Source organism: Bufo bufo, chromosome 7 (genome assembly GCF_905171765.1).
Source record: "Bufo bufo chromosome 7, aBufBuf1.1, whole genome shotgun sequence".
Taxonomy (NCBI): domain Eukaryota; kingdom Metazoa; phylum Chordata; class Amphibia; order Anura; family Bufonidae; genus Bufo; species Bufo bufo.
Window position 1 is genome coordinate 166,904,770 of NC_053395.1, and position 268,585 is coordinate 167,173,354.

Genomic DNA, 268,585 nt, shown 5'->3' on the forward strand with positions numbered 1-268,585 from the left:
TGTCTGTCTAAAGGATTAGTCTATGTGTGCCAATGTCCATGTCCCATGGACTATGTGGGTAAAACAATACGGGAATTCAGGCGGAGAATACTTGAACACATCAATGACGTGATCAAAAAGGAGGCTACCCCTGTAGCCACCCATGTCAATGAGTGCCACGGGGGTGACCCGTCCTCTCTCACTTTCACTGTCCTCGAATTAGTGTCTCCCTCACCACGTGGCGGGGACTGGGATAGGCGTATCTTACAAAAAGAGAGTGAGTGGATCCATAGACTTCGATCACAATCCCCTAGTGGCCTCAATGAGCGACTCACTTTTTCATGTTTTTTATAAACACCTCAGTGTCATCCTCCTCCTTTCCCGGCATCTCTATTTCTACACCTCTAATCTATCGCCACTTTCTGTACATCACTTTTGCAATGTTTGCTTGACCTCCTGGTCCGGCTGCTGGATGTCCCTTCCATTAGGAGTGTCCTGTCAGCATATTTGTCATCAGTAAAATTTATGGTCCCGTTACTAGGCCTGGGTACATAAAGTACTCGAATGTAGTATCCTCTTTGGTGGACCTTTACCTGTCCATACCTCATCTGTGCCTCCTTGTTATCAGTAAGGGGCCTTAGTTATCAGAGACCCATATGAACCATGCTATTTAGCTTTCTATCCCCCTATCCCCCTCTCTAGTTTTTTCCTTCACCTTATCTTTACTAATTTTCGCGGCGGTAGCTGTTTTAACATTGCTTAATTCAGCTCTATCATTCATATTCTCCTTTGGGTACGCCTACCCTGGACTTGACACGCCTCCACCTCTCTGCACATCCCCCAGGAGGTGTGTTAGGCGATCGCAACATTTGCGTTCCATTCACCGGCGTGTATGCGTTCCACTGACCGGATATCCGGCCGGCGTCTACCCGGAAGTACGCATCCCTGCATGCGTTCCATGCTGGAACGCATACACGTGCTCGGCCGCCGCACAAGCTAGGTAGTCTACATGGACCAGGCGCTAGTCACGCCCTGGTAATCTTAGGGAGGGGCATAAAAATAGGCTGACCACTAGCACACCGTGCATCAGACCCTCAGGGTAACCATGTCACCCCTGCTGGATGGCTCCTTGATGTAAGTACAAACTGTCTGCATGTTCTCCACTACATTAATTTGGCCCACAGGAAGGTTTATTAGGTTTCTTTTAACATTCTAGGTTCTAAATGGCATCCACCCAGTGTGATTATACAGCACTGGAGTTTTGGCACTGTTGAATTGCCAGCCATCTACCCCCTAATCAAGGTAACCTTCATTAATGACCATACTATGCGCAGGCACTGTACAAAATGTCTATATATATATATATATATGTCTCCCCTTTCTCCACAGGGGCCTGTGCACTTTCTGTGTCCATCTCATACTGCTCAACTGATCGTATGTACTCTGCCATCCGGCGTCTATCTATTTATTTATCTAGTTACCTTCATCATAAGGTTGGGTCTGACTCTAATAATTGTATAACGCATTGGTGCCCAACTGGGCCTGTTTGACTTTCATACCTGTTTTACCTTCAGGTATTTTTGAATATTATCATATATTCACCCCCTACCATCCCCTGATGATCCCACTGTGTGGGTGAAACGCGTCGGGGTTCCTTGTCTATTATCACTCTATAATATATATCGAACCAATAGAGTGTTCTTGTTGTGCGTTTTTGTGTTTCGTATGTGCTTTTATCCGACTCGGTGCACCCTGTACCTCCTGGCATACCGTCACGAGGGTCGCATACAGTGGGCACCTTTCCTATTTTGTATGTCATTGATAGTCATCCCACGGTAGGCCACTCCTACACCAGCTTTTCACCTTCTGTCAGGGCCAGACAGGAGTGGAGGCTAGGCTCGAGGACAGGGAGTCCCCACCACCAGGGGACGTCCCTGGGCTGAGGTCTTAGACTAGGGTAGCAGCATAGGGACACCTTCCCCACCCATTAGCTAGATCCACCTAGCCTAGTGTGGTCCTACCTGGTTAACTATTTAGTTTAGTTTGTCATTTCCTCTAATAAACATTAATTATCTACTATATAGGGGTTTTTTGTTGCTGGATTTACCTTATTAATTATTTACCCTCATTTATCAATTAGTATCATCCTTGCTGGAATTTTTGAAAGTAAAATAAGGTTTTACCCACGATTATTCCCACCTCGATTTCTAACAGTAATATGTCCTCTGTTACTTGGACTTAGCTGCCATTTTGGTCTTGTATGAAAGCCAGGAATGTCAGCTTTCAAACAAGACCAGTTGCATGTTGCATCTAGCTGCTACCATTTAGGAGATAGCAGCATTTAAAGCAGCCTTCCCCCCACCAGTTAGCTACTTTTTCCACTGCCTGAGCTGGACTCGGGCAAAAAAGTTGGTTAATAAGATCTTCAGCTGAATCTCTGTAGGACTAGAGTTCATGAGGAGACATGACGTAGAGAAAGGAGGGTGAGTGTAATGAGCAGCAGCACTTGTATGCAGTCTCCATTACCACAGCTCCACATTACCACAGTCTGTCTTGTCCATCCTCTCTGTATTTCATATCTCCTCATCCATTCTCACAGATAGTTAGGTACATATATATATTTGGACACACAAATTCAGTTTTTATTACCCGTTTACTAAAACATATTCAAGTTATAGTTATATAATGGACATAAAGTCCAGACTTTTAGCTTTTAATTGAGGGTATCCACATTAAAATTGGATGAAGGGTTTAGGAGTTTCAGGTTCTTTACACGTGGCACCCCGTTTTTAAATGGACCAAAAGTAATTGGACAATTGCCTCAAAGACTGTTTCATGGTCAGGTGTAGGCAAGTGCTTTATTATTTCATTCTCAATTAAGCACATAAAAGGCCTGGAGTTGATTTGAGGTGCCTTTAGAGGCATTCCGTTATTCATTCCGTCATAATAGAAGTCTATTGGCTGATCTGTCCCGCTTCCATACGCAGGAGAGGACTCCGCTGCATAACAGAAACGGGACGGATCCATTTAGCAGCCTATAGACTTCTATTATGACGGAATGAATAACTGAATGCATTCTGTCATAGAATTGCGTTATGGTCCGAATTAACCGAAACCATAACGCAATTCACTTTTTACCAGTAAATGAAACGTGAACGAATTTAAAAATATGAAATTCGCTCATCTCTAATGATAATGTTAAATTTCTATATTTTTTTATTTTATTCCTCCTACATACTGTTAGCTCGCCAACTGTCCCCCCCCCCACCCCCCCAGACAGAGGGGAGGAAGGAGCGCTGTTGTAGCTGTTCATATCTTTGGCATTCCAAGCTTTCAAACAATACCAGAATCACAGCATTATCTTCACTACATGGGATATTGCATACATAGGGATGCAGTGAATGCAGCTGAAAATTGGTTTTACCACGTTTATTCTCAACTTGATTTCTAACAGTGGCGTAGACTTCAGCTATAACTTATGTAATTTTCTGGTGAAAATGAAAGTAAATCCAGCGAGTGGTGCAAAACCGGGTCCCCTTTTCTCTGAAGCTTAAAACCGAGAAGCTTAAAAAGTCATAAATTATTGTGCGCATATGGCGTGCATCGAAATTTTCAACTTTAGTAATTAGCTTAATAAATGTCGCCCAATGGGTCCGCATCACTAAGCAGGGGGCACATGGCCGGTGTCGTGTTATGTGGATCACAGGGTTTGTGGTCCGCAAAACAGACACGGTCGTGTGAATGTACGGTACCCTTAGACCACAGAGGATATAGTGACTGCACCAACAGTGCCGTATACTGAAATATTACCGCTGCAGTTTGCAAACAAAGACCAAACCAGCAACACACAGAAAAGTGCTGGAGAAAGGGGCGAGTACAAAGTAATGTTTTATATTAGGAAATTGGGGGACTTTTCAATTATCTCAGACAACCCTTCAACACAGAATAGTGGTGTCCTCACATACCTGTTGAGTGATTTTTTCTTCTCCAATCTGCACTTTTCACAAGTTGCCTCACTTGTGTTGCCTAAAAAAAATTAAAAAAAATATGAAGACATAAGCATACAAGCTAATAAAGTTTAGATTTGGAGGCTACGTAATCTCAAAAGGTCAGGGAATTTGGTAACTTGGCACATTTATCTTAATTCTATATACCACCATCAAAAGAAATACTCTACTTAACCCCTTCCCGACATATGACGTAATAGTACATCATGGTGATCGGGCGGTCACTGGAGCGGTGCACGCCTGATCACTACAGGGGCCAGGCAGTACCTGATAGCCGGGCCACTGCTGTATCCGCTGGCATCGCTATAAAAGCCGATGCCGGCAGATTAACTCCTTCTATGCCGTGGTCAGCTCTGACCGCGGCATAGAAGGGGTTTGCGGTAGGTGAGGGAGCCCATCGGGTCCCCACGCTGCTTTGGCGGGGACCCGATGGGTGACAAGGCAGCCAAATGCCACGCACAGGCTGCCCAATGCCTTGCATGGCATCAGGACCTGCCTTCTACAGGTGCCGATGAGATCCAGCTCCAGGCTGGGTCTCCTAGGCAACCTGTTAGTGTATTAGGCTACTTTCACACTCGCGTTTTGGCTTTCCGTTTGTGAGATCAGTCATTGGCTCTCACAAGCGGTCCAAAACGGATCAGATTTGCCCTAATGCATTCTGAATGGAAAATGATCCTCTCAGAATGCATCAGTTTGCCTCCGATCAGTCTCCATTACGCTCTGGGGGCGGACACCAAAACGCTGCCTGCAGCATTTTGCTGTCCGCCCGACGAAGCGGAGCCAAACGGATCCGTCCTGGCACACAATTTAAGTTAATGGGGACGGATCAGTTTTCTCTGACACAATGGAAATGGATCCGAAAACCCATTGACTTTCAATGGAGTAAGTTCATGACGGATCCGTCTTGGCTATGTTACAGATAATACAAGTTTGGACTTTTCGAATGTGGCAATATGTGATATGTTTATTGTTTATATATTTTATATGCAAAATTGGAAAAGGGAGTGATTTATACTTATTTTGGTGTGTTTTTTTAAACTTTTTTTATTTTATTTTTTCACTTTTTATTTAATAACTATTCCCCCCCCATAGAGGCTAGAACCTGGGATCTTTTAATCCCTTGTCCTATTCCCCCTAATAGAGCTCTATTAGGGTCAATAGAACTTTACACTGTCCCTGCTGCCCTGTGCTTTGTGTAGACAGCAGCAGGGAGCTTACCATGGCAGCTAGGGCTTCAGTAGCGTCCTGGCTGCCATGGTAACCGATCGGAGCCCAGGGATTAAACTGCTGGGGCTCCGATCAGAAGCTGTCACTGCCACCAATGAAGAGGGGGGGGGAGGGCCGCTGCCACCAATGATTTTAATACTGGAGGTGGGGCGCACTGCGCCACCAATGATAATTAACCTTTAATACAGGAGGCAGGTGTGTCAGCGTCAGAATCACACAGCCGGCACCCTGCCTCTGACAGGGAGCTGCGATCAGCAGCAGTTTACCCCTCAGGTGTGGAACCTGAGGGGTTAACCGCCGCTGATCGCAGCTTTCTGTCATATAGGCTGGGCACCGCCTCCTGCATTTGTATTAGACGTCAACTTTCATTGGCGGCACAGTGCGCCCGCCCCTCCTCCTCCCGTCTCTCATCATTGGCAGCGTGGCACAAGGGGAGGGAGAGAGTGTCTCCTCCTTTATGCTGCTGAGGGAACATGAGCGCACTGGCAGCAGCTCGCTCATGTTCTGTGATAGCGCACTGGACGCATTATCGGCAAGGTTAGATGCCGATATCTTTGAAAATCATGAATATCGACTGATAATATCTAACTCCGATAATCGGTCGATCCCTAGTAACAACCTAACCTGTCAGATAAATGTTGTAAAAAAAAAAAAAAAAAAAAAAAGGGGGGGAGGGGGGCAAAACCGCTATTTTTGGGTTACCTTGCCTAACAAAAAAAAAAAAAAAAAAACATTATATAAAGCAATTAAAAAAAATCATATGTACCCCAAAATAGTACCAATTCTACTATGTAAGCCCCACAAAGTGACTTCAGACCTGAACTGGTCCTTGTAAATTCTTAAAAATTTTAAGAATTGCTTCTAAAATTCTAAGCCTTCTATCGTCCTAAAAAAATAAAAATGACATTTACAAAATTATGCCAACATAAAGTAGACATATGGGGAATGTTAATTAATAAATATTTTATGAGGTATCACTTTCGGTTTTAAAAACAGAGAAATTGAAATTTTTTAAATTCCAAATTTTTTCAAAATATTTGGTAAATTTGGGATTTTTTCATAAATAAAAGGTGAAATATATTGACTAAAATTTATGACCATCGTGAAGTACAATGTGTTACGAGAAAGCATTCTCAAAATGGCTTGGATAAATAAATAAAAAAGTGTTCCAAAGCTTTTACCACATAAAGCGACACGTCAGGTTTGCAAAAAAATGGCCTGGGCAGAAGGACGAAAACGCGCCCCCAGGTAGAAGGGGTTAAAGGGGTTCTCTGGGACTAGGCTACTTTCACATCAGCGTTTTCAATTCCTCTATTGAGATCAGTCATAGGATCTCAATAGCGGAAGAAAACGCTTCAGTTTTGTCCCAATTCATTGTCAATGGGAACAAAACTGAATGAAACAGAATGTACCAAAATGCATTCCATTCCGTTTGGTTGCGCTCCCATCGCGAACAGAATAACGCTGCCTGCAACGTGGCCCTGAAAAAATGATGAGTCCTGTCCTATTCTTATCCGTTTTGCGGACAAGAATAGGCATTTCTATAATGGGCCTCCTGTTCAGTTCCTCAAATTGCAGAAGGCACATAGGCGGCATCCGTTTTTTGCAGATCTGCAATTTGCAGACCGCAAAAAACTGCACGGTCGTGTGAACAAGCCCTAAGACAGATCCGTCCTGGCACACAATGTAAGTCAATGGGGACGGATCCATTTTCTCTGACACAATAGAATAATGATCCGTCCCCAATTGACCTTTAATGCTGTTCATGACAGATCCGTCATGGCTATAGAAGACATAACTAGGGATAAGCGAACCCGAACTGTATAGTTCGGGTTCATACCGAATTTTGGGGTGTCCGTGACACGGACCCGAACATTTTCGTAAAAGTCCGGGTTCGGTGCTTTCTTGGCGCTTTTTGAAAGGCTGCAAAGCAGCCAATCAACAAGCGTTATACTACTTGCCCCAAGAGGCCATCACAGCCTTGCCTACTATTGGCATGGCTGTGATTGGCCAGTGCAGCATGTGACCCAGCCTCTATATAAGCTTGGGTCACGTAGCGCTGCACGTCACTCAGCTGATTCAAGCATAGGGAGAGGTTGCTGCTGCGACGTTAGGGCGAGATTAGGCAGATTAACTCCTCCAAAAGACTTCATTCTGTGATCGATCTGCAGCTGTGGATCATTGAAGTGCTAATATCGACTTGCTCACTTTTTTGAGGCTGCCCAGAGCGTTTTTAGATCACTTTTTCTGGGGTGATCGGCGGCCATTTTGTGGCTTGGGGTGCGCCAGCACAAGCTACCACCAAGTGTATTTAACCATCAATAGTGTGGTTATTTTGTGCTATATCCTACATCAGCTGCAGGTTGAGCCTGTGTCACCGAAGTGCATTTAACCATCAACAGTCTGGTTATTTTTTGGCCATATACTACATCTGGTGCAGGCTGAGCCTGTGTCACCCAAGTGCATTTAACCATCAATAGTGTGGTTATTTTTTGGCCATATACTACATCAGGGGCAAGTTGAGCCTGTCACCCAGCGCCTAAAAAATAGACCTGACATTTCTATTCAACCAAATTTGTACTGTTTTAGCTGGTCAAGTTATTTGTAGTGAAAGTAAAAGCACATTTTTTGTTCTGGGTTGAAAAACTATTCCCAAATTTGCCATTCTCAAAATAACTAGTTTCTGGTATATGAGGCCTACTTGAAATCTATCCCAAAAAGGATATCTTACATTGAAGGTACTGATGGTGTCATTCAGAAAAACCTAAGACACACGCTACCGTGCAGATAGAAGTCTAATTCTGTGATTAAACCTATACCTGTCACACAGCGCAAAAAAAAAAAAAACAGGCCTCACATTTCTATTCAACCAAATCTGTACTGTTTTAGCTGGTCAAGTTATTTGTAGTGACCGTAAAAGCACACTTTGTTCTGGGTTGAAAAACTATTCCCAAATTTGCCATTCTCAAAATTGTGGTGAACGGGAACAATGAGGAAAACATCTAGTAAGGGACGCGTACGCGGACATGGTCGTGGTGGTGTTAGTGGACCCTCTGGTGCTGGGAGAGGACATGGCCGTTCTGCCACAGCCACACGTCCTAGTGAACCAACTACCTCAGGTCCCAGTAGCCAGCAGAATTTACAGCGATATTTGGTGGGGCCCAATGCCGTTCTAAGGATGGTAAGGCCTGAGCAGGTACAGGCATTAGTCAATTGGGTGGCCGACAGTGGATCCAGCATGTTCACATTATCTCCCATCCAGTCTTCTGCAGAAAGCGCACAGATGGCGCATGAAAACCAAGCCCATCGGTCTGTCACATCACCCCCATGCATATCAGGGAAACTGAGCCTCAAGTTATGCAACAGTCTCTTATGCTGTTTGAAGACTCTGCTGCCAGGGTTTCCCAAGGGCATCCACCTAGCCCTTTCCCAGGGGTGGAAGAGATAGAATGCACTAACGCACAACCACTTATTTTTCCTGATGACATGGGAATACCACCTCAGCACGTCTCTGATGATGACGAAACACAGGTGCCAACTGCTGCGTCTTTCTGCAGTGTGCAGACTGAACAGGAGGTCAGGGATCAAGACTGGGTGGAAGACGATGCAGGAGACGATGAGGTCCTAGACCCCACATGGAATGAAGGTCGTGCCACTGACTTTCAGAGTTCGGAGGAAGAGGCAGTGGTGAGACCGAGCCAACAGCGTAGCAAAAGAGGGAGCAGTGGGCAAAATCAGAACACCCGCCGCCAAGAGACTCCGCCTGCTACTGACCGCCGCCATCTGGGACCGAGCACCCCAAAGGCAGCTTCAAGGAGTTCCCTGGCATGGCACTTCTTCCAACAATGTGCTGACGACAAGACCTGAGTGGTTTGCACGCTGTGCCATCAGAGCCTGAAGCGAGGCATTAACGTTCTGAACCTTAGCACAACCTGCATGACCAGGCACCTGCATGCAAAGCATGAACTGCAGTGGAGTAAACACCTTAAAAACAAGGAAGTCACTCAGGCTCCCCCTGCTACCTCTTCTGCTGCTGCCGCCGCCTCGGCCTCTTCCTCCGCCTCTGGAGAAACGTTGGCACCTGCCGCCCAGCAAACATGGGATGTACCACCAACACCTGCGTCACCAAGCATCTCAACCATGTCACACGGCAGCGTTCAGCTCTCCATCTCACAAACATTTGAGAGAAAGCGTAAATTCCCACATAGCCACCCTCGATCCCTGGCCCTGAATGCCAGCATTTCTAAACTACTGGCCTATGAAATGCTGTCATTTAGGCTGGTGGACACAGACAGCTTCAAACAGCTCATGTCGCTTGCTGTCCCACAGTATGTTGTTCCCAGCCGCCACTACTTCTCCAAGGGAGCCGTGCCTTCCCTGCACAACCAAGTATCCGATAAAATCAAGTGTGCACTGCGCAACGCCATCTGTGGCAAGGTCCACCTAACCACAGATACGTGAACCAGTAAGCACGGCCAGGGACGCTATATCTCCCTAACTGCACACTGGGTAAATGTAGTGGCGGCTGGACCCCAGGCGGAGAGCTGTTTGGCGCACGTCCTTCCGCCGCCAAGGATCGCAGGGCAACATTCTTTGCCTCCTGTCTCCTCCTCCTCCTACTCAGCTTCCTCCTCCTCTTCTTCCACCTGCTCATCCAGTCAGCCACACACCTTCACCACCAACTTCAGCACAGCCCGGGGTAAACGTCAGCAGGCCGTTCTGAAACTCATATGTTTGGGGGACAGGCCCCACACCGCACAGGAGTTGAGGGGGGGGTATAGAACAACAGACCGACGAGTGGTTGCTGCCGGTGAGCCTCAAGCCCGGCCTGGTGGTGTGCGATAATGGGCGAAATCTCGTTGCAGCTCTGGGACTAGCCGGTTTGACACACATCCCTTGCCTGGCGCATGTGCTGAATTTGGTGGTGCAGAAGTTCATTCGCAACTACCCCGACATGTCAGAGCTGCTGCATAAAGTGCGGGCCGTCTGTTCGCGCTTCCGGCGTTCACACCCTGCCGCTGCTCGCCTGTCTGCGCTACAGCGTAACTTCAAGCCTTCCCGCTCACCGCCTCATATGCGACGTACCCAACAGGTGGAACTCCACCTTGCATATGCTGGACAGACTGTGCGAGCAGCAGCAGGCCATAGTGGAGTTTCAGCTGCAGCACGCACGGGTCAGTCGCACTGCGGATCAGCCCCACTTCACCACCAATGACTGGGCCTCCATGCGAGACCTGTGTGCCCTGTTGCGCTGTTTCGAGTACTCCACCAACATGGCCAGGGGCGATGACACCGTTATCAGCGTTACAATACCACTTCTATGTCTCCTTGAGAAAACACTTAGGGCGATGATGGAAGAGGAGGTGGCCCAGGAGGAAGAGGGGTCATTTTTAGCACTTTCAGGCCAGTCTCTTCGAAGTGACTCAGAGGGAGGTTTTTTGCAACACCAGAGGCCAGGTACAAATGTGGCCAGACAGGGCCCACTACTTGAGGAGGATGAGGATGAAGCATGTTCACAGCAGAGTGGCACCCAAAGCAGCTTGGGCCCATCACTGGTGCGTGGCTGGGGGGAAACACAGGACGATGACGATACGCCTCCCACAGAGGACAGCTTGTCCTTACCTCTGGGCAGCCTGGCACACATGAGCGACTACATGCTGCAGTGCCTGCGCAACGACAGCAGAGTTGCCCACATTTTAACGTGTGCGGACTACTGGGTTGCCACCCTGCTGGATGCCCGGTACAAAGACAATGTGCCCACCTTACTTCCTACACTGGAGCGTGATAGGAAGATGCGCGAGTACAAGCGCACGTTGGTAGACGCGCTACTGAGAGCATTCCCAAATGTCACAGGGGAACCAGTGGAAGCCCAAGGCGAAGGCAGAGGAGGAGCAAGAGGTCGCCAACGCAGCTGTGTCACGGCCAGCTCCTCTGAGGGCAGGGTTAGCATGGCAGAGATGTGGAAAAGTTTTGTCACCACGCCACAGCTAACTGCACCACCACCTGATACGGAACGTGTTAGCAGGAGGCAACATTTCACTAACATGGTGGAACAGTACCTGTGCACACCCCTCCACGTACTGACTGATTGTTCGGCCCCATTCAACTTCTGGGTCTCCAAATTGTCCACGTGGCCAGAGCTAGCCTTTTATGCCTTGGAGGTGCTGGCCTGCCCGGCGGCCAGCACTTTGTCTGAACGTGTATTCAGCACGGCATGGGGCGTCATTACAGACAAACGCAGCCGACTGTCTACAGCCAATGTGGACAAGCTGACGTTCATAAAAATTAACCAGGCATGGATCCCACAGGACCTGTCCATCCCTTGTGCAGATTAGATATTAACTACCTCCCCTTAACAATATATTATTCTACTCCAGGGCACTTCCTCATTCAATCCTATTTTTATTTTCATTTTACTATTATATTGCGGGGCAACCCAAAGTTGAATGAACCTCTCCTCTGTCTGGGTGCCGGGGCCTAAATGTGTGACAGTGGCCTGTTCCAGTGGTGGGTGACGTGAAGCCTGATTCTCTGATATGACATGAAGACAGATTCTGTGCTGACATAAGGCCAGATTCTCTGTTACGGGACCTCTCTCCTCTGCCTGGGCCTAAATGTGCGACAGTGGCCTGTTCCAGTGGTGGGTGACGTGAAGCTTGATTCTCTGCTAGGACATGAAGACTGATTCTGCGCTGACATGAAGACTGATTCTGCGCTGACATGAAGACTGATTCTGCGCTGACATGAAGACTGATTCTCTGCTATGGCATGAAGAGACTGATTCTCTGCTATGGGACCTCTGTCCAATTGATATTGGTTCATTTTAATTTTTTTAATTTTTATTTTAATTAATTTCCCTATCCACATTTGTTTGCAGGGGATTTACCTACATGATGCTGCCTTTTGCAGCCCTCTAGCTCTTTCCTGGGCTGTTTTACAGCCTTTTTAGTGCCCAAAAGTTCGGGTCCCCATTGACTTCAATGGGGTTCGGGACGAAGTTCGGTTCGGGTTCGGATCCCGAACATTTCCGGGAAGTTCGGCCGAACTTCTCGAACCCGAACATCCAGGTGTTCGCTCAACTCTAGACATAACATAACCGAATCCGTTCATGAGGGATGCAGGCGGTTGTATTATAGTACCGGAAGCATTTTTGCCGATTCATGACGGATCCGCAAAAAACGCTAATGTGAAAGTAGCCTTATTAAGCACAACGCCACACATAGTATAGTGGCTGTACATGGCATTGCGGTTCAGTACCAAGCTGCGCCTAGGCCATGTGACCAACAAACGTAACATCACATGGCCTAGGAAGAGACCTCAGTGTTCATGGAGTGCCGCAGCCTCTTTGTACAGCTGATTGGCGGGGGTGCTGAGGATAGGTCAATATTTAAAGGGAACCTGTCACCAGTTTTATGGTTTCTTAACTAAGGGCAACATAAATAAGTGACTGATTCGCTTAGCAAAATGCTGGGTCACTTTCTTTAATTGACCCAGTCAATCTGCCAACATCTTGTATTGAAAAGCTCCAGCTCATAATGATGAGTCCTGAATATTCATGAGCTCCTAACTCTTCCCCCCTACCTGCTGCTGATTGACAGTTATTTTCTATATGAATCAGCAGGGGATGGGCAGGGGAGTGGCTATAGCTCTGAATTAAAAAAAAACAAAAAACGCTGGACTCACTGACATCACGCTGGACTCAAATCAGCTCATTAGCATGCGGCATCTTTGGGTGTATATTATGAGGTAACCATCTGTCACACCAGTAAGTGAATACATCTAAGGCACATTTTAATAGTTAATGATTGTATATAATTAGTTAGATTATAATCAAATATCCACATGACGGGCACCTTTAAATCTTGGAGAACCTTTTAGGGCTCATGCACAAAGCACATGTAATTCAGTATTCAACATGTAAACAGGGAACAATTTTTTTTTTAATCTGTCATACAAAAAAAAAAAAAAAAAAAAAAAAAAAAAAAGAAGCTTTTGTAGGAAATCAGAAGCTGGGTTTTGCAGAATTGTATGCACATGCTGTGGAAACCTTATTCAGATAAAAGGAATAGAAAATTCAGTCGCAAAAACATGTACAACCAATCTGACACGTGAACACAGTATAAATAATGATACCTTGAAATAACACAATACTCAAGTAGGTCATTAATCTATTTTACCAAACACTTTTTCACCATTATGGAAAAATATGTAAAACAGCAATAAATTTTCAGTTTTAGGCCTCATGCACACGACCGTTGTGTGCATCCGTGGCCGTTGTACCGTATTCAGTTTTTTTTCGCGGACCCATTGACTTTCAAAAAAATCGGAAAATCGAAAAATCGGAAAATGCACTGTTTTGCAGCCGAGACCGTGATCCGTGTATCCTGTCCGTCAAAAAAATATGACCTGTCCTATTTTTTTGACGGACAACGGTTCACGGACCCATTCAAGTCAATGGGTCCGTGAAAGAACACGGATGCACACAAGATTGGCATCCGCGTCCGTAGGTTACTTTAATACAGACGGATCCGAAGATCCGTCTGCATAAAAGCTTTTTCAGAGCTGAGTTTTCACTTCGTGAAAACTCAGATCCGACAGTATATTCTAGCACAGAGGCGTTCCCATGGCCCCCCCCCCCCCCCTGTAGTTAACTCGTTGGTGGCCAGTGGGCCCCCCTCCCTCCCCTGTAGCTAACTCGTTGGTGGCCAGTGGGCCCCCCTCCCTCCCCTGTAGCTAACTCGTTGGTGGCCAGTGGGCCTTCTCCCCTCCCTCCCCCTCCTAATTAAAATCTCCCCCCTATCATTGGTGGCAGCGGAGAGTACCGATCGGAGTCCCAGTTTAATCGCTGGGGCTCCGATCGGTAACCATGACGCTACTGCAGTCCCGGTTGCCATGGTTACTTAGCAATTTGTAGAACCATTATACTTACCTGCGATGTCTGCGTCCGGCCGGGAGCTCCTCCTACTGGTAAGTGACAGGTCATGTCACTTACCAGTAGGAGGAGCTCCCGGCCGGACGCAGACATCGCAGGCAAGTATAATGGTTCTACAAATTGCTAAGTAACCATGGCAACCGGGACTGAAGTAGCGTCCTGGTTGCCATGGTTACCGATCGGAGCCCCAGCGATTAAACTGGGACTCCGATCGGTACTCTCCGCTGCCACCAATGATAGGGGGGAGATTTTAATTAGGAGGGGGAGGGAGGGGAGAAGGCGCACTGGCCACCAAAGAGTTAACTACAGGAGAGGGAGCCCACTGGCCACCAACGAGTTAACTACAGGGGAGGGAGGGGGGGGCCCACTGGCCACCAATGTGTTAACTACAGGGGGGGGGGGGGCTGCCCCCTGATGCCTGGCAGCACCTGCCAGGCAGCAGGGGGCAGTCATGTACACAGTTCTTTTAGTATATTCTAACCTGAAGCGTCCCATCACCATGGGAACGCCTCTGTGTTAGAATATACTGTCGGATTTGAGTTTCACGATGTAGCTCAAATCCGACGGTATATTCTAACAAAGGCGTTCCCATGGTGATGGGGATGCTTCAAGTTAAAATATACCATCGGATTGGAGAAAACTCCAATCCTATGGTATATTAACTCCTGACTTTACATTGAAAGTCAATGGGGGACGGATCCGTTTGAAATTGCAACATATTGTGTCAACGTCAAACGGATCCGTCCCCATTGACTTGCATTGTAATTCAGGACGGATCCGTTTGGCTCCGCACGGCCAGGCGGACACCAAAACGACTTTTTTTTTCATGTCCGTGGATCCTCCAAAAATCAAGGAAGACCCACGGACGAAAAAACGGTCACGGATCACGGAAAAACGGAACCCGTTTTTGCGGACCGCAAAAAAATACGGTCGTGTGCATGAGGCCTTACAGTGGACATAAAAAGTCTACACACCCCCATGTTAAAAGGTCATGTTTATGTGATGTAAAAAAAAAAAAAATGACAAAGATAAATCATTTCAGAACTTTTTCCACCTTTAATGTGACCTATAAACTTTACCACTCAATTGAAAAACAAACTGAAATCTTTTAGGTGGAGAGAAGAAAACAAAAAAAACTAAAATAATGTGGTTGCATAAGTGTGCACACCCTCTTATAACTGTGTTGTAGCTGTGTTCAGAATACACCTGCCATCATTTAAAGTGCCTATGATTAACCCCAAATAAAGTTCAGCTACTCTAGTTGGCCTTTCCTGAAATTTTCTTAGTCGCATCCCACAGCAAAAGCCATGGTCCAGAGAGCTTCCAAAGCATCAGAGGGATCTCATTGTTAACCCTTGAATGACAAAAGGTCATTGATGCCCCAGTGTCCAGGTCAAAATTTACAAATCTGACATGCATCACTTTATGTGGTAATAGCTTTGGAACACTTTTACTTAGCCAAGCCATTCTGAGACTGTTTTCTCGTGACACATTGTACTTCATGACAGTACACTTTATGTTGGCATCATTTTGGAAATGTTATTTTATTTTTTTAGGACGTTACAAGGCTTAGAAGTTTAAAAGCAATTCCTAAAATTTAAGAAAATTTCCAAAACCCACTTTTTAACCACCTCAGCCCCTATGGCTTAAACACCCTGAAAGACCAGGCCACTTTTTACACTTCTGACCTACCCTACTTTCACTGTTTATTGCTCGGTCATGCAACTTACCACCCAAATGAATTTTACCTCCTTTTCTTCTCACTAAGAGCTTTCATTTGGTGGTATTTCATTGCTGCTGACATTTTTACTTTTTTTGTTATTAATCGAAATTTAACGATTTTTCCACCTCATCACCACGACGGCTACAAGGAGAGATTGACCCCTGACCTCTGTAGGGGCAGGAACAGAGAGAGGGTTTAAATCCCCCCCTCCCACCACCAACACCAGTGTTTCCTGTCCCTACAGAGGACAGGGGCAGAGAGAGTCTCCCTGTGGGGAGATGAAGACGGATCTTTTTCCTGGCACCTACCGGTGTTCCCCCTGCCCTCCTGCGGTCGGCGTACTAATGCTGGGCAGGGGTGAAGGAGGGAGGCCTCGCTCCATTATTAGATGAGAGCCTGCTCCCGGGTCGCGATCTCCAGCCGGGCCTGTTTGGCTATCGCCGGGTGCGCGCCTAAGCGCTTCAGTAAAGCGGCAGACGTCACTTCCGGTGGACGGGGGAAGTGACGTCATCCAGGAAGCGTCTCCTGTTCGAATTTCGGCGCCAGCAAGTGCCAAATGTCTCAGTGTACCGGCGTACATCGGAGTCAGCGTGCAGTCATGTCGACTGAACCCCACTCCCCTGGAGACCCTTCTGTGCCGCCTGCTGTAAGTTCCCCTGTGGGGAAGCGCTTTTTTGCCCTGCTACTTGTTATTAGACACTGTACCAGGTTGCTTGTTCCTCCTCCTCCTCCACATCTCTGGCTTAGGGCTTCTGGCTATTTATCTCCATGTATACTTAACATGGCTGATGGGGGTTATTCTTCCCAGATCACTAAGGAGGCTCAGGAAAAACCTCCTTATCCCAAATGCCCCCCTTACCCAGGGATCCACCTAAAAAGCGAAGGGGACCATCGCCTTCTTTATCAGACGCGGAGATGATAGAGGAAGATGCTTCATCATCTAGAGCCTGGGAGGACGAGGCGGCTTCCTCTGATATTGGTACTACTGAATCAGATAGGAAATTTTGCCTTTCGTTGGATGAGATGCCAGTCCCTTTTAAGGGCTGTCCGGGCCACTATGGGGGTAGAAGAAACCCCAAGAGCCCACTCAGTCCAGGACGAGATGTTTGGGAGACTCAGGGTTAAGAAGACCCGGGTGTTCCCAATTAATGAGAACATACGGGTATGGTGCTCGACGAGTGGTCCAACCCAGAGAGGCGGTTGGGGGTGTCCAGGTCCTTTAACCTCCTCAGGACCGCCGTACGCAGGATTGCGTCTTTGCGGCGGCCCTGCTCTTCTGGGTGGACGCGCCGGCGCGTCCTCTCGCGAGACGCGAGATTTCCTGTGAATTTCCTTGATAACAGCGTCTAATATACCTGCTACCTGGTCCTCTGGTGGTCCCCTTTGTTTGGATCGACCACCAGAGGACACAGGTAGCTCAGTAAAGTCCCACCAAGCACCACTACACTACACTACACCCCCCCCCGTCACTTATTAACCCCTTATTAGCCCCTGATCACCCCATATAGACTCCCTGATCACCCCCCTGTCATTGATTACACCCCTGTCATTGATCAACCCCCTGTAAAGCTCCATTCAGATGTCCGCATGATTTTTACGGATCCACTGATGGATGGATCGGATCCGCAAAACGCATACGGGCGTCTGAATGAAGCCTTACAGGGGCGTGATCAATGACTGTGGTGATCACCCCATATAGACTCCCTGATCACCCCCCTGTCATTGATTACCCCCCTGTCATTGATCAACCCCCTGTAAAGCTCCATTCAGATGTCCGCATGATTTTTACGGATCCACTGATAGATGGATCGGATCCGCAAAACGCATCCGGACGTCTGAATGAAGCCTTACAGGGGCATGATCAATGACTGTGGTGATCACCCCATATAGACTCCCTGATCACCCCCCTGTAAAGCTCCATTCAGATGTCCGCATGATTTTTACGGATGCACTGATAGATGGATCGGATCCGCAAAATGCATCCGGACGTCTGAATGAAGCCTTACAGGGGCGTGATCACTGACTGTGGTGATCACCACATATAGACTCCCTGATCACCCCCCTGTCATTGATCAACCCCCTGTAAAGCTCCATTCAGATGTCCGCATGAAGGTGGGGAATGTGTTTTGGGGTGTCATTTTATATATACCCATGCTGGGTGAGAGAAATATCTTGGCAAAAGACAACTTTTCCCATTTTTTTATACAAAGTTGTCATTTGACCAAGATATTTATCTCACCCAGCATGGGTATATGTAAAAAGACACCCCAAAACACATTCCTCAACTTCTCCTGAGTACGGGGATACCAGATGTGTGACACTTTTTTGCAGCCTAGGTGGGCAAAGGGGCCCATATTCCAAAGAGCACCTTTCGGATTTCACTGGTCATTTTTTACTGAATTTGATTTCAAACTCCTTACCACACATTTGGGCCCCTAGAATGCCAGGGCAGTATAACTACCCCACAAGTGACCCCATTTTGGAAAGAAGAGACCCCAAGGTATTCGCTGATGGGCATAGTGAGTTCATAGAAATTTTTATTTTTTGTCACAAGTTAGTGGAATATGAGACTTTGTAAAAAAAAAAAAAAAAAAAAAAAAAAATCATTTTCCGCTAACTTGTGACAAAAAATAAACAGTTCTATGAACTCACTATGCCCATCAGCGAATACCTTAGGGTGTGTACTTTCCGAAATGGGGTCATTTGTGGGGTGTTTGTACTGTCTGGGCATTGTAGAACCTCAGGAAACATGACAGGTGCTCAGAAAGTCAGAGCTGTTTCAAAAAGCGGAAATTCACATTTTTGTACCATAGTTTGTAAATGCTATAACTTTTACCCAAACCATTTTTTTTCTACCCAAACATTTTTTTTTTATCAAAGACATGTAGAACTATAAATTTAGAGCAAAATTTCTATATGGATGTCGTTTTTTTTTGCAAAATTTTACAACTGAAAGTGAAAAATGTCATTTTTTTGCAAAAAAATCGTTAAATTTCGATTAATAACAAAAAAAGTAAAAATGTCAGCAGCAATGAAATACCACCAAATGAAAGCTCTATTAGTGAGAAGAAAAGGAGGTAAAATTCATTTGGGTGGTAAGTTGCATGACCGAGCAATAAACGGTGAAAGTAGTGTAGGTCAGAAGTGTAAAAAGTGGCCTGGTCTTTCAGGGTGTTTAAGCACTGGGGGCTGAGGTGGTTAAGAACCGGCTGTTTGACACTAGTGAAGTGAAAATTTTCAGCGAAACACCAAAAGTTGACATTTCAAGTCGCAAAAGTCAATAAAAAGACTGCCTTGCCCTTCGAAGACACCCCTCAGCTGCGTGACCCCATGGATAGGAAGGCAGATAGCCTTTTAAATAGTGGGAAGCGGCGATGTTTAATTTAAAAGCAAACATCGCAGCTACCTCGGTAGCAAGGTCCATGAGGTTGTGGCTAGATGAGCTGGAATCTCACACCAGAGATAATACTCCCAGGGAGGAGATCCTAAAGTCCCTCCCCCTATTGAAGTCAGCCACAGCATTATGGCAGACGCCTCGGCTGAATCTGTCAGATTTGCTGCGAAGGACGCCGGGCTCTCCAACGCGGCCCGCCGCGCCTTGTGGATGAAGAGCTGGTCAGGCGACAACTCAAAGATGAAACTATGCTCCATCCCGTTCTCAGGGGAATACGTCTTTGGCCCTGTCCTAAGATCGTATCCTGGAAAAAGCTGCGGACAAGAAAAAGGGTTTCCCAGAGGAGAGACCCTATAAAAGGAAATATCCCTTTCGGGCCCCCACTAGCCAGAATAGATCCTTTAGGGATAATGGAAAGTCAAGACACTGGAGCTATCCAAAAGGGGGGAGGGGTAGAAATAACCCCTCCTCCTCCCAAAATAAGTCCTCTGATAAACAATGACGCCAGAGTCGGGGGGAGATTGAAGAATTTTCTGACCCCTTGGGAGTCCATTACCCCAAACCCTTGGGTCCGGGACATCTTAAAATTCGGATACCGAATCGAACTTTCTTCATCTCCCCCAAACCGCTTCGTTGTTACCAACCCAAACTCCTCCAATGTACGCAAAAAGATTCTGCAAGGAATTCAAAGCCTTCTGGCAATGGATGTGATAGTACAAGTCCCATCAACACAGCAAAAACAAGGGTTCTATTCGAACCTGGTTTTGGTAGAGAAAAAAGAAGGCTCATTCCGTACAATTATAAACTTGAAAGCCCTAAACAAGTTTGTAATCTATCGGAAGTTCAGGATGGAATCCCTAAAGTCCCTGATTCCGTTAATAGGGAGGAATGCCCTGATGTGTTCAGTAGATCTTCAGGACGCCTACTACCACGTCCCAATTCATCCAGAGTCACAAAGGTTCTTGAGATTTGCCATTCAGGACCACAAGGGGGTAACCCATCACTTCCAGTTTACGGCCCTTCCCTTTGGGATATCATCTGCGCCCAGAGTCTTCACGAAACTGGTAGTCGAGATGGTGGCCTTCCTGAGACACAAAGGACTGGTGATTATACCATACCTGGACGATTTCCTCCTAATTGGGAATTCAGAGAACAAACTCAGAACAGACCTACAAACCTTCCTGTCTCTCACCCAAGATCTAGGGTGGTTGGTGAACCAGAAAAAATAAAAATCAAACCTGGTACCCTCTAGCACTATCCAGTTTTTGGGCATCATCCTGGATTCCCGAGCTCAACATACCTTTCTTCCACCAGACAAGGTCAAAAACCTCCAATTGAAGGTTCGACGATTCCAGAACAGAAGGTCTGGTCCCATAAGGGAAGCCTGTGTCTCCTGGGTCTTCTCTCGTCCTGCATTCCGTCCGTCCCATGGAGCCAGTCCCACTTCTGATCCCTCCAGTCATGGATTCTCAGAACTTGAAACGGTTCTCCTTGGATCACAAAGTTCTGATCCCTCTAGTGGTGAAGACCTCCCTGGACTGGTGAAAAAGCACAGGCAATCTGTCCTTGGGAGTTGCCTGGGAGAAGACTCCCTACATTCAAGTGCTTACAGATGCAAGCAAAAAAGGATGGGGAGCGATAGTGGGAGATCACTTGTTTCAGGGTTCCTGGATTCCAACAACCCGCTCTCAATCCTCCAACTTCAGAGAGCTGGAAGCAGTTTGGAAAGCTCTGAAAGCTGCAGAGATCCTTCTCGTAGGTCAACACGTAAGATTCTTTCAGACAATACGACGACGGTGGCTTACCTCTCTCACCAGGGAGGCACGAGATCGGAGAAACTAATGTCCATTGCAAGAAAGATCATCAATTGGGCAGAGTCCCACGTGAGATCCATCTCCGCAATTCATTTAAAAGGGATACTGAATGTGGAAGCAGACTATCTCAGTCGCCAGTTAATAGATCATACCGAATGGTCTCTAAATCAGGACGTGTTTCAGGGGGGATTTAAACCCTCTCTCTGTTCCTGCCCCTACAGAGGTCAGGGGTCAATCTCTCCTTGTAGCCGTCGTCGTGATCTCGTGGAAACTGAATTACCGGTAAGTCTAATTCCGGCTTTTTGCAAAAAAATGACATTTTTCACTTTCAGTTGTAAAATTTTGCAAAAAAAACGACATCCATATATAAATTTTGCTCTAAATTTATTGTTCTACATGTCTTTGATAAAAAAAAAATGTTTGGGTAAAAAAAAAAATGGTTTGGGTAAAAGTTATAGCGTTTACAAACTATGGTACAAAAATGTGAATTTCCGCTTTTTGAAGCAGCTCTGACTTTCTGAGCACCTGTCATGTTTCCTGAGGTTCTACAATGCCCAGACAGTACAAACACCCCACAAATGACCCCATTTCAGAAAGTAGACACCCTAAGGTATTCACTGATGGGCATAGTGAGTTCATAGAACTTTTAATTTTTTGTCACAAGTTAGCGGAAAATGATGATTTTTTTTTTTCTTACAAAGTCTCATATTCCACTAACTTGTGACAAAAAATAAAAAGTCCTATGAACTCACTATGCCCATCAGCGAATACCTTTGGGTGTCTTCTTTCCAAAATGGGGTCACTTGTGGGGTAGTTATACTGCCCTGGCATTCTAGGGGCCCAAATGTGTGGTAAGGAGTTTGAAATCAAATTCTGTAAAAAATGGCCGGTGAAATCCGAAAGGTGCTCTTTGGAATGTGGGCCCCTTTGCCCACCTTGGCTGCAATAAAGTGTCACACATGTGGTATCTCCGTATTCAGGAGAAGTTGGGGAATGTGTTTTGGGGTGTCATTTTACATATACCCATGCTGGGTGAGAGAAATATCTTGGCAAAAGACAACTTTTCCCAATTTTTTATACAAAGTTGGCATTTGAACAAGATATTTCTCTCACCCAGCATGGGTATATGTAAAATGACACCCCAAAACACATTCCCCAACTTCTCCTGAGTACGGCGATACCAGATGTGTGACACTTTTTTGCAGCCTAGATGCGCAAAGGGGCCCACATTCCTTTTATGAGGGCATTTTTAGACATTTGGATCCCAGACTTCTTCTTACGTTTTAGGGCCCCTAGAATGCCAGGGCAGTATAAATACCCCACATGTGACCCCATTTTGGAAAGAAGACACCCCCAAGGTATTCAATGAGGGGCATGGCGAGTTCATAGAAAAAAAAATTTTTGGGCACAAGTTAGCGGAAATTGATTTTATTTTTTTCTCAGTCTCCCTTTCCGCTAACTTGGGACAAAAATTTAAATCTTTCATGGACTCAATATGCCCCTCACGGAATACCTGGGGGTGTCTTCTTTCCGAAATTGGGTCACATGTGGGGTATTTATACTGCCCTGGCATTCTAGGGGCCCTAAAGCGTGAGAAGAAGTCTGGAATATAAATGTCAAAAAATTTTTACACATTTGGATTCCGTGAGGGGTATGGTGAGTTCATGTGAGATTTTATTTTTTGACACAAGTTAGTGGAATATGAGACTTTGTAAGAAAAAAAAAAAAATTTCCGCTAACTTGGGCCAAAAAAATGTCTGAATGGAGCCTTACAGGGGGGTGATCAGTGGATCCGTAAAAATCATGCGGACGTCTGAATGGAGCTTTACAGGGGGGTGATCAATGACAGGGGGGTAATCAGGGAGTCTATATGGGGTGATCACCACAGTCATTGATCACGCCCCTGTAAGGCTCCATTCAGACGTCCGTATTCGTTTTGCGGATCCGATCCATCTATATGTGGATCCGTAAAAATCATGCGGACGTCTGAATGGAGCTTTACAGGGGGTTGATCAATGACAGGGGGGTAATCAATGACAGGGGGGTGATCAGGGAGTCTATATGGGGTGATCAAGGGTGAATAAGGGGTTAATAAGTGACGGGGGGGGTGTAGTGTAGTGGTGCTTGGTGCAACATATAACTGAGCTACCTGTGTCCTCTGGTGGTGGATCCAAACAAAGGGGACCACCAGAGGACCAGGTATATTAGACGCTGTTATCAAAACAGCGTCTAATATACCTGTTAGGGGTTAAAAAAAAATCACATCTCCAGCCTGCCAGCGAACGATCGCCGCTGGCAGGCTGGAGATCCACTCGCTTACCTTCCGTTCCTGTGAACGCGCGCGCCTGTGTGCGCGCGTTCACAGGAAATCTCGCGTCTCGCGAGAGGACGCGCCGGCGCGTCCACTCGGAATGAATCAACCACCTCCAGGACGCGTCGCTGCGTTCGGTGGTCCGGAGGTGGTTAAGGACCAGAGTTCAGGTCTGAAGTCACTTTGTGGGGCTTACATACTGGAAACCCCCCCATAAATGACCCCATTGTAGAAACTACACCCTCAAGCTACTCAAAACTGATTTTAGAATTTTTTTTTTTAAGCCTTTAGGTGTTCCACAAGAATTAAAGGAAAATGGAGATGACATTTCTAAATTTCACTTTTTCGGCAGATTTTCTATTTTATTACATTTTTTTCTTTAACACATTGAGGGTTAACAGCCAAACAAAACTCAATATTTTTACTCTGATTCTGCTGTTTACAGTAACACCCCACATGTGGTCGTAAACTGATGTACGGGCGCACGGCAGGGCACAGAAGGAAAGGAACTCCACATGTTTTTTGGAAGGCAGATTTTGATGAACTGGTTTTTAGACACCATGTCCCATCCATTTAAAGCCCCCCTGATGCACCCCTACAGTAGAAACTCCCAAAAAGTGACCCTATTTTGGAAACTAAGTGATAAGGTGACAGTTTTATTGGTACTATTTTGGGGAACATATGATTTTTAATTGCTCTATATTACATTACGTTTTTTGTGAGGCAAGGTAACAAAAAAATTGCTGTTTTGGCATCGTTTTGTCATCTTAAATTATTTACAAGATTCATCCGACATGGTAAATCATGTGCTATTTTTATAGAGCAGGTTGTTACGGACGCAGTGATATCAAATATGTCTACTGTTTTTGTTTGTTTCAGTTTTACATAAGGCATTTTTGAAAAAGAAATTATGTTTTTGTGTCTATTTTCTGAACGCCATGTTTTTTTATTTTTTTACCGATCGTCTTGTGCAGGGGCTTGTTTTTTGCAGAAAGAGTTGAGGTTTTTATTGGTACCATTTTTGGGTACATATGATTTTTTGATCATTCATTATTACACTTTATGGAGCAAGGTGACCAAAAAAATTGGCGCTTTTTTTTTTTTACAGCATTCATCTGAGGGGTTAGGTCATGTGACCGTTTTATAGAGCAGATCTTTACGGACGTGGCAATACCCAATATGTATCCTTTTTTTTTAAGTTTTACACAATAATAGCATTTCTGAAACCAAAAAAATTATGTTTTAGTGTCTCCATAGCTTTTTATTTTTGGGGCGATTGTCTTAAATATGGGCTCATTTTTTGCGGGATGAGGTAACGGCTTGATTGGTACTATTTTGGGGTGTATACGCCTTTTTGATCGCTTGGTGTTGCACTTTTTGTGATGTAAGGTGACAAAAATGGCTTTTTTTTTTACACAGTTTATTTTTTATGGTGTTTATTGGACGGGGTTGATCATGTGATCTATTTATAGAGATGGTCGTTACGGACGCGGTGATACCCAATGTGTGGTTTTTGCTTTTTTTATAGGAAAAGGAAATTTATTTTTAAAATTTACATTTTAATTTATTTACTTTTATTATTTTCACTTTTTTTTTTTTTATCAGTTCCCTCTTGGATCTTGAAGATCCAGTGGGGCTGATGGTTGTACTATACTTTGCAATGCTCTTGCATTCCAAAGTATAATACTACCAGATGTCCTGTAGGTGGCAGCACCGGACACCTATGCCATGGCAAACGGACGCCTTTGCAAAGCGTCCGGTTGCCATAGCAACCATCGGGCGCTGCAATCGCAGCAGCCCCGATGGTTGAGAGAGGGAGCCCCCTTCCTCTATTAACCCCATGGATGCCGCTACTGCGGCATTTATGGGGTTACAGCAGTGTCAGCATAGAGCTGACACTCGCTGCTGATGGCGGCGGCTCAGGAATGGAGCCATCGCCATCACACACCGCAGGGGGACCGCATCGAGGGCAGCGCTGGAAAAGGAAGGGGGATACAGCCAGCATTCAGAAATTACAGATCGGGGCAGGATGAATGTATTGGGCGGGGAGGGGGCGGACCGCATCAGGGGCAGGATACATGGATGGGGAGGCGGGGACCGATGGCAGAGGCAGGGCTCATGGTGGTGGTGGGGGGGGTTGGAGGCACACAGGAAGGGGGCACAGATCGAGGGCTTCAGGACACATTACCTGATTTCAAGCTCTGATCTGCAGAGCGCAGCTCAGAGCCTGAAACCGGCATTTTAACACTGCCGCGATCCGATTGGTTAGTCTGCACAGACTAACCAATCGGATCGATTGCCGGCAAGGGACCACTCTGATTGGTCCCTTGCCTGCATTACTAGACTGTATGCTGTCCGTGACAGCAGCAAAGCAGGAGAAGGAGCTTTAATCCAAGCGCTTGGATTAAAGAACTGCAATGACGTCAATACACATGGTAGCTACACGGGATATGTGCAGCTATCACTTATATAGACGGATTGCAGTCGTGAAGGGGTTAAAAGGTATCAGTCAGGAGAAGGGTACAAAAGAATTTCCAAGACATTAGATATACCATGGAACACAGTGAAGACCGTCATTATCAAGTGGAGAAAATATGGCACAACAGTGACATTACCAAGAACTGGACGTCCCTCCAAGATTGACGAAAAGACGAGAAGAAAACAGGTCTGGGAGGCTACCAAGAGGCCTACAGCAACATTAAGGGTCCATTCACACGTCTGTAGTGTGTTTTGCGGATCCGCAAAACACGGACAGCGGCAATGTGCGTTCCGCATTTTGCGGACTGCACATTGCCGGCACTAATAGAATATGCCAATTCTTGTCCGCAATTGCATTTCCGAAGCCAGGGCAGCACGTTGTGCGGCCCAATAGAAATAGATAGGTCCGCAATTCCATTACGCAAAACGCGGAACAAAATTGCGGACGTGTGAATGGAGCCTAAAGGAGCTGCAGGAATATCTGCCAAGTACTGGCTGTATGGTACATGTGACAACAATCTCCCGTATTCTTCATATGTCTGGGCTATGGGGTAGAGTGGCAAGACGAAAGCCTTTTCTTATGAAGAAAAACATCCAAGCCAGTAGGGGTGGGCGATATATGCAATATGGACCATATGAATCTGTGCAACGATACAGATTTTGTCTATATCGCATATATCGCCGGACCATGATATGACCACAGGGCGGTAGTTGATTGAAAAAGCTTCTCAGCGCTCTGGGGGACATATGGCAGATGATGGCAAATGCCATGAGGCTTGGGGCTGATGGCACTGGCTCACATGTCTGATGGCAGTTTTGTAATTTGTATTTTTTGTGTACATACAGAAGAAAATATATCGCAATATATATCGCACATGCTTCAAATTATATCACAATCTAGATTTTAGGCCATATTGCCCACCCCTACAAGCCAGGCTACATTTTGCAAAAACACATCTGAAGTCTCCCAAAAGCATGTGGGAAAAGGTGTTATGGTCTGATGAAACCAAGGTTGAACATTTTGGCCATAATTCCAAAAGATAAAAACAACACTGCACATCACCAAAAGAGCACTATCCCCACAGTGAAGCATGGTGGTGGCAGCATCATGCCAAAGGGCACAAAGCCATGAGGAGGAACTTCATCTTTCAGCATGACAACGACCCAAATCATACATCCAAATCAACAAAGAAACGGCTTCACCAGAAGAAGATTAAAGTTTTGGAATGGCCCAGCCAGAGCCCAGACCTGGATCAGATTAAAAATCTGTGGGGTGATCTGAAGAGGGTTGTGCACAGGAGATGCCCTCGCAATCTGACAGATTTGTAGTGTTTTTGCAAAGAAGAGTGGGCAAATCTTGCCAATCAAAATGTGCCATGCTGATAGACTCATACCCAAAAAGACTGAGTGCTGTAATAAAATCAAAAGGTGCTTCCACAAAGTATTAGCACACTTATGCAACCACATTTTTTAAAAAATATTTCTCCCCTCTACCTCAAAGATTTCAGTTTGTTTTTCAATTGAGTTGTACAGTTTATAGGTCACCTTAAGGGCTCATTCAGACGGCCGTATGCTATCCGCAAAAACGCGGATCTTTTTTTGCGTATTAGATGCTGACCCATTCTCTTCTATGGAGCCCTTTTCTATTCCACGGTTCCGCAAAACAAATGAAACATGTCCTATACTTGTCCGTGAAAATTAGGACATGGCCCCAATTGAAGTCTATGGGTCCGCAAAAATACTGAATGCTATCCGTTTTTTTGCGGATCCGCAAAAAAACCAGATAGCATTCAGTATTTTTGCGGACAGCATACGGCCGTCTGAATGAGTCCTAAAGGTGGAAAAAGTTCTGAAATGATTTATCTTGGTCTCATTTTTTTTACATCACAGAAACCTGACATTTTAATAGGGGTGTGTAGACTTTATATCCACTGTATAAATAGAATTTTGGCCTTTAGGAGAACTGGCAATTTTTTTTCCTGTTTTTCCATCACTGGATTCTGAAATCAATAACCCTGGTATTTTTATAGTCAATTTACTGTAGCTGCAGGAGCTTGTTTGGAATGAGTTGCGGTTTTTAGTTGCACCATTTTGGGCTACATATACAGGTGAAACTCAAAAAATTAGAATATTGTGCAAAAGTTCAATATTCTAGGCTTAAAGTGTCACACTCTAGTCAGCTAATTAATCCATACCCCCTGAGTAAAGGGTACTTCAAAATTGTGACTTTGGGGTTTCATAAGCTATAAACCTTAAACATCCAAATTATAACAAAGGGCTTGAAATATCTCGCTTTGCATGTAATGAATCTATCTCATATAATAGAATCACCTTTTGAGTCTACTTTCACACTGGCGTTTTGGCTTTCTCTACACACTGGCGTTTTGGCTTTCCGTTTGCGAGATCCGTTCAGGGCTCTCACAAGCGGTCCAAAACGGATCAGTTTGCATTCTAATTCATTCTGGAAAAGGATCTGCTCAGTTTGCATCAGTTCAGTCTCCATTCCACTTTGGAGACGGAAACCAAAACGCTGCTTGCAGCGTTTTCGTGGCCGTCTGATGAAACTGAGCCAAACGGATCTGTCCTGGCACACAATGTCAATGGGGACGGATCAGTTTTCTATGACACAATCTGGCACAATAGAAAACGGATCCGTCTTGGCTATGTTAAAGATAATACTAACGGATCCGTTCTGAAAGGATGCAGACTGTTGTATTATCTGAATGGATCCGTCCATGACGAATCCGCACAAGACGGGAGTGTGAAAGTAGCCTAAGGCCTCTTTCACACTTGCGTTGTCCGGATCCGGCGTGTACTCCATTTGCCGGAATTACACGCCGGATCCGGAAAAACGCAAGTGAACTGAAAGCATTTGAAGACGGATCAGTCTTCAAAATGCGTTCAGTGTTACTATGGCAGCCAGGACGCTATTAAAGTCCTGGCTGCCATAGTAGTAGTGGGGAGCGGTATACTTACTGTCCGTGCGGCTCCCGGGGCGCTCCAGAATGACGTCAGAGCGCCCCATGCGCATGGATGACGTGTCCAATGCGATCACGTCATCCTTGAGCGTGGGGCGCCCTGACGTCACTCTGGAGCGCCCGGGGAGCCGCACGGATGGTAAGTATACTGCTCCCCACTACACTTTACAATGGCTGACAGGACTTTAGCGTCCCGGCAGCCATGGTAACCATTCAGAAAAAGCTGAACGTCGGATCCGGCAATGCGCCGAAACGACGTTTAAGCTTAAGGCCGGATCCGGATTAATGCCTTTCAATGGGCATTAATTCCGGATCCGGCCTTGCAGCAAGTGTTCCGGATTTTTGGCCGGAGCAAAAAGCGCAGCATGCTGCGGTATTTTCTCCGGCCAAAAAACGTTCCGTTCCGGAACTGAAGGCATCCTGAACGGATTTCTCTCCATTCAGAATGCATGGGGATAAGCCTGATAAGGATTCTTCCGGCATAGAGCCCCGACGACGGAACTCTATGCCGGAAGAAAAGAACGCAAGTGTCAAAGAGCCCTTCGTTGTATTACTCAAATAAATGAATTTTGCACGATCTTCTAAAAAAAAATTAAAAAAAAATATATAGCAATGTTACATTCTATTTACCATGTGACATAAATATTACTTTAATTCTGTAATATCTATCAATTTAGGTCATTCTGGGTTGTAATGGGGTCCGCGATCCGCACCGCAAAAAAGTAGTGCATGTGCTACTTTTTTGCAGTGCGGAGGCACTGCCAGAAACACCACGGAAGCACTCCTTAGTGCTTTCGATCCGTGCCTCCGTTCCGCATCTCCGTGATTGTGGATTAATTCAAGTAAATGGGTCCGCAATCCGTGACGCGGAATGCACACGGCCGGTGCCCGTACATTTCGGATCCGCTGTATGCGGGCCGCAATACGGCCACACGGTCGTGTGCATGTAGCCTAAAGAGGACCTTTCATTAGTTTTTGCTTGCTAAATCGCTACCTCACACAGTAGCCCAAGATTAGGAGAGGTCATTGCGCTCTTTTTTTTTTTTTTTTTTTTACTGATCCGCTCTTCCGTTGTGCCAGTGTGCCCCACGTTCTGTTTTGGTGCCCTGTATGCTAATCAATAGCATCGGTACAGGGAGGAGACGGAAGCTCCATCTACTGTGCAGTATACTGATTACTGCAGCGCTGCATCTCAGTCTGCCATGCTGGAGATTGCCGGGCAGATGGAATTCTCCAGCCATGTACTGCTTGTGCGTTAAACACACTGCCACAAGACTTCAGGGCCAGGCATCTTCACTGCTTGACCCTGTCACAGTGGTGGAGGCATGGCTTAGAAGAGAATGGGCAGAGCCACTGGGTGCAATGGCAATGCCCTCATTGCACCAAGCGGCTGATCTTCATAAAAGCTGATTTCTTGAAATTGGGGGCAGTTGAGAGCATTAGAATGTACTGACCAGACACATATGTTAGATTGAGTATAAACTGACAGATTACCTTCAAAAACATAATCTACTACAAAGTTTCTTGGCAGGGAAAGTTAAAGCAATTCCTTTTGAGATGTTCATTCTTAGCAAAATATTAAAAGTAGAATTTATTTAAGGATCTTATGGGCTTTGACAAAATCCCAGTTAAAAGGAATAGGTCATCAGAAATGTGTACAGATAAGACAGGATCCACCATTCACAACAAGCAATTGTCACATCTTATCTATTCTTTCCTTGTACAAATGGGCTCTGCACAGGTGACAGAACATGCTCTCCCATAGACGTCAGTGAGGTCCCCTCCTGACCATTGTGTCTAAGGAACATGGGGCTGCCATAACAGCATCTAGAAGGCAAGAAATTGCTTTAAGAACAGCTCAGGCAAAATGTCCACCCCCATAATCATGTTCAGGAAACCGAATTTAAAAAATCTGGAATCAGAAAAAAAAAACTGATTAGAAAAAAAAAAAAAAAAAACGTGTTATCAGATTTTAACTAACTTTTAAGGCCTCATGCACACGGCTGTTTGTATTGCGGCCTGCAAATAGCGGGTCCGCAAAATGCTGGCACCAGCCATGTGCTCACCGCATCACGGATACGGACTCATTCACTTGAAATGGTCAGAAATCCGGAGCTGCGGTGCTGAATGGAGGCACAGAACCTTTTTTTTCCTGTCCGTCCCCCCGCACCACAAAAAAAATAGAACTTGGGTGTGGACGGACCACGTACCCTTTCAAGTTGAATGGGTCTTGGTCCCTCGCGGCAGGCACACGGATGGTGCCCGTGCATTGGGGACCGCAATAGCACTGATGCTACTGCGGAATAGCAGATTGGTGGGGTGCGGGTTGTCAAATACTCACCGATCAGATACTGATGACCTGAGGATAGGCCATTGTTGCGGAGCTTCACGGTATACCCTCAATATCTTCACTTAAATCCCCTTGTAGCTGAAGAAGCAGGTCAATATCCAAGAGACAATTTCCCCAGTGACTGGACGACACACAGTTTGGGAGTCAACTGACTTTACTATAGTGATGTCCGGTTCATGAACGAATCGTTCATTTGAATCGATTCAGTTCAGTGAACCGGAGGAGTCGACTCACTTGAATGATCCGATCCGTTTGAAACGGCTCTTCTCAGTCACAGCAGACAGACGCTCACCTCACGCTGGTAGCAGGAGCCTGAGGGAGGGACTGGGAGGAGTCAGTAATATGATCTTAGAGTGGAAGAGCTGCTTCTGCCAGCCTCGCCCCTCCCCGCCCACCAACCAATCACCGACCAGAGCTGAGGGGGCGAGGCAAGCACAGCACACTGCAGCTCTGACTCAGTCCTCGGAGTAGTGCAGGATCAGGGAGTCTAAATGAATCGAATGAGTCACAAGAATCTAAAGATCCGACTCCGTTAATGACTCATTCGATTCATTGAGTCATTCGATTCAAGAGCCGTGAGTCACTAGAACAGGTTACATTACACTGAGGCTGTCGGCTCTTGTTGCAGCAGTGATAAGGTTGAGGGACAGGAGCAGAGATAAGAGAAGGGACAAATGACAGAGTTTAGATTACAGGTTGAATTAAATTAACCCTTTAGAATCAAATTGGCTTCTCAGGAGATATATATGTTAAAGGCATCTCATTCAGTAGCTATATAACTAAGGGTGGGTTCACATGAGATGCCTTTAACATATATATCTCCTGAGAAGCCAATTTGATTCTAAAGGGTTAATTTAATTCAACCTGTAATCTAAACTCTGTCATCTGTCCCTTCTCTTATCTCTGCTCTTGTCCCTTAAAGGGAACCTGTCACCTGGATTTTAGGTATAGATCTGAGGACATGGGCTGCTAGATGGCCGCTAGCACATCCGCAATACCCAGTCCCCATAGCTCTCTGTGCTTTTATTGTGTATAAAAACCGATTTGATACATATGCAAATTTGAAAATATGACTCTTCTCTGGTCACACAAGTAAGATATGAGACTTTTATGTCAATTTGCATATGTATCAAATTGTTTTTTTTGCACAATAAAAGCACACAGAGCTATGTGGACTGGGTATTGCAGATGTGCTAGTGGCCAACTAGCAACCCATGTCCTCAGTTCTATACCCAAAATCATAGTGACGGGTTCCCTTTAACCTTATCACTGCTGCAACAAGAGCCGACAGCCTCAGTGTAATGTAACCTGTTCTAGTGACTCACGGCTCTTGAATCGAATGACTCAATGAATCGAATGAGTCACTGACTGAGTCGGATCTTTAGATTCTTGTGACTCATTCGATTCATTTAGACTCCCTGACCCTGCACTACTCCGAGGACTGAGTCAGAGCTGCTAGTGTGCTGTGCTGGCCTCGCCCCCTCAGCTCTGGTCGGTGATTGGTTGGTGGGCGGGGAGGGGCAGGGCTAGCACTTGCGAGTCAGCTCAGCAGTCTAACTCACCAAGTGAACCGAAGATCCGATTCATGAATCGGTTCATTTGAATGAGCTGATTCAAATGAACCGATTCACCTAAAAGATCCGAACTTCCCATCACTACTTTACTAGGCATGCGCACCTGGTTTCAAACTGCCAACAGCCTCATTTACATATAATACATAGATTACTATGGTACAAGAAAAAGTGGGGTCAGACAATAGCAAGGGCTGATGGGAGGTTGAGGGAGGACACTGCAGCTATTTTACACAGGTCTCCCAGTGTCCCTGAGACAACACCCTGCTGGGGAAACAATGGGACAGGAAAAGGGGGGAGGTGAAGAGGTACAGACAAGAAAGACATTCTGTAAGTGGCTCGGTTTGCCACAATGCTCCCCCAGAACCAAGCCGGCATACACAGTCTGATCCCAACGGATCGGCTTGGGGATGTCCGGAGGAGTACTCACAGATCAGTTTGTCTGGATAACCAGTCGGCGTTGCCATTTTGCTTCCCAGGGCGGTAGTGGATGGTAAAGTCAAAAGGCTGCAGCGCCAAACTCCAGCGCAGCAGCCGGGCATTGTCTCCTGACACCCTGTTCAGCCACACCAACGGGTTGTGATCTGTGAGTAAGGAAAAGGGTTGTCCGTACAAATAGGGCTGCAGCTTTTTAAGGGCCCACACCACGGCCAGGCATTCTTTTTCTATGGCGGCGTAGCTTACTTCCCGGGGTAAAAGTTTTCTGCTTAAGTAAGCCACTGGATGCTCGCCGCCATCTTCTCCGACTTGGCTCAGTACTGCCCCCAATCCAAACATAGAAGCGTCTGTGTGGACGAGAAAGCGTTTAGTTGGATCAGGGGCGGCAAGTACAGGTGAATTCACAAGAGCCGTTTTTAGTTGCTGGAATGCCTGCTCACACTCTGGGGTCCAGACTACTATCTTAGGGAGATTCTTGCGGGTCAAATCGGTGAGGGGTTTGGCCAGGGTACTGTAGTTGGGTACAAATTTACGGTAGTATCCTGCGGTACCTAGGAATGCCAGTACTTGAGTTTTGGTACGAGGGGTTGGCCATTTGGCTACAGCCTCTACCTTAGCCGGTTCGGGTTTTTGTTGGCCGCTCCCTACCCGGTGTCCTAGGTATTGGACTTCTGCCATCCCTATATGGCACTTACTGGGCTTCAGAGTTAATCCTGCCTCCCTAATACGGTCTAGTACGGCTCCTATGTGGGTCAGGTGTTCAGTAAAGGAGTGGCTGAAGATCGCTATATCATCTAGATAGGCGCAAGCGTACTCCTGGAACCCATCCAATAGCCGATCCACCATCCTCTGAAAAGTAGCCGGAGCATTTTTCATCCCGAATGGCATGACCTTAAACTGGTACAGGCCAAACGGGGTGACAAACGCCGACTTAGGGATGGCGTCTTCGGCTAGGGGAATCTGCCAATACCCCTTACAAAGATCTATTGTGGTGAGGTATTGGCCCCTGGCCATTTTGTCCAGGAGCTCGTCTATCCGGGGCATAGGGTAGGCATCGGATACGGTCTTATCATTAAGCCTCCGGTAGTCTACGCAGAAGCGGGTAGCCCCATCCCGCTTCGGCACCAGAACTACTGGGGAGGCCCAAGGGCTTTCAGAGTGCTCTATGACTCCTAGTTGTAGCATTTCTTCAATTTCCTTGCGCATATTATCCTTTACGGATTCAGGTATGCGGTAAGGAGGTTGGCGGATAGGGGTCTGCCCTGGTGTTTCTACTCTGAGGGTGGCTAACGGGGTGTACCCGGGGAGATTAGGAAAAGTGGTTCCCTTTTCCCTTATTAGACTATGAGCATGCGCCCTTTCCAGGGGACTCAGCCATTCACCTAACTGAACCTCTTCCAGGTCCTCTTTCTGGCCCTCTTTCTCTAGGAGATCTGGGAGAGGTAAATTGTCAAAGTCCTCTGCGGCAGAGGCACAAATAGCGGTCACCTCTTCTATGCGCTCGTAGTAGGGCTTCAGCATGTTCACATGGAGCATGCGTCTGCCCCCTGCTCCAGCGCACGGGCCGATCACATATGTAGTATCGCAGATTTGCTCCACCACCTTGTATGGGCCCTGCCAGGTGGCCTGCAGCTTGTCATTAGGGACTGGCCGTAGGATTAACACCTTCTGCCCGACCTGAAAGCTGCGGTCTCTGGCCCCCTTATCGTACCATCTGCGCTGTCGTTGTTGGGCCGCTTGGAGGTTAGCACGTGCCGTCTGGGTCAGAGCCTCCAAGCGTTCCCTAAACTCCAGCACGTATGGGACAATAGGGGTACCATTCGTAGTTACCCCTCCCTCCCAGTGTTCTCTGATAAGGTCTAAGGGACCGCTCACTCTCCTCCCGAACAATAATTCAAAAGGGGAGAATCCCGTGGATTCTTGGGGTACTTCCCTATAGGCAAAGAGCAAGTGGGGCAAAAACCGTTCCCAGTCTTTTTGAGTGTCTATGAACGTGCGGATCATCTGTTTAAGTGTTCCGTTAAACCATTCACAGAGCCCGTTGGACTGGGGGTGGTAGGCGGAGTTTAAGATCGGTTTCACCCCACACACTTTCCAGAGTTGGTGGGTGACCTCTGCAGTAAACTGGGTGCCCCTATCCGAAATAATCTCCTGGGGAAATCCCATACGGGAGAATATTCGCATAAGGGCATCGGCTATAGTCTCTGCATGTACATTGGTCAACGCCACTGCCTCTGGGTATCTAGTGACGTAGTCCACTACGGTCAAGATGTATTTCTTGCCGGAGGGACTGGGTTTCGCTAGGGGTCCTATTATGTCTACAGCTACTCGACTGAAGGGTTCTTCAATTATGGGCAGGGATCTGAGTTTGGCTTTATAGCGATCCCCTCTCTTCCCTACCCTCTGGCAGGTATCGCATGTTTGACAGTATTGTCTAATATCCTTTGAGATACCTGGCCAGAAGAAGTTCTGCGTCAGCCGATGTTTCGTTCGGCTGATTTCTAAATGTCCTTATAATGGTATATCGTGCGCGATGCGCAGCAACTCGTCTATACTTTCGGGGTACCACTAACTGCTTAGTGGGCACGGGTATGGACCCTGCTACTACCTTCTCTGCATAGCGGTACATGAGACCTTTGTCCCAAGCATATCTCTCTCCCTCCAACCCACCTTGGTCCTTGTTTATCCTATCTTTATATACCTGCAGGGAGGGATCTAGGGCCACCTCACTGCCAAATTCCAGGGGGGCATCCCAGGGGAGAATAGGAGGGGTGTGTGGCATATTGTTTACCTGAGCCTCAGTGTGATCGGATGGAGCCGTGGTGCGTGTTTGCTGCCGGGTAACAACCGGGTAGGCCTCTTGGATAGTTGGTTGAGGGACAAAAGCAGAGGTGAGCTCCCCCAAGTCGTTGCCCAAAATAACATCAGCGGGCAAATCCTGCATAATTCCCACCTCCACGTTTCCATGCCCTGCCCCCCAATACAAATGCACCTTGGCAGTGGGAACTTTGTAAATTGCTCCCCCTGCCACCCGTACAGCTACACAGTCTCCGGTGAGGGTGTGCTTAGGCACCAAATTATTTTGGACCAGGGTTAACGTGGCCCCAGAGTCACGTAATCCTTGTATACTCTTCCCCTCCATGTGTACCACCTGGCGGTGCCCTTGGCGGTTGTCTGAGGCGGCTTGTATGGGGTTTACCTCGTGTAGGATCCCCAGAGGCTCTTCTATTGAGGTGACTGTGGATGTTGGGAGCACAGATTCTCTTTGGCAGCAGTGTACTGCAGCCCGATTGGGGGGAGGAGGACCCTGGTGGTTCCAGTTCTGGCGAGGTCGGTTACGTGGGCAGTCTCTCTGGATGTGCCCCTGTTGGTTGCAGGTGTGGCAGCGGATCGGTGGTCGGGTATTGTACCTAGCAGGGTACGGGTTGTGGCTTGCGGCTGGTCGTGGGTGAGCCAAGGTAGTCACTGCTGGCAGAGGGGTGGTAGATCCAAACGTGGTCCAGTGTGGTGTGCGTTGATCTCGCCTGGTGTCTTGGAACTCGTCAGCTAGCTTGGCTGCCTCTGGTAGGGTACGGGGTTTGCGATCTCGTACCCAATTTTGAAGTTCTGTGGTTAGTCCATTAAAAAACTGCTCCATTACTATTAACTGGAACATCTTTTCCATAGTGGTGACCCGTGCCGCTTCCATCCACCCCTTGGCGGCTCGTTGTAGTCGGTGTGCCCATTCAGTGTGTAAGTCTTTTGTTTGTTTCTTGATGTCCCGGAATTTGAGTCGGTATGCCTCAGAGGTAATGGCATACCGTGCTAGGATGGCTTGTTTGACTTTGGGATAATTCCTGATGTCTTCGTCTGGGACGGTCCGGTATGCCTCTGCGGCGCGGCCTGACAATCTACCTGCCAGCAGGGGTACTTGGTCGGCTGGGCTGATGTCGTGTAGCTGGCACAACCTTTCGAAATCCTGTAGGTATTCGTCAATATCACTTTCTCCTTCTGTGTAATTTTTAAAAGCTTGGTAGGGAATCTTAGCTTTTCCCTGGGTAGTGCTGGTGGGCGATGGGGGTCTTTCCCCAACTCGCTGAATAGCGTTTTGCTTCGCTACAATGTACTCGTGTACATCTGCTATCAGTCTTTCCAGTGTCTCCACGGAGGGGGTGTTTGGGTAAAAAGCTAACCTGCTATTGAGCTCTCTTGTAAATTCTGTTGGCTCTGTCTCCTGTGGAGCTGCCGCAGTGGTCGCTCTGTCCCCCTCCATGAGTTCGGCCACCAGAGTAGCTTTGGTTTTGTTGCTGGCTATTCTTCCCCTTGCTTCCAATAATTCCTTTAACGTAGTTCGTTTCAATGTTGCATAATTCGTCTCCATTCACCGTTCGTTCGAGAGACTGCACATATTCTCGAACTCCGGTATATCCGAATGGCTGTTTTAACAAACTGCTGCTTTGCTGTGCTGCAAGGCTTGTATCCCGCCGCTTGCCACCAATTGTTGCGGAGCTTCACGGTATACCCTCAATATCTTCACTTAAATCCCCTTGTAGCTGAAGAAGCAGGTCAATATCCAAGAGACAATTTCCCCAGTGACTGGACGACACACAGTTTGGGAGTCAACTGACTTTACTAGGCATGCGCACCTGGTTTCAAACTGCCAACAGCCTCATTTACATACAATACATAGATTACTATGGTACAAGGAAAAGTGGGGTCAGACAATAGCAAGGGCTGATGGGAGGTTGAGGGAGGACACTGCAGCTATTTTACACAGGTCTCCCAGTGTCCCTGAGACAACACCCTGCTGGGGAAACAATGGGACAGGAAAAGGGGGGAGGTGAAGAGGTACAGACAAGAAAGACATTCTGTAAGTGGCTCGGTTTGCCACAGCCATTAATATAGAAAGTACCAGACAACCCCTTTAACCATCTTCAGCACTCATGTAAACATTGCAGTCAGTAGTCTACTGCAGTGTAGAAGCTGGGCTCAGTCATTCAGCAGTCTGTGAGAAACTGTTTTACTTGTAATGGTGTTCCTTTATAACTTGGCAATCAAAAATAGAATTTGGTTCCTTCATTTTAGACAGGAGCAAGTGTTTTTTTTTGTTTTACTTGGGAAGTCTGCATGGTGCAAAAGGTGTACATTATTATATATTTTTTAAACTTACTAAACTCAAAAGCATTCCATGTACAGTAAGAACAGTAACAGAATGGCAGTAAACTATAGAGCGAATCAAAAAGTTGTGAAATAATTGTACACGTCAGAAAGACGATCACATATGCTGTGTGCCCATATTCCCATCAGGTGATTGTGGGTTTTGGAGAGTGGTGATGGTGGCGAGGTGCAGAAACTATCAAAATATTAAAGTATTTAACCCTGTATACGCAATTTTGGTGGGAAAAAAATGGTCTAATTGTCATTTTGGTCCACCCATCATCCATAAAGAACTGAATATGAATAAGAAGGGATGAAAAGTAAATTAAAAAGTCATACATAACCACCTGCAATCCTACTGACCCAGACAAAGCTAACATTAACATGTCATTTTAACCATCCGATGACCTAATGAAACATGTAAGACACAGAGTGAAATGTGTCCCCTCCACATTAGCGATGTGCTAATGTCAGCAGAACATAACTGTATGACTTATATCTCCCTGCCTGCCGCCGTTTGCGCTAAATAATGACTTATAATATGCAAATGAGCCTCTAGGTGCTAGTGGGGCGTTGCTGCAGCACCTAGAGGCTCCGTCCTCTCACCGTTTGGCACGCCCTTGTAAAGGTGAATGACATCCCTCGGTCTCCTCCGTGCCCAGCAAATCCCACGCCGTTCATTTTAGTATTAGGCGCAGGCACAGTGAGTGAAGGACGCTCGCCTGCTGCCGTGAATGGGACGGTTTGTAATTACTGAGGATAGGTCATCAATATTAAAATCCCAGAAAACTGTGAAGGGAATTTTTTTTTTTTTTTTTTACTGAAGAGATAAGCAACTGAACTTAGGCTCTTTCAAATCACTAAATTTGTACACCGCTGACATGTCGGATGTACGTGTGTATGGATTCCACTGTACTGTGCAGGATCGATACTCCTGCCTATGCCCCCTGATCTTGGCGAAATCCTGGCACAGCGCTTACCACTGCGCTATGCCAGGATTTAGCAGAGCGGGCTCCTGCCTGTGCCTGTTCCGCTCGTTTGAAAGCTCCGAATAGCACATCGTTACAGGAAAGCTTTCAGCGAAGCAGGAGCCCCCTCTGCTGAATATTCCATTGGGGAATAGCAGACAGGTTAAGACATTTTTCTCGAAGATACATTTTCAAGCGTGTATTTTCACCTTACTATTCACGCAGAGTAGTGTAAAAAGATAGTGATCTTTAAAGGTTAACCCATTTGCGCACCTTGACACAAGGAACAGGTGAGCTAGGAGTGTATGAAGCAGGCTCAGATGCTGAGCCTACTCCATACACAGACTATTCAGGATCGGTTACACAGCTGATACCCGCCCGCAGCAGCCAGGATCAGAGGTAACTAAATCAATCTGGGCAGTTGCACTCTGTACCACAACATGATGCAGTCTAATTGGCATGGCCTCAGGCCTGCCATGCTAGGAGCAGTATTACAGCCTGCTTATGGTTGGTGGTTATCTCTGGAAGGTTCATCTGACACCAATTGTGACAAACAGAGATGGGAGCCAAATCTATGGCATACCTAGTGGAAGAGAAAACCCTTTTTAAAAGTTGGTCCTGCCGCGGCTACGAGACTGCAGTTAGGAAGAATAGTATTCTCATACACCAAAGGGGTTGAGTGTTGTGTAAGTCCAATACAACACTAATGCAAGCTGGCAGTTAAAAATAAATCCGTGGGCAAAAATGCCTACTGTACCCCAGCTTGGTTTAGCCGGTTTTCCGTCTGCTACAAGTTGAGGTAAGATGTAAAATGACGATAAAGAGAACACTCACCTGAATAGCTGTACACAGACTGCTGTTCAGAAACCTCCGTTATATCTGCATTCTCGTAGGGGAGGACTGGGAACGTCACAGTATATGCGACTGTAGAATGTGCAAAATGCACAGGATTATAATTTCCGCAGTGTAGCATATCTCCTGCATCACAGTGAAAAGTAGGAGTTGATGAGGTACCTGGGAGGATTTATAAAATGTATTCAAGGGAACCTGTTACATTGAAAATGGTGTCTGAGCCACTGGCAGCACGTTATAGAGCAGGAGGAGCCGAGCAGACTGATATATAGTTTTATGGGAAAAGATTCAGTAAAACTTGTATTTTATTTATTTATATTCCTGCTCATTCTGGGCTTGGACTTCCAGGAGGCGGTCCCCTCAGTGATTGACAGCCTGCCCTCTATAACAGTGTATAGAGAGATAGCTGTCAATCACTTATAAGACCGCCTTCTTCACTTCAAAGCCCAGAATGAGCAGGAATTTAAATCAATGAAATACAAGTTAGGCTACATTCACACGGGCGTCGTGCTGTCGTGCTAGAACTTCAATGGGCCTGTGACCCGCAAGATACAGCGAAAGATAGGACACGTCCTATCTTTTGCGGTACTGAAACATGGAAGTCTTTCCATGGGCTTCCAGGTGCATACCTCCAAGCTGCAAAAGATAGGACATGTCCCATCTTTCGCCGTATGTTGTGGACGACCCGTTGAAGTCCACAGAGCAATGTGGAGATCATACGACCAGTTCCCGTGTTTTGCGGACCCATGGTTTGTGTTCCACAACACGGGCACAGCTGCTCTGCTCAGCTCCTCCTGACTTATAAAACATGCTACTTGCAGACTGCACTACAGTACATTTTCAAGGTGACAAGATTCCCCTTAAAAGGGGTTGAATGGTTTCAGGAGGAAAGTGGACAACCCTGGGGATCAGAATTGATCGGTACTTAACTCGAAGACCCAGCACTGCTGCTCTGGATCTTTCACTCGGGCTTTGTTAGGCTGCAGTGGTGACATGACCTCGAAAAGACATGACCACTGTAGCCTATCACTGGCCTCAGTGGCTCACCGAAGAGACCAGTGATTGGACGCAGTGGTCACGTGTTGGTGTCCACTGAACTGCTGCAGCCAGGTAAACAAAATCTGGGAAAAAGAACAGGAGTAGCTGTGTGGATCTGCCATGTAAGTAAAGATTAATTCTGTATTACAGGCCGATTTCCAGGGTTGTCCACATTCCTCCTGAAACTGGACAACCCCTTTAAATAAAATAATGTATACCATTAGATTAGGTGTGAGAAAAACATGAAAAACCAATACAGGCTCCTGTGTATCAAAGAAAGAAAAAGAAAGTTAGATATCAAAATACAGAAACATTTAAAGTGGTTTTCCGGGATTTTGATATCCTCTGGACAGGTCATCAGTATCTGATTGGTGAGGGTGTGACACCCAAATGGGACTGACTGTTAGGCCGAGTTCACACGAAGGTGTGTGACCCGTGCCCGTGCTGCGGGCCGCAATGCACGATCGCCAGCCGTAGGTCAGCCGCATCGGATCGCGGACCCATTCACTTTAATGGGTCCGTGATCCGCCCGTTCCGCAAAAAGATAGGACATGTTCTATCTTTTTCCGGAACAGAAGTACGGGACGTAACCCCACAGAAGTACTCCGTAGTGCTTCCGAGGGGTCCCGTCCCGTGCGGCCGTTCCGGATTTGCGGACCCATTGAAGTGAATGGGTCCACATCCGTGATGCGGAATGCACACGGAACTGTGGCCGTGTATTGCGGCCCGTAATACGGCCACTGATCACACACACGTTCGTGTGAACTTAGCCTTATACTAAGCATGGCCGCTATACAATGTACGGTGCTGGGCTGCGAAAAGGCCACGGCGCTCACAGGAGTGCCACTGCCTTCTCAAACAGCTGATAGGTGGGGCCCCACATGTCAGACCCCCACCAAACAGATACTGATGACCTATCCAGTTAATAGGTCATCAATATCAAAATCCTGAAAAAACACTTTAAAGCATTAAAACCAAGCAAATACATTATACCGAACTCTAAAAGGATTGGCCAGTCTACTGTGGTATACTGCTGACAGTCTCATTTACGGAGCTGTAACAGACCACCTACAGAGGAACTTACCGTACCTAATCTGGCAGACAAAAAATAAAAATGTCAGAACTTTACTTCCCCTGTTCTTGGCATCACTGCTTCCAGACAGGATGTCTACATGCCTTACTTCTTTTCATCAGTCCCTGCTGGGTTCTCTCCACGTTGATTAAACCCTTCAACCCCGAGCCTGTTTTCACCTTTCCTGCCCAGGCCATTTTTTGCAAATCTGACAAGTGTCACTTTAATGCGGTAACTTTAAAACGCTTTTACTTATCCAGGCCATTCTGAGATTGTTTTCTCGTCACATATTGTACTTCACAACAGTGGTAAAGTAAAAAAAAATAAAAAATACATTTTTATTCATAACAAAATACCAAATTTACCAAATATATTGAAAAATGTGCAAAAAATTTTCAATTTCTCTACTTTTATAATAGATAGTAATACCTTCAAAAATAGTAATTACTTTACATTCCCCATATGTTTACTTAATGTTTGGATCATTTGGAAAAAGGAAATTTTATTTTTTGGGGACGTTAGAAGGCTTAGAAGTATGGAAGCAAATCTTGAAATTTTTCGGAAAATTTCCAAAACCCACTTTTTAAAGGACCAGTTCAGGTCTGAAGTCACTTTGTGAGGCTTACATAATAGAAACCACCCAAAAATGATCCCATTTTAGAAACACCCCTCAAGGTATACAAAACTGATTTTGTATACCTTTTTGATCGCTTGGTGTTGCACTTTTTGTGATGTAAGGTGACAAAAACAGCTTTTTTTTTTTACACTTTTTTTTTTTATGGTGTTTATCGGACAGGGTGGATCATGTGATATATTTATAGTCTGTCATTACGGATGCGGCGATACCTAATATGTGTGAGTTTTGTTTTTTCAGTTTTTTATTATAAAAGTCACTTTGAGGGGCTTACATAATAGTAATAAAAACAAAACTGTAAATTAGCCGATTTTAGAAACTCCACCCCTCAAATTTTTCAAAGCTGAATTTAGAAGCTTTGTTAACCCTTTCCAGCATACCGCCAATCAGCTGTATGAAGATAACGCAGCGCTCTTCACTATACCTGCTCATCATCGACAGCGGCTAGCGGATGTACCTGGAGCTGCTCTGTCCCAGTCCCTTCAATGTGAAGGCTCGGTCCTATTCATTTGTTGCTCACCACTACAATGTTGACAGTGAGGAGGTAAATAGTGAACAAAGGGCTCTTACAAGCACTGCGTTCTCTTCATACAGCTGATCGGTGGGGGTGCCGGCTGTCAGACCCCCACCGATCTGATATTGATGATCTATCCTGAGGAGAGGTCATCAATGTAGGAAAAGTGTAAAACCACTTTGATTCTCCCATTTTATTCTCTGGACCAGCAAATTTACAAAATTGAGAAAAAGACACAACCACCCTTACTCCTGATTTGAGCAGAAAATTCCATTTCATCACTCAGATTGTTTATAAACCCCTCCCCCTTTCCTTAAGGGGGTACTCCATCTAGGACATTGATGACATATCGCCATGATACGCCAACAATGTCGAACAGGTGTGGTTCCCACCTATGGGATCCGCTCCTATCTCCGGAATGGTGCCCAGGAAGTGAAGAAAAGCAAGTGTGGCCACCCTCCACTCACTGCTATGGTAAAATAGTCAAATGCAGAGTTAGCCATTTCCAGCGGATCCATAGCAGTAAATGGAGAGGTGGCTGTGCATGCACAGACTTCCAAAAAGAACCAAAAACACTCATTCTGCTACTTTCGGAAAAACGATAGCAGTGAATGGAGAGCACACTGAGCATGCGTGGTGCGCTCTCCTGCAGTTTGGGGGCCCCGTTCTAGAGATAGGAGCAGGTCCAAGAGGTGGGACTGGCACGGATCTGACACTGATGGGACATCCTAGTGATATGTGATCAGTGTCTGACATGGGCCAACCCCTTTTAACAGACACAATTACAACAGCAGTAGAAAAACTCAAAAGGACAGATTTATCAATAGCTCAAGTCAAAATAATGTAGTGAAAGGAAAAAAAAACGCAAATTGCGACTTTTATTGGTTCTGCACTATGCTCGCCAGTTTTCTGAAACTGGCTGTGTTTTCTTATGTGAATGAATCTCTAGACATATTTACTATTGTGACCATTTTAAAAACGCGCAAAAAATTTAGCAATTTCACTCCAGTGAGGACCATGCTTATCTTATGCGACTTTTTAATGGAACATGCAACTTTTTCGTAAAGACGTGCGACTTTTGTAAAGCCGCTTACTGAAGGATAAACTGCTACCGTCAAACCACATTTATCACAGTATTAAAGGACCATTACTAAGTCGGACTTAGCCAAAAGTGACTTTGGACATATGTAAAAGTGGAGTAAGATGGAAGTGTAATAATAAATCTGGCCCATAGTGCCGTGAGAACCCGCACTGAGCTCGCTCCTAATTTTCACGTTTCCTTTAAATCTATAGTGAATCATGAAACTCTACCAACAAAAACTTTTGCATGGTGTTTCTTGAGTTGCATTTTTTTCAAAATGCAGCATGCTCTAGGTATCGAGTTTGTTTTCAGGCATTTTTCCCATAGGAATCTCTGTGGCGAAGTTTTATTTTTACCACCAGAAAGAAAAATGTACACAAGAATGATGTGTGAAGAAAGTGACACTTCTCGGACCACGTGTGTTGGGCATGTGATCCCAGCCTAGGGTTAGAACCCGCAGTGCACGCGTGAGTCTGAGTCTCTTGCAAGTGCTTTGGCGACAGAACGATACTCGCGCTTGTGCTGTAGGTGGTAATCCCAGGCTGGATCACGTGCCCAGGTTACAGCACATGATCCAGGAAGTGGGCAGTTGCCTCAGAATTGTTCTGCTCACGCACCGCGGCCACCAGAGAGAATGTTCTATGCGGGCGCTGAAAGTGCAGCACAAGGCGCCTGCACAAAATTTCAGGAGAAAGGGGGAGGATGCTAGGCACAGTGTATGGAAGGAGCACCCAGGGGGAGCGCCGCATCAGTGTGACGGGGGTGGAGACCTTTGCAGCTTAAGGGAGTCTGTCACCACATTTGGGCATATTAGACTGATCAAATAGTGTTATATGTGCCACCCAGAACTTAAAAACGGTACCTTTGATGTATGTAACGGAGTTTTCTTTTAGCCGAAAATGAACTTTAAAGATTATGTAAATGAGCCCTCTCAAGTGCCCAGGGCGGCGTCTCAATCGTCCGAGCCCCAGGCAGCACCTGCTCAACGGCTCATAACCCCGCCCTCCGTGTGCCTCTGCCCGCCCGTTTACTCCCCTCCTCTGTCCTTTTCCACTGCAGCTGCATGGTCAAATTCGTAGCGGGCGCATGCGCAGTAGGTATTGCGATGCCCTGCCAGGAGCGGGCATCGCATTGCGCATGCGCCTGCTACGAATTTGACTGCGCAGCTGCAGTGGAAAAGGACAGAGGAGGGGAGTAAACGGGCGGGCAGTGGCACACGGAGGGCGGGGTTATGAGCCGTTGAGCAGGTGCTGCCTGGGGCTCGGACGATTGAGACGCCGCCCTGGGCACTTGAGAGGGCTCATTTACATAATCTTTAAAGTTCATTTTCGGCTAAAAGAAAACTCCGTTACATACATCAAAGGTACCGTTTTTAAGTTCTGGGTGGCACATAACACTATTTGATCAGTCTAATATGCCCAAATGTGGTGACAGACTCCCTTTAAGTGAGTTACGCAGGGCGGGGGAGGGCAGTGGGCTTGGGCACTTTCAAGAACAAAGCCCACCCCGATTGACACTTAGGAGCCTTTTTCCATAGGATTAAAACTGCTTTTCTCAGACATTAACTACAGAGACAAATGACACAGTCAGGTCTAGCAGGCCTGTGCAACGTTCTGCCAGCCATTGCCGATAGTTAGGGTCCATTCACACGTCCGTTGTGCATTGCGGATCTGCAATACACCCGGCCGGCACCCCCATAGAACTGCCTATTCTTGTCTGCAATTGCGGACAAGAATAGGACATGCTCTATTTTTTTCCGGAGCCACAGACCAGAAAATCGGCGGCGCACTCCGGAAATGCGGATGCGGACAGCACACTGTGCTGTCCGCATCCATTCCGTCCCCATAGAAAAAGAGTGGGTCCACACCCGTTCAGCGATGCGGTCCACAATTGCGGACGTGTGAATGGAGCCTTAATGGGTAAAAATTCTGTGAAAGACTCCATGTAAGGTCTCATGCACATGGCCGCAAATCGCGGATCCCGGCCAAGTGCATGCCACTAGTGTTGAATGAACATGTGTTTTAAGTTCCGCGTCTAAAGTTCGGGTTATCGAAGCATCCCGTTGTGGATTCTGCTACCACGGACCATAACGCAATTTAGAATCCATAACGGGATAGTTCAATTAGCCGAACCTTAGACGCCGAACTTAAAACACAAGTTCGCTCAACACTACATGCCACCATTTATCTTTTTTTTTTTTTTGCATCTTTACAAAAGTGGACAAGAACATGATAGGCTTTTTTTTTTTTTTTCTGGAATGCACACGGCCAGTATATGTATTTTGTGGACTGTAAAAAAAAAAAAAAAAGGGCTACGGGCCTTGGGCACCAGCCCTTAGAAATTGTACTTTTACCAATGCCAAATAATGTCTGGGTTGCACTGATTCCCCAGACATTATTTCAGCATAAAGGCATTGGTAAAAAATTGCAGATTATTCCTATTCACTGGCAGCAAGCAGAGCTCTTCATACCGGGAGGTGCAGTAGAGACAGCTTATGGCCACACACTGGTGTAAAGTAGATTCCACCTTTCACAGCTTCTTTGTGAAATGAAAGGTGGAATCTGGTTGGTTGCTATGGGCAACTAAGCCAGTTGTACTGTACACCAGTGTTTTTCCACACCCTTATCACTACATTAGCATTGTACTCATTCTATACAGATAAAAATGACAGAAAATGTCTTCGTTTTCCTATACTTTTCATTTCTTACATAATGCACATCATAGTCATTGCCTATGAGCTCATGTCCAGCCATGCGGCGTCCACTTTATGCAACGGGTATACAAATACCGGTACATGAAAACCCAGAGAACCGAATTATTAGCAGACAATCCTCTAACTAAACGAGTATGAAGTGAGTGACTACCTCTCCTCTCCACGGCTCCCGAACAACTGACAGCAATGGCTGAACGAGTGGCGCACAATGGAATTCCTCTATTGGCCCGCCCAGGAGAAGCTGCAGAGACGCTGCTCCAATCAGCGCAGGAGGCGGGGCTTCTCGTCTCTACAGCTATTGGCGGGAACCGGAAGCGAAGGTTGTATTAAAAGAGTGTGAGGAAGCCGTAAAGTAACGCCGAATAAGTGGCGTGAAAGCGATCCTCCTGTTCTAGACTAGTGCTTATGCTTCCTGCCAAGGCCATGGACACTAGCCTCAGTGCGCTCTGTGCTCCCACTGGTCACCTCACATGGCTTCGCAAACACTTGCACACTTACATGTAGAGCTAGCAGCTCTTATTATGCACGCATGCTTTGTTAATGTTATATAGTATGGTCTCCTACCCCTGTATTATCTAGGGTACAGAGCTTGGAGGCAGATTTCTAAGGATACATTATGCTTTGCAGCACAGGTTTGGCCTGGTCCTCTGATGAGGAGCCTACAGGCACAAAATATATGGTATCTAACCTCAAAATCTGGACTCCTGTGGAAAATAAAAGGGTTTACAATGTTAGGTCTCATTCACATTTCCGTTTTTCACTGACGTGTGCCGTCCGCATTTTACATGGACAGCACACGTACCCATTGATTTAAATGTGTCTGTTCACATTTCAGTATTTTTTTATTTATTTTTTTACCGAGCGTGGGTCGGTAAAAAAAAGTCACGGAGACACGCACTACTTTGATCCGTTTTTCACTGAAGACTGATAGGAGATTCTTTGGAAATTTATTTTCAGCCGAGCAACGTCAGTGAATTACGGATGACACGTGAATGGAAAAAACGGACACACAGACCAACCACAGATCCTTCACAGACATCTTCACTGATGAAACGTACCTTTTTTCCACAGACGTGTCATGAAAAGGAAATGTAGACGAGCCCTCACAAACACATTTTTTTCCAGTTTCCGTTCTGCTTTTTTTTTAACAGGTCCGTATGCGGAACCATTCACCATAATAGGTCCGAAGTTATTCCGTCTGCATTCTGTTTCCGTATGTCCATTCCGCAAAAAAATAGAACATGTCCTATTCTTGTCCGTTTTGCAGACAAGGACAGGCATTGTTACAATGGATCCGCAAAGAATAAATTAACAACTGGGTGTTTCTCCTCACTATAGGAACGTGTCTCAACACAATCTCCGCTCCGACTGGACTAATGGCTTATTCAGCCATAACGTGGGTGCAGTTTAGAGTTTGTATTGGAGATGCAAATTCCGTTTCAACCATGGGTTTTACGAATCAAACTTCCATCATCGTAGATCCTATGATGCTCAAAGTTTAGGCCATGACGCCCTAAGTTGGGCTGAGAATGGCTGTTGTAATACAGACGCTAGAATGCACCCATGTTCTGGCTGTCTGAACGAGGCCTTAGGCTAACTTCATACAAGTGTGTTCAGTCTAGTTAACGTGCTCCGTGTGACGGCCGCAGTTCTCAGAACAAACACCTCTCTTCATGACTAATGATGCTGTGAGTTCCTACCTGACTGTGGGTCTGCTCTACTGTACTCATTGCATTACGTGAATACAATACCTGCGATCAGGTGGGTACTGACAGCATCGACCTATCAGTGGACCCTTCTTACATCTTTCGTGCTCGACAGGATTGACGCTTCTGTTACTTTCATTGTTCTGCTCTTTTCACAGAACAGAATTACAAGCACTGATGTGAACATACCTTTATGGAAAGCAAAATTATACAGAAAACTATATATGTGTATATATATATATATATATATAATCAGTCAGTGTCAGTGCATTTGCAGACTAGCAGGCTATCTGCTTTACACTGAATCCAGAGAACTGCTCTGTCAGCTGGATCTGTAGCCCTTAGTGCCCGTGCCCACGGCCGTGTGCTGGCCGGGTCCGCAATGCACGAGCACCGACTGTGGGGCGGCCACATGCAGATCGCGGACCAATTCACTTGAATGGGGTCCGCGATCCGCACCACAAAAAAGGAGTGCATGCACTACTTTTTTGCGGTGCGGAGGCATGGCCAGAAACACCACGGAAGCACTCAGTCGTGCCTCTGTGGGGTTCCGATCCGTGCTTCCACACCGCATATCCGGATTTGCGGACCCATTCAAGTGAATGGATCCGTAATTCATACGGCCGGTGCCCCGCGTATTGCGGACCCTTATTTGTACTTTCCTACCAGCTCAAACACGCATTATGTTTTCCTTCCAGATGCGATATACATAGTGAACACAGCAGCCGGACTGAATCCTGACACATTTATTTCAATGGGTCTGTGTACTGTAAGTGAGTGTAATTTTTCACACATCATCTTTGCGTTCAGGAAAAATTGCATGTTCTATATTGTGCTTTTTTTTTCACGCAGCTATAGCTCCATAGAAGTAAATAGGGCTTGTGTGAAAAATGGAAGGCGTCCGGCTGCAATGTTTTTCATTGATGGTTGATAGAAGATGTAGATTGTTATTCTTCAGGTTTTTTCATGCGCGTGAAAAAAACGCAAAGCTAAACGCAATTGCAGACAAAACTGATTTATTGAACTTGTGTGCAAAACCATTCGTTTTTGCCCGAACAGATCCTGACACAATCCGTATCACTCGTGTAAGGCTACTTTCACACCTGCGTTAGGTGCGGATTCGTCTGTTATCTGCACAGACGGATCCGCACCTATAATGAAAACGCTTAGATCCGTTCAGAATGGATCAGTTTGCATTACCATGAAAAAAAAAAAAAAATGATAATGATAATGCAAACGGATCCGTTTTGACTTTACATTGAAAGTCAATGGGGGACGGATCCGTTTGAAAATTGAGCCATATTGTGTCAACTTCAAACGGATCCGTCCCCATTGACTTACATTGTAAGTCTGGACGGATCCGTTTGCCTCCGCACGGCCAGGCGGACACCCGAACGCTGCAAGCTGCGTTCAGGTGTCCGCCTGCGGAGCGGAGGACAAACGGTGCCAAACTGATGCATTCTGAGCAGATCCGCGTCCACTCAGAATGCATTAGGGCTGGACGGATCCGTTCGGGGCCACTTGTGAGAGCCTTCAAACGGAACTCACAAGCGGAGCCCCGAACGCTAGTGTGAAAGTAGCCTAAAAGAGGCCTAAAGCTGAATTCTTATCAGTTTGATAAGAAGTAGCTTAAATGAGTGTTTATGAGCTGTCAGGAGTCAGAGATAAGGAATACAGATCCAGCCAATATACCAGTTTTCGGATAGATGATTCAGTATAAAGCAGAGAGCCTGCTAACCTGCACTGACACAAATCTGTAGAAAATTATATATATTTTTTTTTTTATAAAAACCCAATGTAAAATATATTTTAACCCAAAATGAATAGAATGAAATTGGCCTAAAGTTGTCCATAGCCTTTAAGCATGTCTAGGAGACTTTGGAAGTAAGTGACCCTTTTGTAGGAACCAGCTAGTGTTCATATACACTGCTCAAAAAAATAAAGGGAACACAAAAATAACACATCCTAGATCTGAATTAATTAAATATTCTTCTGAAATACTTTGTTCTTTACATAGTTGAATGTGCTGACAAGAAATACACACAAAAAAAAAATATGGAAATCAAATTTTTTAACCCATGGAGGTCTGGATTTGGAGTCACCCTCAAAATTAAAGTGGAAAAACACACTACAGGCTGATCCAACTTTGATGTAATGTCCTTTAATCAAGTCAAAATGAGGCTCAGTAGTGTGTGTGGCCTCCACATGCCTGTATGACCTCCCTACAACGCCTGTGCATGCTCCTGATGAGGTGGCGGACGGTCTCCTGAGGGATCTCCTCCCAGACCTGGACTAAAGCATCTGCCAACTCCTGGACAGTCTGTGGTGCAACGTGACGTTGGTGGATAGAGCGAGACGTGATGTCCCAGATGTGCTCAATTGGATTCAGGTCTGAGGAACGGGCGGGCCAGTCCATAGCATCAATGTCTTCGTCATGCAGGAACTGCTGACACACTCCAGCCACATGAGGTCTAGCATTGTCTTGCATTAGGAGGAACCCAGGGCCAACTGCACCAGCATATGGTCTCACAAGGGGTCTGAGGATCTCATCTCGGTACCTAATGGCAGTCAGGCTACCTCTGGCAAGCACATGGAGGGCTGTGCGGCCCTCCAAAGAAATGCCACCCCACACCATTACTGACCCAATGCCAAACCGGTCACGCTGGAGGATGTTGCAGGCAGCAGAACGTTCTCCACGGCATCTCCAGACTCTGTCACATGTGCTCAGTGTGAACCTGCTTTCATCTGTGAAGAGCACAGGGCGCCAGTGGTGAATTTGCCAATCTTGGTGTTTTCTGGCAAATGCCAAATGTCCTGCACGGTGTTGGGCTGTAAGCACAACCCCCACCTGTGGACGTCGGGCCCTCATATCACCCTCATGGAGTCTGTTTCTGACCGTTTGAGCAGACACATGCACATTTGTGGCCTGCTGAAGGTCATTTTGCAGGGCTCTGGCAGTGCTCCTCCTGTTCTTCCTTGCACAAAGGCGGAGGTAGCAGTCCTGCTGCTGAGTTGTTCCCATCCTACGGCCTCCTCCACGTCTCCTGATGTACTGGCCTGTCTCCTGGTAGCGCCTCCATGCTCTGGACACTACGCTGACAGACACAGCAAACCTTCTTGCCACAGCTCGCATTGATGTGCCATCCTGGATAAGCTGCACTACCTGAGCCACTTGTGTGGGTTGTAGACTCCGTCTCATGCTACCATTAGAGTGAAAGCACCGGCAGCATTCAAAAGTGACCAAAACATCAGCCAGGAAGCATAGGAACTGAGAAGTGGTCAGGTCACCACCTGCAGAACCACTCCTTTATTGGGGGTGTCTTGCTAATTGCCTATAATTTCCACCTGTTGTCTATCCCATTTGCACAACAGCATGTGGAATTGATTGTCACTCAGTGTTGCTTCCTAAGTGGACAGTTTGATTTCACAGAAGTGTGATTGACTTGGAGTTACATTGTGTTGTTTAAGTGTTCCCTTTATTTTTTTGAGCAGTGTATATCTAGTGCCTAGAGCAGAATCGGACCAAGTCACATGTAGTCAGGAAACCTTTCCTAAAGCCTTTATTCCCCCCATTGACAGCATACAAGGGGGGGGGGGGGGGGGGGGGAGGGGATTTATCATAAGGATAATATATGAAGTCAGTTTTGTCTAGAAAAAGTCCTCCAGTTTTCCTATTCCACCCTCCTCCTGGAGTGAAATTGTGCCAAAAAAATAAATAGATATATATATAAATCTCAATGATAAATCTGGAATTGAATATATTAACATAGCTAACCACACCCAATTCCCCACCCATATTTTTTTTAAACTAGAATTATTAGTGTAAAAATGCAAAAAGGCCAAAAAGTCGCAAAAGCCCCATTTGCCACTTTTTGAAACAAGCCAGAATTCTGGAGTGAAGCCATGAGAAATGGAGGCCAAGGGGTCTTCTGGTACTTACTGTAGATATTAAAGGGCTTCTGTCACCCCGCAAAAGTCATTTTTTTTTTTTTGGATAGTTACATTCCTTATAGCGCGATATAGGAGAATATAATGGTATTACTTACTTTCATGCGGCCGTTTCTTTAGAAAACGAAGTTTTATAATATGTAAATGCGGTCTCTACCACCAAGTAGGGCGTCTACTTGCTGGTAGCCGCAGCAGAAAACCGCCCCCTCGCCGTGTTGATTGACAGGGCCAGCCGCGATCTCCTCCTCCGGCCGGCCCTGTCAGTAGTTCAAAAATCGCGCGCCTCTGTTCAATCGGCGCAGGCGCTCTGAGATGAGGAGGCTCGTCTCCTCAGAACTCCCTCAGTGCGCCTGCGCCGATGACCTCACCGAAGACGTCAATCAACACGGCGAGGGGGCGGTTTTCTGCTGCGGCTACCAGCAAGTAGATGCCCTACTTGCTGGTAGAGACCGCATTTACATATTATAAAACTTCGTTTTCTAAAGAAACGGCCGCATAAAAAGTAAGTAATACCATTATATTCTCCTATATCGCGCTATAAGGAATGTAACTATCCAAAAAAAAAATAATTACTTTTGCGGGGTGACAGAAGCCCTTTAAGGACATCGCTTTAGGACAGGCCATCAATATTAGACCAGTGGGGGTCCGACCCTTAGCACCCCCACTGATCAGCTGGCACCAGATTGTGAATGGGAGATGGCAGCTGATCAAAAGAGTTCATCGGCTGTTGGACCCCTAACCATTTGACAGAACCTGCCATGTGTGGTACATGAGCAATAACATTATATGTGGTCTTTACATGGCTTGTATCTAGAATTTCTTGTAGCAGTTTTTCTTGATCTAGTAGGTGGAGAGCAGCTTTTATGATGTCTCTCATACACAGCTCACATACAGAAGACAAGATCCTGCTCTCCTATCTCAGTAGCACATCACCAGAAAAATCAGTAGCAATGGAGGACCTTATACGGCAGAACTAAGAAGTTAAGCTGTGAATCCAGCAGGAAAGTGACAGTAAAACACTTGCTAGCCAGCACCATGCTCTGTGTCTCTCAGTGCCTGTGCCCCTCTCCAGTTGCCACTCACTCCATGGATTCCTATGAGTCGCCAATGTAATCTGATCCTTCAGTGAGCGTCTAACTCATCTTCATTGGAGATGGAATTGAACAATGAACTGAAAATTAGTGAAGCAGGAAAAGGGTCTGGTAAATGGATAAAGAGACATTTTTCTCGAATAAGATTTATTACAAAGTTTCTCAACTTGTACTGTTCTTAACGTGAACAAAAAATTAAAAAATGGTTATTCTTTAAAGAAGAAAAGACACAATTCTAAGGTTTTAGCCTCCTCTTTATTCAGTGAAACATTTTTTTTATTATTAAACCTGAAAGAGAAAACTCCAGTGAAGACGTGAAAGGTCTGTAGCTTCATGCTTATTCATGTAGAGTCCAGCACAAGTCAAGTAAGGCCACTTTCCTCAAAAACGTATGGCGTTGGGAATGCACACATCATACCGCATAAGTCTGCGCTCCAATGGCTTGTGAGTCCACAAAATGAATAACACGCTTGTACAAACACACTCACATCCAAAAATCTTTGGGCGACTTCCATTTCCAGCTCTTTTCTGCAGTGTCAGTGTGAGGGCCACCCAAAAACAGGCAAAAACATTCCAAGTGTCTGAAAAAGGCTCAAGGCAGGTGAGGGCATCCTACATGATAACAGTGCAGTCATCCATGTGAAACCAGCTGGGACCGTCTCTAGCGTTGGTGTTGTGGGTCAATTCCTTAGTATGGATGTCAGGCCAACCAAGAGACACATTTCCTGCTCCTCTGCAGCAATGAGGATTCAATAGCCGCTTCTTCCAGTAGGAGCAGGTAAGGGGCATGCAGGATGACCGCCCTTATTGCCTCTATGTAGAACAGCTGTGCTCCATACGAGCGTCCGTTTTCCCCATCTTATTGTGCTTTTGTCAGACCAGCAAATTTTAGCATCGTTTCAGTGACATGGAGCCACAAATAAGGGATATATTCTGCTGAATTTATTTTCTTACCTCTCAGTGGTTTTAATATTAGGGACAGGGCGGGACACGTAGTAGCTGGTTCTGGAAGATGCTTGAATTTAGTCATAGAAGTTCTGAGTTTTTAGGACATGAGAAGCTTACAATGAGTTATAGTTACAGGGCATAAACCCCCATTTTCAGTAGTTGACATGGCTCTGCTTTCTCGGCCACACACTGCTACTGGTGTACTCCCTTCCTGGAGGTGTCAAAGGAGACATACCATCACCGTCACAAACCTCTGCCTCTCCAAGAACTCAAACAATTCAACAGACGAGGTATTGGCAAAAAAGACGCCTCCATCGTGCAGCATGGCATTAGTACATACTGCTCATTCTTTATACTTCAATAGAAACAGAAGCCTGAGCAAATGGCACTCCCTGGGCTCCTCCTCTATGGGCACACCGTCCATAGACCACCATGCGAGAAGGGTTCACTGCTGCGACAGGATAGCGCTTCGGTTAGCTTTCATTTTCTCCAGTCGCTTGATCAAATGACTGTTGCCAACTTCAAGCTCCTCAATTTTATCCAAGGCGGCACGCAGCTACGAACAAAGACATAGGAGAGGACAATGAGGGCAGAAAACAAACACAGTATATTACAGACCATGTACATAGCTTAAACGGTCACTATTCAATAATTATTGCAGCTACTAATAAGAATACTCTAAAAAGAAAAAAAAAGGTAAGGCTACATTCACACCATCGTGTTAAAAAAGGCCATTATCAACAGACACTATCAATTTTTTTCTTGGCCACTCTACAATCATGTGTGCATTCACTTTCTGGCGGTTTGTCTGTTTTTAATGGCCGCTTTTGGAACATTCCAAACCCTGCAGTTCCCTCAGTATATATTAACGCCCCTCCCCCACCCACAGTGCCCCCAGTATAAATAATAGCCAACATATTGTCCCCAGTATATATAATGGCCCCTTTGTAGTGCCCCAATGTCTATAGTGGCCCCAGTATATATAAAATGCTCTTCAATAGTGCTCTCCAGTCTGCAGGGTCTGAAAAAACTAACAACCTCCTCCACTTCAAAGCGAAAGAACACTCGCTCTGCACCGGAGGGAGCAGGACCTGGTGCACTCCTGTCTAAACGGCCATTAAAAACAGGCCCGTTTATTTCAACCTGACACTCACTACGCTGTATGCATCAGGTACTGTTGACTCTAGTAAGGAGTGAGTGTCCCTGCACATGCAAGTGGATGAAGTGAGTATTTTATTTTTTTTTAACCCCCCTGAATCAGAACCCCGATTTTTTTTTTTTTATGTTTTTTTTTAAAGGCACTTTTATTTTTTTTAACTGCAAACGTGCACTCTTGTCTAAAACGCTATTCAAAATGGTTTGTCATGTCCTATTTTTTTTTTAATAGACCCATAGACTTCTATTTATTCTGAAAAAGGCTTTGGAAATTTTTTCCATTCGTGCCAATGTAGACCAAGTTTCTCAATATGTTGAGTGTGCCTAGAATTTACAAAGTAAACTCTTCACACAGTAATAGGATGTAACACTGTGTTGCCCAGAAAATGTACAACACTGCAGGGTTAAAAACCACCCCTAGGACTAGAAAAACTGGCTGCTTTCTTCCAAAAACAGCACAAAATTATTGCAGCTCAGCTCTGTTGAACTACATGTGGCTTAACTGTAATGTCACACACAACCTGTGGACAGGTATGGTGCAATTTTTGGAGGAAAGCAGCCATCTTTGAATAGTCCTGGACAATCCCTTTAAGGGGATGCAGCGTAATACAGTACTAGCAAAGTTAGGCCTCTTGCACACGGCCGTTGTGGTTCCGTTCCGAGCATTGGGGACTGCAATTTGCGGTCCCCAATGCATGGGCAACGTCCGTGTGGCAGCCGGGACGGATCCAGACCCATTCAACATGAATGGGTCCGTCATCCGTTGTTCAGCAAAAAGAACAAGTTCTATTTTTTTGCGGAACGGAAGCACAGATCGGAACCCCACAGAAGCACTCCGTAGTGCTTCCGTGGGGTTCCGTTCCGTGCTTCCGTTCCGCACTGCATCTCCGGATTTGCAGACCCATTCAAGTGAACTTCAAGTGATGCGGAATGTACGCGGCCGGTGCCCCATGTATTGCGGAACCGCCGTATGTGACCCGCATTTCGCCCATGGGAGCACAACGGCCGTGTGCAAGAGGCCTTAAAGAGGTTGTCCACTTTTTTTTATATTGAAGACCTATCCCCAGGATAGGTCATCAATATCAGATCAGTCGGGGGGGCCTACTCCTGGCACCCCTGCCGATCAGCTGTTTTAAGAGACCGCAGCGCGTCATTTGTGGTTAGGTTAGGCTTGGTTTACATCTACCTCACGGTTAGCATTCTGAGTGGAAACCATGACACAGTGAAGAGATTTGTTGCATAATGGACCCAATTTACTGCAAAATGTCTGTTGACAAGAAAAAAAGTGCAGCATGCAGCTCTGTTTTTCCCATCAAATATGATGGAATCTGCGACAGGGTATCCAAACACAGGTCTGATGCAGATGTAAACAGAGCCTTATGCTGTGTATAGTAAAAACCTAAGGTAGTATACATGGATTTATGCAGACACAACCCCACCTCTCGCTGTAATCTTCTTTTTTCAGCTTTTAATTCATCCTCTACTTTTTCAGCGTTTTCTGCAGAAGACTTGTACCGGGTTAGCTGACTCTCAAGCCGGATAATCTGAAATCACAATCACAGAACATTCTCATAGTAAAACTGAAGAAAGGTAATTACACTTAAATATATAGCACCAGATTAACCCTTTCAAAACCAGATGATTTTCCTTTTCTTTTTTTTTTTCATTTTCATTTTTCACTTTCAGCCCTCCCAAAGCCATAACATTTTTATTTTTTCATTCACATAGCCGCATGAGGGCTTGCTTTTTGCAGGATAAGATGTACTCTTTTTTTTTTGTATACCGGTAATTGTCTTTTTATTAAAGTATCTTTTGCAGAAAACCATACAAATGCATTATTCATTTTTTGTATAATAGACAAAAAATGTCAGCAAGATTAAATCAAGTGAAGAACAATTGGCCACTTACTAAGGGTGGCTTAACATATACATTAGGTTATATAGATGTCCAACAACTTCCACATGACTATAAAATGTGATATCAACTTTGCCAATCAATAAAGTATTGATAGTATAATCAATGACATGCTTATCCTTCACTAAAAATAATCAAATATAAAAGGGGCAAACACCTTAAGACTAAGGCTGGGTTCACACGGGCGTGACGGATTTGTTCAGGATGCGTCCCGGGTGCATTGCGGAAAACCCGCGCGAGTAGGTACGCAATTGCAGTCAGTTTTGACTGCGATTGCGTTCCGTTGTTATGTTTTTATCGCGGGGGTGCAATGCGTTTTGCACGCGCGTGATAAAAACCTGAATGTGGTACCCAGACCCGAACTTCTTCACTGAAGTTCAGGTTTGGGTTCGGTGGTGTGTAGATGTAATTATTTTCCCTTATAACATGGTTATAAGGGAAAATAATAGCATTCTTTAATACAGAATGCTTAGTACAAGGTCAATTGAGGGTTAAAAAATAAAAATAAATAAACTCACCTCCTCCAATTGATCGCATAGCGGCCGGTCTCCTGTTCTTTCTTCAGGACCTGTCAAAGGACCTGTGGTGACGTCACTGAGATCATCACATGGTCCAATCACATGGTCCATCACCACGGTGATGGACCATGTGATGTGACGTCACCACAGGTCCTTTAGCTGGCAGCTCATGATTAAAGAAGTAAGAAGAGATCGGCAACTACGCGATCAAGAGGAGGAGGCGAGTTAATTTTATTTATTTTTTTAACCCTCAATTGACCTTCTACTAAGCATTCTGTATTAAAGAATGCTATTATTTTCCCTTATAACCATGTTATAAGGGAAAATAATACAGTGAATAGACTGTCATCTTAGCAACCATGCGTGAAAATCGCACCGCATCCACACTTGCTTGAAATTTTCACTCAGCCCCATTCACTTCTGTGGGGCCTGCGTTGCGTGATAAACGCACTATATAGAGCAGGCTGCGATTTTCATGCAACGCACAAGTGATGCATGAAAATCACCGCTCATGTGCACAGCCCCATTTAAGTGAATGGGTGAGGATTCAGTGCGGGTGCAATGCGTTCACCTCACGCATTGCACCCGCGCGGAATACTCACCCATGTGAGCTCAGCCTAAGGCTCCATTCACACATCCGCAAATGGGTCCGCATCCGTTCCGCAATTTTGCGGAACGGGTGCAGACCTATTCATTCTCTATGGGGACAGAAAAGATGCGGACAGCACACAGTGTGCTGTCCGCATCCGCATTTCCGTGCCGCGGCCCCGAACTTCTGGGCTTCGGCCACGAACTTCCGGTCCGCGGCTCCACAAAAAATAGAACATGTCCTATTCTTGTCCACAATTGCGGACTAGAATAGGCAGTTCTATGGGGGGGGTGCCGGCCGGATGTGTGAATGGACCCTAAGATGAGACAAGACACACAATGGAGGGGTAAGCTAGGAAAGGGATAATTTATTCCCTAGGTACGTGCTTCTATATATTCATCCCATAACTGCCAGGCTCGATCAAATCGTTCAATCTGGTTGGACATGAGGGCTGTAAGATGTTCCATCTTCCTAATGTCCATAACACTGGTTATAAGATCTAGTTGGGTTGGGGGATCTGTTCTCTTACAAAAGCTGGCCACAAGGCTGGCCGCCATCAGTATCTGTAGTGTTAATAGTAACGTATATTTTTTTAAAAGGCACAAGTGGCATATTCAGTAGATAAAAGGTAGGGGTCTAGAGGAAATTCAATGTCTAACAGTTGGAGAAGGATATCCTGAGTTGTTCTTCAGAACGGGAGTATCAAGGGGCATTCCCAAAAAATATTAATATGAGATCCCACTCCTGTCCCGCACCACCAACACCTGTCCGATATTTTAGGATCCAGGTGCTTTAGTAATTGGGGGGTATGGTACCAAAACATCAATATTTTGTATGCGTTCTATCTATGAGTAATACAAGTAGAGGTCAATGCAGCCCTTTTCCAAATTAATTTCCACTCATCTGAGGAGATGCTACGATCTAAAAGTGTTTCCCATTTGGACATACAGTGGATATAAAAAGTCTACACACCCCTGTTAAAATGTCAGGTTTCTGTGATGTAAAAAAAATTAGACAGACCCATTAAAGGTGGGAAAAGTTCTGAAATGATTTATCTTTTTTTTTTTTACATCACAGAAACCTGACATTTTAACAGGGGTGTGTAGACTTTTTATATCCCCTGTATATGAGTGCCTTGTAGATGCAGGAGAGGACGAGGATAATAGAATGACAAATTTCTGAAATTAGTCCCCTGGTCGAATCTGAAAGCTTGCATAATTTTTCAAATTGTGTTGGGGTGGAGACCTGGGAAGAGTTAAACTGACTAGTAAGCAGGTGCTGTATCTGTAGGTATTGATATCTAGAAGATTCTGGCAATAGAAATTTGGATTTGGGGGTATCGAATGGTAAAAGTTTTAAGTTTTATAGTCTACAATAACTGCAAAGCGAAATATCCTCTTAGAGAACCAAGGCCTCAAGAAGTTTGCATACCAGGCTGGAACAATGGATTACAACAGTGGTGCCCAACCATTTTTCGTCTGAGGGCCGCACTAGACTTGGTATAAATTTCGCGGGCCGGAACCAGGTAGCTTTGCCAGAAAGAAATGCAAACGCTGAGAGGGGGCACGTGTGAGCATTACTACTGTGAAGAGGGCACATATCTGGCATAACTACTGTGAGGGGGCACATATCAGGGTATAACTACTGTGAGGAGGGCACATATCAGGGCATAACTACTGTAAGGGGGCACATATCTGGGCATAACTACTGTGAGGGGGCACATATCTGGGCATAACTACTGTGGGGGGGCACATATCTGGGCATAACTACTGTGGGGGGGGCATGTGTGAGCATTACGTCTGTGAAGAGGGCACATATCTTGGCATTATTACTGTGAGGGGGCATGTGATGTATACATGTGTGTAATGTATGTAGTGCAGTATGTGATGATCACACACTGCACTACATACATTACACACATGTATACATCACATACTGCGGTCACTTTCTTCTGCAGGTCTACTTTGATGTCTAGTCTTTAGGCTTCAGTCAGATCCTCCACCGCCATGCTTGCGCCGTGTGCCCGACACCACCAGGAGCTGGCCCCTCCTCCTTTCATCTCCCGCCGGCTTCTCGTACAGCAGGGCGCTCTATCGCTCCAGTGCCCGCCCAATCTTACCAATCAGGGGCGTAGCTAGAAATGACTGGGCCCCATAGCAAAAAAAATTTATGCCCCCCACCACTTCCAGAGCTCCCACCCAAACACCCCTCCAGGACCTCCCACCCCAACATCCCCACACCCTCCCTAGATCCCCCTCAGTGTCATCCACAGGTATCCCCCCTCAGTGTCATCAACAGGTATCCCCCCTCAGTGTCATCAACAGGTATCCCCCCTCAGTGTCATCCACAGGTATCCCCCCTCAGTGTCATCCACAGGTATCCCCCCTCAGTGTCATCCACAGGTATCCCCCCTCAGTCATCCACAGGTCTCCTCCCCACCCAGAGCCGCTTCCTAGCTAATTTATTCACTGCACTTGCCTCTGTGAAATTGAAGAGAAGCGCCGTAATCTCGCACAGGCGCACTGGCAGAGGCCAGGAAGACGGTGCATGCGCACTTCGATGCCTCTGTCAGTGCGCCTGTGCGAGATTACGGCGCTTCTCTTCAATTTCACAGAGGCAAGTGCAGTGAATAAATTAGCTAGGAGGCGGCGCTGGGCGGGGAGATTGCAGGCACAGGCAGCATCACTTTGCTGCCTGTGCCGTTCGCAGCGCGCCCTGCGCTGATAAAGTCCTGTTGCTGCACGGGCCGCATGACACGGCTTCGCGGGCCGCATTTGGCCCGCGGGCCGTAGGTTGGGCATCACTGGATTACAAGATGTACTTTCTAATGGCACCAATTACAGTTGTATCCAATGTTTTTTTTTACACCGTTTCCTATGCAGTACCACATATGTATAGTTTTTCTTCAGTTTTAACACTGAAAAAAAAAAACACTTTGGAAAAAAACTAAGATTTTTATTTTTACGTGTAAGGAGCGGTATTTGGGCTCATTTTTTGCAGGGCGATCTGTACTTTTCATTGATACCATTCTCAGGGGGTGTATGAATTTTTGATCACTTTTTATTCAATTTTTTGTGGGAGGTGAACTGACCTAAAAATGTCAAATCAGCAATTTTGACATTTTTTTTTTTTTTTCCCATTTGCTGTATGCCGTTTTTTGGAATTTTTGGGAAATTTTTACAGGGAACTATAACAAGCAATGATTAGATTGCTTTTCTCACAGACTCCAATGCATTAGCATTGGAGTTTATGAGAATTACACTATGTTCCTAGGGAGCCCTGCCACAGACAGGGGCTCCATAGGAACTAATCTGCAACAGCCCTGTACCACTCCCGAGAAGACTCCATGCAGACTACATCTGGCTCCCCCAATCCTCGCCAGGGCCATGGCGTGGGCTCCTGGTCTTTAACTTCCCAGATGCCGAGGCCACATTTGAACACCGCATCTGAGAGGTTAAATGTACGCGATCTACATTATGGTTGATCGCATACATTAGTCCCGGATGCCTACAGTTTAAAACAGCAGGCACCCGGCGGCTATGGTGCCCGCTCCGCTGGCGAGCAGGCTCTATTTTTAAATGCCCAATCGCAGACGTTCATTTACATGGGGCGTTCAGGAAGGGGTTAAGCGCTTAATATTAAAGAATTCTGCATATAATTATCTGATCACAACCGGCGAGTATCGTCTTATTAAGACAACCCCTTATTATACTGATGCCAGCAATAACCAGTGTATTTCTGCAGGTCCAGCTTCTGAACTCCTGATGTTCAGCTGTTATTACTGTGGGAAGCTTCGGCTTGCTACATGGTTCCTCTACAAGGGCTCGTGCACACAAACTTATTTTTTGTCCGTTTTATGGCCCGTATGCGGAAGCATTCACTTCAATGGGGCCACAAAAAAACTGAAATGACTGTGTGCCCCAAGAGCTGATTCAGGGGAAACTTAGTATTATAAGCACCCTATGTTATGTTACAGCACAGTAAGGCCTCCTGCACTCGACCATGTTAGTTTTGGGGTCCACAAATTGCGGATCCACAAAATACAGACTAGATGAATGTGCATCCCACACTTTTCTCTCGCCCCATTGTAAAAATTCTGTTCTTGTCGCAAAGCAAATAATAGGTCATGTTCTATCATTTGCAGCATGGCCACATGGATGCAGACAGTGTATTTTTTGTGGCCCCATAGAAATAAATGGGTCCACAAGCTAGATGATAAAAAAAAAAAGTTGATCTGAAGCAGACCGAAAATAGAGCCGTGTGCATGAGACCTAAGAGATATAAACAGTACGACCATGTTCCATGCAATCTGTGAAAGAACTCACATTCTGTTCTAGGGCGGTTATCTCTTGTGTAGATTTGGTGAGTTTAAACTTGAGGTCACTGATTTGTCTATTGGCATCTCCTAAATATAAAAGAAAAAAGGAAATAAATGCGTAAACGAAAAAGTCAAAAAAAGTAATTTACATCACAGATATAAAGTGTGCAGAAATACATTCTGGGGAGATTTATCAAAACTGATAAAGGAAAATTGGCTTTGTTGCACATAGCGACCAATCAGATTCAACCTTTTTCAGAGCTCCTATGGAAAATGAAAGGTGGAATCTGATTGGTTGCTTAGTTTTCCTTTACACCAGTTTTGGTAAATCTCCTTCACTAAGCAGAAAGCAGAGAGGAATACAGGGTTCAGCCAACGCACTTATTTTATGTAGCATACACTAGTGCACATCTTATAAAACCAGCGTTTTTCTATGATCCCTGTTTTGTGCAGAATGCATAAAAACGTCTTATGGATGTTAATAACTGTAAATTAAAAGGTTTGGCCCACAAACAACATTTTATCCTGTGAATAGGTGATAAACGTATGGTCGCTGGGGGCCCGACCACTGACCCTCTCATCAATCGCGGGGGTTCTTGATTCCCATGTGAATGAAGCAGCTGGGCACATACATGACCACTGTCTATGGGACTACAAAGTACCGGTACAATGCTTGCCTATCTCAGTCAGTCCCATAGAAATGTATGGAGTGACGGCCATGCAAGTATTCTGCTCCATTCACCCAAGGGACTGGTTGAAACCTTCGGTGATCATACATTTATCCTGTAGCTAGATGATAAATGTTCTTAAAGGGAACCTGTCACCGGGATTTTGGGTATAGAGCTGAGGACATAGGTTGCTAGATGGCCGCTAGCACATCCGCAATATCCAGTCCCCATAGCTCTGTGTGCTTTTATTGCGTAAAAAAAACACGATTTGATACATATGCAAATTAACATAAAAGAGTCATATCTTATTTGTGTGACCAGAGAAGAGTCATATTTTCAAGCTCTGACTCATTTCAGGTTAATTTGCATATGTATCAAATCGGTTTTTATACACAATAAAAGCACACAGAGCTGTGGGGACTGGGTATTGCGGACTTGCTAGCGGCCATCTAGCAACCCATGTCCTCAGCTCTATACCCAAAATCCCGGTGACAGGTTCCCTTTAAGCCGAGGCCTTTAAAGGGAATCTGTCAGCTCAGAAACACCCCCCAAACTAGAGTAAGCAGTGTAAGTGACGAGTCCGGTTATGTCATTTTCATCCTCATATTCACATTCCAATGCTGTGCACCAACAAACCGGCAGTAGAATGCATTGAGGGGACTCCCATTCTCATGCACATAATACTGTGGACTCAAAGAGGAGCCCTCTCAATGCCTTTTACTGCTGGTTTGTGGGGGCGCATCATTACAATGCAAGTGAATATGAAGATAAAAATTGGATTTTTTGTACTCACCGTAAAATCCTTTTCTCGTAGTAGGCATTGGGGGACACAGCACCATGGGTATATGTCCAACTACCACTAGGAGGCGACACTAGACATAAAAAAGTGTTGGCTCCTCCCCGTTGGGCTATACCCTCTCCACAGACACTAGGCAGCTGAGTTTGTACCAAAAGCAGTAGGAGAGAGAAGAAAGGCAAGGAACCAACAACTCCCGTACCGGGAAAGATCAAGAGACCAGCCCGGAGAAGCTGAAGTAAAACAACATAGGGAGGGATCTGTGTCCCCCAATGCCTACTACGAGAAAAGGATTTTATGGTGAGTACAAAAAATCCAATTTTCTCGTGCATGGCATTGGGGGACACAGCACCATGGGACGTCCCAAAGCAGTCCCCGAGGGTGGGAAGAACAACCATGCCACCTGTGGGCATACAGGTGCGGGAGAACCATGTGACCCAACAGGAGAAAAGCACGGAATAGGCAGGAAGCCTCATAACAAGGGAGAAACTCCAAGGAGGCCACAGTGACGACTGTCAGCACCCCAGGACAAATGCCTGGGAGAAGGTCCCAAATGCAAGAAGGTGGCAAAGGAACACCCAGCTCAGCCGAAGGCTGGAGGGAAAGTAGGACAGCGTCGCGTATCGGATCTACCCAACATCCCAATTGCCTCAGGCGAAAGCACAGACTCCCTGAGGAGAACCCCTGAAGGTCCAGGGGAGCAAGGGAAATTGGAATCACTGAAGGCCAAACGAGAGAGTGAAGCTATAGCAAGGCTCACATGTGAGTGGAGCAGGTCTCCTCTCACCTCAAAGCAGGTGAAAAAATTAAGCGCCCTATTGAAAGGAAAAGATCCTAAAGGCGCTAAGGGAAACCGCCAACCCCTGGAAGGGGAGGGGGTTGTAAGAAAAAACCAGGAAAAGAGAAAAGACAAGACCTGCATCCCCAACCAGGAGACGAGAACGAGCCTCTGAAAACAAAATATCGCTGAGAAGCGCAAGACCGGAGAAACTCTGGCGAAACTAATTATCAGGGAAGAAGGGAACCAGATGCAAGCCCAGGAATCTCAGCAGGGGCACACTGGAGTGAGGGAAGCCATAGCAAGGCTCACATATGAAGGGAGCAGGACTCCCCCCACTGCAAAGCAGGTGATGAAGTTAAACGTCCTATTGGAAAGTGAAAACCCCCAAAGGCGCTAAGGGAAACCGCCAACCCTTGGAAAGGGAGGGGGTAGGAAGTAAGGGCCAGGTAAAAAGAAAAAAATAAGAGAAGACCTGCATCCCAAGATCAGGAGATGAGGAACGAGCCTCTGAAATCAAAATATCGCTGAGAAGCGCAAGACCGGAGAAGCTCCGGCCAAATGAAGTATCAGGGAGATGCAGGGCAAGGAAATCTCAGCAGGGACACACTGGACTGAGAGACATGGGAGGAGAAGGAGAGTACTCCCAACAGTCTAAGGAGGAAGGCTCTACAAACAGGAGGAAGTCCCTCCCGAAGGATACCATAAGGTGGAAATGCAAACCGTAGCACTAAACCACTCAACACCAGGTACTTGAAGTGGGAGGATGGGAAGACAGACATGAACTCCATGAGGTCCAAAAGGCTATTGGAACCCGCAAGGGGAACAATCAACCCAGGCCCCTCCCAAACAACGATAATCCTACAGAATCTGTGTGGTCAAATGAACGGGGACAGGGACTCCAGAAAGGAGTACCCGCAATGGGCTCACAAGGAACCGAACCACCAGAGGACAACAAAAACCAGAATATCCAAGAAAAAATGAAAAGAACCACCCTATGGGAAGGAATTGGCCATGGACAACTAGCCATTCAAAGAATAGTGGCTAGCAATCAGCATACATTGTCCCGGGGAGGGCAAATACAGCGGCTTGGGTTGTACCACTAAAACAACAGACGCCCATATGCATAAGGAATGGTGAAGTCACTATAAAAGAAGCGGGAGTGACTACACGAAATGTAGAAACCAGCTGCGACCGACATACAGAAGGCTCCCAGGGGGAGAGAGTACCGGATGGGCGCAGACAATAGCAAGGTCCCAATGGACTGCCCTCTGTTAGATAGGTCAACTAAGCAGAGAATATAAGGGAACATCCGGACCCAGAAGGAACTACGGAACCCTGTCCTATGTCAGAGCAATCAGCAGAAAATTCACCTACCAGGCAGGTGTGTGACGCTCAGTGGTTCTGTCCCTGACTCATCAGGGAGGACGTCCAGCGAGGATAATGTCGCTGACCCCAGACGGATTCCGTGTGGCGGAGGACATCCAGTGATGGCCGAAAACTGCTGCAGCGGCCGGTGCTCAGCAAGCTACGTATCCCAACAAGGAGAAGATTCAGTGGAGATCACTGTACTCCACCAGGAATGGTCCGCCCTGTAATAGAAAACAACGCGGTACTCCTTTATAATACGGGGAACGCGGAGTGCAGCCGAAATTAGTATTTGATAGGGATGGCATAGCAATCCTAGCACAAAAACCAACAACCACCAGGCCATGGTGTAGGGAGCGTGGTTGTATGTGGACCACCCACCAGATCAGAACAGATCAGTCATATACTGGGTACACCAGAAGCAGTAATAGACCGACAAGGAGGAGGTTGGGCTGGCCCACCCCTGCCAGATATGGCTACCATGTTCGTGCCGAACCAGGATGGCCGAAAAGGGAAGTAACCAACATCCGCAGCACAGAGTAGAGCCCGGGGAAGGAAGCACCCAGTAATACAGAAACTGTATGGGCCACAGATTGCACCATAGGGCCCAGCACGTGGGCACTAAAAATACACACCCAAAACCGAGGTAAAGTGGCTGCATGTTGCACACTAAAGAGGGTGGAAACAAAGCCACAGCATCCAGGAATGCGACCGCATTTGGAGGGTACAGGTCCTCAACCTGTAAGGTAGAAAAAAGGCTGTGTAGTGAAGAGATACGACCAGCGAGGTGCAATGGGTACAGCATCTGGAGATGGCAGAGGTACTAGGTCTAAGATTAGAGCGATGTGGCCACATGGAGCACCCTAGGACCAGAGAAGTGCAACGGCTGCCACGTTAGCTATGGCACCTATATTTCGCTCGGGAAAAATAGGGCCGCACGGTACCACAAGGAACGACAGGTGCACACCACAACTAGGTAAGTGCAATGGCAACTGAAGAATGCCCTCTATTTCACCTAAAAGAGGGAAACAGGGCCGCATGTCACACCATAGAGCCCGACAGGTGTAACGGCTGCAGCATCAGAGGCGGTGCAGGAACTCACCTAAGAAGGGAGTAAGATGGCAGTTTGGTGCACACTAGATGAGGTTGCAGTGGCAACGGCACTACAAAGTGGCCTCAATATCTCGTCCAGTAAGGGAGAAATAGTGCCGCAACGTACACCATAAGGCCAGACAGGAGCAACGGCAACAGCTCCTGAAGATAGAGAAGTTAAATAAAAATGAGGGGCACGAGGTGGCAGCCTGGTGCCCACTAGAACCAAACAGAGGCAATTGCACAGCAATTGAGAGTGGCCTCTAAAGCTCGCCGGGAAGGGAGAAATAGTGCCGCACGGAACACAATAGAGCCCGCCAGGGATATTGGATACAGCATCAGGAGATGGTGTAGGGACTCTACCCATGAAGGGAGCAAGGTGGCTGGAAACAGACAGGTGCAATTGCTACGGCAATTGAAGGCGGCCTGTGTATTTCACCCGGTAGGGGGAAATAGTGCCGCATGGAACATCTAACCAGTCAGCAGGAACTCTACCTACGAAAGTAACAAGGCAGCTGAAAACAGACAGATGTAATCGCCACGGCATAGAAGCCGGCCTGTATTCTCTGGTACAGGCACTACAAAAGAACCTTTAGAGGCCGAGAAGGGGAGCCAACCCTACAAGTGGCGTTTGCCTGGATTATCAGCTTGCCTAGAACATAGCCCCTGGATAGGGGAACCAGGAAGGTCTGTCGTGCACAGCCTACGAGGGCGTACATACCAGAGACACCGCGTAGGTGTCCCAGTTGCTAAGCACGGTGACGGCTGCCTTACCTGTGCAATAATTACCTGTGCAGGCAGGAGAGCGCCATCCGAAAGTCCACTAGAGGGGCACCAAAACTGGGTAGGGTAGGTACCACCATGCACGTTTGACTTGACCACGCAGAGGGATTCTGCACGGTGGAAGACCGCCTGATGCTCTGTTCCGAGGGAATCGGTGCAGAGGTGTCCCCAGAGGCAATTGACAGAGAAGGCTTCGTCACCAGCCTCCGGCCTGTCCTGGGGGACCCGAGGATGCCGAGGAGGGGTGGAAGCTAGTTGAGACCACCCGAGGTTGGTCCATGGGCTACTCCTTGCGTGACGATGTGTCTGAGCGTGAGCGTGGCTCAGGGGGGGGAAGGAGACCGCAATTTGTAGGTAGCGCTCCAGTGACTCCGCCAGGGATTGGGCGAGTCAGGCAAGGTTCCCATGGAACGACATGGAGGGAGCCCACTCAGGGGGGACCTACACACAAAAAGGTGGGAGGGGGGACATGGCGACCACGTGGAAACCTCTGAAGACAACGGACGCACGTAAAATACGTGGCGATCCGATAGGGAGGCCCCATAGAGCAGCAGGGCTGTCCTATCTGACCCCGGATGTCACGTCCCCCAAGAGGTGCTGCAGCAGCTATAGAGCAGTGGAAGGGCTGCAGGAGAATGCAGCAATAGAGAGGGGAGGGAAGGAAAAGAGCCTGTGGAGAAATTCAGCCAGAGGCTGCCTACCAGACCCCAGTAACTGTGCAGCGCACCCCAAGCTGGAGACCAGAAGATGGCGACCGGAGAGTGCAGGAGCCGACAGCCGGATGAAGAAACGCCCCTCAGAGAGATAGAAGGAACCTGGGGCTGGACTGGCAGGCAGGAGAGGCCCCTCCCAGGCTCCCCCCACGGAGGGGAGGTGACAGAGTAAGCCCGGGAAAGTCAGAAAGTGGGCGGGAAGTTGCGGCCTAGTAGGCCCGAAAAGCCGGGGACTAAATTAGTGGAGCGCGGCCCGAAAAACGGCCGCGATAGTGCCCCAGAGAAGCCGCGACAAACGGGGGCCAGGTGGGGGGGGGGGGGGGGAGAACAGAAGAAGCGACCCCCAGAGAGAGAAAAACGGAAGGCCAGGGGGCTTCTGGGGCCAGGATACAGCAGAGAGTTAAAAGTGACTGTTGGGGCCTGAACCTACAACCTGCTGTATCAGAGGTCACTTAACAGAGGCAAGGCAGTGTCCCACACAGCAATGGAGCTGTATCAAATATGGGGGAAGGGGGGAGAGGAGGGAACGTACCCAGGCCCGGGAGGGAGGGAGACCCTAAACTAAAATACTCACCCTCAGACGTCTTCAGGCGCAGCAGTAACCACCCCCTCGGCGGACTCAACACGGGAACCGTGGGACTTCCGGAATTCCACTGCGGAAGCAGAGCTTGGGGACTGGGTGGCTGCCAGGTACCTGAGTACGCGCCCGCAGGGGGGCAACTAAAGTGGAACACGATGGAGCCACCCCTGCCGCAGGCCGAAACCTGCAGAGAAAGAAAAAATAAAAAATAAAATAAAAAAGTAGCAGGATGACCTGTGCACAAAAAAGCAGGTCAGGTCTGCCTCCTACGGACACTAGAACAAAAACTGAGCTGCCTAGTGTCTGTGGAGAGGGTATAGCCCAACGGGGAGGAGCCAACACTTTTTATGTCTAGTGTTGCCTCCTAGTGGTAGTTGGACATATACCCATGGTGCTGTGTCCCCCAATGCCATGCACGAGAAAATGACATCACCAGATTCGGGATCACTTATAGTATACACCGCTTACTCTAGTTTGGGGGGTGTTTTGGAGCCGACAGATTCCCTTTAAGAATCTGGTAACCGGCCCCACTGACAGACACCATCTTTCTGCCAATCACTAGAAGTACTGTATACTCATTCACTCTCTGCAACCAGTCGATCTACAGTTTCACAACAGATCGCCTTTAAATTGCAGGTATAACCAAAATGTCCTCCTACATTAACTGCCGTTCTTAAGTCTTGCTCCAAAGAGCCCTGAAAAGCCCTTAACCGGTGTCCGATTGTATGAACATACAGAGAAGGAAATTAGGATTAGCAAGTTTTAAAACAAACCTGTCAAAAATGAATCCTGAAGTGATGGCGTCACTGTCCCCCTGGGTCTGCAGAGCTGTGTAGAGCTACTTAGGTCTATAATAATGGGAGTATGAATATATCATTTGAATGTTATATATAATATCCAGTGCTGTAACCGAGTCATGGTGAAGGTCTGTCATAAAACAGCCTGTAGTCCGACGGTTGTAAGAAAGCCATAAACAAGTTCAATTAACGGTATATTAAAAATACATCCTAAAGTGAACAACACCGCTGCACGCTCTTATACACTGTATGTAATATTGTTATGTCATGTGCACAAAGGTGTCCCAGGTGCTGCTTCCAAGTCACAGTATTGAGAAAGGCCAGGGGGTAGTAAAAGGATGGTGGGAAAAAAAAAAAACTAATGCATGATTCACTTGTCAGAAGATGGTATACCTACATCTTGTAAGATCACGAAAATCTCTCCTAATCTTACAGGATGGAATCTCTAAGTATACGTTTTCTTTGCCATTTTGCCAAACAGGGCTCCCATCCTGCGAGATCATGAAAGCCTCTTCCAAAGCTTTCATAATCTCACAGGACGGGATCCTAGTCCCTTCCTTGGCATTAACGAGTAACTGAACTTTTACGTAAGTTGCTTTTGAAAACTCTAAATAGCCCCCAAACCATTTTTGTAATATCCTTTATTAATGAATTAGGTTGTTTTGCAAGTCAAAAAGGTAACCGAAGTTTATGATAGCACGGCTTCTGAAAATCATCAATCTGGTACAGCGCTGTGCGGATTTCTTCTGCTGTGGAGGGAGCACAGATCGCTGTCCCGCCTGCACTCCCCAAAAGCTAATTCTGGTATAGAGAGCCTTCAGCTTAGAGGAGCGCGGGCACAGGCAGAAGCCCGCTCCGATCAGCTAAAACCTGGCAGAGCACATCGGTACAGGGCAGAGGGTACCGATGTGCTGTGCCAGAATTAGCCTTGGGGGAGCGCAGGCAGGACAGCGATCTGTGCAGCGTTCTTCACAGCAGCAGGAATCCGTACACTGTACAGCGTTGACAAGCCAGTGCTGTACGGAAACGATGATTTTAAGAAGCAGAGCTATCATGAACTTTGGGTACTTCTTTAAAGTTGCAAAACAACATAATTCATTAATAAAGTATATCACAAAAATTATTTGGGGGCTATTTAGAAGCGTTTAAAAGCAACTTGTGTAAAAGTTTAGTTACTCTTTAAATATGTGGCTTCTGCACAGAGGCTTAGATGGATAAAATACTGTGTATAAAGATGTCGCAGAGCTGAGTTTGTTACCATACTGTTTAAAGAGGAGCGAATTTCCGGTTATGAAATTCGTTCACGCTTTGTTTACTGGTAAAAGGTGAATTGTGTCATGGCTGTCACAGCGCCGAAATACTGCCAGTCCGCACGCCACTATGTGCGTTTGATAATACCTGCTCCTGATGACGTGCAGTGTCCCTCTTGCACAGAAACGCGTTGAGTGGTAGATAGATACAGAAACAGCATAGGGGACGAGCGTACCAGGAATAGTGTCAATGAGAGGACACTAGGTCATTTATGTAGACCATACTATGTTAGTTCTGGTTAAAACTAGCTGGTCCCTCTAGCGGTTTCTCTAATAGGCAGCAATTCTACTTACCGTCTCCATACAGTGACGGTTATTGGAATATATGTGCTGCTACAACATTGTGACTGCTACAGTGTAGTACAATGTTGAATGCTATGGGTACATGGCTGCTATTACGGGCTGATGTAGTGTAACCCATGTTTTATGAGGTACACTCGAGCTATACACAATCCAGTGAGCTTGAGATAGGAAGCATAAGAGCTAAAATTCACTACACCTCTCCCCACCGTCTGGGGTTATACCCTGCCCGAATAATAGAAGCTATAAATGAGAGGTCGCGACTCCAATTTTAAGTGTAACATTTAATAAAGATTTGTTATTTTCTTTTTAACGTCTTAATCAGGCAAGTTTAATTATGTGAATTGCATTATGGATTCCGTTACCACGGACCATAATGCAATTCTATGACGGAATGCATAACAGAATGCCTTTAGAGCAGGCATGCTCAACCTGCGGCCCTCCAGCTGTTGTAAAACTACAACTCCCACAATGCCCTGCTGTAGGCTCATAGCTGTAGGCTGTTCGGGCATGGTGGGAGTTGTAGTTTTGCAACAGCTGGAGGGCCGCAGGTTGAGCATGACTGCTTTAGAGGCATTCCGTCATAATAGAAGTCTATGGGCTGCATAACGGATCCGTCCCGTTATGCAGCCCACAGACTTCTATTATGACTGAATGAATTACGGAATGCCTCTAAAGGCATTCAGTCATAGAATTGCGTTATGGTCCGAGGTAACTGAATCCATAACACAATTCACCTTTTACCAGTAAATGAAGCGTGAACGAAATTCAAAATATGAAATTCGCTCATCTCCAATACTGTTCTATTAATGTTTATACTCCCTAATAAGTTTAGTAGTTTTACCATGTAGGGGTCCACCAAACAAGTCTAATATCTTCAACTCAATAAAAACAAGACCAGCATCTCCCTCATCATAAATTAAATGCCTCTTCCAGCAACCCGTGCGCCAGAATGAAATCCACTCTAGCTCAGAGCTGCTGTAGAATTCAATAATTATCTTTGCTTGTTTCTGGCGTAAATAATGATGAATGTGCCAGGGTGGAGTAAAATACCATCTATACCATCCAATAGTCACAATGGCATTTATAAAGCCAAAAACCGGCAGGGGAATGATGCTTCCCCCATATTGCCTTACAAACAAACTCAGCTCTGCTACATATTGTTACTCCCTTTTAAATCACCCTATCACACGCATATCCCCTTTTAGTCCTGCAGATATTTAGTGGACATGCTCAGAGGTACCAAATGCTGTGGTTTCCTGGAGTTACATTCATGTAGATTACATAGGTTAAAGCCTGCTCACTTTGCACATCATTGCCATTCTCCATATTTTCAATGTCTGCATTTTCCGGGCTTCTGTTCCTGAGGCTTTTCTCTTCCAGCTGGCCTTTGAGCTTCTTAATCTGAGTCAAGATAATATTCAGAATTGGCATATATGTTGGTAATGTGCACAATGTCCAACAGATCACAAAATAACCACCACCTATGGCAAAACACTCGAAAGTCATCACACAATGGGCGGTCATCACAGCTAGCTTCTTCTGCATTCAGTATGCACAATGTAGAAGGATGCCAGTCTCAGGTTCTCCTTCACAGTAGAAATGCCACCTCCAAAAGCACCCGAAACCACCTTCATGCTACTAGTAGTGTGAGTGAGAAGCTGGCCTGGGCCGAAACTAATTTAATCTTCTATAATCATGTAGGGTAAATGAGAACTACTGGTCAAAAAGTGGAGCAGTTGCCCACAGCAACTAATCAAATCACTTAAAAGTACTGATTGATTGCCGAGTGGGCATCGGTTTAAATTTAATATGAATTTTAACCTTAAGGCAAATAGATAAAAATTTTAAATAGAATTTTTTTTTTTTTAAATTGTGAGAAAAACTTTCAAATTCAAAGGAACCCAAATTAACCCAAGCTGAGGAAAGGTGAAGCTGAAACACTGATAATCTTCCAATCTATAGACTTTAGTGAACAGATCAAGCTGAAAACTTTTCAGATCTAGTCTTCCATTACCTGCTCCAGGAAGCTCTCTCTCTCATCCATTAGCTTCTTCAGCCTGATCTCTTTGAGAAGAAAGTTTAGAAAACAAGTCAAAGACAGGAGGGAAAAAGTCAAAGTGAACGAAAGAAGAATGAAAGAGAATATGAAAAAGTGAACAAACACAGAGATCTAAATGATTAAAGGGGCTTTCCAGGATTGCCTTAGGACAGATCATCCACATCAGATTGGTCAGGATCCAACTCCTGATGCCCAAACCGATCAACCGACTGAAAGGACTGTGACGCTCTTGTGTTTACCAGGCACTTTTCCATGCATTTTGTAGCAGCTATTCCTGGCATCTGAGGAAATGGGATTGAGCGGCAAGTACCAGGCACAGACAATGCAAAATGTACAGCTCTGTGCCTGGTAAACACGGAATCACCGAGATCTGATGACTTAGCTTATACCAAAGTTAATGAAAACCCCTTTAATGTAGATAACATGCCAATGAACCTTCATGCATTTCCCAACACAATCCCCAACTTCTTGGTCGTGTGTAGGGTCTACCAGTAATTTACACATTGGGGTGACATTCCAGATCAGTGATGGTCAGTTCGCAGTGTTCGCCAGCGAACACATGCGGGCTGCCATCTTTAGTAAGGTCGACTCACCCGTCCGGCGATGCACAGGTAAGCCCTTACCTGTGCCGGTCTGAAATCAAATGCAGTCACCGGGAGCTGCAGTTCAGAGAACAGCCGCCGGGGGCTTTCATCGGGCTGTTCTCGGAACTGCCTGCTCCCGGTGACTGCATTTGATTTCAGACCGGCTCTCAGCACAGGTAAGGGCTTACCTGTGCGTCGCCGGACGGGTGAGTCCACCTTACTAAAGATCACTGTTCCAGATATCCCACTCATTGGAGTCTCCTATTTCAACAGTCTGTACATGGAAAGTTGTCTCCCTGTTGTGTTGTATAGCTACGGTAGTACTGTCTATACTGTACAAATATTAAAGAGCGTTCAAGCATTGACAAAAATGTGGACCCTTTCCATGTGCGGTTAGAACATAAAAATATCACAGATGAGGATACTGTGCTCAATATCCAACTATATTCACCAGAGAACAGCCGCCATGTCCCACTACATTACCATGTAACAGCTCCTGCAGGAGAAATGTGTGGCCTGTTATCTCACAAAGTGTACATTCACACCACCGTATGTACTTTGTTGTCCTCAAAACACTGATCCACAAAATACATTTTTTTGCAGACCCACTGACTTCAGTTGGTCTGTGGTCCACATTTGTGGCCAAGAATAGGAGATGTTCTATCATTTGCAGAAAGCACACAAATTCTTGTAGTTTCTGCATCCATATGTCCGCAAAAAGATAGTATATGCCCACAAAATGCTAAAGGCTATTGACTCATTGAAGTCAATGGGTCCCTGAAAAATGCAGACGTCATACGGACGGTATCTGTATTCTTAGGATCTGTGTTCTGCAGACCTCAGAGTACATACTGTTGTGTGAATATACCCTAATATGAGCTGATTGTAGAGTGGCAATCAGGTTATCACTGGGACAGCTTCATGTTATAAAGAGGAGGAAACTGTGTGCTAAATGCTGGATAATGTCAGAATCTCGGTGGACTTGTCTACAGACACATAAGAGGAAGTATAGGATTCACTCAGTTTAAGACTTTCACATGCTGTGCTGTTAGTGTACACTATGTATGTGCAGGTATACCATCTATTGCTTACACATGCAATTAAACCACATATAAAAAGCGTGTTAAGGCAATCTGATGTAATAAGCCAAGATCTAAATCCGATGCAAATCCTTGTCCACACAGAAACTATCACAAATACATATTTCATGAAATGTCTCCTTCACTATTGTATCTGCTGTAATGTCTGTCCGTCTGCATTTACATAATATAGAAAATGGATGGAGTTGGGGCCTGTATGCTAGAGCCTTTAGGCCTGGTTCACAATCGGAGATTTCGAGCCGATGATTGAGGTTCAGTTTTGTCCAAACCTGGCTTTAAGGGTACGGCTACACTGTGACTCCGGTCGCAGCCAGGATCGCAGGGGCATCACAGTGTAGAGGTGACCCCCATACAAAAGAATATGGTCGCAGTTCAAGTCGTACGTGTGCCCGAACCCCTGACTTGCAAAAAATCCGGCAGAGTTGGATTTTTTGCAATTGAGGGTTTGCAGTCACTGCACACAACCTCATTTATTTCTATGGGATCATCTCTACACTGCAATGCCCCTGTGATCTAGGCATCCGGCGTCGCCGTGTAGCTGTACCCTTAACTGACCAATTCCAAGAATCAAGGGGTCCTGGAACAGTGGCCGATCTGATTGGACTTCAATTCTTCCTTTTCTTTAGTTCCGAATAGCCAAGTTTGGAATTCCCAGTGATTTCATTTCAGTAAAAGCCAAGATTTCAAACAGTATTAAAACCTTAATATCCTGTTTAAATATGACACAGTATATTATTCTTACTTTTTAAAGGTTGTCCAGCTGAAGAAAACCGGCTCAGATCAGCATAAAATCCTAAAAAATACTCACTTCCCGTCCCCCGCTGGTCTCTACTTTCTGGTTCCTCTTGAAACATTGGAAATGACCACTTAGCCAGATCACTGGTTGAGGCGGATGACTGCTGTAGCCAGTGATTGGCTGAGCCGTCATTTCCTTCCTGTCGAAAGGGACCAGGAAGTAGACACCAGCAGGGACCCAGGAAGAGTCGTGATGGGAGCAGCAGGGAGCTTGCTAAGATATATCAGGTATTTTACACCATCTGAGCCAGGTTTTAAAATAATTTATCAGCCCAAAACCCATTCAAATGTTATGCAATTTACTAATCTGCATTACAGTTTTCAAGATTTCTGCTTGTAGTCCCTGTATGGTAACAGTCAATGTTTCCTTCCAGCGGATGAAATCCTCTGATCATAGAGGATCACGATTCACTATAAGGGTCCATTTACACGTCTGTGGAATGGGTCCGCATCCGTTCCGCAATATCCGGAACGGGTGCGGATACATTCATTCTCAATGGGGCAGGAATGGATGCGGAGAGCACACTATGTGCTCTCCGCATCCGCATTTCCGGAGCGCGGCCCCGATCTTCTGTAAAAAAAAAATAGAACAATGTTCTATTCTTGTCCGCAATTGCGGACAAGAATGGGCAGTTCTGTGGGGGTGCCGGCCGGGTTTATTGTGGATCCGCAATACACTACGGACGTGTTAATGGACCCTTAGAGACAACTGTACGGTAAAAAGCCATGCACTTGTGTGATTGCCACATGACTGGACAAAGTCTCATCTGCCAGGAGTGAATAACAAAGGCTTCCATTCAATGAGCTCATATCTCTGGACAAGGTAAATTAGTAAATTGCAGATCATTTCTTTATAGTCATTATCTCTCTCTTTAAATGCACGCAAGTCTCGGGTTTATTAGAAGTGCCTGATATTTTATTCTAGTAATATATTCACATTAAAGAAGCCAATTAAATCATTCTTGATTAGGAAGAAAAAACGTATTGTAAAGAAATCAGGAAGCATTTTCTGTTTCTACCCAATAAAATTTATTTCCACAATATACAGTTTAGAATGTTCAGACAATCTCCATCCTTCTTTATTACATTTACATTTTTTCCATTTTCATCAGGAAATTTAGACTGTAATTTAGAACTCATACCTTTGCATATAGGAAAGCAGAGCTGGTATATCGTACTATGCAGATTCACAAAATGTGAATGTATTGTAACTAGAAATTTCATACACCCTAAGTACAGTATATCGCAGACCCTCACATCAAGGAGCAACCACACAGTACAGTATATGTACAACAAGGCCTAATTTGTAGTTCTAAAGCTATTGCAGGTAAGTGTGCATGGATGCAGAGTAGACTTGTCACATATATTTGACAAAAACAGAAGAAGTAGGACTTCAGATTACTCAGGCGATACAGTGTCCATGATCTGCCACATGATGGCAGTGCAGCACTGAAACCATAAAAGGTAGGTAGTGTTTTCCTCTTGGAACATTTTAGTTTCTAGAATGTAAAACGCCCTTAATTTTATGCCCATAGCATAGTCCAGTTCAGACTATTACCATTTATCTCTATAGATTTCAGGCAGTACAAAGTAGCAGACTCCCGTCATTCCACTCCAGATCTAAAGTGGTCTTTGCCTTCTAAAAATCTACAAGACTGGGAATGTATGGTAATATAAAAGGCAGAGATCTAAAGGTCTACTTCTACTGTGATTGCTACTCAATTTTAGGATTATGTTTTGTTGTATAATAACAATTAGCTTAAATTGAGGTTAAAATAGTTATAGTGATCTATAGAAAAGTGGCAGTTTGTAGCAGGTAAGTGGCTGATAATACGACTCCTAGCTTAAAGGGACCGGTCACCACGAAATACAATGAAATCTGCAGGAGGCATGTTATAGAGCAGCAGGAGCTGAGCAGATTGGGAAAAGATGAAGTAAAACTTGTAATTTATACATTTCTGACTTCAATTGTACATGGGGGAGGTGCCATCAGTGACTGATAGTTATCTGTATACACACTTTAGTCTGTATTACTCTGGCCAATGTGATGATTGGGCAATGTAATACTGCTAACGTTCATCGGGCAATGCAGATTTTTAAGCAGACTCAAAAATCATTGTTTGCCCGCAGCAGATTGTGCTGTCTAATCACGATCTGCTTCCGCCAAACAACAAGTCAGTATGGGGATAAACGATTGCATTAGCGATCGCTCCTCCCCATACTGTGGAGGAGATAGCTGCATGTAATAGCAGTGCTCTCCTCCACTAAAAAGCAGGCGATTGCTGGGAAGAAACTCTTCCTTCCCGATAATCGCCTGCAAAATCTTTTAATGTAATACAGCCCTTAGGATCCTTTTACACTGACCAATTATTTGACAGATGATTGGGAATAAAGTACATGCACCTAATCACTGTCAGATCATCTGGGGGGGGGGGGTGACTACTGCATTTATATGCAGCAATCACCTCTACTGTATGGGCAGTGATCGCTTGTCCCCTAGAAAATCATTGTTCCAGTGCAGCAGATCATTGTTTATACACCCCAATCTGCTGCGCAGGGACAATGATTTTCCGTGCCAGTGGAATGATATGATCAGCCGATGAATCATCTGGCGATTGCTGACATCAGATTATCGGGAACGAGCATTTATACAAACGCTCTTCCCCGATAATCGGTCCATGTGAAATGACCCTTACACAACAAATGCTATCAAATCACTAAGATCTCCCGTGTACAACTGAAGTCAGAAAAAGCCGAGGTTTAAGGGTACTTTCACACTAGCGTTTTTCTTTTTCGGCACAGAGTTCCGTCACAGGGGCTCAATACCGGAAAAGTACTGATCAGTTTTATCCCCATGCATTCTGAATGGAGAGAAATCCGTTAAGGATGCCTTCAGTTCAGTCACTGAACTGTGTTTTGGACAGAGTATTATTTCCATCCAAAATTCCGGATCAGTTGCCGGAATGCCGGATACGCCATTAATTTACATTGAAATGTATTAGTACCGGATCCGCCATTAAAAATACTGCAATGCCGGAGCCGTCCTTTCGGTCTGCGCATGCGCAGACCTTTAAAAATGTGGATCCATTTGTCCGTATGACAAACTGAGAGATGGATCCGTTCTTGCAATGCATTTGTGAGACGGATCCGCATCCGGATCCGTCTACAAATGCGGTCCGTTTGCATGCAGTTTGCCGGCGACGGAACTGCTTGCCGGATCACTCTGCCGCAAGTGTGAAAGTAGCCTAAATGTATAAATTACAAGTTTTACTGAAGATTTTTCCCATAAAACTATACATCAATCTGCTCAGCTCTTCCTGCTCTATTACATGCAGATTACAATGCATTTTGTGGCGACAGGTCCTCTTTAGTGTAAATCCACCTGAACAACTAATCTGCTGAGAATAATAGTAAACTGTCTACATGTCTTCCGCAACCATCTAAAAAGGAGAGACCACATCATTTCTTCAAAACAGGTGGAGCTGGATCTGTATATAATGCTCTATAACGGAATTCTGTACAATTTTTGTACTTCAAATGATTCCTACAAAGAAACACTACACCTAGTTTTTCATATACCAACATATAGAAGACGGAGCGATGTTCTCACGATTACTTTTTTGAGCATTTATACTACATTTACATGGAATGTCAGCTCAAATCACGCAACTCCAGTGACCAGAGAAATAAATAACATTTTCTGCTATAAAACTATATGTGGCCTTTTTAAAAAACTCAGAAAAACGTTTTACTACAGTTTTGGTGTAAAAGTAGGGGACACTAAGCAAGGTAAAGAAAGATATCTATTTAAAAGTAAAGTACAGTGCTGTAACCATATGCGCTTAGCAAAGCACACCCACAAAAATGTGTATCCTTTAGTGCGTTAGAAAGGTACATGAAGTACAGTGGTATAATCATGAGCTCTGTTCCAGTCTTCTGCTGCACTACGTGACCAGCACTTTCACTCACAGAATCCTACAGTCATATATGTGGATCAGAAGTCCTTTCTCTGCATTCTATGAGACAATCCATCTGGGCCTCGTGAGAATGCATCCAAAAAAACGGACTTCCAGTCCAAGAAGCTGTAAGATTCAGTGCGTCCAAATACCGCTCACGTGCCTCAGAGGACTTCAGTGGGGCACGTAATTCACAAATAAATCCACTGGTAAGCAAAGGATAAAAATTTTGTGGTGGTGCTTAAAATGGACTATATATAAATATAAAGGTTCAGATATTTTTACCCAGAGCATCACATCTGATGTCTAGAGGGGCAAATTACATTTTCTGGTACAGAACACAGGTAGGAGAGGAAGTGCAAGTGCAACCTGAGTACAGGCACTGACAAAAGGAATTGGTTATACTGGTGTACACAGAACATATTGTCTGTGACAACTTGCAATAAATATTTGTCTTGGGTAACTGGTCCGTCTGCAGCACTGGTTATTAAACCGTGAGGCCGGCCTCACTGATGTTATACTGGGTGCAGACACAAATGTTAGATAAATACGGATACATTTTCAATTTTGCCATGGACCAATGGTGGAGCTCCTGTAAAAGGTTAAGCCGCCTTGCTCTAGAACAGCGATCTCCCGTAGCGCTCCTGCAAATATGGACCCCCCCCCGCCCCCCGACAACTGAAGTAGCCAACAGCCTGTAATTTAGTAACATGATATGCAGCTCCTTTCAAAGCAATTGATAGTAGTACTAGTGCAAAAGCATAATTTTTCTGTAACATTCAGCAGTGCCACAGAGACACCCACAGAACATGAGCAATCGCACACACCGCTTCATCAGGAAACAACACAGTCATCTTTATTTTTGCCTTTCCCTTTCTTAGGACTCTTCTCTGAGGCATCATCCATCCGAATATCTTCCAAAGATTGTCTGTCCACTGATGATCCCAATGATGTGCAGGGTATTTCACTCTCTCCAGTGTATTTTTCACTTTGCATGGTACCATTATCATCATCATTGTCATCATCAGTTTCTTCACCCTCTTGTGTGGATTCTTCTTCACTACCGAAAACCTCAGGTGGGGCAATTTTTTTTGGGCTTTCGGCTTCATTTGCCACCGAATCATCTGCATTCTGGGTGTTATCGCAAACTATGTCATCTGACAATGTATCTTCTTCCTTTTGGTCCACTTCTTTAAGATCTTCACTTTCTGAGGAAACATCTCTTTGCCTTTCATCCAATGGAACATGTTCTTGCTCGGCTGGACTACTGCTGATGTCTGGGATTACATGGTCTTTTATAGGTTCATCCTTCGTTATGCTATTACTCTCAGTAACAGTGCAAGACTCAGAAACGTCTAATGTTTTGTCATTGTTGCTTTCTACCTGAGCAACTAAGTCGTTACTCTTTAATAATGCATCTTGCGGTGGATGTTCAGATGAAGAAATATTCTTACCTTGATCAATATCATCACTGTACTCAGCAGCTAATATTTCATCCTGTTTATTTTCACCCTCAGTAGTCTGCGAGCCAGATTCTTCATGTTCAGACTGCTGAGGTTCGATCTGATCTTCAATAGGTACTTCATGACCTAGATCTACATCTTTACTACTAGCTGACAATTCTGTACTACTTTCTTCATCACTGATGCTTTCTTTACTACTATCCTGTTTACCCTCTATAACTTCATCCTCTTCAGTCTTATGCACATGGACAGCTTTTTCATTTGGAACTTCATCTCCCTCCATTGGGGCTCCATCCAAGCTGCACTGATCATCTACTTCACTGATGTTTTCCTGCTGGCTGTTTTCAGGTTCCTCTTTTTTACCATCACTCTCACAACCTGTGATATCATCATTCAATTCATTCGATGAACTGGAAGTTTCATCAACAAAGTCTATGGCATCCTGGAAGACCTCACTTCCAGATGGGCTCACATCACTCTTCTCTAATGTGGTCTCCCCATCTACTTCTGAAAGGTTCTCCAAAACGTCAGTTTGTGACGTCTCCTGCTTATTTTCTTTTATATCACAAGACATTTCTTCCTTCTGCTCATTTACACTGGTCTCAGATTTGAGATGGCTACACACATCAACAGACTGAGTTTCCACAATTGTGTTATTTTCCTTCTTAGCGTGATCTCTTGTTACATCTTCAACCTCAGCGTGCACAGGAATTTCTTTCTGAGCATCTCGTGCAATTTCCTGCCTATCTTGCTCAGTCCCAGAAGGTGGACATTCACCCACCACTGACAAGGTCTCCTTTTTTTCCACTGTTCCTTCTGTTTTTCCTACAAAAACCATGGACAATCAAAATAAAGAATCCAGTAATTTTCTAAAGCCACTTCCCCCAGCAGAGGTCAGAAAAAGACAGGGAGTCAATGTTTTCTGCTCAAGATTAGGTAGAAAAGCAACAGGTTGGATAGTGCAAGGGAAGTAACATCCCAACGCTGGAAGCCAGGATGGTTGTTGAAAAGAAGGAACAAAGCAAAGCAGATTCTTTACATCCTGAAAAGCCAATGAGATCCTTTTTTCTACTGTGGAAAGGATCAATTTGGTGTGATACTGTCAAAAATACAGTAGACTTTATTGCTACATCAGCAAGACCTGTGAAATGCAAATGAGATGATAGGTTGCCTCCAGAGTCTGTAACAATGTAGATGGGGGATTAAAACACATTTCCTTTAGCATTTAAGTCCTTAGGATTGTTCCCCACAAGGAACAAAGTAGCCAGGCCAAATGCCAAAGACTAAAGCTCTTAGACGGCCCATGCCTCTATGACCGTTTCATGTGCAGAACATGAACGACTACGACCCACAAATAACTAATAATTACCAGCCAAATGTAGCGCGATCCAGGTGTGAACAAGTGCTGCAGTCTACATCGGGTTTTTGTTTTACAGGCTAGCTTGCCTTTTTACAGCTGTCTACTTTAATGTGGAACAGGCAGGCTGTTTTGGATGAAGAATACCCTTACAAGGTAATAGGCTGCAGAAGTTACACAAGGCACAGCATGCAGGGTTAGTGGAAAGCTACACAGCACAGAGCTTGTTGTCAGAAAGATTTAACAGGGAAAGAATCGCTCACACAATCACTTACCCATTGACACTGCCCGAACTGGAGGATCCGGTGGACCATCGGAATTTACATGGGGTTCCATTGAAGAGTCGCCATTCAGGGTACCGTCCGAGTCCAGCACGATGCCATGTTTCTAAATGGAACACAAGTATGTGTGAGCTGCTGGAGAAAGGGCAAGTCATCCTTTGGATATGGGTAACGAAAATGCCTTTTGGATACTGGATCTGAATGAGCATAAGCATCTGCGAGCAAATCTAAAAAGGTACAGTACAGAAACTGCTATACAGCAACAAAAGCCTTTTACTTTGTATATCACTTCGATTTAGCTACAATCCTTTTTGTACCTATTTTTATTACTTCAGCTTACATTTTGATGAAATTTTCATCTTTGGCTGCCAAGAATACATGGGAAAAGACTGTGGGAGGCTGTAAAGTACAGCGACACAAGACTTTTCTTGGTAAAGGTCAACTGTGATCCAGAATCATTTTCTTTCTGAAGACATATTTGTAACAGCAATATGATTTGTATGATGCATAGAGGTATAGTCCAGATTCTATCTGCTCATCATCCTTCTTGTGTACTAATGTGTGCTTCTGCATGGGACTGGCTGACCTGTTGCACGTGCGCTTGGCAGCTGAAGACAGCTGTGTTGGTCCAGTATTCCTATGTGCATGCCTTGCTAAGAAAAACAATGTTTTGATATATGTAAATGAGACTCTAGGGCCAACAAGGTTGTTACTGTTACTCCTAGAGGCTCAGCTCTCTCTGCAACTGCCGTGGCCTGTCCACTTTAATTGGCAGGGCCAGATGTAATGACATTTTCACTCCCTGGCCCCGGCAATCAAAGTGCAGAGGGCACAGCGGTTGCAGAAAGAGCTCAGCTTCTAGGAGTAACGGCAACGTCCCCGTTGCTCCTAGAAGCTCATTTGCATATATATATATATATATATATATATATATATATATATATATATTTTTTGCAATGTGGGCACATGTGAACATGGGACCAACACAGATGCTTACAGCGCACTTGCAACAGGTCAATTGTGGTGAAAGCCCACACCGCTATAGATCTGTTTAAGCACTTTAGCAGGCCACTGCCATAGACTAGAAGCAGAAGAGAAGATGCTTAAATTCTGTGATCAAAGGATTAGCAACAGAGGACTCCCTGAGACTTAGTATGATATAAACTCACAACACTGCACACACATAATAAAACAGGTTAAAACTATATTCATTGTACCTTCAACACATCCCTTAAGTGGGTCACCTCTTCCCTGAGGGCATCACGCTCCGTCCGAACCGGATCAAAAAACTCTTTTTGTCTCTCTAGAGCCTGCACTTCCAGAAGTAAGGAAGAAAGAAAAGGTAAGATGATACTGAAGGAGGCAGAAACACAGAGGAAAGCAAGTGTACAGCAAAAGTCATGTAAATTGGTGTGCAAGGTTTGAAGAAAATATATTTAAAAAATCTGATAATATTATGAACAATGGGTCTTTTATATCATTTAGGATCCTTTGATTTTAAGAGTGCATCTAGAGGTTTTTTTTCATATAGCTAGAAAAAACGTGGGTTAAGTATGATGGTAGTGTTATTTGGCATATGACACAGAACAGAAAGCTACAATAAAGTACTAAAAGCGCATTTGTATTTAGTTTGCAATCTAAAAGGGTTTTCCGAGATTTTAATACCAAGGACCTTTCCTCTGGATAGAGCAACAACACTTTAGAGCAGCACCAGTACCTCGCAGACTCGGCCACAACCATAGATCCTCAACGGTCAACAGATCAACGGCTAGTATGTAGCCGAAACGTTGCATTTTATATACTTTTTTGTACATTGTTCATGGACGTTTGGTGAATAAAGGACCCTCGTTTTGGATATGCTGCCGTCATCTGTTGGTTTTTCGTTCTCTCCTTGGATAGGTCATCAGTATCTGATTGGTAGGGGTCGGACACCCGGGACCTCACCGATCAGCTGTTTTGAGAAGTCGCTACAGTGAGTTGCAGCTCACCAAGCGCAGCGCCGTACATTGAATAGTGGCTGTGCTTGGTATCGCACTCAGTCCCATTCACTTCAATGGGGCTGAGCTGCGCCTAGGCCATGTGACTGATGAACTTGTCGTCACTGGCCTAGGGAAAGCTGTGAGAAGGCTGCGAGCACCACTGCCTTCTCAAGCAGCTGAACGGTGGGGGGCCCACAGGATAGATCATCAGTATTAACGTCTCAGAAAAGCCCTTCAATGCATTCTATTATTTCCCGTTATCAGCCACTGCTGGCAGGGGAGAGGCGAAGTGCAGTGCTCCTCTAGGGAATTACTGACAAGAAGTCACAAAAAATGTCTGCTCCTGTTGTCACTGCTTTATGTCATCGCTTAAGAATATTAGCAGCTTTTAATAAGCGTCACTTTCAAAGGTTATGGACCATAATTTAGATTTAGTGCTCCATTAAACTTTGATAGAAATTATAGGAAGACAGAATTTGTATATAGTTTTGAGTGTTTGCAAATTACTGGTATAGTGACTATTTTTTATTTTATTTTTTGAACGCATGCTTCATTAAAGTTTTCACCACCCACCAGATTTTATACATTCAGGCCGCATTCACACAGGACTCTAATAGTGGCAAAAACTAGATCAGATCCCATCCTAAGTAATTTGAAAAGCTTTTCCCTTATCCGATCTTTTAGCATGCAAGGGGTTGTCCAGCCTTGGGGCCGACAACTCCTGGGATCCTCTCCCTGTCCACGGTCCTGCCGCTGCTCCGTTCCTGGCCGCTTCCTGGCCCCGCAGGACCAGGAAGCAGCTTTGTGTGGTGAATGCCGCAGCCAATCACAGGCCTCAGTGGGTAAAGCGGCTTGAACTATGTCACAAAGTGTTTTCTTTATTTTCAGGTTGACAAGGGAGGACCCTGAGGTTGTTTGCTGGACAACAACCTTTCAATATACATCTCATGCATGAAGCCGTATTACACCTGTGTGAACGCAGTCTTCAGGTTCCCTTACATGTGTTTAGAGGGCGAGGTTGCATATAGTCCAGACTCTATTTTTACTTACTTGGGAACTCATTAACTGCCAAGTCATTTCCCTGTTATAGTCATGGGTGCTCAGCCCGTAACAGCTAACAGAAATTCTTAACAAGGATTCATACCCCTATTTTTTTATCCTTCCATTCTATGGTTTCCTTGAGGTCACAGATCTCACGGTCATTGATTTCTTGTTTCTGTTGCAGTTGGCGAATTTCCTAATTGTCAGTAAAGGGCAGCAGAAAGAAAGACAAAGAAAATAAAGGAAATTCAAGTGGAATCAAAAGGAAAGACTGGGCAAGACAGAAAAGAAGCAGGCATCGGCAACAGAATAAAGAAGCTAAGACACTCAAAATGCAGATGCAAATGTCATCACTAAAGGTCATCCCATTCTGTTTCAAGAAGACAAATAAAACTTATAAAGGGGTTCTCTCACTTCAGCAAATGGCATTTATCACACAAGGTTAATACAAGGCTCTTACTAATGTATTGTGATTCTCCATATTGCCTCCTTTGCTGGCTTGATTCATTTTTCCCCACCTCATTATACACTGCTCATATCCAGGGGTTACAGACCCCGCTGCAGCGCAGGTACGAGGTGGCCGGGACGGGAGCTGCTGTGCATGTTTGCCTATGCACGCCCCCACAGTCCCAGCCACCAGAGAGGCCGGTGCTTTTTCCTGCAGTGTGCAAGCACAACCACCATTGATGGATTGCAGGGTGGTCGTAAACGCTGGAAACGAGCAGTGTATAATGTGATTGAAAAATTAATCAGGCCAGCAAAGGAGGCAATATGGTAATCACAATACATTAGCAAGTGCCTTGTATTAAAGGGGTTGTCTCATCATAGACAATGGGGGCATATCGCTAGGATATGCCCCCATGGTCTTACAAGTGCGGGTCCCACCGATGGCACCCGCACCTATATCGAGAACGGAGCCCCGCAGCCGCCCTCCATTCATTTTCTATGGGGCCAGCGAAAATAGCCAAGCGCTGGCGGTACGCTCCGATTCACTTCTATGGGAGCCGTCTTGGAGGTGGCCGGACCAGAGTCCTCCAGCCACCACCTTGCAGGGCTCCGTTCTCTATATAGCGGTGGGACCCACACCTATAAGACAATGGGGGCATATCCTAGTGATATGCCCCCATTGTCTATGATGAGACAACCCCTTTAACTTTACCTACATGATAACTGCCATTTGCTGGAGTGAGACAACCCCTTTAAAGTTTTATACCCATCTCAAGCATTTTTTCCGCCATTGAAATCCTTACTAGAAAGAAACCTACTGCTGCATTCAACACAATTTTCTGACGACCAGAATTTAAAGTTCACTGGCTCCACATTCCTTGGATCCTGAGCATTTGTGGGTGGTGCACACCGCCTGTCAATCCAGCACCCCTGTGAGGACCTCACAGCGCTGCTGACTTTGTTTTGCACACTCCCAATGCTACATGTACTGTAAAGAACCACAGAACTTCTGTACCTGCCTGGGAGCCATCCTATAGAGATGCAGATAGGTGGCTGGGTAGTGGCAAGTGGGGTCTCCTGAGATTCTGGGCATTCACTCTATAAACTGAAAGAACGGTATACACATGAGCAACCGCTGTCAGACGGTGGCGGACGTAACTGGAGACAATAGCTGCCAAACAGCGAATGGATCCTGGATGAAGAGGAATCTTTATCTGGTGAATGGTAGATTTTTAATAAATTTGCCATAATATAAATTTTTATATTATGGGTTACACTAAATATCGAGATCTGAATATCCCTTTAACCAAAAGAGTAATAAAACGTGTGATATTTCATCCAAGTGGGTCAGTTTGTCCTTCCTCACCATCATCAGCGCCTCCCTCTGCTCCAAAGCCTCCTTCATCTCTGCCAGCTGAAAACGGAGGACCCCCTGCTCGTGTTTCTGCCGCTCACACTCCTGCCAAGAAAACACGTAGCATTAAACATATAGCAACCAACATATCCCCAGCATGTGATCCTTGTAATAACAGGTAACCTTAGCAGAGTTACAACAGGGAATGCATTTCACCATTTTTGAACAATACGATATAGAACGACACAGCCACTTCTGTAAAATCTAAGGCATGTAAAAGTCACTGAGAAACTACATAGCCAGATACACTATCCTTAGGAATACATGGATAGTAATGTAAGGACAAACAATTCAAATATTCTTTAGAGATTTAAGATTATGTAATTAGGTGCGGGTTCTTTTTTCATTTGTGTATTAGTAGAAAGGTTTAGTTGGTCTCTTTTCACACTCAAATTCTAAAAGGACCAGGAGGGCAGCGTCTGGTAAATTAACAAAAAATAAAATAAAAAACAAACAGATCAGGGAGAGGGCTTAAGAGTATTTTCTTAAAAAAAAAAAAAAAAAAAAAAAAGATGTTCATCTATGAAACGATGACTAACAGCATTAGGTAATTTCAAGGAAGTTTTTCGATCCCTATATTTTTATGGTGATACACATGTTGTGACGTGCTGCTACATGTAAATGAAATGTGATACTATATGTCAGGTGATTTCTGCTGCCCTTTCTCCTAGCAGGATATGGCGGAGGTAGAGAAGCTGAGCTCTGTAATATACAGGCTTTTATGGTTTGGACGAATTATGATTTCTTATCAGCACACAGGACTCCTAGGACAGACAGGGAGAGTCCCGATTACTCTGCCTACACCTGTGTGGGCGCAAATACCAGGACTCTCACGGTCTCTCCTAGGAGTCCGGTCAGGGTTTACTCTGCTCCAGATCAGATCAATCTGTATAATCAGAACTCAGCTCGTCTCCATGTATCATATCCTGCTCTCAGATAGGGCAGCAGAAATCACCAGACTTTTGATAATGACTGAAAGCAGTACACAGCAAAGGTACACAGTATATCAACTTTTGATAATGTCTGGCTGGCAAATCGGCTCTGTGATAGGAGTCTTGGTAGCTGGATCACCACAACAGCTCCCACGTTAACCATGCTGACTGCTCTGGCAATGGATTTGACCATCAATGCATTAAAGTTCCCATTCCTGCAATCAAGCAGGACCACTTTGGGTTCCTGGCTTCTCATGAAGTCTAAATATTGCTCAATGACTGCTGTGTAGTAAATAGAAGCAGCAGCAGGATCAACAATGCCAGGGACTCTCAACAGGGGACTGTTTTCTCCTGTAACCGGGTTTCCTGTGGATGCCCCAGTTACAGTGAAAACTGCAAAAAAATAAAATAAAATTTAAATGACCCCCCACCGACACCTCCTGTGTGATTAGGACAGGTTTTCTGTGTACTAATAGGACGGCGGCCATTTTATTTCTCCTAATGATTGCTCCCTAGACAAAACAAGCCATTATAACTAATGAAAGGTATTTGTGAATATATTTAGAATAAAGCAATATTTAAGTATTTTTAGTAATTATATTTTCCTTGATTCCCAGAGAACCCCTTTAAGCAGTTATTAGGGTTGTCTGTCCCAATAAGGCGGCTTGCAGCTTTTACAACTCACTTTCTGTTTATCTTCATACTGACGCCTGGACTCTGCCAGTTCTTCTTCCAGCTCGAGCAGAACCTCCCGTAGAGTTTCCACTTGATATTGAAAGGATGTTTTCTCGTTGTCTAACTGGGCATTGGTCACCATAGACCGCTTGTACTTCTCCTCCACTTCTGCCAAGGAGTCCTGAAATAAAATTAGAAACGGACCAAATAACAACAGTTAATACTAAAAAGAATAAAATAATTGTTACTATTAGTAAAAACAAATTAGCAGTTCAGCAATATGAAACAAAGGTTTAATAGTTTAGTTTGGCTGCACACCTCTATGTCCGTCATATCCTGTCAAAGATTAGTGTCACACAGACTAGTACCTTCATCTCCTTCAGCCCTTGCATGTATTTGCCTTCTACATCCTCAATCTGCTCCTTTAACTCACTGATCTCCTGACAGAGGGACAAAGAATGCATAGGAATAAAGCAGCGGCCAAGACAGAGTAGGTAAGAAAATAGAAGAACACACGTTTTGCATGATGTAGCATTCATACAGGGGATTAAGGAGAACGTCACATGTATCTTCAACCAGTGGCAGAAAGATTAGCAGATTGAGGGTAAAACAGCTGTGCACAGATGGAATAGAACTCCAGCCAGGACAGAAGACCAAATAGTCCAGGCACTCCCTAATCCTGAAGCACATCAGGACAGAATGAGAACATTTTATATATTCCTAACCTATAAATCTGCTGTGGTTACAAAGACTTCAGAAACAAAGGGATATGATTATACATTCCAATGACTGCTTATGCAAGAGACATAAAACCACACACATACATCAATATGGTCCGTAAGAAACTATGATGATAATAATGTATATGGCCGTGGCCAAATCACTTGTGTTAAAAACAGAACATCACCTAAGAGAATAATATAGGTTTAAAATACAAATAAAATGAAAATTACCTTATCCAACCGCTATAATGACCCCCAAAATGCCCAGGCCCCTCATATTGGTTATACTTACCCCGCTCCGTGCCACTGCATCTCCCTGTTGGCTCCCTCGCTGAAAACATCTGGTTTGAAATCACCTCAGCCAATCATTGGCCGCGGTGGAGACCAGATCCCCTTGTGTCATGCAACCGTTTGTCAAGACATAAGAGGATCCGCCGCCAGTCCCTGTCACCAGTGATGGGCTGCAGGCGATGTTTACAGCGAGGGAGCCCAGCAGAGCATCGCAGGCCTGTGGAGGAGGAGCGGGGAGCCAGCACCGGGAAGCAGGTAAGTCATCTTCCCTTTACAGGTCCAGCCATTCTTGCACAACCCCTTTAAGGGGCCTGTACACAAAGGCTACACCTAAACATGTAAGGCTACTTTCACACTGGCATTTCTGGGTCCGCCTGTGAGATCCGTTTCAAGGCTCTCACAAGCGGTCCAAAACGGATCAGTTTAGCCCCAATGCATTCTGAATGGATAAGGATCCGCTCAGAATGCATCAGTTTGGCTCCGTTTAGCCTCCATTCCACTCTGGAGGCGGACACCAAAACGCTGCCTGCAGCGTTTTAGTGTCCGTCTGACGAAACTGAGCCAAACGGATCCGTCCTGGCACACATTGACAATAAGTCTGTACCCATTGACAATAAGTCAATGGGTACAGATCCGTTTTCACTGACACAATCTGGCACAATAGAAAACGGATCCGTCCTCCATTGACTTTCAATGGTGTTCAAGATGGATCCGTCTTGGCTATGTTAAAGATAATACAAACGGATCCGTTCTGAACGGATGCAGACAGTTGTATTATCTGAACAGATCCTTCCATAACGGATCCGTACAAAACGCGAGTGTGTAAGGCTACTTTCACACTGGCATTTTGAATTCCGTTTGTGAGATCCCTTTCAGGGATCTCACAAACGGTTCAAAACGGATCAGTTCAGCTCCAATGCATTTTGAATGGATAAGGATCTGTTAAGAATGCATCAGTTTGTCTCCGTTCCGCCTCCATTCCGCTGTGGATTCCATTGTCCGCCTGGCAATGCGGTGCCAAACTGATCCGTCCTGACTTACATTGAAAGTCAATGGGAGCGGATCCGTTTTCACTGACACAATATGGTGCAATTGAAAACGGATCCGTCCCCCATTGACTTTCAATGTAAGTCAGGACGGATCAGTTTTGACTTTGTTCTTGACTTTTTTTAAACTGATGGATAGATCATCAGCATCTGATCAGCGGATACAATCGTTTGCATTATAGGTGCGGATCTGTCTGTGCAGATACCAGACGGATCGGCATCTAGCGCAGGTGTGAAAGTAGCCTAAGTACTATCCCCTGATAGTTTTAAACCACATTTGGTCTCTTTTCTGTCTTTTGGTTTTAATAAATTACTAATAAAATATGTAGTTTTATAATGCAGTAGTTAGGACCCCTAAAGGGATTTTGTGGTCAATTGGCCAGTTGTATATTTTGTTACTGTACACTGTAACGACCCAGCAGCCATTACTGCGTCAAATGCAACAATTAAACAACATAAATCAAGCTTGCAGAGTGTAATAAAAAAAAGTTGCAAAATGCGTGGCTCAAATCCTAAAAGGCAGCAGGGGTCTAGACTCAGAGAAAACAAGTTTTGGGTAACTTGAGAATCTAAAAAGAAAGGCAATTGAATGAGGACAGACAAGACGGGAAAAGAACACGTAGAAACAGGTTCTATAACAAATGACTGATGAAATAACCATCTCTTCTGTCCTCATTTACAAAGAAGGTGAATGCTGCTTTATAAATAGTACAGTACCGAATCTCCGGGGTATAACCCTTCTAAAGCAAACACAGGGAGGGACATTTATGAAGACCGGCGATTTAGACGCCGGTCTTAGTCCATGTCTGCTGCTTGATGCGCCTAAGTTATGTATAGGTGCCGGCCTCTACATAACTTAGGCACTTTACCAGCGGCTGTGCGACTTGCCTAAATCTACGCCAGCTCCCTAGCTGGCGTAGAGTTAAAGGGAGTCTTTCACGCAGATTCACCCTATTAACCTAATAACAGTGTTATGTCCACGGCATCCCCCCTATTAAAACTGATTACCGTTAGTTCCTTGCTAGCATCCACTGTCGGAAAAAGGGTCCGTGGCGCTGATCGGCTGACAGGCCAGTCTGATTAATAATTTTCTATGCCTGTTTTTGGCGTAGAAAATGACTTAAAGGGAGTCTTTCACGCAGATTCACCCTATTAACCTAATAGCAGTGTTATGTCCACAGCATCCCCCCTATTAAAACGGTGCTTACCGTTTGTTCCTCGCTAGCATCGTTGTGGAGAAAAACACTTTTAATCCGTATGCAAATGAGGCTGTGAAGGTGCCCCGGGGCGGCGTTACAACGGCCGGTGCCCAGGCCCCTGGGTCATTTTCATTCGAAGCCACCCTGCCTCCGCCACGTCTGCCCGCCCTTAGTCTCTGCTCTAACCTCCCTCCTCCCGTCCGTAATCCCGCGCATGCGCCGATGAACGAGCACAGTCGGGCCGGGGCATCGCAGTTTACCGTGCATTTTTCGCGTTCATCGGCGCATGCGCGGGTTTACGGACGGGAGGAGAGAGGTTAGAGCAGAGACTAAGGGCGGGCAGACGCGGCGGAGGAGGAGTGGCTTTGTATGAAAATGACCCAGGGGCCTGGGCACCGGCCGTTGTAACGCCGCCCCGGGGCACCTTCACAGCCTCATTTGCATACGGATTAAAAGTGTTTTTCTCCACAACGATGCTAGCGAGGAACAAACGGTAAGCACCGTTTTAATAGGGGGGATGCTGTGGACATAACACTGCTATTAGGTTAATAGGGTGAATCTGCGTGAAAGACTCCCTTTAAGTCATTTTCTACGCCAAAAACAGGCATAGAAAATTATTAATCAGACTGGCCTGTCAGCCGATCAGCGCCACGGACCCTTTTTCCGACAGTGGATGCTAGCAAGGAACTAACGGTAATCAGTTTTAATAGGGGGGATGCCGTGGACATAACACTGTTATTAGGTTAATAGGGTGAATCTGCGTGAAAGACTCCCTTTAAGTCATTCTCTACGCCAAAAACAGGCATAGAAAATTATTAATCAGACTGGCCTGTCAGCCGATCAGCGCCACGGACCCTTTTTCCGACAGTGGCGCTGGTTGGGGAAAGTCGCAGACTCAGCCACAAATGCTCTTTGCGACCAAATCTGCGCCAAAAAGTATCATACTTCCCATAATAAATGATCCCCAAAGAATCTTGTCTTCTCTACGAGATGGTCTTCAGAAGAGGTATCACTGTAAGGGCTCACACACGACCGTTGGATGTTTTGTAGTCCGCAAATTGCGGATCCGCAGAACATGGATACCGGCCGTGTGCATTCCACATTTTGTGGAGCGGAATGGCCGGCCCCTAATAGAATAGTCCTATCGTTGTCTGTAAAGCGGACAATAGGACAAAGAGTCATTTCTGTTTTTGCGGCCCCATTGAAGTGAACGGGCCGAAAAAAAAAAACATAACGGACACGGAAAAAAAAAAAAGTTTGTGTGCATGAGCCCTAAGCCGTGTGTATCTTGCTGTCGGCAAAATGCGGATCTACAAAATAAAGAGGACGTCTGTGTTGTATGTGACTTCAATGGGTCCGTGGTCATGTTCCATCTTTTGCAGGGCTGACATACAGATGTGGAAAGATGTCTCCAGAGTGCTTTCCGCATCCGTATGTCTATTCTGCAAAAGATAGAACATGTCCTATTCTTGGCCGCAAACGTGGACCACAGACCCATTGAAGTCTATGGGTCCACAAAAAAGGCAGCTGCAACACAGACTAAACACTGATTCACCCATATTTTGGGGACTGCAAAAAACATTGTCATGTGAATGTACGCTAAATCTGGCAAATTTTTTATAATACAAGTTACTGTTAGTGCACACTCACCTTTATTTCTCTAATCGATGCCTCTGTATCAACCGATATGGAGGTGTCTCCGCTCCCCCTACGTGAGGCTGTCCCACCCAATGAAGCAAGAGTTGCTGCAGACAAGCTGGAGACAGGTCGGCCACTCTGGAACAGAAAGTAAGATAGGTATTGTTGATGTAATATTCACAAAACAGGACCATACAGTATTATGTTAAATTAAGCTTTAAGTCTATGGACAACTTTAAAAAAAAATATTTTTGGTATGTATGTGATTTCAGGGTTTGACCAAGACTGGACAAAATTTTTCAGGGGCCTGGAAATAGTGTGCAAAGGGAAAAAACACTTTGTCAAAGGGTTCCAGTACCATTACCGCACAAGTCCCTGCTGAGGCCACTAACTGGCTGGCAGCGGTCATGTGTACTGTATGTAGACGGCACGTCACACTTCCGGTCTGGCAAGGACATTAACCATAGTGCTGGAACTGAATGCCATTTGCAGGCTCCTGAAAATGTTTGCCCACTCTCTGACAACCCCTTTAACTAGAGCTAAGAAACTTGCACCAAGTTTTAGGCTGCAATCCTCATTCCTTTGTTAAAATTCAGAAAAGAAAAAAGCAGGGGGGGGAAATGGCAGTGTGTCTTATGGTGCGAATGCTAATGACCGCTTCCATTATGAAAGCGGTCATTAGTATGCAGGAGGCGTGGGGAGCAGTGAGTGTAGCACTGCACTAGCTGTACTCACCACTCCTTGGTCTTCCGGGCGCTGCACTGCATGTATCCTAACTGCGCACAGCGTCAGGACATAATGCATGTAGGAGCACACTATAACCTGACGCTAAGCAGCAGAAGAGTGGGAGCAGCGAGTGTCAGTCTACAGTTATTTTGTTGTCTGATGAAGCTTGGGGGTCTAATCTGAGGAGGAATGAGAGATTATCTGAGGAAGAATGGGAACGTGATAGGTGTCTGATCTGAGGAGGAATGGGGGGTCTGATCTGAGAAATAAGAAGGAATGGGGGTCTAATGTGAGGTCTGATGAAATATATTTTTTTCCTTATTTTCCTCCTCTATATCCTAGGTACGTCTTATGGTCCAGTGCGTCTTATGCAGTGAAAAATGCAGTATATACCGTAAATCTAGCATGAACTGTGTGAATGTGCCGAGTGACTGTGTGATCTAAGACAATCTTTGTCACAAAACACACATAAAATGGTAAAACAGTGGGTGCTGGATTAATTCCCCTACTAGAGCCTGACGTGCAGAACAAATCCATGTTGGTTCTGAGTGAAGAATTACTACATGGTAAAAGTTGCTAGAATTTGTGTAGTCTTTCAGTTTTAGTGTCCCTCTAATCTAACCAGCAAAAAAGTTATGAAAACGAAATAAATGAACACCTTTAAAAATAGGACAATCCCAAAAATAGGACAATCACAGTGACATGCTATAAATATGGTGTTCGGAGAGGGGGGGGGGGGGGGGCCTCCCCTTCTCTGCAAAGTCTTTGTCTGATCTTTCTTCAACCTATAATGTTAAGAAATACAGAAGTTAAACTCTGAACAGAAAGGTTTTAATCCTGGGCGTATTAATTCAGCACAAACAAATATCTATTGTCCTGTTAATAAAAACGGTTCTGAATTTGTTAATTTTTTTCAATAAGAAAGTTTCTACGAGCCGCATGGTTCTCTATACAAATGCTGGAAGCAGCCGAAATTTTATACAAGAACTGGCACACAATGAATTTCATGCCCACACGCACTCACTCTGCTTACTGAAGGGACAGACACATCTTCAAGATGAACCTGTGAATGGACGCTGCCACTGGTGGACCCACGACGAAATAACGGTGGGCCTGTGGGTTCTGAAGACTGATTAAAGAGGACATGGTTGCCATTATTTATACTGAACTCTGTAATAATCAGTTGTGGAAACAGCCAGAAAAAGAGCACCGCCTCGAGGATTCTCTAGAGCACATTGTAACACAGTATAATAATGCATTCTACTTTACACATTCTTCAAGTTTACCACAGCGACCTGTCTTTCTCTTACATACAGAATTACATACTGGTAGTGGTGTTGAACTAAGGCTACTTTCACACTAGCGTTAATGTTTTCTGGTATTGAAATCCGTCATAGGGTCTCAATACCGGAAAAAAGCGCTTTCGTTTTGTCCCCATTCATTGTCAATGGGGACAAAACGTAACTGAACAGAACGGAATGCTCCAAAATGCATTCTGTTCCGTTCTCATACCGGAGAGCAAACTGCAGCATGTGGAGCAAGACGGATCCGTCATGACACGTCTGACAATAGAAAACGGATCCGTCCCCCATTATTTTTCAATGGCGTTCATGACGGATCCATCTTGGCCATGTTAAAGATAATACAATGCAGATGGTTGTTTTATCAGTAACAGAAGCGTTTTTGCTGAACCCTGCCGGATCCAGCAAAAACGATAGTAGCCTAAGCAGTATTATGCCTCTAGGATCACTTCCAAGGAACATCAGAAATATAATTTCTTTACTAGACAAGTCAACAGGAGAAGAAAGCAATTTAAAAAGGCATCTGTCAGCCTCTAAGCCATTTCTCCTACAGGCTCTGCTCTCTCTGCAACTGCTGCGCCCTCTGCTGACAGGGCCAGGTAGTGTACACATCATTAGGCCTGCCTGGCCCTGTCAAAGTGCAGAGGGCACAGCAGCTGCAGAGGGAGTTAAGCATCTAGGTGTAACGACAACACCCCCATTGCTCCGAGAGGTTTATTTGCATATATTAAACCATTATTTTTCTCCGCAATGCGGACACCTATGAACATGGGACCAACACAGATCACTTCAGCTGCCAAGCGCACATACAACAGGTCAGCCAGTGTCATAGCTACAAATCTGCTGACAGATGCCCTTTAAATGCCATTTGAAAATAACCTTACGGTACGTCCACACAGGAAACAATGCAAATGCAGGTTTTGCTGTGGATCGCAGTGGAAATCTGCAGCCCAGATTGACATGCTGTGGATTTAACTATCTGCCCAGCAGGCCACTGTACACTGCAGAATTTTCTTCAGCACCATGTGGATGACACTTGCTAAAATCTCACCCACTTTCCCGGTACTGAGATACGCTGCGGATTTACCGCATGCAAATTCTTGATGCCAGATCCACACAGTGTCATCTATGCCATGAGGACACACCCTTATACAAAACCCTTTACAAAAAGACATTAAAAAGGGACAGAGTAAAAGCAGTCCTCACCACTGGGCTGGCACGGGCAGAGCTGGCACGAGAGGAGGCACGAGATCCAGAGCCCACGTAACAACTGTACTCAGAGGGCTTTCATAGTCACGCAGCAGAGAAGTGTAAGGAAAGGAACATTAGCATGACAGAAGAAAAGAAACAGAAACAAGGAGAATGACAAGAAACAGTAAATCTGGATATAGAGATCTAGAAAAGTATGAGCGTCTGCGGAGCTGAGCAACGTAGGCCTTCATATTTACCTGACCGCCAAGACCTGGCCTGGTCTCCAGTCACAGGCCTGTCAAACTACTTCTGCTGTAACAACTACAAGCTAAGTGCCACGCTAAAATAATCAAACGGGCAGAATGTTTTCCGGAATACAGCTCAGATTAACATTCCTCATATCGCAGCGCTCCGTGACATGTGTTCTAGGACACTGTGTAAAGTGCAACTTAGCCATTCGTTTAAATGCCCAAAGCTTATAAAAAGAGAGCGGCCAATACGACTCTCACATGTATGAAAAGGTGTCCGCAGTCAGGTAGTGATCGTGAGGGCGGACATGTTCCTGAAGTTCTTCTTAGTAAAACTGCAGACAACAGGATTAGTGTGTTTTAGCAGCAGGATTAGGTTAAGCTTCAGTGGTACATATACACTAAGGCTACATTCACATGACCGTAAGTGTTTTGCGGTCTGCAAATTGCGGATCCACAAAACACGGATACCGGCTGTGTGCGTTCCGCATTTTGCGGACCGCACATGGCCGCCACTATATAGAGAATACCTAGTCTTATACAAAAATAGGACATGCTCTATATTTTTTGCGGGGCTGCGCAACGGAACAACGGATGCAGACAGCACACCGTGTGCTGTCCGTATCTTTTGCTGCCCCATTGAAATGAATGGGTCCGCACCCGTTCTGCAAAATTGTGAATGCACCCTAATGCACAGAGCTAACTAATACTTACAGTACATTTAAAGTCCTTTAATCTAACATCGGAGTCCTATAGTTACCGGATTACAAAACCTCTTGGATTTTTGTAACTTGCTTGTAAAAAACCCAAAATGCAAAATCTGCAACTATAACTACTTTAAAAGGGTTGTCCCACGAAATATATTGGAACACCTGGAACTGAATACATTTGTATCTAGATGTAGATAGATATGTAGTATAGCCAGTGAGTTATTCAATAAAACGTATCTGTAAAGCGCCACCTGCTGTTTGTTCTTTGCCTTATTTCTCCACGCACCTCAGTAACATCACTTAGGTGGATGCACATGCTCAGTTCCATTTGTGAACGGACATCAGTCATATCAACCATTAGGCTGCTATTATACAGTCAGTGATTGTGAGCCAAAACCAGTAGAGGAGCCTCCACAGACATAAGGGGAATGATTTGCACCTCTTCTGCGTTTTTGACCTACACTTGGTTTTGGCTCACAATAACGGACCAAACACTGATTGTGTGAAAGTTGCCTTCCGGTATTGAGTTCCGTCCTAGGGTCTAAATACCGGAAATAAAAGTTTTATCCTAATGCATTCTGAATGGCGAGCAATCCGTTCAGTATGTCTTCAGTTCAGTCACTGTACGGTTTTGTGAATGGAGAAAATACTGCAGCATGCTGCGGTATTTTCTCAGTCCAAAATTCCGGAATACTTGCCGGAATGCCGGCATTATTTTATATTGGAATGCATTAATGCCGGATCCGGCCCTAAGTGTTCCGGAAAAACAGATACGGTTTTGCGGTGTACGCATGTACAGACCTTTAAGAATGTGAAAAAGATAAATACCGGATCCTTTTTTCCAAATGACAACCGGAGAGACGGATCTGGTATTGCAATACATTTGTGAGACGGATCCGCAAACCGAAACAGTCTACAAATGGTATCCGTTTGCATGCAGCCTGACGGAATCCAGTGACGCTAGTGTGAAAGTACCGGTACCCTTACAGGGAGCGTGTGGCAGCAAAAATTACACACCCAATGAGACAGGACACACCCCTGAGCTGCCACTTTGAAATAAATGTAGAAGAGCAACTGGAACAATGAATGGGGAGATCTCTGGATCCATGTTCCACATTTATAAATGTCCAGATTTTTTACATTCCTAATCGGATAAGCCCTTTAATGACAAGCATTTAATGACAAGCTTCTGAGATTACACATTACATTGAAGTTCTGTGTTCAGGTTTTCTGATGCACTTTTTGAAGCCAAAACCAGGAGTGGATTCAAGAAAGAAACAAAGTTGTATCTGTCCTTTATACTTTCTCTCCTGATTTTGGCTTCAAAAATGGCATAAAAAAAAAATAAAATAATAGTGTGGCATCACCCAAAGGCTACAGGGACACGATTCACATTACATGTTTTTTTCCCGTGCGGATTTTTGTGTGTGACACAAAAAAAAAAAGAAGAGCAAAGTGATTGAGATTTCACAAGTCTCATGTACACTTGGCCTGTGTAGACACTGCTCCGAAGCCGAAGTGGAGCCTGTGCACTTGCTCTGCTATGGGATCACTGCTAGGGATGAGAGAACTTCAAGTTTTGAAGTTCGATTTCAGGAAAGTGCCAAATTGCGTTATAGATTCCGTTACCACGGATCATAACGCAATTCCATGACGGAATGGATAACGGAATGCCTTGCGAGGCATTCCGTTATGCATTCAGTCATAATAAAAGTCTATGGCCAGCATAACGCATCCGTCCTCTCCTGCATAACGGAAACGGGGCGAATCCGTTATGCTGGCCATAGACTTTTATCATGAGTGAATGCATAACGGAATGCCTCTAAACTTGCAGGGTTTCTCAACGCCAGTCCTCGGGACCCACCTACCGGTCATGTTTTCAGGATTTCCTTAGTATTGAGCAGGTGACATATTTAGTGTCCATGCATCAGCACTTACCACAGGTATTCATTCTGTGGGATATTCTCAAATCCTGACCGGTAGGAGGGTCCCGAGGACCGGAGTTGAGAAACCCTTCTTCTAAAGACATTCCGTTATGGTCCGTGGTAATGGAATACATAACGCAATTCGGCATGTACCCGAACTTGAAGTTCGGTCATCCCTAATCACCGCTTCTCTGCGAACCTGACTTCTACAGCATTGCCATGTAGCCGTACCCTAAATGTCCGGCCCTGTCAATTGCGCAGCAGGTGGGCACTTCACCTGAGGGGGCAGCCCTGCTGATGAGACTAATCAATTTGCTTCTCTCTAGGCATGATACATTTATATTAGTGGCACAGCCCCTTTAATTATTATTGATAGACCTGGTCAAACACTTCTGATCAATTTTGGTATTGCTACTTTTGCCTGGATTAATAAACCGCGTTTGTGCCGTTACAGTGCATAATGGTGACCAAATGTACGCTACAATGTATGAATTTTTGATTTTACATATCTTTGCAGGCTTTGGCTAGTTTTTTGTAGAAATCTCAGCATGTTCCTTCTACATTTCCACTCTTTTGCCACTTTATTAAAATCCAAAATGCTCAGGAATGAAACAAAAACATACATAAAAAATGAGCTATATATAAGGATTAATAGAAGAACTCAAGCAAGGAAAATAATCTCACAGGTCGTGAACTTGAAGATCGCCGGCTACTGCTGGGAACACCCTCATCGTACAGAGACCCCTACCAGCAAGACAGGGAAGACAGAAAGCAGACAGTCAGCGGGGGGGGGGTACAATGATGAAAACAGATAAGAGGAGGAAACATGTGCGAAGAATGAAAATGGATAGACTGAGAAGCGACCCACCCGCTGTGATCTGGAAGGCAGAGAATTGCAGTTCAATAGTGATGGCTGGAAAAAGAGAAAATGAAAGTTTGAGCAAAAAAAAAAGAAAGGAAGAAAAAGCAAATAGTTTTGTCTTTATGTCAAAGACGGACAGGACAAGCTTCAGCATAACTGTAGATATCACTCCACGTCAAATACATTAGAACACAACCTCCACTAGCTGGCAAGGTAAAATGATAAAAGTTCCACACAAGCATGCAACAAGCTAAAGTATTTGCGGTTATAACATGGCTGCAGACACGAAAGAGGTATGCCCAAAGAACTCTAATGTATCAGGTCCACGAAGAGCAGACCAGCCAATCCCTCCTAAACGGAGCGCACAAGATAAGGCCTCGTGAGATGGGCATTTTGTACCAGAGTATGAGGCTTCTAGCACACGAACGTATTATCTTTCCGTGTCCGTTCCGTTTTTGTTGCAGACCGTATACGGAACCATTCATTTCAATGGGTCCGCAAAAAAACGGAAGGTACTCAGTGTGCATTCCGTTTCCGTATTTCCGTTCCGCAAAAAAATAGAACATGTCCTATTCTTGTTCGCATTACGGACAAGGATAGTACTGTTCTATTAGGGGCCAGCTGTTCCGTTCCGCAAAATACGGAAAGCACACGGATGTCATCTGTATTTTTTGTGGACCGCAAAATACATACGGTCGTGGGCAAGAGGCCTAAGGCTGCATTCACACAACCGTGGGAGGCCGTGCCAGTTTTGTGCTCCAAACGGATTGACTTCACTGGGACCACGATACGCAGCTGAAGATAGAACACGTTCTGTCTTTTGCAGTGAGGAGGCACGGACCTGGAAGCAGACAGAAGCCGTTGCCTCAGTGCCCCAAAAGAAAGGACATGTCCTATCTTCGGCCGCATCTCACTAATCGCGGGGTCTGCACTGCGATGCAGAGTGGACACTGACGATGCCCATGTTTTGCAGATCTGCAGTCCTCAAAACGGCCACGGCAATCCCATGGTTGCGTGAATGCGGAGTAACTGTCCATTCTCAGTCTGTAACATCCTGAGTAGGGATGAGCGAATAGACTTCGGATGAAACATCCGTAGTCGATTCGCACAAAACTTCGTTCTAAGGGCTTGTTCACACGACCATGTGAAGCCCGTGCTGTGGACCGCAAATTGCAGTCCGCAATGCACGGGCACGGACTGTGGCCCAGCCGCATGGGGATCTCGGACCCATTCACTTGAAGTGAATGGGTCCGCATCCGTGATGCGGAATGCACACGGAACGGTGCCCGTGTATTGCGGATCCGCAAATGCGGGCCACAGTACGGCAACGGGCAGCACACATTCGTGTGAATGAGCCCTAATACTGTATGGAGCTCCTTACTGTATTAGGCCTCATGCACACTAACATATTTTCTTTCCATGTCTGTTCCATTTTTTTTGTGGAACCATTCATTTCAATGGGTCCGCAAAAAAAAAGGAAATTACTCCACGTGCATTCCACTTCTGTATGATGTCCGTTCTGCAAAAAAATAGAACATGTCCTATTATTGTCCTCATTACGGACCATCAGGGTCCTTAAACAGGTACGGACTACTTGTATCATGGATTGGCACTCGATACTACCAGAAACCTGCTCGTGTAAAAGGATCCTTACACGTTGTCACATGATCAATGAACATTTTACATATAGAAGATTCACCCCTATAACGAATTGCCTCAAAATTAACAACAATAAAATCCCAACTTGTAGCTGACCACACCACTGCACACCAGTATACCCCGGCAAGCAATACAAGAAGTGACACTGTGCACTAATCAAAAGCCGACCAGAAAGGTGGAGAAGCTAGCGGAAAGGAACAGACCCGACTTCCATTGTGTACAGTCTGCTGCTGGGACGTGGCTGTGTGCGGAGCGCTGGCCAGGCTGGGGTCAGAGTAATAGGCGCTCTATACGGGGAGACAGGAAGAGGCATGAAAGATGGAAGCTGTTCACAGACAATAGCGCACAGACAGCGTTAACCTTTCAGCTCTAGAGCACGCAGACATGCACCGCATCACACAGCAATTCCTGCCTGCGAGTTACCATTCACTTCTACTGTCTGTAAGGAAACGACAAGAATGTGGAATTGTATTGTCCAGTTTGTGCTGCTAATGACATGCAGTTTTATTTTAGTTTTTTTTTACGTCAGTTGCTACTAAACGTATGCAGCCCTCTCAAAGGTCAGTGCGTGTAGAATCTGCCGGAATACCGCACCTCGAGGAAAGAGATTTTATGTTCGACAGACTTTGTAATAACTCACATTCATGGTTCATTCATCATCCTGTAGGTAGAAGCAAAGCGCATCTCGGCCTCTGTTCACACCAGCATCAACAATGGAAGCAGCGACGCCGTGAGGGATTCACTTTTCAATGGATCCAAACAGATGTTGAATTAACCAATGACTTTAATGGGCTACGTCGGGGACGCAGTACTTTTGACAGCAAGAAAAGGGTTGCAGGTTGTGCTATTATTTTCACTGGAATAAGGCCTCATGCACACAAACGTATTTTCTTTCCGTATACATTCCTTTTTTCTTTGCGGACTGTATGCGGAACCATTCATTTCAGTGGGTCCGCAAAAAAAAAAAAACGGAAATTACCCTGTGTGCATTCTGTTTGCGCATGTCCTATTATTGTCTGTATGGGGACGAGCGATGGCATTAGTGATCGCTCTTCCCAGTACCGTGGAGGAGATCGCTGCATGTAATAACAGCTGTCTCCCTCGCTGACAAGCAGGCGATTTTCAGGAAGGAACGTTATCTTTTTGACAACTGTCTGCTCCTTTGGGCCATGTAAAGGGGCCTTCACTAATTATACGGTAAAATGCAGAAATGGAAAAAGTAGGTGTAGAGCTAAAAATCTGGCTGAAGATATGATACACCCTTCCCCTACAGACACTGTGAAGCATTTGGTATTTCAGCAATTAGAAAAATATGCGAGGGTCTCTTGTGGATGTCATACTTCAGTAACAGCTGGATTATGAGGATGGTCAGTCCACGATTCTGGCCTCATATCAGCCTTCCTCTAAGTGCTGAATGCAGCGCGGTATCACAGAATTATAGCGGTGTATACCGCACAGTTATATAGGTACCTGGCCTGCTCTGCAATAATCTTAATATTGCTACAAATCCATAATTAGAGTAAGCACATTCACTGGGGATTATAGCATCAGACGAAGTAATAATGGTCATCCCAACTGGACGGCACAAACGTGTATTAATGGCACTGTAATGCGGCGCACATAGGCTGACTGTTTAGGGGTGTGCAGCTGCCATGCACAAGCTCCGCACACAGCGTCAGGAAAAACTCCAAGCATAACCAACCATTGCCTCCTCCCTGGGGGGTCCCCGGGAAGACTGGGTGGCATCGCCACTGCCTGATGAGCTCTGGAGGTAAAGAAAAGACACCACGGCTCACATTTACCGACACATGAAGGTGTGGTCACAGTATGGCCCAAGGGCCTGAGGCTATTATTCACTGCTGTTCATTCAATGACAGGTAAGTGGCATTTTCTAAGGTGTTACAGCTAATTTTGGATTTCACCATCCTCAATGCAGCTGAACATATGCCCAGCCTGCCCGGCTGCCACATGCAAACCTTCAGCTCTCCACTGACCCTGCTGGATTTCCTATACTGAGTTGCTCCAAGCAATTCATCCTTGTAACCATTGGTCTGTTAGGGAAAAAAGAAAGAAAGAAGGGCTGAGTGATGTTTGTGGGCCTGTCACACAGAACACACGCCGGCACACAGTAAGACAAGTGGGCATGCCAAAATAAGGAATTGTGAGGCAATGAGTCTGCAAATACAGAATTCTAGAATATTCGGTAAAATAACTAACCCCATATATAACACAGCCGCCATCATAAACGGGGGTGGACGCTGTTTCAACGCAGATTTGGTTTTACTCCATTCAATGAAGCTTAACCTAGAGTGGGTCGACATGAAAACTCAAGGTAGAAACCACAGCACAGCGCAGAGGCTTCTGCCACGGGACACGTGGCGGATTTTGTCGTGGACAAAATCCTCCATATGAACGTACTCTAAGCTCACCAGTCGGATCTGATGCCGAAAATCTGCAAGATAAATCTGCACCACATAACCAAATAACACTGCAAAGTTTCCTGCAGATAAAAAAAAAAAAAAAAAAAAAAAAAAAAAAAGGATTAAAAAAAAAAAAAAAAATAACTTTGGAATCCACAGTTGCTGTGGATCTCTGGATAATTTGCAGCAATAAGGTTGCTTGTGGATTTTATTGCAGATTCTGACTTTCCCATTGAAATCAATGGGAAAAACCTGCACCAGAAAACTCAATGCGAACAAACCATAAATGTGTTTCACCTGTAAAAGCCATGGCAATCACATTAAAAACTTGTGCGGTTTTAGTTGCGGTAAACTGAAATGTGCAAAACCAGCCCTATACCTATCTGAATTCTTTACATTCATATGCAAGGCGATACCTGTGTAATAGAGTACGGCTACACATCCACACCTGTGTATTAGGATACAGCTACATGGCGACACTGGTCGCAGGCAGGATCACAGGGGCATCACGTTTCCCATAGAAATGAATGAATGGAGTTTGTGCCACAACTGCGACCCCTGAATCGCAAAAAAAAAAATCCAACTTTGCTGGATTTTTTACGATTCAGGGAACTTCTATGGCATCAAAGCTACATTGACATGACATGCCATCCTATTAGTATACACAAAACCTATCCTAATCACACAGGACAAAATACTTCACAACACTGAGCTAAAGAGCTGCCTCGTCCTCCTCTCTGCTCATCAGGGTGATGGTAATGGGCAGCAGCAATTCTATGCAGTCTCCATTACCACAGTCCATTCTCTCTGTACTTCATGTCTCCTCATGAACTCCATTCCTACAGAGATTCAGCTAAAGATCTTATCATCTGTATTCAGGATCATAATCCCTGACAAGCAGAGCAGAGAGGATGAGGCAGCTCTTTAGCTCACTGTTCAGAAGTAACTTGTCCTGAAGTGTGATTAGGACAGGCTTTGAGTGTAGTAATAGGACGGCGGCCATTTTATTTATTCTCACGATTGCTCCCCAGACAAAAAGAGCCATTATAACTAATGACAGGTATTTGGGAATATATTTATAATAAAGTAATATTTAAGTATTTTCATTTTCTTAATTCCCAGATAACCCCTTTAATGAACTCATTAGGGTGACTATGCCAAGTACGCAGCACATTTTGTGAAACAATCATAAGGTCACAGCTCGATATTCATTGTGCGACACTGGAAGCAAGAGCTCAGGATCAGATAAGTGCAGGGTGTTCCCCTGCTGTTGGTGCGATCCTTCTTCACAGTTTCATCAGTAAGTAATTCTATACAATAATATTCAGCAAGCAGGGCAAGTTAGTAAAAAAACACACGACCACACAACAAGCTGGACTGAGGTTCATGCATGGAGAGTATATAGCACGAAATTCAGGAAGACCACAGGCTACTGACCCTCAGACTGCTCCTGCTAGACACAGACATAGCATCATCTTCAGACACCTTCAAAGGGAAGAGGAAAAAATAAAAAATAAGCAAGAGAGATCACAAGCAAAGCGCATAGACCTAAAAAAATATATATATGTTACAGAAGGTCTCCAATTAATTTTAAAACATTAATATGCAGGAAGAGGGAGAAAAGCATGAAAGCAAAGCAGTATTTCCTAGCTCAGGGTTCTTGAGGCTTATGGGTTCTCAGGATCCATGATGGATCTGTTATGATCCCTCCAAATATTGTGATAGGGTTTCTCTACTCTTCCTTCTTTATTTTATACTCAAAAGACTAGTGCAGCATGCTACATTATACTGACCGCCAAAAGGCAATGGAAACCTGATGGAAAACAACTAATGGCGGGATGAACAGACCCTTACTATATTATATTTGTAAAAAAAAACATATAGAAGATAGGAGATTTATCAATGATAGTGTGAATGAAAACTGGCTTAGTTGCCCACAGCAACCAATCAGATTTCACCTTTCATTTTCCAAAGGAGTCCTGAAAAATGAAAGGTGGAATCCGATTGGTCGCTGTGGGCAAATAAGCCAGTTCTACTTTACACCAGTTTTGATAAACCTCCCTTATTATCTGAGATTGTACACCCTATCCCTAGGAAAGGCCATCGACATGAATTGTGGCGTCCAAACTCTGAAACCCCTACAATAAATCAGAATAAAGATGAAGTGGTGCAATACTGACACAACACATACACCCGCACTGTGTATCTGGCAATAAAGCCGACCTCTTCTCACTGGAAATGGCTGGGCTTCAGCACACGGGCAACCCTGTGTTGGGAACTGCAGTATGGCACCATGATACTCTAGTGAGTGGTCACCCCCTTAATATACTCATCTATGTGGGTCCAGCACTGATCACCTATGGACGGCCCCTCCTAAGGATAGGCCATCAATGTTTTATCCTGGGAAAAAAAATGTAATGAAGCAGTTTTATAAGGCTATGTCCACATCTGCGTTACGGTATTCTGGTACTCTGTTCCGGAAGAGGAGCTTTCTGCTGCCATTCACTGACAGATCCCATTATAGTGAATGGGGATCCGGTGGGCCCGGCGGTGTCCGCTTATGCTGGATACGGTAATTCCGGCAGTCTGCTCCTCTGCCAGAACGGCCTATTGGAATACCGTAATGAAGCGGTAAACCAAGCCTTAGATTTTTTTTTCCTACATGACTAGCGCCAAAATGTATTCAAGAAGTTTCACAAAATTTAGGAAAGGTTTTTAATCAATAAATGACGTCGTTTTATGACAAGATAAATATGCTTATAAGGATTAAAGTATTATCTACTGTCACAGCTATTTATTATGTCATTGGTTGCAAAAAGATTGCTAAACCCAGCTAAGAGGTCAATAGGATTAGTCAGTAAAATGACACCTATGACAGGAATGTTTCTATTGGCTTTATGGATGACTTGGCGGTAGTATGTAATACCCTTTGCTAAACATAATGCTATATTTACTAGGGACATACGATTAACCCATGAATAAGCAGATTAACATAAAGTAAAATCAGGGCTGAAACATGACAATCGCACTGGGTGGGGAACCGACCTGGAGATTCCTCCGTGGTCTGTGTGAATAGCGCTCACTGTCTTCCTGGAAATGCATTGGGAAGAAGAGAAAAAGATGAAGCATCTAAGGTCAAGGAGCGAAAGAGGACATCAAAATACGGACAGGGCACAGGAAGGGAGAGGGACAGAGGAAAACGTGAAAACACAAGGAAAACCTACTAAAAGGGTACCCATAATGCAGACTTATAAAAACTGTTAGGCCTCTTTCACACGGGCATTGTGGGAAAAGGTGTGGGTGCGTTGCGGGAACATGCGCGATTTTACCGCGCAAGTGCAAAACATTGTAATGCGTTTTTGCACTCGCGTGAGAAAAATCGCGCATGTTTGGTACCCAAACCCGAACTTCTTCACAGAAGTTCGGGCTTGGGATCGGTGTTCTGTAGATTGTATTATTTTCCCTTATAACATGGTTATAAGGGAAAATAATAGCATTCTGAATACAGAATGCATAGTAAAATGGAGGGGTTAAAAAATAAATAAATAATTATTTAACTCACCTTAATCCACTTGCTCGCGCAGTCCGGCATCTCTTTGGTCTTCATCTTAGCTGTGTGCAGGAAAAGGACCTGTGGTGACGTCACTCCGGTCATCACATGGTCCATCACATGATCTTTTACCATGGTGATGGATCATGTGATGACCGGAGTGACGTCACCACAGGTCCTTTTCCTGCACACAGCTAAGATGAAGACAGAAGAGATGCCGGCTGCGCGAGCAAGTGGATTAAGGCGAGTTAAATTTTTATTTTATTTTTTTAACCCCTCCAGCTTTATTTTACTATGCATTCTGTATTCAGAATGCTATTATTTTCCCTTATAACCATGTTATAAGGGAAAATAATAATGATCGGGTCCCCATCCCGATCGTCTCCTAGCAACCGTGCGTGAAAATCACACCGCATCCGCACTTGCTTGCGATTTTCACGCAACCTTATTCATTTCTATGGGGCCTGCGTTACGTGAAAAACGCACAAAGAGGAGCATGCTGCGATTTTCACGCAACACACAAGTGATGCGTGAAAATCACCGCTCGTGTGCACAGCCCCATAGAAATGAATGGGTCAGGATTCAGTGCGGGTGCAATGCGTTCAACTCACGCATTGCACCCGCGCGGAATACACGCCCGTGTGAAAGGGGCCTTACAGTTCACATACACAGGCTGTGTTCACGCCTGAGTTGTGGTTTCCATTTTACACAGAAACCATAACACAGTGCTGCATGGACTGCACGACCGACATCCACGGCGCCTGAATGACGCCTTTTATTAAGGGCTCATGCACACAAACTTATTTTCTTTCTGCTACCGCTCCGTTTTTTTTGTTGACAGTATGCGGAACTATTCACTTCAATAGGTCCGCAAAAACAACGGAAGGTACTCCGGAACGTAGGGGTGGGCGATATGTATATTGCGATATAATTTTAAGCATGTGCGATATATATTCTATATTTCGTGGGGGGTTTTTTTTTTTACTTTTTATTTAATAACTATTTCCCCCCCTTAGGGGCCAGAACCTGGGACCTTTTCATCCCTTGTCCTATTCTCCCTAATGGAGCTCTATTAGGGTGAATAGGACTTCACACTCTCCCTGCTGACCAGTGCATAGTACACACAGCAGCAGGGAGCTGACCATGGCAGCCAGGGCTTCAGTAGTGTCCTGGCTGCCATGGTAACCGATCGGAGCCCCGCGATTACACTGCTGGGGCTCCGATCAGAAGCTGCCACCCTGGGGCCACTGCCACCAATGATTTAATCGTGTGGAGGGGGGGGCCACAATTAATATAATACTTAGAAGAGGGGGAGTAGAAGGGAGGGACTGTGGCCACTGCGCCACCAATGAATATAGTTAATATGCCTGAATACAAATGTAGCCTGCATGTCCCGGCCATATCCCATACCTGGCCTCTATTACTGTGCGTCGTGATCTGCCGCAATTAACCCCTTAGGACCTCTCTGTTCTCATTGGTGGCGCAGTGGCCACAGTCCCTCCTCCTCCTACTCTCTGTTCTCATTGGTGGCGGAGTGGCCACAGTCCCTCCCCTCCTCCTACTCTGTTCTCATTGGTGGTCAGCAGCAGCCGCACACAGTGGGGAGGGACTCCCTCCTTCTCCACTGTGCCGGCTCAGGAGAACATGGTGCGTGCCGAGAGCAGCGCATGCCATGTTCTACCGTGATATGGCGATAAACGAAATCTCTATCGTTGGCCAAATTTATATTGTTTATATCGCATATCGTCTATATATTGCCCACCCCTAAAGGAAGGCACACTGAACACATCCGTATGTCATCCGTATTTTGAGGATCCATACTGTAGAAATGCTATGCCCAGCCCATATTGCTCATGTGTTTGGTAATTAATAAGTTACTGTTTCCGTTTCCGGTCCGCAAAAAACGTATTAAATACGGAAACCATACGGATATGTTTTGTGCAATAACGGAACGGAAGAGGACTTAAATCCGAGGGGGAAAAAAACTGCAAAACGGATTCGTGAAAAACGGACCGAAAAACAGTCGTGTGCATGAGCCCTTAAAGAGGGTTTATCTGGTTCTGCTGCAGTGTCTGAAGTTTTGAGGGAAAATTACAGCATTGCGTGCAGCGCTATTTTTCCCAGAAAATACACAGATGTGAACACAGCCTATGGAGTCTAGACGTGTTCAATAATGTTACTCAATTTCTAGAACTACTCATCTACAAAGAAAAAGACGTCAAACTGCAACAAGCTGATAACATATGCAGAGACACGGGGTCCTGAAATAAAACACTATACAGACAGTATACACTCCCATAAAGACAGCAGCAGACCATAGGTGCTGCCTGTGCAGTTATATGGGGGGGGGCACTACCACCCAAAAAGTAGCTCCCTACTGTCTATTACACTGCATGTGATGATGCATTGTGTATTGGATTAAGAGACTGTAAGGGAGAGCTCAATTCTGAGCAGGGGCCCGTGTACTATTCTTGCATGGAGGTCCACCGCCGTCTTCATGGGGTCTTTGGGATCATTCACACAAGAAGAAATAATTCTGAAGTTTAACAATGATAATGATTTGCGTCTGGAAGTGTTCTCAATCACTTCAACACATTGATAAAATTCCTGTTCATAAGAGGTTTCCGCCATAATAGCATGTAAAAAAACAATACCTCAGTGACATTAAACTATAAACACTTTGCCCCAGATTTACTAACATATCTGTGCCTACAATCTGCTGATCCGTCATGGATCGGAAAAAACGCTTCCGTTACCATAATACAACCGCATGCATCCGTCATGAACTGATCCGGTTGTATTATGTCTTCTATAGCCATGACGGATCCGTCATGAACCCCATTGAAAGGGATCCGTTTTCTATCATGACAGAGAAAACGGATCTGTTCCCATTGACTTACATTGTGTGCCAGGACGGATTCGTCTTGGTCTGCATTGCGGACAGAAAAACGCTGCAGGCAGCGTTTTGGTGTCCGCCTCCAGAGCGGAATGGTGACTGAAAGGAGGCAAACTGATGCATTCTGAGCGGATCCTTTTGTATTCAGAATGCATTAGGGCAAAACCGACCAGTTTTGGACCGCTTGTGAGAGCTCTGAACGGATCTCAGAAACGGAAAGCCAAAACGCTAGTGTGAAAGTAGCCTAAAAAGTGGTGCGAATTGGTGCAATTTGGGTGTAACTAGGCGTTTCACACTTTTTGACTACTTGTTCAAGTAAGGGCAAGGATTAGTGGAAAGTGGCCTAAGATGTGATATTGTGCACCAAAACCACAGTTCTGTAGTAAAAAACTGTTTCACAGTAAGGCAAAAAATAGTTGGCATAGAGTCAGAGAAAAGTGTCTGCCCCTAGAAAGCTCACACTAGGATTAGTAAATCTGGGCCCTTGTTCCCAATTATTAAAATAAAAGGGGCTTCCACGATTTTTATACTGATGTCCTACCCTCAGGCTAGGCCATCAATATCAGATTGGCAAGGGGTCCGACACCCCGCTGATCAGCTCTTCCCTAGTATCTCCGGTGTCAGAAATAGGTGCAGGAACTACACAGCTCTGTTCCCATTCACTGCAATGGAAACAGAGAAACAGTGACGTGCTCCATCCACTGCACCTATTGCCAAAGCACCACGTTATTAAGGTCTTCATTACTGACTATTGTCATTTCAACTCTGCAAAGAATGCTTTTCCTTCAGGTCAGTAGGATTTTCTTTATGACCTTTCATTCCAAAATGTGAGACATCATACACAGTGAAAATAGTAATAACATGAATATGGGGGAGGACTGCACTGAAAAACTCCTACCATCCACTGCTCAATGTCACCCCACTTGGTATCCAGACCATAATATTTCTGAAGGAAGAAGAAAAGAAGGAAGACCGATGAGAAAGACAAGAAATAGAAATGACAGTGTTGAGTACAACAGGAACTCCCTGCTATTTAGTAAAGCCTCATTCACATCTCTCTGTTTCGAAGATCTGGCTGCCTGACCTGGCGCAAATGTCAGCTTTCGGCTGGACAAAAAACCATTGTGTGCAAAAAAAATTTGCCCTCATTGCAGTCAATGGGGATCCGGCGGTAAGGTAGAGAATCCAGCAACACTGGCCTGCCGGATCGCCTAACAGAGATATGAATGAGGCCTCAGTTAACAGTTGGAGAAAGTTGGCAGACATGGTGGAGGAGGCAGGATCAGATGTATTCTGTCTACACATACACCTATACGTTTGGAATCAGCTTTTCATTAAAAAAGAAAAACATATCCTTTCTTTTCTGTTTTGTAACTGGACAGAACATAGCCGTAAAAATGCTAAACCCCAACAGACCAAAAGTTTGGACACACCTTCTCATTCAAAGAGTTTTCTTTATTTTCATGACTATGAAGGCATCAAAACTATGAATTAACACATGTGGAATTATATACATAACAAACAAGTGTGAAACAACTGAAAATATGTCATATTCTAGGTTCTTCAAAGTAGCCACCTTTTGTTTTGATACTGCTTTGCACACTCTTGGCATTCTCTTGATGAGCTTCAAGAGGTAGTCCCCTGAAATGGTTTTCACTTCACAGGTGTGCCCTGTCAGGTTTAATAAGTGAGATTTCTTGCCTTATAAATGGGGTTGGGACCATCAGTTGCGTTGAGGAGAAGTCAGGTGGATACACAGCTGATAGTCCTACTGAATAGACTGTTAGACTTTGTATTATGGCAAGAAAAAAGCAGCTAAGTAAAGAAAAATGAGTGGCCATCATTACTTTAAGAAATGAAGGTCAGTCAGTCAGCCGAAAAATTTGGAAAACTTTGAAAGTAAGGGCTATTTGACCATGAAGGAGAGTGATGGGGTGCTGCGCCAGATGACCTGGCCTCCACAGTCACCGGACCTGAACCCAATCAAGATGGTTTGGGGTGAGCTGGACCGCAGAGTGAAGGCAAAAGGGCCAACAAGTGCTAAGCATCTCTGGGAACTCCTTCAAGACTGTTGGAAGACCATTTCAGGGGACTACCTCTTGAAGCTCATCAAGAGAATGCCAAGAGTGTGCAAAGCAGTAATCAAAGCAAAAGGTGGCTACTTTGAAGAACCTAGAATATGACATATTTTCAGTTGTTTCACACTTGTTTGTTATGTATATAATTCCACGTGTTAATTTATAGTTTTGATGCCTTCATAGTCATGAAAATAAAGAAAAAATAAAATAAAATTATATATATATATATATATATATATATATATATATATATATATATATATATATATATATATATATATATATATATATATATATATAATAATACTAGCAGAAGGACCAGCTTCGCACCGGTATATTTCATTTAATATTTCTGTGTGTCGTTAAAAGATATCAACAGTATCCCCCTTAAGGGGTGAGGGGCTGTGGAGTTCACTGTTAACACTGACCCTCCCCCCAGTGCCCCGCCTCCTTAAAATGGGACATCCACAGCAGCCCATCCCCTTAACTTTGACCTTCACAGCAGCCCGCCCCTTAAACAGTGAGTTTCACAGTACCCCACTCCCTTGACATTGACCTCCTCAGGGGCCCGCCCCCAATAGTGGCTTATATACAGCACCCTGCCTCTTAACACCGACCTCCATAGGGGACCGTCCCCTTAACAGTGACCTCCACAGTACCCTGCTCCCTTAACAGTGATCTCACAGTACTCTGCTGACTTAAGTGACCTCCACAGTACCCTGCCCCTTTAAGGCTAGGGCTACATGACGACATGTGTCGCGTGACATTTTGTCGTACCAATATCGCGCAACAATTTTTATAATGATAGGCTATGGTGTCGCAATGCGACATGCTGCGACTGCGACACGACAGTCGGAAAAAATACATCCAAGATGAATGCATGTAGCAGTGTAGTTGTGCCCTATGTGTCGTGCGACTTATTGTCGTCGTGTATCCCTAGCCTAAAGCTGACCTACAGCAGTGAAGAAAAATGGCTGGGTTGTTATGGAAACCTGGAATAAAACTGTGTGTATGTGGAGACTAAGGGCCTGCGAGCTTCTATTGGCTGATAAGGGACATGTGACCGTGTTTATGGCAGTTGGGATATGAAGAAAAAGACTTGCAGGCTTCTATTGGCTAATGCAGGTCATTTTTTGGGTACATCCTAGAGGGCAGAGACCCAGTCTAAAACCTTCCCGGACACCTGATGTACCCGTGTGCCAAATTTGGTGACGATCGGTCCAGTCGTTTAGTCGTGCATAGAAGAACAGACAGGCAGAAACTCATTTTTATATATATGAGATATATCTCTTATATATATAAAAATGAGTTTCTGTCTGTCTAGACGTCTGGCTGGCTGTCTGAACGTTCTTTATGCGCAACCAAAAGACTGGACCGATCTTCACCAAATTTGGCACACAGGTACATCAGGTGTCCGGGAAGGTTTTAGACCGGGTCTCGGCTCTCTAGGACACCGTTCCTGAGATATTCCCAAAAAATGACCTGCATTAGCCAATAGAAGCCAGCAAGCCTTTCACTTAAATCCAAACTGCCATTTACACGGTCACATGTCCCTTATTAGCCAATAGAAGCTCACAGGTCCTACTCCAGGTTTCCATAACAACTGATCACAGGTTTTAGCAGTTCGCAGGTCCTTAAATACTGTGAAGGTCACTGTTAAAGGGGCAGGCACTGTGGAGGTCACTATTAAAGGGACGGTCACTATGGAAGTCACTGTTAAAGGGGTGGTCAATGTTAAAGGGGCGGGCACTGTGGAGGTCAATTTTAAAGGGGCGGGCACTGTGGAGGTCACTGTTATGGGGGAAACTGTTAATATCTTTTGACGACACACGGAAACAAAATTTTTGAAACCGATGAAATATACCCGTGCGAAGCCGGGTCCTTCTGCTAATATATATGTTTATTTTTTTATTTAAAAAAAGTGCCGTCTCTGAAACGTTTGTACTTTATTACACACATTCTAAGCCACACTAAAACCTGCTCCTCTTAACCTGCTGGTGGTAAATCAATGACTCCAATTATTTACTGTACAGCAGGGAGAGGTCACCTGTGAACCCAGATCTGCGGCAGAATTGCTACAGAGCTAAATGTCAACTATCACAAAAATACTAACATGTAATAGGCTGGGTTAACATGTTAAGGCCTCATGCACATGACCATATGTATTTTGTGCGCCGCAAAATATGAATACTTCAATAGGTCCGTGGTACGCATTTTGTGGCCTAGTATCGGACACGTTCTGTCTTTTTGCGGAATGGACATACAGATGCAGAAAGCACAGTTATCATCTGAATGCTTTCCACATCCGTATATCCGTTCTGCAAAATGTAGGCCATGGACCCACTGAGGTCAATGGGTCCGCTACAAAAATGCATAAAGTCGCGATTTTCAGACCATAAAACTGATACAGTCGTGTGCCTGAGGTCTAAATTGTAGCTCAGGGATTTCTCCAGACCCTGTAAGGAATCACAGAAGAATTCAGGGTCTTTAAGGAACAATAGGAACCCCTTAAGGTGCCTCTAGGGATGGAGTCAGATTAATCTATGAGAAAAGCATCCGAATAAACAAGATACAGGCAGTAACATGGGCTATAGACCCTGTATTGTGTCCATATGACATCACGTAAAGCTGAATTCACACCACGCTTGAGGTCAACATGGGATATACCGAAATTGTCCAGCGAGTGTAGGTTTCCCCTCTGGTACCCACACAAATTATGAAAATGGGGCCCTGTCTCATAGGTACTGTGAATGAAGAGGAGGCACAGAATGTGCGGCTCTCTGCATCCACTTCTAAGGGAGTACCGAAAATTGCATCAGAGCTCCAACAGAAGTGAATGGAGAGAGCTGCGCATGCTTACATGGGCCAGGAGCCAGGGCCCCGTTCTCAAGATAGTTGTGTGTTCCAGAAGTGGGACCTGCATCGAGCGGATATTTATAGCACATCTGTGGATATGCCCAAAATGCCAAGATGGCAATAACCCTTTAAACACAGTATAATAGGTTTGTGGGGGCCCAGTTATAACAGATCCAAAAAACACAAGTTGTAGAAGAGATCATGCAGGGGATCACACACGGTAACATTACCTTCTGAACCTGGTAAATCTGTGCAAGAGAAAAAAAGGAAAATGCGACAGTAAAAAAAAAAGAAGAAAATAGCAAGCCGAAATAACATGACAGAGCAGTGAAAGGAAACGCGTGTATGACATGATGCAACCTTACACAGGAAAGCTTCCCCCTGGAGACCTGCTGCTGTGAACCCTGTACAGAAGCCCCGAGACATTTATAGATGGAAGCCAGGAGGAGGTGTGTGCAGGCCGAGGACTGGCAGCATCTACAGGACAATTCAGGTCAGCCTGGCACGTGATGAGCCCAGAGTATACCACCAGGTCTGTGATTTAAGGAGAGGCACACAGCCGTGCTGACAACTCCCGAGCTTTGGAAGTAAGAGCAGGAGATGAGGATTTGTCAAAATGCCCATTTCCAGTTTTGCTGTGAACTTAATTGCATGAAAGAGGACATGTCATATCTCCTGACAGGTGAATATTACTAACTGCTCGTCTTCCTTGTCTTAGTGCCTCTACATTGTGCCCTCTGTTGAACTGACTGAAAACTGGGTGTAACTAGTTGGGGACGTGTCCCTACACACTAACACTGTCCAATCAAAGCTGACCATGTAGGGACACACCGCTGTAACAAGGGAATGTACTCAATACAAATAAGAAAAGAAACGGCACAATGCAGATTTCTAAGAAAAGATGCTCCAGAATTTGTATTTCATGGGGAATACTAACATTGACTAATACAGGCGTGTCAATAGAGATGAAATGAACTCTTTAAAGGGGTTTTCTGGAAGTACAATATTGATGACCTATCCTCGGGGAAACCCCTGATGATCCAATTCTTCAGAGCAACCGCGGGGCTCTGGTGAGCACTGCGTCCTCTTTACATCATACCAAGCACAGCGCTATACATTGAATAGTGGCTGTGCTTGGCACTGCAGCTGAGGCCCATTGGACCAGGCTGCACATAGGCAATGTGACCGATGAACGTGACTGGCCTAAGAAGAGGCCGCAATACTTCCTAGAGGTGATCGCCGGGGGTGCCAGAAGTAGGACCCCGACCAATCAAATATTTATGACCTATCTAGAGGGTAGGTCATCAGTACAATATTTTACTTCCAGAAAAGCTCCTTACCTTGCTACCAACTCAAATAGCAATGCTAAGTGTTTGACATTCACATAATCTGGCAAAATAACCCATAATGGGATTACAGTAACTATAGAATGTATTTTACAGGAGACATCTCCAGACACGGCTTCTCATCTGGTCATAAAGGGTCCTATATTACAATACTGTTAATAAAGCAGATTTATAAAACACCCGGGCCGTCCTGTGCACGTATGTCATGGTGAAACAGAAGGCAGGTAACTCTCCCCCTACTTCTGGGTGTTCATATGGAGATTCCGCTAAAGACTTAAAGAGGACCTGTCAACGCTCCGGACATGCCTGTTGTAATAGCTTCATACATTCCCCATGTATTAACAATTCTGGAGCATCTATTCTTATGTCTGTATGTTGTGCCATTCCTCTGCTAAAAGTTATGAATGAATTGCTATTAGCCTTCAGTAAGGGTACAGAGGGGAGGTAACCAGTTGGGGGCGTGTCCCTGCACAGACTGACTCTATCCAATCAGTGCTGCCATTTTCAGACTGTGCAGGGACACACCCCCAACTGGTTACCTCCCCTCTGTACCCTTACTGCAGACTGCTAGCAATTCATTCATAACTTCTAGTAGAAATAATAAAAGAATGACACAACACAGAGCCATAAGAAAAGATGCTCCAGAATTGTATTACATGGGGAATGCATGAAGCATTAAAACAGACATGTCGGGAGCGGTGAAAGGTCCTTTTTAAAGATGATTTGTCCAGGAGGAGTTATGAGATGGAGAGGAAGAATCAAAACTCCTGCCCTTGTACTGTAGCCTAACCAAAGAATCCAGCCATAGGGCATAACACACAAAAACACAACTCCATTCTGCCTTCTATGCCATGATTTAGGTTGGTCACAGCGTATAGGCTCTGTGTGGATTTACCCTTGAAGGGTAGACATGCGAGTAGACAATGTGTGTAGCAATTATCCATAGTAATCAATGGATTTCAGATTTTCTCGCTGCAGGTTTGTTGCTGTATAAAGGTAAGGAGCTCCTTCTTAATAGCCAGTAAACATAAAGCAGTCACATTCCAGTATTTGGCATCCACTTCAGGAGAAGCACTGAAACATCTCAAGGAGCGCGGTAATGGGAACATTTTCTAGAAGATTTTAGCACTGCTGTAATAATGAAGGGAGAGGTAGAGGCAGTCGTCGACATTAGATGAATCATTTATGTAGACTGTGATCTGCCAAGGCTCAGTTATTAATGTTATATTTGGGCCACGCTGAATGTGAACGTGATTTGAAAAGAGAGCAGGAAAAGTGGCAGAAAAAAGCGGTCAGTGCAGCGATATGATTGTAGGCACCACTGATGCACTGCAAGCCCAAACTGTTCAGTGCTTCCCGACTGGAAAGAAGAAGAAAAAAAAAATGGATCACTGAACATATGTGAAGTGGGACTAAGTGGTCCCATGCATATTGCTCCAGGGACCATCCAAATGAGATTGTTAGTGAATCCCAACTTTCCAGGTTCCAATGGTAAAAATTACATATTTATGAGAATGGGCTGCAATTAAAGGGCACCTGTCAGCAGATTTGTGCCTATGACGCTGGCTGACCTGTTACATGTGCTCTTGGCAGCTGAAGGCATCTGTGTTGGTCCCATGTTCATATGTGTCCGCATTGTTGGTCCCATGTTAATATATGCAAATTAGCCTCTAGGAGCAACGGGGGCGTTGCTGTTACACTTAGAGGCTCTGCTCTCTCTGCAACTGCCGCACCCTTTGCACTTTGATTGACAGGGCCAGGTATTATGATGTTTACACTGTCTGGCCCTGTCTGTCAAAAGTTAAGAGAGCGCAGCCATTGAAAAGAAAGCAGAGCTTCTAGGTGTAACATCAACGCCCCCATTGCTCTTAGCGGCTCATTTGCATATATTAAAACTTATATATTCACCATAAAAGATGAATATATTATGGTCGGTGTAAGCTGATAAGCCGTTTGTAGTCCTATGCGCCACACAAAAAATATCTTCAGCACTGAACATAAGCACTTTCCCAACTTCTGGAGCACTAAAGTTCTTGGCTTGATTACTATACAGGGCAGCAGTTTTGAAAGTTTTTTTTTTTTTTTTTTTTTTTTAAGAAGAAACATGGCAAGTCATTAAAGGGGTTGTCCCACGAAAAATATTCTACATTTCTGAAACCAGCACCTGGATGTAAATACTTTTCTAATGAATGTAATAAAAAAATTTAGTATAGCCAGTGAATTAGTCAATAAAATGTACCTGTATAGCGCCACCTGCTGTCTGTTCTTTTCCTCATCTCTGTCTACCTCACTGAGGTGGTCGCACACGCTTAGTTCCATCCTTCAACTAGCACCAGCCCTATCTACTATTAGAAGCTGTGACAGTGAGGGCTCATGCACACTATTGTATTTTTTTCATTGTGCCATCCTTGAACATTGACCATTTCTTTCTTATGGGGGCATGCGCACATCTGCATTTTTTACAGGTTCCCGTGGCCATCCTGCAAATTTTAGAACATGTCCTAGTCGGGTCCGTTTTGCAGCTGAGACCAGTATCAGGCATCAGTATTGTGCCTATCCATGGTTTGCGGACCAAAATATGGGTACGGTCATAAGCTGTAGCAGAAAGGACATGCCCCCTGGAAAAAGACATACCCCCTGGAGCAATGAATGGGGAGATCTCTGGATCCATGGGAGGTACAGGGCTGATTCTAGCTTTGTTAGAAAGAGAGACTGTCATGTGCTATACGGATGTCAGATTTTAATTTTTTACATCAATCATGGGATAACCCCTTTAATGTTATAGCCTTTACTGCATGTGTACCTACTTATGGCGCCTCATGGCTTCACTACTGTACCTTCCGAGAGCTTGACAGGCCTACACTATTCACATAAAACATTATACGATTTTGGGCTGACTTGTGCACTCCTTACAGCCTGCAGAGCTCCTCACAGACCAGCAACCCAATTATGATATATTACCTCTTTCTGTTGTCTCTCCAATTCCTTCATACGAATCTCTCGGGCTTCAGCTCGCGCCGCCCTCTTGGCCGCCAACCGCGCCTCTGCCTGTGAAAACATGAACATTATAAAACTTAAAACATTTTCTTACACGATATATGTAATTTAGCTTCCCTGGAAGGATTATAAAGCCCTATGCATGTAATACAGTGATTATTATTTTTCCCCGTAATTTTTTAATGTTCACTTTTCTTCTCTTTATCTCCTACAAAAACTTGTTCTATAGTTCTGATAAATTATTCGTGTATATATAGTGCCATTACGTAAAACAATTACAGCAAGCATATAGATACAAGAGAGAACATTGCCAATACAGATCCACTATGAGGAATATAGGGGCATGGGGTTAGGAATCGGGTAATCAGCTCTGTTCTTGTAAGGCGTTCATGCTATGTGTAGGAGACTAGGCCAGGTCATATCTGTCTGTCTGTGTGGAAAGGGGTAGAAAAACTGAAGCAGGATGTCTTTTGGTACATCCGAGTTCTGGTTTTTATTTTGTTTTGTTTAATTTCGGGTTTTTTAAGAGTTATATGGTCCAGAGTCCAGACATATTTTTAATGCCTTTTTTGCAGGTTTTTTTTTTCTTACAGTAAAAATATGGACAAGAATAGGACATCTTTTATAATTTGCGGAATGGACACATGGATGCGGACAGCAGATGGATGACATCCGTGTCCATTTGCGATCTGCAAAAAGAAAAAAAAAAAAACGTTTCATCGGTTTGCAGTGGTCAATCAGACTCTAAGGCCTCGTTCACATTTCTGTGTCCTTTTGACATCCATTAAAAAAAATCTGTCCATGTTTCATCTGTGAAGATGTCCATGAAGGATCCGCGTGTCTGTTTTTGCCCTCCGTGTGTCATCCGTTTATACAATGGACACTGCTAGGCTGAAAATAAATATCCAAAGCATCTACATGGTCAGAGAAAAACGGATCAAACACGGATGCCATCCGTGTTAGCGATTTTTCACGGACTCGTAGACTTCAGTGGTCGTGTTAGACCAAATGTCTCTGATTTTATTTCACTAAGCCCTGGTCAATAAGAAACTCTGATGTGTGAACAAGCACATTAAAATCAATGGGTATGTGTGCAGTCTGCAGAAAATGCCGTCAGCACATGTCAGTAGTGCAAGGACAGAACTTGTGGACGGAGCAGCACCCAAACGAGCGGCGACAAGCTGGATCTCCATGCTCTCATGGTTCCCGGGTAAGGTCAGTTGCCGTAAGTGCCCACCATGAAATATTCAGTAGAGGGATGTCAGTATGTGACTTAGAACAGCCATATAAATATAGTTCTGACGTTATCAGAGAGTAATACATTCAGGAACAGCCGTTCATACAACATGTAGTTAAGAATGGGTCTGTCTACAAGGTAGAACAGAGAAGGAAGACGTGTGTCGGGAGACGCCCCTGAGAGCCACATAATCACCCATAGGAAGGAAGACAACTAATTTAACGCACACATTTTACTAACACAGGAAACCTCGGAATAACTGCGGTATCCCCACACCAGTACTGTAAGCACAATGGCAGGGGAAAGTCTCAGCCACTTCTGCAGCCAGTATACCATATGCTGTCCTCTTCTGTCCAGCGATCACAACAAGTATGCCGTTATGTCCGATTCTGGGAAAGATGGATGGCAAACATGGCCACCATTACATCTCCAACAGGGGCTGCACCCCCGCTTTCTGTACTCTAGAGTGGAAAGAGTATATGCACATGGGGGCACATTTATTAAGAGCTGCGTTTTAGATGCCGTTCTTAAAGGGGTTGTCTCACTTCAGCACGTGGCATTCATCATGTAGAGAAAGTTAATACAAGCCACTTACTAATGTATTGTTATTGTCCATATTGCCTCCTTTGCTGGCTGGATTCATTTTTCCATCACATTATACACTGCTCGTTTTTATGGTTACGACCACCCTGCAATCCATCAGTGGTGGTCGTGCTTGCACACTATAGGAAAAAGCATCAGCCTCTCGGTGGCCGGGACCGTGGGAACTCACCTAGGCTAGTGCTTTTTCCTCTATTGTACAAGCACGACCACCACTGATGGATTGCAGGGTGGTCTGTAACCATAGAAACTAGCAGTGTATAACGTGATGGAAAAATGAAGCCAGCCAGCAAAATGAGGCAATATGGACAATAACAATACATTAGTAAGTGCCTTGTATTAACTTTCTCTACATGATGAATGCCACGTGCTGAAGTGATACAACCCCTTTAAGAACGGCATCTAAAACGCTGCTCTAAATAAATGTGCCCCCTTGTGCATATACTCTTTCCACTCTAGAGTACAGATAGCAGGGGTGCAGCCCCTGTTGGAGATGTAATGGTGGCCATGTTTGCCATCCATCTTTCCCAGAATCAGACATCTCTACATGATAAATGCCACTTACTGAAGTGAGACATCCCCTTTAATAAGGCCCTGTACTGGCGGTGGACCGCCAGAGTTATGGCGAGGCGCCAACCTCTACATAACTTCGGCGCATTCAGTGCAAGTTCTAAATGTAAGACAGCTTCCTTGCCGTCTTACATTTAGACTATTTTCTATGCCTAAGGGTGGGTTCACATCTGCCTTCTGGGTTCCATTATGGCTTTCTGTTATAACATGGTTATAACGGAATCCATAAGACGGAAGTCAAAACGGAATGCCTCTTAAAAGAAGTCTATGGGCAGATGTCCTTCCGTCTTATGGATTTCGTTACAATGGAAAGCCACAACGGAATCCAGAACGCAGATGTGAACCCACCCTAAACCGGGTGAAGAAAATGATGAATGAGACAGGTCTGCCGCCCCCTCCCCTTCCCCGCCCAGTATTGCACATGGATTTTAGGATACAAGATACACAATGTGGAAATTAACCTCCAGTGTGGATTTTGAAATCCGCAGCATCTCAATAGTTTGTGTGGATTTTCGGTGCAGACTTAACCCTTGGCAGTGCTACGGGTGAGATCTCGGGCAAATTTGCACCAAAATTTACATGCAGATTTGGTGGGAAAACACAATAAAACTGGCATGAAAATCCACATAAACTACCCTGCCGTGTGCACACAGCCAAAGACTGCAGACCCTCCAGAGCAGAATTGCATAACCAGGTAGCTCTGCCGTTGAGGACTCTAGAAAAGCCCAGTGGTAACTCCTGTGGGGGTGTAAAGGCAGCCATGCTGGATGTAATTCAGCTTCCCCAGAAAAATAATTAAAGGGGTTAGTTTTTCTTTTTTTATTACATGTTCTTCCCTTTTAATGCGAATTACAACTATTCCATTGGTAATGATAAAAATTAGACTATTGTGCCAGCGCTTGCTCCCCCGTCTAATTACACTGCAAACACTCCTGTGCTGTACACTGTGCGCAGGATCCTAGTCCAGTAACAAACCACAATGTACATGGGTTGCGCATGCGCAGTCAGACAGCCTAGGGTACCGACTGCTCACAGTGCCCAAAGCTGCCTGACTGAGCTGGCACAACCCCTTTTAACTAAGAAATGACTGATTATTTGTTTTGGTGGTTTTTACACAACCCGACATCTACATTACCTAGTAAGTGAATTCCTAACTAAACCTGTGCAATCGTGAGATAAGCATCAAGATCAGGCGGTCTGTGCAGTCCGCATAGCTGGAACAAGCGGTGCCAGAGACATTTACAGAAACAACAAACCATTCCAATGTAGGTGGAGCAGCAGAGGGGAGATCCTGCCCTGTACACAGGAGGCCTAAATCATCCCGGGATCTTGTTTGAAAAGACTTGCAGATTATCTTCACACATAATCCAAACACTGGAAGCTGGTACCCTCGGCTCTGATGGTGAACAGATACCCGGACAGACAGCTGGAAGGCCTGGCACCACACGTCTGTATCCGGACCACCTTTCCTCCTGAACTGAAGGACTTTTAAAAATGCTTAGGGCCAGGACAGAAAAAAACTTTTCCAAGAAGCTGATGTTAAAGAGGTTTTCCGAGATTTTGAAACTGATGACTTAATTCTTAGAATGGGTCATCAGTATCTGATGGGTGGGAGTCCAACACCCGGGAACGCAGCGGCCTTCTCTGTGCCTACCAAGCACAGCACCGTACATTGTATAGCGGCTGTGCTTGGCATCACAGTCAGTCACATTCATTTCAATGGAGCTGAGCGCGATACCGAGCACCTCTGCGATGCAATGTACGGCGCTGTACTTGGTAAGCACAGAGAAGGCCATAGCGCCAGCGCCTTCTCAAACAGCTGATCGGCAGGGGTCCCGGGGTGTGGGACCTCCACCAATCAGATACTGATGACCGATCCAGAGGATTGGTCATCAGTATCAAAATCACGGAAAAACCCTATAAATGACAAGCACAAGTAAGGGTGGGTTCACATCACGTTTCTGCCATCCGTTTAACATATACTGTATGTTGGGGTAAAAAAAAAGGATACAAAAGCGTAGCAAACCACACTTTTCTATCCTGAAAACTCTGGTAAAAAGAAAAAATATTAAAAAATAAAGTATACGTATTTTTACAACGAAACTCTATGTTGAACGGATGCCACCATATGGCATCTGAGGCATCCGTTAATGCATATGTTTTTTGTATACGTTATATAGTTGGCAAAAACGTGATGTGAACCCTCCCTTAGCCTGGGTTCACATCACATTATTGTCATACGTTTAACATATGCAAAAAAAATAATTATATGTTAATGGCTGCCTCAGACAGATGTCAGAGTGGAATCCATCACCATAGAGTTCCATGGTAAAAAATGTATACGTTAACTTATGCTTTTTCTTTTTTGCAGGATGAAAAGCATAGTGTACCACGTGAGCATGTGGCATACCAAGTGTGAACTGTCAGACCATACTAACCCCGTGAAGAACAGAATCCAGGTAGGAACTTGCTGCTATCACGCTAAACGTTTATACTGATGTCTATGGAAGTTCCCGCTGCTTGGCTACTGAGAAACAAATGAACTTGTAGAGGTATGGCCACGTGTGGTGGACATACTGTGGACATTCCACAGTCAATCTCATTGAAATCTGACGTAGGGATGAGTAAATCGATTCTGACGAATCACTTTGTCTCATTGGCATAAGTTCTTCACCAGTGAGGGGGGGCAGTCTCTGCAAGTGAAGAAGCGCCCACCGGCCTGTTGGATGACAGTACTGGACATCTCGCCTGGCCCTGGCATCTGGGTTGAAGCTCCAAGTGGCAGTGCTGAAGCTCTACTTCGGCAGCGGCGACTGTTCATGGATGTGTAGTGGCGCATGCGCAGTCGCTGTTCTAGTAGCAGAGCCTCTGCGCAGGTAATCAGAGATGCCAGATAGTGGGGATAGCCCCTCACAGGCGGAACACTTGCTAATGATACAAACCGATTTGCTCACCACCAATAATGGCTGAAATGGGCCGATTCCGTGGAGGCTCTGCTGCCAGAATTGCACCACGTCTTCCCCCGATTTCACACTTTGCACTGCAAAATGCAGCGGAAATTCCCGCACAAAATTCCTATGCAAAGAATTCTCAGCATTTACGCCACGCAGGACCGCACCCTCCAGCTTACGGTAATTCTTCCTGCTCGTAACTAAACCCATGCAGATCTAGTTCTGCAGAGAGCTGAGGGGCAGATGCAAATGATAATCCGCTATGAGCTGAACAGCCTGGACTCCTGACTATGGCCTCATGCACACAGTCGGATTTTCCATCCATGTTCTATTCGCATTATTTTTGCAGATAGCGCACTGACCTATACATTTCTAAGGGCCATGCACCAGATTTTGTGGCCATTCCCCAAATTACAGAACACTGACTGATACACAGTAGCAAGGACCATGGCCACACACTTGCCAGGAGTATCCAAACTCCCTTTACCCCATGAAGGCCAGAAGCGTGTTCTCCGTCAGGCTGGTTATAAAAGAGCAGTAGACTACACTTTTCTATACAGAGGCATTCCGCAAAAAAACATACGCCAGTCGCCATATGGTATACAGATCTGTTTACAATGGAAGTCTATGAATGACGTACACCGCTGTACGGTAGATCTGCTCTACTGCTGGTGTTTCGCTCACTGCATAGACTGGATGCAGAAGTATTTACCTCACATTGGCTGGAAGAACTAGTTACTTCTGTAAACAAGAATGATCTCATTCACTGACAGCAACAAGGGATACTTATCATTGAGCCTGAGTCCCTGTGATACATTTAGTTAAGACTATCATTAAATACAAACTCAGATGACTTTTCTGCAACACAAATTTGCGCAACATATGTTGCCGTGTAGCTGTACCCTGTCTGTTGTGCGACACAACAAATACGCACCTGTGTGCGGGTGCTCTAAATCTGATCCACGTTGCTGCTACTGTAAGGGTACGACCACACGGTGAGGTGCTTGTGACATGGCCGCGCTGCGTTTGAATACTGCCCTGGGTGGCTGCAAGGGCCTCAGCGGGCTCTAACTAAACTAATGAGACCGTGCTGTTTAGTTGGTCTGTATTGTTAAAGGCCATGAACACTACAGGCTGACTAAACAGTGCGGTCTCCTAAGGCTGACCGATCTGGCGCAAATAAAAAAAAGTTGCGTGCCATGGTTTTTGTCCGGAATTTATGGCCGGATCACCACCAGACCTCTGGTGTCAGAACAGCCTGCCAGTTCTCCCAAAAGAAGATGTGAATGTGATCTTGAGGCCTCATGCACACAGCCACTGCCCGGCCGTGCCCATATTGCAGCCTGCAAACAGGGGGTCCGCCATATGCGGGCACCGGCCGCTTGCACCTCGCAAATTGCACTTCCCAATGCATGGAACGGCCAATCAACGTCCGTGTGCATGAGCTCTTAGTTTAAGGCTACTTTCCCACTAGCGTTTTTGTTTTCCGGTATTGAGTTCCGCCCTAGGGGCTGAATACCAGAAAAAAAACGCTTCAGTTTTATCCTAATGCATTCTGAATCGAGAGCAATCCGTTCAGGATGCATCAGTTCAGTTCCTCTTACGTTTTTTGGCTGGAGAAAATACCGCAGCATGCTACAGTTCTCTCTCCGGCCAAATATCCTGCCCATGCGCAGACCATTAAATCTGTGAAAATAAATAAATACCGGATCCGTTTTTCCGGATGACAACCTGAAACACGGATCCAGTATTGCAATGCATTTGTGAGACAGATCCGCATCTGGATCAGTCTCACAAATGCATCCATTTGCGTCCAAATACCTGCCGGAAACCTCTGCCGCAAGTGTGAAAGTAACCTAAGGCCTTATTCACACAGTCCGTGTTCAGTCTGTGTAGCCATAAGGGCCACAGCGGTCTCCTGATTAAGGCTGAATGCACACGGCCGTGAGCGGTCCGTGGTATCCCGGTCTGGCATCCTGCTGACAGCAGGAGCGCACTGCGTCATTGATTGCTATGACGCCGTGCGCTTCTTGCCGCCGCTGCACTACAGTAATAGATCATACGAGTGTATTACTGTAGTGCAGCGGTGGCATGAAGAGCGCGGCGTCATAGCAACCAATGACGCAGCGCTCTCCTGCTGTCAGCAGGATGCCAGGCCGGGATACCACGGACCGCTCACTGCCGTGTGCATTCAGCCTAAACCTAAGGCCTCATGCACACGGCCGTTGTTTGGGTCCGCATCTGAGCCGCCATTTTGGCGGCTCGGATGCGGACCCATTCACTTCAATGGGGCCGCAAAAGATGCGGACAGCACTCCGTGTGCTGTCCGCATCTGTGGCTCCGTTAAAAAAATATAACATGTCCTATCCTTGTCCGCGCTTTGCGGACAAGAATAGGCATTTATATTGCCGGCAATTTACGGAAGGCAACACGGGCGGCTTCCGTTTTTTGCGGTTACGCGGTTTGCAGACCGCAAAAAGCGGCACGGCCGTGTGCATGAGGCCTTATTCACACGTCAGTGTTCGGTCAGGGATTTTGAGCTAAAACCAGGTGCGGATCTAAACACAGAACAGGTGCAGATCTTTCCCTTATACTTATGTCTGTGGAGGCTCCAATCCTGGTTTTGGCTCAAAATCGCTGATGGAAATCACTGACCAAACACTGACGTGTGAATAAGGCCTAATCAGGAGAGCGATGCGGCCCTTTCGGCCACACAGAGCGGTACTCAAACGCAGCATGGCCACGTCACATGACCGCACCATATGGTCTCATACTAAAATGCTAGAGATTTTCCACCTGCAATTTCTGGGTGGAAAATCTGCAGCATATACGCCCTGTGTGAACATACCCTCAGAAGCAAAGCAGCCAAAACTCTTGTTTGTAACCTGCAGATTCTGGATCTTTTCCTTCCCTCTGCAAATACTCTCTCTCTCTCGCTCAGTATTGTCACCTTTTTTTTGTTGCAATCTTCATAACTGCCGCAAAACCACAATTTTTTAAATAGAAAATAACATTTTTGTTTGCAGACAAATGCAACAAAAACGCACATAGAACAGCAACCAAATAGGATAGGTTTGCTTTGTATGTTCTGGTGCTAGCAGATACATACGTGTGTGTGACAGGCTGCACGACTGGTGGTTACAGAGACTGCGGGTAATACCTGTAGGAACCTGTCTGACCACTGTAATGACTGTCAGCGAGCGGTTCTGTTTATTGGACACATTGTAGCAATTGAAGAAACAATACAATAGGTTACTTCACATAACCATATACTTATTATAGTTATTACAGTTACCCAAGTAATAATAGTCTGCTCCTGACACTACAGTGATTCAGTCTTTTTATAGACAGATACTCCACCTAGTCACATTGCACCAAACATGAACCAGATTGCACTGGTCTGCGACATCCCAACAGCAAACAGCAAAAACACATATGTGGAAGCAGCCCGAATGTGGGCCATTGAGTTATGCCTAGTGCCAGGCCTGAGGGGTTAGAGCACCATGCCTAGTGCCAGGCCTGAGGGATTAGAGCACCATGCCTAGTGCCAGGCCTGAGGGGTTAGAGCACCATGCCTAGTGCCAGGCCTGAGGGGTTAGAGCACCATGCCTAGTGCCAGGCCTGAGGGGTTAGAGCACCATGCCTAGTGCCAGGACTGAAGGGTTAGAGCACCATGCCTAGTGCCAGGACTGAAGGGTTAGAGCACCAAAGGGAGAAAACAAGCACCAACTCTTCAGGTCCTGTACTAAGGCCTCATACACACGACTATTTTCCATCTGTGTCTGATCTGCAATTTTGCGTATAGCACATGAACCTATTCCTTTTTATAGGTCAGAAAAAAATATAGAAAGCACAAAGATGGCGTCCGCGTGCTGTCCACATACGTCCGTATGTCCATTCCACAGATTATAGAACATGTCCTATTCTTGTCCATATTGCAGATGAGATTAGTCAGTGCTAGTGATGGGAGTGAGAAAAATGTGGATGGCACACGCAAGGTGTCCGTATTTTGCAGATCCACAGTTTGCGGACTGAAATACAAACACTTTTTTTTTTCCCAGCAGTGCTCCTTTTAAGTCTCTTTCACAGGTCCGTGACAAGATGGTCAGGGGTTCATCCGTGAAGATGTCTGAAGGATCCGTGTTTGGCCTGAGTGTCATCCATATTCCATAGACACTGCTAGACTGAAAATTAATTTCCAGAGCCTCTTCTCAGCGATCCGTGAAGACCAAGGACCAAACACGGATGGCATCTATGTTGTGTCTGTGGATTTCACGGACCTATAGACAATAATGTGCGTGAGGAATCCGTAATCACAGACAAAACAGGGTGTGCTTCCATGACGTCACCACAGCCCCAAGTCTGTCGAAAACCACTGATGTGTGAATACACGTATTAGGCGACTTTCATACTGGCCTTTTCTGGGTCCGCTTGTGAGATCCGTTTCTGGGCTCTCACAAGCGGCCCAAAACGGATCAGTTCAGCCCCAAAGCATTCTGAATTGATAAGGATCCGTCCAGAATGCATCAGTTTGGCTCCGTTCAGCCTCCATTCCACTCTGGAGGCGGACACCAAAACGCAGCTTGCAGCGTTTTGGTGTCCACCTGACTTTGCGGAGCCAAACGGATCCATCTAGACTTACAATGTAAGTCAATGGGGACGGATCCGTTTTTCACTGACACAATATGATGCAATTGAAAATGGATCCATCCCCCATTGACTTTCAATGTAAGTCAAAACAGATCCTTTTTGACTTAGACTTTTTTTTTTATGAATAATGCAAACGGATCCGTTCTGAATGGATACAAGCGTTTGCATTATCGGTGCGGATCCGTCTGTGCAGATACAAGACGGATCCGCACTGAACACCAGTATAAAAGTAGCCTTAGGCCTCAAATACAAATCAGTGATTAAGCACGGAAGCATGCCCTATTTTGTCAGTGTTTACGGATCCATCACGCCCAATATAGTCTATAGGTCCGTGAAAAACAAGGACGCCATCCGTGTTTCATGGACAATTAATTTTCCTGTTGAACAAGGATGACACACACGGCCCAAACACAGAAATGTTCGAGGATGAATCACTGACGTCTCATCACAGATGTGTGAATAGGGTATGTGTGCAGTCAGTGGAGACCACAATCAGCACGTCTGCAATCCACACACGTGGGAGAGAGCCCTGACTGTGGGACACATTTTCAGTTTTTTTATATATTTTTTTTTTTATATATTTCCAACAACTTTTTATTTAAAATTATTTTTATTTTTTTACATTACGGCCTCTTTCACACGGGCGTCATGTTTTTTGCCCGGATAAGATGCGGGTGCGTTGCAGGAAAATGCGCGATTTTTCCCGCGCGAGTGCAAAACATTGTAATGCGTTTTGCACGCGCGTGAGAAAAATCGGCATGTTTGGTACCCAAACCCGAACTTCTTCACAGAAGTTCAGGTTTGGATTAAGTGTTCTGTAGATTGTATTATTTTCCCTTATAACATGTTTATAAGGGAAAATAATAGCATTCTGAATACAGAATGCAAAGTAAAATAGTGATGGAGGGGTTAAAAAAAATATAATAATTAACTCACCTTAATCCACTTGATCGCGCAGCCGGCATCTCTTCTGTCTTCTTCTTTGCTGTGCACAGGAATAGGACCTTTGATGACGTCACTGTGCTAATCACATGGTCCAATCACATGGTTCATCACCATGGTGAGGGACCATGTGATGTGACGTCACCACAGGTCCTTAGGCTACTTTCACACTTGCGGCAGGACGGATCCGACAGGCTGTTCACCATGTCGGATCCGTCCTTCCGCTATTTCGCCGTGCCGCCGCTCCGTCCCCATTGACTATAATGGGGACGGGGGCGGAGCTCTGGCGCAGCACGGTGGTGCACGGCGAAAGCCGCCGGACTAAAAAGTCGGACATGCAGGACTTTTTAGTCCGGCGGCTTTCGCCGTGCACCGCCGTGCTGCGCCGGAGCTCCGCCCCCGTCCCCATTATAGTCAATGGGGACGGAGCGGCGGCACGGCGAAATAGCGGAAGGACGGATCCGACATGGTGAACAGCCTGTCGGATCCGTCCTGCCGCAAGTGTGAAAGTACCCTTAGCCGGCAGCTCAACATTACAGAAGAAGACAGAGATCCGCAACTACGCGATCAAGTGGACTCGGTGAGTTAATTATTATTTTTTTAACCCCTCCATCACTATTTTACTTTGCATTCTGTATTCAGAATGCTATTATTTTCCCTTATAACCATGTTATAAGGGAAAATAATACAGATCGGGTCCCCAGCCCGATCGTCTCCTAGCAACCATGCGTGAAAATCGCATCCGCACTTGCTTGCGGATGCTTGCGATTTTCACGCAACCCCATTCACTTCTATGGGGCATGCGTTGCGTGAAAAACGCGGAATATAGAGCTTGCTGCGATTTTCACGCAACGCACGAGTGATGCGTGAAAATCACCGCTCGTGTGCACAGCCCCATAGAAGTGAATGGGTCGGTATTCAGTGCGGGTGCAGTGCGTTCAACTCACGCATTGCACCCGCCAGGAATACTCGCCCACGTGAAAGGGGCCAAAATGATATTAAGGGCTCATGCACACGAACATAGTTCTTGTCAGTGTCCATTCCGTTTTTTTTGTGGCCCATATGCGGAACCATTAATTTCTATGGGGCTGCAAAAAAAATTGAAAAAAATAATAAACGGAAAAGACTCCGTGTGCATTTCATATCCGTATGTCTGCAAGTCCATTCCGCAAAGAAATAGAACATCCGATACGGACAAGGACAGGCATTGTTACAATGGACCCACAGTTTTTGCAAAACACATACGGTCGTGTGCATGAGCCCTAAACCCGTCTGTAACTGCCGGACTGCGCTCCTGGTATCTACAAGTACTATACAACCAGCTTGTGACTTCTGTATATCCACCCCCATTCCAAAGAAGTGCTTGGTATTTTGTGAAAGTCCTGGAATGACTGTCACTGCCCTCTGTGTGCCCACCTCCGCAGTTCTTGCCCTCAGACTCCTGGGCAGTACAGGGCCGTGGAGGAGGCGGGCGAGCTGTGTTACCGGGGCTCTGTGGGCTCACCCAACTGCACTGGTAAAGCTGCGGCACTTCTCGGTGGGCACTGCCATGAGGCTGACACAATGATGCATAGCCAATTCTTTATTGAGGTTATCTTACACTATGTGGACTCCAAGGGGGCAGAGTCTATCGGAGATGTAGAAATACAGGAGCGTCGGGCGAGGAACCTTCTCAGAATAAGGTCCAGTCCCACAGACCTGGATAATTATTGTAAATTCTTATAGAAGATGACATATCATTAAGAAACCGTCGCCTGCCTGTCCTGTGCAAGCGCACTGCTGCAGTCACCGCTTCCTGTTACTCAAACTGTGAGCGCTGCAGTGGAGCAAGAACTTCTGCTCATGTATCAGAAACCACAAAAAGTGTAAAAGTATAGGAACGTGAAGTTAGAGTGTCACAAAACTTCTGCTTCCGCCAGTGCGTCCCACCTTACAGAGCAGGACATACCCCTCCTGTGGCAGTGCCGCCACGATGCACCCTGTCACCTGTATGAAGTAATATCACAGTGATTATTCACACAGATGCCCAGGTGGATCAGGGCAACCCTCCAAGGAAATGAGGAGGGGGCTGTCAGACACTGGAGCGGGCTCAACGTGAATATGGAGATGCTGACATGATAGGGGTCCGCGTTGTCCAGGACCAGAGAACGATGGCTGCTTTCTTTCAAAAACAGCACCTGCCATGTCCACAGGTTGGCTGAGCTGTAATACCCGGCACAACCAATGAATAGCGGTGGCGCTATCTTCGTCATACAGCAGCCATGGTCTTCTAAGGGTACTTTCACACTAGCATTTTTCTTTTCCGGCACTGAGTTCCGTCCTAGGGGCTCAATACCGGAAAAGAGCTGATCAGGCATATCCCCATGCATTCCGTTCAGGATGCATCAGGATGTCTTCAGTTCAGTCACTGAACGGCGTTTTGGACGGAGGAAATACCGCAGCATGCTGCTGTATTATCTCCGTCCAAAACTCCGGATCAGTTGCCGGAATGCCGGATCGGGCATTCATTTACATTGAAATGTATTAGTGCCGGATCCGGCATTAAAAATACCGCAATGCCGGATCCATTATGTGAAAAAAAAATAGAAACTGATCCGTTTGTCCGTATGACAAATAGAGAGACGGATCCATCTACAAATGCTGTCCGTTTGCATGCGGATTGCCGGATCACTCAATCCTCTTCCTGGAAGCCGGGTGACAACCACAAGGACCTCCACAGGAGCCATCCCTCAGCTTTCCTATTGGGGTTGGTGCTTCATACAGACCCATTAATATGGGGTTGTGTCTGGATATATCTGACACTGGGAAAGCTGGGTGTCTTGGAGTCACCAGATGAAGCACCTCAGGACTGTCTCTTACCACATGCTGAGCCTCTGGGCTGAGGCAGTCGGAGATCTCCTGCCCGTCCATGGCTTCCTGCTCACAGCCTTTTCTTAGAAGAAGCCTCCGGCGACCAGCTGTTAGTCCCGGGCAGGTGTGTGGAGGGCACGACTGGTCATGGGGCCCCTCCGGTGCCTCTCCTCCTGGGTGCTGCGCAGGTGACGAGTGGCCCCGGGGCGCTGGGACGGTGCAGGGTGGTGCAGGAAGAGCTGAGCCCGGGCGGCAGTTTCCTCCGTGTGACTCAGCGCCCGCCCCTGGAGACTTTACATCACACCTCCTCCCGGGCGGACGCGCTGCCCCTGACAACCACCTGCCGCAGGAGAAGCCGCAGCCACACGGCGGCGCGTTCACACCGAGTGGCGCCGGTCTTGCAGCGCGTCAGTAACACGTTATGTTCGCACCATTCTGACAAAAGAAAGTCGATAAAAAGCGGCGCTGTCTTTAGGCTTCCGTGTACACGCTCCAGAAAGCAGCGCCGGTAAAGGCTGGCGTGTTCCTGTGCACCAGTCTGGAGCAGGGGCGGCATTTCCGGTACATTTTGCTTCAAAGTTACACATTAAAAGTGGCATGATTAGGGCTGGGTTTACACACAGGTTCTTAATGGCGTTTGTTACTGTCTTTTTGCACCTGCGGTTTTTGGTGCACTTTTTTCCCCGTTGTTAGCTGAAAGTCTATGGGGAATACAAAACACGGGACACAAGCATTTTTTGCCTGTGTTTTTTTTTTTTGCTCATTAGGTGTCGGTTTTTTGGGTTTCTGGTGTTTTTTGAAAAACAAAGTAGGAGCTTCAGGCTCTGTTCACAGGGCGGCTCCGTACGTGTCAGTGGGAGCTCACCTTTCCGTGCGGCCACGGATTATTTATGGGAGGTTTTCTGGACATTGTTCTAGAACAGGGGTCTCCAAACTTTTCAACAGGAGGGCCACATTGAAGATTTTACAAGTATTCGGGGGCCGGAAAAAAAAATCAGTTATGTATTAAATTAAATGTATATATTTTACATGGATCGTTTTTGTAATCAGCATGATATGACTGAGAACAAAAGAGAAAAAACTTTAGCAAAACAACGCAAAGACACCCGTGTCCCTATCAGCGGTGTCCCCATCAGCACAGCAATGTCCCCATCAGCACAGCAATGTCCCCATCAGCACAGCAATGTCCCCATCAGCACAGCAATGTCCCCATCAGCACAGCAATGTCCCCATCAGCACAGCAATGTCCCCATCAGCACAGCAATGTCCCCATCAGCACAGCAATGTCCCCATCAGCACAGCAATGTCCCCATCAGCACAGCAATGTCCCCATCAGCACAGCAATGTCCCCATCAGCACAGCAATGTCCCCATCAGCACAGCAATGTCAGCATCAGCACAGCAATGTCCCCATCAGCACAGCAATGTCCCCATCAGCACAGCAATGTCAGCATCAGCACAGCAATGTCAGCATCAGCACAGCAATGTCAGCATCAGCACAGCAATGTCCCCATCAGCACAGCAATGTCCCCATCAGCACAGCAATGTCAGCATCAGCACAGCAATGTCAGCATCAGCACAGCAATGTCAGCATCAGCACAGCAATGTCCCCATCAGCCGTGTCACCCTTAAGCACAGCAATGTCCCCATCAACGATGTCCCCATCAGAACAGCAATGTCCCCATCAGCGGAGTCCCCATTAGCAGCTGATAGGGGCCACCACTGATGGGGACACTGCTGTTGGGGACGCGGCTGATGGGGACACCATTGATGGGGACACCCGTGTCCCTATCAGCGGTGTCCCCATCAGAACAGCAATGGCCAAATCAGAACAGCAATGTCCCCATCAGAAAAGCAATATATTACCATAAAAAAAAAAATATTCCCATCAAAAAAACTATATTCCCATCAGAAAAACAATATTCCCATCATGGGGACACCCACTGATGGGGACGCTGCTGTTGGGGACACCACTGATGGGGACGCTGCTGTTGGGGACATTGCTGTGCTGATGGGGACACCACTGATGGGGACACCATTGATGGGGACACCCGTGTCCCTATCAGCGTTGTCCCCATCAGCACAGCAATGTCCCCATCAGCGGTGTCCCCATCAGCACAGCAATGTCCCCATCAGCGGTGTCCCCATCAGCACAGCAATGTCCCCATCAGAACAGCAATGTCAGCATCAGCACAGCAATGTCCCCATTAATGATGTCCCCATCAGAACAGCAATGTCCCCATCAGCGGAGTCCCCATTAGCAGCTGATGGGGACACCACTGATGGGGACACTGCCTTTGGGGACGCGGTTGATGGGGACACCCGTGTCCCTATCAGTGGTGTCCCCATCAGAACAGCAATGTCCCCATCAGAATGGGGACGCTGATGGGGACATTGCTGTACTGATGGGGACACCATTGATGTGAGAGGGGGCAAAATAAGATATATACAATTTTGCTCCACAGGTGGGGAAAGTGGAATATCGATAAAGAGGGGAAAATGGAATATATACAGAGGGGGCAAAATGGATATAAATAGAGGGGCCCTGTATATATCCATTTTGCCCCCTCTGTATATATTCCATAATCATTTATCCCCTGTGTGTATATATTGCATTTTTGCCCCCTCTGTTATCTGTTTAATTTTTTTTCCATTTTTTTTGCCTTTTTTTCTTATTGAAATATATTTTTGTTCCCCATTGGTCCCCTGTGGAGGATTTCTTGCCTGACATTTAGTTCCATGCCAGGTGCCCCCCTGTGAGTTATAGCCAGGCAGTGGTGGTGTGCACATTTAAAAAAAAAATACTTACCTCGTCAGACTGCTCCGCTCCCGCCTTCTTGCTCTTGCTTGCAGCCCACAATCCTGTCTTCCAGCGTGCGTTGTGTGATCCCGCGAGACCTGGCTGGCGCGATATCACAGCGCCACCAGGCCTGAATGGGTGGAGGCGGAGCCCGAATGGATGGAGGCAGGGCTGGGGTTGGTGGGGCGGCGCAACTACTCACAGAGGCCGGGGGCCCAAGCGACCAGCCATTTACATAAAAATGTTAAAATTACTTGCGATGGGGCGACGGAGCTGCGGGCGGGCCGGATCGAACGCACAATCGGGCCGGATGTGGCCCGCGGGCCGGGGTTTGGAGACCCCTGTTCTAGAACCGCCAGCAGGTCAAACCGCGGCGTCTTCTGCGGCAGAATACACAGAAAATGTCCAAATCCACTGTGTGAACATAGCCTTAGGGCCCTTACACAGCATTGCTTTTACCACTAAAAAAGAAGCCAGAATATGTTTGTGGGTTATTGTTTTTTTTCAGGAGGGGGGGGGGCTGCATTTTTTGTGATTTATTTATTTTTTGCAGCTTGTTTTTCCTAAATGGCAGTTGTTTTTTGTTTTTTCCCCCCTATAGTGGCATAGATGTAAGGGCACTTTCACACTAGTGTTCCGTCCTAGGGGCTCAATACCGGAAAAGAACTGATCAGTTTCATCCTATTGTATTCTGAATGGAGAGAAATCCGATCAGGAGGTCTTCAGTTCAGTCACTGAACGGCGTTTTGGACGGAGGAAATACCGTAGCATGCTGCGGTATTATGTCTGTCTAAAATTCCGGATCAGTTGCCAGAATGCCGGATCCGGCATTCATTTACATTGGATCCGTCCTTCCGAAAAAAATGTGAAAAAAATATGACACGCGGGGAGACTGATCCGTTCTTGCAATGCATTTGTAAGACTCATCCGGATCCGTCTACAAATACTGTCCGTTTGCATGCGGATTGCCGGATCCAGCAGGCAGTTCCAGCGAAAGTAGCCGAAAAATGCCTGAAAAACACCAATTACGCTCCAGCCGCTGTGTTTCTGAAAAGAAGACAAAAACTCCTAAACTCCCGTGTATCGTACTTCCCATAGACCTTCAGCTAACATCTGGAGCTTGAACTGCACAGAAAATAACTAAAAACACAAAAGTGTAGAAAAATGCCACTAAAAACCACGCTAGAAGGCAGCCTTAGGCCTCATTCACATAGTGAATCACGTTCTGCTCAGGCATCCATTGACTTTTATGGGTGAATTCGCACATCAGTGGTGACACCACGGGGGCACGCCCTATTTTGTCTGTGATTACGGGTCAGTGAAAACCTCAGACTCAGGCCTCATGCACACGACAGTATTTTTTCACGGTCCGCAAAACGGGGTTCCGTGATCCGTGTCCGTTTTTTTTTTTCGTGTGCCTTCCTTGATTTTTGGAGGATCACCAGAAAAGAAAAGTGAAAAAAAATTCTAAGTCAAGTTTGCCTTGAAAATGATAAGAAAAAAACGGACACGGATCACTGACGCGGATGACAATCTTGTGTGCCTCCGTGTTTTTGCACGGACTCATTGACTTGAATGGGTCCGCGAACCGTTGTCCGTCAAAAAAATAGGACAGGTCCTATTTTTTTGACGGACTGGAAACACGGATCACGGACGTGGATGACAAACGGTGCATTTTCCGAGTTTTCCACGGACCCATTGAAAGTCAATGGGTCCGCAGAAAATTACGGAAAACGGAACAACGGACACGGATGCACACAACGGTCGTGTGCATGAGGCCTCAACACGGATTGGTAGGAGATGCTCTGAAACCTATTTTCAGCCTAGCGGTGTCCGCGAAATACAGATGACAAACAGAGAGGCGCAAAAACAGACCTACGGATCCTTGACGGACATCTTTACGGATGAACCACTGACCATCTTGTCACAGATGTCATCACAGACGTGTGATTGAGGCCTCACTAAGGGCTCATGCACACAGCCACATTTTTGGTCTGCATCTGTTCCACGTTTTTTTTTTCGGATCAGATGCGGACCCATTCATCTCAATGTGTCCGCAAAAGATGCGGACAACACTCTCGTGTGCTGTCTGCATCCGTAAGTCTGTTCCGCGAGCGAGCAAAAAAATAGAACATGTCCTATTCTTGTCCTTTTGGAAAGGAGTGAAAAAAATAACTGCAGGCCTTTGGCCGGTATCCGTGTTTAGTGGATCCATGTTCTATAATATGAGGAACTGCCAGACAGATCAGCAAAGCATATGGGGTGTGCGCATGGCCCCATAGAAACAAATGGGTCAGTGTGCGGTTCGCCCCAAAAAAAAATTTCGTATAGCACACAGATCAAAAATTTGGTTGTGTGCGTGAGGCGTAATCCACGTGTTTTTAACTCAGCCGTAGAAATAATGGCATAGTACATCATACATATAATATATCACCGATAATAATCGATTTACGACAACCATCACAAGTTGTTAGCTGTGCAGTAGAAAATTGGCGCAAGTGAAATGAGAAAAACAAACAAAATGGACACAGAAGCAATCAGTTTTTTTGCTGACGGAAATTCGGACATGGCCTTGTGACACAACATGAAGTATTAGGCTAGGGCTACACGGCGACAGTTGTTGCACAAAAGCCGAGCACAATTTTTATAATTATAGTCAGTGGTCTCGCACTGCGACACAACAGTCACAAAAAATCCATCCAAGTTGGATTTTTAAAGGGCTTCTGTCACCCCACTAAACCTTTTTTTTTGCTTACTTATAATCCCCACACTGCGATTTATGCCTACATAATCAAATTAATCATTTTGGTCCTGTAGATTTTGTTTAAAACATGCTTTTAAACAAAATCTACAGGACCAAAATGATTAATTTGATTATGTAGGCATAAATCGCAGTGTGGGGATTATAAGTAAGCAAAAAAAAAAAGGTTTAGTGGGGTGACAGAAGCCCTTTAAGTGACTGTCCAAGCACGTCCCATGTCGCAGTGCGACACCATTGACTATCATTGCAAAAAAATGTCGAGCAACACGTCGCAATGTAGTTGTACTCTTAATATTGTCTCGCCTCACATGTCTAGCCTAAGGGCTCGTTCACACAAACATTTTTTGCGCTCCGTATACGGAACCATTCATTTCAATTGTTCCACACAGCAAAAAAAATGGAACGTACTCCGTATGCATTCCATTTCTGTTTTTCCATTCCATTGATAGAACATGTCCTATTATTGCCCGCAAATCACGTTCCATGGGTCCGCAAAAAAAAACGGAACACATACGGAATGTACTCCGTATGTCTTCCGTATCCGTTCCGTTTTTGCGGAACCATCTATTGAAAATGTTATGCCCAGCCAATTTTTTCTATGTAATTACGGTATATGCAATATGGAAAAACGGAACCAGAAACACTACTGAAACAAAAAACGGATCCGTTAAAAACGGCCCGCAAAACATACGGTCGTGTGAACGAGCCCTTATGCAGACCTCTGCACTTCTTCAATCATTTTCACCGGAGGCTGAGTTTGATTTCCACCTCGTATGGTGTGCTGGGTCCAGCAGAAGTCCAGAGCGGTGAGGTAATAGAGTATGGGGTCTATAAGTGGCGAATCCACATTTTTATTTAATTTCACCCCCCCCCCCCCTCCCATTCTTATAATCATGTCCATGTCCCGCGTTGCGGGAAAAGGTGCGGGTGCGTTGCAGGAACATGCGCCATTTTTCCGCGCGAGTGCAAAACATTGTAATGCGTTTTGCACTCGCGTGAGAAAAATTGCGCATGTTTGGTACCCAAACCCGAACTTCTTCACAGAAGTTCGGGCTTGGGATCGGTGTTCTGTAGATTGTATTATTTCCCCTTATAACATGGTTATAAGGGAAAATAATAGCATTCTGAATACAGACTGCATAGTACAATAGCGTGAAACAGGCCTCACTGTATGGACATACTCTTAGGCGAGTATTCCGCGCGGATGCGATGCGTGAGTTGATCTTTTACCATGGTGATGGATCATGTGATGACCGGAGTGACGTCAACACAGGTCCTGTTCCTGCACACAGCTAAGATGAAGACAGAAGAGATGCCGCTGCGCGATCAAGTGGATTGAGGTGTTACTTTTTTTTTTGTTTGTTTTTTTAACCCCTCCAGCGCTATTTTACTATGCATTCTGTATTCAGAATGCTATTATTTTCCCTTATAACCATGTTATAAGGGAAAATAATAATGATCGGGTCTCCTAGCAACCGTGCGTGAAAATTGCACCGCATCCGCACATGCTTGCGATTTTCACGCAACCCCATTCACTTCTATGGGGCCTGCGTTGCGTTAAAAAAAACGCAGAATATAGAGCATGCTGTTATTTTCACGCAACGCACAAGTGATGCGTGAAAATCACCGCTCATGTGAACAGCCCCATAGAAATGAATGGGTCCGGATTCAGTGCGGGTGCAATGCGTTCACCTCCCGCATCGCATCCGCGCGGAATACTCGCCCGTGTGAAAGGGGCCTAAGAGTATGTCCATACAGTGAGGCCTGTTTCACACTTGCATTGTTAATTCTGGTTTTGATTTCGGCAGAGGATCTTAAAGCCGGAATTAAAGGGATCAGTTTTGATTTTGCAAATCAGGATGCATCCGTCCCGTTAGGATCAATCCGATTGGTTGTTATGGGCAACAGTTTTCCTTAGAAGCAGTTTTGATAAATGTCACGATTAGTGTCCCAGATTTACTAATGGGTCTGCACCAAAAGTCTGTGGGGCAACCTGGCACAATTTGACACATCTAGGATTCTTACATTTTTTTCTGACATGATCGACAAAGGGACTAAGATGCGCCAAAATTGCGCCACAATTCAGAAGTAAAAACCTTTCTCAAAGTAAGGCCTCATGCACACGGCCGTTGGGCGGCCCGCAAATAACGGGTCGGCAATCCAGGGCCACCGGCCGTGTGCACTTGAATGGGTCTGCAATTCCGGAGATGCGGAACGGAGTCACGGAACACCGGAAGCACTACGGAGTGCTTCCTTGGTTTTTCTTTCCGTTGTTCCGCACCGCAAAAAAATATGACACAACGGCCGTGTACATGCAGCCTAAGCCAACCAATAGTTGGTATAGAGTCAGAGAAAAGTGTCTGTCCCTGCAAGAGATTTATCCTCCAGCCTGAGCCCCTGTGATGGGGGCTGTATTAGACCTGGAGATAGTCGGGTAGATCATTGGGCATTCATAGGAACGCTCGTTAATGACTATCTGCCAGTGTAAGGGCTCATGCACACGAACGTATTTTCTTTCCGTGTCCGTTCCGTTTTTTTGGCGGATCGTATTCGGAACCATTCACTTCAATGGGTCCGCAAAAAAACGGAAGTTACTCCATGTGCATTCCGTTTACATATTTCTGTTCCGCAAAAAACAAGAACATGTCCTATTATTGTCCAAATTACGGACAAGGAGAGTACTGTTCTATTATAGGCCAGCTGTTCCGTTCTGCAAAATACGGAATGCATACAGACGTCATCCGTTTTTTGCGGACTGCAAAATACATACGGTCGTGTGCATGAGCCCTAAAGGTGCCGCCAATTACCCCATGAACAAGCTCGTTTATCAGACAAGCACAATTTCTAGGCAGGCTAAAAAATCGGTTGCCGGCGGCAAATAATTCTGTATGGGGACCAGTGATGGCATTAGCGGTCGCTCCTCCTCATACTGTGGAGATGATTGCTGCATGTAACAGCAGCGGTCTCCTCCACTAATTAGCAGGCAATTGTTAGGAAGGAAGGCTTCCTTCCCAACAGTAGTAATGCTGATCTGCAAGTTTAATACAGGCCTAAACCTATGCTTTAGGCTACATTCAAACGACCGTATGAAATTGCGGATTCAAACGACCGTGCATGTCATCCGTGTTTTTTTTGCAGATCCATTGTAACAATGTCTATCCTTGTCCGCAAAACGGACAAGAATAGGACATGTTCTATTTTTTTTGCGGGGCTACGGAACGGACATACTGATGCAGACAGCACATGGTGTGCTGTCCGCATTTTTTGCGGACCCATTGAAATGAATAGCTCCAAATCCTATCCGCAAAAAAATCGGAATGGACACGGAAACAAAATACGTTTGTGTGCATGAGCCCTTAGTAAGATTAAAGCGGTTGTCTCACTTCAGCAAATTGCATTAATTATGTGCATGTGCTCCCGATCACCAGAAAAGACAGGATTCTTTTCCTATAGGATGCAAGTACGACCACCACTGCTGGATTGCAGGTTGGTCATAACCATGTAAGGCCTCTTTCACACTTGCGTTGTCCGGATCCGGCGTGTACTCCACTTGCCGGAATTACACTCCGGATCCGGAAAAACGCAAGTGTACTGAAAGCATTTGAAGACGGAACCGTCTTCCAAATGCTTTCAGTGTTACTATGGCACCCAGGACGCTATTAAAGTCCTGGTTGCCATAGTAGGAGCGGGGAGCGGGGGAGCGGTATACTTACAGTCCGTGCGGCTCCCGGGGCGCTCCAGAATGACGTCAGAGCGCCCCATGCGCATGGATGACGTGATCCATGCGATCACGTGATCCATGCGCTTGGGGCGCCCTGACGTCACTCTGGAGCGCCCCGGGAGCCGCACGGACGGTAAGTATACTGCTCCCCCGCTCCCCACTACACTTTACCATGGCTGTCAGGACTTTAGCGTCCCGGCAGCCATGGTAACCACTCTGAAAAAGCTAAATGTCGGCTCCGGCAATGCGCCGAAACGACGTTTAGCTTAAGGCCGGATCCGGATCAATGCCTTCCAATGGGCATTAATTCCGGATCCGGCCTTGCGGCAAGTGTTCCGGATTTTTGGCCGGAGCAAAAAGCGCAGCATGCTGCGGTATTTTCTCCGGCCAACAAACGTTCCGTACCGGAACTGAAGACATCCTGATGCATCCTGAACGGATTACTCTCCATTCAGAATGCATTAGGATAATCCTGATCAGGATTCTTCCGGCATAGAGCCCCGACGACGGAACTCTATGCCGGAAGACAATAACGCAGGTGTGAAAGAGCCCTAAACGAGCAATGCAATGGCTCCTGAAATTCCCACTCAAATGGAAACCAAACTGGATGCCCAAAAAAATGTACTTAAAGGGGTTGTCTCACTTCAGCAAATGGCATTTATTATGTAGGTAAAGTTAATACAAGGCACTTACTAATGTATTGTGATTGTCCATATTGTCTCCTTTGATGGCTGGATAACTTTTTCCATCACATTATACACTGCTTGTTTCCATGGTGTGACACAGTGAGGGGTTATGTCTGGCAAGGCAAGTATTTTCCTCCCAGCATGTGCGGCTGGGCTGGTCTCCAGCCAGGTGAGGTCAAATACTCGACCGGAGTTAAAGTGCTGGTCTGGGTTTTGGCAGCACCTGGCTGTCCTTAAATAGGCAGCTGGGCTCAGCAGAGATGTCTCTGTTTTTGGGATCTGAGGCGTTGTGCCGTGCTGGAGGGCTGAGAGCCGCATGCTGGGGAAACAGGCCCCCTAAAGCCTGCTGTGAACTACTGGAGGCAGAACTGCCAGCAAGGTGTTATGTGAACTTTCCATTGTGTGTCAATCAACACCAAGACTGCAAAGTTACATGCTGTTTTGTGCAGTTGCCTCAAGTGTGAATAAACACTGACGTTTGAGTTAGGCCTCATGCACACGACCGTTGTGTGCATCCGTGGCCGTTGTGCCGTTTTCCATTTTTTTTCGCGGACCCATTGACTTTCAATGGGTCCGTGGAAAAATCGGAAAATGCACCGTTTTTCAGCCGCATCCGTGATCCGTGTTTCCTGTCCATCAAAAAAATATGACCTGTCCTATTTTTGTGACAGACAACGGTTCACGGACCCATTCAAGTCAATGGGTCCGTGAAAGAACACGGATGCACACAAGTTTGGCATCCGCGTCCGTGATCCGTGGCCGTAGGTTACTTTCATACAGACGGATTCGAAGATCCGTCTGCATAAAAGCTTTTTCAGAGATGAGTTTTCACTTCGTGAAAACTCAAATCCGACAGTATATTCTAACACAGAGGCGTTCCCATAGTGATGGGGACGCTTCTAGTTAGAATATACTGAGAACTGTATACATGACTGCCCCCTGCTGCCTGGCAGCACCCGATCTCTTACAGGGGGCTGTGATCTGCACAATTAACCCCTCAGGTGCTGCACCTGAGGGGTTAATTGTGCATATCATAGCCCCCTATAAGAGATCAGGAGCTGCCAGGCAGCAGGGGGCAGACCCCCCTCCCTCCCCAGTTTGAATATCATTGGTGGCCAGTGTGCGGCCTCCGTCGGCCCCCCTCCCCCCCTCTATTGTAATTTCATTGGTTACTTAGCAATATTACAATATTAGAAGGATCATACTTACCTTCTGGCTGCTGCGATGTCTGTGTCTGGCCGGGAGCTCCTCCTACTGGTAAGTGACAGGTCTGTGCGGCGCATTGCTTAATGATCTGTCACTTACCAGTAGGAGGAGCTCCCGGCCGGACACAGACATCGCAACCCCTTTAAGTAAAAAATTTTGGGCATCCAGTTTGGCTTCCATTTGAGTGGGAATTTCAGGAGCCATTGCATTGCTCGTTTCCATGGTTATGACCAACCTGCAATCCAGCAGTGGTGGTCGTACTTGCACACGATAGGAAAAAAATCCTGGCTTTTCTGGTGATCGGGAGCGCATGCACAGCAGTAGCCATCCTGGAAACGATGGCGTAGGGCTATTTCACCATTTACACAATGCAAATAAAGTATTCAATGTTCTTAACCCCTTAAGGACATAGGACGTACCGGTACGCCCTATTTCCCGAGTCCTTAAGGACACAGGACGTACCGGTACGTCCTGACTTAAAATCTGTATTCCGGCGCCCGAGGGGTTAAACGGAACGGGATTTCGGCCGGCATCCTGTGACAACGCCAGGGGGGGTCATGTGACCCCCCCGTGTCGGCGATCGCAGCAAACCGCAGGTCAATTCAGACCTGCGGTTTGCTGCGCTTTTTGCAGTTTCTGATCCCCGCGGTCCCTGACCGCGGCGATCAGAAACTTTAGAGTGGCTAAAATCTATATTTTTCACCCCCCCCCCTGCACCCCTGCATGATTTGATGCCGGCGGGTGGTGCTGGGGGGGGTGTCGCATGCGGTGGGGGCGTTGCGGGAGGCGGGCGGTGCGGCAGGCGGGATCGCGATCCCCCGCCCGCCTCCCCATGAATGATCGTTGGCTTCTAGTGGGTATACCAGGGTGCCAGCACATTGCTGGCACCCTGGTATAAACGGCTGACATCTGTGCAGATGTCAGCCGTTTAACCCTTTCCATACCGCGGTCCGTACGGACCGCTGTATGGAAAAAGTTAACTGTCATCGGTCAGGGAGCTCCCTCCCTCTCCATCGGGGGGCTGCTGTGCCTTTGCAGCCCCCCGATGGAGAGGGAGAGTGCCCCCAGAGAGCCCCCCTCAGCCCTGTGCTTACCCTTCCCCGTCTGCGAAGTTCTGAGCAGACGGGGAGGGTTCCCATGGCAACAGGACGCCTGCTCAGGCGTCCTGCTGTCCATGGTGCTGAACAGATCTATGCTGAAAGCATAGATCTGTTCAGTGTAAGTAAAATACAGTACAGAACAATATATATTGTACTGTACTGTATTATACAGACATCAGACCCACTGGATCTTCAAGAACCAAGCGGGTCTGGGTCAAAAAAATGTAAAAAAAAGTGAAAAAAGTTAAGATAAAAAAAAATAACATTTATCACTGAATAAAAATTAAAAAAATAAAATAAACTACACATATTAGGTATCGCCGCGTCCGTAACGACCTGATCTATAACATGGTCATGTTACTTTCCCCGCACGGTGAACGCCATAAAAATAAAAAAATAAAAACTATGAGAAAATAGAAATTTTGCCCACCTTACTTCCCAAAAAAGGTAATAAAAGTGATCAAAAAAGTCGCATGTACGCCAAAATAGTACCAATCAAACCGTCATCTCATCCCGCAAAAAATGAGACCCTACTCAAGATAATCGCCCAAAAGCTGAAAAAACTATGGCTCTTAGACTATGGAAACACTAAAACATGATTTTTTTTTGTTTCAAAAATGAAATCATTGTGTAAAACTTACATAAATAAAAAAAAAGTATACATATTAGGTATCGCCGCGTCCGTATCGACCGGCTCTATAAAAATATCACATGACCTAACCCCTCAGATGACCACCGTAAAAAAATAAAAATAAAAACTGTGTAAAAAAAAGCCATTTTTTGCCATCTTACGTCACAAAAAGTGTAATAGCAAGCGATCAAAAAGTCATATGCACCCCAAAATAGTGCCAATCAAACCGTCATCTCATCCCGCAAAAAATGAGACCCTACTCAAGATAATCGCCCAAAAACTGAAAAAACTATGGCTCTTAGACTATGGAGACACTAAAACATTTTTTTGGTTTTAAAAATGAAGTTATTGTATAAAACTTACATAAATAAAAAAAATGTATGCATATTAGGTACCGCCGCATCCGTGACAACCTGCTCTATAAAATTACCACATGATCTAACCTGTCAGATGAATGTTGTAAATAACAAAAAAAAAAAAACGTGCCAAAAAAAGCTATTTCTTGTTACCTTGCTGCACAAAAAGTGTAATATAGAGCAACCAAAAATCATATGTACCCTAAACTAGTACCAACAAAACTGCCACCCTATCCCGTAGTTTCTAAAATGGAGTCACTTTTATGGAGTTTCCACTCTAGGGGTGCATCAGGGGGGCTTCAAATGGGACATGGTGTCAAAAAAACAGTCCAGCAAAACCTGCCTTCCAAAAACCGTATGGCATTCCTTTCCTTCTGCGCCCTGCCGTGTGCCCGTACAGCGGTTTACGAACACATATGGGGTGTTTCTGTAAACTACAGAATCAGGGCCATAAATAATGAGTTTTGTTTGGCTGTTAACCCTTGCTTTGTAACTGGAAAAAAAATATTAAAATGGAAAATCTGCCAAAAATTTGAAATTTTGAAATTGTGTCTCTATTTTCCATTAAATCTTGTGCAACACCTAAAGGGTTAACAACGTTTGTAAAATCAGTTTTGAATACCTTGAAGGGTGTAGTTTCTTAGATGGGGTCACTTTTATGGAGTTTCTACTCTAGGGGTGCATCAGGGGGGCTTCAAATGGGACATGGTGTCAAAAAAACAGTCCAGCAAAATCAGCCTTCCAAAAACCAAACGGCGCACCTTTCACTCTGCGCCCCGCTGTGTGGCCGTACAGTAGTTTACGGCCACATATGGGGTGTTTATGTAAACAGCAGAGTCAGGGCAATAAAGATACAGTCTTGTTTGGCTGTTAACCCTTGCTTTGTTAGTGGAAAAAATGGGTTAAAATTGAAAATTAGGCAAAAAAATGAAATTCTCAAATTTCATCCCCATTTGCCAATAACTCTTGTGCAACACCTAAAGGGTTAACGACGTATGTAAAATCAGTTTTGAATACCTTGAGGGGTGTAGTTTCTTAGATGGGGTCACTTTTAGGGAGTTTCTCCTCTAGGGGTGCATCAGGGGGCTTCAAATGGGACATGGTGTCAAAAAACCAGTCCATAAAAATCAGCCCTCCAAAAACAAAACGGCGCACCTTTCACTCTACGCCCTACTGTGTGCCCGTACAGTAGTTTACGGCCACATATGGGGTGTTTCTGTAAACGGCAGAGTCAGGGCAATAAAGATACAATCTTGTTTGGCTGTTAACCCTTGCTTTGTTAGTGGAAAAAATGTGTTAAAATGAAAAATTTGACAAAAAAATTAAATTCTCAAATTTCCTCCCCATTTGCCAATAACTCTTGTGCAACACCTAAAGGGTTAATAATGTATGCAAAATCAGTTTTGAATACCTTGAGGGGTGTAGTTTCTTAGATGGGGTCATTTTTGGGTGGTTTCTATTATGTAAGCCTCGCAAATCGACTTCAGACCTGAACTGGTCCCTAAAAATTGAGTTTTTGTAAATTTCTGAAAAATTTCAAGATTTGCTTCTAAACTTCTAAGCCTTATAACATCCCCAAAAAATAAAATATCATTCCCAAAACAATTCAAACATGAAGTAGACATATGGGGAATGTAAAGTCATCACAATTTTTTGGGGTATTACTATGTATTACAGAAGTAGAGAAACTGAAACTTTGAAATTTGCAAATTTTTCCAAATTTTTGGTAAATTAGGTATTTTTTTGTGCAAAAAAAAATATTTTTTTTGACTTCATTTTACCAGTGTCATGAAGTACAATATGTGACGAAAAAACAATCTCAGAACGGCCTGGATAAGTCAAAGCGTTTTAAAGTTATTAGCACTTAAAGTGACACTGGTCAGATTTCCAAAAAATGGCCTGGTCCTTAAGGTGAAAATGAGCCCGGTCCTTAAGGGGTTAAGCTGAATCATAGGAAAAAATCACTACATATGAACCCATCATTAGGATGTCCTGTACTGTACAGCTATACAGTTCACCTCACCACTGTATGGCAGGACACGGCCGGCCATCTATTTATAATATCAGGACAGGCGGAGGGCCACTGAGAACTCCCACAGACACACCCGACCCGGCTATTTTTACATCCTGCATGCCTCCTGACAAGCCGGCTGGAAAAAAAGCCAGGGAGGAGAAGGAACGGTTGCTACAGATATCCTACGTAAAGGATAGTTATGAGGTCTTCAGCCTCAGTCGTTTTTTGGTAACTAGTTCTCTGTAATATGCAGTATGAAATGAAATTAAAAAAAACAAATGTTGTGTCGACATCGGGCAGATATATGGCGAATTTCACTTGTAGATTAAAAATTTGCAGTATATTACCATAGCGGCAAAGTGAAGGACATTTTACCACATGTCATTCACACTCTACAGGAAAAAAAAAAATCAGAACGGAAATAGACCAGCGGCGCGTAGTATGTTAATTAATATTGCAGATCTTCCCCTCGGATATCACCTATTGCAATTCAAAAAGAATAAACCTGTAACTCCTGTGTGGACGTAACCAAATATTTGCCATTTAGAATTAATTTATCGTCTGTTCTGCACTCCCGAACGGGCACCTTAAGGCCCCTTTCACGCGAGCATGTTTTCCGTGCGGGTGCAATGTGTGACGTGAACGCATAGCACCCGCACTGAATCCTGACTCATTCATTTCAATGGGGCTGTGTACATGATTGGTTTTTTTCACGTATCAGTTCTGCGTTGCGTGAAAAACACAGCATGTTCTATATTCTGCGTTTTTCATGCAGCCCTGGCCCCATAGAAGTGAATGGGGCTTCAGTGAAAAACGCATCGCATCTGGAAGCAAGTGCGGATGTAGTGCGTTTTTCACTGATGGTTGCTAAGAGATGTTTGTGAACCTTCAGTTTTTTTATCACACGTTTGAAAAACTCATCAAAACGCATTGCACACGTGCGGAAAAAACGGAACAACTGAACGCAATCGCAGACAAAATTGACTGAACTTGCTTGCAAAATGGTGCGAGTTTCCCTGAACGCATCCGGACCTAATCCGCTTGTGTGAAAGAGGCCTAGGGGTAAATGCACACGTTCAGGATTTAGGTGCGAAGGCGTAGAATCCGCACTGAAATCTACAGGGAAATCCATGCGGACAATCCGCATTAATTGGTGCGGATTTTAAGTGAATGGACAAAATCTGGTCAGGAAAAGGCCTCATGCACACTACAGTATTTTTTTGCGGTCCGCAAAAAGCTGTTCCATGATCCGTTTCCGTTTTTGTTTCCGTGTGTCTTCCTTGATTTTTAGAGGATCACCAGACATGAAAAGTGAAAAAAAAATCTAAGTTAAGTTTGCCTTGCAAATGATAGGAAAAAAACGGACGCGGATGACAATCTTGTGTGCCTCCTTGTTTTTTCACGGACCCAATGACTTGAATGGGTCCGCGAACCGTTGTCCGTGAAAAAAATAGGACAGGTCATATTTTTTTGACGGACTGGAAACACGGATCACGGACGCGGATGAAGAACGGTGCATTATCTGAGTTTTCAACGGACCCATTGAAAGTCAATGGGTCCGCAGAAAGTCACGGAAAACGGAACAACGGACACGCAACACAACAACAGTCGTGTGCATGAGGCCAAAATAAAATAAATTGACATGCTGCGGCTGCAGGTCAAAATCCACACGGAAGAAATCTGCATTGTGTACATTATAATTTCAAATTCTCATAGAATACAATGTGCATGATCGTGTGCACTTAACCTAAACGGGTTGTGCCAAACCTACAAGTTATCCCCTATCCAAAGGATAGGGGATAACTAACTGAGCCATGGGGGTCTGACCACTGAGACCCCCACTTATCCCAAGAACGGGTGTCCTGTTTCCTCGATCTGATGGAGTGACAGCAGCAGTTTTACACAGGGCAGATCACTTTTTATCATTATCATCACAGGCAGAATTACAATGATTCCCTCTAAATGCTGTTAACAGCTCAGACAAGACGGCCGACCCTTAATCACTTACAGGAAATAAAATAAAAATCTACAATCAGAAAATAAAAACAGATTAGAAAAAACGATATGTGTCGCTATCTGGTTGAACCCCTTAGTCATCTGCCTGTTTTGGGCATTACTGACCAAGCGTTTTTCCATATTTCCGTGTATATAGTTTTATGAGGGCATGTTTTTTGCGGGACAAGTTGTAGTTTTTAATGGCGCCATTTTGTGGTACACATAACTTTCTTATTAACTTTTATTAACTCTTTCTGGGAGGGAGATGGTAAACACTGCAATACTGCCACTGCGTTTTTACATTATAAATTTTACGGCGTTCATTTATCGGTATAAATAACATAATATATATATTCTATGGGTCAGTACGATTACAGTGATACCAAATACATATTGTTTTTTTTTACGTTTTACTACTTTTTTGCAATAAAACCCCTTTTTTTTTTTTTTTTTAAGAAAAAAAAAGTTTTTGCATTGCCGCTTCCCAAGATCCATAACTTTTTTAGTTTTTTTTCTATGGAGGGCTTGATTTTTGCGGAACAACTTGTATTTTTCATTGGTATCATTTTGGAGTAAATTAAGCTTTTTGATCACGTTTTTTCGGTGGCAACTAAGAACAATTTATGTTGTCCGGGTCGTTACGGATGCGGTGATACCCAAACATATGGGGGAGATTTATTTTTTTCATTGAAAAGTGTATTTTCAATGGGGAAAAAGCGCAATTTTTTTATGGGATTTTTTTTACTTTTTTAAACACTTAATAGTCCCACAAGGGGACTATAACAGACAGCTTTTTGATTGATTTAAAAATGCAATGCACTATCCCTATAGTGCATTCCATTTTAATGTCAGTGCTATTCTAACATCGACCAGCAGGCTGCGCCAGAGAGGCGCAGCCTGCTGGAAATTACTCAAGGCTGGTCTGGGGCCTACATAAGACCCTTGCCAGCCTTCACACACATCGGCACCCCACGATCACATTTGTGGGGTGCCGATGGGAGACAGATGGAGTCCGCTCCCTCTGTCAGCACTTTACATGCGGCGGGGGCGCCATTGCCGCGGTATGTAAAGTGTTAAACAGCCAGGATCTGCACTCCTGCCGGTCCGAGCTGTTAGAGCAGGGCCCCCACTCCCCGACTTGGCCGCCGTAAAAAAGCGGCGGCCCAGCCTAAGGCCCCTTAGTGGCCGCCGTAAAAATCCATATGGGTGGTCACTAAGGGGTTAAATAGCAGAAAAAAATTATAGGTGACTCTCCTATTTACAGAAATTTAATGGGAGCACTGCTGCAGTACCATTCACGGCCACTAGCCAGTGTATGGAGCTGTGCTATTCTATCTTTTTTCCTAATGACAACTGTCTAAGAGATCTGTCACCCGTGTCCCTGTACTGGATAAGGAATATTTATTAGACTATTGTCTCTGCCTATTGTTCTTTGTAAATGTCAGGCTTTAGTTACATTTGGGAACATTTCTGTTGTTTGTGAGGTCACATAGTGTTTCCATAGTTGCTCCTCATGATGTCATGTGTGCGACCGTATAAGGCCAAGTTAGGAGCTGTTCATAAACATTCGAGATCACAGCTCTGAGCCGCCAGCACTGCAAGTGACGGATTACTCTGGCAATAGTCCATGAAGCATTAACCCTTGTTGGATTGTGTGACAGATGCAAATTATAGAACATGCCCACAAACGTTCAATGTAAAAGACCCGAATGTGACGTTAAAGGGGTTCTCCAGGAATTAAAAAAATGAAAATACTTAAATATTGTTTTATAATAAATATATTCACAAATACCTTTCATTACTTAGAACGGCTTGTTTTGTCTAGGGAGCATTAGGGAAACAAAATGGCAGCCGTCCTATCAGTACACACAAAACCTGTCCTAATCACACAGGAGGACAAGTTACTTCACCACAATGAGCCATAGTGCTGCCTCATCCTCCTCTCTGCTCTGCTTGTCAGGGATTATGATCCTGAATACAGGTAAATCTCTGGAGGAATGGAGATGATGAAGAGACATGAGAGGATTGTGGGGTGTGGCTAATGAGCAGCAGCACTTGTTTGCAGCCTCCATTAACACAGCAACACATTACCGCAGCCTGTCCTGTCCCTCCTCTCTGTACTTCATGTCTCCTCATGATCTAAATTCCACAGAAATTCAGCTAAAGAGAGGAGGATGAGGCAGCTCTTTACCTCAGTGTTGTAAAGTAACTTGTCCTCATGTGTGATCAGGACAGGTTTTGTGTGAACTAATGGGACGGTGGCCATTTTGTTTCCCCTGATGATTGTTTCCCAGACAAAACGAGCCTTTATAAATAATGAAAGGTATTTGAGAATATATTTATAATAAAGTCATATTTAAGTATTTTCATTTTCTTAATTCCCGGAGAACCCCTTTAAATATTTGATTAAGGTAATTTTCTTAATATCTTTAATAGTGATTTTCTGTATACCACAGCTGATGTGTACACACAGAATCAGTGAATAGATGGGTTTACAAGTGTATCTTTCTACCATAAATAATATACCATTAGCGTATTTGAGGGGTTATCCAGGAATTTGATATTGATGACCTATCAGGATAGTAAATGAAGAGAGGTAGCGGCAGCATCTCCAGTGAATCCTTTATTGGACGGACTTTACAGAAAGCGTGCCATAAACTCAAGCAGCAACGTTTCGGCCTAATACAGAGTGATAATCTCTACCCTTTTAAAGTGCATGCAGCTCCACCCACAAAAGGGGGGAACCAATACAATATATAGCACTATGAATAGTGTCTTATAATCAAACTAAAATGCATACACCCGCAGGTGCATGACATGTGCTCACCTTAAACAGTGCACCACGGTATTGTCCGTTCATCACGGCCAGCGGTCCTCCATCCACAACTCTCCCAGGCTTCGTTCTCCTTGTAGGTGCGGGTCCCAGAGGTGGGACCCACACCTATCAGACAATGGGGGCATATCCTAGTGATATGCCCCCATTGTCTAAGATGGGATAACCCCTTTAAGGGAAAAACTCAAGGAAAACAGTGGTATGTGAAGAAATTGGTTTTGATGTTGGGCATGCTCTTTCATTTATAATCTACTGTAGAGCATAGCCCTGCCCAGCAGTTGTGGACACTGAAATCAGAGTTCAGAGGCCAAATTTTAGAAGTGAACATAAATTGCTGTACTTATGGCTCATTCAGACAAAGGATGTTCACGTCCCGGGGCTGTCGTAGTGTAGAATGGACAGCATCTGGACTGATCACTGACCCATTCTGGTCATTGGGTCAATTAACATCGGTCTGTGCAAAAAAATATATATATATCACGGAATGCAATGCACCATTTAGGACAATTTTCATGCAAGACTCATTCAAGGGAATGGGTGCGCAATAAAAATGGAAATGTATATTTTTTTTAAATACATTTTTTGCAGACAGTAAACAGACTAGTTTGAGAGTGCTCATCTGAAGGAATCCTAAAAGATATGTTCAGCCTTGTTACCATATTTAATGGCTCCAATAATTGTGCCTATAATATGTGCTACAATTCTACAGGTTTCTGTCTCCATGGTTACAGACTGCAAACAAACCCTGTGTAGTCGGATTCTATTCTCTCATACTACCTTCCATTTGTTCTCTACTTTTTTGCCAAATTAATAAATGTAAGTAAACAAAAGGTAGGAGGCATACAGATACTACCACTTAGCAAATTGTATTCCCCTTCATATGAAAGTAAAAAATCAACACATGTATAAAATCTACTTTTTTGTGGTTAACATTCCTGATCCCTATCCTAACAAGCTTGTTCTACTTGTCACCACCTATGCAAACAGCTGTATGTAAACCTTCAGACAATATCATTATACAGTAGTAAAAAATACCACAGCAAATATTTTTGGGCTTCGATGCCATGACAACCTTTGGTGAAATATATTAACAAATATCTGTATCCTTTACTTGAGAAATCAGAAGACGAGTGTCAGCCCTGGCACATGTAGTATTCGCAAATAAAAATTGGACTTTGAATCTTTGCACAATGACTCTCTAGCTCCCCCTAATGACAGTTTAATGTCTAATCAGCCGTGAATTAAGAGTGTATCATGAATGGATGGTATCATAGCTAAATAGCTAAAGTTAGTAGTGTAGTGGTTATATCATTGTATCTTTTGCTGCACAAACCATGAGGCAAAACTGTATGCAATTTTTATCACGTTTTGAAATGCGTTTTTTGCTTACATGGCTCGTACAAGTAAAACACATTGAAACCATGGGCTTCACTTCTACAAGCCACAAGGACAACTAAATGAGTGCAGGTTTTGCTGTGTGATTCTTGGCCATGCTTCACACAACTACTGCATGTAGGAGCAGCCTAATGGTCGTTTAAATGTGTCGTTTATGTGCTGGTAAAGTATATTTAACGTATTTCTTGGACTATAAGACGCACATTTCCCCCCAAAAAGTGTGGGGGGGGGGGGGGAAATGGCAGTGCATCTTATAGTCCGAATGCTAATGGCTATGCGCTGTCAGGTCACAGTACATAGCGGGACCTGGAAGAATCGATGTGGGAGCAGTGAGTCCTGAATCTGTAGCGCCATCCGGAGTACGTGAGGTAAGTTTATTTATTTTTTGTGAGGTCTGATGAGGGTACGATCTGAGGCTGATGGGCGCTGGGGGGGTCTATTCTGAGTCTGAGGCTGCAGGGTCTGATCTGAGGCTGATGGAGGCTGGGGGGGTTTGATTTGAGGCTAATGGAGGCTGGGGGGTCTGATCTGAGGCTGATGGAGACTGGGGTGTCTGATCTGAGGCTGATGGAGGCTGGGGTTCTGATGAGAGGCTGATCTAAGGCTGATAGAGCTTGGGGGGGGGGGGGGGGGTCTGTTCTTTCTCAGTGAATTCCTTAAACTGCCCTGACAGCTTATAAACTACTTACCTGTAGTGGTGATCATACTTACCTGGTACCCACTTCTGGGTTGTGGCTATGTCGCTTTACGTCCACCTCCGCAGGTCGTATGTCTCTGGGAATCTACATCCTGTGGACGGAGGTCATGTGACTGTTGAAGCCAATCACTTGTCACAGCGGTGCAGTACATCACTGGGTCACATGCCACATGGGTGCCAGGTCACTTCTTTGGCCAGTAAATGGCTGCAGCGGTCACATGACCTCCATCACTAGGATGTTAATTCCCAGAGACCCAGGACTTGCGGGGGCGGCTGTGAAGCGATGGATCCAGAACCCAGCAGCAGCGACCAGGTACGTATGATCATCACCTACTCTGTGAGGTCTGTTAAAAAAAAGTTTAAAATTGCACAAACCCTTTAATGAAGCCAAACAGCAATACCAGCGCTACATCTGGGAAAATAGCAGCTATATTTTTCTAATCCTGGACAACCCATTTAGGTGTAGTATGCAGCCTTTGGTTGTTGACCATAACGTGGTTTTCTTTTCTTTTTAAGGGCAGTTGTCTTTTTTATATTATGCCATAATAAAACAATTTTCGGATGTGTTCTAGTCCTAGCAAATCCATTGTAATTGTATTCTTCAGATATTCTAAATAAAACCTAAGTATGTTCTGCTTACAGTTACAAATTGTAACTTATATGTGTCATGCGTGAATAAATTGCAGTCACAAGCCTATTTAGAAGTATTGTGTTTCTAACCTTATGTTGCCTTTTTTCCTGGACATAAAAAGCAGTCCATGGGTTGTACTCTTGTACTATGAGGCTGCGTTCCTCAATGCAAGACGATCTCTTCATGACATCATGGTTGGTGCCAACACTCATGGACAGGTTTTCATGCAGATCAGAGAATCAGGTTACTTATGGAGCTTGAGGTCAACAGCTGTTGTGCTACAAGGTGTTTGTCACTGGCAAATCAGCTAATTGCTTCTTATAAGCCTGTAATATTTCCCCAGCACCGGCAATATGCAACATGTACAATAGTTACTATCCAATATACCTAGATTCGTCACCTCAATATGTACCTTTTTGATCAATTAAAGCCTCGTTAGCGATAATCTTGCAGCCGATTGCCCAATGAATGAGCAAACGCTTGATCATCAGGCAATCCAAATCTTTTGACATGTTAAAAAATTATCGTTTGCAGGTGACAGATCTTGGTCTATAATCACTATCTGCCACCGGCAAAGCACTATACAACATGGGGACGAGCAATGGCATAGCGCTCGCTCCTCCCCATGCTGCAGAGATCACTGCATGTAATAGCAGCGGTCTCCAACGCTAGCGAGCAGGCGATTGCTGTGAGGGAACGCTTCCTTCCCCACAATCGTCGGCCACATCGGGCTGTGTAAAACAGCGTTAAGGCTAGTTTCACACTAGCATTAAAATATTCTGGCATGCTGTTCCAGCAGAGGAACAGCCTGCCAGAGCTCATCTTATCTGGCATAGCCGGAAAGGGCCAGACCACCGCCAGGTCCCATTGACTATAATAGGTCCCAACAAAGAGATCCGGTGCTTGCAGTGGTTTTTATCCAGCTGAATCCCCGCCATATCCCATTATAGTCAATGGGCTCCAGGGAAGAAAGGCAGTGTCCTGCTATGACAGATACGATGCACTCCAGAGGGATGATTGTAACGCTACTGTGAAACTACCGTAATGGGCTTAAGCATATGTGGTAATGTGAACAGTGCTGGAAGGTGTGTTGTCCCACTTCAGGTACCTCAGATGAGTGAGACAGATAAAATCCAGAGAGTGGCAGTAGTCTCAGCAAAGCATAGTTTGCTGAGACATTTCTGTATACATTTGTTGGGCTGGATTTTACTTGGACTGGTGGCTAGACTTGGTAGAGGGAGTTCCCAGTCCACACCCTTCCAGTACGAGTTTTCCTTTCTACCTGAGGTGATCGCAGGTGAGGCCTGCTGTAATCAGGCTGGCATAAAGCGCCTCTGAGTAGGTCAGTCTGGAGAGGGAGAAGTGTCTGTGATACTGGAGCAGAGGCTCTGTGTGTGGTCTCAGTCAGGAAGACTGAGGGGCTACAAGGCTATGTGAAGCCTGATCTCTCCCCTGTGTGGACTGACGCTTGATGAGTGGAACCTGCTAAGGCTTGGAGCCTGAGACCCTGACACTAAGCGGTACTTAGAGGTGAGTCAGGGAAACCTATGTGTTTAGGTAGAGCCCAGACGGGCAGGAGTTTTATTTTGTACAACTGTTTATGTTTACGCGGACATGCCGCAATAAAACACAGTTTTGGCCCTTAAATCCTGGTGTCTGTGAAGATGTCTGTGAGTGTGACCCCCTGAAAGAGAGACGATCCCTTACACATACTACAGACCCCCGGTTCATGGAGTCTGGACATCATCCATACAGTAAAGCGCCATACATCCTCTGCAAACTGCCATATAGGCTCCTAAAGGATACTAAATACAGTGTATAAGCATGCAAATAAGAATAAGGACTTGTGCACAATGTGGATGCAGATTTGGTGCTCTTTTTTTCCATTGCAAAAAAGCGAATGCCAAAATGGGATAAAGCATGTGCATGCATGTATGGTGTCTTAATTCAAGTCCATAGAGGAGCTGTATATTTTGTGCCAAGACAGGGATAACACATGCCATAAGCTACTGTGGTGGTGGGCATGAGCCCTAAGGGAAAGAGTTCTACCTCTCCAGTTCTAACAGAGAATTGTATATCCATACTGTGAGACTGGGACAGGGAAAGTGATCAGGGATCATTGTATTTCCCCAGGATTTCTCTCATATGTGTACAAGGCTCCAGGACGTATGTATGTCTTCTAGGGAAAGCTGGGTGAGATATCTGCTGAGTATCCCTAACAATGAAGCACAGGCAAAGCCTTGTCTGAAATGGACTTCTGTGTCGTCGTTTCTAACTGCATTTGATCCTATTTTATCTGCCACAACAGAGCTATTTCCCACAATACCCATAACCGTTTTCAAAAGTAGTAAAACATAATAAAAACTACATAAATGGGGTACCACCATACTGTCCCACAGAATAAGGTCATCATGTCATTTTTAAGATGTAGTGAACGCCGTATAAACAAAACACGCCTCCCTGGCTGCTTTAATTCACAAGTCCATGCAATGGTAAAGCAGCGAGGGAGGGTCTGGCCACAGAAATGAGTGGAGCTTGGGTGCAATAAGAGCAATGAGTAATGCCCTCATTGCACCAAAGGTGTATTATAACTCGGGAATGGAGCCTCAGATCAACAAAAGAAAAACTGCATCGGGAACCACAGCTATGTGCCTATGAAAACAGTCAGATAGGGGGGTCGCTGGTGACAGATTCCCTTTAAGTATTATTTTGTGTTATTTTGACCATAACTTCCCTTTTAAATAGCATTTTAACTTATGTTCCCAAGTAAATATAGGGGGGACTTTTAGGTCATTAGCTACTATTAATATTAAGAGGGAACAATCTGCAAGTCTCTGAAGTTATAAACTGCTAATATGGCTCAGGGGAATCGAGCATCATTAGAGGGACATTTGATTTAAATGAAAATGGCAAAATGTACATTAACCAGGTTATCAGTGTAATTAGCTTTTAAGAAACAATCCAATAAGCCTTAAAATAACTTCGAAAATGACAATGAAATCTGATTTTGCACATATCCACTACTGTTGCTGTCTTTTATCTGCAGTGGCTCTTTAATTACACTGCAGAGAAAGAACAGGAGAGAGCGATTCACCAATAGATTGTAAAAATCCAGGAGGGATTGCGTGAATTGGAGCCTGGGCATCATAAAGTATATGTGTGATATGGCTGTGCAGCTTTTGTGGGCTGTTAACCTCTCTAATGCGTCGAAATTCCGATGATTTTATATTTTATGTAATTCTTCCCAAAATCCGATAAATTTTTTTTATTTGCATGCCCTTAAATATCATTGTAGTTTTAGGCTTGTGTATTTTGTGTACATACACTTATGTTTAAATCCCAAGGCTGAAAATCTATCCTAATTACTAGAGATGAGCGAATTTCATATTTTGAAATTCGTTCACGCTTCGTTTGGTAGTAAAAGGTGAATTGCGTTATGGATTCCGTTACCACGGACCATAATGCAATTCTATGACGGAATGCATAACGCAATGCAGTCTATGGGCTGCAAAACAAATCCGTCCCATTTCCGTTATGCAGGGGAATCCTCTCCTGCATAACGGAAATAGGACGGATCCGTTATGCAGTCCATAGACTTCTACTATGGGGGGAGTCCTCTCCTGCATAACGGAAACGGGACGGATCCGTTTTGTAGCCCGTAGACTTCTATTATTATAGAATTGCGTTATGGTCCATGGTAACGGATCCATAACGCAACTTTGCTTTTACCACCAAAGCGTGAACGAATTCCATAACATGAAATTCGCTCATCTCTACTAATTGCGCTATATGGGTGATACCACATGTCGTGGCGGGGCAGTATTTTGGATGTGGCAAAAAACTGTGTGTAGTTTTTGCAACAACTTATCCTCATTTATGCTGCATTTCCATCCAGTAAGGCTTCAGGCACACGACCGTTCAGTTTTTTGCGGTCCGCAAACCGCGGATCTGCAAAAAACGGAAGCCACCCGTGTGCCTTCCACAATTTGCAGAACAGACGGCCCATTGTAGAAATTATTATTATTATTATTATTATTATTATTATTAAAGCGTCATTCATTCCATAGCGCTGTACATATAAAAACAGATCCACAAAAAATACGGATGACATCCATGTGCATTCCTTATTTTGCAGAACGGAACACCTGGCCCTTCATAGAAAAGTACTATCCTTGTCCGTAATGCGGACAATAATAGGACATGTTCTGTTTTTTTGCGGAACGTAAATACAGACATACGGAAAGGGAATGCACACGGAGTAACTTCCTTTTTTTTGCGGACCCATTGAAGTGAATGGTTTCGCATACGGTCCGCCAAAAATATATGCTCCGGCATCAGTGAAAACACCAATGCCGTCGTATTAACCCCTTCTATGCCGCGGTCAGCGCTGACTGCGACATGGAAGGGGTTTGCTGCGGGTGAGGGAGCCCATCGGGTCCCAGTGCTGCTGTGGCGGGGACCCGATGGGTGAGAAGGCAGCCCGATGCCAACCTGCCTTCTACAGGTGCCCAGGAGATCCAGCCTCAGGCCTCCTGCACACGAACCTGTGATGCCCGTTGCCATATTGCGGACCGCATTTGCGGATCCGCAATACATAGGCGCCGTTCCGTGGGCATTCCGCATCACTGATGCGGACCCATTCACTTCAATGGGTCTGCAAATCCGGAGATGCAGAATGGTGCAAAACGGAAGCACGGAATGGAAACTCCGTAGTGCTTCCGTGGGGTTTCGTCCCGTACCTCAGTTCTGCAAAAAGATAGAACATGTCCTATCTTTTTGCAGAACGGGCGGATCACGGACCCATTAAATTGAATGGGTCCGCGATCCGCTGCAGCTGCCCCACGGTGGGAGCAAATTGCGGGCCGCAGCATGGCCACGGCATGGTTCGTGTGCAGGAGGCCTCAGGCTGGGTCTCCTTGGCAACCTGTTAGGGCTCATGCACACAAACGTATTTTCTTTCCGTTCAGTTTTTTTTGCAGACCGTATGCGAAACCATTCACTTCAATGGGGCTGTAGAAAATACAGAAGTTACTCTGTGTGCATTCCCTTTCCCTTTGTCCGCGTGGCCGTTCTGCAAAAAAGTAGTGCATGTCCTATATTGTCCGCAAATCACAGTCCAAAGCCCCATTCAAGTCAATGGGTCCGCAAAAAGTATAGAAAGCACACGGAACACATCCGTATTTCATCTGTATTTCGCGGATCTATACTGTAAAAATGCTATGCCCAGTTCATATTGCTCATGTTTTTGGTGATTAATAAATTACTGTTTCCGTTTCCGATCCGCAAAAAACGGATCAAATACGGAAACCATACGGATATGTTTTGTGCAATAACAGAACGGAAGAGAACTTAAATCAGAGAAAAAATATCTCAGATACAGAACAACGGATCCGTGAAAAACGAACCGTAAAACAACGGTCGTGTGCATGAGCACAAGTCAGAAATAAAGTTAAAAAAATGTAAAAAACAGTGTTTTTAATAAAAAATATAAAGTTTCAAGTAGAAAAAAGAAAAAACGCCCCTTTTCCCCTGATTTTATAATAAAAAATTGGCAAAAAAAAAGAAAAAACAAACATATTAGGTATGGCCGCGTCCATAACGACCGGCTCTATAAATATATCACATGATCCACCCTGTCTGATAAACACCATAAAAAAACACCAAGCGATCAAAAAGGAGTATGCCCCCCCAAAGCGTACCAATCAAACCGTCACCTCATTCCGCAAAAAATGAGACCCTGCTTCAAAACTGCTATTATTGTGCTAAAGTGAAATAAATTAAAAGAAGTAGACATATTAGGTATTGCCGCGTCCATAATAACCTGCTCTATAAAAATACTACATGACCTAACTCCTCAGGTAAACACTGTAAAAAAAATAAAAAATTGTGCCAAAAAAGACATTTTTTTTCACCTTACATCATAAAAATTGAAACCCCAAGTGATCAAAAAGGCATATGCTCCCCAAAATAGTACCAATCAAACCGTAACCTCATCCCACAAAATAGGAGAGCCTAACTAAGACAATCGGTCAAAAAATAAAAAAGCTATGGCTATGGAGACACTAAAACATAATTTTTTTTGTTTCAAAAATGCTATTATTGTGTAAAACTTAAATAAATAAGAAAAAGTATACACATTAGGTATTGCCACGTCCGTAATGTTCTGCTCTATAAAAATGTCACATGACCTAACCCCCCAGGTGAACACTGTAAAAATAAATAAATTCTGTGCCAAAACAACCTTGCCCCATAAAGTGTAATAATGAATGATCAAAAAGTCATATGTACCCAAAAATGGTACCAATAAAAACGTCAACTCTTCCTGAAAAAAACGAGCAACTGCACGAGACGATCAGCAGAAAAATAAAAAAATATGGTGTTCAGAAAATGGAGACACAAAAACATACTTTTTTTTTCAAAATTGCTTTATTATGTAAAACTGAAACAAACAAACAAAGTAGACATATTTGATATCATTGCGTTCGTAACAACCTGCTCCATAAAAATAGCACATGATCTACCCTGTCAGATGAATGTTGTAAAAAATAAAAATGGTGCCAAAACAGCCATTTTTTGGTTACCTTGCCTCACAAAAAACGTAATATAGAGCAATTAAAAATCATATGTACCCCAAAATAGTACCAATAAAACTGGCACCTTATTCCCTAGTTTCCAAAATGGGGTAACTTTTTGGGAGTTTCTACTGTAAGGGTGCATCAGGGGGGCTTAAAATGGGACATGGCATCTAAAAACCAGTCCAGCAAAATCTGCCTTCCAAAAACCTTATGGCGTTCCTTTCCTTTTGTGCCCTGCCGTGTGCCGTTACATCAGTTTACGACCACATGTGGGGTGTTTCTGTAAACCGCAGAATCAGGGTAATACATATTTAGGTTTTTTTGGCTGTTAACCCTCGATGTGTTAAAGGAAAATCTGCCAAAATGTGAAATTTTGAAATTTCATCTTCATTTTCCTTTAATTCTTGTGGAACACCTAAAGGGTTAACAAAGCTTGTAAAATCTGTTTTGAGTAGCTTGAGGGTGTAGTTTCTACAATGGGGACATTTATGGGGGGTTTCCACTATGTAAGTCCCACAAAGTGACTTCAGACCTGAACTGGTCCTTAAAATGTGGGTTTTGGAAATGTTCTTAAAAGTTTTGAGAATCGCTTCGAAAATTCTAAGCCTTCTAACGTCCTAAAAAAATAAAATGACATTTACAAAATTATGCCAACATAAAGTAGACATATGGGGAATGTTAAATAAGAAATATTTTATGAGGTATCACTTTCTGTTTTAAAAACAGAGAAATAGAAATTTTGAATATTGCGAATTTTTCAAAATTTTTGGTAAATTTGGGATTTTTTCAAAAGGTGAAATGTATTGACTCAAATTTATGACTGTCATGAAGTACAATGTAATGTTTGAAATGGTGCCTCACTCAGGACGGAATCAGAGAATAGGTGCTGCTAACCCGTGGGAGGGACACCCACCCTCTAGTCAAAAAAAAAAAAAACAGCTAAGGAAATAAAGAAGGGTGAGCACTCAACAAAGGCGTTTGGAAACTGAGAGTTAAAATTAAAAGTTTAATTAAACACTAAAATATTAATAAATAAAATAGTATTATACTAGATGAAGGATAAATAGCATAGATTAGTGTATAGCATATAAATATAAATATAAGGTGTGGTCAAATTCATAGATGAACAATTCGCATCCAATCTCACTTCACAGGAATATGCACATATGTGCTGGTGGCCCATATACTAGGCAGTCTATAAGTGATATAGGGCACTATCCTGAATCAATAGTCCTGTCCAGTGATCTCTTGTGCTGATTGATGCTGAATAATACTTCTCCAGTGATATCAGTCGATATCGTATGACGCTATGCGTTTACTGGTCTCCCAATATATGGTGCCGGTGTATGGTGCCGGTCGTGCCGGTATTTGAGGCAGATTGGGGCAAATAACACAGGTAATTAGATCTTACCTTCCTCGTGTCTAGCCCAAACTTTCTTCTCCTCTAGCGGGAGTGGCGCAGAGTGCAGTCGGCAAAGTTCTGCGTACTGCCTCACAGACTCACCGGCTTCTCGCGGGAATTGGAACTCTCTTCCGGGTTAATCCGTTCACGTGACTGTATCCAATGCAACAGGTACAACAAAGTTCTCAATCTTTTCCAAGTTATAAAATTTCTCGCATGGCCATGCAAATTATTGCGGAGATGTTTGCTTCTCTATTACAGCGATCCAAACCAGACGCGTTTCGGGAGCTCTGCTTCCCTTCATCAGTGGTATCGCTGTTATGACAATCTCCGCCTTTTATACCCACAGTCTAAATCAAAACTGTGGATGCCTGGAATTCACTGGACTATGAATACTCTGTTGCGGTTAGCATGCGTTTTAGATGCGTCTTATTAACTCTATATGCGTTTTTATGTAGTATAGATTACTTTTCTCATTCTAGAGCTGTTGAGTGAAGGAGAGGATAATCCAAGATTGCAAAGATGGAATATTCACAATCTGGGTTTTTTTTCCCCCATTTTTTCATGTTTTTCCCACATTTTTTCTCTTTTTTCTTTCTTTTTTCAGTATGCAATAATATATATAAAATGAAAATATAAATTTATATCCAATATATCCTTTAGTATAAGACATAAAATCAATTGTTTTAATAATATAAATATAAATTGAGATATAAAATATAAAATATAGAAAATATTTTAAAATATATAATAAGATTGAGCATATTATTATAGATGAAACATACAATGGGTACTATTTGATAACAGATATATAGCAATTTGCAACAAGGTTATAAGGCATAATCCGATGTTTTATAGAGATCCCTTTCATAAAAATCTTCCATAAAATGCTGACATAATAATACCTTGCAGAGGAATTTTTAGTATAATAATCCATTCTATTCGACACCTGCCGCAGAGGTCCTCACAGGAGGTTTCACCTGAAAGTGATTTGCTTATCTATTCTTTGGATTTTAGTAAACACTAATGTATGGATAAAATCTGCCCTAGGATCTGGGTACCCTAATCCGATTATATGACATAGTACCATTGACGACCTGGCCATGGCATCAAAGTCGGATAGCTGGCTACCTCCCTACAAAAATCCAAATATCTCTAGCTCGGCATTCAAGCCTACAGGTAGCATACAGCCAAATTCATAAATACGGCGCGACTCGATTTTTGACATCTGCTTGATGTAGTTGCCCCCACGCCAATGTTTATCTACCCTCTCCAATGCCATGAATATCAGGCCAGTTGGATCTTTATTATGTACTTCCATATAATGTTTTGATAGACAGTGTTTTTCATAGCCCTTCTTTATGTTGGCTATGTGTTCAGATAATCTTGTTTTTAGTGGGCGTTTAGTTCTGCCTATATACTGTCTATTACATGGGCATTGGAGAAGGTAGATAACTCCAATAGTATTGCATGTCAAACAGTCTTTAATATTCCACTTGTAGGTGTTTTGGGTAGAAGAGACTGCTGTTATTTTTCTTGGCGTGGGGTTAACCTTACAAGCTGCACATTTACCGCACTTATAGAATCCCTTAAGGTTCATCCACGTACCTAGAATAGTGTTTTGACTACCCATAGTAGGTTTCGGTGTTTTAGTTGATGGGGCTATTTTTATACCCAGATTGGGTGCCTTTGTAAATGCAACCAACGGGCTAACAGGTAGGAGGTGGCCTATCTTTTTATCGCTTAAAATATGATGCCAGTGATTTTTCACAATTTTTTGGACTCTCTTGTATTGCTCATTAAATGGAAGAACCAATCTAGTTTTTATAACTTCAGAATTTTGATTTGTTTCTGTTGATGGTTTCTTTAATATGAGACAATCTTGTCTATCCAGTTGCCTTGTTTTTTCTAAGGCTAGATCTATAACTTTTTCAGGGTATTTCTTACCTAAAAACTGGGACTTCATCTTCAATGCTTCTAACTCAAAATCTTGGTCTTGTGTGCAGTTCCTTCTGATTCTGCGAAACTGGCCGAATGGGACATTTATCAGCCAGTTTGGCAGATGACAGCTTGAAAATTGTATAAAGCTATTCTTGGATACTGGTTTAGAGAAAGTATTACAAATATATTTAGTCCCTTCTTTTCTTATTTTTAAATCCAGAAATTCGGTCTCATCTGACATCTTCGAAGTAAACTTGAGGTTCAGTTTATTCTGATTAATTTCTTTAAGGAATGCCTGTAAATCTGCACTCCTTCCTTTCCAAATAAAAATGATGTCATCGATGAAACGGCGCCATAGGGCCAGATCCGCCCCAAGTCTTGGGGTTATATGATGTTGTTCCCAATCTGCCAAGAATAAATTAGCATAGCTTGGGGCGAATCTGGTCCCCATGGCGGTCCCACATTTCTGTAGATAATAGTCTTGTTCAAAATAGAAGTAGTTATGGGTAAGAATGTATTTAATACCCTCTATTATAAATTCTATATGGGGTAATCCCAGAGTACCTTCCCTCATTAGTTGGTTCTTTACCGCTGACATTCCTTGATTATGGCTGATCACTGTATACAGCGACTGTACATCTAATGTTCCCATGATCCACCCCGGCTCTGCCTCCAAGTCCTCCAATATCTGAATGATATGTGTCGTATCTTTTATATAGGACATCGTCTTTTTAACCGTTGGTTGGATTTGTACATCAATATATTTCGATAAATTAGATGAAATGGATCCTATACCCGAGACTATGGGTCGGCCCGGTGGGTCTTCTAGGGATTTATGGATCTTGGGGAGACAATAGAAGATAGGTAACCTCCTCTGTGTCCCCAAGATATAGTCATGTTCTTGTTGGGATATCACCCGAGATTCCATGCCCCTCCTACATAATATTTTAAGTTCCGCATCAAACTCCTCTAGTGGATCTTTTGTTAATTTTGTATAGGTCTCGACCTCCATTAATTGTCTCAAGCATTCTTTATTATAGTCAGCCGTATTTAAAATGACAACAGCGCCCCCTTTATCTGCGGGGCGTATGGTGATCCCTTCATTTTTCTGTAACTGTTTAATAGCACTCAACTCTTGTCTGGTGAGATTGCTTTTCCCAGAGGGTCCTATTTTCAACTTGCGTATATCTGTTTCTACATTTCTCTGAAACGCAGCCATTTCCATACTGATTTCGTTTCTAGGAAACATTGTTGATTTATTTTTGAGCAAAATTTTAGGCAAAGTTTTAGGTAAAATTTTAGGTAAACGCATAGCGTCATACGATATCGACTGATATCACTGGAGAAGTATTATTCAGCATCAATCAGCACAAGAGATCACTGGACAGGACTATTGATTCAGGATAGTGCCCTATATCACTTATAGACTGCCTAGTATATGGGCCACCAGCACATATGTGCATATTCCTGTGAAGTGAGATTGGATGCGAATTGTTCATCTATGAATTTGACCACACCTTATATTTATATTTATATGCTATACACTAATCTATGCTATTTATCCTTCATCTAGTATAATACTATTTTATTTATTAATATTTTAGTGTTTAATTAAACTTTTAATTTTAACTCTCAGTTTCCAAACGCCTTTGTTGAGTGCTCACCCTTCTTTATTTCCTTAGCTGTTTTTTTTTGACTAGAGGGTGGGTGTCCCTCCCACGGGTTAGCAGCACCTATTCTCTGATTCCGTCCTGAGTGAGCCACCATTTCAAACATTAGATTGTCTAGTTGAATCACCCAATTGTGTGAGCTCCTCTCGACGGCATCATGGACATCTGGCACCATTTGGAAACCAAGAGGAAAAAAGCAGAGACATACAAATTTAATGATAGCAATGATGACCAACAGGGAGATAGAAACATGACCGATGTTTTCCGAGAATTAGAAGGACTGTTACAGAGGCAACTAAAACAGTATTGGGAGATTAGATCTCTCCAACAATATTTAGAGAATGAGAGAGTACCAAGGGGACTTAGGATAAGCAAAATTCCAGCACAAGATTTGCTCGGTGATAAGTTTGAGGAAGAGTGGAATACACTACTATTCTCTCACTCTGTGTCACTGACCAAACTTGTCATAAAGAGAAGGACTGAGATATTAAATGATCTAAATGGGAAAATTTTGAAATTTAAAGAACAAATAGAGAAATTTCCTAAAAATGATGAATATCAGAATTGGCAGGATAGACTATGCAAAGGATTGGATAGGATTGAAAATGAAATAATAAATAGAAAAGGGCGCAAATATATAAATCCCCAAAAAAAACGTTATGTAGAAGAGGATAAAGATAATACGGCTATACCTACAGATCCTCCTAATAATGGAAATGTAGTAGAAGAGGACATACAAACGAGATACACAGTACCAGTAAATAATAGATATGACCAGTTGTCAGACCAGCAACATTTTTTAGATCACACTCCAGCACACCACAGAACACGGACGAGATACAAGGAACACACCCCACCTATTCACAATCTGGAACCACAGACACACCCATACAATTTGAGGCACAAAAATTATCACCAGAAACAGGTCACGGAAGATTATCACTATCACAGTCCACAAGTAAGAGAACACATCCCATACTCACAGAGAAATCACAGGGACCCCAGGAGACATTATCACCAAGAGCACATAGAAGAATCACAAATAAAACAAAAAAGACAAGAAGAAGTAAAAGGAAGAGACAGGCAACACAGGAGACATTAGGGGAAGACAACACTACAATAATAAATTTAAGCACAGTTATTCTCACTAACTCCCAAACGGAATTACTAGAAAGGGGGCTGAAGTTTGCACCAACAGAGAAACTGGACAAATTTTCTGTGTATATTGGTATACAGAAATATATAAGAAATTTGTGCCTAAAAAAACATTTTATGAAAAACCCAATAGGGAGGGTTGAAGAGAATACCCAAACAGATAAAATTTTACCTAAAATTTTACCTAAAACTTTGCCTAAAATTTTGCTCAAAAATAAATCAACAATGTTTCCTAGAAACGAAATCAGTATGGAAATGGTTGCGTTTCAGAGAAATGTAGAAACAGATATACGCAAGTTGAAAATAGGACCCTCTGGGAAAAGCAATCTCACCAGACAAGAGTTGAGTGCTATTAAACAGTTACAGAAAAATGAAGGGATCACCATACGCCCCGCAGATAAAGGGGGCGCTGTTGTCATTTTAAATACGGCTGACTATAATAAAGAATGCTTGAGACAATTAATGGAGGTCGAGACCTATACAAAATTAACAAAAGATCCACTAGAGGAGTTTGATGCGGAACTTAAAATATTATGTAGGAGGGGCATGGAATCTCGGGTGATATCCCAACAAGAACATGACTATATCTTGGGGACACAGAGGAGGTTACCTATCTTCTATTGTCTCCCCAAGATCCATAAATCCCTAGAAGACCCACCGGGCCGACCCATAGTCTCGGGTATAGGATCCATTTCATCTAATTTATCGAAATATATTGATGTACAAATCCAACCAACGGTTAAAAAGACGATGTCCTATATAAAAGATACGACACATATCATTCAGATATTGGAGGACTTGGAGGCAGAGCCGGGGTGGATCATGGGAACATTAGATGTACAGTCGCTGTATACAGTGATCAGCCATAATCAAGGAATGTCAGCGGTAAAGAACCAACTAATGAGGGAAGGTACTCTGGGATTACCCCATATAGAATTTATAATAGAGGGTATTAAATACATTCTTACCCATAACTACTTCTATTTTGAACAAGACTATTATCTACAGAAATGTGGGACCGCCATGGGGACCAGATTCGCCCCAAGCTATGCTAATTTATTCTTGGCAGATTGGGAACAACATCATATAACCCCAAGACTTGGGGCGGATCTGGCCCTATGGCGCCGTTTCATCGATGACATCATTTTTATTTGGAAAGGAAGGAGTGCAGATTTACAGGCATTCCTTAAAGAAATTAATCAGAATAAACTGAACCTCAAGTTTACTTCGAAGATGTCAGATGAGACCGAATTTCTGGATTTAAAAATAAGAAAAGAAGGGACTAAATATATTTGTAATACTTTCTCTAAACCAGTATCCAAGAATAGCTTTATACAATTTTCAAGCTGTCATCTGCCAAACTGGCTGATAAATGTCCCATTCGGCCAGTTTCGCAGAATCAGAAGGAACTGCACACAAGACCAAGATTTTGAGTTAGAAGCATTGAAGATGAAGTCCCAGTTTTTAGGTAAGAAATACCCTGAAAAAGTTATAGATCTAGCCTTAGAAAAAACAAGGCAACTGGATAGACAAGATTGTCTCATATTAAAGAAACCATCAACAGAAACAAATCAAAATTCTGAAGTTATAAAAACTAGATTGGTTCTTCCATTTAATGAGCAATACAAGAGAGTCCAAAAAATTGTGAAAAATCACTGGCATCATATTTTAAGCGATAAAAAGATAGGCCACCTCCTACCTGTTAGCCCGTTGGTTGCATTTACAAAGGCACCCAATCTGGGTATAAAAATAGCCCCATCAACTAAAACACCGAAACCTACTATGGGTAGTCAAAACACTATTCTAGGTACGTGGATGAACCTTAAGGGATTCTATAAGTGCGGTAAATGTGCAGCTTGTAAGGTTAACCCCACGCCAAGAAAAATAACAGCAGTCTCTTCTACCCAAAACACCTACAAGTGGAATATTAAAGACTGTTTGACATGCAATACTATTGGAGTTATCTACCTTCTCCAATGCCCATGTAATAGACAGTATATAGGCAGAACTAAACGCCCACTAAAAACAAGATTATCTGAACACATAGCCAACATAAAGAAGGGCTATGAAAAACACTGTCTATCAAAACATTATATGGAAGTACATAATAAAGATCCAACTGGCCTGATATTCATGGCATTGGAGAGGGTAGATAAACATTGGCGTGGGGGCAACTACATCAAGCAGATGTCAAAAATCGAGTCGCGCCGTATTTATGAATTTGGCTGTATGCTACCTGTAGGCTTGAATGCCGAGCTAGAGATATTTGGATTTTTGTAGGGAGGTAGCCAGCTATCCGACTTTGATGCCATGGCCAGGTCGTCAATGGTACTATGTCATATAATCGGATTAGGGTACCCAGATCCTAGGGCAGATTTTATCCATACATTAGTGTTTACTAAAATCCAAAGAATAGATAAGCAAATCACTTTCAGGTGAAACCTCCTGTGAGGACCTCTGCGGCAGGTGTCGAATAGAATGGATTATTATACTAAAAATTCCTCTGCAAGGTATTATTATGTCAGCATTTTATGGAAGATTTTTATGAAAAGGATCTCTATAAAACATCGGATTATGCCTTATAACCTTGTTGCAAATTGCTATATATCTGTTATCAAATAGTACCCATTGTATGTTTCATCTATAATAATATGCTCAATCTTATTATATATTTTAAAATATTTTCTATATTTTATATTTTATATCTCAATTTATATTTATATTATTAAAACAATTGATTTTATGTCTTATACTAAAGGATATATTGGATATAAATTTATATTTTCATTTTATATATATTATTGCATACTGAAAAAAGAAAGAAAAAAGAGAAAAAATGTGGGAAAAACATGAAAAAATGGGGGAAAAAAAAACCCAGATTGTGAATATTCCATCTTTGCAATCTTGGATTATCCTCTCCTTCACTCAACAGCTCTAGAATGAGAAAAGTAATCTATACTACATAAAAACGCATATAGAGCTAATAAGACGCATCTAAAACGCATGCTAACCGCAACAGAGTATTCATAGTCCAGTGAATTCCAGGCATCCACAGTTTTGATTTAGACTGTGGGTATAAAAGGCAGAGATTGTCATAACAGCGATACCACTGATGAAGGGAAGCAGAGCTCCCGAAACGCGTCTGGTTTGGATCGCTGTAATAGAGAAGCAAACATCTCCGCAATAATTTGCATGGCCATGCGAGAAATTTTATAACTTGGAAAAGATTGAGAACTTTGTTGTACCTGTTGCATTGGATACAGTCACGTGAACGGACTAACCCGGAAGAGAGTTCCAATTCCCGCGAGAAGCCGGTGAGTCTGTGAGGCAGTACGCAGAACTTTGCCGACTGCACTCTGCGCCACTCCCGCTAGAGGAGAAGAAAGTTTGGGCTAGACGCGAGGAAGGTAAGATCTAATTACCTGTGTTATTTGCCCCAATCTGCCTCAAATACCGGCACGACCGGCACCATACACCGGCACCATATATTGGGAGACCAGTAAACGCATAGCGTCATACGATATCGACTGATATCACTGGAGAAGTATTATTCAGCATCAATCAGCACAAGAGATCACTGGACAGGACTATTGATTCAGGATAGTGCCCTATATCACTTATAGACTGCCTAGTATATGGGCCACCAGCACATATGTGCATATTCCTGTGAAGTGAGATTGGATGCGAATTGTTCATCTATGAATTTGACCACACCTTATATTTATATTTATATGCTATACACTAATCTATGCTATTTATCCTTCATCTAGTATAATACTATTTTATTTATTAATATTTTAGTGTTTAATTAAACTTTTAATTTTAACTCTCAGTTTCCAAACGCCTTTGTTGAGTGCTCACCCTTCTTTATTTCCTTAGATGAAGTACAATGTGTCACGAGAAAACATTCTCAGAATGGCCTGGATAAATAAAAGTGTTCTAAAGTTATTACCACATAAAGTGACACATGTCGGATTTGCAAAAAATGGCCTGGGCAGGAAGGTGAAAACTGGCCCGGGGTAGAAAGGGTTAATCATTGGATTCAGGTGTTTCATTCAGTTCCATTGCCACAGGTGTATAAAATCCAGCCCTACCCTTGAAGTCTGCTTTTACAAACATTTGTGAATAAATGGGTCATGTTAAAGAGCTCACTGAAATCCAGCTTGGTCTTGTAATGGGATGTCACTGTTGTAACAAGTCAGTTTGTGAAATGTATTCTCTCCTAGATATTCCATGATCAAGGGTAAGTGGTATTATTGCAAAGCAAAAGTGTTTAGAAACCATAACAACAAAGTTACAAAGCAGGGTCGTCGATTGCTGAGACGCTTAGTGCATAAAAGTCGCCAACGCTCTGCTGACTCGGTAACTGCAGAGTCCAATCCTCCTTTGGCATTAACATCAGTACAGAAACTGTACACCTGGAGCTTCATAGCCTAGCCTGATGGACATGTCTGGGTTTAGCGAATACCAGGAGAACATTACCTGCCTGACTGCATTGTGCCAACTGTAAAGTTTGGGGGACGAGGGATAATGCTATGGGCTGGTTTTTCAGGGGTTGTGCTTCAGCATACAATGACATTTTGAACGATTGTTTCCTTCCAGCTTTGTGGGAACAATTTGAGGAAGGCCCCTTTCTGTTCCAGCATGGCATTGCCCCTGTGCACAAAGCAAAGCTTCATAAAGGCATGGTTGGGTGAATTTGGTGTGAAAGAACCTGACTGACCACGCAAATTCCTGACGGCAACCACATTGAAGACCTTTGGGATCAACTAGAATGGAGATTGTGAGTCAGGACCTCTCATCCCACATCAGTCTCTGACCTCACAAATGCTCCTCTTGATAAATGGACTCCAGAATTTTGTAGAAAGCCTTCACGGACTACTGGAAGCTGTTTTAGCTGTAAAAGGGGAACCAACTCCATATTAACACCTTTGGATTTAGAATGTGATGCCATAAAAGCCCCTGTACGTGGAATGTACAGGTTGTCCATATAGTAACTCAGGTACACAGTTTATGAGCTCCTGAACACATCCATATTATGATATCAATAGAAATGTATTCTGTACCTTCACATTCGTACAGAATCACTAAGAAGAAATTGTGGGATGGCCCATTTCATGCCATACTATGGAGATATTCTCTTATGTAAGCATTGCTTCTAAAAGAGAATATGGTGACATACAGAGGCTCCATATCACGGCACTTGGAGATCATACAGTTCTGTAATAGGTCTATAGGCTGTAAGAATGTATTCACATGGTATAGTTGTGCTGTGTTTTTTGACATGGAATTGTCCCACTAAAATTGTGTTCTTTCTGAATTGCTTCATATGAAGCCATAATTGGGCTGCCATAGATGTGCATGAGCCCTCTTCTGTATTTCCGTATGTATCCAATGTAAAACAAAAAGTGCCATGCTCCATCAGCCTTTGTACTGTATATACAGAGGCAGGGGCGGATCGGGAACTCAAAGTGGCCCTGGAAAAAAGCGTAAAAGTGGCCCCATGTTATAGGTGGGGCCGAACCAAGTGGGCGGAGTCAAAAAAACATTAGAATAGTTCACACGGCGCTTTCACACAGATTACCTTTCAACAAAAAAAACAAGGAGAGATAATAACAGATGTGCTTAGCGTGCCATAACACATTTTCGCCCAATTTTGTACCCCCTTCACAGTAGTTATGCTGCCTTTATAACAGTAATGTCCCTTTAGTGCCCCTTCACATTAGTTAGGCCTCTTTGAGCCCCCACACTATAGTAATACTAGTAATTCATTCTGTTGTGACTTCTACCAGCCACTGGGTGCCAAAGGATCTGAAGGCAGGTGGCAATGGTGGCCTGTTAGGTGGAGGGCTGGCAGCATGATAAAGAGATTGCAGCAATGCTGCCTTTGACCTGGCGCACTCACTTCAATATGCATGGCAGCCGCCGGTGACTCTGCTGTCATTATTATGCCACAAGGTGTGAAGTGAGGGGCGTGACCCACAGTATTGGGGCCATCATGTGCGACTGATATCAGCCGCTCCTCTTATAATGCTCCAGCCAGGGGCGTAGCTAAAGGCTCATGCAGCGTCCCACTACATGTGTGTGGGCACTGCTTAAAAGCACTTTTTTCCCTAAGAATTGTATTATGCTATGCTATGTAATTTTGCACTAACTTATCTGCAAAATCCCTGTTACTAGGCAGATTAGGTGTAATTTATACATCTCACCACTAGATGGGGATAACACTTAGGTCCTATAAATACTTAGGTCCGGCCTAGTGAGACAGATTAGTGGAATTCAACTTCAAACAGAGTTGAGAATGCAGAGTAAAGACTTCACACCACAGATTAGTGAGTGGAGCCAACTTCGCTATGTGGTAGTACCAAGGTGTGAGGCGCAGAAGAGCGTTTTCCTTCTGTGGCCAGACTATATACTTGTATCCCTGACCAGTAGGAGAGAGTTTGCCTCCCTGGAACAGACCCAAGTATCAGAAAGTTTCATCGGTGATAATAGCCGTTATTTAGGGCCACAGACACCTTTGCGCATGGTGGAGGACATTATAGCTTCTGGCAGCCACACCATAATTCTGGGAAACAGATTAGCTACCTGTCCCAATATTCAGCTTGGAGGGAAAGGACAAGGTAGGGGCAGGGGAGCACGTGGCCTTCATGCTGCCTGAGGCAAAGATTAAAATGGCACCCCTCCATGCCAAATTCTTGATCTAACCCCTTCCCTCCAGCCACAGGTATAACTTGACCAGCATGCACTTTCTATAATATCAATGTTGTCTTATGCTCCACAAGGGTCTTTGGGCCTCCTCAGGCTCCTGGGCCCGGTAGCGACTGCTACCTCTGCACCGCCTATAGCTACACCCCTGGCTCCAGCGCTGATATAACCTCCAGAGACATTACATCCTATGTGACTGATATCAGCCACTCCTCTCATAACTCCCAGTACTGATATAACCTCCAGAGACATTACATCATATGTGACTGATATCAGCCGCTCCTCTTATAACGCTCCAGCGCTGATATGACCTCCAGAGACATTACATCATATGTGACATTACATCTCAATTTATGAGAGTTAGAAGGATTGTTTCAGATCCAGAGACACAACAGATGAGGGTGAATGAGATGACATCTCGATTCTTGGCAAGGGGTTACCCTCGGGAGATTTTGACAGCTATAAGTGCAAGTAGGATACAAACTCCACCAAAAAATAATAGTGATCGCATAGTGCTCATCCATAAATACCATCCCTTGAATCATCAGTTTGATAATGTGGTGCATAAATATTGGCACATTTTAGGGAAAGCATATCCCACAGTAGCGGAGTGTAAGAACCCACCACATATATGCAATAGACTTGTACACTCTGACATTGGTACGGTAGAGAAAACCCTGACACAGAGGACACTTGCTCATAAAAAAGGATGTACATTTCCTTGTCTCCACTGCATGCAGTGTAGCAACGTACTGAAGGGCCAATATTTTTAACATCCTCGTACTGTAAAATCCTACAGGATTAAAGGCTATTATACCTGTGATACCACCAATGTTATCTATTTAATAAAATGCCCGTGCGGCATGTTGTATGTAGGGGAGACAATGCAGATGATGAAGGATCGCATTAGTAAACACAAATCGAGCATAAGGAAGAAAAATCTTCATTTCCTATACCATTTCATTTTCATAGTCATAATCATTCCATAGCACAATTGAAATATCAGGTCATTGAGTGAGTACACCTACCAAGGAGAGGAGGGGATCTGAAGATGTTATTACTCAAAAGGGAGGCGTTCTGGATACACACCGTCGATACCTTCCACCCTAAGGGTCTTAATAGGGATCACGAAGTGATGTGTTTTTAAATTTTGATTATATACAGTCCTGATCAAAAGTTTAAGACCACTTGAAAAATGGCAAAAAATCATATTTTACATTGTTGGATCTTAACAAGGTTCCAAATAGAACTTCAACATGCAACAAGAAGAAATGAGAGTGAGACAAAACATTTTTTGAGCATTCAATTAATTAAAAATAACGATTAAACTGAAACAGGCTGTTTTTCAGCTGATCCAAATTTTAGGACCACATGCCTTTAAAAGGCCAAATCTGTGCAAAGATGTGGATTCATTGTCATTTTCTGTCAGGTAGTCACACGTTGTGATGGCAAAGGCAAAAAAACTCTCCCTTTTTGAACGTGGTCGGCTTGTTGACCTGCATAAGCAGGGTCTCTCACAGCGCACCATCGCTGCTGAGGTGGGACGCAGTAAGACAGTCATTTGGAATTTCTTAAATGATCCTGAGGGTTATGGAACAAAAAAGTCAAGTGGAAGACCCAAAAAAATTTCATCAGCACTGAGCCGGAGGATCCAATTGGCTGTCCGTCAAGACACTGGACGATCCTCGACCCAAATTAAGGCCCTTACTGGTGCTGACTGCAGCCCCATAACCATCAGACGGCATCTGAGACTGAAGGGCTTCAAAAACAAAAAACATCTTCAAAGACCTTGTCTCCTTGAACGCCACAGAACGCTCGTTTAGACTTTGCAAGAGAGCACCAAACATGGGACATTCAAAGGTGGAAGAAAGTTTTATTCTCTGATGAGAAAAAATTTAACCTTGATGGTCCTGATGGTTTCCAATGTTACTGGCATCACAAGCAGATCCCACCTGAGATGTTTTTTATGCGCCACAGTGGAGGGGGTGTCAAATTGGTCTGAGGTGCTTTTTCCTTCAGTGGAACAATGGAGTTTCAGGAAGTGCAGGGGCGTCAAACGGCCGCTGGCTATGTCCAGATGTTGCACAGAGCATTCCTCATGACTGAGGGCCCTCGCCTGTGTGGTAACGACTGGATTTTTCAACAGGACAACGCTACAGTACACAATGCCCGCAGGACAAGGGACTTCTTCCAGGAGAATAACATCACTCTTTTGGCCCATCCTGCGTGTTCCCCTGATCTAAATACAATTGAGAACCTTTGGGGATGGATGGCAAGGGAAGTTTACAAAAATGGACAACAGTTCCAGACAGTAGATGGCCTTCGTGCGGCCATCTTCACCACTTGGAGAAATGTTCCCACTCACCTCATGGAAACGCTTGCATCAAGCATGCCGAATTTTTTTTGAAGTGATAAACAATAACGGCGGAGCTACTCATTACTGAGTTCATGTTTGAAAGTTGGATTTCTGTTTTGGGGGGGGGGGGGGGGGGTTTAGTTGTTTTTTGGAGGTGTGGTCCTAAACTTTTGATCAGCTGAGAAACAGCCTGTTTCAGTTTATTCGTTGTTTTCATTAAATTGAATGCTCAAAAAATGTTTTGTCTCACTCCCATTTCTTCTTGTTGCATGTTAAAGCTCTACTTGGAACCTTGTTAAGATCAACCCATGCTAAATATGATTTTTTGCCATTTTTCAAGTGGTCTTAAACTTTTGATCAGGACTGTATATTCTCTTGCAGATTACGACAACACGATTGTGAGTAGAAGATCCATTACTGTTGTAGTACTTGGACATTAATTATGCAAGGATATCACATTGTTTATCTTTTGTTGTGACAATTATGTCATTTCCTGTTTGAATTAATTGATGATGTCATGTGACTTGACCTATAAAATGCTACATGTTGTCAGTTACTAATGTGCAGTTGAAGAAGGCTGGACGGGCTGAAACGCGTCCTGTTATATCTATTATATTGTGGAATAAAGCATACCTCGAAACAAGTACGCCTGCTGGGATTTATCTGATTTTTGAGCTGGGGACGGCCCCTTCCCGTGAAAGCATTTTCTAAAGAGTGGTGCGCTGTCTATCTCTTGATTGTTCTACTATTTTTGGCCTGGTTTTCTGACTCCTGCACCATACGACGGCCACTGCACTTTAAACATTCTGCTTTGCACCCACACAAACACAACATCTTGGGCACCCTGATGACCATCAGGCAGGAACCCCAACATCAGGGTGTGCCCTGATGGAGCAACGGCCCTAAAAAGCAATGGTGTGAAGACAGCCGCTGTGATTGACTGTAACAGCCAGAACCACTACCATTCTCATCCTCCGCGGCTCACTGCACAATAACTGTTGTAGACTTGAAACATACATTTTATTCCAAAGTAGTATAAATTTCCATTATACAATAATTGTGTTTTTTTACATAACACTGTGAAACTGCTTCAACAACCTGATTAGAAGTGATCTGAGAAAGACACCCAGGTGCACATATCTATACAAATCACACATGGTTTCTGGCACTGTCAAACCTGCTACTTTTAGTAACATTAAGCACAAATGATCACATTTCCAGCATACAGAGGAACAACAGTCAGGGTGGATCACCTCGCTAAAGCAGCCTGTAATCCGTGCTGAGGAGTATTTGTACGACAGTAGAAGCAATCAGCTTAGCATGAGATTAGCAATAATTTTATTTAGAAAACCGGACGAGCTGTTACATTTAGCTTCTGTATTAATATTAGTTTTTACACATATTTTAGGTAATACTTTTTTATAAAGACATTTATGAAAACATTGCAGTTAAAGGGGTCATTTATTATGACCCTCTACATCAGAAATTGGGGTAGAAAAGCCGTGGGTTTGTGACCTTTGAATGCCAATGTGCACCTAAATTTATTTCTGAAAACAGGGAGTGGCATGGACGTGGTGTGGGCAGGACAATCAGCTCTGGAATATTCAACATAATTTATGCCAATATACTAGAGTAAACGATGACTAAAATCTACTCCAGTCAAATTAATCTAGGTGCACAGACTGCCAGAGGTCACGCCTAATTTATGATGAGGCCTGCGTAGGGGATATCAAAGATAAATGAACGCAATATGTTTTTACAATAGTCGCAGGCATAGTCTGTAACACTCTCTTTCCATCCTGCTTCCAACACCCTCATAATTCTGCTATGCAGGGACATAATAAGTGCATAATAAGTTAGAGGTAGGTGGAACGTCCTTAAAAATGATTTTAGGGTATTGGGTCAAAAGCTTAGGGCAAGGACCTCAAAGGTAGTATTTTCCGAAATACTACCGGGGCCATGAGCCACACAAGAAAGGCAGCGGGAAATTAGGGAGGTTAACAAGTGGCTAAAGAACTAGTGTAGGAAGGAGGGATTTGGGTTCCTGGAGAACTGGGCCGACTTCTCTGTTGGCTACAGCCTCTATCGTAGGGACGGGCTGCACCTCAATGGGGAAGGGGCAGCTGTGTTGGGGGAGAAGATGGCTAGAAGGTTGGAGGAGTGTTTAAACTAGGGACGGGGGGGAGGGTAATTATGTTATAGGATAGGAAGATCGTGCAGATAGAGACAAGGGCAATGTAATGGGACTGGGGGAGGAATGGAAGGAGGGACTAGAATGGCTCAGAAGGAAAAGTGTAGGGTAAAAATATACATAAACCTCTTAAATGTATGTAGACTAATGCCAGAAGCCTGACTAATATGCCTGACTAATAAAACTAGGGAACTGGAATTAGTGATGTGTGAGGAGGACTATGACATAGTGGGAATAACTGAAACATGGCTGGATGATAGCTATGACTGGGCGGTTAATGTACAGGGTTACAGTCTGTTTAGAAAGGATCGTCAAAACCGGAGAGGGGGAGGGGTCTGCCTTTATGTAAAGTCCTGTCTAAAGCCCACAGTCCGAGAAGATATAAGTGAGGGACATGAACATGTGCAGTCACTGTGGGTAGAAATACATGGAGGCAAAAACAATAATAAATTACTAATAGGAGTTTATTATAAACAGAAAATCTACTACTAAACGAGATAGAAGAGGTGGCAAATCATAATGAGGTGGTTATTATGGGGGACTTCAACTACCCAGATATAGACTGGGAAACTGAAAGCTGTACATCTTATAAAGGAAACAGGTTCTTAGCAAAAACCAAAGACAATTACCTTTCCCAACTGATTCTGGACCCAACTAGAAGGACGGCCATACTGGACTTAGTATTAACCAATAGACCTAACAGAACAACAGATGTTAAGGTTGGGGGACACCTGGGAAATAGTGATCATAAAGTAATAACCTTCCAATTGTCATTCAAAAGAGTGTTTTTTCAGGGAGGAACAAAAATACCAAACTTCAAAAAAGCTAAATTTAGCCAACTAAGAGAGACCATAGGCCTAACTAACTGGGACAAAGTCCTCAAAAATAAAAATACAGCCACAAAATGGGATATTTTTAAAAGCATCCTAAAATCGAATTGTGAGAGGCTCAACCTGCGGCCCTCCAGCTGTTGTAAAACTACAACTCCCACAATGCCCTGCTGTAGGCTGATAGCTGTAGGCTGTTCGGGCATGCTGGGAGTTGTAGTTTTGCAACAGCTGGAGGGCCGCAGGTTGAGCATGCCTGCCTTATGGGAATAAAAGGTTAAGTAACAAGAAAAAAACAATGTGGATAAATAGAATTGTAAAGAAAGCAATATGACGAAATGACAAAAAGAAAGCATTTAAATCACTAAAACAGAAGGGTAGTGAGGAAGCACTGAAAAACTATAAGGAAAAAAATAGAATATGTAAAAAACAAATAAAAGCAGCCAAACTAGAGACCGAGAGATTAATTGCCAAAGAGTGCAAAACTAACCCTAAAATATTCTTCAATTATATAAAAGGTAAAAAGTATAAATCTGAAGGTGTCGGCCCTCTACAGAGTAATGAGGGGGGAGTTGCAGAGAGCGATGAGGAGAAAGCAAAGCTATTAAATATTTTTTTCTCCACTGTATTCACTGAAGAAAATAAACTGTCAGATGAAATGCAGAATATAAAAGTAAATTCCCCATTAAAAGTGTCCTGTCTGACCCAGGAAGAAGTACAGCGGCGTCTTAAAAAGATTAAAATAGACAAATCGCCAGGACCAGATGGCATACACCCCCATATCCTAAGAGAATTAAGTAATGTCATAGCCAGACCCTTATTTCTGATATTTAAGGACTCTATACTGACAGGGAGTGTTCCACAGGATTGGCGCATAGCAAATGTGGTGCCAATATACAAAAAGGGTCCAAAGACAGAGCCCGGAAACTATAGGCCGGTAAGTTTAACATCTGTAGTGGGTAAACTGTTTGAAGGTTTTCTAAGAGATTCTATCTTGGAGTACCTCAATGAAAATAAGCAAATAACGCCATATCAGCATGGCTTCATGAGGGATCGGTCATGTCAAACAAATTTAATCAGTTTCTATGAGGAGGTAAATTCTAGACTTGACAGCAGCAAACCAATGGATTTCATATATCTGGACTTCTCCAAAGCATTTGAAGACTGTACCACATAAAAGGTTAGTACCGTATTTTTCGCCCCATAAGGCGCATTTTTTCCCCACAAAATTGGATGCAGTGATTTTTTGTGGACCACGGACCGGAGCAACGGATGCAGACAACACTTTGAAGTGAATGGGTCCGCAGCCAAGCCACCAAAACGGTGGCTCGGATGCAAACCAAAACAATGGCCGTGTGCATGAGGCCTAACACTGACATGGAAAAGGACCTAGGAATTTTATTGAACAGCAAACTAAGCTGTAGAAACCAGTGTCAGGCAGCTGCTGCCAAGGCTAATAAGATAATGGGTTGCATCAAAAGGGGCATAGATGACCGTGATGAGAACATAGTCCTACCAATTTACAGATCACTAGTCAGACTACACATGGAGGCAGACATAGCAGAGCTGGAGAGGGTACAGAGGAGGGCAACTAAAGTAATAACTGGAATGGGGGGACTCCAGTACCCTGAAAGATTATCAACATTAGGGTTATTCACGTTAGAAAAAAGATGACTGAGGGGAGATCTAATTACTATGTATAAATATATCATTTGACAGTACAGAGATCTTTCCCATCATCTATTTATCCCCAGGACTGTGACCGTGACAAGGGGACAACCTCTGCGTCTGGAGGAAAGAAGGTTTCTACACAAACATAGAAGAGGATTCTTTACGGTAAGAGCAGTGAGACTATGGAATCTCTGCCTGAGGAGGTGGTGATGGTGAGTTCACTAAAAGAGTTCAAGAGCGGCCTGGATGAATTTCTGGAGTGTAATAATATTTCAGGCTATAGCTACTAGAGAGGGGTCATTGATCCAGGGAGTTATTGGAGTCGGGAAGGAATTTTTTCCCCTAAGTGGGGAAAATTGGCTTCTACCTCACAGTTGTTTTTTTTTGCCTTCTTCTGGATCAACTTGCAGGATAACAGGCCGAACTGGATGGACAAATGTCTTTTTTCAGCCTTATATACTATGTTACTATCATGTTGTTGTTCTATGACACCAGTAAGTTCGGCATGTACAGGGTCAAATGTGCCGCTGCAGCCAACAACTGGCCTTAGCAATGACTTGTCACCAAGTGCGTATCGCTGCTGGGTCTCTTGTCACTTAAGCATGCGTCACTGCTGAGGCCAGTCATTGGCTGTAGTGGCGCATGTCAGTGGCATTGCGAGGGGGATGCGGCAGGTGCAGGCCGCACCAGGTGACACCAGTGATGGGGTGACACCAGTCTAATGGCGGCGGTGGCAGGGCACAGGGAGATGAGTGCTTCCATTGTGGAAGCGCTTATCTCCATATAGTCATCTGTATCGCCGTCCTCAGGACAGCGATACAGATGGTTGTGCTGCGGCGGGGCAGGGGAGGGAGAGGCATGTCCCTTCCCTGTTCCTCTGATAGGCTGCCGGCACCAGGCCGGCAGCCTATCAGAGGCCGCTGCAGACGGCACGATGACGTACAATACTGTTTTACTGGCACATGAGGGGGGGCTCTTGTTACTGGCACATGATGGGGGGGGGCTCTTGTTACTGGCACATGATTGGGGGGCTCTTGTTACTGGCACATGATGGGGGGGCTGAGGCTCTTATTATTGGCACATGATGGGGGGTGCTCTTATTACTGGCACATGATGGAGGGTGCTCTTGTTACTGGCACATTATTGAGGGGCTCTTGTTACTGGCACATGATTGGGGGGGCTCTTGTTACTGGCACACAATGGGGGGGGGCTCTTGTTACTGGCACATGATAGGGGGGCTCTTGTTACTGGCACATGATGGGGGGAGCTCTTGTTACTGGCACATGATTGCAGGGGCTCTTGTTACTGGCACATGATGGGGGGCTCTTGTTACTGGCACATGATTGGGGGGGCTCTTGTTACTGGTGCATGATGGGGGGGCTGAGGCTCTTATTACTGGCACATGATGGGGGGTGCTCTTATTACTGGCACATGATGGGGGGTGCTCTTGTTTCTGGCACATGATGGGGGGGCTTATGTTACTGGCACATGATTGGGGGGCTCTTGTTACTGGCACATGATGGGGGGGCTGAGGCTCTTATTATTGGCACATGATGGGGGGTGCTCTTATTACTGGCACATTATTGGGGGGCTCTTGTTACTGGCACATGATTGGGGGGGCTCTTGTTACTGGCACATGATGGGGGGGCTCTTGTTACTGGCACATGATAGGGGGGCTCTTGTTACTGGCACATGATGGGGGGAGCTCTTGTTACTGGCACATGATTGCGGGGGCTCTTGTTACTGGCACATGATCGGGGGCTCTTGTTACTGGCACATAATTGGGGGGGCTCTTGTTACTGGTGCATGATGGGGGGGGCTGAGGCTCTTATTACTGGCACATGATGGGGGGTGCTCTTATTACTGGCACATGATGGGGGGTGCTCTTGTTACTGGCACATGATGGGGGGGCTCTTGTTACTGGCACATGATTAGGGGGCATCTATGGGGGCACATTTTACTGAAACATTATTGGGGGCATCTATGGGGACACTTTTTACTGGCACATTATTGGGGGCACTTATTACTGGCACATTATTGGGGGCACTTATTACTGGCACATTATTGGGGGCACTTATTACTGGCACATTATTAGGGGCACTTATTAATGGCACATTAATGGGGGTCACTTCTTACTAGCACATTATTGGTGGTGTGGCAATGTGAACATTGAGGTGTTGTTTGCACCAGGAGCGTGTCACCAAGGGGCCCGGCCTTGGTGGAGTAAAAGCCCTAGTCCAGGTGTCCACTAAAGTAGTTGGGGGACACCATATAGATAGTGTAGCTATTTCAGGGCGGGCTTTTACTGGGAACAGGCAATGTGTTGGGTGGGTGCCTGTTCCCCATGCTCCAGTCCGGGACTTAGGGCATGCTCATGTCCAGGGATCCTATTTAATCCTGCTACTGGATCTTGGGTGTGTCTCACTCTGGAGTGTCTTGTGAAGCAGAGTCCTGGTGAGGCTCTGTGTGAGTGGTCTCAGCCGGGCGGGCTGAGGGGCCACAAGGCTAGGCGATAGCCTGAACTTTGGGGGACGCGGTGACGCCTGTGAAACAAGGATCACGAGGCCAGAGTCGGGAGGACTACTGGGCCACAATCCCCCAAAAGGTATTGAAGTGTCACAGCCTGGAGGTTGCTGGACTGAATGGCTGAGCCGGGCAAGGGTTTGTTATTATGTGTGGATGTCACACGTGATAAGTTAAAGCTGCGACTTCTTAACCTGTGCTTTGCTAAAGTGTCTGAAATAAAGCAAGAGTTTGGACATTATAATCGTGTCTGCGAAGATATCTGTGAGTGTGATCCCCTGAAAAGAGACGATCCCTTACAATCGGCACTATAGGGGCATCTACTGAGGCCACAAAGAAGGGGTATTATATGGGGGGCTCTGTACAGTAGCATTTTATACTGGGACACATTATGGTGGGTACTGTGGGGAAGGGGGGAGAGGAGTACTATGGGGTCATCTACGGGGGGCACTAAGAAGGGGTATTTTATACTTGCAAATTATGGGGGACACTGAGGGCATCTACTGGGGCATTTTATACTGGTACATTATGGGGGGCACTAGGAGGAAGGGGGGAGAGGAGCACTATGGGGGCATTTACTGGGGGCACTATAGGGACATTAGTTCAACTGGGGGCATTACAAGGGGGTATTTTTTACACTGTCACATTATAAGGAGAATTATTTCTACTGGGGGCATTATGGTGGGCTTTATTACTCCCCCATGGTATGAGCTCCCTAGTAGCAGCACCATCCTCTCCCTGCTCTGCTATCCCTCTGCCCATTCTCCAAATCCTTATTATGAAATCTTTCTCATTAGGATAAAACACAACATCAGCTCCACCGAGCCCCCCGGCCAAAGTGTTGAAGTGGTGTCCGAGATCCCCAAGGGCTAAGCCAAGTAATTGTAAGTTTTCATGTGAAATATGTTTATGTTATACACATATAGCATACACTGTGCCCCACAATATACAGTACACCTCTACACCGTGTAGTCTGTTCTATAAGCACCATTGTTTTGTGGCGGCGGACAGAAAATAATCTGGAAGTGTCCCTCCCGAAAACAGACTCTGGATCCGCCACTGCCTGGTAAGCGATCTGACTGACTGACTAGCACATCCCCCCCACCCCCCATCGGCGATCTGCCGGCAGGCTCAATGAAGGACGTGAAGGGACGTCAGCGGCGGCAGGGCGGAGCTTGATGGACGTCCCCTACGTGACTAGTCCGCACAGGTCAGAACACGATGACCACACAAAGAAGCAGTCACCAGAAGAAATTGAACAGCATTTGGTGTCTTGGTCAGCCAGCCAGCGAAAGTGGGGTGCACCTGACCCAAGTGAAGGGGAAAGAGGCTGCTGGGGCTCTAAGCTTTGGGGGGGTCTGCTGAGCTAACGGATGCCCCCCTACGGCAGTAGCACCCCCATAGCCCCCATATATGGCAAAAAAAATATTGCTTTGGGGGGGTGACACCATTTTCTAACACACCAGGTGACACCAGCCCTAGCAACGCCACTGGCGCATGTGATCCCATGCTTGCCAGAAGGTTAAATGCGGGTGCAGAAGTGCAGTGAAGACAGCCCGAGACCAAATTGAACAGCAGGGAGCAGGTAAGTAACTTTCCCTTCACAGGTCCAGCAGGGAGAGGGTTGAATTTTAAAAACAATTATTCGATTGTGGACAGCTCCTTTTAAATCTCATGCACACAGTAAAGCTATGTGAGCTGACCCTCCACTAGCTCCTCTCTCGACTCCACTAATACCAACCCAGTAGGTGCTCTGAGTATGGCCTACGGTCCTTCAGTTCTGGGTCCTTTCCATCTGGCTAAATGCATATTAGCAAAAAGTAACATGGCCTGTTTGTATTCTCTAGCCATGAAGACTTACAAGTGTATAGGAGCTGCAAATGCAATGCAGAAGGGTATTTATTTATTTTTATTGTAGATGCATTAGAGCAATAGAAATATATTATAGGATGTTGCGTTAACATGTAACTGATATCATTCGCATCAGAAATTTAAGACCTAGATATCATATGCATCATAAACATGCATGACTTGAAAAACTAGAAAAAAATTGGAAAATTGTGGGAGAGATTTATCAATGTATTGTATAAAAATTTTTTAAAAAGTCTCGGAATATGTTGCAATTGTTGCATGCCATATTTCCACCATCATTTGCATCTTTTTGAGCTTCGCAGAGCTTCGCGGGAGCTGGCCTTCCACAGCCAACAAGATTTACCATAATTTATGCCAAAAACTGAAGTATTTGTTGCAGAATTCAAAATCAGCCGCTAGTTGGTGTAGATTTCAGTGTATGGAAAGCCAGACGATCCATTACATTTATTAAAAGGCCTGTACCTCTTAATACATTTGGTGCATCTTACTCCAGCACACTCTTTATAAGACTGGTATTAGAAACACCAGTCTTAGTAAATCTCCCCCTGTGAGTCAGTGGTCTAATAAGCTTGTACCAATGACACGTTACTTACCAAAGTCACCCTGAGCTGTCTTTACGATATGTGAAGGAGCAAAAAGAATCTGTCCACAGATGGAAGTTCTGCTTTAGCAAATGCTCATGTCATCTTCTAAGTCTACTTAGTGAGTGAGACAATGACTTACAGTGTAGGTATGCAAATAGGATTTATAGACTTTCCTCTTCCTCAGGAAACAGCCATACACATACATAGTTGAGATCCGTGCTTTAATGTCTTACGAATGTCATAATGCTGTGTACTTGTGCCAATCAATGAATAATCACAGGATGCCTATGGTTTTAAAAGGTTCTATATTATAGCATCAGAGATGTGCCCAGAGTCTAGAATTTGGGCAGGATTATACTGCTACTGTGCAATGGAATTGAAAAGGTGAGCAATAACAGGCGCAAGACTTCTCATACTCATAAGGGGCAGATCTATTAATCCTCTATAAACTTAGACCGGCTGTCTAGACCTGCACCAGATTTATCACAGGGGCTCAGGCTGGATGATAAATCTTGTGCAGGGACAGACACTTTTGTTAATCTCTATACCAACTATTGATTAGCTTACTTTGAGACTAGGGTTGATTCAATACCAAAATTTTGATTCGGTTTCGATACCATAAAAAAGTATTGCGATACTCGATACTATTCGATACCACGCAAAAAAAAAGAAAACGCCAAAAAAAGCAGTGTGCATTCTGCATTTTATGGAACATCCGGCCCATAATAGAACAGTCCGATCCTATTTTTTGGGGGGACAAGGTGACTAAAAAAAAAATGGCGAATCGCACATTTATTTATTTATTTTTTGCGGCGCTAACCGCATAGGACTTTTTCAAATATTTTAATAGTTTGAACTTTTTGGACGTGGCGATATGTAATATGTTTATTTATTTATTGTTTATATATTTTATACCTATGTAAAATTGGGAAAGGGGGCAATTTATACTTAATATTTTGTTAATTATTTTTTTATTTTTCTATTTATTAACTATTTCCCCCCTTAGGGGCCAGAACCTGGGATCTTTTAATACCTTGTCCTTTTCACCCTAATAGATCTGCTGGGGCTCCAATCAGAAGCTGCCACGGAGGAGGGGAGGGGACCCTGTGGCCACTGCCACCAATGATTTTTATATTGGGGGGTTGAGGGGAGGGGGTGCACTGCGCCACCAATGATTTTAATACTGGGGAGGAGGGGGGGGGGTGTACTGCGCCACCAATGATATAATTAACATTTAATAAAGGGGGCGGGGCGGCACCTGAGGGGTTAACTGCCGCTAATCGCAGCTCCCCGCCAGCACCCTCCTCTGGGATTTGTATTAAAGAGGACCTTTCATCTGGCAAAAAATTCGGAACTTGGTATCTTGATATGTACAGCGGCGCCCAGGGATCTCACTGCACTTACTATTATCCCTGGGCGTCGCTCCGTTCTCCCGCTATGTCCTCCGGTATCTTCTGGGACTTGGTTATACTGGGTGGAGACTTCAGGGACTTGTTCTCCTGGGCATCTCCTTCTCAGACTGGGCACAGAAATGTTCTCTAAACCTACTTTTATTTTTGGCACAATTTGTGCTCACTTTAGTAAATGTGGGCCAGCTATATTGTACTCTGAAATGCTGCAGCACATACAGTATAGGACTACAGAGGTGGTACTGTGCAGTGAACATATGAACAGAACAACAGCAGATACTGAGAATTACACACAGTGTACAGGACAGAAGATGTAGTACTGTGTATTGTCTTTATAAACATAACAAGAGCTGATCCAGAGACTTACACCCAGTATACAGGACAAGAGAAGTGGCACTGTGCAATGTACATATGAGCAGAACAAGAGCAGATACTGGGAATTACACAGAGTGTACAGGATATGAGAGGTGGTACTGTGCAGTGTCCATATGAGCAGAACAGGAGCAGATACTACGAATTACACCCAGCATACAGGACAAGAGGAGTGGTAAGGTGCAGTGCCCATATATACAGAATAAGAGCAGATACTGAGAATTACACCCAGTATACAGGAGAAGTGGTACTGTGCCGTGTCCATATATACAGAATAGGAACAGATACTGAGAATCACACCCAGTAAACAGGACGGAAGAAGTGGTACTGTGCAGTACAGATATTAGCAGAACAGGAGCAGATACTGAGAATTACACCGAGCATACAGGCCAAGAGAAGTGGTACTGTGCAGTGTCCATACTGTATATACTGAATAATAGCAGATACTGAGAATTATACCCAGTATACAGGGCAGGAGAAGTGGTACTGTGCAGTGTCCATATATACTGAATAATAGCAGATACTGAGAATTATACCCAGTATACAGGGCAGGAGAAGTGGTACTGTGCAGTGTCCATATATACTGAATAATAGCAGATACTGAGAATTATACCCAGTATACAGGGCAGGAGAAGTGGTACTGTGCAGTGTCCATATATACTAAATAATAGCAGATACTGAGAATTACACCCAGTAAACAGGACGGGAGAAGTGGCGCTGTGCAGTGTCCATATATCTAATATATAAAGCTGAGTGTATGTATGTATGTGTGTATATCCGATAAAGGAATACGCACTGTCGCATTTACGATCACGAAATCCTGCACAGCTGCCTCCTATGACTCGAGGAACATCATAGACTATGTTTTGAGTGAAAATTCTCACCCCGCGCTTTCCAATTATTTGCCAAAAAATACACTTAGCAACCTAACCGCCAAACTACAGGAGCCATTGTCTGCTGTGGCAGTTAGCCTGGATATTCATCAGGTTGCATATAGCAACCAATCACAGCTCTGCTTCTATTTTGCTATAGGTCATTAATATGAGCTCTGATTGGTTGCTATAGGCAATGAAGGACATTCTTAGTATAAGACAGCTTATGTGTGAGTTTGATTGCGACGCTTAGCCAATGTTGTTGTAGAGGCTAATGTAACTCACATGACCTTGAGTGTATACTAATTCTGTGGGGTTTTATATACTGTCAACTAAAGACAATAACGCCCCGCTGGGGAGGTCTTTGTTAGGGGGCGGGTGGGTGTTGTGGCGGTCACTGTTAGGCCCCTTTCACACGGGCGAGTATTCCGCGCGGATGCGATGCGTGAGTTGAACGCATTGCACCCGCACTGAATCCTCACCCATTCATTTCTATGGGGCTGTTCACATGAGCGGTGATTTTCACGCATCACTTGTGCGTTGCGTGAAAATCGCAGCATGCTCCTCTTTGTGCGTTTTTCACGTAACGCAGGCCCCATAGAAATGAATGGGGTTGCGTGAAAATCGCAAGCGGATGCGGATGCGGTGCGATTTTCACGCACGGTTGCTAGGAGACGATCGGGATGGAGACCCGATCATTATTATTTTCCCTTATAACATGGTTATAAGGGAAAATAATAGCATTCTGAATACAGAATGCATAGTAAAATAGCGCTGAAGGGGTTAAAAAAAATAAAATAAAAATTAAACTCACCTTAGTCCACTTGATCGCGCAGCCGGCATCTCTTCTGTCTCCTTCTTTGCTGATTGCAGGAAAAGGACCTGTGGTGACGTCACTCCGGTGATCACATGGTCCATCACATGATCCATCACCATGGTGAAAGATCATGTGATGACCGGAGTGACGTCACCACAGGTCCTTTTCCTGCAATCAGCAAAGAAGGAGACAGAAGAGATGCCGGCTGCGCGATCAAGTGGACTAAGGTGAGTTTAATTATTAATTATTTTTTTTTAACCCCTCCAGCGCTATTTTACTATGCATTCTGTATTCAGAATGCTATTATTTTCCCTTTTAACCATGTTATAAGGGAAAATAATACAATCTACAGAACACCGATCCCAAGCCCGAACTTCTGTGAAGAAGTTCGGGTTTGGGTACCAAACAAATGCGCGATTTTTCTCACGCGAGTGCAAAACGCATTACAATGTTTTGCACTCGCGCGGAAAAATCGTGCATGTTCCCGCAACGCACCCGCACCTTTTCCCGCAACGCCCGTGTGAAAGAGGCCTTAAAGGAGTGGGCTGCTGTGAAGGTCACTGTTAAGGGGTTGGGGCCTGTGGAGGTCACTGTTAAGGGAGCGGGTTGCTGTAGAGGTCACTGTTATGGGGGATACTGTCAATATATTTTAATGACGCACCCAAACATTAAATTAAATAGATTAAATATACCCGTGCGAAGCCGGGTCCTTCTGCTAGTACTGAATAAGAGCAGATACTGAGAATTACACCCAGCATACAGAACGAGAGAAGTGGTACTGTGCAGTGTCCATATATACGGAAGAATTACAGATATTGAGAATTACATCCAGCATACAGAACGAGAGAAGTGGTATTGTACAGTGTCCATATATACAGAACAGAATAAATGTTACTGTGCACTGTCATATATACAGAACAAGAGAAGTGGTACTGTGTAGTGTCATATATACAAGAGAAGTGGTACTGTGCTTTAGGGCTCTTTCAAACTTGCGTTGTCCGGATCCGGTGTGTACTCCATTTGCCGGAATTACACGCCGGATCCGGAAAAACGCAAGTGAACTGAAAGCATTTGAAGACGCATCCGTCTTCAAAATGCGTTCAGTGTTACTATGGCAGCCAGGACGCTATTAAAGTCCTGGCTGCCATAGTAGGAGCGGGGAGCGGGGGAGCAGTATACTTACAGTCCGTGCGGCTCCCGAGGCGCTCCAGAATAACGTCAGAGCGCCCCATGCGCATGGATGACGTGTCCAATGCGATCACGTCATCCATGAGCGTGGGGCACCCTGACGTCACTCTGGAGCGCCCGGGGAGCTGCACGGACGCTAAGTATACTGCTCCCCCGCTCCCCACTACACTTTACCATGGCAAACAGGACTTTAGCGTCTTGGCAGCCATGGTAACTATTCAGAAAAAGCTAAACGTCGAATCCGGCAATGCGCCGAAACGACGTTTAGCTTAAGGCCGGATCCGGATTAATGCCTTTCAATGGGCATTAATTCCGGATCCGGCCTTGCGGCAAGTGTTCCGGATTTTTGGCCGGAGCAAAAAGCGCAGCATGCTGCAGTATTTTCTCCGGCCAAAAAACGTTCCGTTCCGGAACTGAAGGCATCCTGATGCATCCTGAACGGATTTCACTCCATTCAGAATGCATTGGGATAATCCTGATCAGGATTCTTCCGGCATAGAGCCCCGACGACGGAACTCTATGTCGGAACACAGCAACGCAAGTGTGAAAGAGCCCTTACTTATACATATACCGGAGAGCAGCCAATTTCTAGTATACATCACACAACAAAATAAATAAATAAAACATGTACACCGATCTTTAACAGTTTCTTCTCCTCCTGTTTGGTGTCTTCATATTGTTGTGATTTGAGGACCTGTTATCTAGTCATGTGATGTGGTCATGTGACATTTTTTTCAGGTCATTAAGCCCCGGGAACATCAAGATGCCAGATAGAGAGATTCCTGCTTACATCTGTGTCTATGGGTATCATTCTACACTCACCTAAAGAATTATTAGGAACACCATACTAATACGGTGTTGGACCCCCTTTTAAGGTGCTGATAGCATTCTTTAGAAATGCTGGCCCATATTGATAGGATAGCATCTTGCAGTTGATGGAGATTTGAGGGATGCACATCCAGGGCACGAAGCTCCCGTTCCACCACATCCCAAAGATGCTCCATTGGGTTGAGATCTGGTGACTGTGGGGGCCATTTTAGTACAGTGAACTCATTGTCATGTTCAAGAAACCAATTTGAAATGATTTGAGCTTTGTGACATGGTGCATTATCCTGCTGGAAGTAGCCATCAGAGGATGGATACATGTTCTCATTCTGTTTACGCCAAATTCGGACTCTACCATTTGAATGTCTCAACAGAAATCGAGACTCATCAGACCAGGAAACATTTTTCCAGTCTTCAACAGTCCAATTTTGGTGAGCTCGTGCAAATTATAGCCTCTTTTTCCTATTTGTAGTGGAGATGAGTGGTACCCGGTGGGGTCTTCTGCTGTTGTAGCCCATCCGCCTCAAGGTTGTGCGTGTTGTGGCTTCACAAATGCTTTGCTGCATACCTCGGTTGTAACGAGTGGTTATTTCAGTCAACGTTGCTCTTCTATCAGCTTGAATCAGTCGGCCCATTCTCCTCTGACCTCTAGCATCCACAAGGCATTTTTGCCCACAGGACTGCCGCATATTGGATGTTTTTCCCTTTTCACACCATTCTTTGTAAACCCTAGAAATGGTTGTGCGTGAAAATCCCAGTAACTGAGCAGATTGTGAAATACTCAGACCGGCCCGTCTGGCACCAACAACCATGCCACGCTCAAAATTGCTTAGATCACCTTTCTTTCCCATTCTGACATTCAGTTTGGAGTTCAGGAGATTGTCTTGACCAGGACCACCCCCCTTAATGCATTGAAGCAACTGCCATGTGATTGGTTGACTAGATAATTGCATTAATGAGAAATAGAACAGGTGTTCCTAATAATTCTTTAGGTGAGTGTATATTGTTGTTTTCTTGCATTTTTTTCATAAAAAAACATGATATAACCAACAGATATAGATGGTTGCAGGGTTGTAAGCTCCTGCTGCTTAAAACCTCTAACTGTCTACGTCCAGAGAACACAAACACAGTTAAAGGATTTTATTTGCTAGTTTATTAGAGCTAGGCATGTATACCTTAGTTAGTCTGTCAATGATTGTCAAAACATCTGTAATTACCTTATAATAACTGCTTTCATTAATGTCTCCTGTCCCTTTCCACTGCTTCCTTAAAAGACCGTTGCTATGGCTCATCCGTCTCCGGCTAGGAAGACAGAGGGGCGGTCCTTCACACTGCATGCCTGCATTAGGCTTCAGAGTGAGGAGGCGTGTCTCTCAGTAATCCAATCTGATTGGCTGGCAGGAAGCTGCTGGCTACAGCAAGTTTGTATGTCACCTGAGGGAATGCAGTTTAGGCCTCAGAGAACTGGCAGAGAAGCCATCTTGAGAAGATCCTCATAATGTAGGATTCAAAACAGCCGTAACTAAGGGGAAAACTCAAGGAAAACAGTGGTAAGTGAAGAAACTAAAGATTGGTTTATGCATAATGCTGCTGCAGCAGTAACATATGCTAAAATTGTTTTTTTTTTAATGAAAATATGACAGTTATCCTTTAAAGCCCTATGGTTAAAGTCTCCTTGACTGAAAGCCCTTGTGCATAGATGTAGAATCATGATGGGGAGTATATTGGAAGTATGTATAGTGTAACTAACTGCTGGGGACCAGGGACAAACTGGGAACTTAAAGTGGCCCTGGGAAAAAAAATAAAAGTGGCCTCATGTAGGCAAGTCCAAATTGACAGAAGGTGATGCAACACATGTAGATAGGATCTGCATAGGTAGGTAGGGGCAACAGAAGCAGGTAGGGCCAGCAATACCATTGTGCAGCACAAATTAACTCCCCAGCAGAACCAAATACCACCGTGCAGCACAAGCCTCTGCAGAACCAAATATCACAGTGCACCATAAAATACTGTCACCCTCGCCACAGAATTCAATTGTATCTTCTTCCTGAGGATGGCAACACAGTTGAATTCAGAAGGGCACCTGCGGCTGCTGGCCAGGTGCAGAAGTACCTGATGCTACTACCTTAATGCTGGGAACTTTAGATCGTTATGTACCTGGCCAATGGCCACGAGGAGGGCTTTGGCAGCCATCTAGGTGTCGGGCCTACAGGACATTTCCCTGTAGGCTCTATGGCCAATCCTCCCCTGTTGGGGACCTGGATGTAAAAATGCAAATATCATCCTCATTAAATTTGTTGAACATACGATTAAACTTATTATTTTGCATTTCTAAGCAAAATCAATGGACCTTGAGTAATGTATCTGAGGAACATCAGCTATTTTATGGCACCCCCACCCTTTGCAGTTCTTTTATTGCTCTTTTTTGGTAATGTGAATAAGGAACACCAGGAAAACTATGTAACTAATGTTTTCGTTCATTTTTAGGAAATTTTAGCTTGCAATGTAATTCACACAAGGGAGGGAGAATTGGATATTATTAGAGTTAGTCCTTTTACAGTAAAGTTCCAGACACAGTCTTCCTCTCAGCTCAAAACCTAAAAAAGTACAAAGTGTACCGTTAACCAACGGTTTTCAATAGTTTCCAGTGCCACACCGACCATTGCATCATTGAAAGACACCGTCCCATGGAAAATATAACAATATAAATGATGTCTTCACTACATAAGAATGTATTACAGTCTATTTAAGGCTAATTACTAATGTGCAATAATATAATACTTTTATTCTTTTTGTTAAAGAGGACCTGTCACCACAAAATGCAGTGTAATCCGCAGGCAGCCTGTTATAGAGCAAAAGGAGCTGAGCAGATTGATCTAATGTTTTGTGGGAAAAATTCAGTATAACTTGTAATGTATACATTTTTTCTCTGCTTTTTCTAACGTAAAGACTATGGACACCTTCAAGGGCAATTTTTTATGATTGCATTATACTCATTTTGGGCTAAAATAATTTTTTCAATTGGTCTTTATTAAACATATTCAACCTTTCGGTCACAAAGGGTTTACTGTTTGTCTAGCTGTGTGAATTGTACTTTCACTCTCACTTTGTGCCAGTCATCTAAAAAAAACATTATCTCCAAATCACTAAAAGGTCATAAACAGTTATTTAAGCCACATTCTTATCAGTAAGTTAAGAATTGAGCTATAATGAGTGTTTAGGAGGCCAGACATAAGAAGCAGTCAGCAGAGCTGCCTGATGGAACACAGTAAAAATACAGCGCCCGCTACTAGAGAATATCAAGACTGTACAGAGACAGGGGCTCAACATTTTTAATGAAGACCAATTGAAAAAAATATTTTTCTTCAAAGTTAGTACAATGCACTTTAAGACCATGCCATGAATAGTTCTCAGTATACATGGAGGTGTTATTAGTGACTGCAAGCTATGTATGTATACACACTTAGAAAGGGAATGCTATCAATCACTGATAACACCTCCCTATGTACTGAGAGCTGTTCACAGGGGTGGTCTTAAAGGGAGTCTGTAACCATGAAAGTGAAAAGTAATCTACAGGCAATGTGCTATAGAGCAGAAGGAGCTGAGCAGATTGATATAAAGATTTGTACTGAAAGATTCAGTAAAATGTGTATTTTGTACATTTAAATTCCTGCTAATTCTGGGCTTTGAAGTTAAGGAGGCGGTCCTATCAGTGATTGACAGCTATCTCTGTATACACAGTCATAGAGGGAGAGTCATCAATCACTAATAGGACTGTCTCCTTGAATTCAAAGCCCAGAAAGAGCATGATATAAATGTATAAATTACAAGTTATACTGAATCTTTTCACATAAAACTATATATCAGTCTGCTCAGCTCCTCCTTCTCTATAACAGGCTGCCTGCAGATTACACTGTATTATGTGGTGACAGGTTCTCTTTAAATTTGGAAGAATAGTGAAATACATATTCTGAAACATTAATACCAGACAGAGGTGACTCAGTGATTTCTTCTATCTTTGTACATATTAGAACTTTTATGTACCATACATGTAAATACAAAATGTCTTTTTTGTCCTACAGCCTCTCTATCTGAATTGTACGGAGCCATCAGAGAAGTCTTTGTGCCCCATACTCTGTCTCTGTATGTTTCCAGTTCCATACAGAAACATATTATAAATGCTATGGTCCATCAGATGATTATTACGAAAAGATTTGCAGCATATGTAGGGCCTATGTAGAGACTGTATGCATCTTTACAGAACCCATGCATGACAACTGTCACGGAAGGTGTTACAGAAAACTAGAAGACACAAATGAAGATCCGACTGACTTGGTCCCAAAACTAAGGAACCAAAGGGTAAGCCCTGTAACAGCCCTAGCTCTCTCCCTTACTGCTCAGCCTATGCAAAAATCTCTATGGTAGATAATTGCATACCCTCGTTCCTCGACTGTATGACACCTGAGCACCCTATAATAGTGAGCGGACACGACCACCGGCTCCCTACACTTAATACGGAGGGAGTCAGGGTCACCTAGGATCAAGCAAACAGGAAAACAGGAATAAAGAAACAGACTTATCTTGTGGATGCAGCAGTAACAGCTTCTAGCATCAGCACACTCCAGGAAGTTGTATAAACCGCAAAGTGATGCAGTATGGGAGGGGATTTAAAGGGATGCAATCAGTGCAACTAGATGACAGCTGAGAGAGGGAAACGAGATGACAAAACGAAAGCAAAACAAAAGAACCTCAAGCAGGAGGTTCTGAAGCACGTCTGTCAGAGCTTCACAGATGTCTGGCGGTGACAACAACAAATACAAATATAATTATATATTGTTTTTTGCTAGCAATTTATTGTAAAAAAATACCTTGGAAAAGAAAAATACTTAATACTGGTCAGCATCTAGCCCTTCAGATTTGTAAGCTCAGCATGTGTCAGTGGGAAACCTACTATCTCCTTTAAAAATGTCTCCTGGCAAAGACGTGTGCCTACTTAGCAATTAAAGGGTTTCTTTCACCTGAAAATTGGGTATTAAGCTGGCTGACATTAGCGATGTGCTAATGTCAGCTGAACATAACTATATTAGTGCCATCTCACTGCCTAAAGCCTTTATTGAGAAAAAAATGAACTTTTATAATGTGCTAATTAGCCTTTAGGAGCAGGGGGGCGTTGCACCGGCTCCTAGAGGAACAGGGGGGCGTTGCACCTGCTCCTAGAGACTCCGTTTGCCCGCCTCTTTTCATGCCCTTCTTCTCTTGATTGACAGGGCCAGGGCAGCGCTGCTTTCCTCCCGCCGGCCGTGTCTGCAGTGTAAATCTCGCGCCATTCAGTATTCGGCGCAGGCGCAGTGAGGGAAGGACGCTCAGCAGCTGCTGGCTTCCTCACTGCACCTGCGCTGAATATTGAACGGTGTGAGATTTACACTGCAGACACGGCGGGCGGGAGGAAAGCAGCACTGCCCTGGCCCTGTCAATCAAGAGAAGAAGGGCATGAAAAGAGGTGGGCAAACGGAGCCTCTAGGAGCAGGTGCAAGGCCTCCCTGCTTCTAGAGGCTAATTAGCATATTATAAAAGTTAGTTTTTCTCAATAAAGGCGTTAGGCAGTAAGATGGCACTAATATAGTTATGTTCAGCTGACATTGGCACATCCCTAATGTCAGCCAGCTTAATACCCATTTTTCAGGTGACAGAAACCCTTTAAGTAAAACGATTTGATTAACTTCTAAGTAGTTTATTTAGAATCAGTGAGAAGGATTGGATGAGGGGGGAGGAGTAACTCAAAACTAACTGGAATTGCCGACATAGGACACAGTTATATGTGTCATACATAGGAGAATGCTGCACTATGGTCCATATTTGGTAGAATTATGTTACATTATGCATCAGCAGAATACTCCACAGTTATCATAGGGGATGTAATGAAAGTGAAATACTGTTGTCATGGCTGTGTCTCGGTCCCGGTGTAGTTTGCCATGACACGGCTGCCGTGCATGCAGTTGCCTGGGGCAACGTGTTGTTTCTGTATGTGTGTGCACTGCTCCTGTTTCCTGGCCTCTCCCCAGTCTGGTGGTTATGGGGGTAAAGTGTGGATCTGGGTGTGGTCTCATGGCTCTACTTATCCTGTTGCTGTGAGATTGAGGAAAGTTGTGTTCCAGCCTTGGTTGGTGCTGGAACCTTGCTCCTTTCCTCGATTTTCCATCTGTCCAGTGTGAGGGCCACCTAGTTTGACAGCAATGTCACCCCTTTTGTTTCCTCTATGTCTTCTACCCTACCTTCCCTATTCTATGTGTGGTGTGGGTTATGTTCAGGGGTTGATGTTGTAATGTCTAGTTGTTGTTCCATGTCTGATCTGTTTAGGTGTGTATGGTCTTGCATGGATGATCGACTATTCCCTGTCTGTCTGTGCCTTCGGTGAGAAGGCTCCTGGGTTCCCCGGAGGGGGAACAACTAGTCAGTGAGCGGCTCTGCCTGGGGACGCCATGCATCCTGTCCGCATGGGGGTCCAGACAGTTACTGGTGCACTGGATTCAGTTGTGGTGGTGTGGACTGCTGGTGTTCCTTCCAGCAGCCACGGCAGGTAAGTGACCATGGATCCCGGTGCCCTTGATCCTGTGGGTATTATTTGCCTCTGTGTTCTTACTTGCCGATCCAGTTGCTTTTCACTGTCTTCCCCTTTCCTTGCCTCTAGGTATTTGGAGACTCCTGTTCACCCGTATCTTGGATGAACAGGTCGTTTCAGTCCTGTCTCTATTCCAGGGATCATCAGGGCGACTCAGGGTCCTAGGTTCCTGTGTATGAGCCCTCCTACCATCTGGGTCCGCTCATACAGTTAGGAGTCCGGGCTAGGATTAGGATGGCAGTAGGAGGTGCCCTGCTCCCTTTCCCCGATGTCTAGGCCTAGTTGTTATCCCCATTTCCTTCACGGTGTTCGGTGGGGAGTTTCCCCACACCGCACCGTGACAACTGTATACTGAGAGAAGTAAAGGAAGATATAATGGCCTTAAAGAGAACTTGTCACATTGAATATGCAGTGCAATCTGCACTTATAGAGCAGGAGAAGCTGAGCAGATTGATATACAGTTTTGTGGGAAAAGATTCAGTATAATTTGTAATTTATACAATTTAGATTCCTGCTAATTTGGGGCTTTGGAGTCAAGGAAGCTGTCCTATCAGTGATTGACAGCTATTTGTGTATACATACAAAAAAAATTGCTTAGCTTCTCCTGCAACCATGTTCAGTGTGACAGGTCCCCCTATTTCGGACCTCTAGGAAGAAGCTATTTTTTCATTTTTCAAATGCCGCTTTCCAAGAACTGTAACACTTTTATTTTTCCATTGACATAACTGCTGGAGGGCTTGTTTTTTTGCGGGATGAGTTGTATTTTTGATGAACATATAACTTATTGAACTTATTGCTGAACTTTTACTAACTCTTTCATTTGATAAAAAAAAAAGAGCAATTCCGCAATTATTTTTTGCATTATAAATTTTGTGGCGTTCATCGTAATGTTTATTCTGTGGGTCAGTACGATTCCAGTGTTACCAAATGTATATAGTTTTTTATGTTTAACTACTTATGCACAATAAATGCATTGTTTTTGGGTCACCATATTCTGAGAGCCATAACATTTTTATTTTTTACTCAACAGAGCTGTGTGAGGAATCTTTTCTAGCAAAATCCATCCATTTTACTTTTTGATCAGTTAGATATGTTTCTTTTGGGGGGAGCATCTCTGTAATAGTTTTTTCTTTTTTACACCGTTTACAGGCAGTATAATTAACATGATTTGTTTGTTCTGTGGATCGATATGATTATAGTGATACCAAATTTCTACATGCACCAAAAAATCACTTCAAAATAATTTACCATATTCTAAAAGCTGGTTGCAGAGTGCTATTGCATTTGTATTTTGCGTTTGTATATTCTAAAATCCGTAACTTTTTTATTTTCCAACAGTTTTTTCTGTTTTGAGGGGTGACCTGCATTTTTTTGCAACATGTTGGGTACATACAGTTTTTGGAGAAAAACTGCATTTTCACTATTGTTTTTTACATTTCTTTTATAGCATTCACAGCAGTGGTTAAATGACATGATATTACAGAATAGGCTGTTATGGTTGCCATGATACCAAATTTGTGTATTTCAATTAGAATAAATACTTTTATTTGTAAAAATAAATTATTTGGGGGGTGTTTTCACTTTTTTTCTACACTTGAAAACATTTTTTCCAGTTGTAATGGTATTTGTAAGTCCCACAAGGGATCTGGAGAAGTGAACCTTTGATTGCATACATAATACACTGAACCACTTATGTACTACAATGCATTACGTCTGCTAGTCAGTATCCTACTGACAGGCGGGCTATTAGACCTTATTACAGCTTGGACACTCTGCACAATGCAACTGTGCATCAAGGTGGGAAAGAGTTAAAGGGTTTGGCCCATCTTCAACATTGATGCTATATCATTAGAATATGCTATCAATGGGTTCCACCTCTAGGACCTGCTCTTATCTAGAGAATAGGGTCCCTGAAGTCAAGGAGAATGCACTGTGCATGCACAGTGTGCTTTCCATTCATCACCATGGGAATTCCGAAAATAGGCAGCATGCTCCCCAGCATGCTCTGCTACTTTCTGAAATCCCATACCCGTGAATAGAGAGTAGACAATGCAAATACAGCCACTACTCACTTCACGGCTGTGGGACTGCCAGAAACAAACTAACAGAAATAGCGTGGTGTTCAACAGGCAGGAAATGCTCAAACCCATATGCAGTTATGCACATATATACAGGGGAGCAAATCCTGCACTTGTGGTCCGTTGCTAATGGCGATCCCTAGCAAAATTGTATACAGTGGAGGATGCCTGCAGCGGACCACAAGTACCACAAGAGACATCCTACATAAGATAGCAATTGTGTGGATGTGATAAACAGTATAACAATCTAATAACAAGGACAGGTGCACTCTGCTATCTTACTAAGCCCTCAAACTGTTGTTAAAATTGAGAGATTAGCCAACATATCCTACTATGAGGACATGTCTGAGCCCGAGCACACTGGCCACTGGTATTGCCCATACGGCTCAGGTAGGTGAGTGTTAGGACCCGAGCTACTTGAGAAACCTTGGCACGGTGCTGGGGCTCAGACATGTCCTCATAGTAGGACATGTTGGCTAATCTCTCAATTTTAACACCAGTTTGAGGGCTTAGTAAGATCGCAGAGAGCACCTGTCCTTGTTATTAGATTGTTATACTGCCAGAAACAATCAGCTAATTTTGGAACTCCCACATCGGCAAATAGACGGTAGCCATGCATGCTTAGCTGCAATCTGTTCTCTTCGAGGGTTCCGTTCTGGAGATAGGAGCAGGTCCCAGAGGTGCGACCCGTGCCTATCTGACATTGATGGTATATCCTAGCAATATGCCTTAAATTCACCTGATGGATCAACCCCTTTAAAGATGACCTGTCACCTGCTGAAACTTTAAAATCTCTGTACTCCGCTCTCACTTTTGGTTGTGTTTTTCCTCTGAGTCATTCCCCCATTCTCTAAATGTCAGAACATTAGTTCTGACTCAGTATGCAGATGTGGCTGGCTGTTTATAGCTAAAGAGGCAGTCACCGGCACTTAGTGCTCAAGGTCCTCTTTCGTCCCTGACAATGTAATGCTGTAGTGTACTCTGCACATCTGAATATAAGCCATTTCAAATATTGTTTCAATACTGACTAGAAAACTGAAAGTGACTTAGGGCTGTATTACACTAGCCGATGGTAGGCCAGATAATCGCTAACAAGCAATCGTAGGAATGCTCTTTAGTGATGATCTGGATGTTTAATACTGCTGTTGATTACCCGATGCTTGTTTACCGGTCAAACAAGATTTTTAAGCATGCTTAAAAATCCTTGTTTCCCGGCGGCAGATCACGCTGTCTAACCACGATCTGCTGCCGGCAAATAATGATTCAGTATGAAGACAAGTGATGATCGCTCCTTCCCATACTGTGGAGGAGATAGCTGCATGTAATATCAGCGTGCTCCTCCACTAACAAGCTGTCACGGCCTCTGTGTTGTGCGCCATGACACATTAGTCGTGCATGCTGGTTGCCATGGGCAACGCGTTGTTGTCTCAGCATGTATGTGCTTTGCTCCCCTTCTCCTGGTTCCTCCACTGTCTGGTGCTGGAGGGGTTAACTTCCTGGATGGGTGTGGCCACTTGGTTTTATTCACCTGTGGCTTCCAGGCTGGACTCTGTTGTATTCCAGCCTTTGCTGGTGCTGGAGCTTGCTCCTGTCCTGGGCGTTTTATCTGCCCAGTCCTTGAGGGCCTCCTAGTGGGACATCGATGTCTCCCCGAAGTCACCATGATGTCTCCCCTTTGTTCCCGTGTTTTGGTACCCTTCCTTACATGTCTCTTTGTTTGGTGTGGGTTTATGTAATGGTGTGTTGTAATGTCTAGTTTGGTGTTCCATGTCTGGTATGTTTGGTGTTGTTATCAAGCATGGTTGCTAGACATTTCCCCTGTCTGTTATGACCTCCGGAAGGGGGTGTCAGGGTTACCCAGAGGGGGAATCACAAGTTAGTGAGCAGCTCTGCTGGGGCCGCCATGCATTCTGTCCACATGGGGGTCCATTCTTCGTTGTTGCCGCGGCAGGTAAGTGCGAGTTGTTTCAGGGCTCTTACCTGCCGATGCAGTAGCTGTGCACTGCCCGCCTTTCCCCGCATCTAGGCCGGGTGAGACTCCTGTTCATCCGTGTCTGGGATGAGCAGGTCGTCTCAGCCCTTTCCCTATTTTGAGGGATTATCAGGGCGACTCAGGGTCCTAGGTTTCCTGGGTATGAGCCGTCCTACCATCCAGGTCCGCTCATATGGTGAGGAGTTAGGGTGAGGATTAGGGATACAGTAGGAGGTGACCTGCTCCCTTATCCCAGCCCCTGGCCTAGTTGCTATCCAGTCTACTCCCCAATGTACGATGAGGGGTTTCCCCCTCTCCCCACCGTGACACAAGCAGGTAATTGCCAGGAAGGAACGCTTCCGTCCTGACAATCGCCTGCAAAGTCTTTTAATGTAATACAGCCGTTAGTTTTCATTTCTCCATTTCCATAATCATCAATGCTATTCCTGTGAAAGACGTAGGTGATAGACTGACACTGGCTGATTTTTCTTCTGGATCAGAGCTGGAAAGCATGATGCAGCAAAGTGACTGATCTTGGCTTAAAAGGTTTGTCTCGTAATGATTTCCAAATACCCAGTTAGATAATTCTGACTTAATAGAGATTAGTTATTCATTCATAACCATCATCAATTAGCTGGAGCAGACAGCAGCTACAAAGAGCATCACTCAAGTGTCTGACACGTCTTTGCGTAATATGGCCAGCCCATTGATTTCATGTGATGGCACTGTATAACACTTGATAAAGAGTTCTCTTGCAGATTATATGTGATCACTTGAGTGAGCGTCAACTACCTTACTATCTTAGTATGTCAGTCAGGATTGGGAGTAGCTGGGCTTTGTACTTGTGGCACCATAGCTTCTAGGTGTTAGTGTATTAGCTCCCTTACCCCCAGGTGGTTCAACCAGTAACACTGGGAGGTACAATAAATTAGGGGGATTGCTAACACTTCCCAATATCTACTGTTAGTTTGGCTGTCATTTTGTTCACCCTTGTGTGATATACACTCACTGTATTAAAATCAGGAACAAGAGTGAGGCTGCATACACACAGGGCACTATTTATTCCTTGTCAGGCTATCAGGCATGTAGATGGCGTGTATCTAAGTTCCTCTATACATGCCGGGTATCCTGTTGGCGTGTTTTATACTGAAAAGGGTGTTTTGGCCCCTTAGATATATGGTTCTAATAAAAATTCATTATTTTGTTTTTGAACATTCTATCAGGCTGAGAATTTGTGATTCATTTAGAACGTCTACCTTTCAACGCAAATTTTTCAGTGTGTTACGTGATCACTTGAGGTCCCAAAAGCAAGGCAACCTGCGATCAGTTTTTTTTTGGTACCCTTACTTTCACACTTGCGGTGCTGTTTTCTGGTATTGAGATCCGGCAATGTTTCCGTTTAGTCCTCAAGCATTCTGAATGTCTTCCGTTCCGTCAGCATTCCGTTTTGTGACAAGACACAAAACCGCTGCAAGCTGCGGTTTTGTGTCCGGTCATAAAAATGGATCCATCACTGAAAAAAAAATTTAGGAGCTGATCCATTGACTTTCAATGTATTTAGTAATGGATCAGTTTTTTTTTTCCTGTTTTGATTTCACACAACTGCATCTTAACGGAATGGATGCATCCTGATGTGCAAAATCAAAATGGATCTGTTTAATTCCGGTATTGAGATCCTCTGCCGGATCTCAATACCGGAATTTACAACGCAAGTGTGAAAGTAGCCTAACAAAAAGGGACTTGGCAACTGGGGTGTCTATAAAGGTGAGGACGCTCTCCCTTTACTTAATTGACGGGGTCGGACATCTCAGCTGGTCCTGACAGTCTCACACTTGTGCCGCTGCTCCAAGTAGAGACGCAAGTGCAAAAGCTCTGCTTCTACTTTTGGAGCAGTGAGCGTTCATGGATCACTACCCTGAAGTGTAGTTGCGCATGCACAGTCGCTGCTTTAGTAGCAGACGCAGAGCCTCTGTGCTTGCGCCATTACACGGAGCAGTATTGCAGGCGCGAGATTGTTGGGGATGGCTGAAATAATTTGGCCCTTTTGATCAAGCAGCAGGGGGAACGTTCTCAGCTGTGGGGACACCCCATCAAAACTAGACGAGGAAATAACAAAATACAAAAATGATGGATTGTGGGACTGTTTCCACGTTCTGACAGAAGGACTATGTCGCATGATTAGTGTGAAAATGAAAGGCTAAGTTTACAATGCAAAATCCACAACTAAAAAGTAAGTAGCAGATCAGTAGATGAAAAGAGGTCATTTTTGGCGGTGGATTTAGAGGAAAATTTACAAGCACTTAAAAATAGTTTTTGGATGAGGATTTGGAAAAGGTTTTAGAAGAGATTTTAGAAGCTTTTGTGCCATCACTTTTCTCATCCAGCCCCTGGATGGGATAATTTAAAAGCGTGGAAATGCCACTAAAACCCCTTCGAAAACCGCTAGCATTTTTTTAAGCTTCCCCAAATATGGTTGTGTGCATGAGGCCTTAGACACATTTAACAATTCAAATCATAAATTTGTCAGAAACTAAAAATGTGGGAGACACAATATTCTGGCGCACAATAAACCTATTTTAATTTATCTCATAGAGTATAGCATTTATAAAAATGTATGTTCACAGTGAGTCTTGTGTGCCTGGAACCAGAGAACAGCTCAGTCTCTAGGGACACAGTGACAGAGAGGCCCAGCTGTCCCTATCAGTACATACCATGCATAGTTCCGTGTCCAGCCTCTACTCATTTACCTTATTAGTCCAAGAGGCCTTCAAGCTGATGGGACTAGAGGACTGCCATATTCACTATAGTAGATGACCAGTTTTAGCTGTAGAACAGATATGAAGGTTTCATATCCATGATTTTATTGCAGATTCCGTGGCTTTCCAGCAACTGTGAAAGGACAAGTACTAGAAAATCTTTAAGAAGCTGCTCTCTTGAAGCTGTTAAGGTGCTTATAACCTTAGATAGCAATCGGCTATGGCTATTCTACTCTGCTATCACATACACATGTATGCTCAACAGAGAAAGTGGAATAAGCTGCTGCCAGACCCTCCTGGTGGTGGAATATTTCCCTTGAGAACAAAGGGGGTGTTAAAATCCAAAATTCACAATAATTCTTGCCCCTCACATCTGCCATTGGGTAAGAGTTGGTACATTGGGATATAGATGACGTGGTTGATCAGTCCTGCAGAAATCGGTGGGTTCAGCAGCATTCATCTAATATGTATGGCCACCCTTTGTTCCTCAGCAGTTGGAGAACCACTAGTTGCCATTGTTCTGTCGAAAGTATTACAACTTTAAAATCATTACCATTTTAAAGGGGTTTCCTGGAGTCCCAGGCTATGAGCTGTGCGCTACGATTGGCCAGCGCTGCAGCAAGGGACAACCCTAATACAAAAACTCCGCCCAGTACAACAGAGGGAGCTGCACACACCGGAGCCTATACCGGGCGAACGGAGCGGCGCCCAGACATACTAGTAAGTGCAGGGGGACCCCTGGGCGCCGCTCTGCCCACTGATATAGTTAGTTTTTAGTTTTTAAACTAGTGAAAGGTCCTCTTTAAGGATACGTTCACTGTAGCATTATGAAATCTGGCAGGCTGTTCCGGCAGAGAACAGCCTACTGGAGTTTACTGGCCCGGCACTGCCAGATCCCAATTGACTATAATAAGATCCCACGGGGATCCAGCTGTTTTCCTACATAAATTCCTGGTTTCGGTTGGACAAATACCACTGCCTGCAGTGGCTTTTTCCAGCTGGCATTTATGCCAGAACAGCCTGCCTGATTTCTTAACGTTAGTGTGAACAAGTGTCATCTGAAAAGCTATATTAAAGAAGACAAACTGAATTACATTGTCAAGTGTTATGGTGGTTATGGTGGTCATTAAAGGAAATGTGTCATCAAATTTTTTTTCTGCCAGTTCAAACCAGATAGTAACAACTCTCTTTTTTCTAATCTCTTTTTATTTTTTTGATTGCAGATTTTTTAAATTCTATTTCGTGAACATGATTATGGGGGCAGCCATTTTGCCCGAGTGGTCCTTAACAGCATTTAGAAGACATTAAGAAAATCGTTTTACGGCAGCACATGCACCATAGACACAATGGACAGGAGGGACCTCACTGACTTCTGTGGGACAGTTTTCTAGGCATGCTCTGTGACCTGTGCAGAGGTCATTGTACAAGGAAAGAATAGATAAGATGTGACAATCACCTACTGTGAATGGTTGATCCTGTCTTATCTGTCGTTCTAATTCTGCCTGTAATGATATCACCTCTGTCCATAGATAAGCAGGGAACTGCAGCAAAGTGATCTGTACAGACCAAGAAGTGGTGCCTATTATTAGGTTTAGTGGCCAGTGGGAAACTGCAAGTTTTTATAGAGATATTGACATGGAAAATTAAAAATTATTTCACCAAAAACTCTTGAAGGAGTAACTACACTTTTTTCAGTTTTTGATATGTCATAGGGATATATCAGAAGTGTTGATCGGCGGAGGTCCCAGCTCTGGGGCCTCCACTGATCATTAGAATGAGAGGTCAGAAGTGCTCAGCCAAGCGCTTCTTCCCCATTGCTGCTGAGCACGAGCTCATGGACTTTCTATTGAAACCATCTCAGCCTCGCGCTCAGCAGCGAGGAGAAGCTGCATTCATCTGACTGCTTCTGACCCCTCGTTCTAGCAATTAGTTGTTCCGTTTTTTGTTTCCGTTGTGTTTCAGTTTCTGTTCCGTTTTTCCGTATGGCATATACAGTATACAGTAATTACATAGAAAAAATTGGGCTGGGCATAAAACTGGGCATAAAATTTTCAATAGATGGTTCCGCAAAAACAGAACGGATACGGAAGATATATGGATGCATTTCCGTATGTGTTCCTTTTGCTGACCCATTGACTTGAATGGAGCAACGGAACGCGATTTGCGGGCAATAATAGGACATGTTCTATCTTTCAACGGACCGTATACGGAACGCAAAAAACTGCCCGTAAACAGAAAAAAAAAAACGGTCGCGTGAAAGAGGCCTAAGGGCTCATGCATACAAAAGTTTTTTGTATTCCGTATACGGGCCGTATTTTGATTCCGTATACGGAACCATTCATTTTAATGTGTGCTGTCCGCAACCGTTGCTCCGTTCCGTGGCCCCGCAAAAATTATGAGGCATGTCCTATTCTTGTCCGTTTTGCGGACAAGAATAGGCATTTCTCTATTGGGCCTCCTGTTCCGCAAATTGCGGAAGGCACACGGGCGGCATCTGTTTTTTGCGGATCCGCAATTTGCGGACCGCAAAAAACGGCACGGTCGTGTGCATGAGCCCTAAGAGTTAATACTCAAACTTCTTATGGTTTTGTACAACTTCTACAAGTTGTACGGAGCGATAATACAGTGCTTGTACTTCTAGGGTTTGTGCTTTACCTCCATGTGCATCATATTTTATATGGGGACAGATTATTTTTTCATATGACTCCATCAGAGACATAGTCTCACAGTATTCTCTCCTAGAAGCATTGCTTCTAGTAGGGAACTATCTCCATTATATAACATTGTAGAGGTTCACTAGATGGTGGCAAATGAAATGCTTACAGCTCCGTTAGACTGGGCATTTAGACTGTAGTGACGCTATGCACACATGCAGTATCTTCTCCATTCACTGCTATGGGATTTCCAAAATAACTGATTAAGTGCGATTGGCTATTTCCAGAAGTTCCACAGCAGGTAATGAAGAGTAAACTGTGCATGCATGACCACAGCTGTAGGACTTCTGAAAGTAGCTGAGTCAGTGCTCAGCTATTTTCCAAAATCCCATAACTAGTGGAATACTGCTGGAATCCAATGGCAGGGACTAGGCCCAAACACAGGAGGCACCGGAGTCTAGAACAGGAGGTAGCAGGAATGGAGATGAAGGCAGGGATCCAGACACACTGTGGCAGTATGCAGTGGAGATGGAGGCAGGGATCCAGACGAGAGGTCAGGGGGAAACCCAGCGAGCGGTCAGCAGGTGTCCAGGAGTAGCAGGGTAAACCGCAAGAAGGAGGAACAAACTAGAGAGAAAGTTCCAGGCGAGAGGACTGCACAAGCGAGAGCTAAAACACAATACTCAAGCAATGAGCAACAGGCTTGAGAGGTTTATATCTGGAACAGGAAGTAAGATGGCACCCAGCTGAGACACAATCCACCATCTTGACTGAGGGAAAACTTAAGGGCAAGACAGTCTGAACTACACAGACATAGCAGGATGATTCCTGACACTGCGCATGTGCAGCTTGTACTCCTTTCATGTCCGGGCACCATTCTTGAGATAGAAGTGAATCTCCTAAAGGACATTTATAGTTTATACAGTCAATATGCCATAAATGTCCAGATGGGAATACACAATTAATATATATGGTCTATGGAAGTTCTGCCGAGAATGTAACAAGTTTTAGCCCCAACTCTTTGTGGATCAGATGCACAGAATAAGGGCCCACTATCATGGGCGCTATAGAAGCAGATGTGGATCCCCTGTGACACTTGAACAGATATGGTTTAGGACTATTCCTAAGGGTGGTAACTAAGTGGCTCCCTGGTCTTCACCCTTTATCTCCTACACATGGATTTGGACTTCACTGCAGGGGAACCATCATGTCGCTACCATCTGGAGTAGCCTCTGTTCAAGTGACTGATGACCCAGGGGGGTCAAGAGACAAAGCTGCTGAGCACTGAGGGATGAGGAAATACCATAGTAAGGTGAAGGCATATTATGTGCAATACAATAAACAGTTCAAGGTCAGAGTGGGAAGCTCAGGGTCAGAAGGGAAATCAGGCAGAGGTCAGGTCAGGCAGTAAAGGTTTAAATTCAAAATCTGGCAGAAGTCGATAAATGAAACAGGCAGAACAGGTGCCTTAAGTACCCCAGGACAGCCAGCCAGTGGCTGGGGAAGATTAGAGTGCGTGTGCTATCCCTTCAGGAGAGGGAGAGAGTGTGCGTGTGTGCCCTATGGGCAGTGAGAGGCATTGCAGGCAGGAAGCAGGCTTTAGTCTGCGTGGGAGGACAGCTTTAGCCCGGTGATCAGGACTACAAGGCAGGAAGAGAGGGACCCCAACAGGACTAGGCTGCTGAGGGCCCTGGAGCTATAGAGTGGGTGAGCAAGACCGTAGCTGTATCAACTGGAGAGAATGGAGCAGCGGTAGGCACAGACGGCCCTCAGGGACGATGATCAGGAATGATCCTTTTGTTGAGTGATCAGCGGCACATCTACATGAGCCAATTATCATGAATGAGCACTTCTACGTTTGTTCCCGATAACTGGTCCAATAATCTGCTTATGTAAATAGTTCTTAAACTGCAAAGTAAAGCCCTAGTAAAGTAAAGCTCTAGTACTAATTTGGTATGTGAAGCCAAGGGGCCTATGCAACAGAGACAGATAAGATAGAATGGCTAGAGCACACTGTACAGTGTCTACGAGATGATCTAAATAAGGCCACGTAAACTAATTACTGTACTAAACTCCTCTAGTAGATCTTCTACATGAGAAGTATAATAAACTCAGTCATATTCAAAAAGTCATTAGCTAGCATTATCCTAGTATAAGACAAGCTGCAATTACTTCCGCCAGGAAATACCACGTGTCTCTTAACTCAAAATATTACAGGGAAATGGGACTAGCATCTTCCTAATTGTACTTTTACTGTATCCATATGGTATAAATGTTTTTACCAAATCAGTGCAAGACGATTTGCAGAGATATGACTGTACCCTATGAGGGACCACAAAAAGCTCACCCAGGAAAGGAAATCGTATAACACATGGAAATATTTCTGCTGGATGGATAACATTAGATCATATTGTAGCAGCTATATAAGTCTCAGCTGTAGTTAGTTAGGTTGTCAGATCTACTAAATCAGATTGATGATACAGATCGGACTTTATAGCAAGGTGCTCATGTGCCATCTGCCCTGACCGAGAGCTGGCTTTACAGAGAAGGCTATTTTAGGCAATGTCTCCGCAGGAATCACTCTACCCTCTCTTAAACCCAGGTCTCTACTCTAGATTACAGCTTGATCTCCAGTTTAGCTATAAATATGTACCGAATTTATATATAGTGCATGACAAAGAAAGAGACGTTATGGATCTTGGTCAATGCTTGTGGATACTTGAACAATTTTTTAAAAATCTATTTTTTTATTATCTATATGATACTACCTAGTCGCATAGCCTTCATGGTCCAGAAAGCTTGTTAGTTATTTTCTTTAATTCTATGTCCATTTCCTAGGCTTTTTAAGTTTGTGATCCCATATGGCGGATTTATTTTTTTTAAAAAGAGAAAAAGCTGGCTTGCACATCCACATTCTATGCATTGATCGATAAGGCAGATTTATTAATCATCGGAATGGGGTGTTTCGTTGGCAATCGCTTAGATCAGGCATGCTCAACCAGCGGCCCTCCAGCTGTTGCAAAACTACAACTCCCAGCATGCCCGAACAGCCTACAGGTATCAGCCTACTGCAGGGAATTGTGGGAGTTGTAGTTTAACAACAGCTGGAGGGCCGCAGGTTGAGCATGCCTGGCATAGATTTCTGCAAGGTCCATTCAGATGAAGGGACAGTCTAACGAATGTCTGCAGCTAACATCCAACCTTTGAATATACCCTTAGGCTTTTTTCAGGTGGATGGTGTTTCCGAATTTACAATGGACAGGACCCAGACTGAACACTGACCCATTCAATTAATCCGTCTGTGCACAGCATGTTCTACCTTTGTCCGTTTTTCTCACAAGACTCATTCCAGTGAATGGATCTGCAGGAAAAATGGACCAAACCCGGCCTCCAACCATGCGCGGTCCATATGAAAACTCATCAAGTTTTCTAACACTCATCCACAAGGGATCCTGGACTCCCTTAATTTATACCCTGTTTTGGAAATGTTGACATGAGGGGGGTTAGTCTGCAGTATCAATAAGCAAACAAATGGTTAAGTTGGCTTTATTATTGGGGACAGAAGGCTTAGGGCATCTCAGTGCCTGACAGCAGCACCAGGTGACACAACAGCTGAGAAACCCTTGCCAGAGTCTGGCTTTGGACATGTGACAGGGGAAGAAAGAAGAACTCTCCGGGGGCTCACTCATTCCTTGGATATGGGTTTTAACCCTGTACTTACCCAAGAGGAGTGTGCATGCTTCTGATATATATTGATATGCTGTGTATCATACGATATCTCAGGTTCTAAATACATTTCGATGTCAGCAATTAGTTATCTAGTATTATCTGTCATATGACCTGAGGGTCTATTGAAGGTACTTATACTGTAAATCACCATTGATCCTATTGGACAACATTGTCCCATATTCATACCGATACCACATAATCTGCTGAGTAAGAATACAGCCGTCACTCACCTCTCGTGCTATCTGATTTAAGGCATGGTCCTCAGCAGACAGTTTATCCTTGTTGGGATGTCTTTTCCTTCCAGGGCCTTGGGTACCCATTTCCGCTTGGAGGTATCAGTGTTTGGAAGAATAGGAGAGATCAGTCCGAATTCCACATACAGCCTCCTCCAGGAAGACCTTTAGCCAGAGAGCTGTCCACTATAGCAGTGGTAGCATTGCAGAGGGTTCTGCTGGCCTCCCCTGTGACCACCTTTTGATGTCTATTTTGTCAATCTTCGAATGATTAATGGTTGTATATGTCAGTGTTCCCTGCTTAAATTTCTTTGGAATGTGCAATCCCACCATATGCCCCTATGGAACCACTGGTCCTTATACCAATGTGTGTCGTTATATGGTGTACTTACAGCCAGAATCCATGTGTCTGTGCCTCTCTTGTCCTTGTCTCTGTGTCCTCCACTGATCCTGCTGATGCTGATTAGTGTTGGGTGAGCTCTGCATCCAGATACCTGCCTGTCATGCCCCCTACTTACACCAAATATAACCCCATTCTTGTCACAGTATCCCTCTTCTGCTACTGTTTTGAGCACTGAGATTGTAAAAGGAAATGGGTCAGATGTTCTTCCTCTCTGCAGGGTACTCCCCTCCTTTCTCTCCCTCCTCTTTCTCTCACCTCCTCTTCTCTCCTCTCCCCCTAAGCTCTGCAGCTGACATCAGAGGGAGTGGATGAATGACATTGCAGGGGGAGGATTTATACAGCATGCAAACAATCTGACTATGCATCGGGCACTTTATTTGATTCATTCATTTGTACTACATGTATTCAGAGACCTTGCAGCTCCTTGACCTCTGATGCAAAGGCATTCTTGAGCCCACTACTCGTCAATGATCATATCTGCCACCCTATATAAAGATGGATCTATAGGTTTATAAATCTATAAAAAAAAAAGGCTATATATACCGGTAATGAAGTATTCGTTTATATAATGAAAGAGAAGTGTAGGGCGGTTAGATATCTGTAGAATTAGCATGGGATGTCATCACATTTCTACACTTTTTGCTAATACTGCCACTGTGCTTTATGCAACAGCAGTCCTTCAGTCCCTCAGGCTTGTGGACCCATTGTAACCTCTGTGATCCCTATTGAATATGCATTATGATATATTAACATGAATTTATAAATGTAGAGAGAATAACGTTTATTGCCATGTGTAGAGGGAAGTCAGGTGGACGTATATATAGATACATACACTGCTCAAAAAAATAAAGGGAACACTTAAACAACACAATGTAACTCCAAGTCAATCACACTTCTGTGAAATCAAACTGTCCACTTAGGAAGCAACACTGAGTGACAATCAATTTCACATGCTGTTGTGCAAATGGGATAGACAACAGGTGGAAATTATAGGCAATTAGCAAGACACCCCCAATAAAGGAGTGGTTCTGCAGGTGGTGACCTGACCACTTCTCAGTTGCTATGCTTCCTGGCTGATGTTTTGGTCACTTTTGAATGCTGGCGGTGCTTTCACTCTAGTGGTAGCATGAGACGGAGTCTACAACCCACACAAGTGGCTCAGGTAGTGCAGCTTATCCAGGATGGCACATCAATGCGAGCTGTGGCAAGAAGGTTTGCTGTGTCTGTCAGCGTAGTGTCCAGAGCATGGAGGCCCTACCAGGAGATAGGCCAGTAGATCAGGAGACGTGGAGGAGGCCGTAGGAGGGCAACAACCCAGCAGCAGGACAGATACCTCCGCCTTTGTGCAAGGAGGAACAGGAGGAGCACTGCCAGAGCCCTGCAAAATGATCTCCAGCAGGCCACAAATGTGCATGTGTCTGCTCAAACGGTCAGAAACAGACCTAATGAGGGTGATATGAGGGCCCGACGTCCACAGGTGGGGGTTGTGCTTACAGCCCAACACCGTGCAGGACGTTTGGCATTTGCCAGAAAACACCAAGATTGGCAAATTCGCCACTGGCGCCCTGTGCTCTTCACAGATGAAAGCAGGTTCACACTGAGCACATGTGACAGACGTGACAGAGTCTGGAGACGCCGTGGAGAACGTTCTGCTGCCTGCAACATCCTCCAGCATGACCGGTTTGGCATTAGGTCAGTAATGGTGTGGGGTGGCATTTCTTTGGAGGGCCGCACAGCCCTCCATGTGCTCGCCAGAGGTAGCCTGACTGCCATTAGGTACCGAGATGAGATCCTCAGACCCCTTGTGAGACCATATGCTGGGTTCCTCCTAATGCAAGACAATGCTAGACCTCATGTGGCTGGAGTGTGTCAGCAGTTCCTGCAAGACGAAGGCATTGATGCTATGGACTGGCCCGCCCGTTCCCCAGACCTGAATCCAATTGAGCACATCTGGGACATCATGTCTCGCTCTATCCACCAACGTCACGTTGCACCACAGACTGTCCAGGAGTTGGCAGATGCTTTAGTCCAGGTCTGGGAGGAGATCCCTCAGGAGACCGTCCGCCACCTCATCAGGAGCATGCACAGGCGTTGTAGGGAGGTCATACAGGCACGTGGAGGCCACACACACTACTGAGCCTCATTTTGACTTGTTTTAAGGACATTACATCAAAGTTGGATCAGCCTGTAGTGTGTTTTTCCACTTTAATTTTGAGGGTGACTCCAAATCCAGACCTCCATGGGTTAAAAAATTTGATTTCCATTTTTTTCTTTTGTGTGATTTTGTTGTCCGCACATTCAACTATGTAAAGAACAAAGTATTTCAGAAGAATATTTAATTAATTCAGATCTAGGATGTGTTATTTTTGTGTTCCCTTTATTTTTTTGAGCAGTGTATATATATCTGCCCCTTCACTGATATATATGTATATCTGTATGTATATTGGCCCCTTATATGGTTAATAGGGATATATATTCCCTGTATGGCCATGTATATATGGGTCCCCTGTATGTGGGCTCAGTATATGGGTATATACACTGCCTGTCCCCAAAAAAAAAGTCGCCACCAAAAAAAAGCCTTTAGCTTTGATTACGGCACGCATTCGCTGTGGCATTGTTTCGATAAGCTTCTGCAATGTCACAAAATGTATTTCTATCCAGTGTTGCATTAATTTTTCACCAAGATCTTGCATTGATGATGGTAGAGTCTGACTGCTGCGCAAAGCCTTCTCCAGCACATCCCAAAGATTCTCAATGGGGTTAAGGTCTGTGAAAATGAAGTCTCATGCTCCCTGAACCACTCTTTCACAATTTGAGCCCGATGAATCCTGGCATTGTCATCTTGGAATATGCCCGTGCCATCAGGGAAGAGCAAATCCATTGATGGAATAACCTGGTCATCAGGGGCGTATCTAGAAATGCATGGGCCCCATAGCAAAAAAAAATTATGGGCCCCCCCTTGTGCCATCCACAGATCCCTCTCCCCTAAACAGTGCCGTCCACAGATCCCCCTCCCCTAAATAGTGCCATCCACAGATCCCCCTCCCCTAAATAGTGCCATCCACAGATCCCCCTCCCCTAAATAGTGCCATCTACAGATCCCCCTCCCCTAAATAGTGCCATCCACAGATCCCCCTCCCCTAAATAGTGCCATCAACAGATCCCCCTCCCCTAAATAGTGCCATCCACAGATCCCCCTCCCCTAAATAGTGGCATCCACAGATCCCTCTCCCCTAAATAGTGCCATCCACAGATCCCCCTCCCCTAAATAGTGCCATCTACAGATCCCCCTCCCCTAAACAGTGCCATCCACAGATCCCCCTCCCCTAAACAGTGCCATCAACAGATCCCCCTCCCCTAAATAGTGCCATCCACAGATCCCCCTCCCCTAAATAGTGCCATCCACAGATCCCCTTCCCCTAAATAGTGCCATCCACAGATCCCCTTCCCCTAAATAGTGCCATCAACAGATCCCCCCTCCCCTAAACAGTGCCATCCACAGTATCAGGTGCCTCTCCCCCCCCCTCTAATGTGCCAGTATCAGGTGCCAAACCCCCCCCAGGTGCCAGTATCAGGTCAGGTGCCAACCCCCCTCCCCATGTGCCAGTATAAAGTGCCCCCCGCTCACCCCATGGCAGTAACAGTCGGGTATTAAAAAAAATAAAATAAATACTTCTACTTACCTCCATGTCAGCGATGCGATGCAGCCTCTTCCTGTATGTCCATATATGGAGTCAGTGCTTGTATTTCAGAAAAGGTTTCTGCTGGGATTCGAACCCACGACCTTCTGTATCAGAGGCAAAGCATCTAACCACAAGACCATAGGAGATGCCTTGCTGCTGATTGAAAAAATATGAGACTTCTACTGTTATAGCTGGCTAAGTGTACATCTATACACATGACAGCTGCTCATTTATAGAGATATAGCAGAGCTGAGTGTGCTGGGATAGCTGTCATATAGAGATATAGCAGTGCTGGGTGTGTTGGGGCAGCTGTCATATGTATAGATGTACACTTAGCCAGCTATAACAGTAGAAGTCTCATATATTTTCAATCAGTTGCAATGCCTCCTTTATGATTGTGAGGGTAAATGCTTTGCCTCTGATACACTCAGACATAGAAGGTTGTGGGTTCGAATCCCCGACACATCAGGAGACTTTAGAATACAGTAAGATTAGATCACATTAGCGAGGGGGCCTAGAACATTAAAGGGCTTCATTCAATATCCTGTTTTCATTTAATATCTGGCGCCTGCGCCGCGGCCGTGCCTATCTTCAATCTGCGCAGGCGCCCACTCACTCGGCGGCTCCATCCTCAATGCGCCTGCGCCGATGACGTCACATCTACACCCGGCGCAGGCGCATTGAGGAGCGAGCGGCCGAGTGAGTGGCCGCCTCTCAGTGCGCCTGCGCAGATTGAAGATAGGTACGGCCGCGGCGCAGGCGCCAGATATTGAATGAAAACAGGCAGGGCCAGCAGAGAACGATTCCGTTCCCTGGCCCTGTCAATCACAATGTGGAGGGGGCGTCATTAGGGTCGGAGGATGCGGCTCCTACCAGCAAGTAGCCGTCCTACTTGCTGGTAGCAAGGTAATTTACATATTATAAAAATAGCGTTTTATCAAATTCTACTGAACGAAAATTATTATCTTACTTATGTATGCAGAGATCGCAGTGTAGGGATTATTATTAAATAAAAAAATAAAAAACGGTTTAGTGGGCTGACAGAAGCAACCTCAGCCCCTATAGCTTAAACACCCTTAAAGACCAGGCCACTTTTTACACTTCTGACCTACCCTACTTTCACCGTTTATTGCTCGGTCATGCAACTTACCACCCAAATGAATTTTACCTCCTTTTCTTCTCACTAATAGAGCTTTCATTTGGTGGTATTTCATTGCTGCTGACATTTTTACTTTTTTTGTTATTAATCGAAATGTAACTATTTTTTTGCAAAAAAATGACATTTTTCACTTTCAGTTGTAAAATTTTGCAAAAAAAAACGACATCCATATATAAATTTTGTTCTAAATTTATTGTTCTACTTGTCTTTGATAAAAAAAAATGTTTGGGTAAAAAAAAAAATGGTTTGGGTAAAAGTTATAGCGTTTACAAACTATGGTACAAAAATGTGAATTTCCACTTTTTGAAGCAGCTCTGACTTTCTGAGCACCTGTCATGTTTCCTGAGGTCCTACAATGCCCAGACAGTACAAACACCCCACAAATGACCCCATTTCGGAAAGTAGACACCCTAAGGTATTCGCTGATGGGCATAGTGAGTTCATAGAACTTTTTATTTTTTGTCACAAGTTAGTGGAAAATGATGATTATTTTTTTTTGATTTTTTTTTCTTACAAAGTCTCATATTCCACTAACTTGTGACAAAAAATAAAAACTTCTATGAACTCACTATGCCCATCAGCGAATACCTTGGGGTGTCTTCTTTCCAAAATGGGGTCACTTGTGGGGTAGTTATACTGCCCTGGCATTCTAGGGGCCCAAATGTGTGGTAAGTAGTTTGAAATCAAAATGTGTAAAAAATGACCGGTGAAATCCGAAAGGTGCTCTTTGGAATGTGCGCCCCTTTGCCCACCTAGGCTGCAAAAAAGTGCCACACATGTGGTATCGCCGTACTCAGGAGAAGTTGGGGAATGTGTTTTGGGGTGTCATTTTACATATACCCATGCTGGGTGAGATAAATATCTTGGTCAAATGCCAACTTTGTATAAAAAAATGGCAAAAGTTGTCTTTTGCCAAGATATTTCTCTCACCCAGCATGGGTATATGTAAAATGACACCCCAAAACACATTCCCCAACTTCTCCTGAGTACGGAGATACCACATGTGTGACACTTTTTTGCAGCCTAGGTGGGCAAAGGGGCCCATATTCCAAAGAGCACCTTTCGGATTACACCGGTCATTTTTTACACATTTTGATTTCAAACTTCTTACCACACATTTGGGCCCCTAGAATGCCAGGGCAGTATAACTACCCCACAAGTGACCCCATTTTGGAAAGAAGACACCCCCAGGTATTTCGTGATGGGCATAGTGAGTTCATGGAAGTTTTTATTTTTTGTCACAAGTTAGTGGAATATGAGACTTTGTAAGGGAAAAAAAACAAAAACAAACAAACATCATTTTCCGCTAACTTGTGACAAAAAATATAAAATTCTAGGAACTCGCCATGCCCCTTACGGAATACCTTGGGGTGTCTTCTTTCCAAAATGGGGTCACTTGTGGGGTAGTTATACTGCCCTGGCATTTTCCAGGGGCCCTAATGTGTGGTAAGTAAGTAAATGACCTGTGAAATCCTAAAGGTGCTCTTTGGAATGTGGGCCCCTTTGCCCACCTAGGCTGCAAAAAAGTGTCACACATGTGGTATCGCCGTATTCAGGAGAAGTTGGGCAATGTGTTTTGGGGTGTCTTTTTACATATACTCATGCTGGGTGAGAGAAATATCTCGGCAAAAGACAACTTTTCCCATTTTTTTATACAAAGTTGGCATTTGACCAAGATATTTATCTCACCCAGCATGGGTATATGTAAAATGACACCCCAAAACACATTGCCCAACTTCTCCTGAGTATGGCGATACCAGATGTGTGACACTTTTTTGCAGCCTAGATGCGCAAAGGGGCCCACATTCCTTTTATGAGGGCATTTTTAGACATTTGGATCCCAGACTTCTTCTCATGCTTTAGGGCCCCTAAAATGCCAGGGCAGTATAAATACCCCACATGTGACCCCATTTTGGAAAGAAGACACCCCAAGGTATTCAATGAGGGGCATGGCGAGTTCATAGAAATTTTATTTTTTTGGCACAAGTTAGCGGAAATTGATTTTATTTTTTTTTTTCTCACAAAGTCTCCATTTCCGCTAACTTGGGAGAAAAATTTCAATCTTTCATGGACTCAATATGCCCCTCACGGAATACCTGGGGGTGTCTTCTTTTCGAAATGGGGTCACATGTGGGGTATTTATACTGCCCTGGCATTCTAGGGGCCCTAAAGCGTGAGAAGAAGTCTGGAATATAAATGTCTAAAAATTTTTACGCATTTGGATTCCGTGAGGGGTATGGTGAGTTCATGTGAGATTTTATTTTTGACACAAGTTAGTGGAATATGAGACTTTGTAAGAAAAAAAAAATCCGCTAACTTGGGCCAAAAAAATGTCTGAATGGAGCCTTACAGAGGGGTGATCAATGACAGGGGGGTGATCAATGACAGGGGGGTGATCAGGGAGTCTATATGGGAAAAAAAGGAGACAATGCGGCAGCACTCTGCAAATCAGACAAAGTACAACAATGTTTACAAAAATTATGATGCTAATACTACGCTTAAAAAGCGAGATGCTTGGTCAATGCATTTTGTACAAAACCATCTAAGCCCGTATGCCAAACGTCAAGGCGATCTCTGTTACACGGGTCCTAACACTAAATACTACCTGTTATGCGCCATAATGACCGCCATAAAATTCAGGGAGTGTTGGACCCACATGCATGCTGGATCCACTCTGCCTTTTTCCGTTTTTTGTGCCAAAATGGCCTCCATTACAAGGGATGCAGGTACCAACATGCATGCTGAGCCCACTCTATACCCTTCCTGGTGCTAAACAGCTTCCAATGAATGTAGTGAGAGCAGGCCACAGCTTTATACTGAAAATAATTAAAATCAGCCTATGGGGCAGACAGGCTAATCAGGAGTGCACGACTCACTGGAGTGCCACATCTCCAGCATTGTAAATCTGCAAAAAAAGAGGGTTAGTCAGCACCTCCCAGGGTGCTGACTAACCCTCTTTTTTTGGAGTCTATATGGGGTGATCACCCCCTGTCATTGATCACCCCCCTATAAGGCTCCATTCAGATGTCCGTATGTGTTTTGCGGATCCGATCCATGTATCCGTGGATCCGTAAAAATCATACGGACATCTGAATGCAGCCTGACAGGGGGGGTGATCAATGACAGGGGGGGGGGGGGTGATCAGGGAGTCTATATGGGGTGATCACCCCCCCTGGAAGGCTCCAGGGAGACGCCTGTATGTGTTTTGCGGATCCGATCCATCTATCAGTGGATTCGTAAAAATCATGCGGACGTCTGAATGGAGCTTTACAGGGGGGTGATCAATGACAGGGGGGTAATCAATGACGGGGGGTGATCAGGAAGTCTATATGGGGTGATCACCACAGTCATTGATCACGCCCCTGTAAGGCTCCATTCAGACGTCCGTATGCGTTTTGCAGATCCGATCCATCTATCAGTGGATCCGTAAAAATCATGCGGACGTCTGAATGGAGCTTTACAGGGGGGTGATCAATGACAGGGGGGTAATCAATGACAGGGGGGTGATCAGGGAGTCTATATGGGGTGATCACCACAGTCATTGATCACGCCCCTGTAAGGCTCCATTCAGACGTCCGTATGCGTTTTGCGGATCCGATCCATCTATCAGTGGATCCGTAAAAATCATGCGGACGTCTGAATGGAGCTTTACAGGGGGGTGATCAATGACAGGGGGGTAATCAATGACAGGGGGGTGATCAGGGAGTCTATATGAGGTGATCAGGGGCTAATAAGGGGTTAATAAGTGACAGGGGGGGGGGGGGTGTAGTGTAGTGTGGTGCTTGGTGGTACATATTGCTGAGCTATCTGTGTCCTCTGGTGGTCGATCCAAACAAAAGGGACCACCAGAGGACCAGGTAGCAGGTATATTAGACGCTGTTATCAAAACAGCGTCTAAAATACCTGTTAGGGGTTAAAAAAAATCACATCTCCAGCCTGCCAGCGAACGATCGCCGCTGGCAGGCTGGAGATCCACTCGCTTACCTTCCGATCCTGTGAACGCGCGCGTTCACAGGAAATCTCGCGTCTCGCGAGAGGACGCACCGGCGCGTCCACCCAGAAGAGCAGGGTCGCCGCAAAGACGCAATCCTGCGTACGGCGGTCCTGAGGAGGTTAAGACTGCTGCTGTGAAGGGGGCCCTGAACATTAAGACAAGAATCGATATTTAACTAACTTGAAAATAAACTGTCGGGCCCCGGTAGTTACGCCACCTCCTGGCTGCCTGTGTGTAGTGTCTGTGTGTGTTAATAAAAAAAAACTAAAAACAAAAACTGAATGCGGTCGGACGGGCCCCCAGTGGCGTAGGGCCCCATAGTCACTGCTATGGTTGCTATGGCGATCCCTACGCCACTGCTGGTCATTCAGTATGTTCAGGTAGTCAGCTGACCTCATTCTTGGAGCACATACTGTTGCTGAACCTAGACCTGACCAACTGCAGCAACCCCAGATCATAGCACTGCCCCCACAGGCTTGTACAGGAGGCACTAGGCATGATGGGTGCATCACTTCATCTGCCTCTCTTCTTACCCTGATGTGCCCATCACTCTGCAACAGGGTAAATCTGTACTCATCAGACCACATGACCTTCTTCCATTGCTCTAGAGTCCAATCTTTATGCTCCCTAGCAAATTGAAGCCTTTTTTTCTGGTTTACCTCACCGATTAGTGGTTTTCTTACGGCTACACAGCTGTTCAGTCCCACTCCCTTGAGTTCCCTTCGCATTGTGCGTGTGGAAATGCTCTTACTTTCACTATTAAACATAGCCCTGAGTTCTACTGTTGTTTTTCTTCGATTTGATTTCACCAAACGTTTAAGTTCTTAACCCAATTTTAGTAGTTTCTGCAATCTCCTTAGATGTTTTCTCTGCTTCATGCATGCCAATGATTTGACCCTTCTCAAACAGACTAACATCTTTTCCACGACCACAAGATGTGTCTTTCAACATGGTTGTTTAAGAAATCAGAAGAAACTCATTGCACCAGTTGGGCTAAATAACTTATTGGCAGCTGGAAGATAATCGCCCATGCAGTAATTATCCAATAGGAGGCTCATAACTATTTGCTTAGTTAAATCCAGGTGGCGACTTTCTTTTTGGACAGGCAGTGTATGTGGGCTTATAGCTGCCCTTTATGCCTCAGGTTTATATTGAGTATATATATATGTATATAGATGTGCCCCAAGCATCTATATAGATATATACTGTATGCTTAAATGTGGCAATATCACCCCAGTCACGGGTGCCCCCACTCTGGTATGTGCTTGAAGGAGGGAGAGGCCGACAACTGGACAATTATGTCCAGTTTCAGCCACTTCAAAGGACAGAGGATCAATAAAGATCCTCTGCCCTTTGATAACATCTCCGGCAGCTCCGGAGATGTTATGCATAACAGCAGGGACAGGGGAACAAAGAGCTCCCCTGCTCCTGTATGCTGAGTACCTCCGGAGGTATGCAATATCTCCACAGGCAGGAGGATCAAAGGATCCCCCCACCTGGAAGGACGCGTGGGCTGGCGCGGTGATGTAATATCGCCGCGCCAGCCCACGCCTGCAGCGCGGGAAGACGGGAGCGAGCGCAGCCGGGTTTAATTACCCCGGCCGTGCGGTGCTCAGGGCAACAGAACCCCTACCCCCCCCAGAAAAAAGGAGAGCGCAGGCAGCACTCAGGATCAGTCCCCAGCAGCCCAGACAAGAGCATCCCCTAGAGACGAGCATTACCCTGGACTGGAATAAGTATCGCTATGCCACCAACGCTATTAACCCCTGCTATCCTTACTGCCCACTGCCTATACCACTAACGCTATTAACCCCTGCTATTATCCCTGCATTGCCCTGTGATCCCTGTGCCCTGCATTTACTCCTATATTAACACTTGATTACTGCCCACTGCCACCAATCCCTGCAGCCTGCTAACCCCTGCCTTGCTTCCTATGCCTGCCCTGCAGAGCATCCCCTGTCCTGCAGAGTGTTAACCCCTGCATTGCCTTTTACCCCTGTATTGTAACCCCTGCATTTGGTGTTTAACCCCTGGTGTATCTTCGTAGGGACAGTATATAGCCAGGCTGGGTGGGTTGCTATTAATGTGTATGTAAGTAAGTTTGTAATGTAAAGTTAGATTGTGGGGTGGAATTGGAATTGTGCATTATATTGTACTGTGTAGTGTATTTAGGTGTAAAATTATATTGCTGTGTTGTATTACTGTACTGTGGTGTGTGCTTCTATATGTATATATATTTATAACCATTGATATATAGATATAGCATAATAGACTGTATTTGTATTGTGTAATAAATATTTCTTTATTCATAACATACAGTGTATACTCTTTCTTTGTAGCAGTAAGTCGCACGTAGTTTAGTTCAGTGTAGAGTCAGTATGATTAAATGATTTTCATTTAAGGTATAAATAGGCGGAGTCATCACTAGACGACTCACGCCTATTTATGAATATTAATTATTGAGATTAACACAAAATATCAATAATTAATATTCCCCTTAACACCATGGTATAAACTAGAAGGATATTCCAGCGTCTATGAACATAATAGTAAGTAGCATAACAATAATAATAAGTACCATGATTGTCCACATTGTAAATTTATGAACAGTCCGTCATAAAATCATGCAATTTTATGACGTAAAGTCATGATTTTATGAAAGACACGGAGGCGAGTATTGCTTTAACCCTTTCTTTACTGAACCACCATAGCAGCAAAGAAAAAATTAAGTACAAACAGGAACCATGGCAATAACTCCTCCCCACAGTCTCTGTATATAAGTAAGGCCGGACGGAGCGGTACGCTTCAGGGGAGGCCGGCATGAGGGGTTTGGTTAGCGAGGGCTAGAGTAGGGCAGGGGTTAACTGGAAGCGTGCAGGGAAAGGGGGAGGAGCCAGGAAGGGGCGGGGAGCGGCAGGGTTAAGTAGTGGTGAGGCGGGTTAGCGCCCGCCATTTTGAGGAGCAGGGAGCCGGCATCTGCAGCATCGCATACTGCCATGTCAGAAGCAGTGGAGGCGATGCTGCGGCGATTAAGAGAGGCGGCGGACACCAGGGGCCCCGACTGGCTGGCGCAGCAGGTGACCGCATTGTTGGGGGGGGGCGGAAGGGGGTACGTCTAGCCCCAATCCAATAGCTACACGGCCGGATGAGCCCCTTTCATTGGCATACGAGGCTGCGCCTGGCGGTGCCAGGGACGGGCGCAGGCCTTGCCAGGACTTACTCCTTTCAGAGGCAGAGGACGAGGCTGCTCTGGATGGCCCCTCTTCCCAGAGCAGGCCTCTTGGGCGGGAAGACAGGCGCGAGGCTGCGTATGTAGAGGACAGGGATGTGCGCAGGCCTTTTCCTGAAGGCGGACAGTTTTCTACTGGTCCTGACAGCGGAGAGGACAGAGGGCTTCCCAGAGTCATCCCTAACGCGCCCAGCAGTGATCCGGCTGGGGTGCTGCCGGCGAACAGTGCCAGTGACCATCCAAGGACCGTCGCGGATCCAGGAGTCGTCCGTCAGGAATCAGGATCTTCGGCTGCCGGGTTCACAGCACCCGGGCAGCTAGGTGAGACAACATTGGGAACATTGTTATCTTTATTTAATGAGGCGCCCAATTCGGGTGGGAGCAATAGTGCTATTATCGGTGGTTTGGGGCGCTTGCTGTGTGGTTTAGCTGGGGTTAGTCAGGATAGGGGTGGAATTGGGGCCACCCCCTTAACAGCGTGGGGGTTGGGGACAGGAAATAGTAATATACCGGCGACCGCTAGCAATAGCAATATACCAGCGACCACTAGCACAGGTATAGCGGAGTCAGTGTCAGTGCAGACGCAGGTGGGAGGTGATGAGGATAGGCCCAGGTTAGATGACGCGGCAAAAGGGGAAGTGTATGTTTGCTTTGAGGGTCCCCTGGGAGCGCATTTGAAGGCGGAGGTGCGTGAAATTTGGAAGGGAGAGTATATAGAAATTTTCTCGCTGCTTCCATTGGAACGCTTCAATCTTGATGTGGTCAAGAAGGATGGAGTAAGGAAGGAAGATGATGATAAGCATCGCTTTCGCCTCATCCCTAGGTCATTTAGTAATTGGTTGCAGGCCTTTGCTATTTTAGCAAGTGTAATTGGGGAAAGTGTAATTGGGGAGAAGAGTCCGGAATGCTGTTCCCCTTTGTTTTGCTATTTGGATGCTATAGGGAAAGCCTATAGGGTGTATGGGGGATCAGGGTGGTTACGATATGATGAACAGTTTCGTCAGAGAAAAGCGGTCCGTCCTAATATGAGATGGGACCATAAAGACATTGCGTTATGGATGAGGGTGACAGCGCCAGGTAGGAGTGGTCAGTCCTTCCCAAGAGGATACTGCTTCCTTTTCAATGAGGGAAATTGCAAATTCGGCCAAAAATGCAAATTTAGGCATGAATGTTCCGTGTGTGGCGGGGGCCATGGGGCTAGCAGATGTTTTAGAGGGGGCAGACAAAGGGTGGGGATAGTTTTGCAAAAGGGGCTGACCCCAGTGCGAGTGGAAAGGATGGTGGATCATCTAAATAGATATCAGAACCGGGAGTTAGCGGAATTTTTGTGTTTGGGGTTTCAGTTTGGTTTTCATATTCCTTCTCACCCGTTACCAGTCACGGAAAAGCGGAAGAATTTGCGCTCAGCATTGGAGTTCCCGGACATAGTGGCAGAGAAGTTAGCTAAAGAGGTTTCTCTGGGAAGGATGGATGGTCCGTTTGTTACACCACCCATCAGTAATTTGCGTGTCTCCCCTTTGGGTTTGATCCCTAAGAAGGAGCCTCATAAATTCAGGCTTATCCACCATTTATCATTCCCTAAGGGTGCGTCGGTCAATGAGGGCATTGACCCGGAACTTTGTTCCGTGGTTTATGCTTCCTTTGACGCGGCTGTAGAATGGGTAAAGAAGTTGGGTCCGGGTACCCTATTGGCAAAATGTGACATTGAAGCGGCATTCCGATTGTTGCCAGTTCACCCGGATAGTTTGTATTTACTGGGTTGTTTTTGGAATGGCGCTTATTTTGTGGACAGGTGTTTGCCAATGGGCTGTTCAATATCGTGTGCATATTTTGAGCGTTTCAGTTCTTTTCTGGAGTGGGTGGTTGTTCAGGAATCAGGTTGTCACTCTATCATTCACTATTTGGATGATTTCCTGTGTTTGGGATCGGGAGGATCTAGGGTTTGTTCGTTGCTGTTATCCACATTGCAGTCTGTTTTTGAGTGTTTCGGAGTCCCTTTGGCGGGGGATAAGACAGTGGGGCCAACTACTGAACTGAGCTTTTTGGGTATTGTCATTGATACGCAGCGGATGGAGTGTAGGCTACCGGCAGACAAAGTGTCAGACTTGAGAACAGGGGTGGCGGCTGCATTGAGGGCAAAAAAGATTCGCCTGCGGGACCTGCAGTCATTATTGGGCAAATTAAATTTTGCATGCAGGATCCTCCCGATGGGCAGTATTTTTAGTAGGAGGTTGGCTTCAGCGACGGGAGGTGTTGTGTCTCCCCACCATTTTATTAGGCTAGGCAGGGAGTTAAAAGGGGATTTGAAGGTTTGGGACTCTTTTTTACAGCAGTTTAACGGCAGAGCATTAGTTATGGGCGGGGTTGTTGATGCCTTTGATTTCTAATTGTTTACGGATGCTGCGGGTGGAGTTGGTTTTGGGGCGTACTGTGAAGGGCAGTGGTGTGCGGGGAGGTGGCCGGAGTCTTGGGTATTGAAGGGGTGGGTGAAAAATGTAGCATTGTTGTAACTCTTCCCTATTGTGTTGGCAGTCACGCTCTGGGGGGAGAAGTTTCGCCACAAGAAGGTTCGGTTCCATTGTGACAACCTGGGCGTTGTGCAAGCCATCAATAGTGTCACGGCTTCTTCCCCCCCGGTTATTTGCCTGTTACAGCAGTTGGTCCTTCGTTGCTTGTCCCTTAATGCTTGGGTGTTTGCGGTGCATGTGCCTGGTTCTTCTAATTGTATAGCTGACGCACTTTCTCGTTTGCAGTGGGAGCGGTTTCGCCAGTTGGCCCCGGAGGCGAGTCAGGTCGGGTTGGTGTGTCCGGAGTCGTTGTGGGAGATCCTGGAGGTACCGTAGCGGTTCTGTTGCAGGCGTCATTGAGTGAAGGCACTTGGAGGATGTATGATAAGGCTTGGAGTATGTGGCAGCGGTGGTGTAATGACCTGGGGGTCGAGGTGGTGGGCGGGGAAATTCAGTTGTTGCTATTCATTGGCCATGCGAAGGAACAAGGTTGGTCAGTGGCGAAGATCAATGGTTGCATGGTAGGCCTGGCCTTTGGATTCAAGTTGCGGAGTGCCCCGGACATTACTAAGTCCTTTTTGGTCCGGCAAGTATTAAAGGGTTATAGAAGGTTTCAGCGCGTCAAAGATTCCCGCTTACCGGTGTCTTTTGCATTGTTGTTGCAGTTAGGGTAGCAGGTGTCTGAAGTATGTCATTCGGTTTGGGAGGTTAGATTGTTCAGATTAGCCTTTGCACTGGCGTTTTTCGGGGCCTTTCGTTTAGGGGAGTTAGTGTGTGCGAGTGTGCGGCGGGAAGGGGGTCTGAGAAGTGAGGATGTAAGTTTATATGACGACAGGGTGGTGATTTCTCTGAGATTTTCCAAGACGGATCAGGAGGGGAGGGGTCATTTAGTGTCATTGTTTGAGGTGCCGGGATGTTTGTTGTGTCCAGTACGGTGTTGGCGGGATTTCCAAGGAAGGTCCGGGGTTGCGGCTGGCCCGCTTCTCAGACACGAGGATGGCTCCTTTTTATTGCGATTTCAATTTATAGCGGTATTCAAGAAATGTTTGCGTAATCTGGGAATGGACTCTGGCAAGTTTACGGGTCATTCCTTCAGGATTGGTGCTGCTACGGAGGCTGCTCGTTTAGGAGTGCGGGATGAAGTGATCAAACGTATTGGGAGGTGGGAGTCGGAGCGTTTTCGACTGTATGTGCGTTTAGAGGCGGTTTAAGGCTGTGTCTAACCATTGTTTTGTCTTGTTCTTTTTTCAGGTGACGCCCCGTTGTTAGTATGGATCCTGGGCCATTCATTCGTTTTCTGGGGGGCATTGCGGACGGATGTACGGCTGAATGGGCGTCAGTTGGAGTTTGATCGTGGGATGGCCATAGTGAGATGGATCGGACGTAGAGGTATGTTGTGGGGTAGTGTTTTACAGGAGGTTCATCGTCATGTCAGGTTGGATAGGGTCCCAGATGTTTTGGTGTTACATGTCGGGGGAAACGACCTCGGGGTCCGTCCTTGCAGAGAATTGATTAGGGATATTCGTTTCGATTTTTTGCGTTTATGGTCCCTCTTCCCGTCCGTGGTCACAGTTTGGTCGGACATTGTACCCAGAAAGGTCTGGAGGGAGGCGAGATCTGTGGACAAGCTGAATAAGGCTAGGATTAAGCTGAACAGGGTGATTGGGCGGTTTTGTGCCAAGCATGGAGCAGTGGTGGTGCGGCACCCAGAGTTGGAAGCAGGAACAGGAGGTTTTTGGAGACAGGATGGGGTCCACCTAAACGCGGTGGGAATTGATTTGTGGTCACTTGATTTACAGGGAGGTATTGAAAGAGCTCTCCGGGTGTGGCGGAACGCGCGAGCTTAAGGTTTCTGTCAAGCTGCGCGTTGTTGGCGGGGGGAGGTCATAGAAGCTGGGGCTACTGGATGGTAACGGAGAATGAGAGGGCCTCAATGGTGGGGCTGGACTCTCAGAGTTGGGGCACCTGGTTGGCTTGGTATGGCGTCCGTCAGTTGGTGTCCCCGAGCTTGTGGTACGCGGCTGGGGGCAAGATGGAATTGCCGTGGTGGTTTGTGGTTGTTTAAGGTGCAGTTAGGCGGCTTCTAGGACCTCCCTCGTCAGTTAGATATATATATATATATTTAGTAGATGAAAAACGGACAGCACTCCAGGTAAAAGTAGATGGTGTTTATTCACCCATGTGGATGGCAACGTTTCAGCTCATACAAGAGCCTTTGTCAAGCAATGAACACAATACAAAAGGGGGTTTATATAGGCCAACCCCTATGACATCACAATGTGATCAATTATCAGCCAAATACAATAAAGTGCAAATAGTGCATATGTGATACATAAAAACATAAGTATATCAGTGTACAATATATCAATAAATCAGTGGTATATGTCAAATACATTATAAAATCAATGCGTAAACGCAATAAAGTGCATAAAGGTAAATTGACAAATCAATAAACATCAGGTGTATCCTGGAATATATAATAAGTGGGAAGGACAAAACGATGCTGCCAAAGGGAGGAGGAGCAATGACATACCCGATGTCGCTCGATGCCACACATGTCGATAGCCGCCACGTCCGGCGTTCAGGTGGATGCAATGCGCAGGCGCCAAGTCGCGTGAGGAATAAGATGTAACTTCCTCAAGTGACGTAACCGGCGCATGCGCATGAGTTTCAAAAGCTGTGTCGGCCATCTTGAAAGTGGTAAAAACCACATATGGGAAGAAACGCAAGCAATAAACCGCAACAAGAATGCGATATAGTGTGATCTCCTCACAAGTCACAGTGGGAGCATGCGCAGAATGACACTACTTAAATCAAACAGAAAAAAGGTAACTAGTGATGATCACTGTGTGTGCGCATAGCCTGACAATGAACAGAGTAGCGCAAAACGGAAACAGTGCCGTTCACCTAATTGTGTATCCATAAGGAACAGAGAGAAACAAGTGCATGAGAAAATGCAACATGCTTCCCCAAGTGAGCCATCTGAAGCAATACACCCAGCAGCAATCATGCTGCGGGCATGCCACAAAAAAGCCCACGGTTCCCCATGGACACACATGTCATGTAGGACACACAGTATACAACGCAATATACCAATTTTATAAGGATCTGAAAAAAGTATAACCACAGCAAAAAACAACAAAAACTCTATATAAAAACATGTAGGCAAATACGGAGCATCTCGGGTACGTCTCGCTTCTCCAACCTGCAGCATCATTCTTGTCTGTGTATAAAAGAAGAAAAGAGGAATAGAAATAAGAAACTGGCTTAATGGTGTTCAAAATACACTAAATACCCTCAAGAAATAGACACATATCGCATATATAACAATTGTGGGGCAAACTACTCCACTAAACATATAACCCCGGGTTGTAATCCGCATTGAGACCATTAGGTCTCAAGCTGTTGAGGGTATAAATCCAAAAGAGCTCTCTTTTTCTCAGGATCAACACCCTGTTACCCCCACGTCTGGGCATGGGAATGTGGTCAATGACCCAACATTTGAGATCTCTTTCGGAGTGTTGAAGCTCCGAAAAATGTTTGGCAACAGGGAGGTCCTTTCTTTTTTTGCGTATTGACAATCGATGATTGTTCAACCGCGTTCTGAGATCCGTCGACGTTTCACCAACATATAATAATTTACACGGACAGATCAAAACATAAATTACATAGTTTGAATTGCATGTTAGGTGAAATCGGATAGGGTAAGAAACTCCAGTGGTAGGATGGACAAAGGTAGAACCCCTACCCATGTATTTGCAATCAATGCAACACAAGCAAGGGAAACTACCCTTGCCATGTGTAGTTAAAGAAGTTTGAACAGACTTGGACCTAGGCCCAATGTCCGCTCTGACAAGTTGATCACGTAGATTCCTAGATCGACAGAAAGAGAAGAGGGGAGGGGATCTAAATTCTACGATCTCACTGTGACACCCACCCAGAATACCCCAATGGCGCTTGATAATGCAATTGATGGCCTCACTTTGCTCCGTATATTTGGAGATGAAGGGTATCCGACTGACGGACCTATCGGACACCCTCCTCTCCAAAGTGCTGCTCCTGTCTACACCACGGACCTTTTGTATGTGAGACTCCAGGAGCTGGGTGGGATACCCCCTATTCTGAAATTTCTTGGACATGTTGTCCAAGGCCAGATCAACCTGTTCAGGTTCAGAAACAATGCGTTTAACTCTAAGAAATTGAGAAAAAGGCAAACTTTTAAGCATACTCCGGGGATGCCCACTGTTAAAACAAAGAAGGGTGTTTTTATCTGTGGGCTTGGTGTATAACCGTGTATGTAGCTTGCCCTGATTGAAAATGACCGTGGTATCCAGGAACTGCAATTCAGTCTCAGAATGTACCAAGGTGAATTGAAGGTCCCTATTGACACTGTTGAGAAATAGATGAAAATCATCAAGTTGGGCAACACTACCTGTCCATATGAGGAAGATGTCGTCGATGTATCTCCACCACCGCAGCAAATGGCTGCGGTGGTGTGATACAAGGACGACATCCTCCTCAAAGCACCTCATAAAGATATTCGCATACGTAGGTGCTACGTTAGATCCCATAGCCACGCCCCTTTGTTGTTGAAAAAAACGTGTCCTGGAAAAGGAAATAGTTGTATCTTAAGATGATCTGTAGTAGATCAATGATAAACTGTCTAGCCGCCATGGAATAAGATGAAGAACCTAACATACGTTCAATGGCACCAATACCCAAATCATGATCAATCGAGGTATATAATGAGGTGACATCGAAAGATGCCAGGTGGACCTCATGGACACCAGTAAAATCAATATTATCCAGCCTACACAGGAAATCAGTCGTATCCTGTATATACGACTCCGCCCCTGTAGCAAAATCATGCAAGACCTTATCAAGGAAGATGGCAATGCAACTAAAGATGGAGTCCGAACCGGACACAATCGGGCGTCCGGGTGGATCAACAAGCCCACAGATAAAAACACCCTTCTTTGTTTTAACAGTGGGCATCCCCGGAGTATGCTTAAAAGTTTGCCTTTTTCTCAATTTCTTAGAGTTAAACGCATTGTTTCTGAACCTGAACAGGTTGATCTGGCCTTGGACAACATGTCCAAGAAATTTCAGAATAGGGGGTATCCCACCCAGCTCCTGGAGTCTCACATACAAAAGGTCCGTGGTGTAGACAGGAGCAGCACTTTGGAGAGGAGGGTGTCCGATAGGTCCGTCAGTCGGATACCCTTCATCTCCAAATATACGGAGCAAAGTGAGGCCATCAATTGCATTATCAAGCGCCATTGGGGTATTCTGGGTGGGTGTCACAGTGAGATCGTAGAATTTAGATCCCCTCCCCTCTTCTCTTTCTGTCGATCTAGGAATCTACGTGATCAACTTGTCAGAGCGGACATTGGGCCTAGGTCCAAGTCTGTTCAAACTTCTTTAACTACACATGGCAAGGGTAGTTTCCCTTGCTTGTGTTGCATTGATTGCAAATACATGGGTAGGGGTTCTACCTTTGTCCATCCTACCACTGGAGTTTCTTACCCTATCCGATTTCACCTAACATGCAATTCAAACTATGTAATTTATGTTTTGATCTGTCCGTGTAAATTATTATATGTTGGTGAAACGTCGACGGATCTCAGAACGCGGTTGAACAATCATCGATTGTCAATACGCAAAAAAAGAAAGGACCTCCCTGTTGCCAAACATTTTTCGGAGCTTCAACACTCCGAAAGAGATCTCAAATGTTGGGTCATTGACCACATTCCCATGCCCAGACGTGGGGGGTAACAGGGTGTTGATCCTGAGAAAAAGAGAGCTCTTTTGGATTTATACCCTCAACAGCTTGAGACCTAATGGTCTCAATGCGGATTACAACCCGGGGTTATATGTTTAGTGGAGTAGTTTGCCCCACAATTGTTATATATGCGATATGTGTCTATTTCTTGAGGGTATTTAGTGTATTTTGAACACCATTAAGCCAGTTTCTTATTTCTATTCCTCTTTTCTTCTTTTATACACAGACAAGAATGATGCTGCAGGTTGGAGAAGCGAGACGTACCCGAGATGCTCCGTATTTGCCTACATGTTTTTATATAGAGTTTTTGTTGTTTTTTGCTGTGGTTATACTTTTTTCAGATCCTTATAAAATTGGTATATTGCGTTGTATACTGTGTGTCCTACATGACATGTGTGTCCATGGGGAACCGTGGGCTTTTTTGTGGCATGCCCGCAGCATGATTGCTGCTGGGTGTATTGCTTCAGATGGCTCACTTGGGGAAGCATGTTGCATTTTCTCATGCACTTGTTTCTCTCTGTTCCTTATGGATACACAATTAGGTGAACGGCGCTGTTTCCGTTTTGCGCTACTCTGTTCATTGTCAGGCTATGCGCACACACAGTGATCATCACTAGTTACCTTTTTTCTGTTTGATTTAAGTAGTGTCATTCTGCACATGCTCCCACTGTGACTTGTGAGGAGATCACACTATATCGCGTTCTTGTTGCGGTTTATTGCTTGCGTTTCTTCCCATATGTGGTTTTTACCACTTTCAAGATGGCCGACACAGCTTTTGAAACTCATGCGCATGCGCCGGTTACGTCACTTGAGGAAGTTACATCTTATTCCTCACGCGACTTGGCGCCTGCGCATTGCATCCACCTGAACGCCGGACGTGGCGGCTATCGACATGTGTGGCATCGAGCGACATCGGGTATGTCATTGCTCCTCCTCCCTTTGGCAGCATCGTTTTGTCCTTCCCACTTATTATATATTCCAGGATACACCTGATGTTTATTGATTTGTCAATTTACCTTTATGCACTTTATTGCGTTTACGCATTGATTTTATAATGTATTTGACATATACCACTGATTTATTGATATATTGTACACTGATATACTTATGTTTTTATGTATCACATATGCACTATTTGCACTTTATTGTATTTGGCTGATAATTGATCACATTGTGATGTCATAGGGGTTGGCCTATATAAACCCCCTTTTGTATTGTGTTCATTGCTTGACAAAGGCTCTTGTATGAGCTGAAACGTTGCCATCCACATGGGTGAATAAACACCATCTACTTTTACCTGGAGTGCTGTCCGTTTTTCATCTACTATTGACGGGGTAAGCTGCTACATCCCTGGACATAGCACCCTTTCTGTGTTGTTCTTCCGGTGCCGCCATTGTTTTTCTTTTTTTATATATATATTTATATATATGTCATTGTTATATCAATTGTTTATGTTTGTTCATGTTATTTATATTATTTAATAAAAAAGGGCTGCTGTGGCTGATTTAATCCAAACAGTGGCTGTGTGTGGTTATTGGGATGGGAAGTGGGGGTGGTTAGTTAGCTAAATGTTTGGGTAGTGGACCCGAGCATAGCCAATAACCCTACTCATGGACCCTTCCAACTGGGACCTTCCTCTTTCTTTGTGGTACTGACACCAACAGGACGAATAACAAACTGTTAGAACTTAAACCGGCTAAATTCCAACTGTTGCGAAGCATCCGAAGAAAACTTGGACCGGAAAACTGCAGGATTACGCTCCCTGTAGACGATTTCCTTCAACCTATGGAGAAAAACTGAAAAAAAACAGGCATTGTGTTAGCATGTCCGAAACCGCGGTAATGTACCACCATATCACAATGTAACTCCGTAAAACAGACAATATCCAATAGCGGTAATACATATTAACGGAATAAAAAACACATCATGGGAGGGTGTAGGGTGGGGCAATACTCGCCTCTGTGTCTTTCATAAAATCATGACTTTATGTCATAAAATAGGAAAATCATGCAATTTTATATCAAGACACGGAGGCTCCTATTGCATGTTTAAAGTCGAGCAACAATAGAAGAGAACGCATGAGGCGCCGGTCGAAAGTAGAATTCCCGAAAGGTAGAAACACGAGACCAATCCGCCAATTTCATGACATCTTTCAATCGAGCCCCGGACACTGTCATGGACGTGGCCGCCGCGCTGCGGACCGAGTGTGCGGTAAATATGGATGTATCTGTCACGACTGTGACTGATCCAGACAGGTCTGGGAGGAGAAGGTCGCAGCGACTTGCTACTCGCGATAGCTTGTGAGTTTGCTCCGTGGTTCAGGGTATGTCATCTGGGTTTTGCCTTGTGAACCTTTTTGTCCTGACTGGGAGTTTGTAGGCATCCTTCTCAGGTGAGTCCTGTCTGCCACTCCCAGCTACTATATTAGTTTCACTTTCACTTGCAGTCATTGCCAGATATAGTCCTTACTTCCAGTTCTAATCTGACCTTTGAAGGAGATCGTTTGATGGTGTTGCTGTGGAGCTCTTGTCCGGCGTGGACTGTCGTGATTGGGATCGCCTTCTCTGCTCGTTACTGGATAAGTCTATCTCTGATATAGTTTGTTTGTTGCTGTCTTCCCCTGCTGTTCTCCTAGACATGAGTGATGGTGACTAGTGCTCCCATCGGCCTTTCCCCACTCTAGGCTTGTTAGGGTGACTAGGGGTTTAGGCATCCTGCTCACCGCACGGGTTCACACCCCGTCTAGGGTATCAGGGCAGACAGGTGCCAGCTTAGGGTTAGTCAGGGGTGGCCATACTGTTCCCATCCGTAGATAAGGGTCCCCCTTCCCCTCCGTCTGGTGCGACACGACTGCTGCTGGGGTAGCGGTCGTGACAGTATATCTGGCCTTTAAAAAAAAAAAAATGTGCCATTTCCTTTTTTTTTTTATTTTGCTTGCTGTTTTGCTTTGTATTTTTCTGTTCCACTATGGATACGGTTACGGTTTTGGCGAAACAATTACAGGGATTATCCCTTGAAGTGGCAGGATTAAAAGCAACAGTGCTGCAGCAGCAGCAGCCGCCATCCTTGGGTTCCACCGTTGCTACGGGAAACCAAGGTACTCCTGAGCCAAAAGTGGCTTTACCTGATAGGTTCTCAGGAGGGAGAGACCAATTTGTAACCTTCAGAGAAGCTTGCAAATTGTTCTTCAGGTTACGCCCTAGATCCTCCGGCGGTGAGGAACAACGGGAGGGTATTGTAATTTCTCTCCTGCAAGGAGATCCGCAGGCTTGGGCTTTCTCCCTACCATCTGGCCTTACGATCAGTGGAGGAGTTTTTTAAAGCCTTGGGTCTCGTATATGATGACCCGGACAGGGTCTCACTGGCTGAGTCTAAGCTACGTAGACTTCGGCAAGAGAACCGGTCTGCTGAACTATATTGTTCCGAATTCCGTAGGTGGGCTACGGATACGTTATGGAACGACTCGGCCCTTAGGAGTCAGTTCTGCCAGGGGTTGTCTGAAAAATTTAAAGACACGCTGGCGGTATACGAGGTCCCTGGGTCTCTGGAGGCTGCTATGTCTCTGTCCATAAGAATCGACAGACGACTCAGGGAGAGACTATTAAATTTTAGGGAGGCCTCTATAGGGCAGGGATCGGTTTGTTATGATCCAGTCGAACCAATGCAAATAGGGGGCGGTGGTCTCTGCATTACACTCAGGTTTGGAGGGGAGGGTGTTGGAAGCTCAGGGGGACGCCCCGGCCTCCTGCCCCTCGGGTAAACTGTTTGTGCCAGAAAATTTACGGCTGGAGATACTAAAAGAACACCCTAACTCCACACTGGCAGGACACCCAGGTAGTAGGGCAACCTCTGAGTTAGTGTCTCGTCGGTTCTGGTGGCCTAAATGGCGCCAGGAGGTGTTGAATTTTGTGTCTGCATGTGCTACCTGTGCTCGTTCTAAGGTAGATCATACTCGTCTGGCAGGGCGTCTTTTACCTCTGGCCATCCCCAACAGGCCTTGGACGCACCTGTCAATGGATTTCATTACGGATCTACCAGTATCAGCAGGGAAGACTGTTATTCTTGTGGTTGTTGACAGATTCAGTAAAATGGTGCACTTTATTGCTCTTGCCGCATTGCCTAATGCTAACACACTGGCTCAGGTTTTTATTGACCACATCGTGAAGCTTCACGGGGTCCCTTCCGATATTGTTTCGGATCGTGGTACCCAATTCGTTTCTAAATTTTGGAAAGCTTTTTGTTCTCGTTTAGGGGTTCATCTGTCGTTTTCTTCATCTTTCCATCCACAGTCCAACGGTCAGACTGAACGTACCAATCAAAACCTAGAGACATATTTGAGATGCTTTGTTTCCGAAAATCAGGAGGAATGGTCATCTTATTTACCGTTAGCCGAGTTTGCCATTAATAATCGTCGTCAAGAATCCACCGATAAGTCACCATTTTTTGGTGCGTATGGTTTCCATCCTCAGTTTTGTACGTTTAGTGAGGGGGGGGGCGTCTGGGATTCCCGAGGAGGAACGATTTGCGTCTTCACTTTCTTCAGTGTGGCAGAGTGTGCAAGAAAGTTTGAAGAGAATTGGTGGTAGATACAAACGTGCTGCTGATAGGAAGCGCTCTGAAGGTCCGGACCTTGGGGTGAATGACTTGGTGTGGTTGTCTACCAGAAATATCAAGTTGAAGGTTCCCTCGTGGAAATTAGGTGCGAGATTTATTGGTCCTTATAGGGTAATTAAGATCATTAACCCGGTGGCTTTTCGTCTGGAGCTACCTCAGACTCTAAGGATCCATAATGTCTTCCGCAGATCTCTGCTTAAGAGATATGTAGAACCTCCTGAACCATTGCCACTACCGCCTCCACCGGTGGTTGTTGATGGCAGTCTTGAGTTTCAGGTAGAAAAGATTGTTGATTCACGATATGTTCGCCGCTCTCTTCAGTACCTGGTGCACTGGAAAGGTTATGGTTCCGAAGAGAGAATGTGGGTTCCAGCATCAGAGATAAAAGCGGACAGACTCATTCGGGCTTTTCATAGCTCCCATCCGGAGAGGCCTGGTCTTGAGGGTCCAGGGGCCCCTCGTAGAAAGGGGGGTACTGTCACGACTGTGACTGATCCAGACAGGTCTGGGAGGAGAAGGTCGCAGCGACTTGCTACTCGCGATAGCTTGTGAGTTTGCTCCGTGGTTCAGGGTATGTCATCTGGGTTTTGCCTTGTGAACCTTTTTGTCCTGACTGGGAGTTTGTAGGCATCCTTCTCAGGTGAGTCCTGTCTGCCACTCCCAGCTACTATATTAGTTTCACTTTCACTTGCAGTCATTGCCAGATATAGTCCTTACTTCCAGTTCTATTCTGACCTTTGAAGGAGATCGTTTGATGGTGTTGCTGTGGAGCTCTTGTCCGGCGTGGACTGTCGTGATTGGGATCGCCTTCTCTGCTCGTGACTGGATAAGTCTATCTCTGATATAGTTTGTTTGTTGCTGTCTTCCCCTGCTGTTCTCCTAGACATGAGTGATGGTGACTAGTGCTCCCATCGGCCTTTCCCCACTCTAGGCTTGTTAGGGTGATTAAGGGTTTAGGCATCCTGCTCACCGCACGGGTTCACACCCCGTCTAGGGTATCAGGGAAGACAGGTGCCAGCTTAGGGTTAGTCAGGGGTGGCCATACTGTTCCCATCCGTAGATAAGGGTCCCCCTTCCCCTCCGTCTGGTGCGACACGACTGCTGCTGGGGTAGCGGTCGTGACAGTATCAATACCCGAAAGGGAAAGGATCCAATTAACCCACCGCGAAAGCGTAACGCAGGTAACCAGGGCAAAAGGTTTAAAGGTTTTGCGGATAGAAATAAACAGTTGAGGGGACCCCGAAGAACGTAAGTTCGACGTTCGAGATTCGTATTCTTGCAAGCAGAAGACAGGACATAGCTGTCGTGAAGAAGATAAACTGGGATAAGAGACTGACCGAATGTTAGTCTTAGTCCGACAGGAAATGTTGAAAGTAACCCCATCTGGGATAAACGAACGGGCGTCATGGTCCAATGCGCGAACATCTGAGACTCTTTTGCAAGAAATTAAGCAAAACAATGTTACTAACTTTGCCGACAATTGGTGAAGTGACAACTCCGAATTTGCCGGCCAGGCAGTTAGAAAATTGAGGACAGACAATACATCCCATGACGTGAAAAACCGCGGCCTTGGCGGTCGGGAAAGCCGAGAGCCCCTGAGTAAGCGACACACGAGAGGATGTCGACCAGCCGGGCAGCCGTTAAACCCACGATGCCTGGAAGATATCGCCGATTTGTATAGATTGATAGTGCGATAAGCCTTGCCCTCCTCGAACAGGGATGTAAGGAATTGCAACACGGAGGTCACAGATGCCTCAACGGGATCCAGATTCCGAACGAAGCACCAACGAGACCAAGCTTTCCAGGCTGCCCGATAGGCCCGTCTGGTACCGGGAGCCCATGCACTCTCCAAAAGGAATCTAGTCGTCTCCTAAACTCCCGCGATGTCCCAGGGACCCCTGACACCCTGCATGCCAGGAGTCGCAAGGATCCGTCCTGAAGCAGAGGATGATGATGGCCGGTCGGACCTATCAGGAGTTTCGGATAAGTGGGCAGAAGGAAGGGCTCTTCTACGAGCAACTCTAACAATTGGGGAAACCAGGACTGAGTTCCCCAAAAGGGCAGTATCAAAACAAGTTCGGCTAGTTGACGGCGAATTCGGGCTAAGACCTGAGGAATTAACGTGAAAGGTAGAAACACATACATGAGGGACCCTGTCCATTGTTGGAGGAAAGCGTCCACCGCTTCCGCTTCCGGCTGCCAACTGAGGAATCTGGGTAGTTGAGCGTTCAACCATGAGGCGAACAGGTCGATGGAGAACGGCCCCCAAAGAGACGAGATGGTAGAGAACATCGTCACGTCTAACTTCCAATCGCTGGAATCCGACATATAACGCAAATTCTACTTGGCGAGGGTATTGTGCAGACCTGGTAAGTATTCTGCCACCACCGTGATGTCCCTGTCCAAGCAAAAGGCCCAGAAGTCTTTCGCCAGATGCGTCAATACCGCTGATACGTTGTAGATACGGAGTCTGATGCAAGCCCTGGCTGTGCCGTTGGCAAAACTTCGAATTGCGAAGGACCCTGCCAGAAGTTCCAGGGCGTTGATATGGAGCTACGATTCGTCCGCCGACCATGGACCTCCGGTGGAGATCCCATTGCAATGAGCACCCCAGCCGTGGAGGCTGGTGTCCGACTCCACGATCAAGTCCGGTTGAGGGCCAAAGATCGCTTTACCGTTCCACGGGGAAAGATTGTGGGTACACCACGTCAATTCGTGTCTGGTCTCTAGGTCCAAGGTGATCAAATCTGCGTAAGACGCCCCCGTCTGGAGATGGGCGATCTTGAGTCGTTGCAAAGCTCGATAATGCAGAGGTGCCGGGAAAATTGCCTGAATAGAAGAAGCTAACAGACCTATTACTCGTGCCAGGTGCCGCAAGGATATCTGAGGAAAAGCAAGGGTGTGGCGTATCTCCTTGCGAATAGCACGAACTTTCATCTGAGGAAGACTGAGAGTCTGCATGGTCGAAATTTATGGTAAACCCCAGGAACTCTATGGACGTGGAAGGACTTAGACAGGATTTCTCTCTGTTGATGATAAACCTGAGGATGGAAAGGAGCGTCATGGCCATCTCTAAATGCTCCTGAAGGTCGGAAGGATTTTGGGCCATGAAGAGGATGTCGTCCAGGTAAATGATTAATTCCACTCCCTGGCTGCGAAGCCACGCCACTACTGGGCGCATTAGCTTGGTGAAACACCACGGGGCGGAAGAGAGACCGAATGGCAGGTATGTGAAGCGCCAGACATGACCGTTCCACCGGAACCGGAGTAAATCTCTGGAGGCGGGTGCTACCGGGACCGTCAGGTACACATCCTTGAGATCCAGCTTTACCATCCAGTCTCCTGGAAGAAGCATGTCTCTGAGGAGATGGATACCTTCCATTTTGAAATGTCGGTAACGAACAAAAGAATTCAGGGCTTTGAGATTGATCATGGGCCGCATCTGACCCCCTTTCTTTTGCACCAAGAAAATGTTGCTGATAACCCCCGTGTGGGAATGGGAGGTCCGTTCTACTGCTCCCTTCTGGTACAGTGCTGTCAGTTCTGTGTGTATAAGAGAACGTGTCGTTTCGGACAGTATCATCGGGTGCGGAGGGGGCAGGCTTAGGGGGGTCTCTACAAGATCTATATGGAAGCCCCTGACTGTGGACAGTACCCAAGGGTCGGAGGTGATGTTTGACCACACATGAAAAAAGTGACAGAGTCTGCCACCTACGCAAACAACTGAAGAATTCTGAAGAGGTTGAGGACTTACCATATGGTCTTCTAGAACCTGAATTTCCTCTGAAGCCTCTGAATCGGCCCGCGCCGCTTTGGTAAGGGGAAAAGGGAAGGCTGGTGTCTTTGGTCCTGCAGCATTGCACTGTGCATGAAGGAGCCTCGACCCGTACCTCGGGTCTGAAAGGATGACCGGCCGGACAGACGGCCCCTTGAACTGCCGGCCCTGGTAGAAAAACGACCATGGAACACTGCGCATTGAAGATTGAGCCTTGTCTAAGGCAGTAAAAGCCCCCACAAATATGCCTAACTCCTTAATGAAGTAATCACCGAATCGGAGACCTTGGGCGTCTTTGCCTGTTTCGGTCAACGCCAGATTGGCCAGTTTGGGTTCAATTTTCATTAAGATAGCCTTATGCCTTTCAATAGCTAGGGACGTATTTACATTCCAGCGATATAGATGGCCCGTTGAATCCACTCTCTGAGTTCCTCAGGGTCGACATGTTTGTTATCAGCTTTGGCGGACTCTGCCAGGTCAAAGATTTTGCCCAATGGACTCATTATGTCAAGCAGCTTATCCTGACAGGCCCACAGGGCTGAATCTAAACCTCTACGAGGGTTAAAACCTGTTTTGGACAGGAATTGCACCATTTTGGGATCGACCACAGGGGTCTCGCAGACTTTATTCGGTATTAGTGGCCGTGGGCACTCAGCCCGTAATTTATTTCGGGTTTCTTTACTTAGGGGCTTACTGTCACGGCTGTGTCATGGTCTGTTATTGTGGACCATGACACTTTTGCCGTGCATGCTTGTTGCCGGTGGCAACATGTTGTTTTTTTTTCTTCGCTTAACCCCTCCGGGAAAGCACGCCTCTTTCGGAGCCATCACACCACCATGCGCACCTCCAATCAAGGACCACACCAAAACTACATACACCAGGTGGGGGAGGGAAAACAGAAACACACCGGAGGGGCCAACAGACAGAGCAAGGTAAACAAAATAATAAATAAGGGTGGCTCACACAGACCAAGACATTCAGCCAGGGAGCAGAGCTCCTACACAGACTGACAAGCAAAATCAAACTGACCTCAGGCTCCACCACACCAACATATAAAGAGGCCTGAGGTCACACCCACCAAGCCTAACAAACACACCTTAACTCCGTGCACACCAGAATGGGAAGGGACACACAACTTAAAGGGGAAGTGTCAAAACATGCAAAACAACATGTTGCCACTGGCAACAAGCATGCACGGCAAAAGTGTCATGGTCCACAATAACAGACCATGACACAGCCGTGACACTTACGTACCATATCCTCCAGATAATGTGCCACATGAGTTACAGCGAGCCACTCAGAGGATCAAGCATGGTATAGTGTGTCCGGATCGAACAAGGGTTCACCTTCCGGATCCATAAGGGTGATGGATGACGCCAGGGTCAGGTCAGGATTTGAGCCAGTAGGCGGCAATCCCAAAGGGGGGTCCCCTTTTGTTGTAGGATCCACAATGATGTCTACCAGATCCTCATCTGAGCCATGCAGGGACTCCAATTGTGCCTCCTCCTCGGACTCCCTATCAGAGTCAGGGTCAGACTCGGGTTGCGTCCAAGCAGATTTCTAACTCCGTGCTTTTTCTGCCTGGCGCGGACAGGCTCGTTTGCGTGAACTAGGCGCGCTATCATGAGATGGAACAAAACCATCATTAACTTGAATTCTGGAGGCAGATGTGGATGGCAATAGGGGAGGGTTTAATCCGTGGTTAGCCGAAGGAGGCTGGGCTATCAATACTTGTGAGATGGAGTGGGTGAGGACGGAGGACATTGAGCCCATAGCTGTCATGATGGCATTAGATATAGACTGCTGGAGGGCTAGGGCTTGAGCTTCTGATGGGGATAGCATGGCCCCCCTGTTAGGAGGGGAGGTAGGAATTGGTCTGGAGGATGGGTCCTGCAAAGCTAGGGCTGGTGAGGGGTTAATCTCGGGGTGTTGGGAGGACATTATAACAAATGAAGGCCAGCGGGAGTATGTCACCCCAAGCTAGTGTGGAGAAGAGGAGAAAAAACCGCATGGGCAGAGAAAAAAACTAGCAATTACTAAGACCGGTAGAAGAGGGGCCGACTGTTATGGCCGAAGAAAAACACTGCCGGTGGCGAATCCAAAATGGCGCCCGAGATCTCGCCTACGAACACCACGAGATCTCGGGCGCCCGGCATAGCGAGGAGAGCCGATCAGGAAGAAGAAATCAAAATGGCGCCCGAAATCCCGCGAGATCTCGGCGCCGAAGAGGACGAGCAAAATGGAGGATGGAGAGGAGGGAAGGTACTCCTTACGAGAGAGGGGGGGCGAGGGAGAAGCGGGAAAGATGCCCGCCAGGCAAAGACAAAAAACGGGAACCGGAGGGTAGGAAAGTGGCACAGCTGAGGAAAAAAAACTGAAAACGATAAGAAAACTAAGTGATAACACATAAAACATAGGGGGAAAAAGAAAACTAAGGAAAAACAACAAACTAAAGGATAATAATAATAATAATAATAATAATAAGAATAAGAATAATATGACAAAAAATAAAAGAATAGACTAATCAAATGGAATGAAATAGCTATACGAATTATACACTGCGTGCAGAATTATTAGGCAAATGAGTATTTTGACCACATCATCCTCTTTATGCATGTTGTCTTACTCCAAGCTGTAAAGGGCTCGAAAGCCTACTACCAATTAAGCATATTAGGTGATGTGCATCTCTGTAATGAGAAGGGGTGTGGTCTAATGACATCAACACCCTATATTAGGTGTGCATAATTATTAGGCAACTTCCTTTCCTTTGGCAAAATGGGTCAAAAGAAGGACTTGACAGGCTCAGAAAAGTCAAAAATAGTGAGATATCTTGCAGAGGGATGCAGCACTCTTAAAATTGCAAAGCTTCTTAAGCGTGATCATCGAACAATCAAGCGTTTCATTCAAAATAGTCAACAGGGTCGCAAGAAGCATGTGGAAAAACCAAGGCGCAAAATAACTGCCCATGAACTGAGAAAAGTCAAGCGTGCAGCTGCCAAGATGACACTTGCCACCAGTTTGGCCATATTTCAGAGCTGCAACGTCACTGGAGTGCCCAAAAGCACAAGGTGTGCAATATTCAGAGACATGGCCAAGGTAAGAAAGGCTGAAAGACGACCACCACTGAACAAGACACACAAGCTGAAACGTCAAGACTGGGCCAAGAAATATCTCAAGACTGATTTTTCTAAGGTTTTATGGACTGATGAAATGAGAGTGAGTCTTGATGGGCCAGATGGATGGGCCCGTGGCTGGATTGGTAAAGGGCAGAGAGCTCCAGTCCGACTCAGACGCCAGCAAGGTGGAGGTGGAGTACTGGTTTGGGCTGGTATCATCAAAGATGAGCTTGTGGGGCCTTTTCAGGTTGAGGATGGAGTCAAGCTCAACTCCCAGTCCTACTGCCAGTTTCTGGAAGACACCTTCTTCAAGCAGTGGTACAGGAAGAAGTCTGCATCCTTCAAGAAAAACATGATTTTCATGCAGGACAATGCTCCATCACACGCGTCCAAGTACTCCACAGCGTGGCTGGCAAGAAAGGGTATAAAAGAAGAAAATCTAATGACATGGCCCCCTTGTTCACCTGATCTGAACCCCATTGAGAACCTGTGGTCCATCATCAAATGTGAGATTTACAAGGAGGAAAAACAGTACACCTCTCTGAACAGTGTCTGGGAGGCTGTGGTTGCTGCTGCACGCAATGTTGATGGTGAACAGATCAAAACACTGACAGAATCCATGGATGGCAGGCTTTTGAGTGTCCTTGCAAAGAAAGGTGGCTATATTGGTCACTGATTTGTTTTTGTTTTGTTTTTGAATGTCAGAAATGTATATTTGTGAATGTTGAGATGTTATATTGGTTTCACTGGTAAAAATAAATAATTGAAATGGGTATATATTTGTTTTTTGTTAAGTTGCCTAATAATTATGCACAGTAATAGTCACCTGCACACACAGATATCCCCCTAAAATAGCTAAAACTAAAAACAAACTAAAAACTACTTCCAAAAATATTCAGCTTTGATATTAATGAGTTTTTTGGGTTCATTGAGAACATGGTTGTTGTTCAATAATAAAATTAATCCTCAAAAATACAACTTGCCTAATAATTCTGCACTCCCTGTATATGTAGGAGATACTTAGCTGAGGTGGCAGCAGCAAAGAAAGAGGAAGGTCCCAGTTGGAAGGGTCCATATATACAGAGACTGTGGGGAGGAGTTATTGCCATGGTTACTGTTTGTACTTCATTTTTTCTTTGCTGCTATGGTGGTTCAGTAAAGAAAGGTTTAAAGCAATAGGAGCCTCCGTGTCTTGATATAAAATTATAATTATCATCCTTCCACAGTTCACAGTAAATGCTGCTGATGTCAGTATTTTGAGCTCCATACATGTATTACTTGCCATGATAACATAATTGTGGCAGTTTTTTTAATCCTCTCTAAGGCTACCTTCACACAGCCGTATCTGTTTTGCAGTACGCAGACCACAGATCTGCAAAATACAGAGAGTCATACAAAATTTTGCTTTGGGGTCCAATGAGAGCTATGTATGCCCCTACTTTCTCCATACATAAAGACATTGCATCTCATTTGGGATACTAACAGAAGTCTATATTGGGATGCTAGTAGAATAAAGAAACAGAGATTACTTTCAAAGCTATTGGCAGCAATTTGCCCACAGAATAAAGCTTATTTACGCGTCCATGTCCGTGCTCAAATTCATGAGAAGGTGGTCAGTAATGCACCTGTGAAGCTGTCCATGAAGGAGCCGTGTTGGGTCCGTGTGTCCGATTTTTGATGTCCGTGTGCCATCTGTGTTTCACTGACACTGCACAGATGAAAAAAAAAATTCAAACCATCTCTTCGTAGTGATGCGTGGTTTTCACAGACCCATACACTATAATTGGCGTGATGGACAAAATAGAGCATGCATCCGTTCTAAAAAAAAACTGACCCACAGACCGTGCTAAAACACTGATGTGTGAATACACACATTAAAATGAATTGGGACGTGTGCTGTCTGTGGAGAATACGTACAGCACACGTCCGTGGAACACTGACGTGTGAATGAGGCTTAAAGGGGTTGTCACACTTCAGCAAGTGGCATTTATCATGTAGAGAAAGTTAATACAAGGCACTTACTAATGTATTGTGATTGTCCATATTGCCTCCTTTGCTCATTAGATTAATTTTTCCATCACATTATACACTGCTCATTTTCATGGTTACGACCACCCTGCAATCCACCAGTGGTGGTCGTGCTTGCACACTATTGGAAGAAGCATTGGCCTCTCCGGTGGCTGGGACCGTGGGAATGCACATAGGCTGGTGCTTTTTCCTATAGTGTGCAAGCACGACCACCACTGCTGGATTACAGGGTGGTTGTAACCATGGAAATGAGCAGCGTATAATGTGATGGAAAAATGAATCCAGTCAGCAAAGGAGGCAATATGGATAATAACAATACATTAGTAAGTGCCTTGTATTAACTTTCCCTACATGATAAATACTTTTTCCCAAATTAACAACCCCTTTAAGGCCTGATTCACACGACGTCTTGGAACAAGGTCCATGTGTCGGTTGCATCTCCTACATCGACTGTGGCTCATCTGATCTGAACTTATTTCATCACAGTGTTTTATGATGCAGTCAGTTCCTATCTGATCATGGTTCTATTGTACTGTGCTGATAGACCTGTAGGTGAGTGCTGACTGCATCATTAATCATTATGATGCAGTCAATAGTTGTTCTGGGAGATGTGGCGAACACACCAGCCATTTTTATCGAACACAGTCATGTGAATCAGGCCTATCTCACATGAGTAGGTTATTGGCTATTCTTTCAGGGCCTCCCTTACTTGCTCTGACCCACCTTATTACTCTAAACTCAGTAAATAAATAAAACACTGAGACCAAATTTGGATTTTAATGGCCACAGCAGCCGTTTATTAAAAATAAATACAATAACCACTAAATAACATAACTACAATGTTTTAGCCCTGACGAGGGAGGTCCTTGAAGCCCCAAATTAGTTTAACACAACTCCCCAAACTGGCACATCCATCTTGCCTCCAGCCGTAAAGCAACAGCTCGGAGACCAACTGACGGACGCCTTTCATCCGAGCCAACTGTCCAACCATGGGAGTCCAGCCCCACCATTGAGGCCCTCCCATTCTCCCGAAGCATCCATACCACCAACTTCGAGGACCTCCCACCGCCAACAACACGCAACCTGACAAACCTCCCTCAGGATTGCGCGTTCCTCCACAACACAAGTGCTCTCTCAATTCCTCCTTGAAGCCCCAAAGACCACAAATCAATACCCACGGCATTTAGATGTACACCATCCGCCCTCCAAAATGCCCCCACACCTGGCTCCAATTCAGAATGTCGCACCGCCACCGCACCATTCCTGGCCATAAATTTTCCCAACGCCCTGTTAACTTTAATCCTTGCCTTATTGGCGCTCCACTGATCGTGCCCCACGCCACACTCGGCGAGGCACGATGTCGGACCATACTGTTACCATGCCCGGGAATAACAACCACAAACGCAACAAATCAAACTTAATGTCCCGTAGTAGCTCTCTCACTGGCCTCACCCCCAAATCGTTCCCCCCCACATGAAGCACCAACACATCCGGGGAGCTACCCAACCAAACATAACGATGAACTTCCCTTAAAACCCTTCCCACAACATTCCTCTCACCCCCAACCATCGAACAACTGCGACGACCCTACCGAACCCCAACTGCCGACCCTCATGACGAACATCCACCCTCAAAGCGCCCCAAAACACAAAGGAGTGCCCAAGTATCCAAACCAAAGCTAAGCTGGAACCTGAAAAATAGAACAAAGCAAACACAGGAACACATCAGTCCGCATACCTTTTACAACAATCCCCCCCTAATATAGGACCTGAACCTAACTGATTCCCATCTACCAATTCTTTTGATCACTTGATCACTCATTCCTAACCTAGCCGCCTCTGTAGCAGCTCCTATCCTGAACGAGTGCCCTGTAAAATCCTCCGCTGCAATACCCAGCTCATGTAAACAACGTTTAAACACAGCTAAAAACTGGAAACGCGATAAATACGACCCATCCTCATGTCTCAATAGCGGACCCACCACCGCCACACCATCCAAGCCATACTCCCGCAAACACCGAACTGGACAAAGGGAACAACCAGGCACCTCAAACAACCTAACATAACTACCCTTACCTTCTTTATCAGTTTTTGACCCGTGGATTTTAATTACTACCTTGTCCCCTGAAAGCACAACGTCCTCCCTCAATAACCCCCACTAATAGCCCGCACGCTGTTACATACCAACTCCCCTAACCGAAACGCCCCAAAAAACGCTAAAGAAAATGCTACCCTAAACAGACTCACCTCCCAACACAAAACGACAAACCAAATCCAATTGCGAACCCAACTTTAGTAACAACTCAAAAGAGACTGGCCTCCTCCTGTCCTCAGCCTTCTTACTGCGCCGCCAACCCCGCAACACCTGTATAACTAAAAACGTTTTTGTCACATCCGGCCAAACCCTCAATTTGAAACCAAAAGCAACCCCCGCAATCCACTTATTCAGTTTTGCCACAGACCAGCCAAGCTCCTTCACATGGCCTAGGAACAATAATAAAGGGATATCCCCTTCATTCTCCTGAGCGCCCAACTCCTCGCACCACCGTTGCCACTAACTCCACACTTTACCGTAAGCCACCCACATCCCGGTACTCATTGAATCCTGCAGCAACCTGTCTATGGTACCTCCAACAGCTCCCACATGAACTCCGGGCACTCCAATCCCTTGATATCCGCTCCCGGCGCCAACTGCCGAAACCTCTCCTACTGCGAACGAGAAAAGGCATCCGCAATACTATTAAACACACCCGGCACATGTACCGCTACCACCCAAGCATTCAGCGACAAACAGACCAAAACAAAATGCTGTAACAGACGAACCACGGGCGGCGACGACGCAGTCATACTATTAATGGCCTGCACTACTCCCAGATTGTCAGAATGAAAACAATTTTTTTTTATCTCAAAACCGATCCCCCCACAACACCATTGCTAGCACAATTGGAAAAAGCTCTAACAGTGCCAAGTTCCGAACCCATCCCCTCTCCACCCAGGCCTCCGGCCACCTGTCTGCACACCATTGACCATGACAGTACACCCCGAAGCCAGAGCCCCCAGCCGCGTCCGAAAACAATTAAAAATCAAAATTATCCACAGCTGCCCCCAAAACCAAGGTCCTACCATTAAAGTGCTGTAGAAATTCTGCCCACACTGCTAAATCCCCTTTTAATTCTCTCCCCAACCTAATAAAATGATACAGGGCCGTCACACCCGCCGTAGCCCCTGCCAAACGTCGACAAAAAATCCTCCCAGCAATGACTGCAAATCCTTCAATCTGATCTTTGACGCCTTCCTTGGCCTGTCAACCACCGTCCGCAGATCCTGTACCTTTTCTTCAGGCAATCGACATTCCATCTTTTCAGTGTTAATGACTATACCCAGAAAACTCAACTCCGTAGTGGGACCCACAGTTTTTTCAACCGCCAATGGCACCCCAAACCAGGGCTTTTTTTCTGGCGGAACGCACCGGAACGGCGTTCCGCCACCTTTTGACATCGCAGCCTGCCATGCTCCAGCATCGCAGGCTGCGATGTATCAGCGGGGAGGGACTGGGAGGAGGAGCTGGGGGCCGGTGCGTTCACTGTGCTCCGGCCCCGCCGCTCCAGTACAGTTATAAAATGTGTAATTCAATTAATAATGATTCATGCTGCCCCCTCTGTAGTATAACATTCAATATATCCTACTCACAGGGCTACTGTTATATCGTAATGCAGGCCGGCCGGGCAGACGAGCGGCAGAGTGACTGACTGACGTCACGTGCCTGCGCCGCCTGCTTCATTCATAAAGTAGGCCGGGCAGGCACGTGACGTCAGTCAGTCATTTTATAACTGTACTGGAGCGGCAATGGGGGGTCTGTGGATGACACTGTTAAGGGGTGGGGTGGGGGGTCTGTGGATGGCACTGTTATGGGGTGGGGGGGTGGGTCTGTGGATGGCACTGTTATGGGGTGGGGGGGGGTCTGTGGATGGAACTGTTATGGGGTGGGGGGGGGTCTGTGGATGGCACTGTTATGGGGTGGGGGGGTCTGTGGATGGCACTGTTATGGGGTGGGGGGGGTCTGTGGATGGCACTGTTATGGGGTGGGGAGGTCTGTGGATGGCACTGTTATGGGGTGGGGGGTCTGTGGATGGCACTGTTATGGGGTGGGGCGGTCTGTTGATGGCACTGTTATGGGGTGGGGGGGAGTCTGTGGATGGCACTGTTATGGGGTGGGGGGGTCTGTGGATGGCACTGTTAAGGGGGGGGTCTGTGGATGGCACTGTTATAGGATGGGGTGGTCTGTGGATGGCACTGTTATAGGATGGGGGATCTGTGGATGCCATCCACAGATCCCCCATAACAGTGCCATCCACAGATCCTCCACCCCATAACAGTGCCATCCCCAGATCCCCCATTAACAGTGCCATCCCCATCTGGGGGGTTTCTTTGCTGGGCTGGACTTTTATAGCCCCCCAAATTTTACTTGCATCCCTGTTCTCTAAAGGGGTGGTTTTAGGGGGCAGTCCTAGGGGTAAGTAGGGGCGTGGTCAGGGGAGGGGGGGTGAGTTCCACCACCTTTTCTCTGAGAAAAAAAGCCCTACCCCAAACAAACCAAAAACTGAACAACGAACAAACCCGGGACCCCGCCGGGCCCAAACAAAGAAAATCATCCAAGTAATGAATAATGGATAAACAACCCGAAACGTCCACAATGACCCATTCCAAAAACGAACTAAATTCTTCAAAGTATGCGCACAACACCTCATTGGTAAGCACCTGTCCACAAAATAACCCCCTTGCCAATAACAACCCAACAAATACAAACTATCCGGATTAACTGGCAAAAGACGGAACGCTGCCTCAATATCCGTTTTTGCTAACAACGCCCCTACCCCCAACTTACGCACCCAATCCACAGCCGCGTCAAATAAAGTGTACACCACCGAACAGAGTTCCGGATCAATACCCTCATTGACCGACGCTCCCTTAGGATAGGACAAATGATGAATAAGCCAAAACTTATTCGGCTCCTTCTTAGGTACAATCCCCAAAGGTGATATCCTCAAATTGGCCAAAGGCGGCTCTAAAAAGGGGCCATCCATACGGCCCAAGGATACCTCCTTTACCAATTTTTACGACACCACCTCCGGATGTTCAGTCGCCGAACGCAGATTTTTTCGCCCCATAACAACCGGCAACGGCGCCGAAGGAATACAAAAACCATCCCTCAGAAACTCCTCCACCCCTTGATTAGGGTATCTACTTAGGTAGGGCCCATCTTTTCCACCCGTACCGGAGTCAGACCCTTTTCCAGCGGCCTCCCCTCCTTTTTGCCTGCTCCCTCTAAAACAACGGTTGAATCCATGATTACCACCACATGCCGAACACTTATGTTTAAACCTACATTTTGCCCCGAATCTGCAGCTGCCCTCGTTGAAGAGGAAATATAGCCCTTTTGCTGAAGCCACAGAAAACGTTGACTTCCCTGATCCCCCCGACTCACCCCGAAAGGACTGCCCCGTACGCACCAGAGCCATCACCCGCATCCATAAACCGATATCCTTATGATCCCATCTTATGTTACTTTGCACCGCCATCCTCTGTCGGAACTGCTCTTCGTATCGCAACCAGCCCGTCCCCCGTACACCCGGAATGCCTCCCCAATCGCATCCATATAACAAAAAAAAACCGAACAGCACTCCGGCTTCTTCTCCCCTATCACACTGGCCAAAATAGCGAATGCCTGGAGCCAATTAGAAAAAGTACGTGGAATTAGACGAAACCTACGTTTTTCCTCTTCCTCCTTTTTTCCCTTATCTAAATTAAACCTCTCCAGGTTAGGTGTTCTGTAGATTGTATTATTTAATAATAGCATTCTTAATACAGAATGCATAGTACAATAAGGCTGGAGGGGTTAAAAAAAAATAATAATAATTTAACTCACCTTAATCCACTTGATCGCGCAGCCCGGTATCTCTTCTGTCTTCTTCTTTGCTGTGCACAGGAATAGGACCTTTGATGAAGTCACTGTGCTCATCACATGGTCCATCACCATGGTGAGGGACCATGTGATTGGATCATGTGATGTGACGTCACCACAGGTCCTTAGCCGGCAGCTCAACATTACAGAAGAAGACAGAGATCCGCAACTACGTGATCAAGTGGACTCGGTGAGTTAATTTTTTTTTTTTTAACCCCTCCATCACTATTTTACTTTGCATTCTGTATTCAGAATGCAATTATTTTCCCTTATAACCATGTTATAAGGGAAAATAATACAGATCGGGTCCCCAGCCCGATCGTCACCTAGCAACCATGCGTGAAAATCGCACCGCATCTGCACTTCTATGGGGCCTGCGTTGCGTGAAATACACAGAATATAGAGCATGCTGTGATTTTCACGCAACGCACAAGTGATGCGTGAAAATCACCGCTCCTGTGCACAGCCCCATAGAAATTAATGGGTCAAGATTCAGTGCGGGTGCAATGCGTTCAACTCACGCATTACACCCGCGCGGAATACTTGCCCGTGTGAAAGGGGCCTTAGACTGTTCAAAAAAATAGCAGTGTTCGTATTCTTCTTTACAAACTCAAACATTCACTATATAAACTGAAAAATGTTTGAAGATTTTGCTTTCCTTTGAATCACTTAACTAATATTTAGTTGTATAACCGCTGTTTCTGAGAACTGCTGTACATCTGTGTTGCTTGGAGTCAACCAACTTCTGGCCCCCGTGAACAGGTATTCAAGCCCAGGATGATTGGACTATATTCCACAGTTCTTCTCTATTTCTTGGTTTTGCCTCAGAAACAGCATTTTTGATGTCACCCCACAAGTTTTCTTTTGGATTAATATCCAGGGATTGGGCTGGCCACTCCATAACGTCAAACTTGTTGGTTTGGAACCAAGATGTTGCACGTTTACTGGTGTGTTTGGGGTCATTGTCTTGTTGGAACACCCATTTCAAGGGCATTTCCTCTTCAGCATAAGGCAGCATGACCTCTTCAAGTATTCTGATGTATTCAAACTGATCCATGATCCCTGGTATGCGATAAATAGGCCCAACACCGTAGTATGAGAAACATCCACATATCATGATGCTTGCGCCACCATGCTTCACTGTCTTCACAGTGTACTTTTGCTTGAATTTAGTGTTTAGGGGTCGTCTGACAAACTGTCTCCGGCCACTAGACCAAAAAAGAACAATCTTATTTTCATCAGTCCACAAAATGTCTCTTTAGGCCAGTCAATGTGCTCTTTGGCAAATTGCAACCTCTTCAGCACATGTCTTTTTTCAACAGTGGGACTTTGCGGGGTCTTCTTGCAGTTAGCTTGGCTTCACATAGGCGTCTTCTAATTGTAACAGTACTCACAGGTAACTTTAGACCTTCTTTGATCTTCCTGGAGCTGATTGTTGGCTGAGTCCTTGCCATTTTGGCTATTCTTCTATCCATTCGAATGGGTAGTTTTTCTCTTTCTTCCACGTCTTTCAGGTTTTGGTTGCAATTTTAAAGCATTTGCGATCATTTTAGCTAAGCAGCCTATCATTTTCTGCACTTCATTATATGTTTTCCCCTCTCCAATCAACTTTTTAATCAAGGTACACTGTTCTTCTGAACAATGTCTGGAACGACCCATTTTCCTCAGAATTTCAGAGAGAAATGCACTGTAACCAGCATTTACAACATTTGCTGCCTTCCTTCCTTAAATAAGGGCAATACTTGCCACCTGTTTTTCAAAGAATGAATGACCTCACTCATTGAACTCCATACTGCTATTATTTTGAACATGCCCCTTTCAATTAGTGATTCAATTACACAGAATCAGCAGCATGCACGTCATGACTGTTGAGTCTGTTGGATTTCTATTACTCTACTACATCTGCTAGTTAATTATTTGCCATGTAGAAATGTAATTTCTACCAAAAACAGTGATTGATCAGGTTAGTGATGTCTGACTGCTATTATTTTGAACACAACTGTATGTATGTTCCACGATCACTCAAAAACGCAACCATCGATTTCAACGAAACTTTGTATACACCTGTCACGATGTAAGGGGAGGGGAGGAACACCAGAATGACAACAGGAGGAAAATGACCAGGAACTAGGCCTCAAGGCTAGGGAAAGGTAAATGGTTACCACCTAGGAAACCCTAAACCTAGCCCTGACTCCTGTGAGTATAAATAGACCCTGAAGGTGGGAATATTCATACACCGTAAACCTAGGCCCTAGTAACCCTGAATATCCATAGGAGTAGTGACAGGGTCTGAGACTACTGGTTCCTTCCCAGATGAATGAACCAGCATCTCCCTGGGGCCTAGTAAACAATGAGCAAATGGGAACAATAATATACAAAGAGAAGTACACTTATCTTCAATAGAAAATGGATTAGCAGGAACTCAGATGAGGACCACACACCAGCAATTCCAACTACAGGCAGATAATATTAACCGCATGCTATGAAGTGTGAGTCCAAACTAAATAGAGGAGCAGTAATGACCACAAGCTGCACCAACAACAACACTGCAACAAGTGAAAACAGAGAGGCTGTCAGATAAGCTCACGTGCAGCCAGTCTCTCAGATCTTCTAACCTCTGTCATGGGAGGGACTGTGACAGTACCCCCCTTTCTATGGTTGACCTCTGGACACCCAGGACCGAACTTATCTGGATGAGCCCTGTGAAAGGCTTTCACAAGGCGACTAGCAGTAACGTCGGCCTCTGGAACCCACATTCTCTCCTCTGGACCGTAACCCTTCCAGTGAACGAGATACTGAAGGGATCTACGGAGAATTCGTGAGTCCACTATCCTGGTGATCTGAAATTGAAGATTACCGTCCACCATGACAGGAGCGGGAGGCAAGGAGGACGGTTCAGCAGGTTCGACATATCTCTTCAGTAATGATTTGTGGAAAACATTATGAATTTTTAAAGCCTACAGAAGTTCAAGATGAAAGGCTACCTGGTTAATAATGGCAGAGATCTTATATGGACCAATAAACCTTGGACCCAACTTCCAAGAAGGGACCTTCAATTTAATGTTTCTTGTGGACAGCCACACAGAATCACCCACTCTCAGGTCCGGACCACTCATACGTCTCTTATCAGCCATACGTTTATACTTGTTGCCCATTTTTTTCCCGCCACATAGATGACAAAGAAGAGGAAAATCTTTCCTCTTCAGGTATATAAGAAGTCTCAGTACCAGAAAATGTGCCAAACTGCGAATGGAACCCATATGCCCCCAAAAAAGGAGACTTATCAGTGGACTCCTGCCTACGGTTATTTATGGCAAACTTGGCCAAAGACAAAAATGAAAACCACTCCTCCTGATTCTCTGAGACAAAACATCTCAAATAAGTCTCCAGATTCTGGTTAGTGCGTTCAGTCTGTCCGTTCGACTGAGGATGAAAGACCTATTGTACCCCCAGGCGAGTACAGAACACCTTCCAGAATCTGGAAACAAACTGAGTCCCCCTATCAGACACCACATCAGAGGGAATACCATGTAGCTTCACAATGTTATCGACAAACACTTGTGCGAGAGTTTTAGCATTAGGTAGACCTGATAATACTATAAATTGTGACATCTTGCTGAAGTGATCAACAACCACCAGAATCACAGTTTTTCCTGAGGAATTCGACAAATCTGTGATAAAGTCCATGGATAAATGTGTCCAAGGTCGGGACGGGATGGACAACAGAAGTAGAGATCCTGAAGGTCGAGTATGTGTCACCTTGGCACGTGCACAAGTACCACAAGCTGACACATAGCCCTCAACACATTTACACAATCCCGGCCACCAGAATCTATGAGAAATGAGATCAACCGTGGATCTGCTCCCAGGGTGTCCTATAAGAACTGTACGGTGATGTTCCTCGAACACCTTGTGCCATAATTCAGAAAGAACAAACAACTTTTCCGGAGGACAGGAATCCGGTGCATCTCCCTGGGCCTCCAACACCTCTGCCTCAAGGTCGGGATAAAGTGCTGATATTACCACCCCTTCAGCTAATATCGGACCAGGATCTTCCGAATCACCCCCCCCCCCTTCCCCCAGGAAAGCTATGCGACAAAGCATCCGCCTTGACGTTCTTAACCCCAGGGGGATTGATGACAACAAAATTAAATCTGGTAAAAAATAACGACCATCTGGCCTGCCTTGGGTTCAGACATTTAGCTGACTCCAGGTAATAGAAAGAGAAAAAGGGGTGGTCCTTAGGAGGAGAAGGTGCGGAAGCACCCCCCCGGAAAGTACTGCTCTGTAAAGCGGAAATGTGTAAGAAAAGGGGCAGTAACGTGTTAAAACCTATAGTTTATTAGGACAATTAATATCCCTAACTGGGAAGAGAAAGCCCCTACCAGACAAACAAACAGACATATACAAACATCAGCAAAGGACCTAGATGGATAGGTCACCTTTAGGTCAGATCCACTTGGGCCCTTTTTTGTTTTTTGTTTTCTGTCTCCGCTCTCATTTGTGACCAGCATGTACCATTTTAGGTAACGATCATATTGCCTGAGCGGCGAACATTATCATCAGTCTCCAAAGTTATGAAACCCTATCTAGGTTCAGGGGATAACCTACCAAAAATGTTCCCTTTGAGGTCCTATACTGGAGGTGATGTTTATCATCATTTCCAGCATCAGCGTGAGTGCAGTAGTAGGAGCTGCTTTGCTTTATCAGAGACTCCTCCCACTCTTGCTGCCTCTATCGGACAGCCGACGCCGCGCTCCGCCGCGCTCCGCCGCGCTCCGCCGCGCTCCGCCGCGCTCCGCCGCGCTCCGCCGCGCTCCGCCGCGCTCCGCCGCGCTCCGCCGCGCTCCGTCTCGGCGGACGTCCACAAGTGCGCCGTGACGTCACTGAGGCCGCGCGGCGCGCCGGCTGCCCTCACTGCAAGTGCGCATGCGCAAGGAGGGATGGCCTACCGCGTCATGTGATATTCATGTAATCACGTGGGTTGTGGCCACGCCCCTCATGCAGACGCTTTGCCAGCCCTCTCCATCCATTTAAACTACACAGCGTGCACTTTCGCGCTGTCAGACGCCGGCAGACAGGCGGTACACCAGACTGCCCTGCCGCCTTCCATGGTAAAGGCTACACGCGTTCCATGTGATACACAGTGAGTAAACTAATCCAATATGTCATCAGTAGGAGTTGCAGCTATGTACTGTACCTGAATGGATTCCCTCTTTTTTTGTTCTCCACTTACAGGTATCTGGCCTGACTTGGACTACACATGTCCATTCAAGCCTGCGCAACCTTTACTGCCTTTCTGTTGTTTTTTACCCCCCTCCTCCATCTGTAACTATCATCCAGCTGGTATAGGAGTGGGGGGCTCTCCTCTACTCGCGACCCCTGTCCCCTGATGAGTTAGGGGGTCCTTTAGAAGTAGAGGTACCCCTTTTTCCCTTAAGGTCTGATATATTCCTAAACAAAACGCGTAGGGACCACAAATATATCCACCTCTATTAAGTCCTTTGGGACATTGTATATATCCACCAACAGAAGCTTTCCACACCCTGATAGCTCAAGCCCCCTACAGGGCCACTTCCCCTGTCTTTACAGGGTCATCTAGGGTGTATTATTCAGGGTCAGGTTCCGGACGGGGCCACCCCTTGCGGGGATAGGACCCCATGTTAGAAGGTTACCTTAGGGCATAATAGGCGAAGTAGGGCATTAACAGGGATAGATTTTTCCCTGTGGCCCTCAGTTACCAAGTTTTAACCTATTGAAGGACGCGTGCAAGTGTAAAGAATTTTCTTCCCTTGAGCATTGGACTACACGGTCTGGGCGTCCAGTACCGGTAAGATCTACCCTGTTACTTTTGCCTAATGGCATATTACTAGACCTCAGGCATACCGCCGTGGTCCTAACACAGTGTATTTTTCTGGTCGGTTACACTTTCGCACCACCCCAAGGGCCCAAGTGGATCTGACCTAAAGGTGACCTATCCATCTAGGTCCTTTGCCGATGTTTGTATATGACTGTTTGTTTGTCTGGTAGGGGCTTTCTCTTCCCAGTTAGGGATATTAATTGTCCTAATAAACTATAGGTTTTAACACATTACTGCCCCTTTTCTTACACACTGACTCCAGGTAAGCCAGATTTTTGTGATCGGTAATTAACGTAATAGGATGAATCGCTCCTTCTAACCAATGACGCCAATTCCTCAAAAGCCAACTTAATGGCCAGCAACTCTCTATTACCTACGTCATAATTTTTTTCAGCAGTTGAGAGCTTCTTAGAGAAGAAAGCACATGGGTGCCATTTACTAGGTGAAGGACCCTGCGACAAGGCTGCTCCTACACCCACCTCGGATGTGACACATCAGGTTGCACCAGTATAGGAGCAGAAGCAAAACATTTATTCACAGCTGAAAAGGCTTGTAATGCCGCATCAGACCAGACTGAGATATCTGAACCTTTCCTAGTCATGTCCGTTAAAGGTTTAACAACAGTCGAGTAGTTCAAAATAAATTTACGGTAGTAGTTGGTGAACTCCAAAAATCGCATAAGCGCTTTCAGATTTTCGGGTCGATCCCAGTCCAACACAGCACGGACCTTTTCAGGATCCATACAAAAACCTGAAGATGAGAGTAGGTAACCCAGGAATTGCACTTCCGGAACTGCAAATACACACTTCTCCATCTGAGCATACAGTTTATTCTCTCTTAGGATCTGTAACACTTGTCTCACGTGATCCTGATGCGTCTCCATGTCTGGAGAATAAATTAATATATCATCCAGACACACCACAACAAACCTGCCCACCAGATGATGAAAGATGTAATTGATGAAATGTTGAAAAATCGCAGGAGCATTGGTTAACCTAAAAGACTGACCATATTTTCAAAATGACGTTCAGGGGTATTAAAGGCCGTCTTCCATTCGTACCCCTCCTTGATCCTTACCAGATTATATGCCCCCCTCAAATCCAACTTAGAGAACACCTTGGCACCGACAATCTGATTGAACAAATCCGGGATCAAAGGAAGGGGATAAGGATTACGGACAGTAATGCGATTAGGCTCACGGAAGTCCAAACATGGCCTAAGAGTTCCGTCCTTTTTATTAACAAAGAAGAAACCCTGCAACCTTTAGCCAAACTCTCGGTGATATATTCTAGCATGGCTGCTATTTCAGGTTTAGAAAGATTATACCACTGATACTTGGGCAACCTAGCTCCGGGAACAAGGTTGACGGGGTAATCATACTCCCGATGTGGAGGTAACTCCTAGTCTCTACTTTCATAGAATACAATATAACAAAACAATAACGAACACAGGTGCACTCTGCAGTAATACTAAATCCTCAAACTGATTTTAAAATTGAGAGATTAGTCAACATGTCCCACGGTGTAGAACATGTCTTAAGCCCGGACACCGCGACAAGGTTTCTCAAGTAGCCCGGGACCCTACACTCTCCAACCTGAGCCATATGGGCAATACCAGGAGCCAGTGGGCAAATTACAGGAGCATTGGGCCGACTCACAAACAACTCACCAGTTACCTCCAGCATGTGGCCATGCCTGCAATGGGAGGAGGGAGGAGTCTGTGAGTCCCACTCAAGACTTGCTGATATGTCCCAGGCCTCACAGGTGCACCTTAATGTGACCTGTAGATGGAAAACAGGCACATTTAAATAGGAGTTTATACACCTCCAGAAATCTATATATACAAACTAAGAAGACAGGTTGGCATTAGCAGGAGGTGCTTCAAACCCACATGCAGTTGTGCATATATATAGGGGAGCAGATCCTGCATTTGTGGCCCGTTGCTAATGGCAATCCCCAGCAAAATGCATACAATGGAGGATGCCCGCAGCGAACCACAAGTACCACAATAGACATCCTACACAAGGTAACAAGTGCGGATGTAATAATTAATATAACAATATAACAAAACAATAACGAACACAGGTGCACTCTGCAGTAATACTAAATCCTCAAACTGATTTTAAAATTGAGAGATTAGTCAACATGTCCCACGGTGTAGAACATGTCTTAAGCCCGGACACCGCGACAAGGTTTCTCAAGTAGCCCGGGACCCTACACTCTCCAACCTGAGCCATATGGGCAATACCAGGAGCCAGTGGGCAAATTACAGGAGCATTGGGCCGACTCACAAACAACTCACCAGTTACCTCCAGCATGTGGCCATGCCTGCAATGGGAGGAGGGAGGAGTCTGTGAGTCCCACTCAAGACTTGCTGATATGTCCCAGGCCTCACAGGTGCACCTTAATGTGACCTGTAGATGGAAAACAGGCACATTTAAATAGGAGTTTATACACCTCCAGAAATCTATATATACAAACTAAGAAGACAGGTTGGCATTAGCAGGAGGTGCTTCAAACCCACATGCAGTTGTGCATATATATAGGGGAGCAGATCCTGCATTTGTGGCCCGTTGCTAATGGCAATCCCCAGCAAAATGCATACAATGGAGGATGCCCGCAGCGAACCACAAGTACCACAATAGACATCCTACACAAGGTAACAAGTGCGGATGTAATAATTAATATAACAATATAACAAAACAATAACGAACACAGGTGCACTCTGCAGTAATACTAAATCCTCAAACTGATTTTAAAATTGAGAGATTAGTCAACATGTCCCACGGTGTAGAACATGTCTTAAGCCCGGACACCGCGACAAGGTTTCTCAAGTAGCCCGGGACCCTACACTCTCCAACCTGAGCCATATGGGCAATACCAGGAGCCAGTGGGCAAATTACAGGAGCATTGGGCCGACTCACAAACAACTCACCAGTTACCTCCAGCATGTGGCCATGCCTGCAATGGGAGGAGGGAGGAGTCTGTGAGTCCCACTCAAGACTTGCTGATATGTCCCAGGCCTCACAGGTGCACCTTAATGTGACCTGTAGATGGAAAACAGGCACATTTAAATAGGAGTTTATACACCTCCAGAAATCTATATATACAAACTAAGAAGACAGGTTGGCATTAGCAGGAGGTGCTTCAAACCCACATGCAGTTGTGCATATATATAGGGGAGCAGATCCTGCATTTGTGGCCCGTTGCTAATGGCAATCCCCAGCAAAATGCATACAATGGAGGATGCCCGCAGCGAACCACAAGTACCACAATAGACATCCTACACAAGGTAACAAGTGCGGATGTAATAATTAATATAACAATATAACAAAACAATAACGAACACAGGTGCACTCTGCAGTAATACTAAATCCTCAAACTGATTTTAAAATTGAGAGATTAGTCAACATGTCCCACGGTGTAGAACATCCTCCCTCCTCCCATTGCAGGCATGGCCACATGCTGGAGGTAACTGGTGAGTTGTTTGTGAGTCGGCCCAATGCTCCTGTAATTTGCCCACTGGCTCCTGGTATTGCCCATATGGCTCAGGTTGGAGAGTGTAGGGTCCCGGGCTACTTGAGAAACCTTGTCGCGGTGTCCGGGCTTAAGACATGTTCTACACCGTGGGACATGTTGACTAATCTCTCAATTTTAAAATCAGTTTGAGGATTTAGTATTACTGCAGAGTGCACCTGTGTTCGTTATTGTTTTGTTATATTGTTATATTAATTATTACATCCGCACTTGTTACCTTGTGTAGGATGTCTATTGTGGTACTTGTGGTTCGCTGCGGGCATCCTCCATTGTATGCATTTTGCTGGGGATTGCCATTAGCAACGGGCCACAAATGCAGGATCTGCTCCCCTATATATATGCACAACTGCATGTGGGTTTGAAGCACCTCCTGCTAATGCCAACCTGTCTTCTTAGTTTGTATTTCATAGAATACACCAGAAAAATCAGAAATAAACTTAGGTACAATTTTAGTGGTTACAACAGAAAGTGACATGCTATGCAATAATGACTCCAATCAAGAATCTGTCTCGCTTGCCAGTCAATGGTAGGATTATGTTTGCTTAACCATTGTAAACCTAGCACCAAGGGGGCATGCAGACCCCCCAGCACAAAATACGAAATGGATTCTTGATGAAAATCACCCACCTTTAAACTTAGTCTCCGCAAGGGAGATCTGATCTGGGTCATCGTAGATAAGACCTAGAGCTCTGAAAAATTAATCTTACGACCGGAGGGACTGTGATCCGGTCAGCAACATAAAAGTCCAAGACTGAGCGTCACCGTTAAGTAACGAAATGTTTATACCCACTCTTTGACTTTCGTCCTCAGAAGAGTTAGAACGTAGTCTAAAATATAATTTGCACAACTCCCTTTACGAATAAAGTTGTCACTTCCCCCGGAAAATCTATCCGGGAGAGCGACCTTAGGTTCAGGACCGGCCTGATTCCCGCTGCCGGAACCAGCTGCCTGTGGTCTCTGGATCTGTGAGACAGTCCTGCGGAGGTCAGCTACCTCCAAAGCCAGCCCCTGCAGTTGTCCGACCAGTGCAGAAATAATATCCATCGCTGCACTGACACAAACAAAATGCCGTTTTTTTAGGCGGTTGATAATGTTACGATGTAAGGGGAGGGGAGGAACACCAGAATGACAACAGGAGGAAAATGACCAGGAATTAGTCCTCAAGGCTAGGGAAAGGTAAATGGTTACCACCTAGGAAATCCTAAACCTAGCCCTGACTCCTGTCAGTATGAATAGACCCTGAAGGTGGCAATATTCATACACCGTAAACCTAGGCCCTAGTAACCCTGAATATCCCTAGGAGTAGTGACAGGGTCTGAGACTACTGGTTCCTTCCCAGATGAATGAACCAGCGTCTTCCTGAGGCCTAGTAAACAACTAGCAAATAGGAACAACAAAATACAAAGAGAAGTATGCTTATCTTCAATCGAAAATGGATGAGCAGAAACTCAGATGAGGACCACACACCAGCAATTCCAACTCCAGGCAGATATCAATCGCATGGTATGAAGTGTGAGTCCAGATTAAATAGAGGAGCAGTAATGATCACAAGCTGCACCTGAGATAAGAGGTGTGGTCATTACCAACAACAACACTGCAACAAGTGAAAACAGAGAGGCTGTCAAATAACCTCACGTGCAGCCAGTCTCTCAGATTTTCTAACCTCTGTCATGGGAGGGACCGTGACAACACATCCCTTGCTACCTGGAAAGAAATCTTGTGGGGGTCATACGCCCCTACACAGCAGCTGCATGGAGTTTGTATGCTCCAACTGTTTTTGCTAAACACATATGGCTCTATAACTCAAAAACGTATCGATCAATTTCTACTAAAGTTGGTACACATATCACTAACTATATGGGAAAGAATACTGTGGAGGTAACATGCCGGTACACAATGAGTTTCTGTCTGTCCCGACGTCTGTCTGTCTGTTCTTTATGCGCAACCAAACGACTAGAGAGATCTTCAACAAATTTGGCACACAGGTACCGGAAAGGTTTTAGACCAGGTCTCAGCTCTCTAGGATGTACCGTTCCTGAGATATTCCCAAAATATGACCTGCATTAGCCAATACAAGCCTGCAAGTCTCTCTTCATATCCCAACTGCCATACACACGGTCACATGTCCCTTATCAGCCAATAGAAGCTCGCAGGCCCTTAGTCTCCACATACACACAGTTTTACTGCAGGTTTCCATAACAACCCAGCCTTTTTTCTTCACTGCTGTAGGTAAGCTTTAGGCTAGGCTACACGACGACATGTGTCGTGCGAGACATAGGACACAACTACACTGCTACATGTGTTGTGCGACATTGATGTCGCACCAATGTCGCCTGACAATTTTTATAATGATAGTCTATGGTGTTGCACTGCGACATGTGACTTGCTGCATCTGCGATGCGACAGTCGCAGAAAAATCCATCTTGGATGGATTTTTTGCCACTGTCGTGTCGCAGTCGCAGCATGTCACATGTCGCAGTGCGACACCATAGCCTATCATTCAAAAAATTGTTGAGACAAAATGTTGGGTGACACATGTCGTCGTGTAGCCCTAGAATTAAAGGGGCAGGGCGCTGTGGAGGTCCCTGTTTAAGGGGCGGGCACTGTGGAGGTCACTATTAAAGAGGTATTTACTATGGATGTTACTGTTAAAGGGGCAGGCCGCTGTGGAGGTCACTGTTAACGGGGTGGACACTGTGGAGGTCACTGTTAAGGGGACAGGGGCCACTATTAAAGGGGCAACTGCTGTGGAAGTCACTGTTAAGACAGCAGGGTACTGTGAGGTCACTGTTAAGACAGCAGGGTACTGTGGATGTCACTGTTAAGGGGGAGAGCCCCTGAGGAGGTCACTGTCAAGGGAGTGGGGTGCTGTGAAACTCACTGTTAAAGGGGCGGGCTGCTGTTAAGGTCATGGGCTGCTGTGGAGGTCCCATTTTAAAGTGGCGGGGCACTGTGGGGGATCAGTGTTAAGGGGTGGGGGACTGT

The 268,585-nt window shown here is 45.0% G+C and overlaps 1 protein-coding gene and 1 long non-coding RNA gene across 29 annotated transcripts; one reads left to right on the top strand and one right to left on the bottom strand.

Annotated features, from left to right (window-relative positions):
- Positions 1-54,191: 54,191 nt before the first annotated feature.
- Positions 54,192-216,584, bottom strand: LRRFIP1 (LRR binding FLII interacting protein 1). 27 transcript variants are annotated; one of them, XM_040440926.1, is made up of 27 exons: positions 215,951-216,584; positions 122,294-122,380; positions 118,217-118,234; positions 113,951-113,998; positions 109,652-109,696; positions 108,044-108,091; positions 106,181-106,237; positions 105,889-105,951; positions 104,390-104,473; positions 102,534-102,578; positions 102,350-102,409; positions 98,798-98,875; positions 97,315-97,419; positions 97,040-97,075; positions 95,577-95,702; positions 91,037-91,108; positions 90,679-90,849; positions 89,014-89,106; positions 87,304-87,396; positions 85,398-85,490; positions 84,175-84,286; positions 74,600-74,649; positions 73,887-73,986; positions 70,949-71,023; positions 63,405-63,484; positions 57,498-57,602; positions 54,192-55,459 (listed from the first exon to the last, which is right to left on the bottom strand). In XM_040440926.1, the coding sequence occupies exons 1-27, from the start codon at positions 216,038-216,040 to the stop codon at positions 55,349-55,351; spliced, it is 2,145 nt and encodes a 714-aa protein (XP_040296860.1). In that variant the 5' UTR covers positions 216,041-216,584; the 3' UTR covers positions 54,192-55,348. The 27 variants fall into 27 exon arrangements, with proteins under 27 accessions (XP_040296860.1, XP_040296861.1, XP_040296834.1 ...); XM_040440927.1 differs by lacking the exon at positions 70,949-71,023; XM_040440900.1 differs by lacking the exons at positions 54,192-55,459; positions 57,498-57,602; positions 63,405-63,484; ... (1 more) ...; positions 73,887-73,986; positions 74,600-74,649 and adding an exon at positions 80,863-83,367 and having other exon boundaries at positions 97,324-97,419.
- On the top strand, positions 84,268-87,945 carry LOC121008399. Of its 2 annotated transcripts, none has more exons than XR_005780574.1 (4): positions 84,268-84,415; positions 84,516-84,693; positions 85,488-85,599; positions 87,385-87,945. It is a non-coding gene; the product is annotated as an uncharacterized LOC121008399 (long non-coding RNA). The 2 variants fall into 2 exon arrangements; XR_005780573.1 differs by having other exon boundaries at positions 85,488-85,522.
- Positions 216,585-268,585: the final 52,001 nt, after the last annotated feature.

Coding starts and splice junctions, on each gene's coding strand:
- LRRFIP1 (XM_040440899.1), bottom strand. CDS start 216,040: ATGGGTACCCAAGGCCCTGGAAGGAAAAGACATCCCAACAAGGATAAA. Junction 106,238..108,043: donor CTAGCAGGAGCAGTCTGAGG/GTCAGTAGCCTG, acceptor TTTCCCTAACAG/ACCAATGGTTACAAGGATGA. Junction 102,579..104,389: donor CTGTACACAATGGAAGTCGG/GTCTGTTCCTTT, acceptor CTCTTTTTCCAG/CCATCACTATTGAACTGCAA.